Raw genomic sequence first — 288358 nt, forward strand, 5'->3', positions numbered from 1 at the left:
TAACTCACACTTATGAGCAGACATTCGTACTTTGTGCTTCTCTAGCCGTTTGAGGACTTCATTCAATATCTTATTATGAATTTGCCTATTTGCTGCTGAAATTAGTATGTCATCCAAATAACATACTACCCCTTCAATGCCTTGAAAAATTTGGTTCATCACCCCTTGGAATATGGCAGGAGCGGAAGACACTCCAAACGGCAGCCTATTAAATTGATATAGGCCTAGATGAGTATTTATAGTCAAACATGACTTGGACTCCTCATCTAGTTCAAGCTGTAAGTAGGCATTCATAAGATCGAGTTTTGAGAAGATCTGACCACCTGTCAGTGTTGTGAACAAATCTTCTATATTCGGCAATGTATTGGGGACATTACCCTCTAGAACCTGGTTTACGGTTACCTTATAATCACTACACAATCTTACCTTACCATCAGACTTAGGTACAACAACAATGGGTGTAGCCCAATTACATCGATCTATCTTACAAATAATGTTCTCAGTCTCTAGTCTTTTTAGTTCTTGCTCAACTTTCTCTTTGAGTGCATATGGTACGGAACGTGGCTTGTAGTAAACCAATCTAGCGTCCTTCTGTACCCTGACACTCACCTTGAAGCCTTGGATCGGACTGCCCGTGTCGCAGAACACCTTCGGATACTTCTTGACAACCTCATCCATTGATGAAAATCTTGCTTCCACACAGAAAATCTTACTCCAATCCAGCTTCAGTGTGCTCAACCAATTTCTTCCGAGTAAGGCAGACTTGTCTCCTTTCACTATTATTAGGAGGCAAGTTCTGAAATTTATCTTTATATTTCACTGGTACGGTGATACGACCTACCACAGGAATTTTATCTCCCGAGTAGCCTCACAGCTCTATCTTGGATTTCTCCAGTTGAAAATCACGCAATTTGTCGCGGTATAGTGACTCCAGTACTACACTCACAGATGCACCTGTATCAATTTCTATTGGTATCTTGAATCCCGCAACATCTATGTGGATTTTGATGCTTTCTGAATCGCTGTCCGTTAACCTCGTGCTCCTGATGACGTGTAACTCTAACATCTCCTTGTCTTGTTGTTGTTCTTCCATGCTATGTAGTCTCTTGGGATTTCTGCACATAGCTTTGAACACTGGATTCATAGCTTTGGAAGTTGGTTTACCCTTCAGTCGGCATGCCTTCGCAAGATGCCCAGTCTTCCTGCAGAAGAAACTGCCTTCATGTATGGACAACTTTGAGCAATGTGTTGTCCCAGTCACCTGTAGCACGACTTCGACGCTCTGTTAGAATTTCCAGTTTCTGAGACTTTGGGCCCCCACCATCTTTTACCTTGAACCTGCAGGTGATTTACCTCAGTTGACTGATAAACGTAATTATTATTTAATTCTTGGGAATATTGTTCGGCCATGCCCATCAACTTTGCTGTCTGACAAGCAATCTCAAAAGTCAAGTCAACTGTCGTCAATAACTTCCTTCTGATCGCATTATTTTTCACCCCACAAACAAAACGATGCTGTAATGCGCGGTTTTGAAAGTTTCCAAAATTACAGTGCATCGAAAGCTTTTTTAATGCATTAACCTTTTGATTCTGAATCCCGAAACGATAGCTTTCAGCAATTTCTAACCGTTTGGGGTTATAGTGCTGTTCCAGCTCCGTTAAAATCTCTTTAAGCGTTGTGTCCTTTGGCTCGTCAGGCACAAGCAGATTTACAAGGGTTTTGTATAATGCCGGACCTGCCTCCAATAAGAAGATCGCTTTCTTACGTTCCAACACAGCCCGGTTCTGGACTGCATTGTCCGGAACTTCAATTATGTTATTTGCAGTGAAATACATTTCTAGCCGATCCACATACGCTTTAAAATGTTCCCGGTCGTGTCTATATTCCATCAAATGTCTGATTACACCTGCCATTTTAATCTCTAGCTGTTGACACCATGTGCTGTATTTTACCTCGGATTTTGTAGCTTTTTTCCAAAGACAGAAACTTCCAAAGTCTCTCTGTCGGCTGGCTGAATCCTTCACCAACAAAATTTAAGCTTTAAATCATCCAAAAAATCCCATCCCTTCGCCAAATGTGATATATTCACAGAGCACAAGCACACACAGTTTCCAACATGGCAGGCAGCTCTCTTGGAAGCCTCCGGAAATTTGCCTGGTTCTGTTTATTATTAACTATGCAGTTGCAGTACACAATACGTTCACATCCACAGTGTGTAGCCACAAACATTACAAGCTTACAGACATTACAAAATATATTTCTGACAATTCTATGCCACCAAAACTATTAACTGGACTGGGACGTTGCATAGAATCCATAAACAGTGCCAATACTAAAGGTGGCCATCTTTTTATTCAGGATCACCATGGCGATCTAATTATATTACATAGGGGGCAAAATTGACCGTTTATGAGAAGCCTGTTAGCGCCTCTGGGGGAAATCACTTTTAGCCCGGCAGGGGAGGCACTACCGGCTCACGGAAAATTACCCGGGTGTTTGCGGAGGAGCTGCCATGGCAGTGCTGTGCCCTACAGAAAGCCCCCTGGGCCACCGGGCAACCGGCGATGATGTTATTGCGGTGCGCGGCCACCCATCAATGCCACATGCCAGCACCGTAACGCCGCACGGGGGAAATTGCCCCACGATCCGCAAGACTGCAATGAGCGGATGTCAACGCCAGCTTCGTGGGTCGCCTGACATCCGCTTGCTAAGTGGAAGTTAAAGGGGAGTTCGCCAGCGCCCAATCAGCACATCCTTCTATTTCTTTCTCCCTCAGGTGCTAATCTAGCTTACCTTTAAATGTATCTATTCTACTTGCCTCACTTAATCCATGTGGTAGTAAATTCCACGTTCTAACCACTCTCTGGGTAAAGAAGTTTCTCCTGAATTTCTTATTGGATTTATTAGTGACTATCTTATATTTATGAACCCTAGTTTTGGACTCCCCCACATCTGGAAATATAGGGCCCAAGTTTCCACATGCGCCTAAAACGGCGCAGTCCCGACCTGGACGCCCGTTTTTCGCGCCACAAAGTGCGCCTAAAAATATCCTCCGTATTCTCCACCTCCCTGCAGGTCCTCTGGCCCTCGGCGCAGCGCAGCACGAGCTGTAGGGGGGCAGAGCCAGGTCCCTGCGCTGAAAACAGTGCCGGGACCTCTGCACATGCGCACTACAGTGGGCACGCAAGTGCAGTAGCTCCAGGCGCCGAACTGTGTGGGAGGGGCCCAAAGCACGCAGCCCCTAGCCCTGGCTGAATGGCCTCACTGGGGCTGCGTGAATAAGGCTCCTCCCATGGCCAGCTCCTGCTTCCCCCCCCCCCCGACCAGACCTGACACCCGCTCCCCACCCCCCTCTGCCTCCGGACCAGACCCGACACCCGCTCCCCCCCCCCGCCTCCGGACCAGACCTGACACCCGCTCCCCGCCCCACCCCCCTGCCTCCAGACCAGACCCGACACCCGCTCACCCCCCCACCCCGACTGACCCGACCCGCGCTCCTGTTCCCGCTCCCCGCCTCCCCGACTGGACCCGACCCGACCCGCGCTCCTGTTCCCGCTCCCCGCCTCCCCGACTGGACCCGACCCGACCCGCGCTCCTGTTCCCGCTCCCCGCCCCCCCGACTGGACCCGACCCGCGCTCCTGTTCCCGCTCCCCGCCCCCGACTGGACCCGACCCGACCCCCGCTCCCGCCCCCCACCCGACCGGACCTCCCCCCACTGGACCCGACCCGACCCGACCCGACTCCCGCTCCCGGACTGGATCCGACCTGACCTCCCCGCCTCCCTCTCTCTCTCTCCCTCCATCCCCGCCCCCCCCAACCCGAACCGAACCTCCCCGACGCGACCCGACCCAACCCAACGCCACCTACCTGTAAATCTGGTGCTGGGGACAGGCCCTGCCCGAAGCCTCGGGCCGGCCCGTTCAGCCTTCGGTCCGAAAGGCCTGCCGGAAGCACTTTCACACAGGTAGGAAGATGGTTTATTTAATCTTTTCTTTGTTTATAAATGTTTATTCAGGTTGGATTTATTTGTATAAGTATAAATAAGGATTTATTATAGAATTTAATGACTTCCCTTCCCCCCCTCCCCCCCCACCTCGTTCTGGATGCCTAATTTGTAACCTGCGCCTGATCTTTTAATGTGTAGAACAGGTTTTTTCAGTTCTACAAAAATCTTCACTTGCTCCATTCTACTTTAGTTTGGAGTACATTTTCACTGTGGAAACTTTCAAATCATGCGTCAGTGGCCGGACACGCCCCCTTTTGAAGAAAAAATTCTGTTCCAAAGTAGAACTGTTCTACCTGACTAGAACTGCAGAAAAAAAAATGTGCAGAATTGCGATTTCTAAGATAGTCCGTTCTCCATCAGTTGCTCCTAAAAATCAGGTGCAAATCATGTGGAAACTTGGGCCCATATTCTCTACATTTCTCCTGTCCTCAAGATTTTGTCAAATTCCATAGTTACATGTTTTGTAAAACATCAAATTACAACTGTACAATCTTAAAAAGGGATAGGAGCACAATTATTTATGTGCTTTTTTTTGACCTTAAGATTGCCTGGAGAAGTTATTGAGATAATTAGAGGAGCCAAGCAGCTAGCAACCGAGAGAAACTTCGAGCAACCAAAATAATTAGCGGGGGTGGTGGGGAGAATGCCCTTCAGAAAAAAGCTTGTTAGTATCTCTGAGAGCCGGTAATGGGGCGGTAAGGCCTTTCTGACCAGGGGCAGGTGGTGGGGCCAACCCATCCGCATTAGGGTCATATGCCGGGGCGGCACGCCCCATGTTTCTGCCTCGTCCAGTGCTCCCTGCTGTCGGCCATGCCCCAACCCTTTACAGCCCGGAGGCGACCCCTTTTACGACCCGCAGGTAAAATTGCCCTGTGAGAGCGTGGCCGCCGCCAATCAGTGCCCCCGACAGCGAGGCGGGAAGCTGCCAGTGGCTGGGTGGTGTGGCCGCCCTTAAAGGAGAGGGAGCATGCCACGGCCATCATTTTGTTTTAATTGTCGGCTGACCCCTGAATCGGCCCAGCAATGCCGGCCGCAGGCCCAGCCAAACCCCTCCCTGGTGGCTCTGTGGGCTCCACTGAGGCCTCACTAGGCCTCGCAGCATCCCTCCCGTTTAAGCGACAGGTCAGCGCGACACGGTACGGTGATGGACACCGCCCCTCCTCCCGACCCGATCCCGCCCGATACCATCTCCAACAGCACCCCAAAGTGCTGGGAGGCAGTGTCAGAGTTAAAGAGCTGAAGTTTCCGGCTCTTCCCTCCAACTCCTGCTGGGCGGTACATAACCGCTTAAATGAAGGCGCCCTCCCCAATTTCTCACTGCGAGCAATTTCGGCCCCTTAGCCTCCAATTCAGCTCAGGACTTATTGAGACCACATCCTCACAGAGAACACCCGAACAGTGTGAGCAACTATATGTTACAACAGCAGAACTCATTAATCTTTCTGTTCCAGGCTTGCATTTGATTGGATAAAATTTGTTATTCATAACATCAATAAATAATAATTGAGCATGTCGAGAATGTACCAATCATACGTAGGAACATAAACATCCAATAAAAAAATGATGAAGCAATTCTTTATAACAGGATTTTATATGTCTAACATTTTCCATTTGGGGCATCGTTTGGAACCCTGGGGTGAGTTTGTCGAGCTGCCCAGGTATATCACTCCTGTCGAAAGAGACTCATCAAGATAGCAGCCTATAATTCCCAGAATGCATGGCAGACTGGCTGGGTGGGGTGCTTGGATTTTCACAAAAGTAAAAGCCCATGGAATCCAGGGAAAAGTGGCAAGTTGGAACCAAAATTGGCTCAGAGGCAGGAAGCAAAGGGTAATGGGTGATGGGGTGTTTTTGTGACTGGAAGGATGTTTCCAGTGGGGTTCCGTGGGGTTCAGTACTAGGTCCTTTGCTTTTTATGATATACATCAATGATCTAGACTTGAATATAGGGGGTATGATTAAGAAATTTGCAGATAATACTAAAATCGGCTGTGTGGTTGATAATGAAGAAGAAAGCTGCAGACTGCAGGAAGATATCAATCAACTGGTCGGGTGGGCAGAACAGTGGCAAATGGAATTTAATCCAAAGAAGTGTGAGGTAATGCAATTTGTGAGGACTAACAAAGAAAGGGAATACACATTAAATGGTAGGATACTGAGAAGTGTAGAGGAACAAAGGGAATGCATGTCCATAGGCCGCTGATATTCCTGCATTCAAGAGAACTTTTTCAGCCAGCATGTAGCAAGCCCAACATGGGAGAGGGCGGTTCTGGATTTAGTTTTCGGGAATGAAGCTGGGCAGGTGGAAGAGGTATCAGTAGAAGAGCATTTAGGTGTTAGAGACCATAATTCAGTTAGATTTAAGGTAGTTCTTGAAAAGGACAAGGTTAGATCAGGAATAAAGTTCTAAATTGGGGAAAAACCAACTTTGCTAAGCTGAAAGGTGATTGAGTGGACTGGAAACAGCTACTTGAGGGTAAATCAGTGTCAGAGCAGTGGGAGGCATTCAAGGAGGAGATCGGCAGGGTTCAGGCCAAATATGTACCCTTAAAGAAAAAGGGTGGGATTAACAAATCTAGAGCCCCTTGGATGTCTAGGGGCATAAGAACATAAGAAATAGGAACAAGAGTAGGCCATACAGCCCCTCGAGCCTGCTCCGCCATTCAATAAGATCATGGTTGATCTGATCATGGACTCAGCTCCACTTCCCCGCCCACTCCCCATAACCCCTTAATCCCTTATTGTTTAAGAAACTGTCTTTTTCTTAAATTTATTCAATGTCCCAGCTTCCACAGCTCTCTGAGGCAGCGAATTCCACAGATTTACAACCCTACAGGGTAGAATTAAAAAAAAAGGGAAGCTTATGGCAGATACCGAGGGCTAAATACTGTAGAATTTCTTGAGTATAGAAAGCACGGGGGTGAAATCAAAAGGGATATTAGGAAAGCAAAGAGAGTGCATGAAAAATTCTTGACAAGTAAAATCAAGGGAATCCCAAAGATATTTTATAAATATATTAAGAGCAAGAGGATAACTAAAGAAAGGGTAGGGCCTATGAGAGACCATGATGGTAATCCGTGTGTGGAGGCAGAAGATGTGGGTATGATTCGTAATGAATAATTTGCGTCTGTTTTCACAAAAGAGAGGGGCAATGCAGACACTGCTATCGGGGAGGAGGAGTGTGAAATATTAGATGAAATACACATAGTGAGAGAGGAGGTATTAACGAGTTTAGCAGCTTTGAAAGTGGATCAGTCCCCAGGCCTGGATGAAATGTATCCCAGGCTGTTAAGTGAAGCTAAAGAGGAAATAGCAGAGGCTTTGACCATCATTTCCCAGTCCTCTCCGGCTTCAGGTGTGGTGCCAGAGGACTGGAGAATTGCTAATGTGGTACCTTTGTTTAAAAGGAAGAAAGGGATAGACCGAGTAATTATAGGCTAATCAACCTAACTTTGGTTGTGGGAAAATTATTGGAAAAAATCCTGAAGAACAGGATAAATCTACAATTAGAAAGACACAGTTTAATCAGGGACAGTCAGCATGGATTTGTTAAGGGAAGTTCGTGTCTAACTAACGTGATTGAATTTTTCGAGGAGGTAACCAGAAGGGTCGATGAGGGCAGAGCATATGATGTAGTGTACATGGTTTTTAGCAAGGCTTTCGATAAGGTCCCACATGGCAGACTGGTCACGAAAGTAAAAGCCCATGGAGTCCAGGGAAAAGTGGCAAGTTGGATCCAAAATTGGCTCAGAGGCAGCAAGCAAAGGGTAATGGTTGATAGGTGTTTTTGTGACTGGAAAGATGTTTCCAGTGGGGTTCCACAGGGCTCAGTACTAGGTCCCTTGCTTTTGATGGTGTACATCAATGATCTAGACTTGAATATGGTGGGTATGATTAAGAAGTTTTCAGATGCTACAAAAATAGGCTTTGTGGTTGATAATGAAGGAGAAAGCTGCGGACTGTAGGAAGATATCAATCAACTGGTCAGCTGGGCAGAACAGTGGCAAATGGAATTTAATCCAAAGAAGTGTGAGGTAATGCATTTGGGGAGGGTGAACAAGGAAAAGGAATACAGATTAAATGGTAGGATATTGAGAAGTGTAGAGGAACAAAGGGACCAGGGAGTGCATGTCCACAGATCCCTGAAGGTGGCAGGTCAGGTGGATAAGGTGGTTAAGAAGGCATAGTGGCTAGACTTTCCACTAGGTGGCCAAGGTCCCCAAAAAATGGGCCTTGTTCAGGCGACATGGGACTTCTCAGCCTTGCTAATCGGTCGTACAAGGCCCATTTATTTTTGCGATTTTCCACTCGGCCTTATCCCGGCGATGTGGAATGGACGCTGTGGTTTTTCGGCGATCGACTAAAACAGAAGAAAAAAAAAGCTTCCCTAACAACGGCCTTGTGCGCATGTGTGATTTTTTTTCGGCAGTTTTTTTTAACCGGGTTTTGGGAGGTCCAGGGTCATCACACATACTCAGAAGACAGAAGCCAGAGGGAGGTGCCAGAGAGAGAGTAGTGGAGGGACAGAAGTGCAGGAGTTTAAAAATAAAGAGTTTACAGTTTTCGAGAGTTTTTTGATATTTTTGTTTGATTTTCTTGTTGATTGTTGGTTGTTTGTTTTTTATTGTTCATTGTTGTCGTTAGTAATAATTCAAGTATAAATTTTATTAATTATAATTAATTAATTTGTCGGAAATGGCAGATGCAGAAAGGAAAAGGTGAAGGCTTTCAGCGATGAGGCCAATGAGGCCCTGCTGAATATAATTCAATCACGCTGGGACGATTGACACGGAGTGTACACGGCAAGCCGCCAACCCATGTGTATCGTAAAATCTGGGTGGAGATCACTGCAGTGGTGTCCTCGGTGTCTAATGAAAGTAGGGGATTGGACCAGTGCCGTAAATGCTGGAATAGTTTGGTGGCTTCAGCGAGAGTAAGTTGCATTTTATGTTTTACTGCTTATATATTTTATTTTATATTTTATATTTTATATTTTAATGATGCTAATTTTTATTAGAGCAATGAATATCCTGCATTTCATGGAATTCTTTAATGTTTTTTAAACCATGTTAACAGTAAAGTTCAAATATTAATGCAAAAAATGTTTCACTTTTGCTTGAAATTTTTTTCTATATCAATGATTAACCTGAATTTAATGCAACTTGGACATTCTATTGTATTAAATACCAACCCTTGACAGAAATTGTTTGTCATTCTACAATGTGTAACGTGTTACGTGAAGCAGCAGCATTTAACTTTTTAAACTATTTAAAGTGTTGATACGTATGAGTCCAGTAGCTTATGCCATGCCATCCTCTTTTGTCTTTTGCAGAAGAAGATGTCTATCAATAAATCCGAGCAAAGATGGACGGGGGGACGGCATTGCTCAGCTGCAGCCCTTGACCTCCATCGAGGAGCGTGTACTCGCGCTGGTTGGCCGTGAAAGCCATGCCGTCACCACCCGTGGTTTGGTTGAACCCAGCCATGCGTCTCGTGAGTAATTTGTAATTTGTCGCACTGTATTACAAACAGTACTAAAAACTTAAGTATGTTACTGATCTAATGTCCTGTAAATAAAATGTAATATGCTATACTAGTAATGTGCTTATAATGTACGAAGGATGTCATGTCAGTTCATGCATACATCAGAAGCAGGGTATATGAAGCACGGATTGCAGCAGTTACAGCTTTCCGGGATAGTCGATATTTAACGTCTTTTGGTAATGTTGAACGTTATGTTCTAATGAGATGTGTAAAAATGTCACCATGTGTGTTTTTAAGGTGATGCTGACACATTGGTACTGGTGTGGTCACCACCAGGAACATCAACAACTACGGAGCATGATGAGCCTGATGAGCCTATTCCCAAAATGTGTGTAGAGGAGCTGGAACAGGAACTGGATCGGGAGGATGAGGAGGAGCTGGAGCTCCAGCACGAGGAGGCCATCGATGTGGGGGGTGGTGACGGGGGGGGTGGTCATACGGTCATCTCAATTGAGAGCGATGAGGCACCGGGACCAAGCGGTGTGCAGCTGGTGACGCCAAGGCGTGACATTTCACTCGGAGGTCGGGTCAGCGAGGTGAGCAATCGCCTACCTCGGACGGGCAAACGGAGTGGTTGGTCTCCCTGTGCAGGGAGACGGTCACGATAGGTCGCGACCTTATCCAGGGGTTCGATGGATTCTCCACGAACTGGAGCCAGTTCTCAACAACCTGGAGCCAGTTCAACATGAACTTCTCCAACTGGTCTTCCGTGCAAACGGAGTTAGCACGTGAGACCTTGGAGGCGATTCGCGAACAGACCACCGCAACCAATGTCCTTCGGCATGCGTTGCTGGCTGGACACGGCGCTGCACCCCAAGGTGTCATGTCAGCTCGGAGTGAGACACCTAGCACTCAAGCGAGTATGGAGGACACAGTTCCTCCTGACTCGGAAGTGGAGCCTCAGGCTTCTGCTTCCACTCCGTCACCTCCACCATGGCAGGAAGTTTTGCCGTCCCACGCTGCACACCACATTCGTGTCGGTCTGCGTAGACCAAAACGGGCGGATGGTGTAAAAACACAGGTTGGGAAAGGACCTGGAAGGCAACATGGCCACAGGTAGGGAGGGGGGTTTGTTTTTCAATTAAATTGTTAATATTTTTACAAGTTTGTTATTTTGTTCATGGTTGTTTGGGGGGGGGGAGTGGGGGAGGGTGTTGATTTAAAAAAATTCAATAATTCATTGTGTTAAATAAAAAATGTATTGAGTTGAACAATTGTTGTGCCTTCTCTGTTCGTTACATTAAGCATAACATATTTACAGGTGTTCTGCATTATTTTTTCAGTCTTTTATTATAGCATCACTTTACTTAAGCCAAGCATTAATGCAGATGCCAGGCCAGTGCAGGCAAGGCAAAAATGAAACCTCACGCAAATGCAACTTTTGCTTAACCGTAATTGTAAATGCAAATGTCAATATCCATAACGTAAGTTCATGCAAAGCATTCATAAATGAGCTGCTGACGCAACGGGAAGTGCGTCGCTGAGTCGGGAGCAGCGTGAGTCCGTTGGTGAGGCCTATAAAAGGCCGCGAGGTCGGGAGGTGCGTCGCTAAGTCGGGAGCAGTGTGAGTCCATTGGTGAGGCCTATAAAAGGCCGCGAGGTCGGGAGGTGCGTCGCTGAGTCGGGAGCACATCGGAGGTGCATGGAGAGGTGAGCTTGTGCAGCTACAGGGAGAAGGCAAAAAAGAAGTAGAAAGGAACAGAAAGGTGACGTCACAGCCAAGGGGGTAAGTGATTGGCCAGTGATTGGTGAGTAGTTTTTCTTTTTTTTCTTCTATATCAGTGAGTAAACTTTAGCATTATTGTTGCCAATATAAGTGTATCTAAGGGTTAAGTCATGGCAGGAGAGCTCGGTCACATGATATGCTCCTCCTGTACCGTGTGGGAACTCAGGGACACTTCCGGTGTCCCTGACGACTACGTGTGTGGGAAGTGTATCCGCCTCCAGCTCCTGACGGTCCGCGTTGCGGAATTGGAGCTGAGGGTGGATTCACTCTGGAGCATCCACGATGCTGAGAATGACGTGAGTAGCACGTGTCGCGAGTTGGTCTTACCGCAGGTGAAGGGTCCACAGCCAGCTAAGGAATGGAAGACCAGCAGGAAGAGCAGTGCAAGGAAGGTAGTGCAGGGGTCCCCTGTGGTCATCCCCCTGCAAAACAGATACACCATTTTGAGTACTGTTGAGGGGGATGACTCATCAGGGGAGGGCAGCAGCAGCCAAGTTCATGGCACCGTGGCTGGCTCTGCTGCACAGGAGGGCAGAAAAAAGAGTGGGAGAGCGATAGTGATAGGGGATTTAATTGTAAGGGGAATAGATAGGCGTTTCTACTTCCGCAACCGAGAATCCAGGATGGTATGTTGCCTCCCTGGTGCAAGGGTCAAGGATGTCTCAGAGCGGGTGCAGGACATTCTGAAAACGGAGGGTGAACAGCCAGTTGTCGTGGTGGCCATTGGTACCAACGATATAGGTAAAGAAAGGGATGAGGTCCTACGAGACGAATTTAAGGAGCTAGGAGCTAAATTAAAATGTAGGACCTCAAAAGTAGTAATCTCGGGATTGCTACCAGTGCCACGTGCTAGTCAAAGTAGGAATCGCAGGATAGCTCAGATGAATATGTGGCTTGAGCAGAGGTGCAGCAGGGAGGGATTCAAATTCCTGTGGCATTGGAATCGGTTCTGGGGGAGGTGGGACCAGTACAAACCGGACGGTCTACACCTAGGCAGGACCGGAACCAATGTACTAGGGGGAGTGTTTGCTCGTGCTGTTGGGGAGGAGTTAAACTAATATGGCAGGGGGATGGGAACCAATGCAGGGAGACAGAGGGAAACAAAAAGGAGACAAAATCAAAGGACAGAAAGGAGATGAGTAAAAGTGGAGGGCAGAGAAACCCAAGGCAAAAAACAAAAAGGGTCACCGTACAGCAAAATTCTAAAGGGTCCAAGTGTAATATAACGACAAGCATGAAAGCTCGGTGCCTCAATGCAAGGAGTATTCGGAACACAGGAGAGGGCTCTGAGCTAGTTAGAATGGGTGAGAGGCCAGATGAACAGGATCACAAGAAATAATGCAAAAGGCAGGAGGCAACAGATCAGAGTAGCACTGGGATAAGTGTAAACCACAAGGTGATAGGAAGGGACAATATGAATGAATATAAAAGGGCTGCAGGAGGGGTCAAAACTAAAAATCATGGTTTAAAAACTAGTATTAAAACACTCTACTTAAACGCACGCAGCATTCGAAATAAAGTAAATGAGTTGACGGCACAAATCATTACAAATGGGTATGATTTGGTGGCCATTACAGAAACGTGGTTGCAGGGGGGCCAAGACTGGGAATTAAACATACAGGGGTATCTGAACAATTCGGAAAGATAGATAATAAGGGAAAGGAGGTGGGGTAGCTCTGTTAATAAAGGATGATATCAGGGCAGTTGTGAGAGATGATATTGGCTCCAATGACCAAATGTTGAATCATTGTGGGTGGAGATTAGAGATAGTAAGGGGAAAAAGTCACTGGTGGGCGTAGTTTATAGGCCCCCAAATAATAACTTCACGGTGGGGCGGGCAATAATCAAGGGAATAATGGAGGCATGTGAAAAAGGAACGGCAGTAATCATGGGGGATTTTAACCTACATATTGATTGGTCAAATCAAATCGCACGGGGAAGCCTGGAGGAGGAATTCATAGAATGCATACGGGATTGTTCTTCGAACAGTATGTTACAGAACCTACAAGGGAGCAAGCGATCTTAGATCTGGTCTTGTGTAATGAGACAGGAATAATAAACGATCTCCGAGTAAAAGATCCTCTCGGAATGAGTGATCACAGTATGGTTGAATTTGTAATACAGATCGAGGATGAGGAAATAGTGTCTCAAACGAGCATACTATGCTTTAACAAAGGCGACTATAGTGTGATGAGGGCAGAGTTGGCTAAAGTAGACTGGAAACACAGACTAAACGGTGGCTCAATTGAGGAACAGTGGAGGACTTTTAAGGAGCTCTTTCATAGTGCTCAACAAAAATATATTCCAGTGAAAAAGAAGGGCGGTAAGAGAAGGGATAACCAGCTGTGGATAACCAAGGAAATAAAGGAGAGTATCAAATTAAAAACCAATGCGTATAAGGTGGCCAAGGTTAGTGGGAAACTAGAAGATTGGGAGAATTTTAAACGACAGCAAAGAATGACTGAGCAATAAAGAAAGGAAAGATAGATTACAAAAGTAAACTTGCGCAAAACATAAAAACAGATCGTAAAAGCTTTTACAGATATATAAAACGGAAAAGAGTGACTAAAGTAAATGTTGGTCCCTTAGAAGATGAGAAGGGGGAATTTAATAATGGGAAATGTGGAAATAGCTGAGACCTTAAACAATTATTTTGCTTCGGTCTTCACAGTGGAAGACACAAAAACCATGCCAAAAATTGCTGGTCACAGGAATGTGGGAAGGGAGGACCTTGAGACAATTACTATCACTAGGGGGGTAGTGCTGGACAGGCTAATGGGACTCGAGGTAGACAAGTCCCCTGGTCCTGATGAAATGCATCCTAGGGTATTAAAAGAGATGGCGGAATTTATAACAGATGCATTCGTTATAATCTACCAAAATTCTCTGGACTCTAGAGAGGTACTGTAACGCCTCTGTTTAAAAAAGGGGGCAGACAAAAGGCAGGTAACTATAGGCCGGTTAGTTTAACATCTGTAGTGGGGAAAATGCTTGAAACTATCATTAAGGAAGAAATAGCGGGACATCTAGATAGGAATAGTGCAATCAAGCAGACGCAACATGGATTCACGAAGGGGAAATCATGTTTAACTAATTTACTGGAATTCTTTGAGGATATAATGAGCATGGTGGATAGAGGTGTACCGATGGATGTGGTGTATTTAGATTTCCAGAAGGCAGAATGTAGTGCAACAAAATTTGCAGATGACACAAAGATTAGTGGGAAAGCGGGTTGTGTAGAGGACACAGAGAATCTGCAAAGAGATTTAGATAGGTTAAGCAAATGGGCTAAGGTTTGGCAGATGGAATACAATGTCGGAAAGTGTGAGGTTATCCACCTTGGAAAAAAACAGTAAAAGGGAATATTATTTGAATGGGGAGAAATTACAATATGCTGCGGTGCAGAGGGACCTGGAGGTCCTTGTGCATGAATCCCAAAAAGTTAGTTTGCAGGTGCAGCAGGTAATCAGGAAGGCCTTCATTGCGAGAGGGATGGAGTACAAAAGCAGGGAGGTCCTGCTGCAACTGTATAGGATATTGATGAGGCCGCACCTGGAGTAATGCGTGCAGTTTTGGTCACCTTACTTAAGGATGGATATACTAGCTTTGGAGGAGGTACAGAGACGATTCACTCGGCTGATTCCGTAGATGAGGGGGCTCCCTTATGATGATAGATTGAGTAGACTGGGTCTTTACTCATTGGAGTTCAGAAGGATGAGGGGGGATCTTATAGAAACATTTAAAATAATGAAAGGGATAGACAAGCTAAAGGCAGAGAAGTTGTTTCCACTGGTCGGGGAGAATAGAACTAGTGGTCACAGCCTCAAAATACAGGGGAGACAATTTAAAACCAAGTTGAGAAGGAATTTCTTCTCCCAGAGGGTTGTGAATCTGTGGAATTCTCTGCCCAAGGAAGCAGTTGAGGCTAGCTCATTGAATGTATTCAAGTCACAGATAGATAGATTTTTAATCAATAAGGGAATTAAGGATTATGGGGAGCGGGCGGGTAAGTGGAGCTGAGTCCATGGCCAGATCAGCCATGATCTTGTTGAATAGCGGAGCAGGCTCGAGGGGCTAGATGGCCTACTCCTGTTCCTAATTCTTATGTTCTTATGTTCTTATGTAACAGCTTAGCAGCCATGTAACTGGCACTGGGTACTGTTCTTCGGGAGGCGGGTGGTGGAACCGGGGCGAGATCGCCAGGCTGATTGCCCTCCCCTCGGTCCTCACCTGCCTCTTCTTCCGCATCTTCCTCCTCTTGCTCCTCACCATCTTTCTCTTCCATCTCCACTCCTTCTGGAGGTGGACCTGCAGCCAGATCTGGCATTACTTGTCCTCTCCTTATAGCTAGGTTATGCAGCATGCAACAACACACCACACTAAACTCAGCGACCTGGTCAGGGTGGTACTGTCGGCTGCCATCAGAATGGTCCAGGCATCTGAAGTGCTGCTTTCGGACTCCAATTGTCTTTTCAACGATGTTGCATGTCGCTATGTGGCTTTCATTATACCGCTTCTCTGCTTCAGTGATGGGATTACGCAAAGGGGTCATCAGCCAACTGGCAAGTCCATATCCCTTATTCCCCAGTATCCAATCGTGACCTTCTGACTGATTGACAAACAGATCAGGGATAGCGCTCTCACGTAGGATGTGCGCATCATGGATGCTGCCAGGAAATGTGGCATTTACTGTCATGATTATTTGGTTGTGGTCGACAAAAGCTGCACATTTAGGGACTGGAACCCCTTTCTGTTACGAAACACCTTCGCTTTCTTTAAGGGGGCTTTCAGGCAATGTGCGTGCAGTCTATTGCTCCCTGCACCTTGGGGAAGTGTGATATTCTGTAGAAATGCAAAGCCCTCCCGGTCTGTGCTTCCCTGGTCATAGGGAAGCTTATAAAGTCCATCCTGCGAGCGTAAAGGGCTTCAGTCACCTGCCGAATGCAGCAGTGTGCAGCGTGCTGAGAGATATGGCAGATGTCGCCAGCTGAAGCCTGAAAAGACCCCAATGCGTAGAAGGCTAGGGCTGCAGTAACCTTCACCTCAATGGACAGTGCGGTTCTGATGGTGCTGGAAGGCTGCAGATAACCCCTGATGAGCTGGCAAATCTCATTAATGACCTCCTTCCGGAAGCGCAGCCGCCTAAGACACGCGTTTTCAGACAAGTTGAGGTAAGATTGCTTTTCCAAGTACCTTCATTGGCTCTACGCTCGTATCCTCTGTCTCCTCTGTCTCTGTCTATGCATTACTCTGCCACCTCTTCGATTGATTCTTTCAGAAACCAGCCTGTAAGCAGTTACAAGTAATGGCAGAGAAAGCATAGGCCCCATCACTCTCAATAATTACTTTAACTAAATTAAACTACTCTCTCTACTCTCTCTACACCAACCCCAATCTAACACGGTATACCAGTCAGTCTAATAGGCCACAACAATATCAATAATTATTTTCACTCACTATAAAAGCACTTTTCACAAAAAAATGCCTATACACTAGTTACTATCAATAAATAATATTCTGAGTTGATCTATCTATAAATAACTCTAAATAACTCACAACGATCTAACTCACTTTTTTCAGGTGCCTCCACCCTTCCTCTGATCTTCAAAATGGCGTCCGTAGTGCCCATTTCCTTCTGTAAAGCTTGGGAAAAGCAAATATTTCTCAGCGATGTTTTCAGCCTTCCGTCAGCCTGGAGAAGTGCCGGTGATGTGCCAAAAGTTGGGATGGGCCTTCTGTGGGCGATCAGTTCGGCGATCAGTTCGGCGAAGTGAGCCGAAACTTGGGGGCTAATTTTTCCAGCGATGTTTTGGGCCTAGTTTCCATTTTTTGGTGAAAATGGGCGACAGAGGTCTGTTTTGGGAGATATATGAGCCTTAGATTGCCGATGAGAAGTGGAAAGTCTAGCCCCCAGAATGCTTGCCTTTATTAGCCGAGGCATAGAATACAAGAGCAGGGGTGTTATGCTTGAAATGTTAGGCCTCAGCTGGAGTACTGCATGCAGTTCTGGTCACTGCATTACAAGAAGGGTGTGATTACACTAGAGAGGGTACAGAGGAGATTTAAGAGGATGTTGCCGGGAGTGGAGAATCTAAGCTATGAGGACAGATTAGATAGGCTGGATTTGTTTTCATTGGAACAGGGGAGGTTGAGGGGAGACCCCATTGAGGTATATAAAATTATGAGGGGCCTAGATATAGTGGATAGAAAGGCCCTATTTCCCTTAGCAGAGGGGTCAACAAACATAGGGCATACATTTAAAGTAATTGGTAGAAGGATTAGAGGGGATTTGAGAGGAAATTTCTTTACGCAGAGGGTTGTGGGAATCTGGAACTCACTGCCTGAAAGGGTGGTAGAGGCAGAAACCCTCACCACATCCCTGGAAGTGCCGTAACTTGCAGGGTTACGGACCGAGAGCTGGAAAGTGGGATTAGGCTGGATAGCCTCTTGTTGGTCAGCATGGACACGATGGGCTGAAATGGCCTCCTTCCATTCTTCTATGATTCTATGATTCTATGATATGTGCCTAAAACCCCAGAATTATTTTTTATGTTTGACAGCAAGACTGGACATTCACCTAGCATGCAGGATGTGTTGTGTGTAAGCCCTGTCCTGCCCTGTCCTCCCCAGATATCCATCAACGGAACAGATGCGAAGGGGTGAGGATTACAATCCCCATGGAGGCTATTATTAGAAGCAATAAAGACATCAAAATAACATAAAGCATGAAGTTTGGAAAATAGCTGAGGGAGGTTCAACAGGAAATTGATACCATCTTTTCAAGGGGTTGTTTATTTAGCAAATTTCATGTTACATGTGCAACAAGTAAAATTTTCACTTTGAAATGTGATCTTTGGGCCGTAAATTGCAGCCTCGCCAGGTGCGTACGATGTGCACACGGACCTGGCGAGGCTACACAAATGCTGTTTTTTGGGGCGCATTATTTTGATGGATCCTACGCATCCTTGCAGGAAGGACATCCGCGGGGCAGAGATTGGGCTATTTGTCCAACTCTTGCCCAGCGAATGTCCTTCAAACTTTTATGCCTGGTAAAAGCAGGCGCATAGCTTACTTTTACCAGCGTAAGAGTTCTAAAACATAGAAAAATTAAATTTTATCATTCATTTTTATATTAAAAACCCTGTCCATTAAGATAAGTTTTTATTTAACCTTATTAAAACACATACATTTTTTATTACAAAAAATATATTATTTTCTAAAACATTTAATTATATTGTATTTCAATTAATTTTAAATATGTGAGTTTAAAAAAATTTATTGTGTTGTGTTTCTTGTTAGAGGTTGTATTCTCATTGATAGTAATAGGAGTTCGTAAAATCAGAGCTCCCATTATTATCAATGAAAATACTAGATAGTGATTGTTGGTCCAGGCCCACGTGATCCCAGGATATGTTAGCCAGGTTCCCGTATGCTGCGCAGCGAATGAAGGTCTCTGACCGTAATCCTACGTTACTTTGGGACCACCAGGTATTTTCGGAGATTTTTTTCGGGTCGGGAGGATTGTCTGAAGGAAGCCTCCGACTGCAATTGTTCCCCCGATGTTTCAATTTCTATACATATTTCATGATAGATTTTAAATGGTTATAATAATGCAATTTATTTTAATTATGTGGATCGAAGAGACAATACATGGCTCGATTGGCGGCTAACATAAAGGGAATCCAAAGGTCTTCTATAGGCATATTAACAGTGAAAGGGTTGTCAGAGGAGCGGGGGTTGGGGAGAGTGATTAGGGACCAAAATGGAGATCTACTGGTGGCGTTAGAAGTCATGGCTTTGAATACTTTGCATTGGTGTTTACCAAGGAAGAGGACTTTGCCAAAGCTATGGTAAAAGAGGAGGTTATAGGGATAGTTAATGAGGTAAAAATAGATAAAGAGGAGGGACAAGAAAGGCTGGCAGTACTTAATGTGTATAAGTTACCCGGTCCGGATGGGAGGTAAGGGAAGAAATTATGGAGATGCCGGCCAGAATCTTTCAATCCTGCTTAGACACAGGAGTAGTACCAGAGGACTGGAGGATTGCAAATGTTACACATTTGTTCATAAAAAGGGAGAAGGATAAACCTAGCAATTAAAGACCAGTCGGTTTAATGTCGATGGTGGGAAGCTTTTAGGAACAATAATCTGGGAGAAAATTAACACCCACTTGGACAATTATGGAGTAATAAAGGAGAGCCTGTATGGATTTATTAAGGACAAATCATGTTTAACTAATTGATTGAGTTTTTTGATGAGGTAACTGATACACTCATAATAAAGGATGAAACTGAGCACTGTGAACAATGAGCAAATGTGACCTTAGCTCCTTTAATAAGACTCCAGAGTGCAGGTACCTTGTGGGTGGCCTGCTTATATACAGTGCTCCCAAGGGATGCTGAGATCCCTTGGGACTCCAATGGGTAGGCCCTCTGGTGGTAGTGTGATACAGGTTGCAAGGAGTTAAATACATAACATCACTCCCTCGTAAAGTTAATCGTACACTTATTTACAAGGTGAGACGATCTGGGGTTTTTCTCTCCCTTGTCAATCGTCTCGGTACAAATGCGGGTGAGTTGGTTAGTTCTTCACTGGGCTGCTTGGAAGCCGGCCTTGCCATGCTACTGGGGATGATGAGTTCGGCTTCGTGGTCAACCATGATGTCGATTGCCACTTGTATGTGTGTTGGAGGGTCAAGTTGGTGGTGTCTTCTTCGTGTTGTTCATAGCTGTTGGTGAACCGCAATTTGATTTGGTCCAAATGTTTTCTGTACGTTAGTCCATTGGTCAATTTGACCTGAAACACCCAACTCCCCTTTTTGGCTATGACTGTGCTAGTGAGTCATTAGGAACCATTTCCATAATTGAGTACAAACACAGGATCATTAACTTCAATACTGCGTGACAAATTTGTGCGGTCATGATACACACTTTGTTGAGGCTGCCTGCCCTCCAAGTGATCATGGAGATCAGGGTGGACAAGAGAGAGCCTTGTTTTGAGCGCCCTTTTCATGAGCAGCTTGGCTGGGGGAACCCCGGTGAATGAGTGGGGTCTGGTGTGGTAGTTGAGCAGCACTCGGAACAGTCGTGTCTGCAGGGAGCCTTCCGACCTGCGTTTCCAGCTTTGCTTGATGCTCTGAACTGCCCATTCTGCTGGCCGTTGGATGCGGGCTTGAACGGGGCAGATAAGATCCCATTGCGGGTCATGAATTCCTTGAATTCAGCACTGGTGAAACACAGCCCATTGTCGCTGACTAGGACATCAGGCAGGCCGTGCATGACAAACAGGCGGCATCAACAAAGTGTGCTCCATGACTGCGCAAATTTATCATGCAGTATTGAGGTCAATGACCCTGTGTTTGTACTCAGTTATGGACATGGTCCCAAATGGCTCGGAGGCGTTCAATGGTGGCTGTGGAAATGCTTGCAGACATTGCATATTCAATCCATTTTGAGTAAGCATCCACGACAACCAAGAACATTTTTACCAGAAATGGGCCCGCATAGTCCACGTGGATCTTCAACCACGGTTTGGAGGGCCACAACCACAAACTTAGCGGTGCCTTTCTGGGTGCATTGCTCAGCTGAGAGCAAGTGTTGCACTGGCGCACGCATGATTCTAAATCTGAGTCAATGCCGGGCAACCACGCATGGGATCTGGCTATGGCTTTCATCATTACAATGCCTGGTTGGGTGCTGTGCAGTTTACAAATGAACGTATCTCTGCCTTTCTTGGGCAAGACCACGCGATTACCCCACAATAGACAGTCCACCTGCAGGGACATTTTGGCTTTGCGCCTGTGGAATGGCTTAATCACCTCCTGCATCTCCGCTGGGACGCTGGACCAGCTCCCATGGAGGACACAGTTTTTTTACCAAGGACAGTAAAGAATCCTGGCTGGTCCATGTCCTGGTCTGGTGGGCCATAACGGGTGACTTTTCGTTTTCGAATGCATCCATTACCATGAGCAAGTCCGCCATTTCCACCCTGGTGGTGGGTAATGGTAGCTGACTGAGAGCATCAGCGCAGTTCTCTGTGCCCGGTCTGTGGCGGATTAGACAGTTGTATGCCGACAGCGTGAGCGCCCATCTTTGGATGCAGGCAGATGCATTGGTGTTAATCCCTTTGCTCTCAGAGAACAGCGCCATGAGCAGCTTGTGATCAGTTTCAAGCTCAAACTTGAGGCCAAACAAGTACTGATGCTTTTTTTTTACCCCGTAAATGCATGTCAGAGCCTCTTTTTTAATCATGCTGTAGGCCCTTTTGGCCTTGGACAAACTCCTGAATGCATACGCGACCGGTTGCAAAATCCCTGATTCGTTAGCCTGTTGTAACACACACCCGACCCCGTGTGACAATGCATCGCAAGCTAGCACTAATCGTTTACACGGGTTATACAGGACAAGCAGTTTGTTTGAACACAACAGATTTTTGGCTTTCTCAAAGACTGCCTCTTGTGAATTCCTCCATACCCAGTCGTCTCCCTTGCGCAGAAGCACATGTAGGGGTTCTAGCAGGGTGCTTAAGCCGGGTAGGAAATTACCGAAATAGTTGAGGAGTCCCAGGAACGATCGCAGCTCTGTCATGTTCTGTGGTCTCGGCGCGTTCTTGATGGCCTCTGTCTTGGTGTCAGTGGGTGTTGCATTAGCTACCCTCCAGTCCATAGGAACTGATCCAGAGTCAATAGAATGTTGGAAAATGATCACCAATGCATCCACTATTTCTAGGGCCACTTCTTTAAGTACCCTGGGATGCAGCCTATCAGGCCCTGGGGATTTATCGGCCTTCAATCTCATCAATTTCCCTAACACAATTTCCTTACTAATAAGGATTTCCTTCGGTTCCTCCTTTTCGCTAGACCCTTGAACCCCTAGTATTTCTGGAAGGTTATTTGTGTCTTCCTGAGTGAAGACAGATCCAAAGTATTTGTTCAATTGGTCTGCCATTTCTTTGTCCCCCATTATAAATGCACCTGATAATGACTGCAAGGGACCTATGTTGGTCTTCACTAATCTTTTTCTCTTTACATATCTATAGAAGTTTTTGCATTCAGTTTTTATATTCTCTGCAAGCTTCCTCTCGTACTCTATTTTCCGCCTCCTAATTAAACCCTTAGTCCTCCTCTGCTGGATTCTAAATTTCTCCCAGTCCTCAGGTTTGCTGCTTTTTCTGGCCAATTTATATGCCTCTTCCTTGGATTTAACACTATCCCTAATTTCCTTTGTTAGCCACGGTTGAGCTACCTTCTCCTTTTTATTTTTACTCTAGACAGGGATGTACAATTGTTGAAGTTCATCCATGTGATCTATAAATGTCTGCCATTGCCTATCCACTGTCAACCCTTTAAGTATCATTTGCCAGTCTATTCTAGTCAATGCACGTCTCATACCATCGAAGTTACCTTTCCTTAAGTTCAGGACCCTAGTCTCTGAATTAACACTGTCACATGAGGAAAAACTTTTTTATGCAATATGTGGTGAGGATTTGGAATGCATTGCCTGATAGGATGGTAGATACAGGTTCAATAGTAGCTTTTGAAAGGGAATTGAATAAATAGTTGAAGGCGAAAAAACTGCAGGGATATGGGGAAAGAGGTAGGGAGTGGAACTAACTGATTGCTCTTCAAAAGAGCCGGCACAGACTCGTTGGGACAAATGGTCTCCTTCTGTGATTATATGCTAAAAATCATAGATGTTTATGGCACAGAAGGAAGCTATTTGGCCCATTGTGTCCCTGTTGACCATAAAAGAGCTATCCAGCCCAATCCCATTTTCCAGCTCTTGGTCCATAGACTTTTAGGTTACGGCACTTCAAGTGCACATCCAAGTACTTTTTAAATATGGTGAGGGTTTCTGCCTCTACCACCCTTTCAGGCAGCGAGTTCCAGACCCCCACCACCCTCCGGGTGAAAAAGGTTCTTTTCAACTCCCCTCTAATTCTTCTACCAATTATTTTAATTCTATTCCCCCATGGTTATGGTTATGGCTCTGCTAAGGGAAATAGGTCCTTCCTAGGCCCCTCATAATTTTATACACCTCAATTAAATCTCCTCTTGGCTTCCTCTGTTCCAAAGAAAACAACCCTCCAGTCGGTCCAATCCTTCCTCATAGCTAAAATTCTCCAGTGCAGGCAACATTCTCGTAAATCTCTGCTGTACCCTCTCCAGTGCAATCACATATTTCCTGTAATGTGGTGACCAGAGCAGTATGTAATACTCTAGCTGTAGCATAACCAGTGTTTTATACTGTTCTAACATAACTTCCCTGCTCTTATATTCTATGCCTCGGATAATAAAGCATCCCGTATGCCTTCTTAACCACCTGCCCTGCTACCTCAGGGATCTGTGGACCTGCACTCCAAGGTCTATTTGTTCCTCTACACTTCTCAGTATCCTACCATTTATTGTGTATTCGCTTACCTTGGGGGTTAGCCCTCCCCAAATGAATTACCTCACACTTCTCTGGATTGAATTCCATTTGTCATGTTTCTGTCCACCTAACCAATCCATTGATGTCTTCCAGCAGTTTACAGCTTTCTTCCTCACTATCAACCATTTGAATCATCTGCAAACTTCTTAATCGTGCCACCTACATTGAAATCTAGATCATTGATATATATTACAAAAGCAAGGGACTTGTGGTACTGAGCCCAGTCGAACTCCATCGGAAACAGCCTTTCAGTCACAAAAACACCTGTCGACCATTACCCTTTGTTTCCTGCCACTGAGCTCATTTTGGATCCAAGTTGCCACTTTCCCTTCGATCCAATGGGCTTTTACTTTTCTGACCAGTCTGCCGTGTGGGACCTTGTCAAAATCCTTGTTAAAATTTGTGTAGACTACATCAAATCTGCTACCTTCATCAACCCTCCTTGCTACTTCTTAGTCAGACACAACCTTCTCTTAACAAATCCATGCTGACAGTCCTTGATTAATCCGTGCCTTTCTAAATGACAATGTATACCCTCAGAATTTTGTCCAATAATTTTCCCACCACCGAGGTTAGGCTGATTGGCCTGTAATTACTCGGTCTATCCCTTTTTCCATTTTTGAACAAAGCTACAATGTTAGCAGTCCTCCAGTCCTCCAGTCCTCCGGTACCACACCTATAGCCAGAGAGGTTGGTTACAGGCGTGGTGCCAGAGGACACAACTCAAAATGACTCGTGTAAAAAACTGTTAATAGGGGGATGATATATTCTAGAAGGGCACTGTTTCATTATTCAAGTTTTGAAGACTCTAAAATGAAAGTATTGAATATAAACATGAACAATTTGAATATTTAATCTGAACATTTTAGTGATACAAACCACATATGCTAAAGAAGAAAATATTCAGTTTATATTCCACACCTAAACAGATGGAACAGCCTATCTATTTATATCACATCTAAGGAGCTATTTGTGAAAGTAATTTTAATGTGTATTATCTTATGCCTCTACCTGTGAAGAATACATTGAAAGAATCAAAACCATAGGGCTGGGTTTTAGGCTTTTCTATTTTCGGGGCGATAATAGCGGCGGGGCGGAAAAGTTAGCGGCCAGGAATCGTTTGCGTCCTAATTGTAAAGTTTGGGCGCCTGGGCCCTGCATCAGGGGGTGCAGCGCTAAGGCAGGTGTTGTACACCTCTCTTGGCCCTAGGATGGGAAACTCCCAAGGTCATGTTCTAAGTATTTTGTCAGGAGGTGGGTGCCACTGGAGTTGGTTTTCCCTACCCGCGCTCTAACGACCACGCCTCCCCAAAGGTCTGTGCCCTTACCGACTCTGGCATTGAAGTTGTCGAGGAGGATCAGTTTGTCGTCTACAGGGACTCAGGACAGGAATTGTTTGAGGCTGGAGTAGAATTCCTCTTTGGTCTCATCTGTTGCGTCGAGTGTTGGGGCGTACGTGCTGATGACTGTAGCGCAGTGGTTCTAGGGGTCAGAGAGTCATGAGACGTTTGTTTATCCCGCAGGGCAAGTCTCTGAGGCGGCCCACCAGCTCATTCTTAATGGTGAAGCCAACTCCATGAAGGCGCCATTCTTCTTCTGGTTTGCCTTTCCAGAAGAAGGTGTAACCACTGTAATGTCCTCACTCAATGGCACAAAACCCACACGCGGCACATTCTATGGACAAGGTCACTCTATGACCTGAACCTTTATTTACAGGACCAAGAAGTGATGACCCTGCGTGGGACCTCCCTTTATATACCTGGATGACCAGGTAAGGAGTGTCTCCCACAAGTTCACCCCCTGTGGTCAAGGTGTGCATTGTTTAAGTATATACAGTATTGTAGTGGTGTTACATAGAGGTTACATACATGACATCACCTCCCCCGCAAATTCTTATTGGGATCATAGGTTAAGTCTTTCAGGTGGTCTATGCTCCCTCGTGGAGCGCCGCAGTTGGGGCTCTGGTTGTTGAGCCTTGGCATGAGTGTCTGTCACCTGTGGTGATTCCGGCCTGTCCGGGCTGACCGCCGGGACTATGCATGCTGCTGAATGTTCTTGTTGTTCATTCACTGGCGGTGGTGTGAATACCATCTCATGATCTTCCTTGGGTTCCTCAGTGTCCATGCTGAACCTTTTTTTTACTTGGTCCAGATGCTTACGGCATATCTGCCCATTGTTAAGTTTAACCACGATGACCCTGTTCCCCTCTTTGTCCATTACAGTACCCTCAAGCCATTTTGGCCCCACGGTGTGATTGAGGACAAATACGGGGTCATTTATTTCTCTACATCTCCCCCTTGAATTTCGGTCATGGTACTCATTTTGCGACTGGCGCTTGTCCTCAACTATGTCGGTCAGGACTGGGTGAATGAGGGACAACCGAGTTTTGAGTGTTCGTTTCATAAGTAGCTCAGCGGGCAGGACCCCAGTGAGCGACTGTGGTCGGGATCTATAGGCCAGCAGGAGGCGCGATAGGTGGCATTGAAGGGAGGGTCCTTGAATCCTGAACGTTTAATGATTTGGACCACATGTTCCGCCTGGCTTGAATGGTGCTGTTCTGACATGGTTGATGCCATTGCCCGACATGAACTCCCGGAATTCGTAGCTCATGAAACATGGGCCATTATCAGTAACAAGGATGTCCGGCAAGCCGTAGGTTGCAAAGACCGCACGTAGACTCTCCACAGTGGTGGATGTCGTGCACAAATTCAAAATGATGCACTCGATCCATTTCGAGTACGCATCTACCACAATGAGAAACATTTTTCCCATGAACGGGCCCGCGTAGTCTACATGAATACATGACCATGGCCTGGTGGGCCAGGGACACGGGCTGAGCGGGGCCTCCCTGGGGGCATTACCCAGCTGGACACACGTCGTGCACCTGCGAACACAGTGTTCCAGGTCTGAATCAATTCCCGGCCACCAAACATGTGACCGGGCAACGGCCTTCATCAGCACGATGCCTGGATGCTCGCTGTGGAGTTCCCTGATGAATGCCTCCCTGCCCCTCTGGGGCATGACTACCCAGCTGCCCCATAGAAGGCAGTCAGCTTGGATGGAGAGCTCATCCATCCGCCTGTGAAACGGTCTGACCTCTTCAGGGCATGCTCCGTGTGCGGGCGCCCAATCCCCAGTCAGGACACATTTCTTAATCAGAGATAGGAGGGAATCTCTGTTTGTCTAGATTTTGATCTGGCGCGCTGTGATGGGGGAGCCTGCGCTGTCAAAGGCATCAACGGCCATGACTATCTCATGCTTTGTTCCGCTGCCCCCTCGGTGGTGGCCAGAGGAAGCCTGCTGAGCATGTCAGCGCAATTTTCGGTGCCAGGCCGGTGCCGGATGGAGTAATCATAAGCAGCCAGCATGAGAGCCCATCGCTGTATGCGAGCTGACGCGTTGGCATTGACAGCCTTGCTGTCTGACAGCAGGAATGTTAACGGCTTGTGGTCCATTTCTAATTCAAACCTTCTGTCAAAAAGGTACTGATGCATTTTTTTTCCACCATAGACACATGCGAGTGCCTTCTTCTCAACCACCCCATACCCCTATTCTGCTTGAGAGAGCGACCTGGAAGCATAAGCCACAGGTTGTAGTTGGCCCTCAGCATTACTCTGCTGCAACACGCACCCTACCCCATAAGACGATGCATCACATGTCAGAACCAATTTCTTACAGGGGTCGTACAGGGTCAATAACTTATTTGAACAAAGTATTTTCCGCGCCCGATTGAAAGCCCATTCTTGACAGTCCCCCCAAAACCAATCACAACACTTACGCAGGAGCACGTGAAGCGGCTCCAACAACGTGCTTAAGTTTGATAGAAAGTTCCCGAAATAGTTCAACAGTTCCAGGAATGAATGCAACTCTGATGTGTTGCCGGGCCTGGGCGCTCGTCGAATCGCCTGTTTTGAATTCGGTGGGCCGAATCCCATCTGCAGCAACCCTCCTGCCCAGCCAAAAACACACATTTAGACTTCTTGAGTCGCTGGCCTACCCGGTCCAGTCGGCGTAGCACCTCCTGCAGGTTGTGGAGGTGTTCCTCGGTGTCACGACCCATGATAAGGATGTCGTCCTGAAATACGATTGTTCCAGGAATGGATTTGAGCAGGCTTTCCATGTTTCTTTGAAAAATCGCAGTCGCTGATCGAATGCCAAACAGGCACCTGTTGTAAATGAACAGTCCCTTGTGCTTAATGATGGTGGTCAGTAGTTTAGATTCGTCAGCTAGTTCTTGGGTCACGTATGCTGAGGTGAGATCCAACTTGGTAAACAGCTTGCTGCCTGCCAGCGTGGCAAAAAGATCCTCCACTCTCGGGAGCGGGTATTGGTCTTGTAGGGACAACCGATTGATAGTGGCCTTGTAGTCGTCACAGATTCTGACAGAACCATCTGCTTTTAGGACGGGAACGATGGGGCTCGCCCAGTCGCTGAATTCAATGGGCAGGATGATGCCCTCTCTCAGCAAACGGTCCAATTCGCTCTCAATTTTCTCCCGCATCACATACGACACCGCTCTGGCTTTGTGGTGCACTGGTCTGGCGTCCGGGGTGATGCATATCACTACTTTGGTAACTTTGAACATCCTGATGCCAGGTTTGAATAGTGACTCAAATTGTTGTAGGACTTGTGAGCACGAACTTCGCTCCACAGATGACATTGCGTGCACATCCCCCCATTTCCAATTCATCTCAGCTAACCAGCTCCTCCCCAACAGTGCGGGGCCATTGCCCAGGGCAATCCAGAGCGGCAGCCGGTTCACTGATCCATTGTGTGTGACTGCCAACATTGCACTGCCTAGTACTGGAATGATTTATTTGGTATACGTCCATAGTTTGTCTCAATGCGTTCTAGTTTGAGTGGCCATAGCTTTTCGAATTGTTGAACGCTCATGAGTGACTGGCTGGCCCCCGTGTCCAGCTCCATGCGTACAGGGATGCTGTTTAATAAAAATGTCATCATCATTGGTGGCGTTTTGGTATATGAGCTGTGAATGTTTGCCACATGAACCCGCTGAACTTTAGCGTCCATTGATTTGCCCCAAGAGTCATCCTGCCACACAGACCCCTCTTCTGGTCCATCCGCCTCGTAAATTAGCCTGGTTACAGGCTTCCTGCACATTCGAGCTAAATGGTCACTGATGTTGCAATTTCTGCAGCCAAATTGTTGAAATCTGCAAGTCCTGGCAGAGTATTTGCCCCCACACCTCCAGCATGAGCTGAGATTCCCATTGTTGTGAACAAAGGAGCTATGTCTCGGCATTCCTCGCTGATTGTCCCTTTGACTGCCCTTGAGTACCCTGTTAGTGGGTGTCAATGGCCCCATCCCGGACCGCATTGTCCATTGTGATGGCGTAAATGTCCGTTCAGCCTGCCATTGTCTCTGTTGAAAACCTACTCTGGGGTCTATTGCTGCCTGGGATGTGTCGAACTGCCCTTGCCTGCCTACGGGGCTCTGAGTCGCATTTATGATATTGACTCCCTGATCCCCTGCCACGTTGGAGGCAAAATTGCGCGCGTATATTATTTTGGTTTCCTCCTCCCACGCCATGAAAATCTGAGCCATCAACGCCGCCGCTTCCAAAGTCAAGTCCTTGGTCTCAATTAACTTTCAGAAAATCCCTGCATGAGCGATGCCCTCAATAAAGAAGTCCCTTAACATCTCCCCCTGCAGGCATCTGTGAACTTACAGAGGCTGGCCAAACGCCAGAGGTCCGCAACGAAGTCCGGTATGCTCTGTCCTTCATGACGTCGGTGGGTATAGAATCTGTGTCTGGCCATGTGTATGCTGCTCGCCGGTTTGAGGTGCTCACCGATTAGTTTGCTGGGCTCTTCAAAGGTTTTGTCCGCCGGCTTTTTGGGTGCTAGTAGGTACTTCATGAGCACGTAAATCTTAGGTCCGCAGCTGGTCAGCAGATGGGCCCTTCGCTTGTCGGCCGCTGCATCTCCCAACCATTCTTTCATGACAAAGCTTTGCTGGAGCCTCTCAATGAAATCGTCCCAGTCCTCACCAACACAGTACTACCAGTGGCCATTCTTGTGGGTCGTTGATTCCCGTTTCTCGTCGCCAATGTAATGTCCTTACCCAATGGCACAAAACCCACACGAGGCACATTCTATGGACAAGGTCACTCTATGACCTGAACCTTTATTCACAGGAGCAAGAAGTGATGACCCTGCATGGGACCTCCCTTTATATACCTGGATGACCGGGTAAGGAATGTCTCCCACAAGTTCACCCCCTGTGGTCAAGGTGTGCATTGCTTAAGTATATACAGTATTGCAGTGGTGTTACATAGAGGTTATATACATGACAACCACCACCTTGTTCTTTGAGCTGGCCTTCCCCTGCCCATTGGGTCTCACTTAGGGTGGTGATGTCAATGCTGAAGCGTTTGAGCTCCCGGGCAACGATAGCAGAGGGGCGTTCCGGTCTGTTGCTGTTGGGGTTGTCCATGAGGGTCCTGACGTTCCAGGTCCCGAACTTTATTTTGAAGGGTGGAAGATGCCTGTGAATCTGGCACCAAGCTTATGGTCTACAGGGCAGGAGTGATACCTGCCCTCCTGTATGGCTCAGAGATGTGGATCATACAGCAGACATCTCAAAGCACTGGAGAAGTACCACCAATGCTGCCTCCGCCAGATCCTGCAAATCCCCTGGGAGGACAGACGCACCTATGTCAGTGTTCTCGCTCAGGCCAACATCTCCAACATCGAAGCAATGACCACACTCGACCAGCTCTGCTGGGCAGGCCACATTGTCCACATGCCAGCTTCGAGACTCTCTAAGCAAGCGCTCTACTCGGAACTCCTACACGGCACGCGAGCCCCAGGTGGGCAGAGGAAACACTTCAAGCACACCCTCAAAGCCTCCTTGATAAAGTGCAACATCCCCACCACCTGGGAATCCCTGGCCTAAGACCGCCGTAAATGGAGAAAAAGCATCCAGGGAGGCGCTGAGCACAAAGTCTCGTCGGCGAGAGCATGCAGAAATCAAGCGCAGAGAGGGGAAGGAGCATGCGGCAAACCCACCCTTTCCTTCAACCATTGTCTGCCCCACGTGTGACTGAGACTGTAATTCCCGTATTGGACTGTACAGCCACCTGAGAGCTCACTTTTAGTCTTCCTCGAATCCGAGAGACTGCCTATGATTATGATGGGAAACTCGCCAGCTAAACAGCCAGCCAGGGAGGGCTCCGAGAGTGGCCTGGGTAGCGGGGGGGCGGGGGGGGGCGGGTAAAACCTAAAAAACATTCCCAAAACATTGCCCACACCACCACAACACAAATCGCACCAAAAATTAAAAGAAAGAACAATCGCACTTACTTTTGGAGTCCTTTACCTTCCTCTCCACCAACGGGATCGTGGGACCGCTCTGATTTCCTAGGCGGTCATTGCGGGTGCACGTCCAGGCGGATGGGTCGGGCAAAACTCAAAACTCGCGCTGGTGTCACAACCAGGGGCATTGCACAACCGGTGCAGCTCTTCCGGGCAGTGCTGCTCAGCGCTGCCGCCAAACCCAACCGGAGGATCGTGGCAGGGCGCCACCTTTCACACCGCTCTGGGCCAAAACACAGAGCACAAAGGACTGGCAAAAAACAGCCGTAATGTGTCTAGAAAAGCTATTGGCTAAATCAGGTAGCCCTAATCTGGTTCATATGCTTTAGTTTCTGTAATACATAAATATAGATGTTTTTATTGTGAAGACCTGTGATATTTATTCCTGGGAAAATGTATATTTTTCAAATAGTCTGTCCACTTGATATTTTAGTTGGCAGAATAAAATGAGTTGTTTTAACGACACCCGCTGACTCCTGCACCTAATTATGTTAGAAAGTGACAGAGAGATGTGCATATCTACTTAATAAAAGTCATTAAATAGCTACAAAGACACAACTCAGATTGGCCTGGTTTCATGGTGAAAAATGGAAGTGCCCCCTCTCTCTGTGATGCATGCACAAGTTTATTTTTTATGCAACTGTGTTCTATGAGATTTATTTACCACCAGCAAATTGCGGGTGGTGATGCTATGGTCAGTTGCCGAATATAAGCTTTTTTTATATATGCAAGGTGGCAACAGAGCTGGGAAAGACTTTAGGAATACCCTCCACAGTGTCACAAATTGGCAAGAACCAACAATTATTTACACAAAGGGGGGTAGAAATTGATATGAGTTGTGCCCATATGAAAGTTGTAAAATGGGTGTAAAGCATACCAATTTAGCAAGTGTTGGGCTTAGTGCTAAAATCATGGGGGCCATTTTTTAGTTGTCCTGGTTAGTAGCCTAAAAATGGTGCTGGGTCCCTTGAACATATTAATTAGGGGCCGAACGCCTGTTGGCAGATTCCTGTTACCGATGAGCACCCCCCCGCCCCACACTCATTCCAATCCCTCCTCCTGAAGCTTACCCGAGGGTTGCTGCCAGTGAGACAAACGGCTTGAACTTGACTTTTCCTGTGGAGTGCGACAGGTGCTGGCAGCTTGGCCAAATTATGCAGATGAGGCCCAAGGACCAATTATTGGCAAACCTCGGGCCTCTTGGTTCGGGCACACGCAACTTTGCAGCACTGAGTCTAGGCCCGAAAACAAGCCCAGACGAAGATCTACCCCAGGATTTCCATTCTAAATGTTTACATAAACAGTTTCAATGTTAAGTGTTGACATAAAAGTGTGCTCTAAAATTCTGTGAACAGGAAGTTAAACAGGACGTGTATCTATATACAGAGTTTGTTTTTAACAATATATCTGCCATGGGGAAGGAAAGCATCATTTATTCATTTTCCAAGAAGCAATAAAGAGACTGAGTTCATTGTTTCTGGGAAGATGTTTTATAAACTTATTTCCAAATCATTTTAGGAGAGATCTGAACATCTTTTCCACTTCCATAAAGCAGGACCTCCCACCCTAGCAATAGCATAACCCCCACCTCAGCTTTACTGCACTATTTTGAAGTGCTATTAGGTGACAAGATGTTCTCTGTTCTGATGGTGTAAGCAATGGCTCAGTGTTAGTCTCTAGCCTTTAAGTTAGAAAGTCATGGGTTCAAGCTCAACTCTAAAGACTTGAGCACAAAATCTAGGCTGATACTTCAGTGCAGCATCCACAGCATTTGGGTGAAGAGAATTCCAGATTTTTACTACCCTTTATGTGTAAAAGTGCTACCTAATTTTCTCACAGATGGCCTAGGACTAATTTTAAGATTGGGCCCCCTTGTTCTGGGTTCCTCCACCAGAAGTAGCTTCTCTGTATCTGCTCTATCGAATATTTTTAATATTTCAAGTACCCCAGTTAAATCACCTATCAACCGTCTAAACTCAAGGGAATATGAGCCAAGTTTATGTAATCTGTCCACCCTCTCCAAGGTCAATAAAATTTTCCTGCAGTACTGTGCCCAAAACTGAACATAGTACTCCAGATGGGTTCAAGGCATTGTATAAATGAAACACAACTTCCTTCCTTTTGTATTACAGTCCCCTTGAGATTGAGGCTGTTGTGTATGCAATAACTGTTAGACTGAGTACTGTTTAACTCCAAGAGGTATGACCTTGGCTCTGCTTTATTAAGGCCCAAAGTGCCTAGTATACAAAATGGCTGGCCTTTTATACTTGGGCTACACACACGTGATGTCAACAGTGACACCATCTAGTGGCTAGTGATCCCAAAAGTACATACATGACAATACCCCACTCTGAGATATTAATACAGTCTTTTAGAAATTGAGATGGTCCAGTGTTTTATGCTCCCGGGTTGACCATCTCAGTTCAACTCCAGCCTTAGGTGAGTGTTCAGAGTCTGTTGTGACTGGTGGTTGGGTGGCTGACCAGGTGGGAGTGGCAATGGCCATGTCAGGGATTGAAAGTCCATTTTCATTGAACATGTCAGTGATTGAAAGTCCCGATTCACTGATGGCCACTGAGTCCTCTGATGACTGGCGGGTAGGATGGTTGGTTGTCCATTGTCTCTTCCTCCAACTGTTTCGTCTATGTGCCGCAGCTTTGTCTGATCCATGTTTCCTGCATATTTGCTCATTTTTGAGCTTGACAATAAATACTCTGTTGCCTTCCTTGGCCATGACACTACCAGCGATCCACTTGGGACCCTGACCATAATTCAGGACATTTCAGGAACATTTACAGAAATATTGCGTGACACAGCTGCGCGATTGTGATATCCTTGCTGACTTTGTCTTCTATACTCAACGTGATTGTGCAAGTCAGGGTGTACAAGTGATAGCTTGGTCTTAAGACCTCTCTTCATCATTAGTTCAACAGGCAAGACCCCGGTAAGCGTGTGTGGTCTTGTCTAACTAAACAGTATGCATGACAGACGGGTCTGCAGTGACCCTTGGGTTACTTGCTTCATACTCTGCTTTATGATTTGGACAGCACGTTCTGCTTGCCCATTGGATACAGGTTTGAATGGTGCTAACTTTACATGTTTGAAACTCTGAGACATCTGCGGACGTGCAGCTGCAGGTATGTGTGACCTGCCCTGTATGTTGCAATTTGAAAACAACATCACTTTGTTCACGGTACTTGTAGCAGCACTTGTGTGCTGAGAGATTTGCTTAGTATTGTCTCTGGTGGCAATGAACACCTGGGCTATCACTATGGCCTTACTCAAGGTTGGGGTCTCTACATTCAAAAGTTTGCGAAGTATGGTTTCGTGGCCAATGCCAAGTACGAAAAAGTCTCTGAGCATGTGCTCCAAATGTCTTTCAAATTCGCAATGTCCTGCAAGGCGTCTTAGCTCGGTGACATAACTCACCACTTCCTGGCTTTCAGACCTTTTATAGGTATAGAACCAGTACCTCGCCATCAGAACGCTTTCCTTCGGGTTCAAATGCTCTCGGACCAGTGTGCACAAAATCATCATATGATTTCTTCGTAGGTTTCGCTGGAGTAAGCAGATTCTTCATGAGGCCATATGTTGGTGTCCCACAGACAGTGAGGCAGATCGCCCTTCGTTTGGCAGCATTCTCTTCTCCATATAGCTGATTGGCTACAAAGTATTGGTCAAGTCGCTCCACAAAAGTTTCCCAATCATCTCTCTCAGAGAATTTCTCCAGGATGCCCACTGTTCTCTGCATCTTTGGGTTCGCTATCTGTATCTCATCGCCAGTTGTTATTTATGGAGGGAGTGTCAGACTGAAAGCTCAAAGTAAAGTGTGAACTTAGTCTTTTATTGCAGGTCTCCAGAGTGCCTCTCCAACCTGTGAGGCCTCCTTAAATACCTGTGCTCCCAAGGGATTATGGGATCCTTTGGGACTCCAGGGATGAGCCCTCTGGTGGCTGTACAGAGTAAATACAAGTTTACATATATAACAGTCACCACATTCTTCAGAACATTGAGATAAAACTTTTCAACACTGTAGAGATCTGGAGACCCCACGTGTATCATTACAGGAAATTGACTAGTAATATATTTAAAGCATTAAACGGAACACTTACTTCCTGTAACACTTTCCCATTTCTATTTGTTGACAATATTCTAATTGTCATAAAGCAGCGAATCCTCTGACCTAGCGTGACAGAATACCTTCTATAAAGCCATGGGCTGGATTGTTGCATCTTCCGCGCTCTGTTTTTTGCCCCGGAGTGGCAGCAATGGCGGCGGTGAGGTCTTCTGGGCAGGCGATCCAGTGTCCTGCAACGATCCTCGGGTCCGGTTTTGCGGTGGCGCGGAGCAGCACCTCCTGGAAGAGCTGCAACGCCTCTGGTTGTGACACCGGCGTGAGTTTAAACTGCTGCCTGACCCATCTGCCCTGAAGCGCGGCTTGCTCTGACTGCCTGGTAAATTAGGATGGTCCAACCATCCCGCTGACAAAGAGGTGATTAATGAACTCATAAGGTAAGTGATATTGTTTCTTCTTTTAATTTTTTTAACGATTTGTGTTGTGGTGGTGTGAGCAATGTTTTGGGAATGTGTTTCTGGGTTTTTTAGGTTTTATTCCCCACCCTCCCAGGCGGAGCGCTCTCGGGCCGACTCTTTAGCTCGGGAGTTTCCCATCCTTGTGCCAAGAGAGGTGTACAACGCCTCCCTTAGCGCTGCACCCCCTGACGCATAGGGCCCAGCTGCCCAAAATTACCTACTGAGGTGCAAACTATTCCCGGACGCTAATTTTCCCGCCCTGCCGCCATTATCGCCCCAAAAACATAAAAGCCTAAAATCCAGCCCAAAGAATTTGCATTTATAGAGCACCTTTCACATCTTAAAGGTCTCCCAAAGTTCTTCATAGCCAATGATTTAATTTCAAAGTATAGTCACTGTTGCTATGTAGAAAAGCAAGGTAGGCAACATGTGCATAGCAAGGTTCCACATACATTAATCGGTTCTTTGTTGGTGATATTGTTTGAGGCCTGGACACTGGAAGTAGTGCTTGGTATATTTTTATGTTTACTTGAATGAGCAGACATGACCTTATTTCATGTCTCATCCAAAAGGCAGCACCTCTGATGCTATAACACTCTCTCAGTGCAACAGTGAAGATTATCTGCTCAAGGCCTTAGTTTTACAGCAGGAAGGTTTTGATGTGACTTGGGTTGTCATGTTGCATTCTCGGTATTATAGTTCCACAGCAGGAGGGAGAAAGCTGCAATTCTTATGATACACCTCTCTCAGACAGACATAGAACTTGTCGGACTTGAAACTGTAACCCTCTGACTCAGTGGCAAGAATGCTACCAGTGAGCCAAGCGCATTCCAACCCTTCCTCGACTTCTCTGTCTCCATTTCTGGGGATAGACTAATGACAATCATTCACTATGTGCCCACTGACTCCCACAGCTACCTGGACTAAACTTTCTCCCACCCAGCATCCTGTAATGACTCCATTCCATTCTCCCAGTTTCTCCATCTCCGTCGCTCTGATGACGCCACCTTCCACACGATTGCCTCTGATAAGTTTTCATTTTTCCTCAACCAAGGATTCCCCTTCACCGTGATTAACTTGGCCCTCGACTGTGTCCGTTCTATTTCCCACATCTCTGCTCTCACCCCTTTCCCTCCCTAATGGAGGCTCTGACCACCATTGTCCAATTCTCTCTGGCTACAGGTATGGTAATGTAGTACCTTTGTTTAAAAAGGGAGAAAAGGATAGACCGAGTAAGTACAGGCCAGTCAGCCTAACCTCGGTGGTGGGAAAATTATTGGAACAAATTCTTCGGGACAGGATAAACATTCATTTAGAAAGATATGGATTAATCATAGACAGTCAGCATGGATTTGTAATTTTGTATGACGAAAGCGATTTAATTTTTTGAGGAGGTAACTGGGAGGGTCAATGAGGATAGTGTGTATGATGTAGTGTTAATGGATTTTAGCAAGGCTTTTGATAAGGTCCCACATGGCAGACTGGTCACAAAAGTAAAAGCCCATGGTATCCAGGGCAAAGTGGCAAGTTGGATCCAAAATTGGCTCGGAGGCAGGAAGCAAAGGGTAATGGTTGATGGGTGTTTTTGTGACTGGAAGGCTGTTTCAAGTGTGGTTTCGCAGGTCTCAGTACAAGGTCCCTTGCTTTTTGTAGTATACATCCATGACTTAGGGCTAGACTTTCCATCGGGTTAGCCCCATTACTGCCCAGTTACCACCCATTTAACCGCTAAGATTTAGTCTAATGTTTATATTTCATTAAAAATGGAAACTAACGCTCAATTATCGGCCATTTATCGCCGGTGTAAGTTTCAACATAAAGTTAATGCCGAGAATTAGCTGAACCGCCCGCCCATATTTTTTTTAAATTATGACGTCAGCAATCATGCACTGTCCAGACGACTGTTTATAATGGAAACTAACACCCAAATTCCGCCCAGATTATCGCCGAGCGCTACTTTCGGCAACTCGCCCATAGACCGCCCAAATGATCGCTCACCCAAAAAACACTAAAAAAACGCTGCACACACTTGATCTTAATCCAGCGGTATGGACTCCATTTTGTAATTCGGAGGACTTTTCATAAAAGGCTGCTTCAAGTTCATGGGAGCTTTGAAGTAATTTATGAGTGCTTTTAAGGTGGTTTTAAAATCTCTTGACAACCATCTAATCATATTGTGGAGAATTTGCATTTTTATTGAGTTTTTAGAGGACAATTTAATCATTCTGAATACATATCAATAGGGAATTTAGTTATATTAATGGGGCATGTAATTTCTCAGCCAGTATTAATGACTACTCACATGCTGCAGACTAGAGATGGGAGAAGGTATATTGAAGAACATTATATGTCCAATCAAAGAGGTGGCAGACTGCTGAGGAGGAGGAGACCTTACACCCGACGCACTTACAGGGATAAGGAATCATACCTGAACTTATCCGAAAACACGTGCCTTAGGAGGTTGTGCTTCCGAAAGGAGGTCATCAGTGAGATATGCCAGCTCATTAAGAGAGATCTGCAGCCTAACAGCACCATCAGGACCGCACTGCCTGTTGAGGTCAAGGTTACTGCGGCACTTTCCTTCAATACAATGGGCTCCTTTCAGGCCTCAGTTGGTGACATTTGAGGTATCTTTCAGCACGCTGCATTCGACACATGACTGAAGCCCTTTACATTCGCAGGATGAACTTTATAAGCTTCCCTATGACCAGGGAGGCACAAACTGAGAGGGCTTTTGGTTTCTCGAGAATAGCAAACTTCCGCAAGGTGAAAGAAGCAATAGACGGTATGCACATTGCCATGTGAGCACCTTTTCAGGATGCAGAGGTGTTTCGGAACTGAAAAGGATTCCACTCCCTGAATGTGCAACTCGTTGTCGACCACAAGCAAATAATCATGGCAGTAAATGCTAATTTTCCGGGGAGTAGCCATGATATGCACATCTTGCGTGAAAGCACTGTCTTTGACCTATTTAAGAGTCAGCCACATGGTCACGGTTGGATGCTGGGGGATAAAGCCTTGCCAGCTGACTGATGACCCCCCTGCGTAAGACCCAGATGGAAGCCGAGAAGCGCTACAACAAAAGCCACATAGCCACACGCAATATCGTCAAAAGAAGAATTGGAGTGCTTAAGCAGCGCTTCAGATGCCTGGACCACTCAGGAGGTGAATTACAATACCACCCTGAGCAGGTCGCTCAGTTCATTGTGGTGTGCTGCATGTTGCGTAACATTACATCAATCATATATTATACTGAAATGGCATTAAATTATTTTAAATCACCAATGGTTTATACATTACTCACGTGGCACAAGAATGGGTTCAGCATCACATGGGTGGCTGACCTGTTGTGGACCCCCACCAAGGCCAATGGCCACTCTTCGAGGTCGGTCAGTGGGGTGACAGCTCTTGGTCCTCCACCAGTGTGCTTCTGCTCCGCACAATTCTTCGAAAGCTTCTTCTGCAAAGGTAACAAGAGCATGGCATGGCATAAGATCATTGCCTAGGTACTATTACAGATATGACAGATATCAGATTACTGACAGATATCATATTATTATTATTATGATTACTATTACACAACACAACACACACAGCACAACACACACAACACACAGACAATCTCCAATTAGTCATTCCATGCCATTCATCATTAACGTTATATGCTAATACGCTTCGTATGCAATTGGTTTTATCTACCTCTGAGAATAACTTGAATAAGATTGAGGTTAGGATTAAATGCATGACACTAATATTACCAGCCTAACTACACTCCAGCAGATCTACATTTAAATTAATCATTGCATCATTACAATTTATTAAATAAATTTAATACCGTATATACTCGCGTATCCTACGATCTCACGTATCATGCGACTCCTAAATTTTCGTCCCCAAAACATGATTTTATCATATATCTCATGTATCATGCGAGTCACTTTTTTGAGATACCAGATGCCACTAGGCTAGGCTTTCAAACAAGTTTAACAAGTACCCAACACGTAACAAGTACCCTAACACATAACAACGATCGAATACAGACCTTAACAACCGAATCATGAAACATCGAGTGGATTCTGTTGTGAAAGCTGTTCGCGAATCGAACACCGATATAGCAATAATTCCAGCTGGCTTGACTAGCGTCGTTCAGCCACTTGACGTATCCATTAATAAGCCATTTAAAGACAATATAAGAAAGAAATGGAATGACTGGATGATGGAAGGAGAGAAATCATTTACGAAGGGTGGGAATATGAAGGCTCCGGATTTGCCTCTACTGTGTTTGCGGGTAAAAGAAGCATGGGCTGAGATAGATGGAGATTTGATTGTTAAAGCCTCTAATAATGCAGCAAACTTCAGAGGGAGTTGTGGGTGGCGATCTCTAGACCACAGCAAAGATACAGTACAAGTGACAATAGAGGCTGCAATCCAGCCCAGGAGATACCTGTCGAGATTCAGCGTGGATACGGTCTGCTTAACAGCCTAACAGCCTAATCTTGGCCAGCACTTCACACCCGCAAATTTTGTATCTCGCGTATCATGCTACCCCCCAAATTTAGGTTACAATTTAGGTCTTCAAAAGTCGCATGATACGCGAGTATATACGGTACTTACTCTGCCGGAACCAACGAGGTCGTTCCAGCGCTTGTGGCACTAGTTTGGTTCTCTGATTTTGGGCATGGTTGACGACACCACTTCCGCGATGTTGGACCAGATCCTCTGGTACACCCTGGGGGGTGGTTTCCCATCGGGTCAATTGGGCGCATCGGTTCTCTACCTCAGAGATAGGGTAGCATTGGCCTCCTCGCTGAAGTGTTTGGCATGCCTCCGTCCACCCATCTCCTCTCCCACCTCACCCACTTTGGCCACATCCTCCTCCTCCACATCACTCATATTAACTTCTTAAACCAAATTAATATTCTCCATTTTCTTCACTGCTACTTATAATACTAATACTAATACGACCAGACAAGCTTCTTCAGTCACCTCCTCTCTCTCTTTCTCTCTCTCTCTCTCTCCTCTCTCACTCTCTTCTGCACATGTGCAGATGACCCCTGACCTCCAGTGATGTGGGAAAAGACCATTGCTATGGAAACCGGCCTTGCACGATGGACTAACCGGCCTTGCACTAATGCCCATTTCACATCGCTGCGGCTAACAGCCAAATTAAAAAGTGGAAACTAGCAGGTTTTAAAATGGGCGATATTCCAGCGATCACGCAAAGAAATATTATCACTAACGCCAGAAATATCGCCTATTTTTTGGGCGATTTGGGCACCAATGCAAAGTCTAGCCCTTAGACTTGAATGTAGGTGTTATGATTAAGAAGTTTGTAGAAGATACAAAAATTGGCTGTGTGGTTTACAACAAAGAATAAAGCTGTAGACTGCAGGAAGATATCAATGAACTGGTCAGATGGGCAGAACAGAGGCAAATGGAATTAAATCCAGAGAAGTATGAGATAATGCATTTGGGGAGGGCTAACAAGGCAAGGGAATATACAATAAATAATAGGACACTGAGAAGTGTAGAGGAACACAGGGACCTTGGAGTGACTTGTCCACAGATCAGTGAAGGTAGCAGGGCAGGTAGATAAGGTGGTTAAGATGGCATATGGAATACTTGCCTTTATTAGCCAAGACATAGAATACAAGAGCAGGGAATTTAGGAAAAGGGGAGGTGCAACGAGATCTGGGTGTCATGGTACATCAGTCATTGAAGGTTGGCATGCAGGTACAGCAGGCGGTTAAGAAAGCAAATGGCATGTTGGCCTTCATAGCGAGGGGATTTGAGTACAGGGGCAGGGAGGTGTTACTACAGTTGTACAGGACCTTGGTGAGGCCACACCTGGAGTATTGTGTACAGTTTTGGTCTCCTAACTTGAGGAAGGACATTCTTGCTATTGAGGGAGTGCAGCGAAGGTTCACCAGACTGATTCCCGGGATGGCGGGACTGACATATCAAGAAAGACTGGATCAACTGGGCTTGTATTCACTGGAGTTCAGAAGAATGAGGGGGGATCTCATAGAAACATTTAAAATTCTGATGGGTTTAGACAGGTTAGATGCAGGAAGAATGTTCCCAATGTTGGGGAAGTCCAGAACCAGGGGTCACAGTCTAAGGATAAGGAGTAAGCTATTTAGGACCGAGATGAGGAGAAACTCCTTCACCCAGAGAGTGGTGAACCTGTGGAATTCTCTACCACAGAAAGTTGTTGAGGCCAATTCACTAAATATATTCAAAAAGGAGTTAGATGTAGTTCTTACTACTAGGTGGATCAAGGGGTATGGAGAGAAAGCAGGAATGGGGTACTGAAGTTGCATGTTCAGCCATGAATTCATTGAATAGAGGTGCAGGCTCGAAGGGCCTGCACCTATTTTCTATGTTTCTATGTTTCTATGCTTGAGCTGTATAAAACACTAGTTAAGCCACAGCTAGAGTACTGTGTGCAGTTCTGGTCACCGCATTACAGGAAAGATGTGATTGCTCTAGAGAGGTTTCAGAGGAGATTTACAAGGATGTTGCCTGGACTGGAGTATTTTAGTTATGTGGAAAGATTGGATAGGCTGGGTTTGTTTTGTTTGGAACAGAGGAGGCTGAGGGGAGACCTTATTGAGGTGTATAAAATTATGAGGGGCCTAGATAGAGTGCATAGGACTTTCCCTTAGCAGAGTGGTGAACAAACTAGAGGGCATAGATTTAAAGTAATTTTTAAGAAGTTTAGAGGGGATTTGAGGGAAAAGTTTTTTACCCAGAGGTTGGTGAGGTCTGGAACTCACCGGCTGAAAGAATGGTAGAGGCAGGGACCCTCACCATATTTAACAATTAGTTGGATGTGCACTTGATATGCCCTAAACTATAAGGCTAAGGGCCAAGAGCTGGAAAATGGGATTAGGCTGGATAACTCTTGGTTGGCCGGTGCGGACACAATGGGCCGAATGGCCTCTTTCCATGCTGTTAGTTTCTATGATTCTATGATGATCAAACAGCCCAGCAAACCAAAATCAGTCCCTTAACATTACAATTGGAAATGTTACATTCCTCACCTTGATGATAAAGTCTAACAAAATATATATTTAACAAAAGGATATGTCTGGAACATGGAATATAAGAACATAAGAACATAAGAACATAAGAAATAGGAGCAGGAGTAGGCCATACAGCCCCTCGAGCCTGCTCTGCCATTCAATAAGATCATGGCTGATCCGATCATGGACTCAGGTCTACTTCCCTGCCAGCTCCCCATAACCCCTTATCCCCTTATCGTTTAAGAAACTGTCCATTTCTGTTTTAAATTTATTCAATGTCCCAGCTTCCACAACGAATTCCACAGATCCACAACCCTCTGAGAGAAGAACTTTCTCCTCATCTTATTTTTAAATGGGCGGCTCCTTATTCTGAGGTCATGCCCTCTAGTTCTAGTCTCCCCTATTAGTGGAAATATCCTCTCTGTATCCACCTTGTCAAGCCCCCTCATAATCTTACACGTTTTGATAAGATCACCTCTCATTCTTCTGAACTCCAATAAGTAGAGGCCCAACCTACTCAACCTTTCCTCATAAGTCAACCCCCTCATCTCTGAAATCAACTTAGTGAACCTTCTCTGAACTACCTCCAAAGCAAGTATATCCTTTCGTAAATAGAAACCAAAACTGCACACAGTATTCCAGGTGTGGCCTCACCAATACCCTGCATAGCTGTAGAAAGACTTCCCCGCTTTTATACACCAAGAATCCATTGGCCTTCCTGATCACTTGCTGTACCTGGATACTAACATTTTGTGTTTCATGCAGCAGTACCCCAGGTCCCGCTGTACTGCAGCACTTTGCAATCTTTCTCCATTTAAATAATAACTTGCTCTGATTTTTCCTGCCAAAGTGCATGACCTCACACTGAGGTCTGAAACTGAATTCTGAATCATATCACCGAAATGTTAAAATACCGGTGATGCAATGTGAATCGTTGGAATCTGTTCATTCACTTTAACTTGGTGCTCATTGCATGGTCTAAAACTTTACTTTTTGCGTACAGCCTCCCAAATCTACCAGTTGCCTGCGCATCCCTACCAGCATAGAGGTTTAATATTTCAACCTCTTTAATGCCCAAGCATTGTACAAAATGTACAATTTATAATATATATATGCAATTTCAACAATTGCTTAATAGTATGATGGTACAGAATCGGTGCTCTGTAAAGAATAACTTGACCTCGGAGTGAAATTCGAAGAAACTTGCCAAATCCTTGCCACGTGACAGCCATCAAACCTTCTTGTGGAGCAACAGATTGACATGCTTGCTTCCCAGCTCATGACAAGGGTCGAGCTGTCATAAAGTTTACTATCTTCACAGCATTGTGCAGCACCTCCTTCAAGTTGGTAGGCATGTATTTAGCAATAAGTGCTTCCCTATGTATACTGCAATGCACTCACATTGCATTGGAAGCGACTGCTCTGATACGCATCACTGCTCCACTATGCCGACCAGTCATTGACTAGTAAATGCCAGTACATTGTGACCAGACGATGTCACGTTGATTTAGGAAGCTGTCAAGCATCTGGAAAATCTCCTCAGCTATTGTTCTGGTAGGCAGCGACTGGCAAAACAAAATGTCCTCCTGTATTGCACCTTGGTAAATATACCGCTGTACACCAGCAGGTGAGCTTAGCCTGCTGTGGATTCATCCAACTGCAGAGCAAAGTACCGGCTGCTAATGACATGGTTCACTCGTAGGGCTCAAGTTTCGGACCCCTGCTAGAATGGCGCATATCGGAGAGGCCCGTCTAATTTGTAGAACTGAAAAAGCGACAAAATACTTACCTTGCATTTCTCCGATATCTGTAGGGCCGTTTCCAGCGTGGTGTGGCACAGCAGGAGCTGATGGGGCGGAGCTACAGCCCTGCGCTAAAAGCTGTGCCGGCAGCTGCGCATGTGCGCAGTAGCTCCTGGCCCTTCCAGCGCGTCCTGTCTCCGGGCGACGACCTTATCCCTGGCCAAAGAGACGTCGCCCCTATCCCGGGCCGAGTGGCCTGACAGTACTTATCTCTTCTGTGGGCATCTCTCTGGGGGCGGGCCCCACCTGAAGTCCTGGTCGACGGTCCGTCGTCTGCTGGGGGCGGGCCCCGCCCGAAGTGACGGTGGCGGCGGGGCCCACCCGCCCGGCATCTCCTGGGGGGGGCCCCATCCCAGCACGCTGTTGGAGGGCTCCCGGTGCTGCAGTAGATGAGTAGAGTTTAGGCGGTGGGAGGGGGGAAGTTGAGGGCCAAGGAGCTGCTTAGCAGGGGTGCTCCCTAGGGAGCTGCGACCCCGACGTCCAGTATCAATCCTGACAGTACCAAATAGGAAGGAACACTTCGAAGATCTCCTCAACCAAGACTCTGTCTTTGACTCGAGTGTTCTCACTCCATTCCGCAGCATGCTACCTGCCACCACCTCAGTGAGACCCCAACACTGCATGAAGTAGAAAAGGCCATAAGACAGCTCAAAAACAACAAGGCTAAGGGAGCAGATGGAATCCCTGCTGAAGCCCTGAAGTATGGCAGAGAGGCACTACTGGCGAGAATACACAACCTCATCTCTCTCATTTGCAGGGAGGAGAGCATGCCGGGAGATCTTAGAGATGCAGTGATTGTGACCATCTTTAAAAAAGGGGACAAGTCCGACTGCGGCAACTACAGAGGAATCTGCTTGCGACCAACCACTGGGAAAGTCGTTGCTAGAGTCCTCCTCAATCGTCTTCTCTCCGTAGCCGAGGAGCTCCTCCCGGAGTCGCAGTGCGAATTTCCTCCCCTCCGGGGCACAACGGACATGATTTTTGCAGCGCGACAGCTGCAGGAAAAATGCAGGGAACAGCGCCAGCCCTTATACATGGCCTTCTTCGACCTTACAAAGGCCTTTGACACTGTCAACCATGAGGGTCTATGGAGCGTCCTCCTCCGTTTCGAATGCCCCCAAAAGTACATCACCATACTCCGCCTGCTCCACGACGACATGCAGGCCGTGATCCTTACCAATGGACCTATCACAGACCCAATTCATGTCCGGGTCAAGCAGGGCTGCGTTATTGCTCCAACCCTCTTCTCAATCTTCCTCGCTGCCATGCTCCACCTCACAGTTGATAAGCTCCCTGCTGAGTAGAGCTAAACTACAGAACCAGTGGGAAGCCATTCAACCTTCGCCGTCTCCAGGCCAGGTCAAGACCACTCCAACCTCTGTCGTCGAGCTACAGTATGCAGATGACGCCTGCGTCTGTGCACACACAGAGGCTGAACTTTAGGACATAGGTGACATATTTATCAAAACGTATGAAAGCATGGGCTTTACACTAAACATTTGTAAGACAAAGTTTCTACACTAGCCTGTCCTCGCCGCACAGCACTCCCCCCTCAAACATCAAGATCCAGGGCATGGCCCTGAACAACATGGACCACTTCCCCTATCTCGGGAGCCTCCTATCAACAAGAGCAGGCATTGATGATGAGATCCAACACTGCCTCCAGTGCAGCCTTCGGCCGCCTGAGGAAAAGAGTGTTTGAAGACCAGTCCCTCAAAACTGTCACCAAGCTCATGGTCTACAGGGCCGTAGTCATACCCGCCCTCCTGTATGGCTCAGAGACGTGGACCATGTACAGCAAACACCTCAAGTCGCTGGAGAAATACCATCAGCGATGCCTCCGCAAGATCCTGCAAATCTCCTGGGAGGGCAGACGCACAAACATTCGCGTCCTCGTCCAGGCCAACATCCCCAGCATTGAAGCACTGACCACACTTGATCAGCTCTGCTGGGCAGGCCACATAGTTCGCATGCCAGACACGAGACTCCGAAAGCAAGCGCTCTACTCGGAACTCGTCCACGGTAAACGAGCCAAAGGTGGGCAGAGGAAACACTACAAGGACACCATCAAAGCCTCCCTGATAAATTGCGACAACCCCATTGACACCTGGGAGTCCCTGGCCATAGACCACCCTAAGTGGAGGAAGTGCATTTGGGAGGGCGCCAAGCACCTCGAGTATCGTCACCGAGAGTATGCAGAAATCAAGCGCAGCAGCGGAAGGAGCGTGTGGCAAACCAGGCTCCCTGCCCACCCTTTCCCTCAACCACTGTCTGTCCCACCTGTGACAGAGACTGTGGTTCTCATATTGGACTGTTCAGTCACCTGAAAACTCATGCTAAGAGTGGAAGCAAGTCTTCCTCAATCCCGAGGGACTGCCTATGATGAGATGAGTAGAAACTTTTAATTTTTTATTTATTGATTGATTTTTTTTAATTTTTATTTTTTTAATCTTTTTTGGATTGATTTATTGGTTGATTTATTGATTTATTGATTTATTTATCTTTTATTATTGGACCCCAGTTGTTTACAATATACATCAAGGAATTGAGAGTAATATCTCCAAGTTTGCAGATGACACTAAGCTGGGTGGTGGTGTGAGCTGTGAGGAGGATGCTAAGTGGCTGCAGGGTGACTTGGACAGGTTAGGTGAGTGGACAAATGCATGGCAGATGCAGTATAATGTGGATAAATGTGAGGTTATCCATTTTGGGGGCAAAAACACGAAGGCAGAATATTATCTGAATGGCAGCAGATTAGGAAAAGTGGAGGTGCAACGAGACCCGGGTGTCATGGTACATCAGTCATTAAAGTTTGGCATGCAGGTGCAGCAGGCATGAAGAAGGCAAATGGCATGTTGGCCTTCATAGCTAGGGGATTTGAGTATAGGAGCAGGGTGGTCTTGCTGCAGCTATACAGTGCCTTGGTGAGGCCTCACCTGGAATATTGTGTTCAGTTTTGGTCTCCTAATCTGAGGAAGGACATTCTTGCTATTGAGGGAGTGCAGTGAAGGTTCAGCAGACTGATTTCCGGGATGGCAGGACTGACATATGAGGAGAAACTGGATCAACTGGGCCTGTATTCACTGGAGTTTAGAAGAATGAAAGGGGATCTCATAGAAACATATCAAATTCTGACGGGACTGGACAGGTTAGATGTGGGAAGAATGTTCCCGATGTTGGGGGAGTCCAGAACAAGGGGTCACAGTCGAAGGATAAGGGGAAAGCCATTTAGGACTGAGATGAGGAGAAACTTCTTCACTCAGAGAGTGGTTAACCTGTGGAATTCTCTTCGCAGAGAGTTGTTGATGTCAGTTCGTTAGATATATTCAAGACGGATTTGGATATGGCCCTTACGGCTAAAGGGATCAAGGGATATGGAGAGAAAGCAGGAAAGGGGTACTGAGGTGAATGATCAGCCATGATCTTATTGAATGGTGGTGCAGGCTCAAAGGACCGAATGGCCTACTCCTGCACCTATTTTCTATGTTTCTAATATGTTTCTATACTGGCTCTTTATTTGTAAAAGTGAAGTGTTTAATGCTTGTAAACTCCCATAACTTCACTCTCACTTCCCTTCCCCCCTTTCCATCTCTCGATCCCTACGCCTAATTTATAAAGTGTAGGCACGGTTTTTCTGAACGTACAAAAATCTACACTTACTCCATTCTAAGTTAATTTGGAGTAAATTTTCTCTGCCTAAACTTGCAAAACAGGAATAAGTGGCTGGTAACGCCCCCTTTTGAAAAAAAAACTTCTAAAACGAAACTATTCTAACTCACTAGAACTGGAGCAAACTAAATGCCGATAATTGCAATTTCTAAGATACTCCATTCTAAACTAGTTGCTCCAAAAAAAAGGAGCAACTCGAGCCGAAACTTGAGCCCATTGAGTTAGGACATCATTGGTCATGTTGTTAATTCAACGTGATACTGCGTTGTTTGATAATGGCACCAACTGAACTATTTTGGGGCTTTCTCTCCAAGCATACTGCTTACGATGTCTGGTGACGCAGGTAGTATTAGCTCCTCTGCTATGGTGTGAGGTTTTACTGACTTCGCAACTCTTTAACTCACTAAGTATGAGGCTTCAAAGGCCTTAATATTCTCATCAGCAGCAGCAGAGTGCAAAACTGTCTTGCTTGCCTTTAGCTGCGCCTGCGTCCGCTTGAAACATTTTGGCAGTTTATTCTTGTGTTGTTCATGTTTTGTTTCCAAAAGTCTGTGAGGAAGAGAGGGTTTCAGGCTATTATTTGACAGGACGTCACCACATAACACATGCTGCGGCTGAGGTTATTCACCAGCTCCAGTCCAAGTAAATCCCATTTCGATATACTTTTCATCATATTTATGTCTCTCTGATATAGATTCTGTTTTGTGCCTGGTGTCAATATTTCACTTAACAGACTGAGATTCACAAGTTGAGTCAGTAGTCATTGTCTCACCAGATATTTCAGCAAGTGCACTGGTACTGGCAAGACAAATTTCATAACTTTGCTTCTCATCGCTGATACTTTGTGTATTCTCTTAACACTACCTGTCTTTAGCCATCTCTCCATTTTACACTGTTATGTCTCGATAGATACAGTTATAGTGCGACGCATACAACCAAAATAAAACCCGACTTAGTTCTGAGCTCAGTTACACTGGACAGTTGCTGGGCAACAGAAACCTCTCTGTAGTGTAGTGATTGGTGGCAAGGGTTCTGTACATAATCATCTCTGTGTATCTGTGTTCTCATTGGTACATCTTGCAGTAAATTAACTATTTTATATAACACCAATGCCATGAAGCTTTAAATAAAGAAAATAGTGTGCTGGGATATAGTTATAAGACAATTCACTATAAAACAAAACATATTGTCCTTTTACAAGACCTTTTGCAAAACCTCTGTCCAGTTTTGGTCTCCTCACATAATGGGTGATATTGAGGCTTTAGAAACAATGTAGAGGAGCGCCACAAGATTAATTCTTAATTTAAAGCATCTTAGTTACACAGATAGGCTCAAAGAGCTGGGTCTCTACAATTCAGAGAAGCATATAGCCCTGAAATTCCAGTTGAAAGCTTCTTTTGGACGAACGCCTCCGACTGGAGAATTTTTACGAATTTACCTGGTGGTCTCAGAGGAGCCTCGGATTGTGGGGAGGCCTTCGCTTCCTGCGCTGCGAAACACGCTCCTGTGTCCAAGTTCGGACGCAGAAGCTGCAGTCATGTTGGACTGTCCAACCAATCAGGTACAGTATTCCACAGCTTTCTCATTAATAGCAATGAGAACTCCATATCTGCGATTCTCATTGTTTTTAATGAGAAAAAAAACAAGCACATTAAACACCATAATAAAAAATAAAAAAACACACCTCACATAATTAAAATTAATTGAAATTAAAGTTAATAAATGTCTTAGAAAAAAGATTCCGATTTTTTAAAAAGTTTTTTTAATTATGGTTTAAAATAAACTTACTGTGTTGTGCATAGTTTTTAACCTTAAAATGTGTTTTTTTAATTTAATTTTATTATGTTTTTAAACTCTTATGCCTGTAAAAGTAGGCTACGCACCTGCTTTTATCAGGCGCAAGAGTTTTCAGGACATCTGCTGGGCAAGATATGGGCAAATACCGCAATCTTACCCATGCGAATGTCCTGGCTGCTGAGATGTGGAGGATCTGTCAAGCTGGAGCTTGACAGATCGGAAAAGCCACTTTTCAGTGCATGCACATTGTGCGCTAAAAACCGGCTTTTGCAATGCATCGCAGCTATATGCGGCAGGCTGGATGGACCAGTAGGTCTTTACCTGTCAATAATTTTTTGGATGCATATATGACCGGGGCCCGACACAGAACGGGACAACAGGTTATTTAACAGAGACCCTGGAAGGCATCGTAAAAGCCAGTTTTCAGTGCACAATCCATGTGTATGGACAAGGGGAGGCCATGATTTCTGGGCCTGTATGTTGAGTGATTTGATCAAGATTTAGAAGATAATGAAGGGAATAGATTGTGTTTATGTGGATGGTTTGTTTCAGCTAAATAGCTTAGGGAGGACCTGGGGTCACTCGTACAAATAATGTAAGGGCAGCACTAAGTTAGATGTTCAAATCTTCCTCACGCTGAGAATAGTGGACCTCTGGAGCAAGCTGCCTTCTGGCGCAAGTTGGACCTGTTTCTGGCTGGGGCAGAGATCATCTCGTACAAGAGCTAGTTATATTGTAACATTAATCAGGGCCAGGGTAGTTTCCGGGACTAGTTTCAATCGCCTAAGGGGGCTGCAGAGGAATTTTCCGTATTTTTCCTCCTTAACTGGTCTGAATTTTTATCTGTTTTATCACCTTTTCCAGAGGGATTACATGTCTTCCGGGTGGAATGGGGAGTGTATTTATTGTGATGCCTTGGGACAGGCTGGATGGACCAGTAGGTCTTTTCCTGTCCATCATGTTTTGGATGTATATATGACCGGGGTCCGACACAGAACGGGATAACAGGTTATTTAACAGGGACACAATGGCTCTGACCTATTAACGTGGGAATGGGTCTCAGTACGTACAGGTAGAATATCCAGGTCAGGTTTAATATGATTGACTCATTTATACTGAAACATAAATATATAAATCGGTGTTAAGAAGGGATCCATATACATGGGTTGTCTTGACTCTGATCCATATCTCATTACTGGTTGCTGTCCAAGCTTAGCACACAAATTCAGTAAATGTTCATTTAAAAATAATATAATTCAGGGGGAAATCAGAACATGCCTGGCTGTTAGAATCGTTTTTTTTTACTGAATTGAGGTTCAAGATTTCAATGAAGTTCCTAGAACAAGTCAGTAAAGATGTTATCCTCAAGCAATCTGCTGAGTGATTGAATACGTCACTGATTCTAAGCCCTTCAATGCCATTCTGCGATGGTCTAAACGTTTGTGGTAATTACAGTGGCGTTAAGTTAGCAAACTCGATCTCGCCATTGATGTTGATGGGGGCGGAGCTATGGTAATTAGCTGTTCAACTTTTTCAGCAACAATCTGGGTGGAGCAGCGTCAAAGTCCCAACAATTTACGGCTGGAGTCACTCACACCATAATGTTCTGGTATTTCTGCACCATAATAATGTTGTGCACTGTAGCTCCGCTAATTACTAGAGTGCAAGTCTTTAGCAGATTCCGCCTCATTAAAATATCTTCGAACATGACCATAGGGAAATGCGACAATTTAGGTCAGGCAATTAAACACTCAAATCTTTGTCGTCTCCTTTTTCTCTGGTGACTATTTTAACTCAACTAATTTTTTATATGTTTGTATGTGAATGTTGTTTTGTTTTCAGAATTTCTCAGTGGATTTTTTATCTCCTATTTGTGGTTTTCTGTACAATTGCAGTCTTTGATACATCTCTTTGGATTGACTTTAGGAGCGAGGGGCAGCTATGCAGGGACCAGAGTGGGATGGCGTATTACTGGGGGCCCGCTGGTTAATTCACTGCTCACCAGACACCAATGGGTGGGTGTGCGTGACGCTGAGCCCAGCCACTGATCCATGTAAAGCACATCGGAGTTCCACAATGGGTGTGGAACCGCAATTTAAGCATTTAAAGGTGGCCCCAGTATGTTTAGGGTGGGAGAGCAGACAGCCCATTTCAAGTCCTGCTGAAAGGACTAGTCAGGCAGGTCTGCATCCTAGGATCTTATCAGTGGTATCGTTAAACACAGACGGGCAGCCGGATAGAAGTGACGTTAGCGGGCGGGGTCGTGGCTGCTCTCCGATAACCATCGGAGCAGGCCAGGGAGCGGAAGGAGCAGCATGGCAGCATACCACGCCAGGAAGCAGAACGTGCTGGAGCAGGAGAGCAATGGCAGTGAAGAGGGTCGTCACCAAGGTCTAGGTCGGTGATTGGAACGTGGGCAGATACAGCAGGAGCGGTGAGGTCGGGGTGAAGGAGCAGCCCGTTGAACAGCTAAGTACCATAGCTCCGTCCCCATGAAAATAAATGGCGAGATCGCGTTTGCTAACTTAATGCCACGAGATTGTAGAGGGATGTGATCGGGGCCCAGGAGAGGCACGAGTTCGGGACCCAGAAGAGGCGAGGGCCCAGGGCAGCACGGGCCAACCCACACTGTGATATGTGTGCGGACTAGGTCCATGCTGGTCTCCAGTCGTCTTGGTTAATCCTTGCCACTGGACCAAGATCTAGCTCTTTCAAGCCCGTGTAGTGGCTGGTGTGCACCAGCCACCACATGTTAAAAAACTCCACGCATAGGCATCTTCCATCCTTCAAGATTTAGTTCGGGACCTGGAATATTAGGTCCTTCATTGAAACACCTGTGAACTTTTTGATGTGGAAGCAAGTCATCCTCAATTTGAGTGACTGCCTATGATGATGACGTTAAACATAAAAAAAAGATAAACAGGATATACTAGAAATACGGGAAGTACTTAAAGAGGATAAGCCACCCGGTCAATATGGGTTCCATCGAGGTTGCTGAGGGAAGTAAGGGTAGAAATTGTGGAAGCTCTAGCCACAATCGTCCAACCCTCCTTAGGACTGGAGAATTGCAAATGTTACATCCTTGTTCAAAAACAGGGAGAAACGCAAAACAGCTTCGAAGATTCTAGATTTGGATAAGGCCGACTTCAATGGGATGAGACAGAGATTGTCCACAGTAAACTGGGAAAATCTGTAATAAAAACAGAAACTGCTGGAAATACTCAGCAGGTCAGGCAGCATCTGTGGGGAGACAAACAGAGTTAAAGTTTCAGGTCGATGACCGATCGTCAGTTCTGACGAAATGTGAGGTCATCCACTTTGGACCGAAAAAAGGATATAACAGGGTACTTTCTAAATGGTGAAAGGCTAAACACAATGGAGGTCAAAAGAAACCTGGGGGTCCAGGTACATAGATCATTAAAATGTTGTGAACAGGTACAGAAAATAATCAAAAAGGCTCATGGAATGCTGGCCTTTATATCTAGAGAACCAGAATATTAGCATACAAGCTATGCTGCAGCTGTACAAAACCTTGGTTAGACCACACCTGGAGTATTGTGAGCAGTTCTGGGCATCACACCTTAAGAAGGATAAATTGGCTTTGGAGGGGATACAGCGTAGGTTTACCAGAATGCAGACTTCTTGGGTAAAATTATGAGGAGCAATTACACAAACTAGGGTTGTATTCTCTATAATTTAGAAGATTCAGGGATGATTTGATCGAAGTTTTCAAGATATCGAGGGGAACAGATAGGGTAGATAGAGAGGAACTATTTCTGCTGGTTGGGGAGTCTAGGACTAGGGGACACAGTCTAAATTCAGGGGTGAAATTAGGCAACACCTCTATACATAAAGGGTGGTAGAAATGTGGAACTCTCTTCTGCAAACAGCAATTGTTGCTAGATCAATTATCCATTTTAAATCTGAAATTGATAGATTTTTGTTAACCAAAATTATTAAGGGATATGGGCCAAAGGCAGTTATATGGTAGCAGATCAGCCATGTTCTCATTGAACGGCAGAACAGGCTCAATGGTCGACCTCTGTTCCTCTGTTCCTATATTCCTGGAAGGATAAACCTGGCAATTACAGACCAGTCAGCTTAACATCGGTGTTGGGGAAGCTTTTAGAAACAATAATCTAGGAGAAAATTAACAGTCACTTGGATAAGCACAGATTTATTACGGGCAAATCATGTTTCACTAATGCAAAAGAAAGATACTGCGGATGCTGGAAGTCTGAAATAAAAACAAAATATGCTGGAAATACTCAACAGGTCAGGCAGCATCTGTGGAGAGAGAAATTGCCTCTCTCCTTAAAGCCTCTTAACACTGGAAAGCAGCTGCCACGTTGTGGAGTGCAATGACCGCCGACCTTTCGTGTAATGCTGCCATTATCAAAATTCCGTTCCTGTGTTATCCCAGCAGTGACCCACCCTTCACCCCCCGCTACCGCTCCACTGCTGCCGATCCATGTTACGTGTGTCATCACAGTGCACACCGCCGATCTAACTCCCCCCTCCCCCGATGGCAACATTCCGCCATGAAAGGGGATAAGGGGTTATGGGGAGCGGACGGGGAAGTGGAGCTGAGCCCATGATCAGATCAGCCACGATCTTATTGAATGGCGGAGCAGGCTTGAGGGACCGTATGGCCTACTCCTGTTCCATTTCTTATGTTTTTATGTACTTAATCTTCGGCCCGCCCGGTGGTGCCAAAACCTGTTTTTTTTCGGTGGTCCAGTGAGGCTGTGGCCTTCTGCAACAGCGGTGCGGCTGCCCTTAAAGGGGAGAATGCACTGCCACTGCCGCCATGTTTTTTTTTGTCGGCCGACCACCAGCTTGGCCTGACAATTATGCCCCCGGGTTTGGCTGGGCCACCAACAGGCAGCCTGGCACCCCTCTCGGGTGCCAAGCTGCTGGCCTGGCCGAAACCCCGCCTGGTGGCCCAGTGGCCCAAAGTTTTGAAATCGCGAAGGCTCTTCCCTTTAAGTGAAGGGGAAAGCTATGGTGACGCGGCGCCGTGATTACATCATCGCGGCGGCAACTCGCAACTCCCCCCCCCACAACTTCCGCCCCCCCAGGTGTTGCCATCGCCGCGTATCCATGCCCATTAAGAATCAGTGCTAGATCTGAATGAAAAAAAAAAACAAAATGTGTAATGTCGCTCAAGAGGCGACTCAACCACCGCGGTGGTAAAAACACAAAAAATGGGGATGCGAGCGCCGCATTTCGGGCTGGGGATAATTTTGACTGCAAACAGAGTTAACATTTCAGGTCGGTGACCTTTCATCAGAATTGGAAAAGGTAAGAGATGTAACAGCTTTTAATCAAGGAGCATCACTAAAAGGTTGAAGTGAGTTGACCATGCATTATTGGGCTAAGTCGGCTCACAAGGTTGCAGATCGATACAATGCCTCAGGTGCTGTGTTCCCTGTGGATCTGGGTCAGAACTGCATTTTCCATCCTTACCTTTGCTAAAAACTGAACAGAAATCACTCTTAGTTAGGAAAAGTTTTATCAAAGCGGCCAAATCAAGCAATCTTAATCAATTATTTAACAGCTCAGTCTTGACTTTGGTAACTTAAGTGCTTGAGGTTGCAAAGTCTCCACTGAGGAGATAGCTGCTCTGCCGGCTTATCAATTGCGGCTGTTTCTGTCAAATGCATTGTTCCATCTGAGTGGAAAAAGAAGCATTGTTCCTTTTCTATGAGCAAAGATCAAAGCCATCCCTTCATAACTGCAGGCCAGTATCCTTGCTGCTAATTGAATAAAACCTTCTGGAAGCTAAAGTGAATGACGAGCTGTCATGACATCTCAGTGACAACAACCTGTTATCTCTTCACCAATTGGGATTTAGCGCAAAGCTGACTTCTGATTGTTCATGGTCTCATTATGCAAAAACAAAAAGCTGAATTCTAGTTGGGCTCGAGTCAGATGTTAAAATTTAATCTGAACTCCGACCCCAACTCGTCCACTTCCAGGTTTTGCGGAGTTAGGACAAGGGGTGGGCAGCCAACCCACTCTCAGATGGTACATTGGCAATTTGAATATTTTACTAAGGCCGGCAACCTCTGATTTAACCTGCTATGCAGGTTTTACAGTGGGCGGCTGGGTTTCCAAGTCCTTGGGAAATCCTACAGCTGAAGGGAGGTGTAGATAGATTCAGAGAGAAGATAAGTGACTTCGAAACATTGCTTGTGGACCAGGAGGAGCAGGAGTGCTTCCCTCCCGCGCCCCCCCTCCACCCTATCAGAACCCCCCATACAAAGACTTCCGGGGCTGGGAATCGGACCCCTCGGGGTTGGAGATCGGACCCCTCATTGGGGTCATTAATCAGACCTACCTGGTTCTGCAGCCTCCTTCTGAGTCCTTCCCGCCTGACTGGAAGTCAAGCCGCAACCGAGACTCCAGGATGGTATGTTGCCTCCCTGGTGCAAGGGTCAAGGATGTCTCGGAGCGGGTGCAGGACATTCTGAAAAGGGAGGGTGAACAGCCAGTTGTTGTGGTGCACATTGGTACCAACGATATAGATAAAAAAAGGTATGAGTTCCTACGAGACGAATTTAAGGAGCTAGGAGCTAAATTAAAACGTAGGACCTCAAAAGTAGTAATCTCAGGATTGCTACCAGTGCCACGTGCTAGTCAGAGTAGGAATCGCAGGATAGCTCAGATGAATATGTGGCTTGAGCAGTGGTGCATCAGGGAAGAATTCAAATTTCTGGGGCATTGGAACAGGTTCTGGGGGAGGTGAGACCAGTACAAACTGGACGGTCTGCACCTACGCAGGACCGGAACCAATGTCTTAGGGGGAGTGTTTGCTAGTGCTGTTGCGGAGGAGTTAAACTAATATGGCAGGGGGATGGGAACCAATGCAGGGAGACAGAGGGAAACAAAAAGGAGACAAAAGCAAAAGACAGAAAGGAGATGAGTAAAAGTGGAGGGCAGAGAAACCCAAGGCAAAAAACAAAAAGGGTCACTGAATGTAAAGGGGCTGCAGGAGGGGACAAAACTACAAATCATGGCTTAAAAACCAGTATTAAAACACTCTACCTAAACACACGCAGCATTCGAAATAAAGTAAATGAGTTGACGGCACAAATCATTACAAATGGGTATGATTTGGTGGCCATTACAGAAACGTGGTTGCAGGGTGGCCAAGACTAGGAATTAAACATGCAGGGGTATCTGACGATTCGGAAAGATAGACAAGAAGGGAAAGGAGGTGGGGTAGCTCTGTTAACAAAGGATGATATCAGGGCGGTTGTGAGAGACGATATTGGCTCTAATGAACAAAATGTTGAATCATTGTGGGTGGAGATTAGAGATAGTAAGGGAAAAAAGTCACTGGTGGGCGTAGTTTATAGGCCCCCAAATAATAACTTCACGGTGGGGTGGGCAATATCAAGGGAATAATGGAGGCATGTGAAAAAGGAACGGCAGTAATCATGTGGGATTTTAACCTACATATCGATTGGTCAAATCAAATCGCACGGGGTAGCCTGGAGGAGGAATTCATAGAATGCATACGGGATCGTTTCTTAGAACAGTATGTTACAGAACCTACAAGGGAGCAAGCTATCTTAGATCTGGTCCTGTGTAATGAGACAGGAATAATAAACGATCTCCTAGTAAAAGATCCTCTCGGAATGAGTGATCACAGTATGGTTGAATTTGTAATACAGAGTGAGGGTGAGGAAGAAGTGTCTCAAACAAGCGTACTATGCTTAAACAAAGGAGACTACAGTGGGATGAGGGCAGAGTTGGCTAAAGTAGACTGGAAACACAGACTAAACGGTGGCACAATTGAGGAACAGTGGAGGACTTTTAAGGAGCTCTTTCATAGTGCTCAACAAAAATATATTCCAGTGAAAAAGAAGGGCGGTAAGAGAAGGGATAACCAGCCGTGAATAACCAAGGAAATAAAGGAGAGTATCAAATTAAAAACCAATGCGTATAAGGTGGCCAAGGTTAGTGGGAAAATAGAAGATTGGGAAAATTTTAAACGACAGCAAAGAATGACTAAGAAAGCAATAAAGAAAGGAAAGATAGATTACGAAGGTAAACTTGCGCAAAACATAAAAACGGATAGTAAAAGCTTTTACAGATATATAAAATGGAAAATAATTACTAAACTAAATGTTGGTCCCTTAGAAGATGAGAAGGGGGATTTAATAATGGGAAATGTGGAAATGGCTGAGACCTTAAACAATTATTTTGCTTCGGTCTTCACAGTGGAAGACACAAAAACCATGCCAGAAATTGCTGGTCACAGGAATGTGGGAAGGGAGGACCTTAAGACAATCACTATCACTGGGGGGGTAGTGCTGGACAGGCTAATAGGACTCAGGGTAGACAAGTCCCCTGGTCCTGATGAAATGCCACCCAGGGTATTAAAAGAGATGGCGGAAGTTATAGCAGATGCATTCATTATAATCTACCAAAATTCTCTGGACTCTGGGGAGGTACCAGTGGATTGGAAAGCAGCTAATGTCACGCCTCTGTTTAAAAAAGGGGGCAGACAAAAGGCAGGTAACTATAGGCCGGTTAGTTTAACATCTGTAGTGGGGAAAATGCTTGAAACTATCAATAAGGAAGAAATAGCGGGACATCTAGATAGGAATAGTGCAATCAAGCAGACGCTGCATGGATTCATGAAGGGGAAATCATGTTTAACTAATTTACTGGAATTCTTTGAGGATATAATGAGCATGGTGGATGGAGGTGTACCGATGGATGTGGTGTATTTAGATTTTCAAAAGGCATTCGATAAGGTGCCACACAAAAGATTACTGCAGAAGATAAAGGTATGCGGAGTCAGTGGAAATGTATTAGCATGGATCGAGAATTGGCTGGCTAACAGAAAGCAGAGAGTCGGGATAAATGGGTCCTTTTCTGGTTGGAAATTGGTGGTTAGTGGTGTGCCACAGGGATCGGTGCTGGGACCACAACTGTTTACAATATACATCGATGACCTGGAAGAGGGGACAGAGTGTAGTGTAACAACATTTGCAGATGACACAAAGATTAGTGGGAAAGCGGGTTGTGTAGAGGACACAGAGAGGCTGCAAAGAGATTTAGATAGGTTAAGCGAATGGGCTAAGGTTTGGCAGATGGAATACAATGTCGGAAAATGTGAAGTCATCCACCTTGGGAAAAAAAATAGTAAAAGGGAATATTATTTGAATGGGGAGAAATTACAACATGCTGCAGTGCAGAGGGACCTGAGGGTCCTTGTGCATGAAACTCTTTTAGAGTTTATCTGTAAAACAAAACATGAAACCGTGCCACCCGAACTGGGTGACACACCAGACATTTACAAGGCCCTTTTTTTCCTTTTTTTTTTTTTTTTTTATGTTTTTCTTTTTTTTTGGGCACTAAAATCACAATTTTTCCCCAGTGCCCCCTATAAAAGGGAAGGGGGCCACTAAAAACACCGGCAATTAAAACAAATTAAACTTTAAAACGTAAAATCAAATTAAAATTTGGTTGCCGGGCGTGATGATGCACTCCAGTCCCTCCGGTGCCCACCTCTCGCGGAAGGCCGCGAGCGTACCGGTGGACACCGCGTGCTCCATCTCCAAGGACACCCTGGACCGGATGTAAGAGCGGAAGAGAGGCAGGCAGTCAGGTTGAACGACCCCCTCGACGGCCTGCTGTCTGGACCGGCTGATGGCACCCTTGGCCGTGCCCAGGAGCAGTCCTACGAGGAGGCCTTCGGACCTACCCGCTCCCCTCCGCACAGGGTGCCCAAAGATCAGGAGTGTGGGACTGAAGTGCAGCCAGAATTTCAGGAGCAGCCCCTTCAAATAATGGAACAGGGGCTGCAACCTTGTGCACTCGATAAAAACATGGAACACGGACTCCTCCAGACTGCAGAAATTGCAGGCGGCCTGGGAGTCCGTGAACCGGCTTAAAAATTTATTGCACGGCACTGCTCCATGCACCACCCTCCAGGCCAAGTCCCCGATGAATAGTGGGAGGACCCCTGCGTAGAGTGCCCTCCATCGGGGACCCCCGCCTCCTCCGGACGGCAGGATGGTACGCCATGGCTTCTCCGGACGGCAAGCGAGGATGGCAAAGTTGAGAGTGTGCAGGAGCAGCCCGGACAGGAAACCCCTCCACGCGGAACTGAAAGGCACGGAGGGGATTTCCCCGAGGCGGCTCAAGTTGTGAGGCGCCGGCCCCCGAGGGAGGTTCCGGGGTTTGGCGCCGATGAGGAATTCCGTCCGGACGGGGGTCAGTTCGGACGGGATCTCCCCAAATGCTTGAGCCTCCTCGATGCACCTAATGGAGTCAGGGCCCAAAGCTGTTTTTAGCGACTCGATGGCATCGGACGCGTGGCGGACGTTGGCAGAATTTTGGCGCCGCGCCAGCGTGTCTGGCGCCATCCAGCCCGCTCCTCCGCCATCGAGCAGGTCCCTGACCCTGGTCACCTCACCAGCCACAGCCCTCTCTTCCGACCGCCACATAAAACCTCGGTCGTGGAGGTACGGATTCCCGAGCAGCGGCTCCTGCAGGATGGCCGCCACTCCAGCCGGCGGAGAGCTGCGCTTGGTGGAGACTTTGTTCCAGACCCTGATCAGTTCCTTGTAAAAGACAGGCAGCTCCCGGAGGGCGGTCCTGACACCCCCCAAGTTCACAAACAGGAGCTGCGTGTCGTAATTGAGGTCGTGCTGCTGGCAGAAGAAATACGTCGCCAGAGCACACCACCTAGGAGGAGGCTCGACGTAAAGGTATCTCTGCAGGGTCTGAAGACGGAAAGCCGCGAGCTGGGCGCTGACGCACACCAACGACTGACCGCCCTCCTCAAGCGGGAGACTCAAGACCGCAGCAGAGACCCAGTGCTTCCTGTTGTTCCAGAAGAAGTCCACCAGCTTCTTCTGTATTTTGGCGACAAACGCAGGGGGAGGGGTCAAAGTGACCAGCCGGTGCCACAACATTGCGGCCACCAGCTGGTTTATGACTAGCGCTCGACCCCTGTAGGACAGCACTCGGAGCAGTCCTGTCCAGCACCCGAGGCGAGCGGCGACCTTGGTCTCCAGCTCCTGCCAGTTCGCCGGCCAGGCTCCCTCGTCGGGGCTAAGGTAGACTCCCAGATAGAGGAGATGGGTCGTGCTCCAGGCAAAAGGCCTGAGCTCCTCCGGCAGGGAGTCCACCCGCCACTGACCCACCAGGAGTCCGGAACATTTCTCCCAGTTGATCCTGGCGGAGGACGCGGCCGAGTAAATCTCCTGGCACTCACGCATCCTCCGCAGGTCAGCGGGATCCTCTACCGCGAGGAGCACGTCATCGGCGTAAGCCGAGAGGACGACCTCCACGCCCGGCCCTTGCAGAGCCAGTCCCGTCAACCTCGTCCGCAAGAGGCGCAGGAAAGGCTCCACGCAAACGGCGTATAACTGGCCGGACATGGGGCATCCCTGGCGCACCCCTCTCCTAAAGCGAAGGGGCGCCGTCAAGGACCCTTTAACCTTAATCAGACACTCCGCGGCGGCGTACAAAAGTCGGATCCGGGCGACGAAATGCGTCCCGAACCCGAAAGCGCGCAGAGTTCCGAGCAGATAGTCGTGATCCACCCTGTCGAACGCCTTCTCTTGGTCGAGGGATAGGAAGGCGACCGACAGACCAGCCTCCTGGGAACAATGGATGATGTCCCGGACCAGATGGATGTTATCGTGGATTGTCCGGCCCGGGACCGTGTAGGACTGGTCGGGGTGGATCATGTGGTCCAGCACGGCACCAAGGCGAGCAGACATCGCCCTGGCGAAGATTTTGTAGTCCGTGCTGAGGAGGGAGACCGGGCGCCAGTTCTTAAGGAGGCGGAGATCGCCCTTCTTAGGCAGCAGGACGATGACTGCCCTGCGCCAAGAGAGGGGCATCTCCCCGGTCGCCAGACTTTCCCCCAGGACCCGCGCGTAGTCGCTCCCCAGGACGTCCCAGAACGTCCTGTGGAACTCCACGGTCAGCCCGTCCAGCCCCGGGGATTTTCCCCTCGAGAGCCGGTCGAGGGCACCGGTCAGCTCCGCCAGGCTTAGCGGAGCTTCCAGATTTTCGGCGCCCTCCAGGCTGACCTTCGGCAGGTCCTCCCACAAAACTCTACGCGCTTCCTCGCTGGACGGATCCAAAGAGAACAGAGCCCCGTAATATTCACGGGCCCTGTTGTTGACGCCCTCCGGATCCGAGACGAGAGAGCCGTCGTCGGCCAGCAGCGTCAAGAGCTGCTTACGGACACTCAGCCTTTTTTCCAGCGAGTAGAAGAAGGGGGAGCCGCGGTCCAGATCCCGCAGGAACCGGATCCGCGACCTCACGAACGCGCCTCGGGACCCGACGAGCTGCAGGTCCTTCAGCGCGGCCTTCTTCGCTTCGTACACCGTCCGCAGGGCCGGGTCCTGGACGACTTGACCGAGACGGGCTTCCAGGTCGAGCACCTCTTTTTCTAGGCGCCCGACTCTAGCCGCCCGCCTCTTGGTCGACCCCCTCGCGTACTCTTGACAGAAGACGCGGACGTGAGCCTTGCCCACGTCCCACCATAGCCTCAAGGAGGGGAAGCCCCCCTGCTTCCTTCTCCAGTCGGACCAGAATCGATGGAACGAGTCCTGGAACCGCACATCCTCCAGCAGCCGGTTGTTAAAGTGCCAGTACGCGGACCCCGTCCTCGCGCGGAGCGAAGCGAGCTCCGCCCACACCAGGCGGTGGTCCGAACACGGCACCGGCCGCAGGAAACGTACGCCCGAGACACGTAAAGGCGGTCGACTCTGGACCATCCTACTCCAGGCCTCACCCAAGTAAAGGCGCTGGAGTCGGGGTGGAGATTTCGCCAGACGTCCACCAAGTCGAAGGACCCGACCAGGTCCCTCAACTTCTCCATCGCCGTCATGCACTGCGGGGCACCGGAGCGGTACCTCGCCTCGAGGGTGCAGTTAAAATCCCCCCGAGGACAATGCAGTCGCCGATGTCGACGGAGCCAAGCAGAGCGGACACCTCTTCAAAGAAGCGCGTTTGCTGCGGGCCGGGCTGAGGGGCGTACACGTTCACGAGATGGAGCGGCACGTCCCCCAGGCGAACCGTTACGTGCAGCAAGCGGCCTGGCACGGGCTCCTCGACCCCCAAGATCTCCGGCTGAAAATGCGGGCCCAGCATGATGGCCACCCCACTAGAAATGGCGGTGAGGTGGCTCATGCGGACCTCTCCTTGCCATTCCAGGAGCCACGTGGCTTCGTCTCCCGGAACGGTGTGGGTTTCTTGCAGGAAGCACAACGCATATTTCCCCTCCCGCAGAAGCGAAAAATTGTCAAATCTACGGCGTGCCCCTCTGCCGCCGTTGATGTTGAGGCTGGCTGTGGTTATCTTCATGGCAAAAGCATAGTGCAACCTCTACCTTAACCTATTGTGGGGGAGGGAGCGGAGTCTTTTGTTGAATCCACTCCCTCCGCAGCCCAGCGAGGAGTCCCTCGAGCTCGTGCAGCTCAAGGTGTTGCACCTTTGTCAAGGGCCCGCCCGCGGCCAAGGTTTTAGCGGCGGCGCGGACGGACACCTTGATCAGCTCTGGCTCGGACCATTTTTCCAGGGCCAGTCGGGCTTGGTTGCAGCGACCCCGGCTCTGGGCCAAAATGTCCCGGAGTTCCTTTGCAGGAATGAGGATGGTCTCGGCGGCGGCCGCGAGCAGATCCACCGCCTCGCTGGCGGTGGTCTCTAGATTTTCTCCCGCGTCCCCCACCGAGTCCCCGTCCTCCTCCGGGAGGTGGCCGCCAGCAGCCGGCCCATCGACCGCACAAGGTACGGCAAATGAACCGGCCGCTCCAACCGGCCCTGGCTCTGCCCCGATCCTACCCACAGGATCGTCGGCAGAGGAGTCCCCACTGGGCTCTTTTGAAAATGGTGCTGGGTCGGGAAATGACAGCGGAAGGGGTTCCCCCTCCGCCCCAGGAAGCGGGGAACAAGGAGAGACCCGGCCATAGGAAATCCCCAGGCTCCCCAAGTGCTCCAGCTCCAAAGTAAGGGGCGAGGGTGGGTGTTCCTCCCCCTCCCCGCTGCCACCCCCCGGCCCAGCATGTACAGTTTCATAAAATTTGTTCATTTGTGTTTCTGCCGGGTCGAGCAAACCCCGGGGGAAGTTGGATATTGGCTGAGCGGGCTCAGGTTCGGCCTTTTTTGCCCCGCCCGCCTCAGTCCCCGGGACGCCCGGCCCGGCGGCAATGCTTTCCTCCGCGATCCCCACGCCCCCCACGACAGGCAGATCCTCCACGCCCTCCCCGGGAGGCAGAGGCTGGGCAGCCTCGACTGTCTCACCCTCCCCGGGGACAGACTCCTCCCACCTATGGCGCTGCTTGGGGGCGCTGGTGGATGACGCTGGACACGCGGCGGGCACCGCCTCCTCCGCGGAGGGATGTTGTTCCCCCTCCGCCTCAACGGAGCGGCGCATCCTTTTGTTGCTGGAGGTGCGCTGAGGCAGGGAGACCTCCATGTCTGCCGAGGCCTCCCGCTCCGCCCCCCCCTTTTCCTTATCTTGCCCTCGCCCGAGCCCCTCTGCGGTATTGGTCAAGGGCTCGGGCACGGGCTCAGGGCACGCCGCGCTCGCCGGTGACTGGGTTGGGCTGAGCGCGGTGGTCAAACTTTCCGGCGCACTGAGGGGACCCGCCTCTAGATGTCTCGTCTTCTTCCATGCCTTCTTTTCGATCGGACGCTCTCCCTCCCCCCCGCCGGAGGCCGTGAAAACAAAGGCCCCCGACGATGCCCGCGCACTTACGGCTCCCGGCACGCGGACGCAACTAGGGGGAGGGGTGGCGGCGGCGCCAGCCTTGGCCGCCTTCGGTGGTTTGGCGGCCTTGGAGGCGGGGCAGTTCTTACGCACATGCCCCACCTCCCTGCAGGCATGGCACCGCACGCCGTCCGACGTCCAGAAGACGCGGTAGGCAGTCCCCTCGTGCACCACATTAAAACTACCCTCTGTCGTGTCCTCCCGCGCCAGCCGGACAAAGAGCTGGCGGCGGAAGGAGAACACGTGGCGCAGGCTGTTCTCCCTGAGGCCGAGCGGTATGGGGTTGATCCCCGACCTTACCTCCCCAGTTGGTGTAGGTGAGGGAGGAGGAGCTCAGCGGGAAGAAAGGGCGGGACGTTTGACACGATGACCCTCTGCGCGGTGGCCTCGAGAGGGTCCACCGGCAGGAACGTCCCGCCCACCGTGAGCCCCTTTTCAAGGGCCAGGGACACCGCCCGCTCCTTACCCAGGAAGAACCCGGCCTTCTCAGACATCTTGGAGGCTGCGACAATGGCCGAGGGGCCGACTACCCCAGCCATCGCCCGCACGCACTCCTCGATGATCATTGTGGGGTGAGTGTAGCTCTTGACCCCGTGTTTCTTTGTAATAAGTCTGAATGGTGGCAGGGCAGCGGGTGGCGCAGGAGGTGCCGTGGAAGCGGTTGCCACCTGCGCATATGTCTTCGCTGGCCCTGCCACCGGCGTGGATGGGGTCGCCATCACGGGGTCCCTTTAAGGGCTGCACCCACCCCAAAGTCACAGGCATTAATGGTCTTAATTAGGCCTCGTTTGATTAGACTGAGCAGAGGAGCTCTTAACGAGGCACACCTCTTTCCTAGTTGGCAATTGGGGAGCGGCCTTGCTCCCTCTGCTCAGTTGTCTCAATTGTTTTTTCTCAATTAATTTGGGAGAAAAAGGGCTCTCAGAGAGAGAGGGGAGAAACAGAGAGTAACAGAGAAAGAGAGAGGGAGGGGGGGACTGCGAGGGCAGGTCTCCCCTCGCAGCTGTGGGTGGGTGCAATCCCCAGATGGCAAAACACACAATAGTCTTTGGGGTGGTCTTCGGGTGAGGGGAGAAGATGTCTTCACATGGGGCAGCTCGAGCCACCAGGCACACACTCCTAACGATGTTTAAAGAGGTGGTAAATAAAATCTTCAGCCTGGTAGCTCCAGCTATCCCAGGCTAGGCAATTTGGGGGGGGTCAATTGTGTGTGGGGCCTCATTGTAAGCAAGGCCCCCACACACACTTCCACACACACACACCCCCCGCGATTTTCCGGCCCTCAGTGGTCTTCTTTCCTCCCCCCACCGATACAGCAAAGTCTTTACGGGGAAATGCAACAACACCCACCTGTAGAATGTTGTAGACTCTCCCTCCTTCCACACAGGTTGTTGTTTTTTCCCCCTCTCTCCAACTCTCTGTAGTTGTAATAAATGTTAAAATTGTTTCTGTGCTCCTCCTCTCCCTCCGGATATTGAATGGGTAGCAAGCTAGCCCTTTCCTCCTCTTCCTGGGCTGGTCTCAGGGCTCACTCCAGGCCTTCCAGGCAGGAGCTAAGGTTGGTAGCTGCTCCTCTCACTGCTCACAGCTCCAACTGAGCAGGACACGCCTCCACTGCTCCACAATTGGTCCTTGTGCATGAAACTCTTTTAGAGTCTACCTACAAAACATAAAACATTAAACCGTGCCACCCGACCTGGGTGACACACCAGACATTTACAAGGCCTTTTTTTTCCTTTTTTTTTTTGTGTTTTTCTTTTTATTTTGTTGTTTTTTTTTTTGGGCACTAAAATCACAATTTTCCAGTGCCCCCTATAAAAGGGAAGGGGACACTAAAAGCACCGGTAATTAAAACAAATTAAACTTTAAAACGTGAAATCAAATTAAAATTTGGTTGCCGGGCGTGATGATGCACTCCAGTCCCTCCGGTGCCCACCTCTCGCGGAAGGCCGCGAGCGTAACGGTGGACACCGCGTGCTCCATCTCCAAGGACACCCTGGACCGGATGTAAGAGCGGAAGAGAGGCAGGCAGTCAGGTTGAACGACCCCCTCGACCGCCCGCTGCCTGGACCGGCTGATGGCACCCTTGGCCGTGCCCAGGAGCAGTCCTACGAGGAGGCCTTCGGACCTACCCGCTCCCCTCCGCACAGGGTGCCCAAAGATCAGGAGAGTGGGACTGAAGTGCAGCCAGAATTTCAGGAGCAGCCCCTTCAAATAATGGAACACACACCTCCCTTAGGGTGTTAGGCCGACTGAGCAAGTGAAAATCCCGAGCTAAACAGCCGGCCTCGGAGCACTGTAAGAGAGGCCTGGGGGGAAAAACAAACCTGAAAAAAAACACCAAAAACATTACCAATAAATAACTCATGCCACACAACATAAATCGCAAAAAAAACCAATCACACTTAACTGAGGTCGACATTACTTACGTCAGTGCAGCTGTTACAGCTCGGACCACCCGCTTTCACAGGCGGTCCCAGCAGGGAGCTCTACGGAGCACTATGGATTGGGCGGCAGTCAAAAATCGAGTCGATGTCGCAACTGGTGGCATTGTCCACTGGCTCACCTCTGCTGGGCGGTAATGCTCCACGCCCTGTCGAAACCGGCACCGAATGTCCCAGCGGGGCGCTGGAAGCTGGACGGCCATCATTGCTTACCGCTGCCATTGCCGCCCTCTAGGGTGCTAACAGGGGCGGCAGAGTCTGAAAATCCAGCCCCAAATTCCTTTGAATTTGATTGCGTTGTTCATTATTTGTTCTGCAACTTATTGTTCATTATTTGTTCTGCAGATTTTCTTAACTCCATTCCCATGCAACTCGTGAATTATCGATTCAAAATATCAAACCCCCAAAACCATTCCCTGGGATACTCTTTGGTGACCTTTTCTCAGTTCGAAATGTTTCCACTTATGACCATTCTTTGTATCTTCTTGTTAGTTTCCTATCCAGTACCATACTTTACCTCTTATTCCGTGATTCTTTAGTCATTAATCGCTGCTGTGGAACCTTGTCAAAAGCTTTCTGAAAATTCTAGTAAATAATATCAACTGAATTGTCACATCCATCATGTCCGTAATGTCTTTAGAAAAACTCCAGCGGGTCAGTTAAACATGACCTCTCTTTATGAACTGTGCTGACTGTCCTTTGATGGGATTTGTTATTCCACTAGATCGCTCAAAATAATTTCAATGACTTTCTCTGCAACTGATATTTTCAGATACGTACAACGGAGTTCTGTTGGCCACTTTCAAATCCTCAATAATCTCTGAATTTAGCAAACTTGCAAAACGATCTGTTAATGTTTCAATAATTTCAGTCTTCATTTCCCTTGACACTAGCAGGTGCATGTTGTCTGGATCAGGGACATAGGGCTAGATTTTCCATTATTTTTGCATGCAGAACGGCTACTTAACATTCATTTTACCACTGAAATGAGGTGTGACACCCAGATATTGGCCATTTAGCCACAAAATGGAAACTGACATCCATTTTTCGGACACTTATCGCTGAGCGTTATTTTCCCAATGTACATAAAGCCAGGAAAAAATAATACCGCCCGTCCATCTTTTTGGGGCGGAATCATCAGAATGAGTGAAAGCAACGCCAATAATATCGCCCAGCGATATTTCAGCATCTAATTAACGCCGAGATTCAATAATACCGACCGTCCACTTTTTTTTGTCAAAAAGATCATATTTGCCGAAACTAATGCTCAGGAGATCGCCCAGCATCACTTTCACCACCTTACACACATCTCGCCCACAATATCACTCGCCCAAAACACTGCTCTGAAAAAGTGGAACTGTTCTGAACGAATCACAGCAGTGTGGGCGCCATTTTTCAAATCGCAGGTTGCCTCATTGAAAAAGCTGCTTCAACTTTGGGGGAGTTTGGATTGACTCTGGAGTTCTTCTTGTCATGTATTCAACCAGCATTGTAACCCATGTATAAACTGACCTAAGTTGTACACCGTGAGAACACTGACCACTAGGTGGGAGACACTCCTAACCTGGACCTTCAGGTATAAAAGGGGAAACTCCACCCACCTTCATCACTTGAGTGCTAAGGAATAAAGGACAGGTCACAGACTGACCTCTCAAGCATGGGCCTCGTGTGCATTTATACTGTGTAGTAAGGACGTATCACTTCTCAAGTGAAGTGACCATCTCAACAGACATTTTTTCAGACTCTGGATGATTGGAGTTTACTGTAGGTGTCTTTTAGTGAGGAAATTGTTGCTTCTGATCAATCGCTATTATACTTTCATTGGAATGGGGCCAACCATTTCTCAGCCTGCATCGCTTAATACACAGATGCTGCAGAGTGCAAATGGCACAACGTCTCATGCACATCATTATGTTCCCAATCTAAGATGTGCCAGACCATACACACCCCGCACTTATAGGAAGAAGAGCTCTTACCTCAATGTGTCCGAGATCACCTGCCTTTGGAGACTGCGCTTCCACAAAGTGATGATCACTGAAATATGCGAGCTCATCAGGGCAGATATGCAGCCTGCCATCTGGACATCACTGTCCGTCGAAGTCAAGGTCACCGCGGCACTGTCGTTCTATACCTCAGGTTCCTTTCAATCCTCCGCGGTTGACATTTCCCCTTTGTCTCACCATGCCACACATCGCTGCATTAGATAAGACACGGAGGCCCTGTACGTGAGAAGGATGGACTTTATCAGCTTCCCCATGACCACGGAGGCTCAGACTGATAGGGCTGGAGCATTCTACCGCATTGCTAAGTTCCCCAAGGTGCAGGGAGCAATACAGTGTACTCACATTGCCATGCGGACACCTTCTCAGGACCCAGAGCCCAGAGATTTTTCGCAACAGAAAAGGATTTTACTCCCTGAAGGTCCAACTAGTTGTCGACCACAACCAGATAATTACGTCTGTGAATACCAAATGTCTGAGCAGCTTTGATGAGGCTTACATCCTGCGTGAGAGCACTGTCTCTGACATATTTAAAAGTCAGCCACAAGAATAATGCTGGATGCTTGGTGACAACCGATATGGCCTAGCCACCTGGCTGATGACCCTGCATGACACCCACACCGAGGCTGAGAAGCGATACAACCAGAGCAACAGAGACACACGTAATGTGGTCCAGAAAACAATAACTGTCCTTAAGCAGTGCTTTAGATGCCAGGAGCACTCACGAGAGGAGCTAAAATACAACCCTGAGCAAGTAGCTAAATTCGTGGTCGTGTGCTCCATGCTGCACAACCTGGCTATCAGGAGGGGACAAGAATTGCCAGAAAGGACTGATGCTCCGCCTGAGGAGAGAGAGGAAGAGGAGGACGAGAGACTGGATACTGAGCTAGGGCCAGACAATCAGGCTGACTATGCAACCATGCCCATGCCCCCCTCCAGACCGTAGGAAAGGGCCCATGGTGGCTACGTAGCTGAAAGACTCTTTCGTCAGGATCTCATAAATGAGTGATTTGCCTGAAAGAATGTTGCTGTAGATGACAAGTCGACACACTGCAGAGTGTGTGAGCAGCTCAGACATCAATGGTGGGCATCACCTTGGTGTCAGTTAAAGTTTGTTGATTCAAGTTAAGTTTTATTTTAGCCTTTCATGTTAAGGAATCAGCAGTGTGTAACTGTCCAGCTATCTGAGACAATGCGCAACAACGTTATGTTGAATAAAAAACATTTAACACGACCATTGGTCTGAAATCATAAGTATCACGGGCAAACCCCGCCTCCCACCTCCACTTTTTTGACCATTGACATCAATCAAATGGTCAAAATGTCCAGCAACACAGAACACAAATGTAAAGCAGGAGGGTGGCCCCCTCCCCCCCCGATACATTACAACAAATTGCATACACTGAAATGGAGATATAACACAGCCATCACCTGTAGACATGCACCTCACTTTCCTTCCCCCCACCCTTCTTCTCCCCACCTCTACCCCTTTCCCTCCTCGCTCCTCGCTCCTCGCTCCTCGCTCCACGCCGCCTGGCCGAAGAGCTCCTCAGGCAGTGCCTCATTGGGGGGGATGAAGGCAGAGGCGGTGGTTGCACAGGTACGGGAGCGGGGGGTGCTGAGGTGGGAATATTCTCGGATCCAGAAGTAGCATCTTGGTCCTGCCTCTCATGTGTCATTGGCACTGGTGATGCGGAACCTAGGGGTGGAGTGCCGTGCTCCTGGACCTGTGACAGCAGTGTTCCTGGCTATCGCCTCTAGGGTCTCTGCCATCCACGGAACATACTTAGTCATGGTTTCGGAGATGGTGGCCAGCTGTTCGGATATGCCCCCCAATGCATTGAGGATCTGGTCACCAATGTCTACAGTTCTCCTGGACAACTTAACCATCTCTCCGCTCTCATTTGGCACTCGTGGACCAGACCTGCCGCGTGCACGAAACTTCAGTGGGGTCAGCGCCATCCTGGGGACAAATGGGGTGCCCTGTGGCGAGGTGCTTGGGCCCGGTACCTCCAGAGTGGAGGCGGGAATGGCCAGAGGAGCACTAGATGGCCTTGGGGTGCAATTGCTTCTGGAGCATGGCGATGCAGGTTTCTCGAAGTCGGCGCTCTCATCCGTAGAGAACAGACCCAATGGATTGATGGGCGTAAATCGGAGCTCCTCAGCACCAGATGTAGGATCGCCCTCCGAATCCGGCCCCGCGCCCCCACCTTCTGGCCTCTGTGGTTTTGCCTTTGGACATGCTGCTGGCTGAGCTGCAAAACACAAATTAGGTTATTAGAGGAGAAGGGGGTGCTAGGGTCACAAGGTGAGTCCAGCGCTACACACAGCATATGTACGACTAAACCATCACCGCTATCAAAATCATCACAGACATCACGTTTCATGACCATTAACACATTGTGCATTGCAATGATTTTCATTAGGCCAGCATTATTTATAGGACAATTTTAGAACCCATCTATCTTATATCGTTCGGATATTAGTGTGTGTGGCATCAATTGACCTTACATCACGCAATGGTGTATACTTTACTCATGTGGCATCACTTCAGGGTCTGCAGCTCCTTGCGTGGCCATCCGGGTGTGCTTCCCGACGAGTGTGAGCACCCGCTCCTCGATGTTAGTGATGTCGCTGATGACTGGTGGCCACCTACCCGTTCACCTCGCGGACCTAATCATTAATAGCTTCTTTTGTAAAAGGTGACAGGACGACACGGCATGAGATCATTGCGTGATATCATTGTTAGTACTGTCACAGAGACTGATACAACACATAACCGACAGATGTAATCATGATTATTATGATAATTATCATTCTTTACCTAAAGACGAACACCATGAACACAGGCTTTGAGTACAACATGTTAGTCAGAGTAGCCATGTGCTAGTCAGAGTAGGAATCGCAGGATAGCTCAGATGAATACGTGGCTTGAGGAGTGGTGCAGAAGGGATGGATTCAAATTCCTGGGACATTGGAACCGGTTCTGGGGGAGCTGGGACCAGTACAAATCGGACGGTCTGCAATTGGGCAGGACCGGAACCAATGTCCTAGGGGGAGTGTTTGCTAGTGCTGTTGGGGAAGTGATAAACTAATATGGCAGGGGCACGGGAATCCTTTGCAGAGAGACAGAGGGAAGTAAAATGGGGGCAAAAGCAAAAGTTAGAAAGAAGAAAAGTAAAAGTGGAGGGCAGAGAAACCCAAGGCAAAAATCAAAAAGGGCCACATTACAGCAAAATTCTAAAAGGACAAAGTGTGTTAAAAAAACAAGCCTGAAGACTATGTGACTCAATGCGAATAGCATTCGTAATAATGTGGACGAATTAACTGCACAGGTAGCAATTAATGAATGTAATATAATTGGCATCACGGAGACATGGGAACTGAAAATCCAGGGGTATTCAACATTCAGGAAGGATAGACAGAAAGGAAAAGGAGATGGGGTAGCGTTGCTGAATAAAGAGGAAATTAATGCAATAGTAAGGAAGGACATTAGCTTGGATGATGTGGAATCTGTATGGGTGGAGCTGCGGAATACCAAAGGGCAGAAAACGCTAGTGGGAGTTGTGTACAGACCACCAAACAGTAGTAGTGAGGTTGGGAACAGCACCAAACAAGAAATTAGGGATGCGTGCAATAAAGGTACAGCAGTTATCATGGGTGACTTTAATCGACATACTGATTGGGCTAACCAAACTGGTAGCGATGCGGTGGAGGAGGGTTTCCTGGAGTGTATAAGGGATGGTTTTCTGGACTAATATGTCGAGGAACCAACTAGAGGGCTGGCCATCCTAGACTGGGTGATGCGAAATGAGAAAGGACTAATTAGCAATCTTGTTGTACGAGGTCCCTTGGGGAAGAATGACCATAATATGGTAGAATTCTTTATTAAAATGGAGAGTAACACAGTTAATTCAGAGACTAGTGTCCTGAACTTAAGGAAAGGTAACTTCGATGGTATGACATGTGAATTGGCTAGAATAGACTGGCAAATGATACTTAAAGGGTTGACGGTGGATAGGCAATGGCAAACATTTAAAGATCACATGGATGAACTTCAGCAATTGTACATCCCTGTCTGGAGTAAAAATAAAACGGGGAAGGTGGCTCAACCGTGGCTAACAAGGGAAATTAAGGATAGTGTTAAATCCAAGGAAGAGGCATCTAAATTGGCCAGAAAAAGCAGCAAACCTGAGGACTGGGAGAAATTTAGAATTCAGCAGAGGAAGACAAAGGGTTTAATTAGGAGGGGGAAAATAGAGAATGAGAGGAAGCTTGCCGGGAACATAAAAATTGACTGCAAAAGCTTCTATAGATATGTGAAGAGAAAAAGATTAGTGAAGACAAACGTAGGTCCCTTGCAGTCAGATTCAGGTGAATTTATAATGGGGAACAAAGAAATGGCAGACATGTTGAACAAATACTTTGGTTCTGTCTTCACGAAGAAAGACACAAATAACCTTCCGTAAATACTTGGGGACCGAGGGTCTAGTGAGAAAGAGGAACTGAAGGATATCCTTATTCCGAGGGAAATTGTGTTAGGGAAATTGATGGAATTGAAGGCCGATAAATCCCCGGGGCCTGATGGTCTGCATCCCAGAGTACTTAAGGAAGTAGCCGTTGAAATAGTAGATGCATTGGTGATCATTTTACAACAATCTATCGACTCTGGATCAGTTCCTATGGACTGGAGGGTAGCTAATGTAACACCACTTTTTAAGAAAGGAGGGAGAGAGAAAATGGCGAATTATCGACCGGTTAGCCTGACATCAGTAGTGGGGAAAATATTGGAATCAATTATTAAAAATGAAATAGCAGCACATTTGGAAAGCAGTGATGGGTTCGGTCCAAGTCAGCATGGATTTATGAGAGGGGAATCTTGCTTCTCAAATCTTCTAGAATTTTTTGAGGATGTAACTGGTAGAGTGGACAAGGGAGAACCAGTGGATGTGGTGTATTTGGACTTTCAAAAAGCTTTTGACAAGGTCCCACACAAGAGATTGGTATGCAATATTAAAGCACATGGTATTGGGGGTAGTGTACTGATGTGGATAGAGAACTGGTTGGCAGACAGGAAGCAGAGAGTCAGGATAAACGGGTCATTTTCAGAATGGCAAGCAGTGACTAGTGGGGTGCCGCAGGGCTCAGTGCTGGAACCCCAGCTATTTACAATATACATTAATGATTTGGATGAGGGAATTGAGTGTAATATCTCCAAGTTTGCAGATGACACTAAGCTGGGTAGCGGTGTGAGCTGTGAGGAGGATGCTAAAAGGCTGCAGGGTGACTTGGACAGGTTAGATGAGTGGGCAAACGTGTGGCAGATGCAGTATAATGGGGATAAATGTGAGGTTATCTACTTTGGGGGCAAAAACACCGAGGCAGAATATTATCTGAATGGCAGCTGATTCGGAAAAGCAGAGGTGCAACGAGACCTGGGTGTCATGGTACATCGTAATTGAAAGTTGGCATGCAGTACAGCAGGCGGTGAAGAAGGCAAATGGTATGTTGGCCTTCATAGCTAGGGGAGTTGCGTATAGGAGCAGGGAGGTCTTACTGCAGTTGTACAGAGCCTTAGTGAGGCCTCACCTGGAATATTGTGTTCAGTTTTGGTCTCCTAATATGTGGGAGTGCAGCGAAGGTTCACCAGACTGATTCCTGGGATGGCAGGACTGACATATGAGGAGAGACTGGATCGACTGGGCCTGTATTCACTGGAGTTTAGAAGGATGAGAGGGGATCGCATAGAAACATATAAAATTCTGACGGGACTGGACAGGTTAGATGCAGGAAGAATGTTCCCGATGTTGGGGAAGTCCAGAACCAGGGGACATAATCTAAGGATAAGGGGTGAGCCATTTAGCACTGAGATGAGGAGAAACGTCTTCACTCAGGGAGTTGTTAACCTCAGGAATTCCCTACCCCAGAGAGTTGTTGATGCTAGTTGATTGGATATATTCAAGAGGGAGTTAGATATGGCCCTTATGGCTAAAGGGATCAAGGGGTATGGAGAGAAAGTGGGAAAGGGGTACTGAGGTGAATGATCAGCCATGATCATATTGAATGGTGGTGCAGGCTCGAAGGGCCGAATGGCCTACTCCTGCACCTATTTTCTATGTTTCTGTTTCTAATCCCATTATCGCCAAACCTGCTCTTTTAAAGTCAAATATTTTGCTGCCACTGTATTTATTTGTGTACCTGGAAGGACATTTCATTTTTAATGATATTGTGATATTGAATCCTAGTTGTTTTCCTATTTCTAATTTTTGTACTAAACCAGGATCATTATTAAATATTACAGGTACAACATCTGAAATACGGTAACTAAGGACCGAGACTGTGCCGGTTTTTGGATTTTTCCGGATTTCGGACCTCGCTGCTACTGCTCCTTGCTGCCCGCCGATCCTCGCCACCCGCTGATTCCCACCGATCTTCCACTCCTCGCCACACGCCGATCCTCCGTTCCTCACCGCCGCTGATTCCCACCGATCTTCCACTCCTCGCCACACGCCGATCCTCTGTTCCTCACCGCCGCTGATTCCCACCGATCTTCCACTCCTCGCCACACGCCGATCCTCCGTTCCTCACCGCCGCTGATTCCCACCGATCTTCCACTCCTCGCCACACGCCGATCCTCTGTTCCTCACCGCCGCTGATTCCCACAATGCTCTGTTCCTCGCTGCCCGCTGATTCCCGCCACTCCTCTGATCCTCGCCGCCCGCTGATTCCCACAATGCTCTGTTCCTCGCTGCCCGCTGATTCCCGCCACTCCTCTGATCCTCGCCGCCCGCTGATTATCACTAAGCGCAGTACCCGGTGCTGCGTTTTTTACCGTTTTTTACCTGTTTCCTTGTTCCTTGCCGCCCGATGTCGCCATCTTGGTCGCCTCAAAAATGTTCGGTTTTAGGACAATTCCAATTTTCAGACAGCAGGATTTGTGACGTTGTACCTGTATATTCAAGGGGCCATTGACACCACAGACTGACTGGAAAACTCAATAAGGAAGCAATCCTGCTCCACTGGTATGAGGGGCGATTCCATGATCCAGCAGTGAGCAACACTGGCAGGGAGAGCATCTTGATAAATCATAAGCAAGCAACCATGACGTCCATCTACTAAAGTTAAGTAGGATCACACTCACAGTGTCGCGATGACAAAATGATCGATGTGCAAGCACAACAAATGGCATCCTAATGTGTAAAACTTATGTAGGACAAAAAAAATACTTACATTTATATAGCGCCTTCCATACCCTCATTGTCTCAAAGTGCTTTACATCCATTCTACTTTTTTTCTGAAGTGTAGGTGATGCAGCAGCCAATTTGTGCACAGCAAAGTCCCACAAACAAAAATGAGGTAATGACTAGATAACTTATTTTTGTGATGTTGGTTGAAGGATGAATATTGGCCAGGACACTGAGGAAAACGCTCATGCTTTTCTTTGAATAGGACCATGGTATCTTTTGCATCAACCTGAGAGAACAGACAGATCCTGCGTTTACCCTCCAATAGTACAGCACTCCCTCAGAAATGCATTGGAGTGTCAACCTCGATTTTGTACTCAAGTCTCTGGCGTGGGATTCGAACCCACAAGCTGGTGATTTAATAAGCAAGAGTGTTACTCACTGAGGCATGGCTGACACCTGTAGAAGGCATAGCGATAATGAATGACATTGGGGTGTGCCCAGATTGAACTGTTGCCAGTGGAGTGTTTTTATTCAGCACACTTAGGCCAGCGATTGATGTTAAGACCCAGGGAAAACTGATCTTCCTTGCTGCCAATCTCACAAAAACCTGCAATTTTAGCTTCATCCGGTCACCGGCTGCGAGGGCCCTGGGCTACAGGAATCATTGGCCGGAAAACAATGTCACAAAACGGCTATTTAGTCACCCCAGAATCTTTACAGATAACAAGTTGAGGTCAACTAAGAACAATTAGCACCAATTAGTAACATCCATCACCATTCATACACTAAACTGTGCAGATTAAAAATGTTGCAGATTCACAATTACGCAGCTTCACAAAGTTGCAGATTAATATTATGCAGATTAATTGTGTTGCAGATTAACAATTATGCTGGAGAGTTTACAACTAGGGACAAAGGGCTAGACTTTCCACTTTTTTGCTTCGAGACCGCCCACTTAACTTCCATTTTAACGCTGAGATGAGGTATAATGCCCAGATATCGCCCATTTAGCAACAAAATGGAATCTAACGCCCGTGTATCGCTCACTAGCCCAGCGTTACTTTCGGCATGTAGTTAACGCTGAGAAATAATAATACCGCTCACGCACTTTTTTTTGGCGTAAAGATCAGAATGGGTGAAACCAATGCCCATAATATCGTCAAGCGTTACTTTCGGCACCTTGTCCACATATCGCCGAAAATATCGCTTGCCACAAAACTCGCTGAGAAAAAGTTGCTCTCACCTGAACTAAACCCAGCGGTATGGACGCCATTTTGTAAATCGGAGGTTGGTACATATACAAGGCTGCTTCAACTTCTGGGGAGTTTTGATGTACTGTGGAGTTATTTTAAGGTGACTTGAACATCTGAACAAACATCTTATCATACTGTGGCCGATTTTAATTTATTTTAGATGTTTCAGTAGATAAATTTATTGTTGTGAACAATAGGTATAATACCGATTGTTATTGTAATGGGGCCTGTAATTTCTCAGCCTGTCTTGATGACTGTGCACATGCTGCAGACTAGAGGTGGCAGAAGGTATATTCAAGAGCATTAGGCGGGACTACAAAGGGCGGCGGCTGAGAGTGAGCAGCGGCAGAGAGGGAGCAGCATCGCGAGAGGGGGTCGGCGGGTGAGTGGGACTACAAAGGGCGGGGGCCGAGAGCGAGCAGCGGCAGAGAGGGAGCAGCATCGCGAGAGGAGGTCGGCGGCAGAGCGGGACTACAAAGGGCAGCGGCTGAGAGCGAGCAATGGCAGAGAGGGACCCCCGAGCTGCAGCTGCAGCTGAGGTGGGTAGTAAACAAAGAAGCAAAAAGTAATTGAAGTGTGATGTCACAGCCAAGAGGGTAAGTGATTGGCTGGCTGATTGGTGAATAGTTTTTCTCCTTTCTTTATCTTTTTTCTTTTTCTCATCAGTAGGAAACCGTTGTCATTGTTGCTAAATTAAGTAATTTAAGGGTTCAGTCATGCCAGTTGAGCACAGCCACGTGCCATGCTCCTCCTGTTCTATGTGGGAAATCAGGGACACTACTGACAACTACATGTGCAGGAAGTGTGTCCTGCTGCAGCTCCTGACAGACCGCATTGGGACACTGGAGCTGCGCATGGATTCACTCTGGAGCATCCGCGATGCTGAGAATGTCGTGAATACCACGTTTCGTGAGTTGGTCACACCGCAGGCAAAGGTTACAAAGGCAGAGAGGGAATGGGTGACCAGCAGGAAAAGCAGTGAAATGAAGGTAGTGCAGGGGTCCCCTATGGTCACCCCCCTGCAAAACAGATACATCGTTTTGGGTATTGTTGGGGGGGATGACTCATCAGGGGAGGGCAATAGTAGCCAAGTTCATGGCACCATGGGTGGCTCTGCTGCACAGGAGGGCAGGAAAAAGAGTGGGAGAGCTATAGTGGTAGGGGATTCTATTGTAAGGGGGATAGATAGCCATTTCTGCGGTCGCAACCGAGACTCCAGGATGGTATGTTGCCTGCCTGGTGCAAGGGTCAATGATGTCTCGGAGCAGCTGCAGGACATTTTTGAGGGGGAGGGTGAACAGCCAGTTGTCGTGGTGAATATAGGCGCCAACGACATAGGTAAAAAACAGGATGAGGTCCTACAAGCTGAATTTAGGGAGCTCGGAGTTAAATTAAAAAGCAGGACCTCAAAGGTAATAATCTCAGGATTGTTACCAGTGCCACGTGCTAGTTAGAGTAGAAATAGCAGGATAGCTAAGATGAATACATGGCTTGAGGAGTGGTGCAGATGGGAGGGATTCAAATTCCTGGGACATTGGAATTGGTTCTGGGGGAGGTGGGACCAGTACAAACTGGACAGTCTGCACCTGGGCAGGACCGGAACCAATGTCCTAGGGGGAGTGTTTGCCAGTGCTGTTGGGGAGGGGTTAAACTAATATGGCAGGGGGATGGAAACCTCTGCAGGGAGACAGAGGGAAATAAAATGGGGGCAGAAGCAAAAGATAGAAAGAAGAAAAGTAAAAGTGGAGGGCAGAGAAACCCAAGGCAAAAATCAAAAAGGGCCACATTACAGCAAAATTCCAAAGGGACAAAGTGTGTTAAAAAGACAAGCCTGAAGGCTCTGTGCCTCAATGCGAGGAGTATTCATAATAAGGTGGATAAATTAACTGCGCAGGCAGCTAATAATGAATATGATATAATTAGGATTACAGAGACATGGCTCCAGGGTGACCAAGGCTGGGAACTCAACATCCAAGGGTATTCAACATTCAGGAAGGATAGACAGAAAGGAAAAGGAGGTGGGCTAGCGTTGACGGTTAAAGAGGACATTAACGCAATAGTAAGGAAGGACATTAGCTTGGATGATGTGGAATCTGTATGGGTAGAGCTATGGAATACCAAAGGGCAGAAAACGCTAGTGGGAGTTGTGTACAGACCACCAAACAGTAGTAGTGAGGTTGGGGACAGCACCAAACAAGAAATTAGGGATGCGTGCAATAAAGGTACAGCAGTTATCATGGGCAACTTTAATCCACATATAGATTGGGCGAACCAAACTGGTAGCAATACGGTGGAGGAGGATTTCCTGGGGTGTATTAGGGATGGTTTCCGAGACCAATATGTCGAGGAACCAACCAAAGGGCTGGCCATCCTAGATTGGGTGATGTGTAATGAGAAAGCACTAATTAGTAATCTTGTTGTGCGAGGCCCCTTGGGGAAGAGTGACCATAATATGGTAGAATTCTTTATTAAGATGGAGAGTGACACAGTTAATTCAGAGACCAGGGTCCTGAACTTAAGGAAAGGTATCTTCGATGGTATGAGACGTGAATTGGCTAGAATAGAGTGGCGAATGATACTTAAAGGGTTGACGGTGGATAGGCAATGGCAGACATTTAAAGATCACATGGCTGAACTGCAACAATTGTACATCCCTGTCTAGAATAAAAATAAAATGGGGAACGTGGCTCAACGGTGGCTAACTAGGGAAATTAGGGATAGAGTTAAATCCAAGGAAGAGGCATATAAATTGGCCAGAAAAAGCAGCAAACCTGAGGACTGGGAGAAATTTAGAATCCAGCAGAGGAGGACAAAGTGTTTAAGTAGGAGGGGGAAAATAGAGTATGAGAGGAAGCTTGCTGGAAACATAAAAACTGACTGCAAAAGCTTCTATAGATATGTGAAGAGAAAGAGATTAGTGAAGACAAACGTAGGTCCCTTGCAATCTGAATCAGGTGAATTTATAATGGGGAACAGAGAAATGGCAGGACAATTGAACAAATAGTTTGGTTCTGTCTTCAAGAAGGAAGACACAAATAACCTTCCGGAAATACTCGGGGACAAAGGATCTAGCGAGAAGGAGGAACTGAAGGAAATCCTTATTAGTCAGGAAATTGTGTAGGGAAATTGATGGGATTGAAGGCCGATAAATCCCCAAGGTCTGATAATCTGCTTCCCAGAGTATTTAAGGAAGTGGCCCTAGAAATAGTGGATGCATAGGTGATCATTTTCCAACAGTCTATCGAGTCTGGATCAGTTCCTATGGACTGGAGGGTAGCTAATGTAACACCACTTCCTAAAAAAGGAGGGAGAGAGAAAATGGGGAATTATCGACCAGTTAGCCTGACATCAGTAGTGGGGAAAATTTTGGATTCAATTATTAAAGATGAAATAGCAACGCATTTGGAAAGCAGTAACAGGATCAGTCCAAGTCAGCATGGATTTATGAAAGGGAAATCATGCTTGACAAATCTTCTTGAATTTTTTGAGGATGTAATTAGTAGAGTGGACAAGGGAGAACCAGTGGATGTGGTGTATTTGGACTTTCAAAAGCTTTTGACAAGGTCCCACACAAGAGATTGTTGTGCAAAATTAAAGCACATGGTATTGGGGGTAATGTATTGACGTGGATAGAGAACTATTTGGCAGACAGGAAGCAGAGAGTTGGGATAAACGGGTCCTTTTCAGAATGGCAGGCAGTGACTAGTGGGGTGCCGCAGGGCTCAGTGCTGGGATCCCAGCTATTTACAATATACATCAATGATTTAGATGAAGGAATTGAGTGCAACATCTCCAAGTTTGCAGATGACACTAAGCTGGGTGGTGGTGTGAGCTATGAGGAGGATGCTAAGAGGCTGCAGGGTGACTTGGACAGGTTAGGTGAGTGGGCAAATGCATGGCAGATGCAGTATAATGTGGATAAATGTGAGGTTATCCACTTTGGGGGCAAAAACGTGAAGGCAGACTATTATCTGAATGGCGGCAGATTAGGAAAAGGGGAGCTGCAACGAGACCTGGTTGTCATGGTACATCAGTCATTGAAATTTGGCATGCAGGTACAGCAGGTGGTGATGAAGGCAAATGGCATGTTGGCCTTCATAGCGAGGGGATTTGAGTTTCGGATCAGGGAGGTCTTAGTGCAGTTGTACAGGGCCTTGGTGAGGCCTCACCTGGAATATTGTGTTCAGTTTTGGTCTCCTAATCTGAGGAAGGACGTTCTTGCTATTGAGGGAGTACAGCGAAGATTCACCAGACAGATCCCCAGGATCGCAGGACTGACAGATGAGGAGAGCCTGGATCGACTGGGCCTCTATTCACTGGAGTTTAGAAGGATGAGAGGGGATCTCATAGAAACATATAACATTCTGACACGACTGGACAGGTTAAATGCCAGAAGAATATTCCCGATGTTGGGGAAGTCCAGAACCAAGAATCACAGTCTAAGGATAAGGGGTAAGCCATTTAGGACAGAGATGAGGAGAAACTTCTTCACTCAGAGAGTTGTGAACCTGTGGAATTCTCTACTGCAGAGAGTTGTTGATGCCAGTTTTTTAGATATATTCAAGAGGGAGTTAGATACGGCCCTTACAGCTAAAGGGATCAAGGGGTATGGCGAGAAAGCAGGAAAGGGGTACTGAGGTGAATGATCAGCCATGATCTTATTGAATGGTGGTGCAGGCTCAGAGGGCCCAATGGCCTACTCCTGCATCTATATTCTATGTTTCTATGTTTCTATCACAGACATCACATTTCATGACCATCACCAAATTCTGCATTGCAATGATTCTCATGAGACCATCATTATTTAGAGAACACTTTGATCAATCATCTATCATATATTATTGGTCGGATATGAGTGGGTATGGCATCTATTTACTGTACATCACGCAACGTTGTTTACTCATGTGGCATCACATCAGGTTCTGCAGCTGCTTGTGTGGCTGACCGGGGGTAGCTCCCCACTAGTGCCAGCACCCACTCCTCGGTGAGCTCGATGGTGACTGATGGCCCGCCCCCCGTTCGCCTCTGCTCGGCCCTATTCTTCTAAAGCTTCTTCTGTAAAAGGTAACAACAGCACGACATGGCATGAGATCATTGTGTGAGGTCATTGCTAGGTACCGTCACAGAGACTGATACAACACATAAACGACAGATGTAATCATGATTATTATGATAATTATCATTCTTTACCTAACGATGTACACCGTAAATGTAGGCTTTGAGTAAAACATTCCTGGTATAACTGTAAAACATCACATCTGATTTTATCAATTATTACGCTGACAATTCAAATTATATAACTATATACGTACATGTAAATAAATGTAATACTTACTCTGGTGGATCCGACAAGGTCGTTCCAGCGCTTGCGGCACTATTTGCCCTCGCCGACGAGACCACCTCGGCTATGTCAGCCCATATCTTATGGTAGACCTTTGGGGTGGGCTTCCCACACACACCCCGGGTCAATTGACCCCAGCGTGACTCCACCTCCTGCAGGAGGGAGGCATTTGCCTCATCGGACAATCTCCTCGTTCGTTTGCATCCTCCCAGTTGTTTCGGGGCTCCGCAGCACCAGATGCCAGCGTCCTCAGTCTCCACAGCGTGTTGTGTCACCTCCTTCATCCCTTCCATTTTAAATAAATGTTTTTTACCAAAAACTCAGTGGGAACAATGTTCTTTATGCTCACAAGTCTTTTTGCTGCTGGTAAATCTTCCTCCTACCTCCCACAACAGCCAGACAAGCACACAACACACCCACACATGCTTTCAGTTCCTCTCTGCTCCCTTTCTCTCTCCTCTTCTGCACATGTATCAATTGATCTGGGGTGTGCATGGGAAGCCCACCCCAAAGGTCTACCAGAAGATATGGGCTGACATAGCCAAGGTGGTCTCGTCAGCGAGGGCAAACAAAGAAATGGCAGACCAATTGAACAAGTACTTTGGTTCGGTATTCACTAAGGAGGACACAAACAACCTTCCAGATATAAAAGGGGTCAGAGGGTCTGGTAAGAAGGAGGAACTGAGGGAAATCCTTATTAGTCGGGAAATTGTGTTGGGGAAATTGATGGGATTGAAGGCTGATAAATTCCCAGGGCCTGATGGATTGCATCCCAGAGTACTTAAGGAGGTGGCCTTGGAAATAGCGGATGCATTGACAGTCATTTTCCAATATTCCATCGACTCTGGATTAGTTCCTAGGGAGTGGAGGGTAGCCTATGTAACCCCACTTTTTAAAAAAGGAGGGAGAGAGAAAACAAGGAATTATAGAGCGGTCAGCCTGACATCGGCAGTGGATAAAATGATGGAATCAATTATTAAGGATGTCATAGCAGCGCATTTGGAAAGAGGTGACATGATAGGTTGAAGTCAGCATGGATTTGTGAAAGGGAAATCATGCTTGAAAAATCTTCTGGAATTTTTTGAGGATGTTTCCAGTAGAGTGGACAAGGGAGAACCAGTTGCTGTGGTGTATTTGGACTTTCAGAAGGCTTTCGACAAGGTCCCACACAAGAGATTAATGTGCAAAGTTAAAGCACATGGGATTGGGGGTAGTGTGCTGACGTGGATTGAGAACTGGTTGGCAGACAGGAAGCAAAGAGTAGGAGTAAATGGGTACTTTTCAGAATGGCAGGCAGTGACTAGTGGGGTACAGCAAGGTTCTGTGTTGGGGCCCCAGCTGTTTACATTGTACATTAATGATTTAGACGAGGGGATTAAATGTAGTATCTCCAAATTTGCGGATGACACTAAGTTGAGTGGCAGTGTGAGCTGCGAGAAGGATGCTATAAGGCTGCAGAGTGACTTGGATAGGTTGGATGAGTGGGCAAATGCATGGCAGATGAAGTATAATGTGGATAAATGTGAGGTTATCCACTTTGGTGGTAAAAACAGAGAGACAGACTATTATCTGAATGGTGACAGATTAGGAAAAGGGGAGGTGCAATGAGACCTAAGTTTCATGGTCCATCAGTCATTGAAGGTTGGCATGCAGGTATAGCAGGTGGTTAAGAAAGCATGATGGCCTTCATAGCGAGGGGATTTGAGTACAGGGGCAGGGAGGTATTATTATAGTTGTACAGGGCCTTGGTGAGGCCACACCTGGAGTATTGTGTACAGTTTTAGTCTCCTAACTTCAGGAAGGACATTCTTGCTATTGAGGGAGTGCAGCGAAGGTTCACCAGACTGATTCCCGGGATGGCGGGACTGACATATCAAGAAAGACTGGATCAACTAGGCTTGTATTCACTGGAGTTCAGAAGAATGAGAGGGGATCTCATAGAAACGTTTAAAATTGTGATGGGTTTAGACAGGTTCGATGCAGGAAGAATGTTCCCAATGTTGGGGAAGTCCAGAATCAGGGGTCACAGTCTAAGGATAAGGGATAAGCCATTTAGGACCGAGATGAGGAGAAACTTCTTCACCCAGAGAGTGGTGAACCTGTGGAATTCTTTACCACAGAAAGTTGTTGAGACCAATTCACTAAATATATTCAAAAAGGAGTTAGATGTAGTCCTTACTACGGGGGATCAAGGGGTATGGCAAAAAAGCAGGAATGGGGTACTGAAGTTGCATGTTCAGCCATGAACTCATTGAATGGTGGTGCAGGCTCAAAGGGCTGAATGGCCTACTCTTGCACCTATTTTCTATGTTTCTATGTTTCTATCTCTTGAAATGCGGGAAATGACCATTGCCATAGCATTGCTATGGACGATGACACTTTATGGCAGAAGGTCAAAAAATTTAACGCTAACACCCATTTCAGATCGCTCGCGGTATCGCCCATTTTATAAAATTGAAAGTTGGGGTTTTGAAAATGTACGATAATCTGGCGATCTCAAAACCCATACTTACTGCCAACGCTGGAAATAATGTCCATTTTTGGGCGATCTGCATAAAAGTGGAAATTCTAGCCCACAGTCTCAGGCTAAGGGGTTGGCCATTTAGGACTGAGATGAGGAGACATTTCTTCAACACAACAACAACAACTTGTATTTATATAGTGCATGTAACATGGTGAAATGTCTCAAGGTGCTTCACAGGAGTATTATGAAATAAAAAATTCACTTCGCAGGTTGTGAATCTTTGGATTTCTCTACCCCATGCTGTGGATGCTCAGTCACTGAGTAAATTCAAGAAGAGGTTGATCGATTTTTGGGCATTAAGGGAATCAAGGGATGTGAGGCTCTTATTGAATAGCGGAGCATAGTCGAGCGGCCGTGTTGCCTACTCCTGCTTTTATTTCATTTGTTCTTATGTTTCCACTTGTGGGGGAGCCCAAAACTAGGGGTCATAAATGTAAAATAGTCACAAATAAATCCAATAAATAATTCAGGAGATACTTTATTTATCCAGAATGGAGGGAACTTGCTATCACATGGAGTAGTTGAGGCAAATGGCATCGATGCATTTAAGGGGAATCTAGAAAAGTACGTGAGGGAGACAGGAATAGAAGGATATCCTGATCGAGTCAGATGATGTAGAGTGGGAGGAGGCTCATGTGAAGCTTAAACACCGGCATAGAGCAGTTAGGCCGAATGGCCTGTTTGTGTGCTGTACATTGTGTGTGCTTTATTTTCACCACCATTCGGTGCCATTTTTTCGGCGTCCACTGATTTTTTTTCATTAGTCTTGATTTTGTAACTGTCCTCAAAGTTTGTACGCGGTAGCGACTGTCAGCGCTGGATTTTTTGTATGCCAGATTTTTTTGCGCAGGTCTCGTTGAAAACTGATTTCCACGCCGTTTTTGGCCCTTTTTGGTCCTTTAACTGATTTTCGCCAACATCGATTTTTTTCAGGATGATGCAGAGTGGCCTTAACTCCCAATCAGAAAAACCCTACGTTAACTTAAGGAAATCGCGCTGAGTATATTTCTGAGTTTTTGGAGCGAGGGAAAAAGACAATTTAAAATACAAATTCATGATGACTTTTGCAGGGTGAACTCAGAAAATAACTCAGAAATTTAATTTTTCCCACAGAGTTTTAGAAATGTAATTTTCCCCATGCTTTGTGAGAAGGAAAATTGCGATTCCACCCCACCACAAAATCTCTGCTCACGGGGCACCAAGCAGGGGTCGGAGAAGTGCCGGCCGGCCGGCGGCAGGATTACTCCCTCGGCTGGACACACGCACAGGAGCTCGGCGCTTGGATTCCACCCGCCCCGGGCTCAACTTGTAAAGAAGCCCGGAGGGTGGCGGGGGTGGGGGGGCGGGGGGGGGGGAGGTGGCAGGGAGAGTGGGTACGGGTGGAATACAAGCACCGAGCTCATGTGTTTCTGTCTGGCCGAGGGAGCGATCCTGCCAGCATGCACTCCGAACTGTGCATCGGAGATGGCACAACACAACAGCAAACATACGCATTTCGGCAAAAGCTCTGCATCATATCTTCATAGAGACATAGCTTAATGTAGCGCATGCACAGACCAGGGTGTGGTCCATTCCACTAGGGCATCACCTAGCAAAGGTGTGAGTGCTTCAGTAAGTACTGTCTCACAATAACAAGAATAACAGAATTAAGAATAATAATTATGGGTGCAAATATTACTATGCCTCATGAATTAAGGTTGGTTTACATGAATGCCATGCAGAGGCAATGGATAATACGATGCCACCATCACAGAAACCAGGTTGCTCGGGCATTAATGGGGAGGAGGCCATACCCTGATCGAATCTACAAGGACAGGCGCTCATACCTACACCTGAGTGAGGCAGACTGCATTCGCAAGCTGCGATTTAGAAAGAAGGTCATCACCGAGATCTGCCAGCTAGTCAGGGCAGACATACAGCCAAGAAGTGGCAGGAGCACTGCCTTACCTGTGGAAGTGAAGGTCACTGCAGCACTTGCCTTCGATGCTTCTGGCTCATTTCAAGCAGCAACTGGGGACATAGGCTGCACCTCACAGCATGCAACACATTGCTGCATTTGACAGGTGACTGCTGCACTGTATGCCAAAAGGGACCAGTTCATCAATTTCCCTATGACCATGCAGGCAATGCAAGACAGGGCTGTGGGGTGCTGCAGAATTGCTGGCTTCCCAAATGTACAGGGTGCGATCAACGATACCCACATCGCCTTGAGAGCACCTTTGGACAACTCCGAGGTTTATCGTAACAGGAACAGGTTCCATTCCCTAAATGTGCAGCTCATCTGTGACGATCTGCATCGGATCACGTCAGTGAATGCCAAATATCCAGGGAGCATCCATGATACTTTCTTCCTACACGAGAGCGTTATATCTACCATGTTTCAGGAGCTGCCAGAGGGCAGAGCTAGTTGCTCGGGGACAAAGGGTACGGGCTCGTCACCTGGCTTATGATCCCCTTACGCAATCCCCGGACTGAGCCAGAGCGTCGGTACATGTCGCACATAACGACACGGAGCATCATAGACCAGACAATTGGCATACTGAAGCAGCGTTTCCGATGCCTGGACCACTCTGCAATATGGCCCTTACCACGTCAGTCAGTTCACTGTCATGTGCTGCATGCTGCAGAACTTAGCCATTATGAGGGGCCAGGCACTGGACATTGAAGATCCTCCTGAGGGGAGAAGGGGGACGAAGAGGAGGATGAGGAGACTGACAATGAGAATGAGGAGGAGGAGGAGGACAAGGAGGACCAGCAGCAGGAGGAGGATGACAAAGAACTCATGCCACCACTTCAACCTGCAGGATGAGGATGATAACGGAGGAGGCGGCTTCGTGCACCTATAGACATAGCTAGAGACTTGCGTCAGTGGCTAATCCATAATCGCTTTGCTGCCTGAAGGCTAAACGGCCCGACAGTGTTGACTCTTTGCACCTGTTAGAGTGAAAAACTAATGTACATGATAAAGTACATAATGTTGTGTTGGTTTATGTTGCTTTAATTCAAAAAATAATGTGCAGGACTTTGTTTAAATTAAAAAAATATTTAGGTTTACTAAACATTTGTATAGTTTTACTTAACTTTAATTAAAAAAAAAGGTAGCAAACTGTTATGTATGTAATAACTCGATAGACTGAATACTGTAAACTCACTCAGATGCAAACCTGGCTCAACTTTATTCGGGCCCAAAGTGCCCACGTTACATGGTGGCTTGCTTTATATACCTGGCCTGCGCACTCGTGCGTACAGCCCAATGACCTCCGACAGTGGCGCCCCCTGGTGGCTAGTAACCCCAAGCATATATACATAACAACATCCCCCTTCAAGATCTTAGTATCAGTCTTTTTACAAATTAAGACGATCCGGGGCTTTCCGCTCACAAATTGATCGTCTCAGTTCAACTCCAGTTCTGGGCGAGCGTTCTGAGTCAGTTATGACTGGAGGCTGGGTAGCTGACCTGATGGGAGTGGCAATGACCATGTCAGAGATTGAAAGTCCGATGACGGCGGAGTCCTCTGATGAATGAATATAGGTTGGTTGGTCACTGATCGTATCTTCCTCAACTTGTTCCAGTTCATCCGTGTGCCGCAGCTTTATCTGATCAACATGTTTCCTGCATGTTTGCCCATTCTTGAACATGACAATAAACACTCTGTTACCCGCCTTGGGTGTAACAATATCGGCGACCCAATTGGGACCTTGACCATAATTTAGCACATACATAGGATCGTTAACAGAGATGTCGCGTGGCACAGCAGCACAGTCATGATACCACTGCTGATTTTGACGTCTGTTTTCAACACTATCATTCAAGTCAGGATGGACGAGAGAGAGCTTGGTCTTGAGACCTCTCTTCATCAATAGTTCAGCAGGGAGACCCCGGTAAGCGTGTGGGTTCTTGTCCAGTAACTAAGCAATATGCATGACAAGCGAGTCTGCAGTTAACCCTGAGTTACACGTTTCATACTCTGCTTGATTGTTTGGACAGCACGCTCTGCTTGACCATTAGAAGCAGGTTTGAATGGTGCTGACCTCACATGTTTAATACCATTGAGTTTCATGAACTCTTGAAACTCCAGACTTGTGAAGCAAGATCCGTTGTCACTCACAACGATGTCAGGCAGACCATGAGTAGCAAACATGACACGAAGGCTCTCAATGGTAGCTGCGGATGTACTGGATGAGATGATTAAATACTCTAATCACTTGGAATATGCATCCACCACAACAAAAAACATCTTACCCAGGAAAGGACCCGCAAAGTCGATGTGGATCCTTGACCATGGTTTGGATGGCCACGACCACAGACTCAGCGGAAATTCTGCTGGTACTTTGCTTAGCTGCATGTAAGTGTTGCACTGATGCACACATGTTTCTGGATCAGAGTCAATTCCCGCCCACCATACATGAGACCTGGTGATGGCTTTCATCATGACAATACCGGGATGAGTGTTGTGTAGATCATGTACAAATTTCTCTCTGCCTTTCTTAGGCATAACAACACGATTACCCCACAGTAAACAATCTGACTAATTGGGTAGTTCGTCTTTGCGATGGTTATAAGGTTTGGTCTCATCACACATTTCCATGGATATAGCAGACCAATCACCACTAAGGACGCAACGTTTTACAACCGATAAGATCGGGTCCTGTCTGGTCCAGGTCCTAACTTGAGCAGTGACAGAGGTTCCTTCACTCTCAAAAGCATTCATAACTAACAGTAGATCTGCAGGTTGTGGCATCTCCACCTCCAGTGTGGGAAAAGGCCGACAGCTCAGTGCATCAGCACAATTCTCGGTGCCAGGTCGATGGTGAATGACATAATCATAGGCAGATCATGTCAGCGCCCACCTCTGGATACGAGACGATGCATTGATATTGATACCTTTGTTTTCGGAAAACAATTAAATGAGTGGCTTGTGATCTGTTTCAAGTTCAAAACAAAGACCAAACAGGTACTGATGCATCTTTTTAACCCCATTCACGCAGGCTAATGCTTCTTTTTCTTCCATGCTGTAGGTTCTTTCTGCCTTTGACAAACTTTTCAAAGCATACGCAACAGGTTATAGTTTACCCGACTCGTTAGTTTGTTGGAGCATGCAGCCAACCCCATATGATGAAGCATCACAGGCCAGTACTAGACGCTTACATGGATCATAATGTGCCAGCAACTTGTTAGAGCAAAGCAGATTTGTAGCTTTCTCGAAAGCTCTATTTTGAGACACACCCCAAACCCAGTTGTCGCCTTTCCTGAGCAGCATGTGCAGTGGCTCTAATAAAGTGCTCAATCTAGGTAAGAAATTACCAAGGAACAAACGCAACTCCTTCACATTCTGAGGCCTGGGTGCATTTTTGATGGCCTTGGTTTTTGAGTCCATAGGCCTAATGCCATGAGCAGCAATCTTCCTCCCCAGAAATTCAACTTCCGGTGCCATGAAGAAGCACTTCGAAGATGCAGCCTGTGTCCCACTTTGTCCAGATGATGTAAAACCTCTTCAATGTTGTTCAGGCATTCGGCAGTGTCACGACCTGTGACCAGAATATCATCTTGAAACATGCCGGTTCTAGGAATGGACTTCAGTAGACTCTCCATGTTCCTCTGAAATATGGCTGCAGCCGAGCGAATTCCAAAAGGACACCTGTTGTAGATAAACAGTCGTTTATGAGTGTTGATGCACGTAAGTTTCTTCGATGTGTCGATGAGCTCCTGTGTCATATAGGCCGACATCAGATCCAGTTTACTAAACGACTTCCCACAGGCTAGCGTTGCAAACAGGTCATCAGGCTTTGGTAACGGGTACTGATCCTGTTTCAAAAATCGATTGATCGTAACCTTGTAGTCTTCACAAATCCTGACAGTGCCATCACTCTTCAACACAGGAACAATGGGACTGGCCCATTCATTAAATTCGACCAGTGATATGACCCCTTCACGCTGGAGTCTGTTCAGCTCAATTTTGACCTTCTCCCTCATCATGTACAGAACAGCCCGAGCTTTGTGATGGACGGGTCTTGCACCTGAGTCCAGCTGAATCTATACCTTGGCTCCCATGAAATTGCCAATGCCTGGTTCAAACAGCGAGGGAAACTTGCTCAGCACTTGAGCACACGAAGTGTCATCCACCGATGACAACGCTTTGATATCGTTCCAATTCCATTTGATTTTTTCGAGCTAATTCCTGCCGAACAGTGTTGGACCATTTCCTGAAATGATCCATAATGGTAGATCATGAACCACACCACCATACGACACCTTGTCTACTGCACTGCCAATCACCTGTATGAGTTCTTTGGTGTAAGTACGCAACTTGGCATTGACTGGACTCAGCTTAGGCTTCACAGCCTTAGTGTCCCACAGCTTGTCGAATGTCCTTTGGCTCATTATCAACTGACTCGCACCCGTGTCCAATTCCATCGATACCGGCACGCCATTTAGTTTCACATTAACCATTATCGGTTGGTTCTTTGTTAGGAACGAATACAGTCCATACACTTCCTCCTCAGGTATCTCGGGTTGCATATCCAGATCCCCGCTGGACTAGTCATCATCATCCACGTGGTGAGTCGCTTGCTCAGTTGTGGACACATTCGCTGAAGATGCCCCACTTTTGAACAGTCTTTACAGATGTACTCTTTAAAATGACACTGATGATACCGATGATTGCCCCCATAACGCCAACAGGGTGAAATCGGATTCATACCAGTTGGCAGACTTTGAGCAGCTACAGGTTTCGCATACGCAGTCGAGTAGGCCCTGCCATAAGCAGCTCTGCCATATGACAACACACAGTACTTGCCGTGGGGCTCTGACTCTTCGATGATATCTGCCTTAAATTATCATCCGTCATCATGCATGCCTGGGCAATCGCGATGGCCTTGCTCAAATCCAGTGTCTCTGCAACCAATCACCTCGTGGTTGATTCCTATTACGAAGAAATCTCGCAGGGATGTCTCCCAACGCATCTTCGAACTTACATGGCCCAGCAAGATGTCTTAGGTCGGCGACGAATTCCGACACATCTTGGCCCTCAGAACGAATGTATGTAGAATCAATAGAGTGAGATTATGATGCCTTCTTTTGGTTTGAGATGTTGTGTACCAGAGCACACAATTCCTCACAGTCCTTGTCCGTTGGACGTGCAGGTGAGAGGAGATTCTTTATGAAGCCATAGATTTTCGGTAAGCAAAGAGTGAGAAAAACCACCCTGCGCCTAACTGCGTCAGTAGCTTCCTCCATTTTGTTGGCCATGAAGCACTGGTCCAGACGATCGATAAAATCCGACCAGTCCTCTCCCTCCACGAATCTCTCCAGAATTCCAATGGTGCTCATTTTGCATGCAAAGGTTCTTGAGTTACCTCGTCGCCAAATGTTATGTATCTAATAACTCGAAAGACTGAATACTGTAAACTCACTCAGGTGCAAATCTGGCTCAACTTTATTCGGGCCCAAAGTGCCCACATTACATGGTGGCTTGCTTTATATACCTGGCCCGCACATGCGTGCGTACAGCCCAATGACCTTCGACAGTGGCGCCCTCTGGTGGCTAGTAACCTCAACCATACTTACATAACACAAACTGCAAATATTTCAATAATGAAAACAATAAGTAGCAGCAACAAACAACCAAACTCTACCTGTAGCCATCTCTCTTCCCCCTTATTCCAAGACCTTAACGCTGTGCGTTCCTCTTGCCCCTGCTGTTGTCTCTACCCCTATCCATGCCCGTTGTCTCAGACTTCTACTTCCTCACCCTGACCCTAAGGTTTTTTTCTGCTTTCTGCGCAAAGGCACGTTTGTTGTTGGTGGGGTTGGACAGGGACAGACCTAGCACGCAGCATTGTGGAAAACCCAGGCTCCTCTTCTGAGGTTGGAATGGGGATTGGAAACTGAGTGTCCGCAGTTGATACTGCCAATTGCTGTTGGGCAATGACAGCCTGGGTGTGTTCACTTATTGCAGCAGCTGTCTCCGACATTCCCTCCCTAATATCCGACATTCCCTCCCTACTCGGTCCTCACACTGCATAAGCTGCCTCTGACATTCCCTCCCTAATCTCCGACATTCCCTCCCTCATCTGCCCCGACACTGCTCCCATTCCTCCAGACAGTGTTGCTACTTCTACTGACAGTCCCGCTAATTCTACCCTCACCCCACCCATGGTGTCCAGGAGCGATCTCGTTAGCTCAATGCTCTCCCCACTCATTCCCATGAGCTGTCCTATGTCTCCTGCATCCTGCATTCCAGGTTGAGCTCTCCTTCCCACCCTCCTCGCCCATTTCCCAGGTGTGGCTTACTGCAACCCACTGGGACCCACAGCCTCAGACTCTACCCCATGAAATGTCATGTCAGTTGTATCGCTTAGCAAAGGGAATTCACTGGCTCCAATTTCAATGTAACCATCTCATCATTGGGGTCTTCCTGTTGCCCTTCACTGTCCAGCTCATTCTTGTCCTGAAGTTGATGAAGAATATCTGGACTGACGGCTTCCTGATCTTCTGTTTCAGCTTCTGTCTCTTCCTGATGTGCAACATCTGCAAACATAACAAAGCAAATGTTTGGTTAGCAGCAGGGGAGGGGTCAGAGGGGGCAGGGTGACCTGAGTACACGGGTCACACAGTGCAGGCTCATTTCAAAGACCACGATGCCAACCCAGACTGTGCAATTTGCAGGGCTTACCCTCTGTCAGTAACCTGGGCCCAGCGTCCACATTGGTGGTTGATCTTCTCGTGCGAGACTTAATCAGATCAGCGATCCTCTGTTCCACGACTGTTAGTTGCAGCCTACTAGGTGCACCTCCTCCAATTTTTGACTTTCTCAGTTGATCTGTGACACCTTCTTCTGCAAAGATGAAAATAGAACTTTTTTAGAGAGAGTCTTTCTGCTATGGTGGCCACATGCACACACACACACACACACACACACATATTATTCACATTTACAAATATAATTGCAATGCATAAATAAAAATATTACTTACAGTAACTGCTTCACCAAGGTCCTGCCACTTCTTTTTGACCTGCGTACCGCTTCTCGGGATCATGGCCACTGCATTAAACTCTTCTGCAACATGGTCCGAAAGTTTTGCTAGTCGAGAGTATTTCAGTTTTGTTGTCCTATTCTTCCTTTGTTCTCAAGCACATCCCATCTCCTCTCAATTATGTCTACCAGAGGCTCAATTTCTTCTGCTAGAAATCTCTTGGCGCTTCCCGCTTTCCCTTCCCCTTTTCCTTCTCTTTCTACTTCCCCTTCCCTTGGATCCATCTTTTGCAGCTAAAATTTAAATGTCCAGATCCAGCTCCAATCCCAATGTGTTCTCACTTGCTGCTGATCCAGACCAGTAAGTTCACTGGATGCACAGACACACCCGTCATGCGGAAAAAGTTTTTCTTTCCGGCACATGCTCACTGACTTTTCGGCGCGCACTTGAAGCTCCACCTCCAGATGTAACTTCGGATACCGCAGCGCCAAAATTACATTTTACTTTGGCCAAAGTTGTATTTTTTTTTCCGGCGCAATCGGGCACAAAAAAATCAGCCGTACATCCTCCTGGGCACCAAAAATTGACAAAGAGGATAATAGAGCCCTGTGTAATTCTATCTATATAGAATAACAATGTTACAGATTCACAATTTTGCAACAGAGCCATTTGTCTTGCACTGACCGAGTACAATATCATACATGTATTATCAGTTAGGTTATACAAAAACAACAAAAACTTGCATTTATGTAGCATCTTTAACATAGTAGAACGTCCCAAGGTACAAGGGTGAGTAGTTTAATTTTCTATGCAAAATGGTATGATATAATTTATACATTTATTTTGGAATTTGTATTCTGTGTTGGCTTTTATTTTGCCTTGTGGCCAAGAGGACAATGTGAAGATCAATGTCAGAGGGAAAATAATGAAAGTGGGACTGCTGGTGAATGGGGAATTGGGGTTGAGGTTATTGGTATCGCACTTGAATTATTTCCTTATGTACAGCCCAGCCATAAAGGGTCTGTTTAGGTTGCAGCCTTCCTTCCTCTTCCTCCTCCTCCATCGTCTCCTCTTCTTCCTCCTCCTCATGCTCCTGTTTCTCAGCTTCTCACTTGATAGGTGACAGCAAACGCTGTTCCATCATAATGGCAAGTGTGTGCAGCATGCAGCAGACCATGACAAGTCTTGAGATGCGCTTAGCCGAGTACTGCAGGGCTCCTCCAGAGCGATCCAAGCAGCGGAGTCGTTATTTCAGCACACCAATGGTCTACCCTATCATATGTCATGTGGCAGCTTAGCTCCCATTGTATGCATGCTGCGCACTTGTACATGGGTTGCAAATCGGAGTCATGAGCATGTCATCAGCAGATAGCCCTTGTCGCCCAGTAGCCACCCTTTGGTTTGCCATAGTGGCTGAAATACAGCTGGCACAGCGGACTGCCACAGAATGAATGCATCGTGACTGGAAATTGGCCATTAACCTGTAAGGTGTATTGCCAATGGTCACACAGCAGCTGCACATTGAGCGAGTGGAATCCCTTTCGGTTCAGGCACATACAAAGTTTTCATGAGGTGCATACAAAGTAATGTGTGCACATTCATTGGCACCCTGCACCATGGGGAAGCCTGCAATCCTTGCAAACGCTTGTGTTTGCTCCGCCTGCATCTCTCTGGCAAGAGACAATGAAATGAAGTTATCTCTCTTTGAATAGAGAGCCTCATGCAAAAGTGCACCCCAAACAGTGAGATTTTGCTAATATCTCCAGTACCTGGAACGACGCTTGAAGTTGATAGCCACGGTCACCTTCACAGTGTAGGATCCGTTCCTCTACCGCAACGGCAAAAATTGGAATATTGAATATAAAACTCAGAACTGCATTACAGCCTGCAAAAAAACCAGGACAGGAAAGGGTTAATTTTTACATTACAGCCAAACCATCAGACATCATGAAGGACAGGATATCTACCATCGACCTAAATCACCAGACAATGGCAGCCGAAGAGAGACATTCATAACTTCAATGGTTTCCTGCCTGAAAGGATACAGGAACATTTATATATTCATTTACCTTAAGGGGTTACATTGTTTAAAGAATGTACCCTGGACTGTGGCCCCAGAAAGTCTGGTATCAGGTTAGGCCTAGACAATGGACCGGACCCTGAGCCATGCGGATATGAATTCTAATAGAAATACAACCTTATAAAGGACCTCATAACAATCATGAACAATGACCTATGATGGGGAACAATTAGCCATCAAGAGTTCACATTTGATGCGGACATCATGTTCAATCTGTTCCAAGATTGCAAGCTGTTTCTTGGTATAAAGAAGACCCACTTTCGAAGGCACGCAGCAGCAGAACACAGCAGAACACAGCAGTGCAGAAACCAGCCAGTCTTCGAGACACAAGCTGCAATCAAGAAAAGGGCCTACAGTCAACCTCAGAAGACAGCCGAGGAATTGATGATTGTATGTTTTGTTCCAGCCAAATCATAGAAGGGTTTTGTGATTGGGATCGGGTAACGTTATATGTAACAGTCAAATCGCGTACGAGTTTAACTGTGTCAAGTTGTGCCGATGCAAACGACCTTTTGGAAGGGGTTTGTATTCTGGGTTTGTTAGTCCCACATAGAGCGTAGTGATTTATACTGGGGAGGGAGTTGTGTGTATATTCAATAAACAAACAAATCTTGGTTGAGATAAAACCCTGTGCCATGTGTAATTTTGTTCTTATAAATCCTGACATCAAGAACCATGTAATGGGGGACGAGGCATTTAGTAACCCTTACAGATTGGCAACCACGAAGGAACAATAATTATGGACAGGGTTAAGGGCAAAACACCTGTGATGGAGGACAGGATATCCTCATATGTATTTGAAAAAGTAAACATTTCTGAGCACTGAGTATGAGAAATGTTACACTCTGACAGTCCGTATGAGAAAGCGGTAGAGTGGACTGGGAGTAGTATACACAAGAAATCGAAGGAAAAGGCGATGTGGTTAATATGTATGAAGAAACTAATTCAGATACTCACGGAGCAAGTTGAGCATTTAGAAAAAGAGAAACAGGAATCAGAAGGTAGGGCAGGAGAGAGAGAGGCTGTAGTGAACCAGCTGGCAGCAGATTTACGCATTAAAATGCAGGAGAGGAAAGCGCAGGAAAAAATGGCTAGAAACCTAATAGAGTACCTACAATGTCAGGCCACGAAAGTAGAAGGTTCAGCATGGGAAAGGATATAGGAACTCAGAGAGAGCTGACAAGACTGAGGGTCAATTAAAAGATATAAAGGTGGCATACAGGGTAGCCAAAAATCGGGTACATGAAGAGGCTGATCACAGGCCCTGTAATGAAAAAATCCGTAAGTTGACCCAAGCATTATCTGGGGCCAGGGGTATGACTTGTCGCACGGTACCAGGGGAACTTGGGGTAAACTGGGAAGAGGAGGAGGAAAAGGAGCCCGAGGAGGGGACCCAGTATAGTGAGGGTCGGCCGGCTCCCAAAGCACCAGGACTACCGGGACCGAAGTGTCCCCTGCGACAGCAAAGGTTCGGTCCACCCCCACAAGGCAGTGATCACGGACCATTGCAGAGTGATTATGTGCTCCCATATACATCCCTCCAGTTGCAGGAAATGCTGGCCAGTGTGCCGAAACTGAAGCATGGAGGGGATGCCTCTGCTCATTTTGCCAATGTAGAGCCGATAAGGTAGATCAATAATTGTGACGACGATGAATTGAGAAAGATGATACTGTTCTCCTTAGATTGGAAGCTGTACCAGAGTTTGCTGGCAGCCACTAAATTAGGAGGTGGTACTCTGGATGGGGTAAAGGACGACATTTTAATGGCACTGGGACATAGCCAAGGCAGCCCATTCTTGCAAGTCGAGCAGACCAGGCAGCTGGCTGGTGAGGCTCCGGATGCATTTTCAGACAGGTTATGGCCCGTGTATCTGAAGGCGACGGGGGGAAATCTAGCCCGAGCACAGTTGTTAGGGGATCCCAGGAATCATTGGTTGAGGACTCCAACAGCTTGCCATGGATCAGGGCTAGGGCGGAATCATGGTTTGACCCCAAGGATGTTAATAATACAGAGCCAGGCGTGTGAGGGAAACTGACTCTGGCTTTTAAATCCGACCAGGGGGAAGAGAATAGACAAAAAGGAAAAGTGCACGAGATGAGGGGAAGGTGAATGGTAGAAAAGAATGGAAGCAGGAGCGGGGGTAATGTTGACAGATCCCAGGCTTGCTTTAGCTGTGGGAGAATGGGACACTGGAGCAAGGAGTGCAAGTTCCCAAGAAAGGAAAAACCAGGACACAGAGGTCCCTCTAGGTCAAAACTATGGGTAGTAGAGGCGGAGTGAGAGAGGGTAGAAGACCCGTTGGAACTTCTAGTGGCCGCGTTTCGGCAGGTTATGGGCAAGGATCAGGGAAAGCTGAACGCTGCCGTATGCAGTGAAAAGCCCAGCGTGCCCCCACTTCCCCCATGAATAGGAAGTGCCCAGCCCGAATACCTATGCCCGTACAATGAGTGGGGCAGACCTTGTGTAAAAATCAAGGTAGAGACCACTTGGGGAAAGTATCTAGTGAACACCAGAGCTTTCAGTACAGTGGTTCACTCACCAAACCTGACCACTCCTCCATAGTCGAGCAGGGTCCCTTTAAGTTAATGGGTTTCACAGGGAACGAGCAGGCTGGGGCAGTATCAAAGCCTTTGTCTATAAGGTTAGGATCTCTTGTCACTAAGTGGGAATGTATATTGATGCAATGGGATCAGCCAGGGGTCCTCGGAGCTGATTTGATGCCAGCCCACTATGTGATAATGGATATGAGGAACCACTGTTTATGGGGGGCAGTTGGTTCGGATAAACCTAAGGAAGTTTTAGTTATCCCCAAGGCAGAAAAAGTGAAAGATAGTGCCTGTATGATGAAACCGAAGGAAAGCTATGACTTGAAACAATTGGTCCGTAGCACCCCAGAAAAGTATCGGGTGTATGTGAAAAATAATCTCACAGTGTTCGCCACTCACTGACATGATTGTTGTAGGGTAACGCGGGTAAAGGTGAAGGCACACGGGGATTCAATGTCGCGACCTCAGAAACAATATTATTTTCCCTGGGAGGCAGAGAAGGACTTGAAAACTGCATTGAGCTCCCTGGCGGAACAAGGGGTACCGAGACCGATAGCAACCCACGTGAATTCACCCCAATGGCCAGTTAAGAGGCCCGATCAGTCATGGAGAGCCACGGTAGACTATCGGGGTTCTTAATAAAGGTATTCCAGCGTGCGCGCCCACGGTAGCAGCAGTAACTGATCTAATAGGGAATATCCCTCCGGAGGCAATGACAATCACTGTACTGGACATAGCTAACAGGTTCAGGTCTATCCCAGTAAGATGGGAGGATCAGTATATCTTTGCCTTTACATTCAAGGGACAACAGTATACGTGGATGTGTCTCCCGCAAGGGTTTCATAACAGTCCCTCGATTTTCCATCAGTGTATGGCTGATGCTTTAAAAAATTTTAGTCAGCCTAGCTTGTTGATCCAGTATGTGGACGACCTACTATTATTCTCAAAAATTGCAGAGGAACACGGGCCACTACTGAACAAGCTACTAAAGCTGTTGGGGGAGGCAGTGTTCAAGGCAAACCCCAAGAAAGCCCAAATTGGACAGGAGGAGGTGAAATTCTTAGGACTGACGATTAGGGCAGGGGAAAGGGCAACAGACGAGGCAAAGAGGAGGGGTCATCCAGAGTTGGGGGATGTGGACTTGAAGCAAACCCTCCTCAGTAGCTGCAAAAGCTGTTGTAAAAATTTGAAAGCTGACAGTAAGGTGGTGCAGGAAAAGGTGAAGCAAGGTGAGCAGAACCACCCTGTGGGATCCAGAAGGGAGTACAAAGCATGGCAGGGAAGCATTGTGTTTATGGCAGTAAACTGTTTGTTTAAGAGATGAAAAAAATAGAAAAGCAGGTACAACTGACACTTTTTTTCGTGATCGCCAGAATATTGCCCATTGTAAAACCCGCCAGTTTCCACTTTTTAATTTGGGCGTTAGCCGTAGTGATGTGAAATGGGCATTAGCGATTTATTCCATCGTGCAAGGCCGGCTTCCATAGAAATGGTCTTTTCCCGCATTTCAGGAGGTCAGGGGTCATCTGCACATGCGCAGAAGAGAGTGAGAGGAGAGAGAGAAAGGAGATGACTGAGGAAGCTTGTGTATGTGGTTGGTATATTATTGGTATTATTAGTTGATTTGAAGAAAATGGAGAAATTCAATGAGTTGAAGAAGTTAATATGTGAAGAGGAGGATTGGCCGAAGTGGGTGAGGCGGGAGAGGAGATGGGCGGACAAAGGCGTGCCAAGCACTTCAGCGAGGAGGCCAAAGCTGCCCTGGTCTCTGAGGTGGAGAACTGATGGGCCCAATTGACCCGGGGTGGTCATGGGAAACCACCCCTAGGGTGTACCAGAGGATCTGCTCTGACATCGCGGAGGTCATGTCATCGACAACGCATGAAGTTAAAGAGCCGAACCAGTGCCGCAAGTGCTGGAACGACCTCGTTGGTTCCAGCAGAGTAATTATTACATTTATTTATTTGATAAATAGCAATGATGCAATGATTAATTTAAATGAAGATCTGCTGGATTGTAGTTAGGCTGGTAATCTTGGTGTCTTGCGTTTAATCCTGATCTTGATCTTATTCAAGTTAATCTCAGACGGTAAATTTAACCATGCATTTTATTGCATATGAAGCATATTAGCATATAACATTAACGTTAATGATGATTAGCATGGGATGAGTAATTGAGGATTGTCTATATGTTCTATGTGTTGTGCTGTGTGTGTTGTGTGTGTTGTGTTGTGTAATAGTAATAATAATATTATGATATCTGTTAGTAATCTGATATCTGTCATAACTATAATAATATCTAGGCAATGATCTTATGCCAAGCCATGCTCTTCTCACCTTTGCAGAAGAAGCTTTCAAAGAATCGTGCAGAGCAGAGATGCACTGGTGGAGGACCAGGAGATGTCACCCCATTGACTGACCTCGAAGAGCGGGTGTTGGCCTTGGTCAGCCACCCGTGTGGTGCTGAACTCGTTCTTGTGCCACGTGAGTAATGTATAAACCATTGGTGATTTCAAATAATTAAATGTAATGCCATTTCAGTATAATATATGATTGATGTAATGTTATGTAATGTTATATAATGTTATATAATTAATGATGGGATCATGAAATATCATAGTACAGAATCTGCATTGCACTATAATCATTAATTATATGTGATATCTGTCAGTATATTTATAGTAGTAGTCTTGATCCTCTTGCATATGTATGTGGAGCGTAAGCATTCTCATGTGACCCTGGCATTCCCTTTTCTTCTACTAACCTCATTTATGTTTTCTAGGTCACCAGGCCTCACAGGCTTTCCAGGTTCTCCAGGTGCCCCAGCTTCCCTAGGCTCGTCAGCCTTCTTAGGATCCCCAGTTTCCCATGGTCGCACCTGTTGTCTCCAGAGGCGAGGAGGCAAGATCTTCTCCTGTACTGCTATAGGTCCTCCTATCCACCGAGGATAGTGAGGAGGTGGAGGAGGAGCCTGCAGCCCTCTCATCGTGTGTTCCTGTGGCCACGTCCTCTTCAACCGAGGAGGTAGCAGGGCCGAGCGGCTTACAGCAGGGCACCCCGAGTGGTTCCATGCCAATGCCGACCCAGCGGAGGTTGGTACAGGGAGGTCGATCTGCTCCAAGACCGACAGATTTAAATGTGGACATAGTGAATCCGTCCAGGACGAGCGTCAACATAGGTCGAGAGCTCCTCCAGGCTATGGGCGGGTTAACTGGCCATATTACCACTCTAACTGCAATCGTCTCGCAGGAGATGTCGCGGATGGTAGCGGTGATGAAGAGAATAACCGAGTCCATGGATGCCAGAGGGCAGCCAGTGGTCCCAGAATACGGCACTGCACCCCAAAGTGCCGTACCGCCATTGCCACCGACACAGAGAGTCAGGAGGAAGCAGATGCTTCTGACTCGGAGGACGTTTCCTTGGAAATGTCCTTTCCATCTCCAGCCCAATCTATTAATCTGTCATCAACCCCCACACTGCAGCAGCACTCGAGGTGCCCTGCTACAAGGCAGCTTGGAGTTGGTAGGGGAAGGGAAAGAGGTGGGGTTCAGATGAGGGTGGGGGGGGTAAAGGAAAGAGAAGCGTGGTGGCAGGTAGGGAGGGTGGGGATTCTTCTAAATGTTATTGTTGTTAAAAAATGTGTTGAATGTTGGGTGGGTGGGTGTTTGTTATATTTATATTTGTTTTTTAGGTAGAAAAGGCCATCGTCAGCTCAAGAACAACAAGGCATTGGGAGCGGATGGAATCCTCACTGAGGCACTAAAGTATGGCGGAGAGGCACTGCTGGTGTAAATCCATGACCTCATCTCTCTTATCTGGAGGGAGGAGAGCATGCCGGGAGATCTCAGAGATGCAGTAATTGTGACCATCTTTAAAAAAGGGGACAAGTCCAGAGGAATCTCCCTGTTATCAGCCACTGGGAAGATCATCGCTAGAGTCCTCCTCAATCGTCTTCTCCCTGTGGCTGAGGAGCTCCTCCCAGAGTCATAGTGTGGATTCCGTCCACTGCAGGGCACAATGGACATGATCTTTATGGCATGACAACTGCAAGAAAAATGCAGGGAACAACACCAACCCTTGTACATGGCCTTGTTTGACTGTTTACCGCAAGGAACTAAGGAGCGTCTTCCTCCGTTTCGGCTGTCCCCAAAAGTTTGTCGCTATCCTCCGCCTGCTCCACGACGACATGCAAGCCGTGGTCCTGACCAACGGATCCACCACAGACCCAATCCACATCCAGACCGGGGTCAAACAGGGCTGCTTCATCGTGCCAACCCTCTTCTCAATCTTCCTCGCTACAATGCTCCACCTAACACTCAACAAGCTCCCTGCTGCAGTGGAACTAAACTTATAAGCTTCTAACTTTCGTGCCAAGAGAAATAAAACATAGAATTTACCACTACAGATGTTTGAGAAGTCATGAAATGTGTTGTAACTCAAAGATGATGAATGCAAGGCCATTAACACCTTGTTGGTGCTGCGGGGGGACGTTAACGTTTCCATTCATGCCGATTCAAAGGGTATGTTTGCAAGGGCTGTGGAACAATGGGACACCTCCAATGTATGTGCAGGTGAGCTGCAAATCCTGTTAAACCTGCAAACCACCATGTTGCAGAGGAGGACAGATCTACGGAGGATCACGATGAATCAGAGCCTCAGAGTGAGGAGGCAGAGGTACATTGGGTGCACACATTCATCAGGAATTGTCCCCCCATAATGCTGAATGTTGAACTAAATGAACTCCCGGTGTCAATGTAGCTGGTCACGGGCGGAAGCCAGTCCATCATGGGTAAAAAGACTTTCGAGAAACTATGGTGCAGCAAGGCCTCCAGGCCAGTATTAACTCCAATTCGCACGAAACTAAGAACCTATACAAAGGAACTGATTCCCATAATTGGCAGTGCTACCGTAAAGGTCTCCTACAATGGAGCGGTGCACAAGCTACCACTCTGGGTGGTACCGGGCGATGGTCCCACGATGCTCGGCAGGAGCTGGCTGGGAAAGATACGCTGGAACTGGGACGACGTCCAAGCGCTGACGACACTTCGTGTGCCCAGGTCTTAAACAAGTTCCTATCGCTGTTCGAACCAGGCATCGGGAAATTCCAAGGAGCAAAAGTGCAGATTCACCTAATTCCGGGGGCGCGACCTATCCAGCACAAGGCGAGAGCAGTACCGTACATGATGAGACAGAGGGTGGAGATCAAGCTAGACTGGCTGCAATGAGAGAGCCTCATTTCACAGATCGAGTTCAACTAGTGGGCCAGTCCTATTGTCCCAGTCCTTAAGGGAGACGGCACCATCAGAATCTGTGGCGATTACAAAGTAACGATCAATCGTTTCTCCCTGCAGGACCAATACCCACTACCAAAGGCCGATGACCTCTTTGCAATGCTGGCAGGAGGAAATACGTTCACGATGCTGGATTTGACTTCAGCCTACATGACGCAGGAACTGGAGGAATCATTGAAGGGCCTCATCTGCATCAACACGCACAAAGGTCTTTTCTTTATTACAGATGCCCATTTGGAATTCGATCAGCGGCGGCGATATTCCAGAGAAACATGGAAAGCTTACTGAAGTCGGTCCCGTGCACCATGGTCCTCCAGGATGATATCTTGGTTACAGGTTGGGTCACAGTCGAGCATCTGCAGAACCTGGAGGAGGTTCTTAGTCGACTCAACCACGTGGGGCTCAGATTAAAATACTCGAACTGTGTTTTCCTGGTGCCTGAAGTTGAGTTCCTGGGAGGAGGATTGCGGCGGACGGCATCAGGTCCACCAATTCGAAGACAGAGGCAATCGAGAATGCACCGAGGCCACAGAATGTGACGGAGCTGCAGTCATTTCTAGGACTCCTGAACTACTTTGGTAACTTCTTACCGGGTCTCAGCACACTGTTAGAACCATTGCATGTCTTACTGCGTAAAGGGGATGAATGGGTTTGGGGCAAAAGCCAAAAAAATGCCTTTGTAAAAGCTAGAAAATTTTTATGCTCTAAGAAATTGCTTGTGCTGTATGATCCATGTAAACATTTGGTACTAGCTTGTGATGCGCTGTCATATGGCGTTGGGTGTGTATTGCAACAAGCTAAAGATTTTGGGAAATTGTAATCGGTTGTTTATGCATCCAGGAGTCTGTCTAAGGCTGAGAGAGCCTACAGCATGATTGAAAAAGAAGCGTTAGCGTGTGTCTATGGGGTAAAGAAAATGCATCAATATTTGTTTGGGCTCAAATTTGAATTGGAAACTGACCATAAGCCACTCATATCCCCGTTTTCCGAGAGTAAAGGGGTAAATACCAACGCATCGGCCTGCATCCAGAGATGGGCACTCACGTTGTCCGCATACAACTACGCCATTCGCCACAGGCCAGGCACAGAAAACTGCGCCGATGCTCTCAGTAGGCTGCCATTGCCCACCATGGGGGTGGAAATGGTGCATCCCACAGATTTAGCAATGGTTATGGAAGCATTTGAGAGTGAGCAATCACCTGTCACTGCCCGGCAGATCAAAACGAGCCAGGACCCCTTAGTGTCCCTAGTCAAAAACCGTGTGCTTCACGGGAGCTGGTCCAGTGTCCGAGTGGAAATGCAGGAAGAGATAAAGCCGTTCCAAAGGCGCAAAGATGAAATGTCTATACAGGCAGACTGCCTTCTGTGGGTCAATCGAGTAGTGGTTCCCAAGAAGGGCAGAGACACCTTCATCAGTGACCTCCACAGTACACACGCAGGCATCGTAATGATGAAGACGATAGCCAGATCTCATGTGTGGTGGCCTGGTATCGATGCGGACTTAGAGTTGTGCATGCACAGATGTAATACATGCTCGCAGTTAAGCAATGTACCCAGGGAGGTGCCGCTAAGTTTATGGTCTTGGCCCTCCAAACCATGGTCTAGGGTACACATCGACTATGCAGGCCTGTTCTTGGGTAAAATGCTCCTTGTGGTTGTAGATGCATACTCCAAGTGGATTGAATGTGAGATAATGTTGGCTAGCACATCTGCTGCCACTACTGAAAGCCTGCGGGCCATGTTTGCCACACACGGCCTACCTGATGTCCTGGTGAGCGACAACGGGCCATGTTTCACCAGTGCTGAGTTCAAAACATTCATGACCCACAATGGGATCAAACATGTAAACATGTCACATCTGCCCCATTTAAACCAGTGTCCAATGGTCAGGCAGAGAGAGCAATGCAAACCATCAAGCAAGGCTTGAAGAGGGTAACTGAAGGCTCACTGCAGACTCGCCTATCCAGAGTCCTGCCTAACTACCGCACGAGACCCCACTCGCTCACTGGGATCCCACCTGCTGAACTGCTCATGAAAAGAGCACTTAAGACAAGGCTCTCGTTAGTTCACCCTGATCTACATGAACAGGTAGAGAGCAGGCGGCTTCAACAGAGTACGTACATTGATAGCGTAAATGTATCACGCGAGATTGAAATCAATGATCCTGTATTTGTATTGTATTATGGACAAGGTCCCAAGTGGCTCCCGGCACTGTCATGGCCAAAGAGGGGAGCAGGGTGTTTCTGGTCAAACTATCAAATGGACTCATTCACCGGAAACACTTGGACCAAATCAAACTCAGATTCATGGACTATCCTGAGCAACCCACCTTGGACCCTACCTTCTTTGACCCGCCAACATACACACCAGTGGCAACCGGCACTACGGTTGATCACAAAGCAGAACCCATCATCCACAGCAGCCCAGCAGGACCCACCACACCTGGCAGCCCAGCAAGGCCAGCTGCACAGCAGCCCAGCGAGGGCCGAACAGTTGATTCAACAATACCAACTTTCACACCGAGACGATCAACCAGGGCAAGAAGGGCCCCAGATCGACTCACCTTGTAAATAGTTACACTGTTGACTTTGGGGGGGAGTGTTGTTATATATGTGGACTTATATTTACGCTGTACAGCCACCAGAGGGCTCATCCCATAATCCCTTGGGAGCACAGGTATTTAAGGAGGCTTCACAGGTTGGAGAGGCACTCTGGAGACCTGCAATAAAAAACTAAGGTCACACTTTACTTTGAGCTCACAGTGTTCAGTCTGACTCTTTCTCTATACATAATAATGACCATACACCATAAAGCAATGGACAACACAAGATGCAACTACAATAACTTGCAGTTTAGAAACTACCAGAATGAATCAAATAAATTAAATTAGATGAAAAATTTTTTTTTGGATAACATACAGTTGCAACAGGAAAAATGAACCCACAGAAACCAATACGAATCACATGCATCATGACTCAATAACCAAAATATACCAATGAAGCTTATGGCACAAATAAATAAGGAGAAGTAAATTCATAAATTAATGCAACAGTAAGTGGAACCGAATCAATAAATTCCTAGAATAGTGGTTACCACTAAATTAATAAATTATATTATCAGAGGGAAACAACCAGTAACTTTATACAGCAGCCAGCATTAGTGAACTAAATGGAAAAAAGGGTACCAGTGAATTGATATATTTATATCGATCAGGCCAACATCCCCAGCATCGAAGCACTGACCACACTCGACCAGCTCCATTGGGCGGAACACATTGTCCGCATGCCCGACACAAGACTCCCAAAGCAAGCACTCTACTCAACTCCTACATGGCAAGTGATCCCCAGATGGGCAGAGGAAATGTTTCAAGGACACCCTCAAAGCCTCTTTGATAAAGTGCAACATCCCCACCAACACCTGGGAGTCCCTGGCCAAAGACCGGCCAAAATGGAGGAAGGGCATCTGGGAGGGCACTGAGCACCTCGAGTCTCACCGTCGAGAGCATGCAGAAAACAAGTGCAGTAGTGGAAGGAGCATGCGGCAAACCAGACTCCCCACCCACCCTTTCCTTCAACCACTGTCCCTGTGACAGAGACTGTAATTTCTGTATTGGACTGTTCAGTCACCTGAGAACTCACTTTTAGAGTGAAGCAACTCTTCCTCGATCTCGAGGGACTGCCTATGATGATGATATTTATATATATACATTAATAGAGCATTAGACACTAATAAATCAAAATATTAATGGAGCAGTGGGCACTAATGAATCAAGAAATTCATAGAGCATTAGGCATTCCATCAAATCATAAACGAATATAACAAAAGGCATAAATCAATAAATTAATGGAGCAATGGTCCCAGTGAATTAATATCAACTTCCTGCTTCCTGTCCCTTCATTGACTCCGTAGGACTTCACAATACCACTCTTCGCCCTCCCACATGACAACACTGTTTGAGAGAGTGGGACTCATAGACAGGTGTGATATACTGTTAGTATTATAGATCTTTTAGATTGGTACAGAATATTGATGTGCAGGTGCAGCAACTCTTGTGTCCCCAATATGCACAGCTGCGTTCATGATCTTATAAACAACCTTCCTGTCACATCCTTCTCAGGAGCAACTCTGGTATGAAGTATGTCAGACTCATCACGTCAACCAGCTTTACTGAGGCTAACAGCAAGTGCTGGATTTCGATTCAGCCTGTCATATAGTGTTCCAATAATCTATCACTGGCCAAATACAGCCTTTGTACAACATTGAAGTTGCCAACTATGATATGAAGAACCAAGAAGAAATAAAGAGATCATATTTTTCTAGTAACATATTCATAACAAAGACATCATATTTGTCACAGGTTTGTCCCAGAGTAATTCAGATCTGATTACCAGAAAGGTGGGATGATTTTAGTCAAAGGGACCTTGGCACTTTCATTGACAAAAAATGATTATTACATTTCGCAAGAGCGTTTTGACTTGATCCTTTCAATTCTCAAGATATTCCAGATATTTCCAACCCGCTATCTAAACGTTCTTTAACTGTACAGCATTTATGAATTCTTTCTATATTTAGACTTATGGGAGTATTCACATTTTTCAAGGTCTCAAATAGGTAAGTATAGTATTAGGTTAAAAGCAGAGGCTTACCATGTTGCAAAAAGAATAGTCAGCTTGAGGATTGGGAAGGTTTTAATAATCAGCAAAGAATGACCAAGAAATTGATAAAGAGGGAAAAAAATAGAATGATAGTAAACTAGCCAGAAATATAAACAGATTGTAAGAGCTTTTACAAGTATGTAACAAGGGAGAGATTAGCAAAAGTAAACTTGAGTTCCTTACAGGCAGAGACAGGGGAAATTATAATGGGTAATAAGGAAATGGCAGATACATTAAACAAATACTTTGGCCGGGATTTTCCTTACCTCAGCGGGTTTGGTGCGGGTGATGTCGGCCCCACTGTTGGCTCCATCCCACTCTAGAAAATGAATTTACGCTGATAGGGTTTACTAAGCCTGCCCAGCTCATTTCCCCGACCAATTAGAACAAGGGCGTCTGGTCAGTCTGACATCATTCATGACTTGTCATTAGCCGGTTTCCTTAATGCGACCATGGACACGTTACTTTTGAAAGTTGAGCTGTTAGTGTTCTACAGCATTGAGGTGCTGCAAACACTGACGATGGCTGCACAGAGGTGCAGGGCTGCATGCAGGCATGCAGGAAGGTCCTCTTCCCTTCCGAAGGATGGAAGAGACCTCCGCAGGAGACCAACATTGCTTAGTTGCATATTGCACAGGAGGGCACAAGCAGGGATCTCGTCAGGAGGACCTGGCTGCAGTGGCGCAAATCTTACAATGATCTCAGTAGCTCATGAAACATTACTGCAAAGCCACACTCACCTTCATCCCCCTGTGCCTCTCATCACATCCTCATCACTCTGCCTTCCCCACCCTACTCATGCACATCCTTACTCTGCACCTCCACCCATTCCTCTCTATCTACATTATCACATCCCCATCTCACCAGCCACCTCCCCACCCCCCAAACTCACCCTCATCTTAGTCCAATCATACCAACTAACACTTGGGTGTTTTAACCAATGTTGATGTAAAGTTTTTGTTAATATGCTGTCAAATATTGAAACCTTTATTTTCAACAATTTGTGTTCTTGGACAGATTTATGTGCACCTTTGTAAGTAGCTTAGTGAGTTGCAGTGAATGGTGAGACATAATGGTATTCCCCGCAAAGAGGACGTGTGTGAAAGGAATGGCTTGGACATTGTAGGAATGCTTTATGGTGTTGGTGTGGGGTGGTGCCAACCTGACACATCATGTGGCAGTCAGAGTGTACAGCATCAAGTGAAGTAAATCTGACCATGGTGAGACCATCGCTGGCTTCCCAATCAGCAATGTGATCAAGGACTGATGCTTTCTGTCCCATGCAGTATCAGTTGATTGCGGAGAAGGTTGGTGTTGTTATTGGTGCTGCTGGTGCACCTGGTGTTGCTGGTGCCGGGGTTGATCCTGGTCAGATTCTGAGGACCAAGGTGAAACAGTATAAATGGTACACATGCTGAAGGAATAGATGGCAGATGAAGTTGAGGTGACAGAAAGGATTTGTCAATGGTGAGAGAGATTGTTCCAATGAGGTGACAGTGGATAGAGAGTTTACTCAAAACACATCCAACCTGCATAAAGCTCAATCTGTGGTCCCAATGGAGTAAGCAACAGCTTCTGTGCTTGGAAAGTGAACAGCTGTGAGATGGGACTTTTTATAACACATTTCACACTGTCAAGTAATCAGCCGATTCAATGGCCATTCATCTCCTGCCTCAGGTTCACAGACTCCCGAGCAGCATGGACGAGCAGTTAAAGTTAAATGGTTAGGTTAAAAGCATTATTATGGGTCTGTGAACAACCCAATAATTGGTTTAATTGGGTCACCTGCCTCTGCGGGTCAGGTCGGATGAGACGTGCCATTTGGAAAGACTTGTTGCAGTGGGTTCACAGCGGGTTCCCAGACTTTGTATCTGTCTTCACAGTAGAAGCCACAAAAAATATACTGGAAATAGTGGGGAACCAAGGGTCTAATGAGAGTGATGATCTTTAAGTAATTACATAGAATTACATAGGATATACGACACAGAAACAGGCCATTCAGCCCAACCAGTCCATGCCGGCATTTATGCTCCACTTGAACCTCCTCCTGTCTTTCGTCATCTAAAGCTATCAGCATAACCCTCTATTCCCTTCTTCTTCATATGCTTGTTTAGCCTTCCCTTAAATGCTTAAATATACTATTCGCTTCAACCATTCCCTGCGGTAGTGAGTTCCCCATTCTCACCGCTCTTTGGGTAGAGAAGTTTCTTCTGAATTCCCTGTTGGATTTCTTGGTGACTGTCTTATATTGATGGCCTCTAGTTATGCTGCTCCCCACAAGTGGATACATTTGCTCTGAATCCATTCTTTCAAAATCTTTCATAATTTTAAAGACCTCCAGTAGGTCACCCCTCAGCCTTCTTTTCTCAAGAGAAAAGAGACCCGGCCTGTTCATCCTTTCTTGATATATATACCCTCGCATTTCTGGTATCATCCTTGTAAATATTTTCTGCACCCTCTCCAATGCCTCTATACCCTTTTTATAATATGGCAACCAGAACTGTATGCAGTACTCCAAGTGTGGTCTAACCACATTCGGTACAGGTTTAGCATAACTTCCCTACTTTTCAATTCTATACCTCTAAAAATAAACTCTAGTGCTTGGTTTGCTTTTTTTATGGCCTTGCTAACCTGTGTCAGAAATTTTAGAAATTTGTGTATTTGTACTCTGAGATCTCTTTGTTCCTCTACCTCACCCAGACTCACACCCTCCAAGTAATAAGTGACCTCCCAATTCTTCCTACCAAAATGTAATACCTCACACTGATCTGTGTTGAACTTAATTTGCTGATTATATGGCCCATTCTGCAAGTTTATTAATGTCCTCCTGTAATTTGTTGCAGTCCTTCTCAGTATTGACTATTGCCTCCAATTTGGTGTCATCCACAAATTTAGAAATTATGCTTTTGATTTCAAAGTCTAAATCGTTAATATAAATTGTGAACAACGGTGGTCCCAGCACTGATCCTTGTGGAACACCACTACCCACCTTCTGCCACTGTGAATAGCTATCTTTTACCCTACTGTCTGCTTTCTGCCTTGAAGCCAGCTATCGATCCATTCTGCTATTTGTCCCCGACTCCGCATTCTCTGACCTGTTCATCAGTCTATTATGGGGTACATTATCGAAGGCCTTTTGAAAACATAAAAGGGAATTTAAGGAGGTATGTGGAGAGGTTCGGATATGACATCCCACCATTGCCGGAGCATTTGGCAAAGTTAGAGGAATGGATCTCTCCCCCCTTGACCACCACCAACTGTTCCAGCATAAAAAAGGAGGGAGAGAGAAAACAGGGAATTATAGACCGGTCAGCCTGACATCGGTAGTGGGTAAAATGATGGAATCAATTATTAAGGATGTCATAGCAGTGTATTTGGAAAGAGGTGACATGATAGGTCCAAGTCAGCATGGATTTGTGAAAGGGAAATCATGCTTGACAAATCTTCTGGAATTTTTTGAGGATGTTTCCAGTAGAGTGGATAAGGGAGAACCAGTTGATGTGGTATATTTGGACTTTCAGAAGGCGTTCGACAAGGTCCCACACAAGAGATTGATGTGCAAAGTTAGAGCACATGGGATTGGGGGTAGTGTACTGACATGGATTAAGAACTGGTTGTCAGACAGGAAGCAAAGAGTAGGAGTAAATGGGTACTTTTCAGAATGGCAGGCAGTGACTAGTGAGGTACCGCAAGGTTCTGTGCTGGGGCCCCAGCTGTTTACACTGTACATTAATGATTTAGATGAGGGGATTAAATGTAGTATCTCCAAATTTGCGGATGACACTAAGTTGGGTGGCAGTGTGAGCTGCGAGGAGGATGCTGTGAGGCTGCAGAGCGACTTGGATAGGTTAGGTGAGTGGGCAAATGCATGGCAGATGAAGTATAATGTGGATAAATGTGAGGTTATCCACTTTGGTGGTAAAAACAGAGAGACAGACTATTATCTGAATGGTGACAGATTAGGAAAAGGGGAGGTGCAAAGAGACCTGGGTGTCATGGTACATCAGTCATTGAAGGTTGGCATGCAGGTACAGCAGGCAGTTAAGAAAGCAAATGGCACGTTGGCCTTCATAGCGAGGGGATTTGAGTACAGGGGCAGGGAGGTGTTGCTACAGTTGTACAGGGCCTTGGTGAGGCCACACCTGGAGTATTGTGTACAGTTTTGGTCTCCTAACCTGAGGAAGGACATTCTTGCTATTGAGGGAGTGCAGCGAAGGTTCACCAGACTGATTCCCGGGATGGCGGGACTGACATATCAAGAAAGACTGGATCAACTGGGCTTGTATTCACTGGAGTTCAGAAGAATGAGAGGGGACCTCATAGAAACATTTAAAATTCTGACGGGGTTAGACAGGTTAGATGCAGGAAGAATGTTCCCAATGTTGGGGAAGTCCAGAACCAGAGGTCACAGTCTAAGGATAAGGGGTAAGCCATTTAGGACCGAGATGCGGAGGAACTTCTTCACCCAGAGAGTGGTGAACCTGTGGAATTCTCTACCACAGAAAGCTGTTGAGGCCAATTCACTAAATATATTCAAAAAGGAGTTAGATGAGGTCCTTACTACTAGGGGGATCAAGTGGTATGGCGAGAAAGCAGGAATGGGGTACTGAAGTTGAATGTTCAGCCATGAACTCATTGAATGGCGGTGCAGGCTAGAAGGGCCGAATGGCCTACTCCTGCACCTATTTTCTATGTTTCTATGTTTCTATGTTTCTATCTTGGAATGTGTAATGTTATGCATGATTGCAGGACTGATCCCTTTCTTCAATATCCCCTCTAAAGTGTCATTATTCCACTGCATCTACTGAGTCCGAGGGTGTCCCTCCCCAAGCTTTTCACAGACCAAACATACTGGGTCGCCGTCTGAGACTTTATAATTGGTCACTGATACCTGTTCTCGGCATGAATTTTGGCATGCACCCTTGATTCCCTCAAACTTTATTATGTGTTTTGGGTTCTCTATTTCCAGTGGAAGTTCAATCTCTTTTGTCCCGCAATGTGGGAACCTTCCAAAGAAGTAAGTTAGTATCAGTCCCCCACGGGGGTGTGACGACCGCCTTGATTTCTTTCCACCCTCTGGTGGTCCTGGTGATTCCTCCCACCTTCCTGAGGGGAGAGGGCATATACGCAATCTGGTCTAGGGCCGGCTCCACATTTTTTTACCCAATGGGTCATTACTCCCTCCTGCTTTTGTTGAGGCCGAAAGACCTCTCCTTTTGGCTGGCAACATTCTTTGCTTCGGATCTCCAGCCATGTCAGTGCTGTCCCAGCCAGGCACAAGATTCCCCAAATCACCTTCCGTTCCATTGGGCAATCATCTGAAATTAAACAAAAATAAAACTTGCTCTGTGACGGACTTCACCTCCCACAGGCTGACCATACATTACTTATTTAAATTATGATGGACAATATGGCCGTAGAGGTTGCATTTACTCTCGCTTCTTCACGTTCCTGCTAGAAACAGATTATGGGGCATTTCCTTTGGACACGGAGTCCTGCCCCTCTCCACCACCTCCCTGTCAGGTTCCTGATTATCCAGGACCGGGTGATCTAACAGCTGGTCCCCCAGTTCCTCACAGTCCCAAACAATGGGTGCAACTTGGCCAATCATACTCATAGTGGTGGCCTGTTGTCTTTTTGACCTCCCATCTGGTTGGTTCAGCTTCATCTGATTAATGTGGAACAATTTTACCTGTTTCGGGAACTGTACTGCATATACCATTGGGCTAGCCTTGTTCACTATACTATACGGTCCTTTATACAGGGATTCAAACACCCCCACCCTCTTATAGTTTCCCACCATCACCTGATCTCCTACATGCCATTCCTGAGGTTTATTTGGGGCTAAATACAACCAGTTGTGTTGATATGCTTACCCGGTGTTATGTGCAGCTTTAGGTTGAGTTCCCTTAAGAGCTGCCACAACTCCTTCACAAACTTGTCTCTGTTTACCTCATTCAGCTGTTTGTCAGTTACAGTCGGGACCAGTAAATGGGTAGGCATGTGCATGGGACGCCCTGTTACCAACTCGTGTGGGGAATACCCAGTCCCTTTGAACTTGCTACTCCGTATCCCCATTAGGATCAAAGCACTTCATCCCCTCTCTTGGGCAGCTCTTCCACTTCTTTCCGAAGGGCTAGCTTGAGATTCTGGTTCATTCTCTCTCCAATTCCAGATGACTAGGGATTATGGGCCACGCACCATATCCCCTCAATCCCTAACAGCTTCAGAGTAGCTTGCATCACCTGTCCCATAAAATGGCTTCCCTGATCGGACTTTACCACTTTGGGGATCCCCCACCTGGAGAACACTTCCCTAACTAGAATCGCAGCAGTCCCGAAAGTGGTTGTGGAATTGCAAGTGAACGCCTCCACCCACTTCGTGAAATTATCCACCAGGACCAGGCAAAACTTGTTAGCTTTCCCATAGGTGGGCAATGGTCTGATAAAATCTATCTGGATATATTGCCAAGGTCCTTCGGATCGGCGGGTGTGGCCTACAGATGTTTTCTTCCAATGGGGATCCGGATTATTAGCTGCGCAGATCAGGCAGTTTTTATAATAAGCTTCCACACCTTCTCTGAAGTGGGGCCTCCACACTACCTCCCTGATCCTTTCGTAAGGAAGTTCTGGTCCTGGATGACCAGTCCCAGGTCCCCCATTGCATAAACTTCTCCTGATATCTGTCCGGTACTATCCACAAATCTCCCTTGAACAGCATTTCCTCTCTGATCTCAATATCATTAGCCTTGTATGGTCCCTAGATTGGTTTTCCTTCCCTCTTGGCTTGCATGACTGCCCTTAAGCAGAGTGGTTTATTTGGGAATTTGGAAAAGTGGGAATTTCTGGTAAGAATTGGGTAAGTAGAAGCTGTACATAGTGAAATCTAGTTTATAATTTTGGTTCAAACCCAGTACTTTAAACTGTAGTTAACAGAAGTTGCCTGTCAGTGGCAGTTAGCTGTCAGTCAGCTGTAATTGTTTGTCTTGAATAGGTGTTAATCACAGAGAATAGGTGTGCTGAGTCAATACTTGTAAATTGGGTGTAACCAAATTTTAATTTGATGTTTTTTGTCTAAAGTTTAATTTGTTTATTGTGCCGGTTTAATGCCGCCCCCCCCTCCCCCCGCACCTTTTAGCCAGGGGGCACTTGTATAATTTTTGCTTTTAGTGCCCTCAAAAAGCCCCCCCAATAAAACCAAAAACAAGGGGGCACTTGATTGAAAGTGTTTGGAGTGTGCCCCCCCCCCCACTTAATCAGGCGGCACTTAATTTAATGATTTTATTGTTCACAACAAAATAGTTGTAAATTGGGTGTCGCTCCTCAGGGTATAAAAGTCAACAGTTTTTCAGAACACAGAGAGGTCTTAAAGGGAGGGGTTTCAAGCAGAGTGATTTATTTGAGAATTTGGAAAGTGTGGGAATTTGGGGAAGATTAAAATCAATTTACAAATTAAACATAAATAAGTGATATTTCTAATCTAAATGACCTAATTAATTAAATCAGCTGATTACTGAGTGTGTTTTGCTAAGATTTAGAGTATATTTCTGAGCCTAATAATTAGAGGGCATGTGGGAAGTCCTGGATGCTTCGTGCAGCCTGGACGACCACATGTGCAGGAGGTGTCTCCAGCTGCAGTAACTCGAGCTATGCATTTCGGAGCTTGAGCAGCGGCTGAAGTCAATACGGTGCATCTGGCGAGGCAGGTAGTGCAGGAGTCCCCTGAGGCTATCCCACTCTCCAACCGGTACACTCTTCTGACTACTGGTGAGGGAGGTGATGCCTCTGGGGAGTGCAGCCAGGGCCAAGTCCACAGCTGCAAAGGGGGAAGGAAGAAGACGGGAAGGGCTACAGTGATAGGAGATTCAATAGTTAGGGGAACAGATTGGCGCTTCTGCGGCAGCAAAAGTGACATCAGGATGGTGTGTTGCCTCCCTGGTGCAAGGGTCAATGATGTCACTGAGCGACTGCAGGACATTCTGGGGAGTGAAGGGGAACAGCCAGTGGTTGTGATCCACATTGGTACCAACGACATAGGGTAGAAAGAGGGGTGAGGTCCTGAAAGCTGAGTTTAGGGAGCGAGGAGTAAGATTGAAAGCCAGGACCTCAAAGGTGGTAATCTCGGGATTACTGCCAGTGCCACGTACTAGTGAGGGTAGAAATAGGAAGGCTAGTGAGATAAATATGTGGCTGGGGCATTGGTGTAGGAGGGAAGGCTTTAGTTTCCTGAACAATTGGGACCGCTTCTGGGGTAGGTGGGAGATGTACAAGTCGGACAAGTTACACCTCAACAGAAACGGGACCAATGTTCTCGTGGGTGGTTTTGATAGTGTGGTTGGGAGGGCTTTAAACTAGCTTGGCAGGGGGATGGGAACCTAGGAGAGGGCTATGAGCTAGTTAAAGTGGGTGAGAGCTCAGATGAAAAGAACCCCAAGAAAGGATGCAAAAGGCAGGAGGCAACAGAGCAGAGTAGCACTGGGGTAAGTGTAAACCACAAGGTGATAGGAAGGGACAATATGTATGAATATAAAGGGGCTGCAGGAGGGGTCAAAACTAAAAATCATGGTTTAAAAACTAGTACCTAAATGCACGCAGCATTTGAAACAAAGTAAATGAGTTGACGGCACAAATCATTACAAATGGGTATGATTTGGTGGCCATTACAGAAACGTGGTTGCAGGGTGGCCAAGACTGGGAATTAAACATACAGGGGTATCTGACAATTCGGAAAGATAGACAAAAAGGGAAAGGAGGTGGGGTAGCTCTGTTAATAAAGGATGATATCAGGGCAGTTGTGAGAGACGATACCGACTCTAATGAACAAAATGTTGAATCATTGTGGGTGGAGATTAGAGATAGTAAGGGGGAAAAGTCACTGCTGGGCGTAGTTTATTGGCCCCCAAATAATAAAAGTCACTGGTGGGGCGGACAATAATCAGGGGAATATTGGAGGCATGTGAAAAAGGAACGGCAGTAATCAAGGGGGATTATAACCTACATATCGATTGGTCAAATCAAATCGCACCGGGTAGCCTGGAGGAGGAATTCATAGAATGCATACGGGATTGCTTCTGAGAACAGTATGTTATAGAACCTACAAGGGAGCAAGCTATCTTACATCTGGTCCTGTGTAATGAGACAGGAATAATGAACGATCTCCGAGTAAAAGATCCTCTCGGAATGAGTGATCACAGTAAGGTTGAATTTGTAATACAGATTGAGGGTGAGGAAGTAGTGTCTCAAACGAGCGTACTATGCTTAAACAAAGGGGATGACAGTGGGATGAGGGCAGAGTTGGCTAAAGTAGACCGGGAACACAGACTAAACGGTGGCATAATTGAGGAACGGTGGAGGAGTTTCAAGGAGCTCTTTCATAGTGCTCAACAAAAATACATTCCAGTGAAAAAAAAGGACGGTAAGAGAAGGTATAACCAGCCGTGGATAACCAAAGAAATCAAGGAGAGTATCAAATTAAAAACCAATGCGTATAAGGTGGCCAAGGTGAGTGGGAAACTAGAAGATTGGGAAAATTTTAAATGACAGCAAAGAATGACTAAGAAAGCAATAAAGAAAGGAACGATAGATTACGAAAGTAAACTTGCGCAAAACATAAAAATAGATAGTAAAAGCTTTTACCGATATATAAAATGGAAAAGAGTGACTAAAGTAAATGTTGGTCCCTGAGAAGATGAGAAGGGGGATTTAATAATGGGAAATGTGGAAATGGCTGAGACCTTAAACAATTATTTTGCTTCGGTTTTCACAGTGGAAGACACAAAAACCATGCCACAAATTGCTGGTCACGGGAATGTGGGAAGGGAGGACCTTGAGACAATCACTATCACGAGAGGGGTAGTGCTGGACAGGCTAATGGATCTCGAGGTAGACAAGTCCCCTGGACCTGATGAAATGTAACCCAGGGTATTAAAAGAGATGGCGGAAGTTATAACAGATGCATTCGTTATAATCTACCAAAATTTTCTGGACTCTGGGGAGGTACCATCGGATTGGAAAGCAGCTAATGTAATGCCTCTGTTTAAAAAATGGGGCAGACAAAAGGCAGGTAACTATAGGCCAGTTAGTTTAACATCTGTAGTGGGGAAAATGCTTGAAGCTATCATGAAGGAAGAAATAGCGGGACATCTAGATCGGAATAGTGCAATCAAGCAGATGCAACATGGATTCATGAAGGGGAAATCATGTTTAACTAATTTACTGGAATTCTTTGAGGATATAACGAGCATGGTGGATAGAGATGTACCGATGGATGTAGTGTATTTAGATTTTCAAAAGGCATTCGATAAGTTGCCACACAAAAGGTTACTGCAAAAAATAAAGGTACGCGGAGTCAGAGGAAATGTATTAGCATGGATCAAGAATTGGCTGGCTAACAGAAAGCAGAGAGTCGGGATAAATGGGTCCTTTTCGGGTTGCAAATCGGTGGTTAGAAGTGTGCCACAGGGATCGGTGCTGGGACTACAACTGTTTACAATATACATAGATGACCTGGAAGAGGGGACAGAGTGTAGTGTAACAAAATTTGCAGATGACACAAAGATTAGTGGGAAAGCGGGTTGTGTCGAGGACACAGAGAGGCTGCAAAGAGATTTAGATAAGTTAAGCGAATGGGCTAAGGTTTGGCAGATGGAATACAATGTCGGAAAATGTGAGGTCATCCACCTTGGAGAGAAAAAAAAGAGTCAAAGGGAATATTATTTGAATGGGGAGAAATTACAACACGCTGCGGTGCAGAGGGACCTGGGGGTCCTTGTGCATGAAACTCTTTTTGGAGTTCACCTGCAAAAACATAAAACATTAAACCGTGCCTCCCGACCTGGGTGACACACCAGACATTTACAAGGCCCTTTTTTCCTTTTTTTGGTTTTTTTTTTTGTGTTTTTCATTTATTTATTTTTTTTTTTGGGCACTAAAATCACAATTTTCCAGTGCCCCCTAAAAAAGGGAAGGGGACACTAAAAGCACCGGCAATTAAAACAAAATAAACTTTAAAACGTAAAATCAAATTAAAATTTGGTTGCCGGGCGTGATGATGCACTCCAGTCCCTCCGGTGCCCAACTCTCGCGGAAGGCCGCGAGCGTACCGGTGGACACCGCGTGCTCCATCTCCAAGGACACCCTGGACCGGATGTAAGAGCGGAAGAGAGGCAGGCAGTCAGGTTGAACGACCCCCTCGACCGCCCACTGCCTGGACCGGCTGATGGCACCCTTGGCCGTGCCCAGGAGCAGTCCTACGAGGAGGCCTTCGGACCTACCCGCTCCCCTCCGCACAGGGTGCCCAAAGATCAGGAGAGTGGGACTGAAGTGCAGCCAGAATTTCAGGAGCAGCCCCTTCAAATAATAAAACAGGGGCTGCAACCTTGTACATTCCATAAAAACATGGAACACGGACTCTTCCAGACCGCAGAAATTGCAGGCGGCCAGGGAGTCCGTGAACCGGCTTAAAAATTTGTTGCACGGCACTGCTCCGTGCACCACCCTCCAGGCCAAGTCCCCGATGAATAGTGGGAGGACCCCTGCGTAGAGTGCCCTCCATCGGGGACCCCCGCCTCCTCCGGACGGCAAGATGGTACGCCATGGCGTGTCCGGACGGCCGGCGAGGATGGCAAAGTTGAGAGTGTGCAGGAGCAGCCCGTACAGGAAACCCCTCCGCGCGGAACTGAAAGGCACGGAGGGGATTTCCCCGAGGCGGCTCAAGTTGTGAGGCGCCGGCCCCCGAGGGAGGTTCCGGGGTTTGGCGCCGATGAGGAATTCCGTCCGGACGGGGGTCAGTTCGGACGGGATCTCCCCACGTGCTTGAGCCTCCTCGATGCACCTAACGGAGTCAGGGCCCAGAGCTGTTTTTAGCGACTCGATGGCATCGGCCGCGTGGCGGATGTTGGCAGAATTTAGGCGCCGCGCCAGCGTGTCTGGCGCCATCCAGCCCGTTCCTCCGCCATCGAGCAGGTCCCGGACCCTGGTCACCTCACCAGCCACAGCCCTCTCTTCTGACCGCCACATAAAACCTCGGTCGTGGAGGTACGGATTCCCGAGCAGCGGCTCCTGCAGGACGGCCGCCACTCCAGCCGGCGGAGAGCTGCGCTTGGTGGAGACTTTGTTCCAGACCCTGATGAGGTCCCTGTAAAAGACAGGCAGCTCCCGAAGGGCGGTCCTGACACCCCCCAAGTTCACAAACAGGAGCTGCGTGTCATAGTTGAGGTCGCACTGCTGGCGGAAGAAATACCTCGCCAGAGCACACCACCTAGGAGGGGGCTCGACGTAAAGGTATCTCTGCAGGGTCTGAAGACGGAAAGTCGCGAGCTGGGCGCTGACGCACACCAACGACTGACCGCCCTCCTCAAGCGGGAGACTCAAGACCGCAGCAGAGACCCAGTGCTTCCTGCTGTTCCAGAAGAAGTCCACCAGCTTCTTCTGTATCTTGGCGACAAACGCAGGGGGAGGGGTCAAAGTGACCAGCCGGTACCACAACATTGCGGCCACCAGCTGGTTTATGACTAGCGCTCGACTCCTGTAGGACAGCACTCGGAGCAGTCCTGTCCAGCGCCCTAGGCGAGCGGCGACCTTGGCCTCCAGCTCCTGCCAGTTCGCCGGCCAGGCTCCCTCGTCGGGGCTAAGGTAGACTCCCAGAGAGAGGAGATGGGTCGTGCTCCAGGCAAAAGGCCTGAGCTCCTCCGGCAGGGAGTCCACCCGCCACTGACCCACCAGGAGTCCGGAACATTTCTCCCAGTTGATCCTGGCGGAGGACGCGGCAGAGTAAATCTCCTGGCACTCACGCATCCTCCGCAGGTCAGCGGGATCCTCTACCGCGAGGAGCACGTCATCGGCGTAAGCCAAGAGGACGACCTCCACGCCCGGCCCTTGCAGAGCCTGTCCCGTCAACCTCGTCCGCAAGAGGCGTAGGAAAGGCTCCACGCAAATGGCGTATAACTGGCCGGACATGGGCATCCCTGGCGCACCCCTCTCCTAAAGCGAAGGGGCGCCGTCAAGGACCCGTTAACCTTAATCAGACACTCCGCGGCGGCGTACAAAAGTCGGATCCGGGCGACGAAATGCGTCCCGAACCCGAAAGCGCACAGAGTTCCGAGCAGATAGTCGTGATCCACCCTGTCGAACGCCTTCTCTTGGTCGAGGGATAGGAAGGCGACCGACAGACCAGCCTCCTGGGAACAATGGATGAGGTCCCAGACCAGATGGATGTTATCGTGGATTGTCCGGCCCGGGACCGTGTAGGACTGGTCGGGGTGGATCATGTGGTCCAGCACGGCACCAAGGCGAGCAGACATCGCCCTGGCGAAGATTTTGTAGTCCGTGCTGAGGAGGGAGACCGGGCGCCAGTACTTAAGGAGGCGGAGATCGCCCTTCTTAGGCAGCAGGACGATGACTGCCCTGCGCCAAGAGAGGGGCATCTCCCCGGTCGCCAGACTTTCCCCCAGGACCCACGCGTAGTCGCTCCCCAGGACGTCCCAGAACGCCCTGTGGAACTCCACGGTCAGCCCGTCCAGGCCCGGGGATTTTCCCCTCGAGAGCCGGTCGAGGGCACAGGTCAGCTCCGCCAGGCTTAGCGGAGCTTCCAGATTTTCGGCGCCCTCCGGGCTGACCTTCGGCAGGTCCTCCCACAAAACTCTACGCGCTTCCTCGCTGGAAGGATCCGGAGAGAACAGAGCCCCGTAATATTCACGGGCCCTGTTGTTGACGCCCTCCGGATCCGAGACGAGAGAGCCGTCGTCGGCCAGCAGCGTCAAGAGCTGCTTATGGACACTCTGCCTTTTTTCCAGCGAGTAGAAGAAGGGGGAGCCGCGGTCCAGATCCTGCAGGAACCGGATCCGCGACCTCACGAACGCGCCTCGGGACCCGACGAGCTGCAGGTCCTTCAGCGCGGCCTTCTTCGCTTCGTACACCGTCCGCAGGGCCGGGTCCTGGACGACTTGACCGAGACGGGCTTCCAGGTCGAGCACCTCTTTTTCTAGGCGCCCGACTCTGGCCGCCCGCCTCTTGGTCGACCCCCTCGCGTACTCTTGACAGAAGACGCGGACGTGAGCCTTGCCCACGTCCCACCATAGCCTCAAGGAAGGGAAGCCCCCCTGCTTCCTTCTCCAGTCGGACCAGAATCGACGGAACGAGTCCTGGAACCGCACGTCCTCCAGCAGCTGGTTGTTAAAGTGCCAGTACGCGGACCCCGTCCTCGCGCGGAGCGAAGCGAGCTCCGCCCACACCAGGTGGTGGTCCGAACACGGCACCGGCCGCATGGAGGCAGCCGGGACGCAGGAAACGTACGCCCAAGACACGTAAAGGCGGTCGACTCTAGACCATCCAACTCCAGGCCTCACCCAAGTAAAGGCGCTGGAGTCGGGGTGGAGATTTCGCCAGACGTCCACCAAGTCGAAGGACCCGACCAGGTCCCTCAACTTCTCCATCGCCGTCATGCACTGCGGGGCACCGGAGCGGTCCCTCGCCTTGAGGGTGCAGTTAAAATCCCCCCCGAGGACAATGCAGTCGCCGACGTCGACGGAGCCAAGAAGAGCGGACACCTCTTCAAAGAAGCACGTTTGCTGCGGGCCAGGCTGAGGGGCGTACACGTTCACGAGATGGAGCGGCACGTCCCCCAGGCGAACCGTTACGTGCAGCAAGCGGCCTGGCACGGGCTCCTCGACCTCCAAGATCTCCGGCTGAAAATGCGGGCCCAGCAAGATGGCCACCCCACTAGAAATGGCGGTGAGGTGGCTCATGCGGACCTCTCCTTGCCATTCCAGGAGCCACGTGGCTTCGTCTCCCGGAACGGTGTGGGTTTCTTGCAGGAAGCACACCGCATATTTCCCCTCCCGCAGGAGCGAAAAATTGTCAAATCTACGGCGTGCCCCTCTGCCGCCGTTGATGTTGAGGCTGGCTATGGTTATCTTCATGGCAAAAGCATAGTGCAACCTCTACCTTAACCTATTGTGGGGGAGGGAGCGGAGTCTTTTGTTGAACTCCGCTCCCTCCGCAGCCCAGCGAGGAGTCCCTCGAGCTCGCGCAGCTCAAGGTGTTGCGCCTTTGTCAAGGGCCCGCCCGCGGCCAAGGTTTTAATGGCGGCGCGGACGGACCCCTTGATCAGCTCTGGCTCGGACCATTTTTCCAGGGCCAGTCGGGCTTGGTTGCAGTGACCCCGGCTCTGGGCCAAAAAGTCCCGGAGTTCCTTTGCAGGAATGAGGATGGTCTCGGCGGCGGCCGCGAGCAGATCCACCGCCTCGCTGGCGGTGGTCTCTAGGTCTTTACCCGCGTCTCCCACCGAGTCCCCGTCCTCCTCCGGGAGGTGGCCGCCAGCAGCCGGCCCATCGACCGCACAAGGTACGGCAAATGAACCGGCCGCTCCAACCGGCCCTGGCTCTGCCCCGATCCCACCCCCAGGATCGTCGGCAGAGGAGTCCCCACTGGGCTCTTTTAAAAATGGTGCTGGGTCGGGAAATGACAGCGGAAGGGGTTCCCCCTCCGCCCCAGGAACCGGGGAAAAAGGCGAGACCCGGCCATAGGAAATCCCCAGGCTCCCCAAATGCTCCAGCTCCAAAGCAAGGGGCGAGGGTGGGTGTTCCTCCCCCTCCCCGCTGCCACCCCCCGGCCCAGCATCTACAGTTTCATTAAAATCAACCATTTGTGTTTCTGCCGGGTCGAGCGACTCCCGGGGGAAGTTGGGTATTGGCTGGGTGGGCTCAGGTTCGGCCTTTTCGGCCCCGCCCGCCTCAGTCCCCGGGACGCCCGGCCCGGCGGCAATGCATTCCTCCGCGATCCCCACGCCCCCCACGACAGGCAGATCTTCCACGCCATCCCCGGGAGGCAGAGGCTGGGCAGCATCGACTGTCTCACCCTCCCCGGGGACAGACTCCTCTCGCCTACAGTGCAGCTTGGGGGCGCTGGTTGGGGACGCGGGACACGCGGCGGGCTCCGACTCCTCCGCGAAGGGATGTTGTTCCCCCTCCGCCTCATCGGAGCCGTGCCTCCTTTTGTTCCTGGGGGCGCGCGGAGGCAGGGAGACCTCCATGTCTGCCGAGGCCTCCCGCTCCGCCCCCCCCCTTTTCCTTTTCTTGCCCGCGCCCGGGCCCCTCTGTGGTGTTGTTCAAGGGCTCGGGCACGGGCTCGGGGCACCCCGCGCTCGCCGGTGACTGGGTTGGGCCGAGCGCGGTAAACAAATTGTCTGGCGCACCGAGGGGACCCGCCTCTGGATGTTTTGCCTTCTCCCGCGCCTTCCTTCCGATCGGATGCTCTTCCTCCCCCCCGCCGGAGGCCGTAATAGCAAGGGCCCCCGGCGATGCCCGCGCACCCATGGCTCCCGGCACGCGGACTCAACTAGGGGGAGGGGTGGCGGCGGCGCCAGCCTTGGCCGCCTTCGGTGGTTTGGCGGCCTTGGAGGCGGGGCAGTTCTTGCGAATGTGCCCCACCTCTCTGCAGGCATGGCACCGCACGCCATCCGACGTCCAGAAGACGCGGTAGGCAGTCCCCTCGTGCACCACATTAAAAGACCCCTCCGTCGTCTCCTCCCGCGCCAGCCGGACAAAGAGCTGGCGGCGGAAGGAGAACACGTGGCGCAGGCTGTTCTCCCTGAGGCCGAGCGGTATGGGGTTGATCCCTGACGTTACCTCCCCCAGTTGTTGTAGGTGAGGGAGGAGGAGCCCAGCGGGAACAAAGGGCGGGACGTTCGACACGATGACCCTCTGCGCGGTGGCCTCGAGGGGATCCACTGGCAGGAACGTCCCGCCCACCGTGAGCCCCCTTTCGAGGGCCAGGGACACCGCCCGCTCCGACCCCAGGAAGAACACAGCCTTCCCAGACATCTTGGAGGCCGCGACAATGGCCGAGGGGCCGACTACCCCAGCCATCACCCGCACGCACTCCTCGATGCTCATTGTGGGGTGAGTGTAGCTCTTGACCCCGTGTTTCTTTGTTATAAGTCTGAATGGTGGCAGGGCAGCGGGTGGCGCAGGAGGTGCCGTGGAAGCGGTTGCCACCTGCGCATATGTCTTCGCTGGCCCTGCCACCGGCGTGGATGGGGTCGCCATCACGGGGTCCCTTTAAGGGCTACACCCACCCCAAAGTCACAGGCCTTAATGGTCTTAATTGGCCTCTTATCTAAAAGACTGAGCAGAGGAGCTCTTAACGAGGCACCTCTCCCCTAGTTGGCAATTGGGGAGGGGCCTTGCTCCCTCTGCTCAGTTGTCTCAATTGTTTTGTTGGTTTTTTAAATTTAGGAGGAAAGGGGTCTCAGAGAGAGAGGGGAGAAACAGAGAAAGAGAGAGGGGGGGTGGGAAGTGGGGTGGGAAGGGGGGGGGGGAACTGCGAGGTCAGGTCTCCCCTCGCAGCTGTGGGTGGGTGCAATCCCCAGATGGCAAAAACACAAACACAGTCTTTGGGATGGTCCTCAGGTGAGGGGAGAAGATGTCTTCACCTGGGGCAGCTAGAGCCAACCAGGCACACACTCCCAACGATGTTTAATTAGGTGATGAAATTCTTGAGCCTGGTAGCTCCAGCTATCCCAGGCTAGGCAATTGGGGGCGGGGGGGGTTCAATTGTGTGTGGGGCCTAGTGGTAAGCAAGGCCCCAACACACACTTCCACACACACACACCCCCCGCGATGTTCCGGCCCTCAGTGGTCTTCTTTCCTCCCCCCACCGATTCAACAAAGTCTATTGGGGACTGCACCAACACCCACCTGTAGAATGGTAGAGTCTCCCTCCTTCCACACTGGATGTTGTTGTTGTTGGTCTTTTCCCCCTCTCTCCAACTCCTTGAAGAAATGGTAAAAAGTTGTTTAAAAGTTTTCTGCTCTCCTCCTCTCCCTCTGGGTGAAAGTTGGTGGTGAAGCCCCTTCCCTCCTTCTCTTCCTGGGCTGTTCTCAGGGCTCTCCAGGCCTTCAAAGGCAGGAGCAAAAGTTGGTAGCTCCTCTCCTCACTGCAGCTCAGCTCAAACTGAGCAGGACACGCCTCCACTGCTCCACAATTGGTCCTTGTGCATGAAACTCTTTTTGGAGTTCACCTGCAAAAACATAAAACATTAAACGGTGCCACCCGACCTGGGTGACACTCCAGACATTTACAAGGCCCTTTTTTTTTTTTCCCCCTTTTATTTTTTGTGTTTTTCTTTTTTTGGTTTTTTTTTGGGCACTAAAATCACAATTTTCCCCAGTGCCCCCTATAAAAGGGAAGGGGGACACTAAAAGCACCGGCAATTAAAACAAATTAAACTTAAAAACGTAAAATCAAATTAAAATTTGGTTGCCGGGCGTGATGATGCACTCCAGTCCCTCCGGTGCCCAACTCTCGCGGAAGGCCGCGAGCGTTCCGGTGGACACCGCGTGCTCCATCTCCAAGGACACCCTGGACCGGATGTAAGAGCGGAAGAGAGGCAGGCAGTCAGGTTGAACGACCCCCTCGACCGCCCGCTGCCTGGACCGGCTGATGGCACCCTTGGCCGTGCCCAGGAGCAGTCCTACGAGGAGGCCTTCGGACCTACCCGCTCCCCTCCGCACAGGGTGCCCAAAGATCAGGAGAGTGGGACTGAAGTGCAGCCAGAATTTCAGGAGCAGCCCCTTCAAATAATAAAACAGGGGCTGCAACCTTGTGCATTCCATAAAAACATGGAACACGGACTCTTCCAGACCGCAGAAATTGCAGGCGGCCTGGGAGTCCGTGAACCGGCTTAAAAATTTGTTGCACGGCACTGCTCCGTGCACCACCCTCCAGGCCAAGTCCCCGATGAATAGTGGGAGGACCCCTGCGTAGAGTGCCCTCCATCGGGGACCCCCGCCTCCTCCGGACGGCAAGATGGTACGACATGGTGTGTCCGGACGGCCGGCGCGGATGGCAAGGTTGAAGGTGTGCAGGAGCAGCCCATACAGGAAACCCCTCCGCGCGGAACTGTTAGGCACGGAGGGGATTTCCCCGAGGCGGCTCAAGTTGTGAGGCGCCGGCCCCCGAGGGAGGTCCCGGGGTTTGGCGCCGATGAGGAATTCCGTCCGGACGGGGGTCAGTTCGGACGGGATCTCCCCACGTGCTTGAGCCTCCTCGATGCATCTAACGGAGTCAGGGCCCAGAGCTGTTTTTAGCGACTCGATGGCATCGGCCGCGTGCCGGACGTTGGCAGAGTTTAGGCGCCGCGCTAGCGTGTCTGGCTCCATCCAGCCCGCTCCTCCGCCATCGAGCAGGTCCCTGACCCTGGTCACCTCACCAGCCACAGCCCTCTCTTCCGACCGCCACATAAAACCTCGGCCGTGGAGGTACGGATTCCCGAGCAGCGGTTCCTGCAGGACGGCCGCCACTCCAGCCGGCGGAGAGCTGCGCTTGGTGGAGACTTTATTCCAGACCCTGATGAGTTCCCTGTAAAAGACAGGCAGCTCCCGGAGGGCGGTCCTGGCACCCCCCAAGTTCACAAACAGGAGCTGCGTGTCATAATTGAGGTCGCGCTGCTGGCGGAAGAAATACCTCGCCAGAGCACACCACCTAGGAGGGGGCTCGACGTAAAGGTATCTCTACAGGGTCTGAAGACGGAAAGTCGCGAGCTGGGCGCTGACGCACACCAACGACTGACCGCCCTCCTCAAGCGGGAGACTCAAGACCGCAGCAGAGACCCAGTGCTTCCTGTTGTTCCAGAAGAAGTCCACCAGCTTCTTCTGTATCTTGGCGACAAACGCAGGGGGAGGGGTCAAAGTGACCAGCCGGTACCACAGCATTGCGGCCACCAGCTGGTTTATGACTAGCGCTCGACCCCTGTAGGACAGCACTCGGAGCAGTCCTGTCCAGCGCCCTAGGCGAGCGGTGACCTTGGCCTCCAGCTCCTGCCAGTTCGCCGGCCAGGCTCCCTCGTCGGTGCTAAGGTAGACTCCCAGATAGAGGAGATGGGTCGTGCTCCAGGTAAAAGGCCTGAGCTCCTCCGGCAGGGAGTCCACCCGCCACTGACCCACCAGGAGTCCGGAACATTTCTCCCAGTTGATCCTGGCGGAGGACGCGGCCGAGTAAATCTCCTGGCACTCACGCATCCTCCGCAGGTCAGCGGGATCCTCTACCGCGAGGAGCACGTCATCGGCGTAAGCCGAGAGGACGACCTCCACGCCCGGCCCTTGCAGAGCCAGTCCCGTCAACCTCGTCCGCAAGAGGCGCAGGAAAGGCTCCACGCAAACGGCGTATAACTGGCCGGACATGGGGCATCCCTGGCGCACCCCTCTCCAAAAGCGAAGGGGCGCCATCAAGGACCCGTTAACCTTAATCAGACACTCCGCGGCGGCGTACAAAAGTCGGATCCGGGCGACGAAATGCGTCCCAAACCCGAAAGCGCGCAGAGTTCCGAGCAGATAGTCGTGATCCACCCTGTCGAACGCCTTCTCTTGGTCGAGGGATAGGAAGGCGACCGACAGACCAGCCTCCTGGGAACAATGGATGAGGTCCCGGACCAGATGGATGTTATCGTGGATTGTCCGGCCCGGGACCGTGTGGGACTGGTCGGGGTGGATCATGTGGTCCAGCACGGCACCAAGGCGAGCAGACATCGCCCAGGCGAAGATTTTGTAGTCCGTGCTGAGGAGGGAGACCGGGCGCCAGTTCTTAAGGAGGCGGAGATCGCCCTTCTTAGGCAGCAGGACGATGACTGCCCTGCGCCAAGAGAGGGGCATCTCCCCGGTCGCCAGACTTTCCCCCAGGACCCGCGCGTAGTCGCTCCCCAGGACGTCCCAGAACGCCCTTCTTAAACTCCACGGTCAGCCCGTCCAGCCCCGGGGATTTTCCCCTCGAGAGCCGGGCGAGGGCACCGGTCAGCTCCGGCAGGCTTAGCGGAGCTTCCAGATTTTCGGCGCCCTCCGGGCTGACCTTCGGCAGGTCCTCCCACAAAACTCTACGCGCTTCCTCGCTGGACGGATCCGGAGAGAACAGAGCCCCGTAATATTCACGGGCCCTGTTGTTGACGCCCTCCGGATCCGAGACGAGAGAGCCGTCGTCGGCCAGCAGCGTCAAGAGCTGCTTACGGACACTCTGCATTTTTTCCAGCGAGTAGAAGAAGGGGGAGCCGCGGTCCAGATCCCGCAGGAACCGGATCCGCGACCTCACGAACGTGCCTCGGGACTTGACGAGCTGCAGGTCCTTCAGCGCGGCCTTCTTCGCTTCGTACACCGACTCTGGCCGCCCGCCTCTTGGTCGACCCCCTCGTGTACTCTTGACAGAAGACACGGACGTGAGCCTTGCCCACGTCCCACCATAGCCTCAAGGAGGGGAAGCCCCCCTGCTTCCTTCTCCAGTCGGACCAGAATCGACGGAACGAGTCCTGGAACCGCACGTCCTCCAGCAGCCGGTTGTTAAAGTGCCAGTACGCGGACCCCGTCCTCGCGCGGAGCGAAGCGAGCTCCGCCCACACCAGGTGGTGGTCCGAACACGGCACCGGCCGCATGGAGGCCGCCGGGACGCAGGAAACGTACGCCCGAGACACGTAAAGGCGGTCGACTCTAGACCATCCAACTCCAGGCCTCACCCAAGTAAAGGCGCTGGAGTCGGGGTGGAGATTTCGCCAGACGTCCACCAAGTCGAAGGACCCGACCAGGTCCCTCAACTTCTCCATCGCCGTCATGCACTGCGGGGCACCGGAGCGGTCCCTCGCCTCGAGGGTGCAGTTAAAATCCCCCCCGAGGACAATGCAGTCGCCGACGTCGACGGAGCCAAGAAGAGCGGACACCTCTTCAAAGAAACGCGTTTGCTGCGGGCCGGGCTGAGGGGCGTACACGTTCACGAGATGGAGCGGCACGTCCCCCAGGCGAACCGTTACGTGCAGCAAGCGGCCTGGCACGGGCTCCTCGACCCCCAAGATCTCCGGCTGAAAATGCGGGCCCAGCAAGATGGCCACCCCACTAGAAATGGCGGTGATGTGGCTCATGCGGACCTCTCCTTGCCATTCCAGGAGCCACGTGGCTTCGTCTCCGGGAACGGTGTGGGTTTCTTGCAGGAAGCACACCGCATATTTCCCCTCCCGCAGGAGCGAAAAGTTGTCAAATCTACGGCGTGCCCCTCTGCCGCCGTTGATGTTGAGGCTGGCTATGGTTATCTTCATGGCAAAAGCATAGTGCAACCTCTACCTTAACCTATTGTGGGGGAGGGAGCGGAGTCTTTTGTTGAACTCCGCTCCCTCCGCAGCCCAGCGAGGAGTCCCTCGAGCTCGCGCAGCTCAAGGTGTTGCGCCTTTGTCAAGGGCCCGCCCGCGGCCAAGGTTTTAACGGCGGCGCGGACGGACCCCTTGATCATCTCTGGCTCGGACCATTTTTCCAGGGCCAGTCGGGCTTGGTTGCAACGACCCCGGCTCTGGGCCAAAAAGTCCCGGAGTTCCTTTGCAGGAATGAGGATGGTCTCAGCGGCGGCCGCGAGCAGATCCACCGCCTCGCTGGCGGTGGTCTCTAGGTCTTCACCCGCGTCCCCCACCGAGTCCCCGTCCTCCTCCGGGAGGTGGCCGCCAGCAGCCGGCCCATCGACCGCACAAGGTACAGCAAATGACCCGGCCGCTCCAACCGGCCCTGGCTCTGCCCCGATCCCACCCCCAGGATCGTCGGCAGAGGAGTCCCCACTGGGCTCTTTTAAAAATGGTGCTGGGTCGGGAAATAACAGCGGAAGGGGTTTCCCCACCGCCCCAGGAACCGGGGAACAAGGAGAGATCCGGCCATAGGAAATCCCCAGGCTCTCCAAGTGCTCCAGCCCCACAGCATGAGGCGAGGGTGGGTGTTCCTCCCCTTCCCCGCTGCCACCCCCCGGCCCAGCATCTACAGTATCATAATAAACATTTGTTTCGGTTTCTGCCGGGTCGAGCGACTCCCGGGGGAAGTTGGGTATTGGCTGGGCGGGCTCAGGTTCGGCCTTTTCGGCCCCGCCCGCCTCAGTCCCCGGGACGCCCGGCCCGGCGGCAATGCATTCCTCTGCGGTCCCCACGCCCCCCACGACAGGCAGATCTTCCACGCCATCCCCGGGAGGCAGAGGCTGGGCAGCCTCGACTGTCTCACCCTCCCCGGGGACAGACTCCTCCCGCCTACGGCGCTGCTTGGGGGCGCTGGTGGGGGACGCGGGACACGCGGCGGGCACCGACTCCTCCGCGGAGGGATGTTGTTCCCCCTCCGCCTCAACGGAGCGGCGCCTCCTTTTGTTGCTGGAGGTGCGCTGAGGCAGGGAGACCTCCATGTCTGCCGAGGCCTCCCGCTCCGCCCCCCCCTTTTTCTTTTCTTGCCCGCGCCTGGGCCCCTCTGCGGTGTTGTTCAAGGGCTCGGGCACGGGCTCAGGGCACCCCGCGCTCGCCGGTGGCTGGGTTGGGCCGAGCGCGGTGGTCAATCTTTCTGGCGCACTGAGGGGACCCGCCTCTGGATGTTTCTCCTTGTTCCGCGCCTTCTTTCCGCTCGGACGCTCTCCCTCCCCCCCGCCGGAGGCCCCGAAAACAAAGGCCTCCGACGATGCCCGCGCACCTACGGCTCCCGGCACGCGGACGCAACTAGGGGGAGGGGTGGCGGCGGCGCCAGCCTTGGCCGCCTTCGGTGGTTTGGCGGCCTTGGAGGCGGGGCAGTTCTTGCGAACGTGCCCCACCTCCCTGCAGGCATGGCACCGCACGCCGTCCGACGTCCAAAAGACGCGGTAGGCAGTCCCCTCGTGCACCACATTAAAGTTCCCCTCCGTCGTCTCCTCCCGCGCCAGCCGGACAAAGAGCTGGCGGCGGAAGGAGAACACGTGGCGCAGGCTGTTCTCCCTGAGGCCGAGCGGTATGGGGTTGATCCCCGACCTTACCTCCCTCAGTTGGTGTAGGTGAGGGAGGAGGAGCTCAGCGGGAACAAAGGGCGGGACGTTTGAAACGATGACCCTCTGCGCGGTGGCCTCGAGAGGGTCCACCGGCAGGAACGTCCCGCCCACCGTGAGCCCCTTTTCGAGGGCCAGGGACACCGCCCGCTCCGACCCCAGGAAGAAAACAGCCTTCCCAGACATCTTGGAGGCCGCGACAATGGCCGAGGGGCCGACTACCCCAGCCATCGCCCGCACGCACTCCTCAATGCTCATTGTGGGGTGAGTGTAGCTCTTGACCCCGTGTTTTCTGGTAATTAATCTGCAAGGTGGCAGGGCAGCGGGTGGCGCAGGAGGTGCCGTGGAAGTGGTTGCCACCTGCGCATACGTCTTCGCTGGCCCTGCCACCGGCGTGGATGGGGTTGCCATCACGGGGTCCCTTTAAGGGCTACACCCACCCCAAAGTCACAGGCCTAAATGGTCTTTATTGGCCTCGTATATTAACTGAGCAGAGGAGACCTTAATGAGGCACCTCTCCCCTAGTTGGCAATTGGGGAGGGGCCTTGCTCCCTCTGCTCAGTTGTCTCAATTGTTTTTTTTTAAATTAGGAGAAAGGGGCCTCAGAGAGAGAGGGGAGAAACAGAGTAACAGAGAAAGAGAGAGGTGGGTGGGAAGGGGGGGGGGGAACTGCGAGGGCAGGTCTCCCCTCGCAGCTGTGGGTGGGTGCACTCCCCAGATGGCAAAACACACAAGCACAGTCTTTGGGTTGGTCTTCAGGTGGGGGGAGAAGATGTCTTCACCTGGGGCAGCGAGAGCCACCAGGCACACCCTCCCAACGATGTTTAATTAGGTGATTAAGAAAAATCTTCAGCCTGGTAGCTCCAGCTATCCCAGGCGAGGCAATTGTGGGGGTGGGGGGGGGTTCAGTTGTGTGTGGGGCCTAGTTGTAGCAACGCACCCACACACACTTCCACACACACACACCCCCCGCGATGTTCCGGCCCTCAGTGGTCTTCTTTCCTCCCCCCACCGATTCAACAAAGTCTTTTTGGGAAATGCACCCACACCCACCTGTCGAATGGTAGAGTCTCCCTCCTTCCACACTGGATGTTTGTTGTTGGTTTTTTCCCCTTCTCTCCAACTCTTTGCAGAATGGTAAAAAAGTTGTTAAATAGTTTTCTTTTCTCCTCCTCTCCCTCTGGATGAAAGTTGGTGGTGAAGCCCCTTCCCTCCTTCTCTTCCTGGGCTGTTCTCAGGCCTCTCCAGGCCTTCAAAGGCAGGAGCAAAAGTTGATAGCTCCTCTCCTCACTGCAGCTCAGCTCCAACTGAGCAGGACACGCCTCCACTGCTCCACAATTGGTCTTTGTGCATGAAACTCTTTTTGGAGTTCACCTGCAAAAACATAAAACATTAAACGGTGCCACCCGACCTGGGTGACACTCCAGACATTTACAAGGCCGTTTTTTATTTTTTCACCCTTTTTTTTGTGTTTTTCTTTTTTTTGTTTTTTTTTTGGGCACTAAAATCACAATTTTCCCCAGTGCCCCCTATAAAAGGGAAGGGGACACTAAAAGCACCGGCAATTAAAACAAATTAAACTTAAAAAACGTAAAATCAAATTAAAATTTGGTTGCCGGGCGTGATGATGCACTCCAGTCCCTCCGGTGCCCACCTCTCGCGGAAGGCCGCGAGCGTACCGGTGGACACCGCGTGCTCCATCTCCAAGGACACCCTGGACCGGATGTAAGAGCGGAAGAGAGGCAGGCAGTCAGGTTGAACGACCCCCTCGACCGCCCGCTGCCTGGACCGGCTGATGGCACCCTTGGCCGTGCCCAGGAGCAGTCCTACGAGGAGGCCTTTGGACCTACCCGCTCCCCTCCTCACAGAGTGCCCAAAGATCAGGAGAGTGGGACTGAAGTGCAGCCAGAATTCAGGAGCAGCCCCTTCAAATAATAAAACAGGGGCTGCAACCTTGTGCATTCCATAAAAACATGGAACACGGACTCTTCCAGACCGCAGAAATTGCAGGCGGCCAGGGAGTCCGTGAACCGGCTTAAAAATTTGTTGCACGGCACTGCTCCGTGCACCACCCTCCAGGCCAAGTCCCCGATGAATAGTGGGAGGACCCCTGCGTAGAGTGCCCTCCATCGGGGATCCCCGCCTCCTCCGGACGGCAAGATGGTACGCCATGGCGTGTCCGGACGGCCGGCGAGGATGGCAAAGTTGAGGGTGTGCAGGAGCAGCCCGTACAGGAAACCCCTCCGCGCGGAAGTGAAAGGCACGGAGGGGATTTCCCCGAGGCGGCTCAAGTTGTGAGGCGCCGGCCCCCGAGGGAGGTCCCGGGGTTTGGCGCCGATGAGGAATTCCGTCCGGACGGGGGTCAGTTCGGACGGGATCTCCCCACGTGCTTGAGCCTCCTCGATGCACCTAACGGAGTCAGGGCCCAGAGCTGTTTTTAGCGACTCGATGGCATCGGCCGCGTGGCGGACGTTGGCAGAGTTTAGGCGCCGCGCCAGCGTGTCTGGCGCCATCCAGCCCGCTCCTCCGCCATCGAGCAGGTCCCTGACCCTGGTCACCTCACCAGCCACAGCCCTCTCTTCCGACCGCCACATAAAACCTCGGCCGTGGAGGTACGGATTCCCGAGCAGCGGTTCCTGCAGGACGGCCGCCACTCCAGCCGGCGGAGAGCTGCGCTTGGTGGAGACTTTGTTCCAGACCCTGATGAGTTCCCTGTAAAAGACAGGCAGCTCCCGGAGGGCGGTCCTGGCACCCCCCAAGTTCACAAACAGGAGCTGCGTGTCATAATTGAGGTCGCGCTGCTGGCGGAAGAAATACCTCTCCAGAGCACACCACCTAGGAGGGGGCTCGACGTAAAGGTATCTCTGCAGGGTCTGAAGACGGAAAGTCGCGAGCTGGGCGCTGACGCACACCAACGACTGACCGCCCTCCTCAAGCGGGAGACTGAAGACCGCGGCAGAGACCCAGTGCTTCCTGTTGTTCCAGAAGAAGTCCACCAGCTTCTTCTGTATCTTGGCGACAAACGCAGGGGGAGGGGTCAAAGTGACCAGCCGGTACCACAGCATTGCGGCCACCAGCTGGTTTATGACTAGCGCTCGACCCCTGTAGGACAGCACTCGGAGCAGTCCTGTCCAGCGCCCTAGGCGAGCGGTGACCTTGGCCTCCAGCTCCTGCCAGTTCGCCGGCCAGGCTCCCTCGTCGGGGCTAAGGTAGACTCCCAGATAGAGGAGATGGGTCGTGCTCCAGGAAAAAGGCCTGAGCTCCTCCGGCAGGGAGTCCACCCGCCACTGACCCACCAGGAGTCCGGAACATTTCTCCCAGTTGATCCTGGCGGAGGACGCGGCCGAGTAAATCTCCTGGCACTCACGCATCCTCCGCAGGTCAGCGGGATCCTCTACCGCGAGGAGCACGTCATCGGCGTAAGCCGAGAGGACGACCTCCACGCCCGGCCCTTGCAGAGCCAGTCCCGTCAACCTCGTCCGCAAGAGGCGCAGGAAAGGCTCCATGCAAACGGCGTATAACTGGCCGGACATGGGGCATCCCTGGCGCACCCCTCTCCTAAAGCGAAGGGGCGCCGTCAAGGAACCGTTAACCTTAATCAGACACTCCGCGGCGGCGTACAAAAGTCGGATCCGGGCGACGAAATGCGTCCCAAACCCGAAAGCGCGCAGAGTTCCGAGCAGATAGTCGTGATCCACCCTGTCGAACGCCTTCTCTTGGTCGAGGGATAGGAAGGCGACCGACAGACCAGCCTCCTGGGAACAATGGATGAGGTCCCGGACCAGATGGATGTTATCGTGGATTGTCCGGCCCGGGACCGTGTAGGACTGGTCGGGGTGGATCATGTGGTCCAGCACGGCACCAAGGCGAGCAGACATCGCCCTGGCGAAGATTTTGTAGTCCGTGCTGAGGAGGGAGACCGGGCGCCAGTTCTTAAGGAGGCGGTGATCGCCCTTCTTAGGCAGCAGGACGATGACTGCCCTGCGCCAAGAGAGGGGCATCTCCCCGGTCGCCAGACTTTCCCCCAGGACCCGCGCGTAGTCGCTCCCCAGGACGTCCCAGAACGTCCTGTGGAACTCCACGGTCAGCCCGTCCAGCCCCGGGGATTTTCCCCTCGAGAGCCGGGCGAGGGCACCGGTCAGCTCCGCCAGGCTTAGCGGAGCTTCCAGATTTTCGGCGCCCTCCGGGCTGACCTTCGGCAGGTCCTCCCACAAAACTCTACGCGCTTCCTCGCTGGACGGATCCGGAGAGAACAGAGCCCCGTAATATTCACGGGCCCTGTTGTTGACGCCCTCCGGATCCGAGACGAGAGAGCCGTCGTCGGCCAGCAGCGTCAAGAGCTGCTTACGGACACTCTGCCTTTTTTCCAGCGAGTAGAAAAAGGGGGAGCCGCGGTCCAGATCCCGCAGGAACCGGATCCGCGACCTCACGAACGCGCCTCGGGACCCGACGAGCTGCAGGTCCTTCAGCGCGGCCTTCATCGCTTCGTACACCGTCCGCAGGGCCGGGTCCTGGACGACTTGACCGAGACGGGCTTCCAGGTCGAGCACCTCTTTTTCTAGGCGCCCGACTCTGGCCGCCCGCCTCTTGGTCGACCCCCTCGCGTACTCTTGACAGAAGACGCGGACGTGAGCCTTGCCCATGTCCCACCATAGCCTCAAGGAGGGGAAGCCCCCCTGCTTCCTTCTCCAGTCGGACCAGAATCGTCGGAACGAGTCCTGGACCCGCACGTCCTCCAGCAGCCGGTTGTTAAAGTGCCAGTACGCGGACCCCGTCCTCGCGCGGAGCGAAGCGAGCTCCGCCCACACCAGGTGGTGGTCCGAACACGGCACCGGCCGCATGGAGGCCGCCGGGACGCAGGAAACGTACGCCCGAGACACGTAAAGGCGGTCGACTCTAGACCATCCTACTCCAGGCCTCACCCAAGTAAAGGCGCTGGAGTCGGGGTGGAGATTTCGCCAGACGTCCACCAAGTCGAAGGACCCGACCAGGTCCCTCAACTTCTCCATCGCCGTCATGCACTGCGGGGCACCGGAGCGGTCCCTCGCCTCGAGGGTGCAGTTAAAATCCCCCCCGAGGACAATGCAGTCGCCGACGTCGACGGAGCCAAGAAGAGCGGACACCTCTTCAAAGAAGCGCGTTTGCTGCGGGCCGGGCTGAGGGGCGTACACGTTCACGAGATGGAGCGGCACGTCCCCCAGGCGAACCGTTACGTGCAGCAAGCGGCCTGGCACGGGCTCCTCGACCCCCAAGATCTCCGGCTGAAAATGTGGGCCCAGCAAGATGGCCACCCCACTAGAAATGGCGGTGAGGTGGCTCATGCGGACCTCTCCTTGCCATTCCAGGAGCCACGTGGCTTCGTCTCCCGGAACGGTGTGGGTTTCTTGCAGGAAGCACACCGCATATTTCCCCTCCCGCAGGAGCGAAAAATTGTCAAATCTACGGCGTGCCCCTCTGCCGCCGTTGATGTTGAGGCTGGCTATGGTTATCTTCATGGCAAAAGCATAGTGCAACCTCTACCTTAACCTATTGTGGGGGAGGGAGCGGAGTCTTTTGTTGAACTCTGCTCCCTCCGCAGCCCAGCGAGGAGTCCCTCGAGCTCGCGCAGCTCAAGGTGTTGCGCCTTTGTCAAGGGCCCGCCCGCGGCCAAGGTTTTGACGGCGGCGCGGACGGACCCCTTGATCAGCTCTGGCTCGGACCATTTTTCCAGGGCCAGTCGGGCTTGGTTGCAGCGACCCCGGCTCTGGGCCAAAAAGTCCCGGAGTTCCTTTGCAGGAATGAGGATGGTCTCGGCGGCGGCCGCGAGCAGATCCACCGCCTCGCTGGCGGTGGTCTCTAGGTCTTCACCCGCGTCCCCCACCGAGTCCCCGTCCTCCTCCGGGAGGTGGCCGCCAGCAGCCGGCCCATCGACCGCACAAGGTACGGCAAATGAACCGGCCGCTCCAACCGGCCCTGGCTCTGCCCCGATCCCACCCCCAGGATCGTCGGCAGAGGAGTCCCCACTGGGCTCTTTTAAAAATGGTGCTGGGTCGGGAAATGACAGCGGAAGGGGTTCCCCCTCCGCCCCAGGAACCGGGGAACAAGGAGAGACCCGGCCATAGGAAATCCCCAGGCTCTCCAAGTGCTCCAGCCCCACAGCAAGAGGCGAGGGTGGGTGTTCCTCCCCCTCCCCGCTGCCACCCCCCGGCCCAGCATCTACAGTTTCATTAAAATCACTCATTTGTGTTTCTGCCGGGTCGAGCGACTCCCGGGGGAAGTTGGGTATTGGCTGGGCGGGCTCAGGTTCGGCCTTTTCGGCCCCGCCCGCCTCAGTCCCCGGGACGCCCGGCCCGGCGGCAATGCATTCTTCCGCTGGCCCCACGCCCCCCACGACAGGCAGATCTTCCACTCCATCCCCAGGAGGCAGCGGCTGGGCAGCCTCGACTGCCTCACCCTCCCCGGGGACAGACTCCTCCCGCCTACGGCGCTGCTTGGGGGCGCTGGTGGGGGACGCGGGACACGCGGCGGGCACCGACTCCTCCGCGGAGGGATGTTGTTCCCCCTCCGCCTCAACAGAGCGGCGCCTCCTTTTGTTGCTGGAGGTGCGCTGAGGCAGGGAGACCTCCATGTCTGCCGAGGCCTCCCGCTCCGCCCCCCCCTTTTTCTTTTCTTGCCCGTGCCCGGGCCCCTCTGCGGTGTTGTTCAAGGGCTCGGGCACGGGCTCAGGGCACCCCGCGCTCGCCGGTGACTGGGTTGGGCCGAGCGCGGTAAACAAATTGTCTGGCGCACCGAGGGGACCCGCCTCTGGATGTTTTGCCTTGTCCCGCGCCTTCTTTCCGGTCGGACGCTCTCCCTCCCCCCCGCCGGAGGCCCCGAAAACAAAGGCCTCCGACGATGCCCGCGCACCTATGGCTCCCGGCACGCGGACGCAACTAGGGGGAGGGGTGGCGGCGGCGCCAGCCTTGGCCGCCTTCGGTGGTTTGGCGGCCTTGGAGGCGGGGCAGTTCTTGCGAATGTGCCCCACCTCTCTGCAGGCATGGCACCGCACGCCGTCCGACGTCCAGAAGACGCGGTAGGCAGTCCCCTCGTGCACCACATTAAAAGACCCCTCCGTCGTCTCCTCCCGCGCCAGCCGGACAAAGAGCTGGCGGCAGAAGGAGAACACGTGGCGCAGGCTGCTCTCCCTGAGGCCGAGCGGTATGGGGTTGATCCCCGACCTTACCTCCCCCAGTTGGTGTAGGTGAGGGAGGAGGAGCTCAGCGGGAACAAAGTGCGGGACGTTCGATATGATGACCCTCTGCGCGGTGGCCTCGAGAGGGTCCACCGGCAGGAACGTCCCGCCCACCGTGAGCCCCTTTTCGAGGGCCAGGGACACCGCCCGCTCCGACCCCAGGAAGAACACGGCCTTCCCAGACATCTTGGAGGCTGCGACAATGGCCGAGGGGCCGACCACCCCAGCCATCGCCCGCACGCACTCCTCAATGCTCATTGTGGGGTGAGTGTAGCTCTTGACCCCGTGTTTTCTGGTCATTAATCTGAATGGTGGCAGGGCAGCGGGTGGCGCAGGAGGTGCCGTGGAAGCGGTTGCCACCTGCGCATACGTCTTCGCTGGCCCTGCCACCGGCGTGGATGGGGTCGCCATCACGGGGTCCCTTTACGGGCTACACCCACCCCAAAGTCACAGGCCTTAATGGTCTTGATTGGCCTCGTTTGATTTGACTGAGCAGAGGAGCTCTTAACGAGGCACCTCTCCCCTAGTTGGCAATTGGGGAGGGGCCTTGCTCCCTCTGCTCAGTTGTCTTAATTGGTTTTTTAAAAAAAATTAATTTGGGTGAAAGGGGAGAACAGAGTAACAGAGAAAGAGAGAGGGGGGTGGGAAGGGGGGGGAAACTGTGAGGGCAGGTCTCCCTTCGCAGCTGTGGGTGGGTGCAATCCCCAGATGGCAAAACACAAAGTCTTTGGGGTGGTCTTCAGGTGAGGGGAGAAGATGTCTTCACCTGGGGCAGCTCGAGCCACCAGGCACACACTCCTAATGATGTTTAATAGGGTATTTAAGGAAAAGAAATCTTCAGCCTGGTAGCTCCAGCTATCCCAGGCTAGGCAATTGGGGGGGGGGTTCAATTGTGGGGGGGGGCCTAGTTGTAAGCAAGGCCCCCACACACACTTTCCACACACACACACCCCCCGCGATGTTCCGGCCCTCAGTGGTCTTCTTTCCTCCCCCCACCGATTCAACAAAATCTTTTTGGGACTGCACCAACACCCACCTGTAGAATGGCAGAGTCTCCCTCCTTCCACACTGGATGTTGTTGTTGTTGGTCTTTTCCCCCTCTCTCCAACTCCTTGCAGAAATGGTAAAGAGTTGTTAAAAGTTTTCTTTTCTCCTCCTCTCCCTCTGGGTGAAAGTTGGTGGTGAAGCCCCTTGCTTCCTTCTCTTCCTGGGCTGTTCTCAGGGCTCTCCAGGCAGGAGCAAAAGTTGATAGCTGCTCTCCTCACTGCTCACAACTCCAACTGAGCAGGACCCGCCTCCACTGCTCCACGATTGGTTCCTTGTGCATGAAACTCTTTTTGGAGTTCACCTGCAAAACATAAAACATTAAACGGTGCCACCCGACCTGGGTGACACTCCAGACATTTACAAGGCCCTTTTTTTCCCCCCCTTTTTTTTTTGTGTTTTTCTTTCTTTTTTTTTTGTGCACTAAAATAACAATTTTTCCCCAGTGCCCCCTATAAAAGGGAAGGGGACACTAAAATCACCGGCAATTAAAACAAATTAACTTTAAAACGTAAAATCAAATTAAAATTTGGTTGCCGGGAGTGATGATGCATTCCAGTCCCTCCGGTGCCCACCTCTCGCGGAAGGCCGCGAGCGTACCGGTGGACACCGCGTGCTCCATCTCCAAGGACACCCTGGACCGGATGTAAGAGCGGAAGAGAGGTAAGCAGTCAGGTTGAACGACCCCCTCGACCGCCCGCTGCCTGGACCGGCTGATGGCACCCTTGGCCGTGCCCAGGAGCAGTCCTACGAGGAGGCCTTCGGACCTACCCGCTCCCCTCCGCACAGGGTGCCCAAAGATCAGGAGAGTGGGACTGAAGTGCAGCCAGAATTTCAGGAGCAGCCCCTTCAAATAGTGGAACAGGGGCTGCAACCTTGTGCATTCAATAAAAACATGGAACACGGACTCCTCCAGACCGCAGAAATTGCAGGCGGCCTGGGAGTCCGTGAACCGGCTTAAAAATTTGTTGCACGGCACTGCTCCGTGCACCACCCTCCAGGCCAAGTCCCCGATGAATAGTGGGAGGACCCCTGCGTAGAGTGCCCTCCATCGGGGACCCCGCCTCCTCCGGACGGCAAGATGGTACGCCATGGCGTGTCCGTACGGCCGGCGAGGATGGCAAAGTTGAGGGTGTGCAGGAGCAGCCCGTACAGGAAACCCCTCCGCGCGGAACTGAAAGGCACGGAGGGGATTTCCCCGAGGCGGCTCAAGTTGTGAGGCGCCGGCCCCCGAGGGAGGTTCCGGGGTTTGGCACCGATGAGGAATTCCGTCCGGACGGGGGTCAGTTCGGACGGGATCTCCCCACGTCCTTGAGCCTCCTCGATGCACCTAACGGAGTCAGGGCCCAGAGCTGTTTTTAGCGACTCGATGGCATCGGCCGCGTGGCGGACGTTGGCAGAATTTCGGCGCCGCGCCAGCGTGTCTGGCGCCATCCAGCCCGCTCCTCCGCCATCGAGCAGGTCCCTGACCCTGGTCACCTCACCAGCCACAGCCCTCTCTTCCGACCGCCACATAAAACCTCGGCCGTGGAGGTACGGATTCCCGAGCAGCGGTTCCTGCAGGACGGCCGCCACTCCAGCCGGCGGAGAGCTGCGCTTGGTGGAGACTTTGTTCCAGACCCTGATGAGTTCCCTGTAAAAGACAGGCAGCTCCCGGAGGGCGGTCCTGGCACCCACCAAGTTCACAAACAGGAGCTGCGTGTCATAATTGAGGTCGAGCTGCTGGCGGAAGAAATACCTCGCCAGAGCACACCACCTAGGAGGGGGCTCGACGTAAAGGTATCTCTGCAGGGTCTGAAGACGGAAAGTCGCGAGCTGGGCGCTGACGCACACCAACGACTGACCGCCCTCCTCAAGCGGGAGACTCAGGACCGCGGCAGAGACCCAGTGCTTCCTGTTGTTCCAGAAGAAGTCCACCAGCTTCTTCTGTATCTTGGCGACAAACGCAGGGGGAGGGGTCAAAGTGACCAGCCGGTACCACAACATTGCGGCCACCAGCTGGTTTATGACTGGCGCTCGACCCCTGTAGGACAGCACTCGGAGCAGTCCTGTCCAGCGCCCTAGGCGAGCGGCGACCTTGGCCTCCAGCTCCTGCCAGTTCGCCGGTCAGGCTCCCTCGTCGGGGCTAAGGTAGACTCCCAGATAGAGGAGATGGGTCGTGCTCCAGGCAAAAGGCCTGAGCTCCTCCGGCAGGGAGTCCACCCGCCACTGACCCACCAGGAGTCCGGAACATTTCTCCCAGTTGATCCTGGCGGAGGACGCGGCCGAGTAAATCTCCAGGCACTCACGCATCCTCCGCAGGTCAGCGGGATCCTCTACCGCGAGGAGCACGTCATCGGCGTAAGCCGAGAGGACGACCTCCACGCCCGGCCCTTGCAGAGCCAGTCCCGTCAACCTCGTCCGCAAGAGGCGCAGGAAAGACTCCACGCAAACAGCATATAACTGGCTGGACATGGGGCATCCCTGGCGCACCCCTCTCCTAAAGCGAAGGGGCGCCGTCAAGGACCCGTTAACCTTAATCAGACACTCCGCGGCGGCGTACAAAAGTCGGATCCGGGCGACGAAATGCGTCCCGAACCCGAAAGCGTGCAGAGTTCCGAGCAGATAGTCGTGATCCACCCTGTCGAACGCCTTCTCTTGGTCGAGGGATAGGAAGGCGACCGACAGACCAGCCTCCTGGGAACAATGGATGAGGTCCCGGACCAGATGGATGTTATCGTGGATTGTCCGGCCCGGGACCGTGTAGGACTGGTCGGGGTGGATCATGTGGTCCAGCACGGCACCAAGGCGAGCAGACATCGCCCTGGCGAAGATTTTGTAGTCCGTGCTGAGGAGGGAGACCGAGCGCCAGTTCTTAAGGAGGCGGAGATCGCCCTTCTTAGGCAGCAGGACGATGACTGCCCTGCGCCAAGAGAGGGGCATCTCCCCGGTCGCCAGACTTTCCCCCAGGACCCGCGCGTAGTCGCTCCCCAGGACGTCCCAGAACGCCCTGTGGAACTCCACGGTCAGCCCGTCCAGCCCCGGGGATTTTCCCCTCGAGAGCCGGGCGAGGGCACCGGTCAGCTCCGCCAGGCTTAGCGGAGCTTCCAGATTTTCGGCGCCCTCCGGGCTGACCTTCGGTAGGTCCTCCCACAAAACTCTACGCGCTTCCTCGCTCGACGGATCCGGAGAGAACAGAGCCCCGTAATATTCACGGGCCCTGTTGTTGACGCCCTCCGGATCCGAGACGAGAGAGCCGTCGTCGGCCAGCAGCGTCAAGAGCTGCTTACGGACACTCTGCCTTTTTTCCAGCGAGTAGAAGAAGGGGGAGCCGCGGTCCAGATCCCGCAGGAACCGGATCCGCGACCTCACGAACGCGCCTCGGGACCCGACGAGCTGCAGGTCCTTCAGCGCGGCCTTCTTCGCTTCGTACACCGTCCGCAGGGCCGGGTCCTGGACGACTTGACCGAGACGGGCTTCCAGGTCGAGCACCTCTTTTTCTAGGCGCCCGACTCTGGCCGCCCGCCTCTTGGTCGACCCCCTCGCGTACTCTTGACAGAAGACGCGGACGTGAGCCTTGCCCACGTCCCACCATAGCCTCAAGGAGGGGAAGCCCCCCTGCTTCCTTCTCCAGTCGGACCAGAATCGACGGAACGAGTCCTGGACCCGCACGTCCTCCAGCAGCCGGTTGTTAAAGTGCCAGTACGCGGACCCCGTCCTCGCGCGGAGCGAAGCGAGCTCCGCCCACACCAGGTGGTGGTCCGAACACGGCACCGGCCGCATGGAGGCCGCTGGGACGCAGGAAACGTACGCCCGAGACACGTAAAGGCGGTCGACTCTAGACCATCCTACTCCAGGCCTCACCCAAGTAAAGGCGCTGGAGTCGGGGTGGAGATTTCGCCAGACGTCCACCAAGTCGAAGGACCCGACCAGGTCCCTCAACTTCTCCATCGCCGTCATGCACTGCGGGGCACCGGAGCGGTCCCTCGCCTCGAGGGTGCAGTTAAAATCCCCCCCGAGGACAATGCAGTCGCCGACGTCGACGGAGCCAAGAAGAGCGGACACCTCTTCAAAGAAGCGCGTTTGCTGCGGGCCGGGCTGAGGGGCGTACACGTTCACGAGATGGAGCGGCACGTCCCCCAGGCGAACCGTTACGTGCAGCAAGCGGCCTGGCACGGGCTCCTCGACCCCCAAGATCTCCGGCTGAAAATGTGGGCCCAGCAAGATGGCCACCCCACTAGAAATGGCGGTGAGGTGGCTCATGCGGACCTCTCCTTGCCATTCCAGGAGCCACGTGGCTTCGTCTCCCGGAACGGTGTGGGTTTCTTGCAGGAAGCACACCGCATATTTCCCCTCCCGCAGGAGCGAAAAATTGTCAAATCTACGGCGTGCCCCTCTGCCGCCGTTGATGTTGAGGCTGGCTATGGTTATCTTCATGGCAAAAGCATAGTGCAACCTCTACCTTAACCTATTGTGGGGGAGGGAGCGGAGTCTTTTGTTGAACTCCGCTCCCTCTGCAGCCCAGCGAGGAGTCCCTCGAGCTCGCGCAGCTCAAGGTGTTGCGCCTTTGTCAAGGGCCCGCCCGCGGCCAAGCTTTTGACGGCGGCGCGGACGGACCCCTTGATCAGCTCTGGCTCGGACCATTTTTCCAGGGCCAGTCGGGCTTGGTTGCAGCGACCCCGGCTCTGGGCCAAAAAGTCCCGGAGTTCCTTTGCAGGAATGAGGATGGTCTCGGCGGCGGCCGCGAGCAGATCCACCGCCTCGCTGGCGGTGGTCTCTAGGTCTTCACCCGCGTCCCCCACCGAGTCCCCGTCCTCCTCCGGGAGGTGGCCGCCAGCAGCCGGCCCATCGACCGCACAAGGTACGGCAAATGAACCGGCCGCTCCAACCGGCCCTGGCTCTGCCCCGATCCCACCCCCAGGATCGTCGGCAGAGGAGTCCCCACTGGGCTCTTTTAAAAATGGTGCTGGGTCGGGAAATGACAGCGGAAGGGGTTCCCCCTCCGCCCCAGGAACCGGGGAACAAGGAGAGACCCGGCCATAGGAAATCCCCAGGCTCCCCAAGTGCACCAGCTCCAAAGTAAGGGGCGAGGGTGGGTGTTCCTCCCCCTCCCCGCTGCCACCCCCCGGCCCAGCATCTACAGTGTCATAATAAACATTTGTTTCGGTTTCTGCCGGGTCGAGCGACTCCCGGGGGAAGTTGGGTATTGGCTGGGCGGGCTCAGGTTCGGCCTTTTCGGCCCCGCCCGCCTCAGTCCCCGGGACGCCCGGCCCGGCGGCAATGCATTCCTCCGCGGTACCCACGCCCCCCACGACAGGCAGATCTTCCACGCCATCCCCAGGAGGCAGCGGCTGGGCAGCCTCGACTGCCTCACCCTCCCCGGGGACAGACTCCTCCCGCCTACAGCGCTGCTTGGGGGCGCTGGTCGGGGACGCGGGACACGCGGCGGGCACCGACTCCTCCGTGGAGGGATGTTGTTCCCCCTCCGCCTCAACGGGGCGGCGCCTCCTTTTGTTGCTGGAGGTGCGCTGAGGCAGGGAGACCTCCATGTCTGCCGAGGCCTCCCGCTCCGCCCCCCCCCTTTTTCTTTTCTTGCCCGTGCCCGGGCCCCTCTGCGGTGTTGTTCAAGGGCTCGGGCACGGGCTCGGGGCACCCCGCGCTCGCCGATGACTGGGTTGGGCCGAGCGCGGTAAACAAATTGTCTGGCGCACCGAGGGGACCCGCCTCTGGATGTTTTGCCTTGTCCCGCGCCTTCCTTCCGTTCGGACGCTCTCCCTCCCCCCCGCCGGAGGCCCCGAAAACAAAGGCCTCCGACGATGCCCGCGCACCTATGGCTCCCGGCACGCGGACGCAACTAGGGGGAGGGGTGGCGGCGGCGCCAGCCTTGGCCACCTTCGGTGGTTTGGCGGCCTTGGAGGCGGGGCAGTTCTTGCGAATGTGCCCCACCTCTCTGCAGGCATGGCACCGCACGCCGTCCGACGTCCAGAAGACGCGGTAGGCAGTCCCCTCGTGCACCACATTAAAAGACCCCTCCGTCGTCTCCTCCCGCGCCAGCCGGACAAAGAGCTGGCGGCGGAAGGAGAACACGTGGCGCAGGCTGCTCTCCCTGAGGCCGAGCGGTATGGGGTTGATCCCCGACCTTACCTCCCCCAGTTGGTGTAGGTGAGGGAGGAGGAGCTCAGCGGGAACAAAGTGCGGGACGTTCGATATGATGACCCTCTGCGCGGTGGCCTCGAGAGGGTCCACCGGCAGGAACGTCCCGCCCACCGTGAGCCCCTTTTCGAGGGCCAGGGACACCGCCCGCTCCGACCCCAGGAAGAACACGGCCTTCCCAGACATCTTGGAGGCTGCGACAATGGCCGAGGGGCCAACCACCCCAGCCATCGCCCGCACGCACTCCTCAATGCTCATTGTGGGGTGAGTGTAGCTCTTGACCCCGTGTTTTCTGGTCATTAATCTGAATGGTGGCAGGGCAGCGGGTGGCGCAGGAGGTGCCGTGGAAGCGGTTGCCACCTGCGCATACGTCTTCGCTGGCCCTGCCACCGGCGTGGATGGGGTCGCCATCACGGGGTCCCTTTACGGGCTACACCCACCCCAAAGTCACAGGCCTTAATGGTCTTGATTGGCCTCGTTTGATTTGACTGAGCAGAGGAGCTCTTAACGAGGCACCTCTCCCCTAGTTGGCAATTGGGGAGGGGCCTTGCTCCCTCTGCTCAGTTGTCTTAATTGGTTTTTAAAAAAAAATTAATTTGGGTGAAAGGGGAGAACAGAGTAACAGAGAAAGAGAGAGGGGGGTGGGAAGGGGGGGGGGAAACTGTGAGGGCAGGTCTCCCCTCGCAGCTGTGGGTGGGTGCAATCCCCAGATGGCAAAACACAAAGTCTTTGGGGTGGTCTTCAGGTGAGGGGAGAAGATGTCTTCACCTGGGGCAGCTCGAGCCACCAGGCACACACTCCTAATGATGTTTAATAGGGTATTTAAGGAAAAGAAATCTTCAGCCTGGTAGCTCCAGCTATCCCAGGCTAGGCAATTGGGGGGGGGGGGTTCAATTGTGGGGGGGGGCCTAGTTGTAAGCAAGGCCCCCACACACACTTTCCACACACACACACCCCCCGCGATGTTCCGGCCCTCAGTGGTCTTCTTTCCTCTCCCCACCGATTCAACAAAATCTTTTTGGGACTGCACCAACACCCACCTGTAGAATGGTAGAGTCTCCCTCCTTCCACACTGGATGTTGTTGTTGTTGGTCTTTTCCCCCTCTCTCCAACTCCTTGCAGAAATGGTAAAGAGTTGTTAAAAGTTTTCTTTTCTCCTCCTCTCCCTCTGGGTGAAAGTTGGTGGTGAAGCCCCTTGCTTCCTTCTCTTCCTGGGCTGTTCTCAGGGCTCTCCAGGCAGGAGCAAAAGTTGATAGCTGCTCTCCTCACTGCTCACAGCTCCAACTGAGCAGGACACGCCTCCACTGCTCCACGATTGGTTCCTTGTGCATGAATGACAGAAGGATAGTTTGCAGGTGAAGCAGGTAATCAGAAAGGCAAATGGAATGTTGGCCTTCATTGCGAGAGGGATGGAGTGCAAAAGCAGTGAGGTCCTGCTGCAACTGTACAGGGTATTGGTGAGGCCGCACCTGGAGTACTGCATGCAGTTTTGGTCACCTGACTTAAGGGAGAATATACTAGCTTTGGAGGGGGTACAGAGACGATTCACTAGGCTGATTCCGGAGATGAGGGGGTTACCTCATGATGATAGATTGAGTAGACTAGGTCTTTACTTGTTGGCGTTCAGAAGGATGAGGGGTGATCTTATAGAAACATTAAAATAATGAAAGGGATAGACAAGATAGAGGCAGAGAGGTTGTTTCCACTGGTCGGGGAGACTAGAACTAGGGGGCACAGCCTCAAAATATGGGGGAGCCAATTTAAAACTGCGTTGAGAAGGAATTTCTTCTCCCAGAGGGTTGTGATTCTGTGGAATTCTCTGCCCAGGGAAGCAGTTGAGGCTAGCTCATTGAATGTATTCAAATCACAGATAGATAGATTTTTAACCAATAAGGGAATTAAGGGTTATGGGGAGCGGGCGGGTCAGTGGAGCTGAGTCCATGGCCAGATCAGCCATGATCTTGTTGAGTGGCGGAGCAGGCTCGAGGGGCTAGATGGCCTACTCTTGTTCCTAATTCTTATGTTCTTAACACTGAAAATTTCATGGATAGCACGTTTCAGGAGGTGGTCACCCCGCCGCTTAAGAATGTGCAAGCAGAGAGGAAGTAGGAGACCACCAGACAGAGGAGGAGTACTAGGCAGGCAGTGCAGGAGTCCCTTGAGTTTATCTCGCTCTCCAACCCATATTCTGCTGGTGAGAGCGATGGTGCCTCTGGGGAGTGCAGCCAGAGCCAAGTCCATGGCACCATGGGTGGCTCAGCTGCACAGGAGGGGTGAAGAAGAATGGAAGAGCTGTAGTGGTCGGAGATTCGATAGTCAGGAGAGCAACAGGTGTTTCTGTGACCGCAGATGTGATTCCAGGAAGGTATGTTGCCTCTCTGGTGCCAGGGTCAAGGATGTCACCTAGCTGTTACAAGATATTCTGGGAGGAGAGGGTGAACAGCCAGAGGTCATGGTCCATATCGGTATCAATGATATAGGTAGAAAAATGGATGAGGTCATGCAGGCAGAGTTTAGGGAGCTCGGAGAGAGATTAAAAAGCAGGACCTCAGACGTAGTAATCTCTGGATTACTTACGGTGCCACGAGCTAGTGAGTACAGAAATAGGAGGATAGAGAAGATGAATATATAGCTGGCGAGATGGTGCAGGCGGGAGGGCTTTAAATTCTTGAAGCATTTGGACTGTTTCTGGGGAGGTGGGACCTGTACAAGCCCAACAGGTTGCACTTCAACAGAGCCGGGACCTGTGTCCTTGTGGGAGGTTTTGCTCGTGCTATTGGGGAGGGTTTAAACTAGCTTGGAAGGGGGATGGGAACCAGAGAATAGATTCAGTGGGGAGAGAAGCAAAGAATTGGGCAGCAGAGGAGAAGAAGTAGAAAGTGAATTTGGAAGACAGAGGAAACAAGGGCTGGAAAATAGACAACAGGAGAGTTTGGCACCACTAAGTGGTATATACTTTAATGCAAGGAGTATAGGAAGTAAGGCAGATGAGCCGAGAGCACAGATTGACACTTGGAAGTACGATATAGCTATTACTGAGAAATGGCTGAAAGAAGGGCAGGTATGGCAGCTCAACATTCCTGGTTACAGGGTTTTCAGATGGGATGTGGCGGGGAGGGGGGGGGGGTGGTGGTGTTAAAAAGGAGGAGGGGTCTCAGTATTGATCAAAGAAACAATTACAATTGAGAAGGGCTGATTTGTTAGAGGGGTCATCAAATGAGGCCATATGGGTTGAATTAAAGAACAGAAAAGGGGCGACTACACTACCGGGAGTGCACTATAGACCCCTAAGCAGTCAGAGGGAGCTAGATAAACAAATATTTGGGCAAATTACTGCAAAGTGCAAAAACTATAGAGCTGTAATAGTGGGGTATTTCAACTACCCTATTATTAACTGGCGGGGAAAAAAGCGAGTGTGAATGGTAGAGGATGCGGAATTCCTAAAATGCATTCAGAAGAACTTCTTTAGCCAGTATGTAACAAGTTCAACAAGGGAGCGGGTGGTTCTGGACTTGGTTGTGGGAAATGAAGCTGGGCGGGTGGAAGGGGTATCAGTGGGAGAGCATTTTGGTGCTAGTGATCATAATTCAGTAAGATTTAGGGTAGTTATGGAAAAGGACAAAGGGGGACCAGGAATAAAAGTTCTCAATTGAGGTAAAGCCAATTTTGCTGAGCTGAGATGGAATTTGGCCAAAGTGGACTGGAAAAAGCTACTTGATGGTAAATCAGTGTCAGAGCAGTGGGAGCCATTCAAGGAGGAGATCCTGAGGGTACAGAGCAAGTATGTTCCCTTTATATTTGCAAAAAAAGGATGGTGCTAACAAATCTAGAGCCCCCTGGATATCAAAGGACATACAGTGTAATAAAGAAAATAAGGGAAGCATATGATAGATACAGAGAACTCAACACTGCAGAAACTCTAGAGGAGTATAGGAAATGCAGGGGTGCAATTAAAAAAGATATCTCAAAAGCAAAGAGAGAGCATGAAAGAATGTTGGCAAATAAAATCAGGGAAAACCCAAAGATGTTGTATAAATACATTAAGAGCAAGAGGATAACTAGAGAAAGAATGGGGGCTATTAGAGGTCATAAAGGAAATGTGTGTGTGGAGGCGGAAGATGTGGGTAGAATTCTTAATAAATACTTTGCATCCGTTTTCACAAGAGGGGGGCGATACAGACTTTGCAATGAGGAAGGAGGAGTGTGAAATATTAGATGAGATAAATATAGTGAGAGGAAGTATTAAGGGGCTTGGCAGCTTTGAAAGTGGATAAATCCCCAGGTCTGGATGAAATATATGCCAGGCTATTAAGAGAAGCAAAAGAGGAAATAGCAGAGGCTCTGACCATCATTTTCCAATCCTCTCTGGCTACAGGTGTGGTGCCAGAGGACTGCAGGACTGCTAATGTTGTACCTTTGTTTAAAAAGGGAGAGGGATCGACCAAGTAATTACATGCCAGTCAGCCTAACCTCGGTGGTGGGAAAATTATTGGATAAACTCCTGAGGGACGGGATAAATCTTAATTTGGAAAGACATGGGTTAATCAAGGACAGTCAGCGTGGATTTGTCAAGGGAAGGTCGTGTCTGATTAACTTGATCGAATTTTTCAAGGGGTTACCAGGAACGTCGATGAGGGCAGTGCCTATGATGTAGTGTATATGGATTTTAGTAAGGCTTTTGATAAGGTCCCACATGGCAGACTGGTGACAAAGGTAAAAGCCCATGGTATCCAGGGCAAAGTGGCAAGTTGGATCCAAAATTGGCTCGGAGGCAGGAAGCAAAGGGTAATGGTTGATGGGTGTTTTTGTGACTGGAAGGCTGTATCCAGTGGGGTTCTGCAGGGATCAGTGCTGGGTCCCTTGCTTTTTGTGGTATATATGTCAATAACTTGGACTTAAATGTTGAGATATGATTAAGTTTGCAGATGACACTAAAATAGGCTGCGTGGTTGATAATGAAGAAAGCTGTGGACTGCAAGAAGATATCAATGTACTGGTCAGTTGGGCAGAACTGTGGCAAATCGAATTCATTCCGGATGAGTGTGAGGTAATGCATTTAGAGAGGTCTAACAAGGCAAGGAAAATGGTACATCACTGAAAAGTGTAGAGGAACAAAGGGACATTGAAGTAAAACTGAAACATAACTAAAACCACCTTTTTCCACTCTAACATTGCCCACCTCCGCCCTGCCTCAGCTCTTCTGCTGCTGAAACCCTCATTCATGCCTTTGTTACTTCTAGACTTGACTACTCCAACTCACTCTTGGCAGGCCTTCCACATTCCACACTATGTAAACTTGAAGTCATCCGAAATTTAGCAGCCCGTGTACTAACTTGCACCAAGTCAAGATCACCCATTACCCCTGTGCTTTCTGACCTACATTGGTTCCCAGTTAAACAACGCCTCGATTTCAAAATTCTCATCCTTGTTTACAAATCACTCCATGGACTTGCGTCTCCCTGTTTCTGTAATCTTTTTCAGCCTCACAATCCCACAAGATGTCTGCACTCCTCAAATTCTGACCTCTTGAACATCCCTCATTGTAACTGCTCAACCATCAGTGGACGTGCCTTCAGCTACCTGAGCTCTGAGCTCTGGAACTCCCTCCCTCTACGCCTCTCTTTCCCCCTTTAAGACATTCGTTAAGACCCATCTCTTTCAACAAGCTACGGACCAAGAGCTGGAAAGTGGGATTAGGCTGGATAGCTCTTGGTCGGCCGGCGTGGACATGATGGGCTGAAATGGCCTCCTTCTGTGCTGTAAATTTCTATGATTCTATGAACACCACATCCTCCTGAACTGTTTTCAAATCTGGTGGGAGAGGGACCCTTTTGCTTTCAGGGGCTATTGAAGCGTCTAACCCTGACTGGTATGGATCCCACAGAATCCCCTTCTCTGCCCATGTACTAGCCAGTTCGTCGGCTCTCTTATTCCCTCCCACCTGGATTAAACTTTGGAATGAGCTTTGACCTTGTGAATGTAAAATTGTTGCTTTCCCGATCCCACGATTCTCATTGTAGTAGCTAACATGGGAGTGGGCATCAGCGGTTTGCCATCGGCCGGTGTGAACCCTTGCCTGGCCCAGATTGCCAGATATTCTGTACAGCAATTACAGGTGAACATAGAGGGGGGGGCACTCCATTGGATGTGTGACTACGTAAGTCACTGCTGCCAGTTCCGCCTGCTGGGGGCTGAGGGCGTCTAGCAATTTAATCGCCACTTCTACCATCATTTGTGGGTCATATATCCCGCATCCCGTTTCTCGCTCCCCCTTCTCCATAAGAGACTAGACCCGTCTACATAAATGTCTCTTCCCTCGGGGTGGATACCTGACTTCAACCCACCCTTGGTCTCCCATTGCCCTTCCACTGTACAAGTGTGTGGTTCTCCCGGGGAATGGAGATTTGTGGCCAGTTTGGGTTCTGACATAGATCGTACCCTTAGCTCCATCCCTCCCAGTAGCAGCACCCAAGTCACTCGTCATCATCATAGACAGTTCCTCGGAATCAAGGAAAACTTGCTTCCACTCTTAAAATGAGTTCTTAGGTGGCTGAACAGTCCAACATGAGAGCCACAGTCTCTGTCACAGGTGGGACAGATAGTCGTTGAGGGAAGGAGTAGGTGGGACTGGTTTGCCGCACGCTCTTTCCGCTGCATGTGCTTGATTTCTGCCTGCTCTCGGTGATGAGACTCGAGGTGCTCAGCGCCCTCCCGGATGCACTTCCTTCACTTAGGGCAGCATTTGGCCAAGGACTCCCAGGTGTCAGTGGGGATGTTGCACTTTATCAGGGAGGCTTTGAGGGTGTCCTTGTAACATTTCCGCTGTCCATCTTTGGCTCGTTTGCTGTGAAGGAGTTTCGAGACCCCCACTTACTTTGGGGGTCTCATGTCTGGTATGCGAACTATGTGGGCTGTCCAGCGGAGCTGATCAAGTGTGGTCAGTGCTGGGGATGTTGGCCTGGTCAAGCATACTAATGTTGGTGCGTCTGTCCTCCCAGGGAATTTGTAGGATCTTGCGGAGACATCGCTGGTGGTATTTCTCCAGCGACTTGAGGTGTCTACTGTACATGGTCCATGTCTTTGAGCCATACAGGAGGGCGGGTATTACTACGGCCCTGCAGACCATGAGCTTGGTAGCAGTTTTGAGGGCCTGGTCTTCAAACACTCTTTTCCTCAGGTGGCCGAAGGCTGCACTGGCACACTGGAGGCGGTGTTGAATCTCGTCGGCAATGCCTGCTCTTGTTGATAAGAGGCTCCCGAGGTATGGGAAGTGGTCCATGGTGTCCAGGGCCGCACCATGAATCTTGATGACTGGGGGACAGTGCTGTGTGGCGAGGACAGGCTGGTGGAGGACCTTAGTCTTATGAATATTTCGCGTAAGGCCCATGCTTTCATACGCTTCAGTAAATATGTCAACTATAGCATCTAAGTCACTATCCTAGTACTGAATACCATGCCTTCCTTGATTCTACCCTCTAGTAACAACCGAGTGGGGGTGTGATAAGTGAGCAGCGATATGGGCTGGGTTCCTGTAAACAATGCAAGATGTTTTACTGCCCAGAAGGTAGCAAGTAGGTGCTGTTCGCAAATCGAATAACCCTTTTCTACCTCTGATAGAACCCTCGAAGAGTATGCTACCGGCCGAAGTTTCCTATTAGTCTCCCGCAACAGTACCACACTTAGACTAGCTTCAGTTGCACTGCCTCTAGTGAGAATTCTTTCACTGGGTCTATGGCCCCTAATGCTGGTGCCAGCTGCAGGTCTCGTTTTAACGGGACAAAGGCTTCCTTACACCATTCCAATTCCATCCCTTTCCTTAACAACCTTGACAAGGTGTGGCCCTTCAATAAACTTTCTACAGAACCCGGTCAACCGCAGGAACGATTGAATAGTTGTGACCGATCTGGGACATGGCAACTCTTGGACAGTTTTGCGTTTTGCCTCGTCTATCCCCCGTTCTCTGGGTCTAATCTTTAGTCCTAGAAAATTGACTTCCTCACACCCTATCTGTGCCGCCTTTGGGTTTACTTTAAAACCTGCTTTAGCCAATATTTTCCAAGAGCTCTGTGACTCTGTGAACAGTAATAAGGTTGTCCACATACTGCACTAATCTAGGGGGTGTACTGCAGATAGACAAGCAATCCGCCATACATTGATGGAATATTGAGGGGCTGTTATGGAACCCGTGTGGCAAACAGGTCCACCTATACTGCTGTCCTTTAAATATAAAGGCAAACTTATACTGGTCCTCCGGATGCATTGGTACAGACCAGAACCCATTGGAAATATCCAGAACTTTAAGTACTTTGGCCGATGAGGGAATATTACTAATAAGGTCGGCCACTGCCGCTACCACAGGTACACAGGCTGGAATGTTCTTGTTTAAAACCCGGTAGTCAACGGTCATTCACCATGAGGTGTCGGGCTTCTTTACTGGCCATACAGGAGTATTAACGTGGGTGGCCACTGTCCTCAACACCCACTGCTTCACTAGGGAGCGGACTGCGTGTTCTAAATCACTCTCTGCCTCTTTAGTGTCATGTATCCAAACATGTGTACTGCTTGTACTATTACATATGATGTGCCACCAGAGGGCACTACTATGGGAAACTTGTACATCAGCTGTATGGTCACTAAGGTGTGCCACCAGAGGGCACTGCAGTGGGAGACTTGTAGGTTACCTGTACAGGTGTGCCAGACCTAGTATAAAAGGCAGGCCACCATGTGTGATCCTCACTCTGGAATTACATCAAACGGACTAAGGTCACTACAGTTCAAGTACAATACTCCTCGTGGAGTCATTATCAGAGCTTCTAAAGACATAACACTTAGGAAAAGAGTTCTGTTTCTGTGGACGGGACATGGGTTCAACCCCGAACCTTACTTCTACTGACCTAACTCTCCCAGAATCATGTTTGTACGTGGCAAAAGCTTCCTGGGCCCCAGTAATAACTTCCAGATACTGTGCTGGAGTTCAGGCCACCAAGGTCTCTAAATCGTAACTCTCAGCGGACGGGATCACCCATGCCTCTCCACAGCATGGGGTATGACGACTACCTTTTCGCCACCCTCTACCCTTCCCCACAGGCAATGGTTGGTCCTGTCTACCGCTAACCTGTAGGTCAACATCAAATCTGCCCCAGAACGCCTACACCATCCGAATCCCATTTCATTAACACACAGTTCCATTTTGTCTGTAGAGGTCCTATTTCAATGTTTAGAGGTTTGGACACAGCCCCAGCCAATGAGTTGCCTGCAAATTCTCCCAAGATGTAAGGAGTCCCGGTGGACCATGGGGATGTGATGGGAGAGGGAGAGTGCACTACCGTACTCTATTTTCCCCCCCACCCCCTGCCCCTCCACCGTAATGTCCACACACGGTCTCTCCCAATCAGCTTACCCGAGAGGACATAGGTACCCGGGCTGGGCGCGGCCCCTTCATTTCTGATAGTCCTCCCCCAGGCCCGCTCCTTTCGTGGCATGGACTTTTCCGTTAGAGGACTGTAATTGTTGGGTCCGCTGGGACAAGATCTCGGTCATCTCTTGATAATCGGGGACACTGCCTTCCCCTTGAGCCTGCTGTCTCCCTTAAAGAGGGATCCTACGTTTTTCTTTTTAAATGTCCTGGCTTTCCGCAGTTGTAACAAGTTCCTAGGATCTGTTCTTTTAAACCTTCTTGTTACCACCTCTTTTGAGCCTGTCCCTTAACCTCACAGACCTTCCCCTTTGTCTTGGTCAGGTTTCCTACACTGGCTTTGTCTGCCTGTCGGGCTTCGAACCGCAGAGTTAACTTCCTTATCATCCCAGCTTTGGTGTTGTTGTTATTCTCGGGGTCAAGAGGGCTGCTTGCAAATATGACAGTTAATGAGATATTAGGGTCATAGCCAATGGTTCAGTGGCTCTTCCCACAAACGAGGCCGATCCAGGGCCCCTCCCATGGCCGCATTGTAAGTTGGCCATAACCTATCCACAAAAGCAGTCGGGCTTTCATTAGGGTGTTGCTGACTTGCTGCCAAATCTTTAAAAGGATCTCTTCTTCCTTTCCCCATCATCCATCATAAGCAATCCCTCGAAGCGAGGATGACTTGCTTCCACGCCAAAAAAGGAGAAGTTCACAGGTGTTCCAATGAAGGACCTAAAATTCCAGGTCCTGAACTAGATCCTGAAGGGTGGAAGATGCCTGTGCGTGGATTTTTTTAACATGCGGTGGCCGTTGCACACCAGCCACCACACGGGCTTGACAGAGCTCGGTCTTGTTCCAGTGGTGAGGATTATCCAAGAGTACTGGAGACCTGCTCTGCTGCACGGAGCTAGTGCGCGCACACATCGCAGTGTGGGCTGGCCTGTGCTGCCCCTGGCCTCGAACTCATACCTCTCCTGGTCCCCGATCACGTCCCTCCACAGTCTCTTGCTGCTCCTTCACCTCGACCTCGCCACTCCTGCAGTACCTGCCCCTGCTCCAATCACCGACCTGGACCTTGATGAAGTCACTCTTCACTGCCATCGCAGCCCGTGCTACTCCCTGAGGTGGTATGCCTCCACGCTGCTCCCGGGCCACTCCTCGCCACTCCTTTTGTGGCTCCATTCCCCATGGCCTGCAAAACTCTGTGCTTCAGTTTATCCCAGGTTCCCCTTCCCATCTTGCTTTCTGCCAGGAGACTCGCATATATAGAGGCTCCGAGGGTGTGCAATAACAATCTCTTCTTTTCCTCATCATACAGGTTGTTCAACCCAGCCATTTGTCCGATCTCCAGGAAATGGCAGACGGGGTCTTTATCCCCTTCCAGCTTTGGCAAGCCAGATGCCATTTTCCTCAGATCCTCGGTATTGTAGGGAATGGTGAATTCCCGTTCCAATTGCCCGAGCCCATCCACCCCTACAGCCGTTGCATGATACCGTCTCTGTCATTGGATTCATTGGCGGAGGTCGCCAATCCCTGGGATCTCCAACATCAGCGCCTCCCCTTTGATCAGCTTCTATCACAGCCCACACAAGGCACTGATTTTGGTTCACGCATTGGCTTTCTAAAAACGGCGTTCTACTGCACTATGTTTCCTTTTCTCATTCACAGTCCTCATCTAACCAGTTCTTTGCTTGTCTTTCCACCTCCAGCTCCTTGATAAACCAACTGACGACTGCTTCATGATCGCTAGCCTTCTTTCTTAACTCCTCTAATTCCCTTTGTATTTCAGCATTCGCAAACTCATTTCTTCTGTTCTGTTCCTGTAAGCCCATAAGCGAAACAGCCTTTTCTATTCTCGACTTGTACGTGGAACCCCTCATCCACTCGTCCGCTTCTTTAACTGGGTCATCCCCTTCAAGGATGCGCCTAGCTCACCCCTCTTGAAGTGGAACCTTGCCTGCCACGTATTTGGTCACCATTTCCACTACGGTTTTGCCTTTCATTATTTTGCCAGTGTCCATGTTCGGGTGCCAAAATCTGTAGGATGATGGTTTCGTCCCGGATTAATTTGTAGCGGGCAAGAACAATTTGTTAACACTACTAGCTGCTGCTCAGAGTTCGACACTAGAAAATAATGACAAGACATCAATAAGTATAGTTCCCACTGTGATTGGCAGCCTTTACTGAGTACTGATCACTAGACCTATCAGTCTGTCCCTTGACCTGCTAAACTACATTACAGTTACCAGTTCCTCAGTTCCAAGCATGCTCACGATCATCCCAGTGGTCTGCTGATGTATCGTGATGCGCGTCCTCTGATGACTGACCGGGGCACCCTTCCTTGATGGTGGCTGTGTTGCCACTTGTCTTTGCTGAGTCTCTGCCTCAATTTCCCTGCGCACTCACGATCGACCCAGTGGTCTGTCGGGTTTGTGGAGCAAACTTCTGATGGCTAACCACGTCACCCTTCTCTGACTGCAGGCTGCTGTCCACTCATCTGTGTATTTGTCCCTCCCTTTTCTCAGGTGTTGTTTCCATGGCTACCGAATCCTTCCTTTGATCCATCGATGATCTATCTTCTTTGTGAACATGCATTTAGCACCATATAAACTGACCGACTGTCTAGTCTAACACTATCATGGACCTCACTGTGTTCAGTATCTGTGTTTACATTTCTACAAAGGTTTGGTCGGTATCGGTGTTTACATTTCTACAAAGGTTTGGTCGGTATCGGTGTTTATATGTCTACAAAAGGTTTCTCAACAACTAGTATCGTTTCCATTGTGTTGGGGTTTCTCTTCTGATTACAGTTTGTGTGATTTTACATTTCTACAAAAGGTTTCTTACAGTCCTATTGTGTTGGAGTTTCTCTACAGGTTAACTTTAAGCATTTTAAGAGTTCTTACATCTTCAAGGAAGTCAATATTCGCAAGTTTCATGTTTTACGCATTTTATACTGAATGTTTAAAAAGGTTAATCACAGAGTTCAATTTCCTGGGACTTACACTGGGTTCAAGCTATATACTAGCTTTTTTTTTAATGTGTGGATGCTATCCATCTGGACCAGAGGTCCTCTTTGGGTTTGATTAGTTTATTTACTGTATCCCTTTTTATATTTTAAATGTACTTATCTCATTACTAATCTCATCATCCAATGTCATGCCCACCTGTTTTATCTCCTGGGTAAATACTGAAGCAAAATAATTATTTAATATTTCTGCCATTTCACTATCGTTACCTGTGGTATTATCCTGCCTATCCCTTAATGTCCCCTTTCCCATCCCAACCATCCTTTTTTTATTGATGTCCCTGTAAAATATTTAACTATTTTATTTTATTTTCCTTTGCCTTCCTAATTATTTTTTGAATTCTCTTCTGAGCTTTTTATATTCTCCCTTATCATGTACTCCTCTGCTGTCTATGTACTTAATGTATGCCTCTTTCCTTACCCTCAATTGGTCCCTTATGGCTTTATTTATTCATGGAGTCTCATTATTGTTTAGTATTAGTAAGGAAGTAGTACTGGAGAAATTAATGAGACTAAAAGCCGACAAATCTCTTGCACCTGATGGCCTATATCCTAAGGTCTTAAAAGAGATGGCTACAGAGATATTGGCTTTGATGTTCCAGAATCTCTAGATTCTAGAGTGGTCCCCATGGATTGGAAGGTAGCAAATGTAACCCCAGTGTTCAAGAAAGGAAGGAGATAGAAAACAAGGAACTATAGGCCAGGTAGCCTGATATCAGTAGTAGATTCTAGCATTTTCCCTATCATTAGGGATGTGGTAATAGGACAATTAGAAAATCATAACATAATTAGGAAGTGTCACCATGGTTTTATGAAGGGGAAATCGTGTTTGAAAAATCTATTGGAGATTTTTTTAGTCTGTAACTAGCAGAGTAGATAGATGGAACCAGTCGATGTAGTACATTTGGATTTCCAAAAGGCATTCGACAAGGTGCCACCCAAAGAGGTTGTTACACAAAATTAGGACTCATGGGATTGAGGTTAATATACCAGCTTGTACTGGGAATTGGTTAGTGGACAGAAAACAGAGTAGGAATAAACAGGTCATTCTCGAGTTGGCAAACCAGTGGGGTGCCGCAAGGATCAATGCTTGGGCCTCAGCTATTTACAATCTATATCAATGATTTTGATGAGGGGACTGAGTGTAATGTATCCAAGTTTGATGGTGTTACAAAGCTCGGTGGGAAAATAAGCTGTGAGGAGGATGTAAAGAAACTGCAGAGGGATACGGTTAACAAATAAAAAAAATCTATAGACAGGTGAAGTGAATGGGCAAGAAGGTGGCAGATGAGTATACTGTGGGGAAATGTGACATTTTCGACTTTGGTCGGAAGAATAGAAAAGCAGAATAATTTTTAAAAGGTGAGACTAGCAAATGTTGGTATGCAGAGAGATTTGAGTGTCCTTGTACACGAATCACAAAAAGTTAACGTGTACATATAGCAAGCAATTAGGAAGACAAATGGTATGTTAACTTTTATTGCAAGGGAGTTGAAGTATAAGAGTGAGGAAGACAGGCTGCAATTATATAGAAGGATCCATTTTGATGAAGGGTCATCGACCTGAAACGTTAACTCTCTTTCCCTCCACAAATGCTGCCTGACCCGTTGAGATTTCCGGCCTTTTCTGTTTTAATTTCAGATTCCAGCATCTGCAGTATTTTGCTATTGCAATTATATAGATATTTGATGAGACCACACCTGGAGTACTGTGTACAGTTTTAGTCTCCTTACCTAAGGAAGGATATTCTTGCCTTCGAGGGACTGCAATAAAGGTTCACTAGATTGATTCCTGAGATGAGACTGTTGCCCTAGAAGGAGAACTGAGTACAATGAGCCGACATCGTCTGGCGTTTAGAAGAATGAGATGTGATCTTATTGAAACATTCTTAGAGGGCTTGCCAGGGTAGATGCTGTGAAGCTGTTTCCCCTGGCTGGCGAGTCTAGACCTAGGGGTCATAGTCTCAGGAGAAAGGATTGCCCATTTGGGACTGAGATGAGGAGATATATCTTCACTCAGAGGGTTGTGAATCTTTGGAATTTTCTATCCCAAAGAGCTGTAGATGCTCAGTTGTTGACTATATTCAAGATAGAGGTTGATAGATTTTTGAACATTAAGGGAATGAAGGGATATGGGGAAAGTGGAGTTGTAGTAAATGATCAGCCGAGCAGGCTCGAGGGGTCATCTGGCCTACTAATGCATCTATTTCTTATGACCTTATGTTATTATAGTTTTTGCAGAATCTAGAGTATGCTCTTGGTTTAAATAAAAACCCAAATTGCTGGAAAAACACACAAATCTATAAACAAGGCAATTCAAGGTTGATCTTTAATTTTGGGAATGGAGACTCTAACTGGAGAAATCTCCTCAAAGGAGAACATTCAGATGAATATTTCAGTGTAACCCATTTATCACAGCTGTTCTTGGTTTGCTTCAAAACATATTTGGAGCTCATCCAAAATGTCAATCATATCCGTGGTAACTGAAAACATATAACTGGAATTTTGCACAAACGAACAAAAATTCTGTCCAACTTGTCTCCCAGGAGAAATAATCCAGTTTCAAAAGGTTATACCATCCCTTATGATACACGACAATGACTGAAGTCTACAGCAGAGAGGTTGGAGACGCTCAATGCCATTTCAGCATAGCCGCTGTGCAACTTTAAATTGTCATGTCGGTGGATTATAGCCTGCCATTTTGGTTTCCAGCTGTTTGATCATGGTGAGGTGACATACTTGGGGTAATTTTGACTTTGGATGATGGTGTCAAATGAGTGATATTGGCTTGGCTGCCCACTAAGCACTTCTGATTTTTGTTTCCATTGCAATCTAGTCAATATTGTGTGTTTTACATTATCATTTAAAGTCAAAATTACCCTCATTGTGTCTTGCTCATGTTTTTCCAGTTTAGGTGCTGGGGGTTCCTTGTGTTTTTCCACTTAGAAATCAGAATCTTTTCCTGAATTATTTGTTATTATCTTAGCATGGGTGGTGGGGGTACAGAGGGGAGTGGGATGGGGGGGTTGGGTGGTGCGGGGGGGGGGGGGGGGCGCAGTTGAACAATTTTTTCATTCATAAGCACCTGTTAAAGATTCCTTGATATAAGGCGAGCAAGTAACACAGAATCAGTTAAGTAAAAAGCCCACTTACAATGTTAAATCAATATACATCAAAACATCCCAAGGTGCTTCACAGGACCATCATCAAACAAAATGTGATGCCGAGCGACCAAAGGAGATATTAGGGCAGATGACCAAAAGCTTGGTCAAAGAGGTAGGGGGAGAATTTGCCCTGTTTATAGCCCCATTTGTGCCTACAGGGGTTGCTAATGGGACGCAATGAGGTTATCGCCCGGGGGAAGGCTCAATAGCACCTCCAGGGAAATGACCCCATAGGTTTGAGGGGGGGGGCGGGGGCATTGTGTCATTGATGCCCCGGGCTGATGCACAGACAGTGATGACATCATTGGCGTGTGTGCCAACACCTCACCACCCCACGCCGGCCCCTTTGTGTCCCGCAGGGTAAATTGCCCCGCAGGCGGCGAGGATGGCGCCGGGGCGCCCCTTAAAGTGGAGGACGTCTGTGACGTGGGTCGCCATATATTTCTGTCGGTTGACTCTTCTGTCAGCCCGACTGTGTCAGCACTCGCCATCCTGCAGCCCAGCACTCCGTTATGGTGTCGAGTCGAGGGCGTCCCTGGTGGTCCAGTAACTGGCACCAAAGGGACTGTTGAGCATGCTGCGGCCCTCCCCTTTAAATGAAGGGGTGGGCCATTCTACCGCATCAGTGCTACGGGGAGCATCCGCGTAGCGCTGACGTTGCTGGCGAGGCGCTGGGCTCCGGAGCGTGGTGCTGGACTCAGTGCAATGCTATCGCCCGGGAGCGCCCCTCCATGGATACAGGGCACCTCCGATAGTGCTCTGCCTCCGTTGAGGGGCGGAATTGCCCAGCCCCAGAAGTTTACCGCTTCCAAACGAGGCATGGTCCAATTTCATTCCCGTAGGTTTTAAGGAATGTCTAAAAGGAGGAAAGAGAGGTAGGGAGAGGCTTAGGGAGGGAATTCCAGAGCTTAGGGCCTTGGCAGCTGAAGGCATGGCCACCAATGGTGGAGCGATTGAAATTGGGGATGCTCAAGAGGCCAGAATTAGAGGAGCGCAGATATCTCGCAGGGTTATGGGGCTGGAGGAGGTTACGGAGTTAGGGAGGGGCGAGGCCATGGATTTGAAAATAAGGATGAGAATTTTAAAATGGAGACATTGCTAAATGAGGAGCCAATGTAGGTCAGTGAGCACACGGGTGATGGGTGATACGTGGGAGTTAGGACATGGGCAGCAGAGTTTTGGATGACCTCAAGTTTATGTAGGATAGAATGTGGGAGACCAGCCAAAAGGGCGTTGGAATAGTCAAGTCTAGAGGTAACAAATGTATGGATGAGGGTTTCAGCAGCAGATGAGTTGAGGCAGAGGCGATGTCCCGGAGATGGAAATAGGCGGACTTCGTGATGGCGTGGATATGCGGTGGGAAGTTTGAAATAACCAAATTTATGTAGTGCTTGAATTTATGTATAAATATGTTGAGCTATAGTATATCACCAGTGTGCTTGGTGAAACGGGACAAGAGGTAGCAAATCGATTCATGTTTAAGAGGACTTGAGGACTTGCTCGGGCAAGGCACCAATCTGCACAATTAAACGGTAAAGGATGCACTGTGTGGATAGCAACATGGCTTACAGCTGAAGTCTGATTAAAATAAACCACGATATGCTTGCCTTATAGAATTAACATGAGCATGTTACCTTAAGAAAACATGCTATCAGGCAAGGCCTTTTGGCAAAAACAAAGGGTGATTATTACAGCAACGAAGTTGCAAGAATAGATAAGAGGAAGGCCCGAATAACAGAAGGAACTGAAAATAACCTTGCAAGATTAACTGCGAATATAGGGAATAGCGTAAGATGTCATGTGGGATAGGCTACGGAAGTGATGGACTGTTAAATGTATAAATATGAAATTCGCTAACATCTCGGTGGAGTTGGATCCGAGAGTGGTCTCAGAAGGTTCTCCTCAGGCCTGTGAATAAAGACTATTTTGAACCTCCAATCGAAGTCTGTCATCTCTACTAGTTGGGGCGTTGACTTTGTATTTCACTTAGTTCGTCCAGAGGGGTATCAAGGCTAAGCGTCGACCTTGTATTTCACTAGGTCCATTCAGCTTACATCATTTGGCGTAGTCGGCAGGATTGTAAGCTTTTGCCGGTTCACTGGAACATTGAGCTAGAGCGGGTGAGTACATTTTAAATTACCACCCATAAATTAGAAAGCTCAGAATGTACTGTGAGAACCGGTAAGGTTGCGACTAAAAGAACCAGGGGAGACAGACCGAGAAAGAGGTGCGGTCTGGTAAGCCAAGAAGGCGGCAAAATCCTCTAAGTCGGATAGGCGGCAAAATCCTATAAATACGCGTGAGGTAAAATAAGAATTCTTGGAAACACGGGTAAAATCTAGGATGTCTAAGAAGGACTTGAAAATAAAGGAGAAGGGACCATCCCCTTGGGGAGATCCCGACTCCATCACCCGCTATTTAGTGGACAAAAATCAGAAACTCATTGAAATCATGAAAAAGAAAGGGTGGGAAGGCAGTGCAGAGAACCAAAAGGCTTGGTGGAGGGGACAAACCAAAGATAAGGAGGGAGAATGGGGAACAGTAATCTTAGAGTGCTGCCAGAAACAGTGTAAGGAGTTGAAACAAAGGAAAGAGGAGGAATGGACAAGGAAGGGAGCAACACCTCCCAAAGGGGGAGAGAAGGAAAACTCAATAGCAACCGCCACCCCTAGTAGTACGCCTTTGTATCCGAAAATACCTGGGGACGATACCGTGGATTGGGATAGGTTGGGAAAGGAAGCATTCGAGTATAATAGGGAAAAAAAATTGGCCGGAACACCATCCTGGCCAGAAGAAAATAATCTCCCACCATCCTACAATCCAGCACCCCGCGAGGTAAAAGCAGCCTCGATAAAGACCCAGATAATCCCCGGAACACCCGCAATCCCGGACGACCAAAAAGCAAACCCCCCCCTCCCCCTGGTCCCACCAGTTCCACAAGGGCCCCCGATAATCCAAACCACATACCAACCTTTTAAACCACGAGAGAGACAAATGTTGGTGGATAAATTACCCCAACTACAGCCGCGAGAAAATAACTACCCATTTTGGCAAAAAATGAGGGAATTAAGGATTAGCCATAATTTGCACAATAAGGACTGCGACCAGTTAGTGCGAGCAAAAAACCCGGACGACCACTGGGACAAAGTAGGCCCGAATTTTAGAGATGGAACCTGGTGTCAGACGTTAAATATCCCACAACAACAGGCGAACAATGACTAACGCCTTTAAACTTGCAGTAGAGGGGGTGATGGGACCAGCTCCAGTAAACTGGGTAGCTATAACCAATATAATTCAAGACAAAGGAGAATCTGCTGTAGATTATAGCAAACGGAAATGGGGAAGATTCGTGGGCTGTTCTGGTGTTCTAAACCCCACTAGGGATAATCAATGTTTTCTACAATCATTTAAGGCCGGGTTAGGTCCCGCACATCAGGCAGCCATACGATTAGGAATTGTTACAATGAACAACTATGATGATTTAATTAGGTGGATAACATGCAAAAGGCTAAGATAGCAGCCGCTGAAGAGTTGAGGGGACAGGAAGAAGCCGTAGGTATAGCAAGCTGTTATGCTTGCGGTGGGGGGGGAAGGACATTTTGCCAAGGAATGCAAACAGAAACGAGGGCGGGGAATGTCCGGCTAGCATGAGATTCAAGACCCATTTGCCATAATTGTAACAAGCCAGGACACAAGAAGGTAGATTGTTGGAACAAAGGAGGAGGAAGAGAGGGACTAGGGCCGAAACAGAGAGGAGGCCCTGTAAAGGGGGGGGGGGGCGGTGGGTGGGTGTTGTGTGGTCTCTATGCTCTATGAGGGGGGTCAGGTTCCCTTCTGACCAACTTGAGCAGTTTCGAATCGCTCCCACTCCCTTAGGTTCTGTACTCTGGATTTATTTGGAGGGTATGACAAAAGTGCAAAGGACACTGGTTCGATGCAAAAAACTTTGTTTTTATTACAGTCAAGGTAATACAGGCTTATTACTCTAGTAAGAAAATACACGGCCAAACTTACAATCGCTCTAATAAAGGACAGGACAAGGAAAGGTACAAGGTCAAACTTATAACCATCTAATCAAGGACAAACAAGGAAAAGTACAAGGTCAAACTTATAATCACTCTAATAAAGTAGCATACACTACACATTCAAAGGGGGTTGCAGTAAAATTATACCTCCCACCTCCCAATACCTACTTCTAGCTCGGTTAGACTCCAGGGCAGGCAGGGACTTATGCTTCCCATTCCTTTTGATAGTTAATGGTAGATGGTGATGTTCTTCCTTCCTTGCTTCAGGTCTTCAGGACCTTGAATCTGGAGAAGCTAGTTTACAACTGTCGCGTTGGTTTCTCTCCTTGTCTTACATAGAAAACATAGAAAATAGGTGCAGGAGCAGGCCATTCAGCCCTTCTAGCTTGCACCGCCATTCAATGAGTTCATGGCTCTTGATGAGGTAGTGGCAGCCTTGTAGCTACCTAGCAACCACCTAACCTCTGTTGAAAACAGGGGTCAGTTATATGATTTCAGTGTTCTAATCTGAGCGCCAAATCTCTTCAAATCCTTTGTATAATTTTGGCAGGCTTGGTTCTTCTTTGTAATATTTTGTCGGGCTCGTTAAAAGTTGATATGTCTTGGGTGGGTTGATGTTCGAAAACTGTTTCCTGATGGAAATATTAGTTTGGTAATTGCAATGTCATTTTGTGCTTAGTCTTTCACATAAAGGCTGGATTGGGCCTCTTTGTGAAGTATATGCTGAAATGGGTGTCCAGACTCATGTTGATGGGAAGCTACCTCTGGGTGATTTTGTGATGTTAATGTCTCTTGTGGAGAAGGATTTTCAAATACTCATTCTTCCAGACAGATTAACTCAGTTCTCACACCCGGGTAGCTTTACTTAATTAGACTGTTTCTTGCTAGCTCCGTATATCCGCCCATAGCTTTGAGTTTGTCTTTTAAAATCCAAAATTCTATTAAAGTTCGTAGTTTCTTCCATAAGCACTTTAGAGTTCCAAACTTTTCGGTAGATAGTCCCAAATTAAATTTCCTTTCGAATGAGCCCAAACACGAGGGGTTTCTTGTGAATTTTGCACTATTTCACCCCCGCAGGGGACAACCCGGAGAAGGTGTGCCATCAAAGGAAGATTTCAAAAGGTGGATGAGGGAAGAGAGAGAAGAGCAGGAGAATAGGGAGAGACAGCGGCGACGGGACAGGGAAGACAGGGGAGAATATAGGTACAGGAGAAATGCCCGAGATGAGAGGCGATACGGGTGTAACTCAGATGACGGAGAAGGAGACGATATATGCACCATGAGACAAATGAGAGACATGATGAAGTTCAATACTAAATGACAGGTAGCAGCCCTCGGGGTAAATGATGAGGAAGACCCAAGGATGTTTGTTGACGCATTGATAGGGAGGCGGCAGTGCAAAATGTTAATAGACACGGGAGCCTCAATTTCACTGACAGATTTGCCTTTGCCCCGAACCAAACTTTCGATCAATGTGGTGGGAATAGGTGGAAAAAGACTTAAGGCTTATAAGAGCTAAACAATTCTATTAGAAATTGGATGTATAATGATACCTACCCATTTGTGGGTATGCGAGAATATTGAAGGAACAATCCTCGGGATAGACTTACTGTGGGAAGTATGAGCTTTAATCGACCCCAAAGCAAATAAAGTGATCTGGCCACCAGATCATAAGTTAAACAAACAAGTAGCCCTGGGAAACAGAACAAATCAGGTAGGAACAATTAAGATTATCGACCCAGAATGGGATAAGAAGGGACCATGGGCGATCCCATGGAGAGAGTATATTGGGGTGTAGGCAACGCATAAGCAAGATTATGGATTAGTCCAAACCCCCCCGGTAAAAATTCCAGGACCAATGCATCACCCACATAAACAATATCCTTTAAAGGAGGAAGCCAAAGCAGCAGTATGGGACATAGTGTTAGAATTAACCAAACAGGGAATCTTACGGGAAACTATATCCGAAACGAATTCCCCGGTATGGCCAGTAAAGAAACCAGATGCATCATATCGACTGACAATTGATTATACGGCACTAAATAAGGTGACCCCAAAGGAATACCCGATAGTAGCAAGCCCAGCTACAATTTTCAAAGGGCTAACACCAGAACTCAAAATTTTTACAGTGCTAGACATTGCAAATGGATTCTGGTCCATACCATTGGACAAAGAATCGCAAGAGAAATTTGCCTTCACACTAAATGGGAAACAATATATTTGGACCAGGTTCCCCCAAGGGTTCCATAATAGTCCAGCTATATTGCATCGACACATAGCCAGGGCCCTGGAGGAAGTAGAACGAGAGGAGGATGGCAGTACCGTGCTACAGTATGTCGACAATTTACTGATAGCTTCCAAAAACACTCAGGGGTATGTTAAGGCATTGTCCAAGATTCTTAATTCCCTTAATTCCCTTATTGGTTAAAAATCTATCTATCTGTGACTTGAATACATTCAATGAGCTAGCCTCAAATGCTTCCTTGGGCAGAGAATTCCACAGATTCACAATCCTCTGGGAGAAGAAATTCCTTCTCAACTCGGTTTTAAATTGGCTCCCCTGTATTTTGAGGCTGTGCCCCCTGGTTCTAGTCTCCCCGACCAGTGGAAACAACCTCTTACCCTCTATCTTGTCTATCCCTTTCATTATTTTAAATGTTTCGATAAGATCACCCCTCATCCTTCTGAACTCCAACGAGTAAAGACCCAGTCTACTCAATCTATCATCATAAGGTAACCCCCTCACCTCCAGAATCAGCCTCGTGAATCGTCTCTGTACCCCCTCCAAAGCTAGTATATCCTTCCTTAAGTAAGGTGACCAAAACTGCACGCAGTACTCCAGGTGCGGCCTCACCAATACCCTATACAGTTGCAGAAGGACCTCCCTGCTTTTGTATTCCATCCCTCTCGCAATGAAGGCTAACATTCCATTCGCCTTCCTGATTACCTGCTGCACCTGCAAACTAACTTTTTGGGATTCATGCACAAGGACCAATTGTGGAGCAGTGGAGGCGTGTCCTGCTCAGTAGGAGCTGAGCTGCTGAGAGAGGAGCAGCTATCAACCTTAGCTCCTGCCTGGAGAGCCCTGAGAACAGTCCAGGAAGAGAAGGAAGGAAGGGGCTTCACCACCAACTTTCACCCAGAGGGAGAGGAGGAAAAAGCAGAAAACTTTTTTACATCTTTACCATTTCTGCAAAGAGTTGGAGAGAGGGGGAAAAGACCAACAACATCCAGTGTGGAAGAAGGGAGATTACATTTCTACAGGTGGGTGTGGGTGCATTTCCCAAGAGACTTTGTTGTATCGGTGGGGGGAGGAAAGAAGACCACTGAGGGCCGGAACATCGCGGGGGGTGTGTGTGTGTGTGGTAGTGTGTGTGGGGGCCTTGCTTACAACTAGGCCCCCCCAACAATTGAATCCCCCCCCCCCCCAATTGCCTAGCCTGGGATAGCTGGAGCTACCAGGCTGAAGATTTTTCTCATTTACCCTATTAACATCGTTAGGAGTGTGTGCCTGGTGGCTCTAGCTGCCCCAGGTGAAGACGTCTTCTCCCCCCACCTGAAGACCCACCCCAAGGACTGTGTTTTTTGTGTTTTGCCATCTGGGGAGTGCACCCACCCACAGCTGCGAGGGGAGACCTGCCCTCGCAGTTCCCCCCCCCCTTCCCACCCACCTCTCTCTTTCTCTGTTACTCTGTTTCTCCCCTCTCTCTCTGAGGCACCTTTCTCCTAATTTAAAAAAAAAACAATTAAGACACTGAGCAGAGGGAACAAGGCCCCTCCCCAATCATTAACAAGGGGAGAGGTGTGCCCCTTTCAGAGCTCCCTCTGCTCAAACACCAACGAGGCTAATAAAGACCATTAAGGCCTGTGACTTTGGGGTGGGTGTAGCCCTTAAAGGGACCCCGTGATGGCGACCCCATCCACGCCGGTGGCAGGGCCAGCGAAGACATATGCGCAGGTGGCAACCGCTTCCACGGCACCTCCTGCGCCACCCGCTGCCCTGCCACCATTCAGACTCATTACGAAGAAACACGGGGTCAAGAGCTACACTCACCCCACAATGAGCATCGAGGAGTGCGTGCGGGCGATGGCTGGGGTAGTCGGCCCCTCGGCCATTGTCGCGGCCTCCAAGATGTCTGGGAAGGCTGTTTTCTTCCTGGGGTCGGAGCGGGCGGTGTCCCTGGCCCTCGAAAGGGGGCTCACGGTGGGCGGGACGTTCCTGCCGGTGGATCCTCTCGAGGCCACCGCGCAGAGGGTCATCGTGTCGAACGTCCCGCCCTTTGTTCCCGCTGAGCTCCTCCTCCCTCACCAACAACAACTGGGGGAGGTAAGGTCAGGGATCAACCCCATACCGCTCGGCCTCAGGGAGAACAGCCTGCGCCACGTGTTCTCCTTCCGCGGCCAGCTCTTTGTCCGGCTGGCGCGGGAGGACACGACGGAGGGAAATTTTAATGTGGTGCACGAGGGGACTGCCTACCGCGTCTTCTGGACGTCGGACGGCGTGCGGTGCCATGCCTGCAAGGAGGTGGGGCACGTTCGCAAGAACTGCCCCGCCTCCAAGGCCGCCAAACCACCGAAGGCGGCCAAGGCTGGCGCCGCCGCCACCCCTCCCCCTAGTTGCGTCCGCGTGCCGGGAGCCATGGGTGCGCGGGCATCGTCGGAGGCCTTTGTTTTCGGGGCCTCCGGCGGGGGGGAGGGAGAGCGTCCGAACGGAAGGAAGGCGCGGGACAAGGCAAAACATCCAGAGGCGGGTCCCCTCGGTGCGCCAGACAATTTGTTTACCGCGCTCGGCCCAACCCAGTCACCGGCGAGCGCGGGGTGCCCCGAGCCCGTGCCCGAGCCCTTGAATAACACCACAGAGGGGCCCGGGCGCGAGCAAGAAAAGGAAAAGGGGGGGGCGGAGCGGGAGGCCTCGGCAGACATGGAGGTCTCCCTGCCTCCGCGCGCCCCCAGGAACAACAAGAGGCACCGCCCCAATGAGGCGGAGGGGGAACAACATCGCTCCGCGGAGGAGACGGTGCCCACCGCGTGTCCCGCGTCCCCCACCAGCGCCCCCAAGCTGCGCCGTAGGCGAGAGGAGTCTGTCCCCGGGGAGGGTGAGACAGTTGAGGCTGCCCAGCCTCAGCCTCCCGGGGATGGCGTGGAGGATCTGCCCGTCGTGGGGGGCATGGGGACCGCGGAGGAAAGCATTGCCGCCGGGCCGGGCGTCCCGGGGACTGAGGCGGGCAGGGCCGAAAAGGCCGAACCTGAGCCCGCCCAGCCAATACCCAACTTCCCCCGGGATTTGCTCGACCCGGCAGACAATGAAACAACTGATTTTAATGATACTGTACATGCTGGGCCGGGGGGTGGCAGCGGGGAGGGGGAGGAACACCCACCCTCGCCCCTTACTTTGGAGATGGAGCACTTGGGGAGCCTGGGGATTTCCTATGGCCGGGTCTCTCCTTGTTCCCCGGTTCCTGGGGCGGAGGGAGAACCCCTTCCGCTGTCGCTTCCCGACCCAGCACCATTTTTAAAAGAGCCCAGTGGGGACTCCTCTGCCGACGATCCTGGGGGTGGGATCGGGGCAGAGCCAGGGCCGGTTGGAGCGGCCGGTTCATTTGCCGTGCCTTGTGCGGTCGATGGGCCGGCTGCTGGCGGCCACCTCCCGGAGGAGGACGGGGACTCGGTGGGGGACGCGGGAGAAGAACTAGAGACCACCGCCAGCGAGGCGGTGGATCTGCTCGCGGCCGCCGCCGAGACCATCCTCATTCCTGCAAAGGAACTCCGGGACTTTTTGGCCCAGAGCCGGGGTCGCTGCAACCAAGCCCGACTGGCCCTGGAAAAATGGTCCGAGCCAGAGCTGATCAAGGCGTCCGTCCGCGCCGCCGTTAAAATCTTGGCCGCGGGCGGGCCCTTGACAAAGGAGCAACACCTTGAGCTGCGCGAGCTCGAGGGACTCCTCGCTGGGCTGCGGAGGGAGCGGAGCTCAACAAAAGACTCCGCTCCCTCCCCCACAATAGGTTAAGGTAGAGGTTGCACTATGCTTTTGCCATGAAGATAACCATAGCCAGCCTCAACATCAACGGCGGCAGAGGGGCACGCCGTAGATTTGACAATTTTTCGCTCCTGCGGGAGGGGAAATATGCGGTGTGCTTCCTGCAAGAAACCCACACCGTTCCGGGAGACGAAGCCACGTGGCTCCTGGAATGGCAAGGAGAGGTCCGCATGAGCCACCTCACCGCCATTTCTAGTGGGGTGGCCATCTTGCTGGGCCCGCATTTTCAGCCGGAGATCTTGGGGGTCGAGGAGCCAGTGCCAGGCCGCTTGCTGCACGTAACGGTTCGCCTGGGGGACGTGCCGCTCCATCTCGTGAACGTGTACGCCCCTCAGCCCGGCCCGCAGCAAACGCGCTTCTTTGAAGAGGTGTCCGCTCTTCTTGGCTCCGTCGACGTCGGCGACTGCATTGTCCTCGGGGGGGATTTTAACTGCACCCTCGAGGCGAGGGACCGCTCCGGTGCCCCGCAGTGCATGACGGCGATGGAGAAGTTGAGGGACCTGGTCGGGTCCTTCGACTTGGTGGACGTCTGGCGAAATCTCCACCCTGACTCCAGCGCCTTTACTTGGGTGAGGCCTGGAGTAGGATGGTCTAGAGTCGATCGCCTTTACGTGTCTCGGGCGTACGTTTCCTGCGTCCCGGTGGCCTCCATGCGGCCGGTGCCGTGTTCGGACCACCACCTGGTGTGGGCGGAGCTCGCTTCGCTCCGCGCGAGGACGGGGTCCGCGTACTGGCACTTTAACAACCGGCTGCTGGAGGACATGCGGTTCCAGGACTCGTTCCGTCGATTCTGGTCCGACTGGAGAAGGAAGCAGGCCGGCTTCCCCTCCTTGAGGTTATGGTGGGACGTGGGCAAGGCTCACGTCCGCGTCTTCTGTCAAGAGTACGCGAGGGGGTCGACCAAGAGGCGGGCGGCCAGAGTCGGGCGCCTAGAAAAAGAGGTGCCCGACCTGGAAGCCCGTCTCGGTCAAGTCGTCCAGGACCCGGCCCTGCGGACGGTGTACGAAGCGAAGAAGGCCGCGCTGAAGGACCTGCAGCTCGTCGGGTCCCGAGGCGCGTTCGTGAGGTCGCGGATCCGGTTCCTGCGGGATCTGGACCGCGGCTCCCCCTTCTTCTACTCGCTGGAATAAAGGCAGAGTGTCCGTAAGCAGCTCTTGACGCTGCTGGCCGATGACGGCTCTCTCGTCTCGGATCCGGAGGGCGTCAACAACAGGGCCCGTGAATATTATGGGGCTCTGTTCTCTCCGGATCCGTCCAGCGAGGAAGCGCGTAGAGTTTTGTGGGAGGACCTGCCGAAGGTCAATCCGGAGGGCGCCGAAAATCTGGAAGCTCCGCTAAGCCTGGCGGAGCTGACCGGTGCCCTCGCCCGGTTCTCGAGAGGAAAATCCCCGGGGCTGGACGGGCTGACCGTGGAGTTCCACAGGGCGTTCTGGGACATCCTGGGGAGCGACTACGCGCGGGTCCTGGGGGAAAGTCTGGCGACCGGGGAGATGCCCCTCTCTTGGCGCAGGGCAGTCATCGTCCTGCTGCCTAAGAAGGGCGATCTCCGCCTCCTTAAGAACTGGCGCCCGGTCTCCCTCCTCAGCACGGACTACAAAATCTTCGCCAGGGCGATGTCTGCTCGCCTTGGTGCCGTGCTGGATCACATGATCCACCCCGACCAGTCCTACACGGTCCCAGGCCGGACAATCCACGATAACATCCATCTGGTCCGGGACCTCATCCATTGTTCCCAGGAGGCTGGTCTGTCGGTCGCCTTCCTATCCCTCGACCAAGAGAAGGCGTTCGACAGGGTGGATCACGACTATCTGCTCGGAACTCTGCGCGCTTTCGGGTTCGGGGCGCATTTCGTCGCCCGGATCCGACTTTTGTACGCCGCCGAGGAGTGTCTGATTAAGGTTAACGGGTCCTTGACGGCGCCCCTTCGCTTTAGGAGAGGGGTGCGCCAGGGATGCCCCATGTCCGGCCAGTTATACACCGTTTGCGTGGAGCCTTTCCTGCGCCTCTTGCGGACGAGGTTGACGGGACTGGCTCTGCAAGGGCCGGGCGTGGAGGTCGTCCTCTCGGCTTACGCCGATGACGTGCTCCTCGCGGTAGAGGATCCCGCTGACCTGCGGAGGATGCGTGAGTGCCAGGAGATTTACTCGGCCGCGTCCTCCGCCAGGATCAACTGGGAGAAATGTTCCGGACTCCTGGTGGGTCAGTGGTGGGTGGACTCCCTGCCGGAGGAGCTCAGGCCTTTTGCCTGGAGCACGACCCATCTCTTCTATCTGGGAGTCTACCTTAGCCCCGACGAGGGAGCCTGGCCGGCGAACTGGCAGGAGCTGGAGGCCAAGGTCGCCGCTCGCCTAGGGCGCTGGACAGGACTGCTCCGAGTGCTGTCCTACAGGGGTCGAGCGCTAGTCATAAACCAGCTGGTGGCCGCAATGTTGTGGTACTGGCTGGTCACTTTGACCCCTCCCCCTGCGTTTGTCGCCAAGATACAGAAGAAGCTGGTGGACTTCTTCTGGAACAACAGAAAGCACTGGGTCTCTGCCGCGGTCTTGAGTCTCCCGCTTGAGGAGGGCGGTCAGTCGTTGGTGTGCGTCAGCGCCCAGCTCGCGACTTTCCGTTTTCAGACCCTGCAGAGATACCTTTACGTCGAGCCCCCTCCTAGGTGGTGCGCTCTGGCGAGGTATTTCTTCCGCCAGCAGCGCGACCTCAATTATGACACGCCGCTCCTGTTTGTGAACTTGGGGGGTGCCAGGACCGCCCTCCGGGAGCTGCCTGTCTTTTACAGGGAACTCATCAGGGTCTGGAACAAAGTCTCCACCAAGCGCAGCTCTCCGCCGGCTGGAGTGGCGGCCGTCCTGCAGGAACCGCTGCTCGGGAATCCGTACCTCCACGGCCGAGGTTTTATGTGGCGGTCGGAAGAGAGGGCTGTGGCTGGTGAGGTGACCAGGGTCAGGGACCTGCTCGATGGCGGAGGAGTGGGCTGGATGGCGCCAGACACGCTGGCGCGGCGCCTAAATTCTGCCAACGTCCGCCACGCGGCCGATGCCATCGAGTCGCTAAAAACAGCTCTGGGCCCTGACTCCGTTAGGTGCATCGAGGAGGCTCAAGCACGTGGGGAGATCCCGTCCGAACTGACCCCCGTCCGGACGGAATTCCTCATCGGCGCCAAACCCCGGAACCTCCCTCGGGGGCCGGCGCCTCACAACTTGAGCCGCCTCGGGGAAATCCCCTCCATGCCTTTCAGTTCCGCGCGGAGGGGTTTCCTGTACGGGCTGCTCCTGCACACCCTCAACTTTGCCATCCTCGCCGGCCGTCCGGACACGCCATGGCGTACCATCTTGCCGTCCGGAGGAGGCGGGGGTCCCCGATGGAGGGCACTCTACGCAGGAGTCCTCCCACTATTCATCGGGGACTTGGCCTGGAGGGTGGTGCACGGAGCAGTGCCGTGCAACAGATTTTTAAGCCGGTTCACGGACTCCCAGGCCGCCTGCAATTTCTGCGGTCTGGAGGAGTCCGTGTTCCATGTTTTTATTGAGTGCACGAGGTTGCAGCCCCTGTTCCATTATTTGAAGGGGCTGCTCCTGAAATTCTGGCTGCACTTCAGTCCCACTCTCCTGATCTTTGGGCACCCTGTGCGGAGGGGAGCGGGTAGGTCCGAGGGCCTCCTCGTAGGACTGCTCCTGGGCACGGCCAAGGGTGCCATCAGCCGGTCCAGGCAGCGGGCGGTCGAGGGGGTCGTTCAACCTGACTGCCTGCCTCTCTTCCGCTCTTACATCCGGTCCAGGGTGTCCTTGGAGATGGAGCACGCGGTGTCCACCGGTACGCTCGCGGCCTTCCGCAAGAGGTGGGCACCGAAGGGACTGGAGTGCATCATCACGCTCGGCAACCAAATTTTAATTTGATTTTACGTTTTAAAGTTTAATTTGTTTTAATTGCTGGTGCTTTTAGTGTCCCCTTCCCTTTTATAGAGGGCACTGGGGAAAAAAGGTAATTTTAGTGCCCAAAAAAAAAAACCAAAAAAAAGAAAAACACAAAAAAAAAACTAAAAAAAAGGAAAAAAAAAGGGCCTTGTAAATGTCTGCTGTGTCATCCAGGTCGGGTGGCACGGTTTAATGTTTTATGTTTTATAGGTAGACTCTAAAAGAGTTTCATGCACATGGACTCCCAGGTCCCTCTGCACCACAGCATGTTGTAATTTCTCCCCATTCAAATAATATTCCCTTTTACTGTTTTTTTTCGCCAAGGTGGATGACCTCACACTTTCCGACATTGTATTCCATCTGCCAAACCTTAGCCCATTTGCTTAACCTATCTCAATCTCTTTGCAGCCTTTCTGTGTTCTCTACACAACCCGCGTTCCCACTAATCTTTGTGTCATCTGCAAATTTTGTTACACTACACTCTGTCCCCTCTTCCAGGTCATCTATGTATCTTGTAAACAGTTGTAGTCCCAGCACTGATCCCTGTGGCACACCACTAACCACCGATTTCCAACCCGAACAGGACCCATTTATCCCGACTCTCTGCTTTCTGTTAGCCAGCCAATTCTCTATCCATGCGAATACATTTCCTCTGACTCCGCTTACCTTTATCTTCTGCAGTAATCTTTTGTGTGGCAACTTATCGAATGCCTTTTGAAAATCTAAATACACCACATCCATCGGTGCACCTCTATTCACCATGTTCATTATATCCTCAAAGAATTCCAGTAAATTAGTTAAACATGATTTCCCCTTCATCAATCCATGCTGCGTCTGTTTGATTGCACTATTCCTACCTAGATGTCCTGTTATTTCTTCCTTAATGATAGTTTCAAGCATTTTCCCCACTACAGATGTTAAACTAACCGGCCTATAGTTACCTGCCTTTTGTCTTCCCCTTTTTTAAACAGGCGTTACATTAGCTGCTTTCCAATCCGATGGTACCTCCCCAGAGTCCAGAGATTATAACGAATGCATCTGCTATAACTTCCGCCATCTCTTTTAATACCCCGGGATGCATTTCATCAGGACCAGGGGACTTGTCTACCTTGAGTCCCATTAGCCTGTCCAGCACTACCCCCCTTGTGATAGTGATTGTCTCAAGGTCCTCTCTTCCCACATTCCCGTGACCAGCAATTTTTGGCATGGTTTTTGTGTCTTCCACTGTGAAGACCGAAGCAAAATAATTGTTTAAGGTCTCAGCTATTTCCATATTTCCCATTATTAAATCCCCCTTCTCATCTTCTCAGGGATCAACATTTACTTTGGTCACTCTTTTCCATTTTATATATCTGTAAAAGCTTTTACTATCCGTGAATTGGCTAGAATAGACTGGCAAATAATACTTAAAGCGTTGATGGTGGATAGGCAATGGCAAACCTTTAAAGATCACATGTATGAACTTCAACAGTTGTACATCCCTGTCTGGAATAAAAATAAAACAGGGAAGGTGGCTCAACTGTGGCTAACAAGAGAAATTAAGGACAATGTTAGATCCAAGGAAGAGGCATATAAATTGGCCAGAAAAAGCAGCAAACCTGAAGACTGGGAGAAATTTAGAATTCAGCAGAGGAGGACAAAGGCTTTAATTAGGAGGGGGAAAATAGAGTACGAGAGGAAGCTTGCCGGGAACTGACTGCAAAAGCTTCTGTAGATATGTGAAGAGAAAAAGATTAGTGAAGACAAACGTACGTCCCTTGCAGTCAGACTTTATAATGGGGAACAAAGAAATGGCAGATCAATTGAAAAAAATACTTTGGTTCTGTCTTCACGAAGGAAGACACAAATAACCTTCCGGATGTACTAGGGGACCGAGGATCTACTGAGAAGGAGGACCTGAAGGATATCCTTATTAGGTGGTAAATTGTGTTGGGGAAATTGATGGGATTCAAGGCCGATAAATCCCTGAGGCCTGATTGTCTGCATCACAGAGTATTTAAGGAAGTGGCCCTAGAAATAGTGGATGCATTGGCGATCATTTTCCAACAGTCTATCGACTCTCGATCAGTTCCTATGGACTGGAGGGTAGCTAATGTAACACCACTTTTTAAAAAAGGAGGGAGAGAGAAAACGGGTAATTATAGACCGGTTAGCCTGACATCAGTAGTGGGGAAAATGTTGGAATCAATTATTAAGGATGAAATAGCAGCGCATTTGGAAAGCAGTGACAGGATCGGTCTAAGTCAGCATGGATTTATAAAAGGGAAATCATGCTTGACAAATCTTCTGGAATTTTTTGAGGGTGTAACTAGCAGAGTGGACAATGGAGAACCAGTGGATGTGGTGTATTTGGACTTTCAAAAGGCCTTTGCCAAGGTCCCACATAAGAGATTGATGTGCAAAATCAAAGCATATGGTATTCGGAGTAATGTACTGGCAAGGTTAGAGAATTGGTTGGCAGACAGGAAGCAGAGAGTCGAGATAAATGGGTCCTTTTTGGAATGGGAGGCAGTGACTGGTGGAGTGCCGCAGGGCTCAGTGCTGGGACACCAGTTCTTTACAATATACATAAATGATTTGGATGAAGGAATTGAGTGTAATATCTCCAAGTTTGTAGATGATACTAAACTGGGTGGCGGTGTGAGCTGTCAGGAGGATGCTAAGAGGCTGCAGGGTGATTTGGACAGGTTAGGTGAGTGGGCAAAGGCATGGCAGGTGCAGTATAATGTTGATAAATGTGAGGTTATCCACCTTAGTGGCAAAAACAGGAAGGCAGAATATTATCTGAATGGTGGCAGATTAGGAAAAGGGGAGGTGCAACGAGACCTAGGTGTCATGGTACATCAGTCGTTGAAAGTTGGCATGCAGGTACAGCAGGCGGTGAAGAAGGCAAATGGCATGTTGGCCTTCATAGCTAGGGGATTTGAGTATAGGAGTAGGGAGGTCTTACTGCAATTGTACAGGTCCTCGGTGAGGCCTCACCTGGAATATTGTGTTCAGTTTTGGTCTTCTAATCTGAGGAAGGACGTTCTTGCTATTGAGGGAGTGCAGCATAGGTTCACCAGGCTGATTCCCGGGATGGCAGGACTGATATATGAGGAGAGACTGGATCAACTGGGCCTTTATACACTGGAGTTTAGAAGGATGAGAGGGGATCTCATAGAAACGTATAAGATTCTGATGGGACGAGATGCGAGAAGAATGTTCCCGATGTTGGGAAAGTCCAGAACCAGGGGACATAGTTTGATGATAAGAGGTAGGCCATTTAGGACTGAGATGAGGAGAAACTTCTTCACTCAGGGAGTTGTTAACCTGTGGAATTCCCTGCCGCAGAGAGTCGTTGATGCAAGTTCATTGGATATATTCAAGACGGAGTTAGATATGGCCCTTACGGCTAAAGGGATCAAAGGTATGGAGAGTAAGCGGGAAAGGGGTACTGAGGTGAATGATCAGCCATGATCTTATTGAATGGTGGTGCAGGCTCGAAGGACCAAATGGTCTACTCCTGCACCTATTTTCTATGTTGCTGTGTTTCTAATCTTAAACTGTAGGATACTGGCCGTATTGGGTCAAGGTGACCAATGGGCCATAAGTGGGGGGGTGGGGGCTGAAATAACCAAATTTATGTAGCGCTTGAATTTATGTATAAATATGTTGAGCTATAGTATATCACCATGTGCTTGGTGAAACGGGACAAGAGGTAGCGAATCGATCCATGATTAAGTGGACTTGAGTACTTGCTTGGGCAAGGCACCAATCTGCATAATTAAATGGTAAACGATGCACTGTGTGGATAGCAACATGGCTTCCAGCTGAAGTCTGATAAAATTAACCACGATATGCTTGCCTTACAGAATTAACATGAGCGTGTTACCTTCAGAAAACATGCTATCAGACAAGGCCATCTGGCAAAAACAAAGGGTGATTGTTCCAGCAACGAAGTTGCAAGAATAGATAAGAGGAAGGCCCCAATGACAGAAGGAGCTGAAAATAAGCTTACAAGAAGAAACAAGATTAACTGCGAATATCGGGAATAGCGTAAGATGTCATGTGGGATAGGCTACGGAAGTGATGGACTGTTAAATGTATAAATATGAAATTCGCTAACATCTCGGTGGAGTTGGATCTGAGAGTGGTCTCAGAAGGTTCTCCCCAGGCCTGTGAATAAAGACGGTTTTGAACCTCCAATTGAAGTCTGTCATCTCTACTCGTCGGGGCGTCGACTTTGTATTTCACTTAGTCCGTCCAGAGGGGTATCAAGGCTAAGCGTCGACCTTGTATTTCACTAGGTCCACTCAGCTTACATCAAAGTTCCTTTCAGGATCAAACATAACACTAAAGTTGCGAACGGTCTGGTTCAGTCTCAGACAGTTGCCAGGGAGAGAGATGGAGTCGGTGGTTAGGGAACTGAGTTTGTGGCTGGGACCGAAGACAATGGCTTCGGTCTTCCCAATGTCATTGGATGAAATTTCTGCTTGTCGGACAAGCAGTCTGACAATTTAGACAGTGCAAGGGTCGAGAGAGGTGGTGGTGAGGTCGAGCTGGGTGTCGTCCGCTTTCAGGTGGAAACTGACACACTGTTTTTGGATGATGTCACCGAAGGCAGCATATAGATGAAAATAGGAGGGGGCCAAGGATAGATCATTGAGGGACACCACAGATAATAATGCAGGAGTGGCTAAAGAAACCATTGCAGGTGATTCTCTGGCTACGACTGGATAGATAAGAATAGAACTATGTGAGTGCAGTCCAACCTAGCTGAATGATGGTGGAGAGGCGTTGGAGGATAATGGTGTGGTCAACTGTGTCAAAGGCTGCAGACAGGTTGAGGAGGTTTCGGATGGAAAGTTTACCTTTATCACAGTCACATAGTATGTCTTTTATGACTTGAATAAGAGTCGTTTCGGTACTGTGGCAGGGGCGGAAACCTCATTGGAGGGATTCAAGCATGGAGTTCCAGCAAAAATGGCCACAGATGTCAGAGACGACAACACGTTCCAGGATTTTGGAGCGAAAATGGGGGGGTACTTTGCAAGGACGGAAGGGTGAAGAGTTGTTTTTTTGAGAAGAGAGGAGATGGAGAGGGAACCATTAACAATATCAGCTAAGATGGGAGCCAAGGCGGGAAAGTTGGGTGGTCAGCAATTTAGCAACATAATAATTAGACCTGCATATGAAGGAAATGCCATGTATTCATTGCAAATAAAGCACGATGACAATTCTCTGACACCATCTACTACAAATGTTTGCACTCTGACCCTACCTCGGAAGCACTTTAAAGACTCTTCAAACAAGTGGAAGGCTCGATTGGATTTTATTCCTCAAGAGCCATAAATCAGATGCATTCTACATGCACTCTAAATCTATAAACCAAGTGTTATGTATTTAACCCTGTGTAACCTGCATGGCACCTGACCACCAGAGGGCCTACCTGTTGGAGTCGCAAGGGATCCCAGCATCCCTTGGGAGCACAGTATATAAGCATGCCACACATGAGATACCTGCACTCTGGAATCTTATTAAAGGAGCTAAGGTCACACTTGCTCATTGTACACAGTACTCAGTTTCATCCTTTATTATGAGTGTACCAATTGGTGATCAGGTAACGAACAACCACGCGAAAATGCAAAGAACAGTCAGCATCCTGGAGAAGTTCTCAGAAGGGGACGATTGGGAGGCCTTCATGGAGAGACTCGACTAATACTTCGTGGCCAACGAGCTGGAAGGGGTCAAGAACGCTATCAAACGAAGGGTGACCCTCCTTACCGTCTGGGGGGCAACAACCTATGGCCTCATGAAGAATCTCCTCACCCCAGCAAAACCAACAGATAAATCCTACGAAGAATTGTGTACACTGGTCCGGGAGCACCTAAATCCTAAGGAAAGCGTTTAGATGGCGAGATATCGGTTCTACACGTGTCAACGATCGGAGGGCCAGGAAGTGGCGAGCCGAACTAAGGCGCCTCACAGGACATTGTGAGTTTGAGGGGTTCCTCGAACAAATGCTCAGAGACATTTTTGTACTGAGCATTGGACATGAGACAGCCCTTCACAAACTGTTGACTGTTGAAACTCCGAATCTAAGTAAAGCCATAATGATAGCCCAGGCATTTATGTCCACCAGCGACAACACGAAGCAGATTTCACAGAATAAAGAAGTTTTGGCCAGTACTGTGCATAAAGTAACGTCAGTCTCGAGCAGAAATGTACATGGCAGAACGTACACGCCGGCTGCTGCTGCACAACCTCAGTTAACCCAGAGTCCACCATCAATTGTTAATGCGAAGCAGTTAACACCCTGTTGGCGCTGAGGAGGTGATCATTGGCCCCATCACTGCCGCTTTAAGCACTATGCGTGCAATGGTTGCAGAACGATGGGACACCTCCAACGGATGTGCAGGTGAGCTGCAAACCCTGTAAACCCTGCAAACCACCACGTTGCAGAGGCAGATCGATCTACTGTGGATCAGGTTGAATTAGAGACTCGTACTGAGGAGGCAGAAGTGTACGGGGTACATACATTCACTATGAAATGCCCACCAATAATATTGAAAGTTGAACTGATCGGTATTCCAGTATCTATGGAGCTGGACATGGGGGCAAGGCAGTCCATAATGAGTAAAAAGGCCTTCGACAGGCTGTGGGGCAAAAAGGCACACAGGCCCAAGCTCAAGCCCATTCACACCAAACTAAGGACTTACACCAAGGAACTAATCCCTGTAATTGGCAGTGCAGAAGTCAAAGTCTCCGATGATGGAGCAGTGCACGAACTCCCGCTGTGGATTGTACCAGGGGATGGTCCCACATTGTTAGGCAGAAGCTGGCTGGGAAAAATCCGTTGGAACTGGGATGACATCCAAGCGCTTTCGTCCATCGATGATGCCTTATGTACCCAGGTGCTGAGCAAGTTCCCATCATTGTTCGAGCCAGGCATTGGAAGCATCTCAGGGGCGAAAGTGCAGATCCATTTGGTTCCCGGTACGCGACCCATCCACCACAAGGCTTGGGTGGTACCGTACATGATGCATGAAAAAGAAGAAATTGAGCTGGACAGGCTGGAATGTGAAGGCATCATCGCGCCGGTGGAATTCAATGGCTGGGCCAGTCCGATTGTCCCGGTACTCAAGGAGAATGGCACGGTTAGAATTTGTGGGGACTATAAAGTAACGATTAACCGTTTTTCGCTGCAGGATCAGTGCCCGCTACCCAAGGTAGACGACCTATTTGCGACCCTGGCTGGAGGAAAGAAGTTCACCAAGCTGGACCTGACCTCGGCTTACATGATGCAGAAGCTGGAGGAGTCTTCGAAAGGCCTCACCTGCATCAACATGCACAAAGGTATGATTATCTCAAACCGATGCTCGTTCGGGATTCGGTCAGCCACGGCGATCTTCCAGAGGAATATGGACAGCCTGCTAAAGTCGGTTCCTTGCACAGTGGTCTTCCAGGACGACATATTGGTTACAGGTCGGGACATCATGGAGCACTTGAAGAATCTGGAGGAGGTTCTTAGTTGGTTGGATCGCGTGGGGCTCAGGTTGAAACGCTCGAAGTGTGTTTTCCTGGCATAGGACGTCGAGTTCTTGGGAAGGAGAATCACAGCAGACGGCATCAGACCCATTGACGCCAAGACAGAGGCCATCAAGTACGCGCCGAGACCACAGAACGTGATGGAGCTGCGGTCGTTCCTGGGACTCCTCAACTATTTTGGTAATTTCCTACCTGGGTTAAGCACCCTGCTAGAACCCCTACATGCGCTACTGCGCAAGGGAGATGACTGGGTATGGGGGAATTCACAAGAGGCTGCCTTTAAGAAAGTTGTGTTCTAATAAACTGCTTGTCCTGTACAACCTTTGTAAATGATTAGTGCTAGCTTGCGATGCATTGTCATACGGGGTCGGGTGTGTGTTACAAAAAGCAAACGAATCGGGAACATTGCAACCGGTCACTTATGCATCCAGGAGTTTGTCCAAGGCCAAAAGGGCCTACAGCATGATTGCAAAAGAGGCTCTGGCATGCGTCTATGGAGTAAGAAAAATGCACCAGTACTTAGATGGCCTCAAGTTTGAGCTTGAAACTGACCGCAAGCCACTCATGTCGCTGTTCTCTGAGAGCAAAGTGATTAATACCAATGCCTCTGCCCGCATCCAAAGATGGGTGCTCACGCTGTCGGCATATAACTATGTAATCCGCCACAGACCGGGCACAGAGAACTGCGCAGGTGCTCTCAGTCGGCTGCCATTGCCCATCACCGGGATGGAAATGGCACAGCCAGCGGACTTGCTCATGGTCATGGAGGAATTCGAGAATGAGAAGTCCCCCGTTACGGCCCACCAGATCAGGACCTGGACCAGCCAGGATCCTTTAGGGTCCTTGGTAAAAAACTGTATCCTCCATGGGAGCTGGTCCAGTGTCCCAGTTGAGATGCAGGAGGCAATTAAGCCATTCCACAGTCGCAAAGTCGAGATGTCCATGCAAGCGGACTGTCTATTGTGGGGCAATTGCGTGGTCTTGCCCCAGAAAGGCAGAGACACATTCATATGTGAATTGCACAGCATCCACCCAGGCACTGTAATGATGAAAGCCATAGCCAGACCCAACTCAGATTTAGAGTCATGCGTGCGCCAGTGCAACACTTGCTCCCAGCTGAACAATGCACCCAGAGGGGCACCGCTAAGTTTGTGGTCGTAGCCCTCAAAACCATGGTTGAGAATCCATGTAGACTCTGCGGGCCCATTTCTAGGCAAAATGTTTTTAGTTGTCGTGGACGCTTACTCAAAATGGATTGAATGTGCAATAATGTCTGTAAGCACGTCCACGGCCCCCATTGAAAGCCTACGAGCAATGTTTGCTACGCACGGCTTGCCTGATGTCCTAGTCAGCGACAATGGGCCGTGCTTCACCAATGCTGATTTCAAGGTATTCATGACTTGCAACGGGATCAAACACATCACATCTGCCCCATTCAAGCCCACATCCAATGATCAGGCAGAACAGGCAGTTCAGACCATCAAGGAAAGCTGTGTCGGAAGGTTCCCTGCAGACCCGGTTGTCCCGAGTGCTGCTCAGCTACCGCACCAGACTCCACTCACTCACCGGGGTTCCCCCAGCCGAGCTGCTCATGAAAAGGGCGCTTAAAACAAGGCTCTCTCTTGTCCACCCTGAACTCCATGATCATGTGGAGGGCAAGCGGCATCAACAAAGTGTATACCATGACCGCGCAAATTTCACGCGATATTGAGGTCAATGATCCTGTGTTTGTGCTCAGTTATGGACATGGTCCCAAGTGGCTCACTCGCATGGTCACAGCCAAAGAGGGGTGTAGGGTGTTTCAGGTCAAATTGGCTAATGGACAAACACACAGAAAATATTTGGACCAAATCAAATTGCAGTTCACCAACTGCTACGAACAACCCAAAGAGGACACCACCAACTTTGACCCTCCAACACACATACAAATGGCAACTGACATCTTGGTTGACTACGAAACCGAACTCATCATCCCCAGCAGCCCGGTAAGGCCGGCTGCCCAACAGCCCAGTGAAGAACTGACCAACCCACCCACACCTGCATTTGTACCGAGACGATCGACAAGGGAGCGTAAAGCCCCAGATCATCTCACCTTGTAAATAAGTGTACTGTTGACTTCACGGGGGAGTGATGTTATGTATTTAACCCTTTGTAACCTGCATGATACCTGACCACCAGAGGGCCCACCTGTTGGAATCCCAAGGGATCCCAGCATCCCTTGGGAGCACAGTATACAAGCAGGCCACCCACGAGGTGCCTGGAATCTTATTAAAAGAGCTAAGGTCACACTTGCTCATTGTACACAGTACCAGTTTCCACCTTTATTATGAGTGTACCGCTAAGCAATTCAAGGTGATCTCTAATTTTGGGAACTAGACCCAAACTGAAGAAGTCGCTTGGCACATTGAAAATAATCTTAAACCCTGGACAACAATCAACTGGCTTGGTTCTGGATGCCAAGGATGTCTTCAATAAGGTAAGCAGCTACTAGCTTGTAAACGAGTGTGAGTGCTGCTAATGTACCAATGCTTAACATGCTCGTATCAAATTGCTCTCTCTATTTTTAATCAAGGTCTTCTGCTCATTTAAAATAAATGGATGCACATCTCTATTAACATAGGAGAGAAAAAAGAATTTGATACAAGCACATCCAGCATTTGTACGATAATAGCACTGACAGTAATTTCCAGGTTATGGTCTCATTACTTCACAGAACAATACTTGTCACCATGGAAGTGGAACCACTTTACCCCGAGATCCCTCAAAGTGACAGACTAAAAGCCAACAGGTATTCTTTAAACATCACTGTCATGCAGATACTATTATTCAACTCACATTTCATTTTTAGAGCATATCTTGTTATTTAACCAAATGTACTTAGAGAATCTAAGCACGGCTTTTGAGACCAGAATGGCCCCACAGAACACCAAGCTCTCTATTGTGAAAAATAAACATCCAAAAGAAAATCCTCTTGGCAGATGCAGATTGAAGCCTCTCAAATAACAAAGATACAGAGGTGATATATTAATCATATGGACTGTAAGAGAAAATGAACTGCTCATCTTCTATGAAAAATTTATCACTATCCACGGCACAGTCAATCTAAAGATAGAAAAATCCACAGTAGCAATCAACTTCTTGGACACAACTATTACTGTCAAGCAAAAATTGCTTCATCTATGTACTATAAGCCAACAGATTGTTCCAAACACCTACATCACACCAGTTTTCACTCTCTACACATCAAGCAATCTACCATGCTTAATCAAATGCTGAGGTATAATTGCATATTCCCCAATATCACAGAATAATAACGACATTGAACAACCCAAGAACAAGTGTTTTGGGCTAAGGTTATGTACCTAGGCTTGAAGACGAAAAACAATTCACCACACTTTAATGCTTTCTTTAAATAAGAATGTAATCCTTGTATAAGACAATAAGAATGCAATGGATTATATGTCTGTTGCACAGCACTTCTTCCAATAGCTCTTCCATGTTCCCAGCAGCCCAGGCACCATTTTATTCCACGTAGTATTTGCATGTATCTAACTCTCCTTGTCCTTATAATTCTCAATCCAATTTCTGACCAGATAATCATCTAGTTCTTTTTCAAAGGTGTTAATCAATACAGTATTATCTGCTTTACTTGTGATCTATCCCACATACTCAATGTAATTCCTGCTAATCTCAAGGGCTTGAGATTTATTAATTGTATACAAATGTTTTTTTTAGTTCTGTACTGGAAATAGAAATTAACCCACTCCTCTTAAAATGTCCTCTTTCAATCTTCAGACTTCTCTTGCACCTCCCTCTCCTCCTTTAAGACCTTCTTTTAAAACGTACCTTTTTGACAAAACTTTTGGTCAGCCTGTAAGAAATAATGAATTGTACAGACAGCTGAGTTACAAGGGCATAAAGCAAAAACAGGCCTTGATAAGGGGTCTAGAAAGGAAGCTTGCGATTTAAAAAAAACTGTCCAAGAGAAGGTGTGATCTCATGGGAAAGGGAGGGTTTTTCATTGAAGAGTTGAGACAAAGAACTCAACATATAATAGGTTAAATAGTCATGTCCATTATTTTATGCCAAGCCACCCCTTAAAAGAGAATAAAAGGGATATCTAAAGAGATTTTCATGGCAGACAGTGCAGAGAAGAGCTGTTTGGGCCACCAGCAGTCTGTCTGATCGGGACTAATACCAGCTACTTGTCATGGTCGTATGGCTACTATGTCTATCCTGATTGCGTGTTATGTTTGACTATATTTGAACTACCACTCCTTAATAAAATGCCTTTTGACTCCTAACACCCTTTGGGTAACCTGTGTGTTACCTGTGATCCAAATCTTACGGCCCTTCCAATGTTTCCTCCTTTGGCTCAATGTCCATTTTTTCTGATTACCCTTCTGTGAAATCCTGCTATATTTTTCTACGTTAAAGGCATTATATAAATGCAAGTTTTCTCTTTCTCACTCTCGCTCATCATTCACTTCTATTTCCCTCTCTGTGCCTTTATCCCTATTTCTTTGTCTCCTCACTCACTTATTTTTCTCTCTCTCTGCTTCTCTCTCTCACCTCTTTTCACTTTCCCCTTTTCTCCTTCCCTTTCTTATTCTATTTGTCCCTGGAACAATTTTCCACATTTCTCCTGCTATCTTTGCATAGCACAATGGGGAGACTCCAGGGTGGGAGAAGGGCCTCAAAAAGTCCAGAGCAGGATTTTGGAAAAGGCAGACTAAGCAGTCAGTAATTTAAGGTGTTATCGTCACAAGGAGTCTTCAGGTTCCGAACAAATGTTATTTAATGTACAGATCTTTAGCCCTAGCACTAATTACATTTTGATGATTACTTCTACACAATCAAAACAGTTCCAAAACAAATACTTTTCACTGACTGAGAGCAATCATCAGCTGCTTTGAAGGGACCGTGAGCAAGTTGTTTTTGACCAGATATTGGTGTGAAGCCGCTTGCAAAAAAAAAGCACAATAGAGCAAAATGTCCACAAAAACTTAAAAGTAGAAATAGTTCATTACCTACCCACATGTTATTATTTGTCTTTTGTGTCAGAATGTTGAGGATTAAAGCCACACTCGTGAACTTGAGCACATAATCAGTACTGTACTGAGGAAATGCTGCAGTTCAGGCGAGGTGTTAAACCATGCCTGCCTGTTCAAGTGGGCATAAAAGATCCCAGTGGCACTAGTTGAAGAGTGCCAGAGGAGCTCTCCTGGTATTCCAGCCGACAGTTGTTCTGCAACCAGCACCACCAAAAAAAACCAGATTAACTAGTCACTCATCTCGTTTGTTGTGTGTGGGACCTTGCTGTACACCAATTAGCTGCCAAGTTGCCTACATAATTAAACTGAGTACATTTCAAAAGTACTTTATTGGCTGTGAAGGGTTTTGGGGAGTCCTGAGGAAGTGAAAGGTGTTTCATAAATACAATTCTTTCTTTTCATCAAAACAGAACATGTATTAAATAATTCCTCCCACTTGGAATAAACTGCGTTGTATGTGTAATATAAGGAACTCATTTGTGATTCTTCTGAGGGAAAGAGTTTTACATAATTGACACAAGAGAAACCACTTCAATGTCATCACTCTCTGTAACTTAAAATAAATTAAAATCATGGGATTCATTTAAAAGAATAGGGGAGATGAACAGAGAACAATTAGATGTTTTGAAATTCTATGATAATAAGCCGATTGGGATATAAAAATAAATGATACTAAGTTGTATCCAATTTAAGGTATTATCGTCACAGAGAGACTTCAGGTTCTGAACAAATTGTATTTAACGTACGGAACATTTTTTATTAGGACTAACACTAATTACATTTTGATTGATTTTTTTCTACCCAATCAAAAAGTTTCAGTGCAATAACTTTTCACTGAATGAGAGCAATCGCCAGCTGCTTTGAAGGGATCATTAGCAGATCGTGACTAGATGTTGCTGTGAAGCCGCCTGTAAAATAATTCAAACACAACAAACAAAATGTCAACATAGGGGGCTTTTAAACTTAGGAATTAAAAAATAGGTTATCCATGATGATAAACAGAAGCGACATTTTCTACATGTTAATCACTATCCTGCACTCTGGCAAAAAATAGGAAGGATTTGAAACACACAGAGGTTTTCCATTTCCATTTCATTTCAGACAACAGCATGCTGTGTGACATCATGACCTGATGACAGATGCCTGCTGACAACTTCTGCATAGCAATCATTGGCTCCTCTCAGTCAGTGGAAAGCACTGATTCTAAAACTTGTTTTCCTGTGTAGATTCAATGAGAAAAGTTAATTAGTGTTGGCAACTAACAATAGGGACAGCATCCTTGTTTGGAGCCCTGAATTTCTTTTTAATAATTGATCAAGCAAAGACTCCATTAATCTCCTCTATATAGCTAATGTATTAATATACACCAGCATGCATTTTCTGTCTTGTGGCTGTCACACTTCAGTAGTGACCGTGTTTGTGTGACAATGATTTGTTTGTGAAGTCCTTGGAAGATGTGAGTGTGTCTTGGCTTTCAACTGTAAGTTGCAGCTTGAATGCATGCCTTGCTGAGATAGATGTAAGGAAGGAATTGCAAGGTTGTGTGAGAGCTGACTGTGGATATGCAGTAACTGTGGGACAGGTTGACAGGAAACACCTTGTGGCGTGTGGTCTTCACCCATCTACCTGGTATATGGTACTATTGTACAATCTTACCTTCCTAAATTCCGTAGAGTGTGCTATCTTCCCTTAAATCTGTTTCCAAGTCCTGCAGGTGGTGTACATGGCATTGAGCCTGGCTCCTGTCTCTTGCTTGACATGGAGCACTGGGGAGAATGGTGTAGATCACCAAATAGGGTAACCCTCCTCTCACCCGCCTCATGCAGCACCGCGTTCACTTCACCAGCCATCAAACAGAAGCTCAAGTGATGTGCCATTCTGTCACTTGTCCCTCAGCTTCATTAGATGCCTTCCCATCGGTTCGCCTCACTTTTTCACGACCTCTCACTTCTTCCTTTCCTCCTGTCTCTTCCCAACCAACAACCTTAGAAAACGGTTTCAGATTATAAATCCTTCACATGCAGCCACTTGCATTTCAATTTGTGCTGCAGCAATTTAAGTGTTGCAGACTCATTAGTTCTCTGACCTACCAGTTAGGCAAGCCCCCTGCACATGGTGCATTCCTTGCTCACAATAATTGAATCAGCTGACTCCAGGAACTATCTGGAAGCCAGCTCAAAGCTATTTGATGCTCCAGCAGACCATTGTATCTCATGAAGAGATGTCCTCCAAGGAGGTGAGATGATGTGCAGAGTTTGATGGTACGTGTCCTGTATGAACGCCAAGCACAAGTGTCAGTGGAACACACCTCTAATCGTGTGGATTGCCAGGTAACAATATCTCAGAGAACTTGTGGAATTTTATATTGGTGCATCGGAGTTGCTAGAAGCAATAAACCTTCTGCTTCTTTAGATGTAGGTGAGATGTTCAGAATCCACCAGCTCCTGGTACACCCTGATGAGAACTTAGTACATTGGGGGTCCCTACATGCACAGGAGCAGGACAGCATGTACAGATGCACAGTAACATTGATCTCACCACCAACTACCTTGGTGGTGACCATTTCCATTACATTAAACACAATTTTTTTTGTGCATAAATACCCTTTTTCAAGCTCCACAGATCTGCACAGATACTCCGTTAGCTGTACACACAGAAATCTGTACAGTAATGAACATCCATGTAAAATAAATATGCCACTAATTAAAACATCATATCACCAGACTGGGCCTGTTCTGTGAATATCAAGGGATGTCAGCACATGCTTCTGTTCATGAGCTTCTGTTAAGATGTGGGGCAGCAGTGGGCGAGCAGATAAGATGGACATCTGCTTAAGCCAAATTTGTTGCCACTGTTCCAATGGTCCCTCCTCACTGGGACAAATGCTGCAGTTCTTCTTAATCACTGGTGCCTGCTGATGATTAGAGAACCATTAGTTGATGGTTATTCCAGATGCAGAACAACTTCTCAGGGTATACCCTGTACCTGTATTTGTTTTTAAATAGAGTACCTTTAAAATTCAGTAAACTTTGAAGATAACTAATACGTTTCCATTTGACACTCAGGCCAGAATAAACCATCGATCTTCTATTTAGTTATGCAGAGGGTCCTGCGTAATCATCGATGAAGTGACAGATTTCTGACCTCATCACAACCCTCATTCTCGCTGGTTGCAAATGACCTTGTTTTTCACAGATAACAGTCCTACAAAGAAGGACAGCTTTTTTTCTACTAGCTCTTTCTATCTTTCCTGAAATAAATCAGTGAGTAACCAGGAAAAATTTCTAACTGAGAAAATGACTAAAGTTTCGATAGAAAAATGTTGCCGTTTTATTAAACTGGACTCGAGGAGCCAAGCAGAGGGATCGGCTATTCCTGTTGCATGGGGGCTGTCTAAAACATAGAAACATAGAAACATAGAAAATAGATGCAGGAGCAGGCTATTCAGCCCTTCAAGCCTGCACCGCCATTCAATGAGTTCATGGCTGAACATGAAACTTCAGTACCCGCTTCCTGCTTTCTCACCATACCCCTTGATCCCCCGAGTAGTAAGGACTTCATCTAACTCCCTTTTGAATATATTTAGTGAATTGGCCCCAACCACTTTCTGTGGCAGAGAATTCCACAGGTTCACCACTCTCTGGGTGAAGAAGTCTCTCCTCATCTCGGTCCTAAATGGCTTACCCCTTATCCTTAGACTGTGACCACTGGTTCTGGACTTCCACAACATTGGGAACATTCTTCCTGCATCTAACCTGTCTAAACCCGTCAGAATTTTAAACGTTTCTATGAGGTCTCCTCTCATTCTTCTGAACTCCAGTGAATACAAGCCCAGTTGATCCAGTCTTTCTTGATAGGTCAGTCCCACCATCCCGGGAATCAGTCTGGTGAATCTTCGCTGCACTCCCTCAATAGCAAGAATGTCCTTGCTCAAGTTAGGAGACCAAAACTGTACACAATACTCCAGGTGTGGCCTCACCAAGGCCCTGTACTACTGTAGTAACACCTCCCTGCCCCTGTACTCAAATCCCCTCGCTATGAAGGCCAACATGCCATTTGCTTTCTTAACCGCCTGCTGTACCTGCATGCCAACCTTCAATGACTGATGTACCATGACACCCAGGTCTCATTGCACCTTCCCTTTTCCTAATCTGTCACCATTCAGATAATAGTCTGTCTCTCTGTTTTTACCACCAAAGTGGATAACCTCACATTTATCCACATTATACTTCATCTGCCATGCATTTGCCCACTCACCTAACCTATCTAAGTCACTCTGCAGCCTCATAGCATCCTCCTCGCAGCTCACACTGCCACCCAACTTAGTGTCATCCGCAAATTTGGAGATACTACATTTAATCCCCTCGTCTAAATCATTAATGTACAATGTAAACAGCTGGGGCCCCAGCACAGAACCTTGCGGTACTCCAGTAGTCACTGCCTGCCATTCTGAAAAGTACCCATTTACTCCTACTCTTTGCTTCCTGTCTGACAACCAGTTCTTAATCCACGTCAGCACACTACCCTCAATCCCATGTGCTTTAACTTTGCACATTAATCTCTTGTATGGGACCTTGTCGAAAGCCTTCTGAAAGTCCAAATATACCACATCAACTGGTTCTCCTTTGTCCACTTTACTGGAAACATCCTCAAAAAATTCCAGAAGATTTGTCAAGCATGATTTCCCCTTCACAAATCCATGCTGACTTGGACCTATCATGTCACCATTTTCCAAATGCGCTGCTATGACATCCTTAATAATTGATTCCATCATTTTACCCACTACTGAGGTCAGGCTGACCGGTCTATAATTCCCTGTTTTCTCTCTCCCTCCTTTTTTAAAACCTACTCTGACACCGAATTGCTCTCCACACGGACTTTCTGCATAGTCGAAAAAGCATCTGCCATTATCTTGTTAGTTTGGCCTAAGATAAACTTTCACTGGTGAGTTGTAAACAACAACTTGCTATTATATTTAAACAGGAATTCATAATTTAACTAACAATAATCTGATGTGTTTAACTGTATACAACAACAACTTCTATTAAATAACCTTTAACATAGTAAAACTTCACAAGGTGTTTCACAGGAGCATTATCAAAATGTTTTTTATACCAAGCCATGTAAGGAGATATTAGGACAGGTGACCAAAACGTTTGATCAAAGAGATAGGTTTTAAAGAGCGGCTTAAAAGAGGAGAGGGAAAGATGCGGCGAGGTATAGGGAGCGAATTCCGGAGCTTAGGGCCAGACAGCTGAAGGCACGGCCACCAATGGTGGGCCAAAGGATGCATAAAAGCTCAAAATTGGAGGAATGCAGATTTATACCTACTGTAAAATGCAAATAACGTGGTGCAATAGGCAGATGTTATACAGAAAAGCATAGGGTCAACTTATCTTGCTATCCCTCGCTAAAGCAAGTCATGTTTTTGTTACACGATCAGGTTAGGAGACCAAAACTGAACACAATATTCCAGGTGAGGCTTCACTAAGGCCCTGCACAACTGCAGTAAGACCTCCCTGCTCTTATACTCAAATCCCCTAGCTATGAAGACCAACATACCATTTGCACCGCCTGCTGTACCTGCATGACAACTTTCAATGACTGATGTACCATGACACCCAGGTCTCGTTGCAACTCCCCTTTTCCTAATCTGTCGCCATTCAGATAATATTCTACCTTCGTGTTTTTGCCCCCAAAGTGGATAACCTCACATTTATCCACATTATACTGCATCTGTCATGCATTTTCCCACTCACCTAACCTGTCCAAGTTACCCTGCAGCCTCTTAGCGTCCACCTCACAGCTCACACTGCCACCCAGCTTAGTGTCATCTGCAAACTTGGAGATATTACACTCAATTCCCTCATCCAAATCATTAATGTATATTGTAAATAATTGGGGTCCCAGCACTGAGCCCTGCGGCACCCCACTAGTCACTGCCTGCCATTTTGAAAAGGACCTGTTTATCCCGACTCTCTGATTCCTGTCTGCCAACTATTTCTCTATCCATGTCAGTACATTACCCCCAATTCTATATGCTTTAATTTTGTACACCAATCTTTTGTGTGGGACCTTGTCAAAAGCCTTTTGAATGTCCAAATACACCACATCCACTGGGTCTCCCTCGTCCACTCTATTAGTTACATCCTCAAAAAATTCCAGAAGATTTATCAAGCATGATCTCCCTTTCATACATCCATGTTGACTTGGACCAATCCTGTCACTGCTTTCCAAATGCACTGTTATTTCATCTTTAATAATTAATAGGCTGGCGTTTTTTTCTTATGGAACAGAGGAGGCTGAGGGGAGACTTAATTGGGGTGTCTACAATTATGAGGGGCTGAGATAGAGTGGTTAGGAAGGACCTATTTCCCTTAGCAGAGAGGCTAATAACCAGGGGGCACAGATTTAAAGTAATTGGTCGAAGGATTAGAGGGGAGTTGAGGAGAACTTTTCTCACCAAGAGGGTGGTGGGGGTCTGGAACTCACTGATGGAAATGGTGATAGAGGCAGAAACCCTCACCACATTTAAAGGGTGCTTGGATATGCACTTTAAGTGATGTGGCCTACATGGCTATGGAGCAAGAGCTTGAAAGTGGGATTAGGCTGGAAAGCTCTTTTTTGGACAGCACAGACACGATGGATTGAATGGCCTTCTTCTGTGCCGTAAATTTCTATGATTCTGTGATTCTATGATTCCACCATCCACGTCAGTACATTACTCCCAATACCATGTGCTTTAATTTAGTACACCAATGTCTTGTATAGGACCTTGTCAAAATCCTTTTGAAATTCCAAATACACCACATCCACTGATTCTCCCTTGTCCATTCTACTAGTTACAGCCTCAAAAAATTCCAGAAGATTTGTCAAGCATCATTTCCCTTTCATAAATCCATGTTGACTTGGACTGATCCTGTCACTGCTTTCCAAATGTGCTGCTATTTCATCTTTAATAATTGATTCCAACATTTTCCCCACTACTGATGTCAGGCTAACCGGTCAATAATTACCCATTTTCTCTCTCCCTCCTTTTTTAAAAAGTGGTGTTACATTAGCTACCTTCTAGTCCATAGGAACTGATCCAGGGTCGATAGACAGATGGAAAATGATCACCAATGCATCCATTATTTCTCGGGCCACTTCCTTAAGTTTAAAATAATGAAAGGGATAGACAAGATAGAGGCAGAGAGGTTGTTTCCACTGGTCGGGGAGACTAGAACTAGGGGGCACAGTCTCAAAATACGGGGGAGCCAATTTAAAACCGAGTTGAGAAGGAATTTCTTCTCCCAGAGGGTTGTGAATCTGTGGAATTCTCTGCCCAAAGAAGCAGTTGAGGCTAGCTTTTTGAATGTATTCAAGTCACAGATAGATAGATTTTTAACCAATAAGGGAATTAAGGGTTATGGGGAGCGGGTGGGTAAGTGGAGCTGAATCCACGGCCAGATCAGCCATGATCTTGTTGAATGGTGGAGCAGGCTCGAGGGGCTAGATGGCCTACTCCTGTTCCTAATTCTTATGTTCTTATGTAAGTACTCTGGGATGCAGACTATTAGGCCCTGGGGATTTATCAGCCTTCAATCCCATCAATTTCCCTAACACAATTTCCTGTCTAATAAGGATTTCCTTATGTTCCTCCTTGTAATTGGACCCTCGGTCCCCTTGTATTTCCGGAAGGTTATTTGTGTCTTCCTTCGTGAAGACAGAACCAAAGTATTTGTTCAACTGGTCTGCCATTTCTTTGTTCCCCATTATAAATTCACCCGAATCTGACTGCAAGGAACTTACATTTGTCTTCACAATTTTTTTTCTCTTCACATATCTATAGAAGCTTTTGCAGTGAGTTTTTATGTTCCCGGCAAGCTTCCTCTTATACTCTATTTTCCCCCTCCTAATTAAACCCTTTATCCTCCTCTGCTGAATTCTAAATTTCTCCCAGTCCTCAGGTTTGCTGCTTTTTCTGGCCAATTTATATGCCTCTTTCTTGGATTTAACACTATCCTTAATTTCCCTTGTTATCCACGGTTGAGCCACCTTCCCCGTTTTATTTTTACTACAGAAAGGGATGTACAATTGTTAAAGTTGATCCATGTGATCTTTAATGTTTGCCATTGCCTATCCACCGTCAACCCTTTAAGTATCATTTGCCAGTCTATTCTAGCCAATTCACGTCTCATACTATCGATGTTACATTTCCTTAAGTTCAGGACCCTAGTCTCTGAATTAACTGTGTCACTCTCCACCTTAATAAAGAATTCTACCATATTATGGTCACTCTTCCCCAAGGTGCCTCGCACATCAAGATTGATAATTAGTCCTTTCTCATTACACATCATGATGGCCAGTCCTCCAGTTGGTTCCTTGACGTATTGCTCCAGAAAGCCATCCCTAATACACTCCAGGAAATCCTCCTCCACCGTATTGCTACCAGTTTGGTTAGCCCAATCTATATGTAGATTAAAGTCGCCCATGATAACTGCACGCATCCCTAATTTCTTGTTTGATGCTGTCCCCAACCTCACTACTACTGTTTGGCGGCCTGTACATAACTCCCACTAGTGTTTTCTGCCCTTTGGTATTCCGCAGCTCCACCCATACAGATTCCACATCATCCAAGCTAATGTCTTTCCTTACTATTGTGTTAATTTCTTCTTTAACCAGCAACGTTACCCCACCTCCTGTTCCTTTCTGTCTATCCTTCCTGAATGTCGAATACCCCTGGATGTTGAGTTCGCAGCCTTGGTCATCCTGGAGGCATGTCTCCGTGATGTCAATTATATCATATTCATTAATTGACGCCTGTGCAGTTAATTCTTCCACCTTATTATGAACACTCGTAGCATTGAGGCACAGAGCCTTCAGGCTTAACTTTTTAACACACTTTGGCATTTTAGAATTTTGCTGTAATGTGGCTCTTTTGGATTTTTGCCTTGGGTTTCTCTGCCCTCCACTTTTACTTTTCTTCTTTCTATCTTTTGCTTCTGCCCCCATTCTACTTCTCTCTGTCTCCCTGCTTAGGTTCCCATCCTGCTGCCATATTAGTTTAACCCCTCCCCAACAGTACTAGCAAACACTCCCCCAAGGACATTGGTTCCGGTCCTGCCCAGATGCAGACCGTCTGGTTTGTACTGGTCCCACTTCTCCCAGCACATGTTCCAATGTCCCAGGAATTTGAATCCCTCCCTTCTGCACCATTCCTCAAGCCACATATTCATCTGAGCTCTTCTGCGATTCCTACTCTGACTAGCACGTGGCGCTGGTAGCAATCCTGAGTTTACTACCTTTGAAGTCCTACTTTTTAATTTAACTCCTAGCTCCCTAAATTCACCTTGTAGGACCTCATCCCATTTTTTACCTATATCGTTGGTACCTATATGCACGATGACAATTGGCTGTTCACTCTCCCCCTCCAAAATGTCCTGCAACCGCTCCGAGACATCCTTGACCCTTGCACCAGGGAGGCAACATACCATCCTGGAGTCTCGATTGTGGCCACAGAAACATCTAGCGATTCCCCTTACAATAGAATCCTCTACCACTATAGCTCTTCCACTCTTTTTCCTGCCCTCCAGTGTAACAGAGCCACCCACGGTACCGTGGACTTGGCTGCTGCTGCTTTCCCCTGATGAGTCATCCCCCCGAGCAGTACCCAAAATGGTGTATCTGTTTTGCAGGGGATGACCGCAGGGCACCCCTGCACTACCTTCCTTCCACTGCTCTTCCTGTTGGTCTCCCATTCCCTATCTGTCTGTGTAACCTTTACCTGCGGTAAGACCAACTCCCTAAACGTGCTAGGCATGGCATCCTCAGCATTGCGGATGCTCCAGAGTGAATCAACCCGCAGCTCCAGTGCCACAATGCGCTCTGTCAGGAGCTGCAGCAGGATACACTTCCCGCACATATGTAATCGTCAGGGACACTGGAAGCATCCCTGAGTTCCCACATAGCACAGGAGGAGCATGACACGTGTCCAGGCTCTCCTGCCATGGCTTAACCTGGGGGGGAAGGGGGTGGAGCCTAATACGAAAAAACGATGCCCTCCCTTTCTGCGGATGCACAAAAAAAAATAAGTTTTTTAAGTGACTGCAATGGGCGTGCATGCCAGTACAGCTCCCGGTCTGCATTTGGCCATTTTTACAGAGCCAGTTGTGTGTGAGAACTTTAGTTCTCAGTGGAAAAATCGGAACTGCAATACAATATGCAACGCGGTTGAAGGAGCAAGAATTTCTTACAAGATGAAGTGGAGGCATTGGTTACTATGATTGAGGCCAGATGGCAGGAGCTGGACACCAGCAGAGGTCACAAAAAAGTTTCACCAAAAGAAATGAAGAAACGCTGGAACCAACTTGTAGAAGATTACTGTGCAATGGTGACCACCCCGAGGTCTGGAGGCCAGTGTAAAAAGAAGTACCAGGACCTTGGTCAAGTAGTTAGTGTGAGTAATATATTCATTTTTTCAATGGAATTGCAATTGTAAATGTGACCATCTGTATGTCCCACCCAGCAGAAAGACACCCTCTCTAAAAAGTTACATTTTCATCTTTGCAAAGGAAGATGGCACACAACAAAAGGGAAAGAACTCGAACAGGAGGAGGCCCCACAAATCTTCAGCCACTGATATCCTTGGAAGAGAGGGTCGCTGCTTTGAGGGTCCTGCCTGGAGAAAAGCAACCACCACTGCACCAACCACCAGGTGGATGAATTAACTGCCCAGATAGCAGTTAACGGATACGATGTGATTGGCATCACGGACACATGGCTCCAGGGTGACCCAGGCTGGGAACTCAACATCCAACGATATTCAGCATTTAGGAAGGATAGACAGAAAGGAAAAGGAGGCGGGGTGGCATTGCTGGTTAAAGAGGAAATCAATGCAATTGTAAGGAAGTACATTAGCCTGGATGGATGGAATCGGTATGGGTGGAGCTGCGGAATTCCAAAGGGCAGAGAACACTAGTGGGAGTTGTGTATAGACCACCAAATAGTAGTAGTGAGGTTGGGGACAGCATCAAACAAGAAATAAGGGATGTGTGCAATAAAGGTACAGCAGTAATCATGGGCGACTTTAATCGACATATAGATTGGGCTAACCTAACTGGTAGCAATGCAGTGGAGGAGGATTTCCTGGAGTGTATTGGGGATGGTTTTCGAGACCAATATGTCAAGGAACCAACCAGGGAGCTGGCCATCCTAGACTGGGTGATGTATAATGAGAAGGGACTAATTAGCAATCTTGTTGTGCGAGGCCCTTTGGGAAAAGTGACCATAATATGGTAGAATTCTTTATTAAGATGGAGAGTGACACAGTTAATTCGGAAACTAGGGTCCTGAACTTAAGGAAAGGTAACTTCGACGGTATGAGGTGTGAATTGGCTAGAATAGACTGGCAGAGGATACTTAAAGGGTTGACGGTGGATAAGCAATGGCAAACATTTAAAGATCACATGGATGAACTTCAGCAATTGTACATCCCTGTCTGGAGTAAAAATAAAACTGGGAAGGTGATTCAACCATGGCTAACAAGGGAAATTAAGGATAGTGTTAAAACCAAGGAAGAGGCCTATAAATTGGTTAGAAAAAACAACAAACCTGGGGACTGGGAGAAATTTAGAATTCAACAGAGGAGGACTAAGGATTTAATTAAGAAGGGGAAAATAGAGTACGAGAGGAAGCTTGCAGGGAACAAAAAAACTGACTGCAAAAGCTTCTATAAATATGTGAAGAGAAAAAGATTAGTAAAGACAAACGTAAGTCCCTTGCAGTCGGATTCAGGTGAATTTATAATGGGGAACAAAGAAATGGCAGGCCAATTGAACCAATACTTCGGTTCTGTCTTCACAAAGGAAGATACAAATAACCTTCTGAATGTACTAGGGGACAGTGGTTCTAGTGAGAATGAGGAACTGAAAGATATCCTTATTAGGCGGGAAATTGTGTTAGGGAAATTGATGGGATTAAAGGCCGATAAATCCCCGGGTCCTGATAGTCTGTATCCCAGAGTATTTAAGGAAGTGGCCCTAGAAACAGTGGATGCATTGGTGATCATTTTCCAACAATCTATCAACTCTGGATCAGTTCCTATGGACTGGAGGGTAGCTAATGTAACGCCACTTTTTAAAAAAGGAGGGAGAGAGAAAGCGCGTAATTATAGACCGGTTACCGTGACATCAGTCGTGGGGAAAATGTTGGAATCAATCATTAAGGATGAAATAGCAGCCCATTTGGAAAGCAGTGACAGGATCGGACTGAGTCAGCATGGATTTATAAAAGGGAAATCATGCTTGACGAATATTCAGGAATTTTTTGAGGATGTAACTAGTAGAATGGACAAGGGAGAACCAGTGGATGTGGTGTATTTGGACTTTCAAAAGCCTTTTGACAAGGTCCCGCACAAGAGATTGGTGTACAAAATCAAATTGCATGATATTGGGGCTAATATACTGACATGGAGAGAGAACTGGTTGGCAGACTGGAAGCAGAGAGTCGAGATAAACTGGTCCTTTTCAGAATGGCAGGCAGTTACTAGTGGGATGCCGCAGGGCTCAGTGCTGGAACTCCAGCTCTTTACAATATACATTCACGATTTGGATGAAGGAATAGAGTGTAATATCTCCAAGTTTGCAGATGAAACTAAACTGGGTGGTGGTGTGAGCTGTGAGGAGGACGCTAAGAGGCTGCAGGGTGACTTGGACAGATTAGGTGAGTGGGCAGATGCAGTATAATGTGGATAAGTGTGAGGTTATCCATTTTGGGGGCAAAAACACAAACGCAGAATATTATCTGAATGGTGGCAGACTAGAAAAAGGGGAGGTGCAACGAGACCTGGGTGTCATCGTTCATCTTTCACTAAAAGTGGGCACCCAGGTACAGCAGGCGGTAAAGAAGACAAATGATATGTTGGCTTTCACAGCTAGAGGAATTTGAATATAGGAGCAGGGAGGTCTTACTGCAGTTGTACAGGGCCTTCGTGAGGCCTCACCTGGAATATTGTGTTCAGTTTTGGTCTCCTAGTCTGAGGAAGGACTTTCTTGCTATTGAGGGAGTGCAGCGAAGGTTCACCAGACTGATTCCAGGGATGGCTGGGCTGTCATATGAGGAGAGACTGGATCAACTTGGCCTTTATTCATTGGTGTTTAGAAGGATGAGAGGGGATCGCATAGAAACATATAAGATTCTGACGGGACTGGACAGGTTAGATGCGGGAAGAATGTTCTCGATGTTGGGGAAGTCCAGAACCAGGGGACATAGTCTTAGGATAAAGGGTAGGTCATTTAGGACTGAGATGAGGAGAAACTTCTTCACTCAGAGTGTTGTTGACTTGTGGAATTTTCTACCGCAGAGAGTTGTTGATGCCAGTTCATTGGATATATTCAAGAGGGAGTTAGATATGTCCCTTACGGTTAAGGGGATCAAGGGGTATGGAAAGAAAGCAGGAAAGGAGTACTGAAGGAATGATCAGCCATGATCTTATTGAATGGCAGTGCAGTCTCGAAGGGCAGAATGCCCTACTTCTGCACCTATTTTCTATGTTTCTATGTTTCTATGGACAAGCTGGGCCCACACTCGAGGGAGAGGGTAAGTCCTGCAAATTCCACTGTCTGGCTTTGCTAAATGTTAAGTACTGCGCAGGCTAGCCATGCTTCGGTTCATGGGGATGTCTCCATTAGCTATGCTTCAGTTGATGAAATTTGCTCTCATTCAAATCAGCCTGCTGCCTGCGCTGTGTGTGTCTACTCATATCACCCTGTCCGTTCCTCTGCTGCTAACCATTTGTTTGTTCAGTTATATTTTGCAGAACTTGAGGCCAAGCCTAACGAGACTGACGCTAAGGCAGAAGAAGATTCAGATGCAGATGAGCCTGAAGAGGAGAACATCTTCCAATCCGACTTTCCAGACCAAGTGCATGAGGGTGACAGGGAGGGGGGGGTGGAGGGGCATGGGGAGGGGTTGATGATTTCCCCATTCTTATACTCACTCTAGAGCAGGTGGAGGTGCCATCCATTGAGGTGCCAGGCCCTTTCCTGAGTGGTACGAGTGTTGGGACATTTCATGGTTTCTCACTGACCGAGGCTGGGGATTCCAGTGGGGTGCAGCGAGGCACACCCAGCACCCCACCATCCGAGGTTGCGGGTCCCAGTGGGATGCAGCTCGACAGTGCTCTCCTGATGTGTAGGATGTAACAGATGTGGTTCAGATGATGGCAATGTGTGCGGAGAGCATTGATCTTACGCAATCACTCCTGGACACAATCAGTGGGGTGGATGATAAGGTATCGGGACTATTGTGAGAAATAACAACATTCTCATGAGAAATGGGAACACTGCCCGGGAACATGAGAGAGGGAAATGTCGCAGGCAGCTGATACACTGTTGGTGAACAAGAGAGAGGGAATGTTGTAGGTAATTGAGACACTGTCAGGGCACATGATGGAGGAAATGTCGGAGTTAGCTGCTGCAATAAGGGAACACACCCAGACTCCGCGGCCATTGAAAGATTCAACTGCCACTCCCAATCCAATCCCCACACCAGCCTCTGAAGCGGCCCAAGCCGGGTCTTTCACATTATCCTCTGCCTTTCCCCCATCAAGAAGTGCGCATTACCCAAGATGTTCGCAAGAATAAGCTTGGTACCAACCCGAGAAATGCTGCACCACTGCCTGCGGGCAGGAGTGGAGTCACCAAGACCACGCGCAGCGAGTGGTCTTAGAATAAGGTGGAGGAGAGATGGGTGCAGCCTTTTCATTGCTGCTGTTGCTGTTGTTATTATTATTGTTGTTATTGTTGTAACTGTTAGCATTAAAAGTTTTTTGTAACTTGTGTAAATTTACATGTTTAAAAGTTTGTAAGTGCTCTTAAAGTTTGTAAGTGATCTTAACTGAAAACTTTGAAATTTGATACAAGAATATTTTTATTGAAATTAAGTTAAGTATAAATAAGTATTAAACTTATGAATAAAATATATTTTAAATTATAACTGAATCATTTGCATTATTTGTTCCATTATTAACACAACTTTTTGAACTAAAGAATAATCTTTTCCATTATTTGATCCTTTAACACAACACAACATTACAGAACAGGTCCAAACAGTAAATATGGTCCTTTTGGTATCGTTGCCGCTGAGCCTTCAGGCAGCAAAGCGTTCAGATGAGTTACCGGTGCAAGGCTCAAGCAATCAGTAAAGGGGCATGATGGTCCGCCTTACTCTGCCGTTATGCTCCGGGTTCAGGTAGTTGCATGGCTTCCTCCTCCTCCTCGTCATCTGCATCTTCCTCCTCATCATCAGCCACTCTCACCTTAGGTGGGTCTTTTACTACCAGCTGCTGCTGCCTCATGATGGCTAATTTATGCAGCATGCAGCACACAATAGTGAACTGACCAACAATCTCAGGGGCGTATAGCAAGTAGCCTCTGGAATGGTCCAAGCATTGTAAACGCTGTTTCAAGATACCAATGGTCCTCTCTATTATGCTGTACATCGCAATGTACTTCATGTTATATTCCCGGTCATTTTCCGTCCCAGTTACACGTAGGGGCGTCATGAGCCAGGTGGCAAGGCCATAACCTTTGCCTCCCAGCAGTCAGCTCTGCCCTTCTGGCTGCTGCTGACACATAGGTGCAGGTAATTCATTTGGCCCTTCGAGCCTGCACCACCATTCAATAAGATCATGGCTGATCATGCAACTTCAGTACCCCATTCCTGCTTTCTCTCCATACCCCTTGATCCCTTTAGCTGTAAGGGCCACATCTAACTCCCTTTTGAATATACTCAAAACTGGCCTCAACAACTTTCTGTGGTAGAGAATTCCACAGGTTAAAAATTCTCTGAGTGAAAAAGTTTCTCCTCATCTCGGTCCTAAATGGTTTACCCCTTAGCCTTAGACTGTGACCCCTGGTTCTGGACTTCCCCAATATCGGGAACATTCTTCCTGCATCTAACCTGTCCAATCCTGTCAGAATTTTATGTTTCTACGAGATTCCCTCTCATTCTTCTAAATTCCAGTGAATATAAGCCTAGTCGATCCAGTCTTTCTTCATATGTCAGTCCTGCCATCCTGGGAATCAGTCTGTTGAACCTTCGCTGCACTCCCTGAATAGCAAGAATATCCTTCCTCAGAGTAGGAGACCAAAACTGAACACAATATTCAAGGTGTGGCCTCAACAAGGCCCTGTACAACAGCAGTAAGACCTCCCTGCTTCGATAGTAAAATCCTCTCGCTATGAAGGCCAACATGCCATTTGCCTTCTTCACCGCCTGCTGTACCTGCATGCCAACTTTCAATGACTGATGTACCATGACACCCAGGTCTCGTTGCACCTCCCTTTTTCCTAATCTGTCACCATTCAGATAATATTCTGCCTTCCTGTTTTTGCCCCCAAAGTGGATAACCTCACATTTATCCACATTATACTGCATCCGCCATGCATTTGCCCACTCACCTAACCTGTCCAAGTCACCCTGCAGTATCTTAGCATTCTCCTCACAGCTCACACTGCCATCCAGCTTAGTGTCATGGGTGCTCCCAGGGTATCTCGCATCAACTGACATGATGCGATGCATGACGTCACACACAAGCTGCAAATTCATGGAGTGGAAGCCTTTTCTGTTCCTGTACATCTCGGAATCCTCCAAAGGTGCTTGCAAGGCGATATGGGTACAATCAATGCAGCCCTGTACTTTTGGGAAGCCAGCAATCATGGAGAAGCCCACAGCCCTGTCATGCATTGCCTAGGCGCTCATGGGGAACTTTATGCAGTCATTCCTCCGGGCATATAGTGCAGCAGTCACCTGCCGAATGCAGATATGTGTTGTATATTGAGAAATGGCGCACACATCCCCAGTTGTGGCCTGGAATGATCCAGATGCATAGAATGAAAGTGCAGCTGTAACCTTCACTTCAACTGACAAAGCAGTCCTCCTGACGCTTCTAGGTTGCAGGTCTGCTTTTACTAACTGACAGATCTCGGTTACAACTTCTTTGTGGAAACGCAGCCTTCTGACAGTCTGCATCACTCAAATGCAGGTATGAATGCCTGTCTTGATATACCCGACTTGGGTAAGGCCTCCTGCCCATCATCCTACGTGCTCTGAGATTGCTCATGCAATGACATTGAATCAATTGTCTCCTCCGCAGCAGAAGGTTTGCACGAGGTATGGCATTGTCAATATTGCCCCCATTATTTAATTGTACCTTTACAAGAAGCACAAAACAGCAGGGCAAGGAGATAATGCAAAGTGCTGCAGTACAGCGGGACCTGGGGGTACTTGTGCATGAAACACAAAAGGTTAGTATGCAGGTACAGCAGATGATCAGGTACATCCAATGGAATCTTGGCCTTTATTGCAAAGGGGATGGAGTATAAAAGCAGGGAGGTCTTGCTACAGTTGTACAGGGTATTGGTGAGGCCACACCTGGAATACTGCGTACAGTTTTGGTTTCCATATTTATGAAAGGATATATTTGCTTTGGAGGCAGTTCAGAGAAGGTTCACAAGGTTGATTCCAGAGATGAGAGGGTTGACTTAGAAACATAGAAACATAGAAATTTACAGTGCAGAAGGAGGCCATTTCAGCCCATCGTGTCCGCGTCGGCTGACAAAGAGCCGCACGGCCCTTGGTCAGCAGACCTTAAGGTTACATATAAACCTATGAACAATGACGGAAAGGCAAAGAGCACCCAGCCCAACCAGTCCACCTCATATAACTGCGACACCCCTTATACTGAAACATTCTACACTCCACCCCAACCATAGCCATGTGATCTCCTGGGAGAGGCAAAAACCAGATAAAAACCCAAGCCAATTTAGGGAGAAAAAACTGGGAAATTTCCTCTCCGACCCATTCAGGCGATCGAAACTAGTCCAGGAGATCACCCTGGCCATATTCTATTCCCTGCAGTACTTACCGTTATATCTGTGCCATCCAACAAAAGGTCTTATGAGGAAAGGTTGAGTAAGTTGGGCCTCTACTCATTGGAATTCAGAAGAATGAGAGGTGATCTTATCGAAGCGTATAAGATCACGAGGGGGCTTGACAAGGTGGATGCAGAGAGGATGTTTCCACTGATGGGGGAGACTAAAACTAGAGGGCATAATCTTATAATAAGGGGCCGCCTATTTAAAACTCAGATGAGGAGAAATTTCTTCTCTCAGAGGGTTGTAAATCTGTGGAATTTGCTGCCTCAGAGACCTGTGGAAGCTGGGTCATTGAATAAATTTAAGACAGAGATTGACAGTTTCTTAACCGACAAGGGGATAAGGGGTAATGGAGAACGAGCAGGGAAGTGGAGCTGAGTCCATGATCGGATCAGCCATGATCGTTTTAAATGGTGGAACAGGCTTGAGAGGCTGTATGACCTACTCCTGCTCCTATTTCTTATGTTCTTATGTTCTTATGTACAGCTTCTCTCCTCTCTCTCCCCAAGGTCAACGCCCTTGTATGGACCACACCCTGGTCTGCGCATGACAATAGGCTTGCTTAGAACAGGAAGGTAGGCATTCAATGAGGACATTTGGGGCAACGGTCTAATGCAATTCTTAAATTTTAGATTTTTTTCAAAGTACCACCGTACCACCGACCGAATGTCTCCTCACCGGGCTCGAGGGTCGGCCGGCAGAATCACTCCCTCGCACGGACACAGGGGCTCGGCATCCACCACCCTATCCTCACCCCCCATCCCTCCCACCCACCCCCATGCTTCCCCCCCTGGGCTTCTTTTGATGCTGCTGTATAGTGTAAGGCTTCGCATCCCTTCAGTTTAGCTTCCACCTCCCCCACCACCCCATGCCCCTGTGTCTGGCTGAGGGAGCGATTCTGCCAGCCGTCGATCAGACCCTTGAGCCCAGTGAGGAGATGTTCAGTGTTGGCGTGGCACTTTGAAAAAAACTTTGCATAAAAACAACGGCATCTTTCTGCGCTGGTTTTTTAATGTGCGCTGCTTTTTTTTTAATGTGCCCAGAAGGCTTTTTGGGAGGGGTCACATACGGCGTCCTAGAAAAAATGTAAGTTGGCAAAACTTGCTTAAATCTGAAAAACTGGCAGACATCAGGTATGACGCAAGAAAATACTGACCTAAAAAATCGTAACTAACTGAGTTATGCTGGTGCAGAAACTTTGGAGAAACTTGGATATTTTAATTTACGCCAAAAAAAGTGGTGTGCGCCAAAAAAACGGCGCCCATAACTGGGGAAAATTGAGCCCAAAGAGTTGCTTTTATGTCGCTTTAGTGGTGACCGGTGCCGCTGAGCTTCCAATGCACTGGATCTTCTACATAGTAACCTTGATGGGATTCGCTGATGTTGGGGGCCACGATGATCGGGTTTTGTTTTAGAGCAGATTCTTCCAGGCCACCAGCCTTATGGAGTTTACTCTTGGGATTCCGGCGCCTGCATGAAAGCCACAGGTTGGAAGCCAAAGGCACTGATACGCCACGAGAGCAGTTCGAGTCATCCCTGTCTGTTCTTGTCTATTTCCCTGTCTATTTCAACCATTTCATCAGTGGAATTGACGGAAGCCAGGGAACATCTGCCCTCTAATTTATAGTAGGCGAGCCAAAATGGAGAAAATGGAGGGAAGAAACAACACACTTTCAAAAAAAACTAGAATAAATGACTGTTTACATGCATCTGTCATCATGCAGTACATATTCCACATATAGTGGCATGTTATGACTGATAATAATGCATCATCGATGATAATTACTGCAAACCCATGATCTTCATTTATAATTTAATTCAGTTGTAATAGAGTAACCAACAGTATTAAAATAAACATTTAAGTCAATTGTTTGGAAAGGATTTGTTTAAAATAAGCCAGACATTTTAAAACCTTGTAGCCTGCATCTGATACAAGTCCGAACTGAAGTGCAGTTAATTGCTGTCACCAGACGCTCCGTTCTCTTACCACGTGTCAGATCAGTCGGATCTCGTGTGAGGGGACAATTAGCTTTGGTAGCTGATGCATTCAGAGCTGCCAATGTCATGGAAATGTTAGCGAGTGAGATTTGTGATTGAAAAAGGTTTGACAGATTGTACATTTAAATATATAGGTTTCAATTTTGCCCAAGCCCGTTTTCTGGCATATTGCCAGAGTTACGGCCGTTTTTCTAGGCCAGAAATGCGTCAGAAATATTTTGCCAAAGTTTCCCCGATGTATAATTCAAATTTGGTGCCTCGCAGCGTGTCCAGTTGCCTCGGGAGGTGGAGCCTGCTGGCTGCGCCGAAAAAATGATGCGGCATCTTCTGCGTATGCGTGACAAAAAAAGTGACGTTTTTTATGTTATTTCAATGGACGCACATGCACAGTATAGCTCTGGGTTGGCAACCCGCCATTTTTAATGAGCCAGTTGTGGGAGAAGGAGTGCTGTGTGAGACCATTGGAAAAATCAGACCTGCAGCATTACAAGATGCAACGCAGTGCAAGGACCAAGAATTTCTTACAGGATGAAGTGGAGGCACTAGTTACTGTGATTGAGGCTAGATGGCCAGAGCTGGACACCAGCAGAGTTCACATAAAAGTTCCACCCAAAGAAATGAAGAAACACTGGAACTAACTTGCCGAAGATTACTGTGCAATGGTGACCACCATGAGATCTGGAGGCCTGTGTAAAAAGAAGTGACAGGACCTTGGTCAAGTAGTTAATGTAAGTAATATTTTCATTTATTCAATTGAATTGCAATTGTAAATGTGACCATCTGTATATGTCCACCCAGCAGAAAAACACCCTCTTTAAAAAGTTGCATTTTCATCTTTGCAGAGGAAGGTGGCACTTAATAAAAGGAAAAGAACTCGAACAGGAGGAGGTCCGGCAAATCTGCACCCATTGACACACTTGGAAGAGAGGGTCGCTGCTTTGATGGGTCTTGCCTGGAGAAAAGCAACCACCACTGCACAAGCTGGGCCCACACTCGAGGGAGAGGGTAAGTCCTCAAATTCCACAGTCTGGCTTTGCTAAATGTTAAGTACTGCGCGGGCTAGCCATGCTTCGGTTCATGGGGATATCTCCATCAGCTACGCTTCGGTTGCTGCAATGTGCTATCATTTATCAAGGTTCTTCAAATCAGCCTGCTGCCTGCGCTGTGTGAGCCTACTCATGCCACCCACCCTGCCCCTCCTCTGCTGCTAACCATTTCTCTGTATTCTGTTATATTTTGTAGAACTTGAGGCCGACCCTGACGATGCAGAAGATTCAGATACAGACGAGCCTGAAGAGAACATCTTCCAATCCCACCTTGCAGACAAAGAGCATGGTGGGGGGAGGGGGAGGATATGGAGATGGATGAAGCCCCCACTTTATTACTGACTCTGGTGAAGGTGCAGGTGCTGCCCATTGAGGTGCCAGCCCTTTCCGTGACTGGTGGGGGGACATTCCATGGTTTCCTACAGTCCGAGGCTGCCGGTCCCAGTGGTGTGGTGCAGCGAGACACACCCAGGGTCCCACCTTCCGAGGCTGCCGGTCCCAGTGATGGGGTGCAGCGAGACACACTCAGGGTCCCACCTTCCGAGGCTGCCGGTCCCAGTGATGGGGTGCAGTGAGGCACACCCAGGGTCCCACCTTCCGAGGCTGCGGGTCTCAGTGATGGGGTGCAGCGAGGCACACCCAGGGTCCCACCTTCCGAGGCTGCGGGTCTCAGTGATGGGGTGCAGCGAGGCACACCCAGGGTCCCACCTTCCGAGGCTGCGGGTCTCAGTGATGGGGTGCAGCGAGGCACACCCAGGGTCCCACCTTCCGAGGCTGCGGGTCTCAGTGATGGGGTGCAGCGAGGCACACCCAGGGTCCCACCTTCCGAGGCTGCAGGTCCCGGTGGTGGGGTGCAGCGAGGCACAGCCAGGATGAGGAAGGGAAGCTCTACCGTGCTCTCCTGAGGTGCAGAATTGAACAGATGTGGTTCAGATGATGGCAATGAGTGCGGAGAGCATTGACCTTACGCGATCACTCCTGGACACCATCAGTGGGGTTGGGTGATGAGGTAGAGGGACTGCCGGGAGAAGTAACAGCAATCTCACGAGAAATGGGAACGATATCCGGGATCATGAGTGAGGGAATATCTCAGTCAGCAGAAACCATGTCAGTGACCATGAGAGAGGGAACGTCACAGGTAGCTGATGTGCTGTCAGTGAACATCAGGGAGGGAATGTCAGAGATGGTGCAAACAGTATCAGTGAACATGAGGGAGGGAATGTTGCAAGTAGTTGAGACAGTTTTGCTCAACATTTGGGAGGGAATGCTGCAGGTTATTGAGACACTGTCAGGGCACATGAGGGACGGCATGTTGGCGTTTGCTGCTGCAATAAGGGAACACGCCCAGACCCCGCGCCCATTGACGGAATCAAATGCCACTCGCACTCCAATCCGCACACCAGCCTCTGAAGAGCCCCAAGCCGGGCCCTACACATTGCCGCCTGGGACCTCTACATTGCTGCCTGCCGCAACCCCCGCCCCACCCCAACAGGTGCACTCTATCCGAGATCTTAGAAAGAATAAGCTTAGTGCCAACCCCAGAAACACTGCGCCACCGCCTGCGGGCAGGGGTGGTGGAGTCACCAAGACCAAGCGCAGCGGGCGGTTTTAGAATAAGGTGCAGGAGAGATGGGTGCAGCCTTTCTTTGCTGTTGTTGCTGTTGTTATTGTCATTATTATTGTTGTTACTGTTGTAACTGTCCCCAAATTAAAAGATTTTTGTAAGTTATGTAAATTTACTAGTTTAAAAGTTAGTAAGTCATCTTAAAGTTTTTAAGTGATCTTAGAGTCTGTAAGTGATCTTAAAGTTTGTAAGTGATCATAACTGAAAACTTTAAAGTTTGATACAAGAATAATTTTATTAAATTAAGTACAAAGAACTGTTTGTTAAACTTTTGAATACGATACATTTTACATTAAATCTGAATTATTTTCATTATTTGTTCCATTATTAACACAACTTTTAGAACTCAAGAAGAATCATTTCCATCATTTGTTCCATTAACACAACACAGCATTACGGACAGGTCCAATCAGTAAACATGGTCCATGTGGAATAGTTGTCACTGAGCCTTCAGGCAGCAAAGCGTTCACGGTTGAGCTGCTGGTGCAAGGCTCGAGCAATCGTTAAAGGGGCACGATGTCCCGCCCTCCTCTGCCGTCTTGCTTCGGGTTCAAGTACTTGCATGGCTTCCTCGTCCTCATCCTCCTGCTTGTCATCTGCATCTTCCTCATCATTATCATCAGTCACTCTCACCGCAGGTGGGTCTTCTCCCACCAGGTGCTGCTGCCTCATGATGGCTAAGTTATGCTGCATGCAGCACACAACAGTGAGCTGACCGACAATCTCAGGGGAGTATATCAAGTAGCCTCCGGAATGGTCCAGGCATCGGAAATGCATCGGAATCAAGATGCCAATGGTCCTCTCTATTATGCTGCGTGTCGCAATGTGCGACATGTTATATTCCTGCTCAGCATCCGTCAGGGTTACGCGTAGGGGTGCCATGAGCCAGGTGACAAGGCCAGACCCTTTGTCTTCCAGTAGGCAACTCTACCCTTCTGGCTGCTGTAGAAACATGGCAGATATAACAGTCTCTCGTAGGATGAATGCATCATGGGTGCTCCCAGGATATCTTGCATTGATTGACATGATGCGATGCATGTTGTCACACACGAGCTGTACATTAATGGAGTGGAAGCCTTTTCTGTTCCCGTACATCTTGGAATCCTCCAAAGATGCACACAAGGCAATGTGGGTACAATCAATGCAGCCCTGTACCTTTGGGAAGCCAGCAATACTGGAGAAGCCCACAGCCCTGTCATGGATTGCTTGGGCGGTCATAGGGAACTTGATGAAGTCATTTCTCCGCGCATATAGTGCAACAGTCACCTGCCGAATACAGACATGTGTTGTATGTTGAGAGATGGTGCACACATCCCCAATTATAGCTTGAAACGATCTGGAGGCATAGAATGAAAGTGCAGTTGTAACCTTCACTTCAACTGACAAAGCAGTCCTCCTAATGCTGCTAGGTTGCAGGTCTCCTTGTACCAACTCATAGATCTCGGTTACAACTTCTTTGCGGAAACGCAGCCTTCCGACACAGTCTGCATCACTCAAGTGCAGGTACGAAAGCCTGTCTCAATATACCCGACGTGGGTAAGGCCTCTTGCCCATCACCCTATGGGCTCTGAAGTTCCTCATGCGATGTCGTCGAATCAATTGTCTACTCCCCAGCACCAACATGCACCAACATGGACAAGGTATTGACCCCATAGTTAAATTTTACCTTTGCTAGAAACTCAACGCAGCAGGAAGGCAGGCAGAAGGTTCTTTGTTCTCTCTCCCCAAGGTCTGTATGGATGGACCACACCCAGATTGTAAAGTCCTGTCCCCTCAGTACAGATTCACACGAGGCATGTAGTGAAGTCAAGGTCACTCTGGACCTGCACCTTTATTTCACAGCTCTGGAATGCTGCACTTGCCTGAGACCTGTCCTTATATACCTGTCTCTTGCAAGTGCACCCCTGGTGGTAAGATATGCTGGTGGTTACAGGTCATATCTTATTACAGTCATGTATAGCCTGTTAGGATACAGTTATATATAATAATGTAAGATACATGACATCAGCCTCCCCCAAGGTCTTATTGTCTTTATAGGTTCAGTCTCTCAGATGGTCTACGTTCTTGCGTGGAGCGTCTGAGTTGTGGTTCAGTTGTTTGCTTTGGTGTCTGTTTTTCTTTGGGTGTGGTTGCTGGTATCTCACCTGGGCTGTCTGTTTCGATTGGTGTGATTGTTGTTGATTCGCCTGGGCTGTCTGTTGGGATTGCCCTTTCTTCAGGTTGTTCCCTCTGTCTATCCACCAGGTGTGGTGCGAGTTCCACATTGTAGTCTGCCTCTGGTTCCGTAATGTTGTTGGTAAATCTGCTTTTGACTTGGTCTACATGCCTCCGGCAGGTTTTGCCATTGTCCATTTGTACGACCAGTAGCCTGTTTCTTTCCTTGCCCGTTACTGTCCCTGCAAGCCATTTGGGACCTCTGCCATAGTTTAGTACAAACACTTTTTCCCCTATCTCATTCCATCTCCCCCTCGAATTTCTGTCATGGTACTCAGTCAGCTTACAGCACTTTGCCTCAACGATTTCATGCATGTCTGGGAGGATTAATGATAGCCTTGTTTTTAAAGTCCTTTTCATCAACAGTTGCGCAGGGGGATCCCAGTCAATGAGTGCGGACGAGATCTGTATACCAGCAGCAGTCGCGACAGGCGACCCTGCAGCGTGGGACCTTGGATTTTAAGCATGCCTTGTTTAATGATTTGCACTGCTCTCTCCGCCTGGCCATTGGAGGCCGGCTTGAACGGTGCCGTCTTGACGTGATTTATGCTGTGGTCAATTATAAAATCTTGGAATTCTGCGTTGGTGAAGCACGGACCATTGTCACTGACCAATATGTCCGTGAGTTGCTAACATGGTTGCGAGGCTCTCCACAATGGTGGAGGTTGTGCTCGAGTTTAAAATGGTGCATTCGATCCACTTTGAAAATGCATCTACAACTACGAGGAACATTTTGCCCACGAATGGGCCCGCATAGTCTACGAGCAACCGCGACCACGGTTTGGTAGGCCAGAGCCAGGGGTTCAGGGGAGCCTCCCTGGGGGCATTGCTGAGTTGGGCAAAATGGTGCACCTTGAGACGCAGAGCTCCAAGTCCGCGTCAATACCAGGCCACCAGACGTGGGATCTGGCTATGGCCTTCACGAGAACGATCCCCGGGTGCTCGCGGTGGAGCTCCCGGACAAATGCCTCTCTGCCTCGCAGAGGCATGACTACTCAGCTGCCCCACATCAGGCAGTCTGCTTGTAGTGATAGCTCATGCATGCGCCTGTGAAAGGCTTTTAAATCCTCGGGGCAGGCAACGCGATCCTCTGCCCAGTCACGGGTTAGGAAACATCTTTTTACGAAGGATAACGTGGGGTCGCTGGCCGTCCAGGCTCTGATTTGGCGAGCCGTCATGGGTGAACCTATGGACTCAAAGGCATTCATTGCCATGACTATCTCACAGTCCTGTTCGTCAGACCCTTCCATGGTCGCCAGGGGTAGCCTGCTGAGCGAATCGACACAGTTGTCTGTGCCTGGTCTGTGCCTTATGGTATAGTTGTAGGACGCCAGCATGAGTGCCCACCGTTGAATTTGCGGCGAGGCGTTCGCGTTTATTGCCTTGCACGGATAGGAGGGACGTGAGGGACTTGTGGTCGGTTTCTAACGTGAACTTGGCCCCGAAAAGGTATTGGTGCATCTTTTTGACACCGTACACGCACGCGAGCGCCTCCTTCTCTACCATTCCGTACCCGCACTCCGCCCGCGAAAGTGACCTGGAGGCATAAGCTATGGGTTGTAATTTGCCCGCACTATTGACATGTTGCAAAACACACCCGATCCCATACGCTGACGCATTGCATGTGAGAACTAGCTTTTTACATGGATCAAAAAAAGTCAAAACACTGTTGGAACACAGAAGGTTGCGTGCCTTATTGAAGGCGCATTCCTGGGCGTCCCCCCAAAACCAATCGCACCCCTTCCTGAGTAGCACGTGGAGAGGCTCCAGCAGCGTGCTTAAGTTCTGCATAAAGTTCCCAAAGTAATTGAGTAGCCCGAGAAAGGCGCGCAGTTTTGAAATATTCCGGGGCCTGGGTGCCAGCCGAATTGCTTCTGTTTTGGACTCTGTTGGGTGGATTCCATCAGCGGCAATCCTTCTGCCCAAAAATTCAACCTCGGGTGCGAGAAACAGGCACTTGGATTTCTTGACTCGTAGGCCTACCCGATCCAACCGCTTTGGTACTTCCTCCAAATTACGGAGATGGGAGTCGGTGTCCCTGCCCGTGATAAGTTTGTCGTCTTGAAATACAACCGTCTCCGGGATGGACTTGAGCAGACTCTCCATGTTGCGCTGGAATATGGCAGCTGCCGACCTGATGCCGAATGGGCATCGATTGTACATGAAAAGGCCTCGATGTGTGTTGATGGTGGTGAGTAGCTTGGATTCCTCGGTCAATTCTTGCGTCATATACGCAGATGTGAGGTCTAATTTGAGAAAAGTTTACCTCCAGCCAATGTGGCAAATAAGTCCTCCGCTCTGGGCAGCGGGTACTGGTCCTGTAGGGAGACTCTGTTTATGGTAGATTTGTAGTCCCCACGGATTCGTATGGATCCATCAGGCTTCATGACTGGGACGATGGGACATGCCCAGTTGCTAAATTCCACAGCTGATATAATGCCTTCCCGCAGAAGCCTGTCTAGTTCGTGTTCAATCTTTTCCCTCATCACATAGGGTACAGCTCTGGCCTTGTGATGGACCGGTCTAGCATCCTGTGTGATGTAGATTTTGACTTTGGCCCCTTTGAAAGTGCCCACACCTGGCTGAAAGAGATGTTCAAATCGCTTTATAACTGTTGAGCAGGAGGTCCGTTCCTCTAATGACATGGCATGGACATCATCCCATTTCCAGTTTAGTTTTGCCCCAGCAGTGCTGGGGGGTCTCCGGGGACAATCCACAGGGGAAGTCGGTTCACTGTCCCTTTGTGTGTGACAGAGAGCATGGCGCTGCCGAGGACTGGTACAATTTCTTTGGTATAGGTCCATAGTGTGGTTTCGACCCAGTGTGAGTTTTGGTCTGTCTCTTTTATGCAGCCACAGTTGTTCAAATTGTTGCGCGCCCATGAGAGATTGACTTGTTCCCGTATCCAGCTCCATGTTGACAGGTATCCCGTTGAGTAGGACCTTCATCATTATCGGAGGCGTCCTGTTGTAGGAGCAGCAGCCATTGATTGTTTTGACCCGCTGTACATCGGTGTCCCGGGTACTGTCCCCACCATCTTCTGGTCCACTTTCCGACTCAGCCGATTCGTATACCAGCCGAGCTGCTGTTTTTTTGCACATGCGGGCCAAATGCCCTGTATATTCACAGTTCCTGCAAACAGCCTGCTGAAATCGACATCCCCTCGATGAGTGCCCACCCCCACACCTCCAGCATAGACCTGTTCTATTGTTTAAAGTGTTCCCAAAGAATGAGCTGTGTCTGGCTGATCTCTCTTGAGCTTCTCTCAGTTTGTAGTTGATTGCTCGCATTGTGGGTTGATGAGGTGTGAACGGCCGTTCCTGTGGCCCTTGATGGCTTCTGGTGCCACTGCCTGCTGTCGAGAGCCTGTTCTCCCGGTTTTGTCTGTGTGTGGGGGTAACAGCTTGTTTAATGCTGTGAACTTCTTGTTCCGATATTTCGTTAGTTGTCGTACCTGCATTGTAAATCAACCTCGTTTCTTCTTCCCCAACCAAGAATGTCTGTGCAACCAGTGCTGCTGCCTCTAAGGTCAGGTTCTTGGTCTCTATGAGCTTTCAGAATATGCCTGCGTGGCCTATTCTTTCAATGAAAAAGTCTCTCAGCATTTCTCTCCTCAGTTCATCGGAGAACTCACATAAACTAGCCAACCTCCGAAGTTCCGCCACAAAGTCGGGTATGCTCTGGCCCACACAGCGTCTGTAGTTGTAGAACCTGTGTCTGGCCATGTGTAGGCTGCTCGCTGGCTTCAGGTGGTCTCTTACCAGTGTGCTCAGTTCTTCAAACGATTTGCTTGCTGGTTTCTCGGATGCCAGCAGATCCTTCATTAAAGCGTATGTTTTCGAGCCACAGCTGGTCAAGAGATGGGCTCTTCTCTTGTCTGCTTTGTCGTCCCCTGACCAGTCTTTGGTTACAAAGCTTTGCTGGAGCCTTTCTTTAAAGTCCTCCCAATTGTCTCCAGCATTGTACTTTTCATCTGATCCGTTGTTCGCCATTCTGTGGATTCTGTAATCCCGTAACTCGGCGCCACTGTAAAGTCCTGTCCCCTCAGTACAGATTCACACGAGACATGTAATGAAGTCAAGATCACTCTGGACCTGCACCTTTATTTCACAGCTCTGGAATGCTGCACTTACCTGAGACCTGTCCTTATATACCTGTCTCTTGCAAGTGCACCCCTGGTGGTAAGGTATGCTGGTGGTTACAGGTCATATCTTATTACAGTCATGTATAGCCTGTTAGGATACAGTTATATATAATAATGTAAGATACATGACACAGGTCTTGTGACTTCTCCTCCCCCACCTTTCCCAAATTCACTGCTTTCTTGTGCCTAGTGCAGCAGCCTTCCGATTGCCACCTCCCTCCCCGAGCTTAGGGCAGCAGCCTTCCGATCGCCACCTCCCCTCTGCCCTGCCGCGGGCTTGTTTTCCAGCCAAGCCCTGAGCCCCTGTGTCCAGGCGCGAGGCTGATTCTGATGGCCGACGTTACGACCCCCCTCCAGCCCTGCTTGAAGCCGGACGTGTGAGTAAAAAAAAAGAAAACTTCAGAAATCCAAGAAACTTCCATGTACTCCATTGAAAGGTAAAAAAAGTTGAACTTTATTTATGGATACTTCAAGTGTTAGAGACTCCCTCCAAAATCTTTGATGAAAAACAATGGTGGCTTTCAGCACCAATTTTTCAATGTGCAGTGCTTTCTGTTAACTCATCAGAAAGTTTTTCGGGAGTGGCCAGATACACCGACCGAGGGTAAAACATTTTTGGCCAAACTGCAAAAAATTATGAAAACTGGCGCAGACACGAGGGAACGTCAAAAAAAACCTAACTTAGCAAAATTGTAACTAAAACAGTTACACCGGCACAGATTCCAGGGGAAACTGTGAATTAAGTAATTATGCCAGAAAAAACAGCATGCGCCAAAAAACTGCGCAAATGACCCTGGAAAATTGAGCCCATGGAGCTGTTTATGTTCGGAGTGAGATACATGTAGGTCACATTTTTAAAGCAAATTGAATGACTCTCATCCTAATGACTGAGAGTTGACAGGCTTAATTTTTAAGCACCAGAGACAGGCCAGAGCAAAGAGAGAGGGAATGTGAAACCATGTTTGCATTGTCTCTGGAGTGTATGGAGAAAGAGTCAGACTGAACACTGTGAGCTCAAAGTAACGTGTGACCTTAATCATTTATTGCAGGTCTCCTGAGTGCCTCTCCAACCTGTGAAGCACTCTTAAATACCTGTGCTCCAAAGGCATTATGAGATCCCTTTGGGACTCGGGGAATGAGCCCACTGATGGCTGTACAAGGTATATACAAGTCCAGATACATAGCAACATTCCCCCCTAAAGTCAATAGTGTAAGTATTTACAATGTGAGTCAATCTGGGGCCCTTCTTGCCCTGGTTGATCGTCTCGGTGTGAAGGCTGGTGTTGTTGAGTCATTTGTTGGAACCTCGCTGGGTTGCTGTGCAGCTGGCTTTGCTGGGCTGCATGGTGTGTTGGGTCCTGCAGGGCTGCTGTGGATAATGGGGTCTGCTTCGTGGTCAACCGTGGTGTCGGTTGCCACTGGTGTGTGTGTTGGGGGATCAAAAAAGGTAGGGTCCAAGGTGGGTTGCTCAGGATAGTCCGTGAATCTGAGTTTGATTTGGTCCCTGTGTTTCCGGTGAATGAGTCCATTTGAAAGTTTGACCCGAAACACCTGCTCCCCTTATGGCCACGACAGTGCCAGGAAGCCACTTGGGACCTTGCCCATAATTTAATACAAATACAGAATTATTGAATTCAATTTCACGTGACACATTTGCGCTATCATGGTATGCACTTTGTTGAAGCCGCCTGCTCTCTATCTGTAGATCAGGGTGAACTAACAAGAGCCTTATCTTAAGTGCTCTTTTCATGAGCAGTTCAGCAGGTGGGATCCCAGTGAGTGAGTGTGGTCTCATGTGGTAGCTAAGCAGGACTCGGGATAGGCGAGTCTGCAGTGAGCCTTCAGTTACCCTCTTCAAGCCTTGCTTGATGGTTTGCACTGCTCTCTCTGCCTGACCATTTGACGCTGGTTTAAACGGGGCAGATGACATGTTTGATCCCGTTACGGATCATAAATTCTTTGAACTCGGCACTAGTAAAACATGGCTCGTTGTCGCTCACCAGGATATTGGGTAAGCCATGTGTAGCAAACATGGCCCACAGGCTTTCAGTGGTGGCAGCGGAAGTGCTGGCCGACATTATCTCACATTCAATCCACTTGGAATACGCGTATACAACCACAAGGAACAGTTTACCCACGAACGGGCCTACATAGTCGACGTGTACCCTAGACCACGGTTTGGAGGGCCAAGACCATAAACTTAGCGGTGTCTCCCTGGATACATTGCTTAACTGTTAGCATGTATTACATCTGTGAACGCAGGACTCTAAGTCCGCATCGATGCCGGGCCACCACACATGGGATCTGGCTATCGCTTTCATCATTACGATGCCTGGTGGGTACTGTGGAGGTCATTGATGAAGGTGTCTCTGCCCTTTTTGTGGACCACTACTAGATTGCCCCACAGAAGGCAGTCTGCCTGTACAGACATTTCATCTTTGCGCCTTTGGAACGGTTTTATCTCTTCCTGCATTTCCATTGGGACACTGGACCAATTCCTGTGAAGCACACAGCTTTTGACTAGAGATAATAAGGGGTCCTGGCTTGTCCAGACTTTGATCTGCTGGGCAGTGACGGGTGATTGCTCACTCTCAAATGCTTCCATAACCATGGCTAGATCTGCGGGTTGCGCCATTTCCACCCCCGTGGTGGGCATTGGCAGCCTACTGAGAGCATCGGCACAGTTTTTTGTGCCTGGCCTGTGGCGGATGGCATAGTTGTATGCGGACAACGTGAGCACCCATCTCTGGATGCGGGCCGATGCGTTGGTATTTATCCCTTTGCTCTTGGAAAAGAGGGATAGAAGTGGCTTATGGTCAGTTTCCAATTCGAATTTTAGCCCAAACAGGTATTGATACATTTTCTTTACCCCATAGACACATGCTAACGCTTCTTTTTCAATCATGCTGTTGGCTTTCTCGGCCTTAGTCAGACTCCTGGATGCATAAGCAACCGGTTGCAGTTTCCCAAAATCATTGGCTTGTTGCAATACACACCCAACGCCATATGACGATGCATCACATGCTAGTACCAAACGCTAACATGGATCATACAACACAAGCAATTTGTTCCAGCATAACAATTTTCTCGCTTTTACAAAGGCATTTTCTTGGCTTTTGCCCCAAACACATTTGCCCCCTTTTTGTAGTAAGACAAGTAGTGGTTCTAGCAATGTGCTGAGACCGGTAAGAAGTTACCAAAGTAGTTCAAGAATCCCAGGAACGACCGCAGCTCCGTCACATTCTATGGCCTCGGTGCGTTCTCGATTGCCTCCGTCTTCGCATTGGTGGGCCTGATGCCATCCGCCGCAATCCTCCTTTCAAGAACTCCACTTCAGGCACCAGGAAAATGCACTTCGAGCATTTTAACCTGAGCTCCACGCAGTTGAACCGACTTAGAACCTCCTCCAGGTTCGGCAGATGCTCGACTGTGTTCCAACCTGTGACCAAGATGTCGTCCTAGAAGACCACGGTGTGCGGGACCGACTTCAGTAAACTTTCCCTGTTTCTCTGGAATATCGCCGCCGCTGATCGGATTCCAAACGGGCATCTGGTACAAACAAAAAGACCTTTGTGCGAGTTGATGCAGGTGAGGGCCTTCGATGATTCCTCCAGTTCCTGTGTCATGTAGGCTGAAGTCAGATCCAGCTTCGTGAATGCCTTTCCTCCCGCCAGCGTTGCAAAGAAGTCGTCGGCTTTTGGAAGTGAATATTGGTCCTGCAGGGAGAAACGCTTGATAGTTACTTTGTAATCGCCACAGATTCTGACGGTGCCATCTCCCTTGAGGATTGGGACAATAGGGCTCGCTGAACTTGATCGGTGAGAGAATGCCCTCTCTTTGTAGCCGGTCGAGCTCGATTTCTACTCTTTCTCACATCATGTACAGTACTGCTCTTGCCTTGTTATGGATGGGTTGCGCCCCCAGAATTAGGTGGATCTGCACTTTTGCTCCTTGGAATTTCCTGATGCCTGGTTTGAACAACGAAGGCAATTTGTTTAAGACCTGTGCACACGAAGTGTAGTCAGCGGGCGATAGCGCTCAGATGTCGTCCCGGTTCCAGCGTATCTTTCCCAGCGGCTCCTGCCGAGCAGCGTGGGACCATCGCCCGGTACCACCCAGAGTGGTAGCTTGTTAACCGCTCCATCGTAGGAGACCTTTACGGTAGCACTGCCGATTACAGGAATCAGTTCTTTCGTGTAAGTTCTTAGTTTCGTGTGAATTGGAGTTAAGACTGGCCTTGAGGCCTTGTTGCACCACAACCTTTCGAAAATCTTTTTGCCCATGATGGACTGGCTTGCGCCCGTGTCCAGCTTCATTGACACCGGGAATCCATTTAGTTCAACCTTCAGCCTTATCGGGGGAAAATTCTTGGTGAATGTGTGCATCCCATGTACCTCTGCCTCCTCTATCAGAGGTTCTGTTTCATCGTGACCCTCCGTGGATCTGTTCTCCTCTGCAACGTGGTGGTTTGCAGGTTTAGCAGGCTTAGCAACTTGTCTGCACACTCGTTGGAGGTGTCTCATTGTTCCACAGCCCTTGCAAATGTATCCTTTGAATCGGCATGAATGGAACCGATGATCACCCAAACAGCATCAACAAAGTATTAATGGCCTTGCATTCATCACCCTTGATGGTGGACTCTGAGTCATCTGTGAACGTGTAGCTGCAGGTATGTGTGAACTGCCCTGTCCGTTACGATTCGAAAACAACATCACTTTGTTCACAGTACTTGTAGCAGCACTTGTGTGCTGAGAGATTTGCTTCGTATTGTCACTAGTGGCAATGAACGCCCGGGCTATCGCTATGGCCTTACTCAAGGTTGGGGTCTCTACAGTCAAAAGTTTGCGAAGTATGGCTTCGTGGCCAATGCCAAGTACGGAAAAGTCTCTGAGTATGTGCTCCAAATGTCCTTCAAATTCGCAATGTCCTGCAAGGCATCTTAGCTCGGCAACATAACTCGCCACTTCCTGGTCTTCAGATCTTTTGTAGGTGTAGAACCAGTACCTCGCCATCAGAATGCTTTCCTTCGGATTCAAATGCTCTCGGACCAGTGTGCACAAATTGTCATACGATTTCTCCGTGGGTTTCGCTGAAGTGAGCAGATTCTTCATGAGGCCATACATTAGTGCCCCACAGACGGCACTCTACGTTTGGCAGCGCTCTCTTCCCCTTCTAGCTCGTTGGCCACGATGTATTGGTCGAGTCGCTCCACAAAAGTTTCCCAATCATCTCCCTCCGAGAATTTCTCCAGGATGCCCACTGTTCTCTGCATCTTTGGGTTTGTTATCTGTGTCTCATCGGCAGTTGTAGTGTATGGAGAAAGAGTCAGACTGAACAGTGTGAGATCAAAGTAAGGTGTGACCTTAGTCTTTTATTGCAGGTCTCCAGAGTGCCACTCTTAAATACCTGTGCTCCCAAGAGATTATGAGATCCCTTGGGACTCCGGGGAATGAGCCCTCTGATGGCTGTACAGGGTATATACAAATCCAGATACATAACAGTCTCTATCTCAGAAACATGTTCTACCTCACAACTGTCATATGTTGAATCCTGACCTGAATCGCCATGAGCTACAGCAACTTCATTATCTATAATTACCGAAAACCATGGATTTTTATGCCACAGGCTTCTCAAGGTGAGTATTTTTTCTGAAAGACTGCAATGTGAGTGCATCTGTGATCTCCTGGATCCAGTAAAAATATTGCTGACTATGATAGTTCAGGCATATAGGGTTGGATTTTCGGCCCCTGTTAGCACCCTGGAGGGGTAGCAATGGCGGCTGTAAGCTTACGGCCAGCTTCCAGCACCCCGCCGAGACTTTTGGTGCCGGTTTCGACGGGGCGTGGAGCATTACCACCCAGAAAAGGCAAGCCGGTGTGCAACGTCCCTGGTTGTGACACCAGCTCGATTTTTGGCTACCGCCCGACCCGTAGAACACTGTGCTGGGACCGCCTGTGAAAGCGGGCGGTCCAAGCTGTGGTGGCTGCAGTGAGGAAGTAATGTCGACCTCAGGTAAGTGTGATTGTTTTTTTTTGCGATTTATATTGTGGTGGTGTGAGTTATTTATTGGGAATGTTTTTGGTGGCTTTTTTCAGGATTTTCTTCTCCCCAGGCCTCCCTTTTAGCACACCGAGGCCATCTGTTTTGCTCGGGATTTTCGCTTGCTCAGCTGGCCTCGCGCCCTAAGAGAGGTAACACCTCCCTTAGCGCTCCGCCCCACACTCAGGGCCCAGCTGATGAATTCTGATGATTGAGGCACAAACTGTTCCCTGGCGCAAACTTTACTGCCTCGCCGCCATTACCGCCCCGAAATGAGCAGAACCGAAAAACCAGCGCACCGAATCATAGAAATCATAGACATTTACAGCTCAGAAGGAGCCAGTCAGATCATCGTTGTTTGCCGGCTGAATAAGAACTATCCAGCCTAATCCCACCATCCAGCCTAATCCCACTATCCAGCCTAATCCCACTATCCAGCCTAATCCCACCATCCAGCCTAATCCTACCATCCAGCCTAACCCACCATCCAGCCTAATCCCACTATCCAGCCTAATCCCACCATCCAGCCTAATCCCACCATCCAGCCTCATCCCACTATCCAGCTCATGGTCCGTAGCCCTGAAGGTTACGGCATGTCAAGTGCACATCCAAGTACTTTTTAAACGTGATGAGGATTTCTGCCTCTACCACCCTTTCAGGCAGTGCGTTTCAGACCCTACCACCCTCTGGTGGAAAAAAATTGTACGCAATACTCTAGCTGTGGCCTAACTAGTGTTTTATAGAGTTCAAGCATTATCTCCCTACTCTTATAGTCTATGCCTCGATTAATAAAGTAAAGTATCCTGTATGCCTTCTTAACCACCTTATCTACCTGTCCTGCTACCTTCAGGGATCTGTGGACATGCACCTTGAGACTTCAACTTCATAGTCTCCAACTGCTGCCAAAACATTCTATTAAAACCAGCGCCCACACAGTCTCTTCATTTGCCAGCAATTCTTTCTGGGTGCCGTGTGAGCTTGATTGTGATGTTCACCTTGACTGTCTGTTTGACATTGTCAAACTGGATTTCTAACATTCAGCCAGGTTCTCTTATTGTGCAAACCTCTGCTTGTCCTTTCAGCAATCTTATCCTGTGCTTTTCTCTGGGTCTCAGGGATTCATGTTGTTCTTAGATTTATGGTTAACATCATTGGGCCCTCTTCCACAATGAGTTCAACCCCTTGTTTTGTAAGCCTGGCCTTCCTCAATCTCTTTCTGCCAATGTATTACTGAGTGGTAGACATCAAGAACCTCATTTTCTGCTTGCTAAATTAGTTAAGCCATGTCTCTTTAGATTTTATAGCTTATGTTATTGTCAATGGAAAATTACCGTGACAATGAGAAAACTCCTTGTCTTATGGCACTTCAGTGAATGTGAACAATTTGCATAGATTTGCTGCCAAAAGTAAGTCACAAAAAGGATAATTTCCCTCCATGCATCCCATCCCCAGTTTGCCTAAAGATAAAACTACATTTGGTGAATCTCATTTCCATCATTTTGTTATTGTCTAGCAGCAAGAGAATAGTTTTAAATAGGTTTTTAAATTAGTTTCCAATAAAAACCAGGCCATATCACAATATATCTCTGAAGATGCAGACGCCATACCTCATTTGATGTAATATAATCACTACCCTTTTATCTCTGGAACAAATTTATCACAGGACATCAGCTGACGTCCTCAATAAACATTATGAGCTGTCTAAACCTTAAGCTCTACCCCTCCCCAATTTACTTTCAGTTTTTACCACATATCTAAATCCAAATTTGTATCAAAGTGCGAAATTTCCAGTGAGACTTAGATGGTGATCTTTAGCTTCTCAGAGCAACTGATAGTTTAGCTAGTTTAGGTAGTTTAGATAGTTTAGGCTGATACTATGCACATATAGGCCTCAATTTTGTCCGAGCACGTTTTTCGGTGCACTTACCGGAGTTGCGCTGCTTATTTACATTCCAAGGTGCGCCGAAAAATTTTGTTGTCACTTTGGCCCCAGTCCGGCCTCTTCACTGCAGTCACACAACATGGCCAGTCGAGTCGGGGGTGGAGCCAGCATTCTGTGCCAAAAACTGTGCCGGGACATCTGCACATGCGCAGTGGAGTCCGTTGGTGATGTCCGCGAATGCACAGTAGTGTTACGAGTCTGCAACAACAGTAGGTCTCCTTCAGATAAAGTTTTCTGCATTTATTCTGCATCCTTTGTTGGGCTAGGGGCGGGCAGAGAAGAGCTATAAGGTTGATCTTTAGTGTCAGGGGTCAGAATTGATGAGGAAACACTTGAGGAACGGGCTTTTCAATTTGGTGGTGATCTTAGTGAGATATACAAAATTATAAATAATAGAAAACGTAAATCCAGAACATTATTTTAAAATAAATTGGAAACATAAGACGAGGGGACACGGGTTCAAACTGGTAAAAGATAACTTTTTGGCTGCTATTAAAGTTCTTCGCACAGTGCGTGATCAACACTTGCAATTGGACTCCCAGGCATAGTGGTGGAGGTGAAAAGTCTGACTGGCAGGCAGGCCGGAACACAGTCAGTTCTCATGCCCGCCCCTAGCCCTGGCCGAGTGGCCTCCCAGTGCGATCGATCTCTTAGAAATCACCGGCAGGCAGGAGCACTAAGAGATTGATCGCACCGGGAGGCCACTCGGCCAGGGCTAGGGGCAGGCAGGAGAACCGATAGAAATTACCGGCAGGCAGAGCACTATCAGTTCTCTTGCCCGGCTCTAGCTCAGGCCGAGTGGCCTCCCACATCGGCCGGTCCACTGCCTTCCTGGGCCGAGTTTGAAGATGAAGGTAGAACTTACTTCAATTTTTTATTTCTTATTGACTTTTTAGTACTTTTTGTTTGCAAGGTTTGGTGGTTTGTAAGGCTTAGTGGTTTAGGTGCAGGCAGGTCCTCTCCGCTTCCCGCCCCTATCCCATGCCGAATGGCCTCCGTTGTACCGACCTGCGCCAATTTTTTTAACTCTCCGCAAGGGTTTTCTGAAGTGGCCACATACGCTGTCTAAGTATAAATGGAATAACTATTAGCTGCCAAAGTTGCCCAAATGGGCAGAAATGATGTATGTGGCTGGTAACACCCACTTTTGAGAAAAAATAAACGAACCTAAAAAAAATCGTAACTAACTCAGTTACGCTGGTGCTAATTGATTGGGGAAAATGGGGATTTTTAAGTTATGACAGAAAAACCAAGTTACTCCCAAAAAAACAGAGTAACTCCTGGCCAAAATTGAGCCCTTAATGAGGTGATTTAGTATCAGCCACCAATCCTTGTAAAACAAATCTTGGCATCCAGCTCTAATGGAATGTTGCAGGCTTGGTATATAAGGATTGGGGCTATCAGATGTTTGAGTCCATTGGCCTACTATGTGCTAGGTACAGAAAGGCTGGTATTTCCTGATCAGGCTGCATTAATGTAACAGGAGAACTGTGCTACTGGCAATCAGGGACTCATTAAGGGTTTAAACATGATTTAAATATATTACAGTAGCTGGTCGTGTGATTTGTTGACAGTTGCTTTGGAATTGTCCAGAAATCATTTTAAGCCTTTATTAAATGGGCGAATACCCAGAAGTAACTTCATGGCATTTGATAATTCTTTAAAGATGCGTAGTGCTCTTTTGTGAGGTGCTTTTTTAAAATTGGCTTGTTTTGTTTTTGCATTTTTGTTTTTGTTTTCTAGTTTTTCCATCTCATAGAATGCCAGGGAGCTCAAAACTAATTTTAAATGTTAGCATGGCCAGGCCTTTGGGAATACCTCTTGTTTCGGAGAGCTTGAGTACAAAGAACATTTTCAGTGGAGTGATCGGAGGCATCAGAGCCATTTGCATTTGAGGCGCTCCATAATCCCACCCCAGAGACTTGAGCACATAATCTAGGCTGATACTACATTGCAGTACTGAGGCAGTGCTGCACTCTCAGAAGCACCATCTTTTGGATGAGATGTTAAACTGAGAGTCTGTCTGCTCTCTCAGGTGGATGTAAATAATTCCATGGCATTATTCAAAGAATTGCAGGACAGTTCTCCCCGGCATCTCCCGACGCATGTGCAGAAGCGAGAATTAGGACAAATATTGTTATATATGCAGACTATAGATATACTCTCTGTGTCGTCACTGTATAGTTGCATAAGATGGAGACTTGTTTACCTGATATACTGTCAATAAGGTTTGCACTGTGTATATACAAGCTGGCACCACTAGAGGGTGGAGACTGGGGTTTCCTGCCCTGGTGGCAGGGGCTGTATAAAAGGGAAGCCACCATGCTTGTGCCTCACTCTGGAGTTACGAATAAAGGACCACGGTCAGTACAGTTTGAGTACAACACGTTGCCTCGTGGAGTCATTCATAGGTACATTACAGACATAATAACTGGCAACGAGAATACGGACTATCACGTGATTATGGCTACCTTTGGCACACTAAAAGACTTCACAGAGGGTGATGATTGGGATGCCTTCATGGAAAAGCTCGAACTATATTTTGTGGCAAACGACCTGGCAGAGGAGACGGACGCATCAGCGGAGAAGCGCAAGGCTATAGTGCTGACCAGTTGTGGGCCCGAGGTCTACCGCCTCATCAGGGACTTGCTGACACCCACAAAGGCCAAGGATAAGACATACGATGAGCTGACTGAACTAATTTGCGAGCAACTAAAACCAAAAGAGAGCATCTTCACGGACAGGCACAGATTCTACACTCACCGCAGACCTGAGGGCCAGGAGATTGCAAAATATGCTGCCGACCTCAGGAGACTTGCGACACCGTGTGATTTTGGCACGCACCTCAATGAAGCATTGTGAGACATCTTCATTATCGGAATTGGCCGCGAGGTTGTCCTTCACAAGTTATTATCTGCCGACACCACAGTCAGAAGGCCATCAGCATCAGTCAGGTGTTCATGACCTCAACCTGCAGCACCAAGCAAATTATTCATCCTGTGGACTCAAACCCAGCAAGTACTGTACACAGAATGGTGCCTTTCACAGACAAGACTAGAACGTGGCTCTGCCCAGGGCAGAGAGCACAGACCTCAGGGTTCCAGAACTCAGAGTCCGCCGAGGGGTGCTAATCAAGTAGCACCATGCTGGCATTGCGGAGAAAATCATAGGGCTCACCAGTGTCGGTTTGCTGAGTACGTATGCAAAGCCTGTAACACGAAGGGCCACCTCCTGCATTTATGTAAAAGAAATCTGACTCACTGTCTAGCAGAGGAGTCGGTAGATGACTTTGAATCCAGCGGGGAGTATGATGATTTGGCCAGAGAGGCAGCTCAACCTCAAGAAGAAGTGTATGGAGTATATACCTGCACCACCGATTGTCCTCCAGTGAAGGTGGAAGTCAAGATAAACGGTGTTCCAGTCTTCATGGAAGTGGACACAGGAGCGAGCCAGTCAGCGATGAGCCAGGATGCCTTTGAGAGGCTATGGAACAAAAAACGGCCCGAGCTGGTTCCAGTACAGGAAAAGTTGCACACGTACACCAAGGAGCTGATCCCAGTCCTTGGTAGTGCGGATGTAAGTGTAATCCATAATGTGTGGTGCACAAGTTACCTCTGTGGTTTGTTGCAGGTGATGGTCCAACACTACTCGGAAGAAGGTGGATGGGGAAGATCCAGTAGAAATGGGAAGACCTCTTCACTCCAGCAATCGATGTCCCCCGTGCTCAGAGACAGAGCAAAACCTCACCTTTGATTGGGCCAGGCACCAGAGAACAGACCAGCACAGCATCTGAGGCACAGGCTGTCCATCATGACTGCCTGTGGCAGGACTCTTGGGGAGGAAGATCGAATTCACAAGTACTCTTCCAGCTTTTGTGGCAGAATCGTGGGAGAGAAGGATGAAGGAAGTCGATCGTGAGGCAAGATGGCGTCCCTGCTGCAGCGAGGTGCAGCATGCATGGCAGGGTTCTCTTCTGCAACCAACTGAACTTAAAGAGATATTGTATGCATGGCAATCAATGTAACGAACCGATTAAGAATGTAAAGAACACAATGTTGTTGCGAGATATGGGGAATAGAGTGTCCCCAAAAATAGCAAGCGAGCGAATTCAGGAGGGTAAAGGCACTGATCCTGATATCCTGCCCCAGGTGTATCCCATGCTGCAGACACCCAATGGCACTATTCGCCACGGATCTGGAAACGAAAATGGCGCCAATACGCACAGTCAGCCACCGTTGCCCATCACCTGGGTGGAGACGGCACAGTCCCCAGACCCAGTCGTTACCTCGGCCATGTCCAGGAGTGAAAGGTCAGAATCAACAAGTTCCCCAACCAGGACCTGGAACAGCGAGGTTCCCAACACCGTTAGAGAGCAGGCAGAAGATTCTGCAGCCCTCAAAGGAGGACAGGGAGGCCACACACATCTGTGGCTTTGCCCACCAATAGGCAACGGCAAAGGCTCTGAGTCCTGGCAAGGCGAGCGAACCAAGCCCATCCCGCTAGCAGGGGGTGCAGCGCCACCATCAGACGACTAGGACCCCGTCCGGTTGCTCTGGAACTAGCGTCCTCGCATACCTGTACTGCTACCTCAGTACTGACCATGACTGAACCACGAATGCAATCTATCCAATCCTGGCACACGACTGTAAAACGTAATGAATGTAAGTCACTGAACCAAGGTGTCACGATACAAACTGTAACAAAAAAAAAAAATTCTTTGTACTTGCACTGTGTCTGATCCTGTAAGTTAATGCAATGGGCCAGCTGCATGATCTCGCTGTGGTGGGGGGAATGAATGTATGCAGCCATGGACACACACATGGATCACACCCAGAACCCACTCGAACCTCCACTGCATCAACGAACCATCCAAACTGGTAACCATTACCCAACGTTATGGCAAAAGAACTTGGGGGTTAACAGGGAGAGAGCCAAGCCAAAGCATAGCCAAGGTGCAAGGGCTATTGGCACTTCAGTCTGGGGAGAGCTAAGCCAGAGCACATAGTGCAAAGGTAAATGACACAAAGGACTTGGGGGAGAGTGATGTTTTATATGCAGAATATAGATATACTCTCTGTGTAGTCACTGTATAGTTGAATAAGATAGAGACTTGTTTACCTGATGTATTATTAATAAGGTTTGCACTGTGTATATACATGCTGGCACCACTAGAGGGTGCAACTGGTGGAGACCAAGGTTTCCTGCCCTAGTGGCAGGGGCCGTATAAAAGGGGAGCCACCATGCAGTTGCCTCACTCTGGAGTCACGAATAAAGGACCAAGGTCACTACAGTTTGAGTGCAACACATTGCCGTGTGGAGTCATTCATAGGTACATTACAGACATAATAATTATCACCGACTCTGCCCGTCCCCCCCAGCGCAATTCCTACTAACCCTTTTCTGCGCATGCGTCCAACACTACATTGTGTCCACTGAGCAACTGAACGCATTCACCAAGCTCCGAGCTTCCCCGAGCCCCAAGTCTCCTGCAGCGGCGAGGAGATCGAGAGGCAGTCGGGAAGCGGGTAGTGCGATAATTGGGGAGAGACAGCTTGGCGGGGGGAGGGGAGAGAGTGAGAGAGAGTTTGGGGGGCAGGGGGAGAGAGAGCTTGGGGGTAGCAGAGAGAGAGTGCTTGTGGGAGAGAGAGAGAGCTTGGGTGGGGGGGGCAGAGAGAGAGAGAGCTTGCAGGGGGGGAGCATGGAGAGAGAGAGCTTGGGGGGAAGAGAGAGCGTGGGGGGGAGAGAGAGAGAGAGCTTGGGGGGGAGAGAGCATGGCGGGGGCAGAGATAGAGAGAGCTTTGGGGGGAGAGTGAGAACTTGGAGGGGGAGCAGAGAGAGAGAGAGAGAACTTGGGAAGGGAGCAGGGGGAGAGATTGCTTGGGGGGGAGCAGAGGGAGAGGGAGCTTGGTGGGGGGCAGAGAGAGAGAGAGCTTCGGGTGGGAGAGAGAGAGCCTGGTGGGAGGGGGATGGGGGAGAGAGAGCTTGGTGAGGGAACAGGAGGAGAGAGAGCTTCGGGGGGGAGAGAGAGAGCCCAGTGGGAAGGTTTGGAGGGGGTGAGAGAGCCTGGGACAGCGGAAGGGGTGGGGGGAGGGGGAAGAGAGAGACACAGGTGGTGCGTGCAAGTTTGGTGCATGTATTACAAGGGATATCGTTGGGGTGGATGAAATCCAGAAGTCAAGACATTGTCACTATTCACTTCATACCCAATAAACATGTTAACAATCCGCACACAATGCCCCATCTATGGGGGGGGCCGGTAGGGGTAAGGTCTTGCACTTGGGTAAGGGTCTTCTGCTGGGGGAGGGATGCATTATGCTGGGGTAATGGACTTCGGCTGGAACTTGGTGACTTTTGGGGAGATCTATCCTCTGTGGCTTCTGAAGTAAAAATGGATTGAATTAAAAATTGAAAATTCGCTCAGAACTTGGGCTGGGCGGTTCCAGTTACACATTCCAGAGGAACTTCAGGGTGTGGCTTATCCTCCAAGGGGACCAAACAGCAATAGGTTTGGAGAGCCTATCAGAGAAATGGCTGCATTTCAGTTAGTAAAATAGACACATCCATATTTATTCCTCAATCAAAAACACGAAAGAACAGATTATCTGGTCAGTATCTCATTGCTGTCTGTGACATACATAGGATGTTAACTTGGATGAGATACAATTTCGCTCAACTCAATGTTAAGTGTTTATTTTTCCAAACCTAATTTCAATCTTGAAAGCATGAAGTAAACTTTTCAATTGTTCTTCATTTTCTTTGCTTGTCTAGAACTTAATCATTCAATAATAGAGGCTGTAGCTGATAAATAAGTTTCATTAAGTCAGGCACACACATTAACACTTCTACACCAGAAGCTGTATAGGAAGAGCCCAACGAGGTTAAATTGGATAATCCCATAAAACAGGCACGGCAATCGTGAGGCGGGATTAAGTTGAGCCTGTTGATTAAATGCAGGAAGGATGCTAACCGTGCGGCCTGCCCATTACCATGATTTCTGTGTACAGCCAGCACTCCGGCGCAGTTCATTGGCTGCACACATCAGCAGGGTGCCCAATATCATTAGTACCTAGCTCTAATTAAAGCTAGCCTGCACTTCTTAAAGGGAAGGTCTATTGTGGCTGCTGGAGGTGCTGAGATAATTGGGCAACAGTCATCAATGGTTGATCATGGGAGAGAGCGTAGGCACCAAGGTTTTCAGACACTGCACCGGAGATTTTGTTGGAAGAGGTGGAACGGAAGAGAGATATCCAGTGCTCTCAGGAGGGCCGGAGGCCCTACAGACACACACTCAGAAGGCAGCAGCAACAGAGAGCGAAGGAGGTCAATGCCAGGAGTATAGCTCCAAGAACATGGATGCAGTGCAGGAAGAAGTTTAATGATATCACCACGAATGGTCAACGTCCGTGAATGTATCTTCAACTGCCACATCCTACGTACTGTGCCGCTAACCTCAGCCACTGCTCAATTCACCACACCCCCATCACTCACCTACTAACAGTCATTCAGGACTCATATCTAACAGTCATGTGCTTCACCTCCCCCTTAGCACTGCTACAAGCCTCACACCCACATCTCATAGCTTGCACACACTGGCAGCTATTCATCTATGACAGTCACATTATCCACACAGATTGCATGCCACTCACTGACACACTTCCCTCTCTCTTGCAGGAGAAGGTGGCAACAGGAATTAACCGGAGGGGGAGAGGCACACCTGCATGCCTTAACCCTCATGGAGGAGACGGTGCTGGCTATTATAGGAAGGGCCATTCCTGAGGCCGTGGCGACCGGTGGGGCTGAAGACAATAGTTCTGCTGCACATGAGTCAGATGAAGACTTCGATGGCCTAGGTTACAGAAGAAGGCAGATGGGTGTACACACCCAAATGCTTGGTGCACTGGAAAGCTTGCCAGAAAGCCTGCACTCAATATTAAGGAGCATGGGGGAGCATGGCACCAACTTGGCACAGGGCTTTGCGCAGTGCTTGGAGCCCATCCTTTCCAACATGGAATGGATGGCCAGTTCGAGCAGCACACCTGTGGACCCAACCATAATGGAGCATTTGATAGCCGATTCCTCAGCTTCCAATGCAGTACAAGCAGCTTCCACCAAAGTCTGAGTGTTGCAGTGGAAGCTCGGACAGGTAATCTCAGCCTGCTGCCGTGCAAACAAAGACTGTTGTTATACAAGCTCAGACTGCTCCATCACGGCTCAAAGACACTTCCCGGGCGTCACAGCATTCCATCAATCTGCGCTTCAACAGAGTACTAGGATTGCTGAGGCGCCGCCCTGGGGGAGTGGCAGTGGCTCTATGGAGGACGAATCTGCTGTCCTCTCTCTGGAGGACAGCAGTCATGTTCCCACTCCTGCCACTCTGCCAGTGCCTTTGCTGTTGCCTGTCAGCCAGCCGGCCCAGACTGCTGCAACCCAGGCCGAGATGGTGAGGTCTGCAGCCGGGTCTTCTAGGCCCAGACCTGCTTTGAGGTCACCCTCCAAGGCCATCTGCAGTGCTCTCCATTGAAAGTCAGCTGCCTTCCACCACCCATGCTTCAGCCACTGGGGAAGCACCTCGTAGGAGCACTAGGGCAGGCAAAGGAACATAAGAACATAAGCAATAGAAGCAGGAGTAAGCCATTCGGCCCCTCGAGCCTGTTCCACCATTCAATGAGATCATGGCTGATCTTCTACCTCAACTCCATTGCCTGCACTATCTCCATATCCCTTGATTCCATTAATATCCAAAAATCTATCGATCTCTGTCTTGAATATACTCAATGACTGAGCTTCCATAGCCTTCTGGGGCAGAGAATTCCAAATATTCACAACCCTCTGAGTGAAGAAAATTCTCCTCATCTCAGTCCTAAATGGCCAACCCCTTATTCTGAGACTGTGACCCCTGGTTCTAGACTCCCCAGCAGGGGAAATATCCTCCCTGCATCTATCCTGTCAAGCCCTGTAAGAATTTTGTATGTTTCAATGAGATCACCTCTCATTCTTCAAAACTCTAGGGAATATAGGCCTAGTCTACTCAATCTCTCCTCAAAGGACAATCCCCCCATCCCAGGAATCAGTCTGGTGAGCCTTCGTTGCACTCACTTCTATGACAAATATTATCCTTCGTTAGGTAAGGAGACCAAAACTGTACACAATACTCCAGGTGCGGCCTCACCAGGGCCCTATATAATTGCAGAAAGATGCCTTTACTCTTATACTCAAATCCTCTTTTAATAAAGGCCAACATACTATTTGCTTTCTTAATTGCTTGCTGTGCCTGTATGTTAACTTTCAGTGATTTGTGTACAAGGACACCCAGGTCCCTCTGAATATCAACATTTCCCAATCCCTCACCATTTAAAAAATAATCTGCTTTTCTATTTTTCCTACCAAGGAGGATAAATTCACATTTCTCTACATTATATTCCATTTGCCATGTTCTTGCCCACTCACTTAGCCTGTTTTATCCTGTCAGCCAGCCAACCTAGTCTGCTGCAAACTAGGCCGAGATGGTGCAGTCTGTAGCCGGGCCTTCGAGGCCCAGAGCTGCTCGAGGTCACCCTCCAAGGCCATCTCCACTGAAAGTCAGCAGCCTTATACCACCCATGCTTCAGCCACTGGGGAAGACAGGTACTAAGGGAATGCACAAGGGTGATTAGTTTATTTTTGTAAGCACTATGGTGTGATTTCATTTAGAAATTTGGACTGGACTGTATATGTTGTCATAGAATTCCAGAAGTTTACAGCAGGGGAGACCATTCAACTTTTATTTTTGCATTGTGGGAAAGAGAACGATGTGATGGTCAATGACAGAGGAAAGGTAAAGAGTGTGGGACTGCTGGTGAATGGGGAATTGGGGTTGAGGTTATTAGTATTACTCATTAATGATTTGTTCACATGGAGCCCAGGTAGAAAGGGGCTGTCTAAGTTTCAGCCTCTCATCTTCTGCCTCCTCCTGTCCTCTTCCTCACACTCCTGCTCCTCAGCTTTTCACCTCATAGGCTGTGACAAGGGCTCGTCCCTCATGATGGCCAGGTTGTGCAGCATGCCAAATACTGCAGGGCTCCTCCGGAGCGGTCCGGGCAGTATAATTGTTGCTTCAGGATGCCAATGATCTGCTCTATCAGATGTCTTGTGGCAGCATGGTTCGCATTGTATGTCTCCTGTGCACATGTGCTTTGGTTGCAGACAGGGGTCATGAGCCATGTCGTCAGTGGATAATCCTTTTTGCCCTTTGGTTTGCCGTTGTTGTGTCCTTACACACAACTATAAATTCACATGAGGCACATTCTGCAGACAAAGTCACTCTGTGACCTAATCTTTATTCACAGGACCAAGAAGTGATGAAGGTGGGTGGAGCTTCCCCTTTTATACCTGAAACACCAGGCTAGGAGTGTCTCCCACTAGATACAGTTTAAAAAGAGGCAGCTTGTGCCGAGCACAGAGTGCAGCAGCATAGAGTGGCATTTGTGAGTTTGGTAAGTGGGTGAGTTTTAAGCATTATTCTCTTTAAACCATTTGGAGGCTGGAGTAAATTGTTAGTGGCAATTGCTAGTAGCTTCTAAGTAAGTAGCAGTTTAATTTAAAGGGGAAAAGTTAAATAGTTGCGATTCTTTCAGGTTTAGGCAGAGAAAAACAAGGTAACTCTCCAGTAGGAGGCAATTAGCAGCTAGTTAAAACCAGTTCTGTAAACGACTGACCAGTAGTGAGTCGTCTGACCTAGATATAGTTTAAAAAGAGGCAGCTTGTGTAGAGCATGGAGTGCAGCAGCATAGAGTGGCATTTGTGAGTTTGGTAAGTGGGTGAGTTCGGGCAAGCGGGGGTGGCAGGTGCTGTTTTGTCTTGTTTTTCCTACCAGTGCTGACACGAGAGCAGCTGATAAGGAGTGCGAGAGTAGGAGATGGAGGCCCAGAGACCAGCCCAACCAGTTGCAGACAAAGATAGAGGGATGAGATATCAAGAGGTGACGTCAGAGTGCGGGGAGGAGCAGCGTCAGCGGCAGTCCAGGGTCAGCGGCCTACAAAGGCCCAGCGGCAGTCGGTGAGCAAGCAGTGCGGGGAGGAGGGACAAGAAATCAAAAAGTGATGTCACAGCCAAGCTGGTAAGTGGTTGGCTGATTGGCTGGTGAGTATAACCTTTTGATTTTGTGTTCTAATAGATAAGAGGATAAATTACTAAATAGCTGTTTAGTGTGTGTAGTGGGAGTCAGTGTTTTTGCTGGGTAATTTAAGGGTAACTAGTGGGATGGCAGGGCAGCTTGTTGAAACGGAATGCAACACCTGTGCCATGTGGGAATTCCTGGATGCTTCCCGCAACGGGGATGACCACATGTGCAGAAAGTGTCTCCAGCTCCTCCAACTTGAGCGCCGAGTCTCAGAGCTTGAGCGAGGACTGGAGGTACTGAGGAGCATCCGAGAGAACAAGAGGTACATGGATAGCTCGTTTCAGGCGTTGGTCACCCCACAGATTAAAAGGGTACAGGAGGATAGGGAATGGGTGACTGTCGCACACAAGAGTATGGTGAGGCAGGAAGTGCAAGAGTCCCCTGAGGCTATCCCGCTCTCCAACCGGTACTCTATTCTGACTACTGGCGAGGGTGGTGATGCCTCTGGGGAGTGCAGCCAGGGCCAAGTCCGCAGCGCCATTGGTGGCTCAGCTGCACAGGGGGGGAGGAAGAAAATGGGAAGGGCTATAGTGATGGGAGATTCAATAGTTAGGGCAGCAGATAGGCGCTTCGGCGGCAGCAAAAGTGACATCAGGATGGTGTGTTGCCTCCCTGGTGCAAGGGTCAATGATGTCACTGAGCGACTGCAGGGCATTCTGGGGAGGGAAGGGGAACAGCCAGTGGTTGTGGTCCACATTGGTACCAACGACATAGGTAGAAAGAGGGGTGAGGTCCTGAAAGCTGAGTTTAGGGAGCTAGGAGTAAGATTGAAAGCCAGGACCTCAAAGATGGTAATCTCGGGATTATTGCCAGTGCCACATACTAGTGAGGGTAGAAATAGGAAGGCTAGTCAGATAAATACGTGGCTGGGGCATTGGTGCAGGAGGGAGGGCTTTAGTTTCCTGAACAATTGGGACCACTTCTGGGGTAGGTGGGAGCTGTACAAGTCGGACAGGTTACACCTCAACAGAGACGGGTCCAATGTTCTCGCGGGTGGTTTTGATAGTGCGGTTGGGAGGGCTTTAAACTAGCTTGGCAGGGGGATGGGAACCCAGGAGAGGGCTCTGAGCTAGTTAGAGTGGATGAGAGCTCAGATGAACAGAACCCCAAGAAAGGATGCAAAAGACAGGAGGCAACAGAGCAGAGTAGCACTGGGGTAAGTGTAAACCACAAGGTGATAGGAAGGGGCAATATGTATGAATATAAAGGGGCTGCAGGAGGGGTCAAAACTAAAAATCATGGTTTAAAAACTAGTATTAAAACACTTTACCTAAACGCACGCAGCATTCGAAACAAAGTAAATGAGTTGACGGCACAAATCATTACAAATGGGTATGATTTGGTGGCCATTACAGAAACGCGGTTGCAGGATGGCCAAGACTGGGAATTAAACATACATGGGTATCTGACAATTCGGAAAGATAGACAAGAAGGGACAGGAGGTGTGGTAGCTCTGTTAATAAAGAATGATATCAGGGCAGTTGTGAGAGACGATATTGGCTCTAATGAACAAAATGTTCAATCATTGTGGGTGGAGATTAGAGATAGTAAGGGGAAAAAGTCACTGGTGGGCGTGGTTTATAAAGCCCCAAATGATAACTTCATGGTGGGGCGGACAATAATCAAGGGAATAATGGAGGCATGTGAAAAAGGAACGGCAGTAATCATGGGGGATTTTAACCTACATATCGATTGGTCAAATCAAATCACACGGGGTAGCCTTTAGGAGGAATTCGTAGAATGCATACGGGATTGTTTCTTAGAACAGTATGTTACAGAACCTACAAGGGAGCAAGCTATCTTAGATCTGGTCCTGTGTAATGAGACAGGAATAATAAATGATCTCCTTGTAAAAGATCCTCTCGGAATGAGTGATCACAGTATGGTTGAATTTGTAATACCGATTGAGGATGAGGAAGTAGTGTCTCAAATGCGCATACTATGCTTAAACAAAGGGGACTACAGTGGGATGAGGGCAGAGTTGGCTAAAGTAGGCTGGGAACACAGACTAAACGGTGACAATTGAGGAACAGTGGAGGACTTTTAAGGAGCTCTTTCATAGTGTTCAACAAAAATATATTCTAGTGGAAAAGAAGGGTGGTAAGAGAAGGGATAACCAGCCGTGGATAACCAAGGAAATAAAGGAGAGTATCAAATTAAAAACCAATGCGTATAAGGTGGCCAAGGTTAGTGGGAAACTAGAAGTTTGGGAAAATTTTAAACGACAGCAAAGAATGACTAAGAAAGCAATAAAGAAAGGAAAGATAGATTACAAAAGTAAACTTGCGCAAAACATAAAAACAGATAATAAAAGCTTTTACCGATATATAAAACGGAAAAGAGTGACGAAAGTAAATGTTGGTCCCTTAGAAGATGAGAAGAGGGATTTAATAATGGGAAATGTGGAAATGGCTGAGACCTTAAACAATTATTTTGCTTCGGTCTTCACAGTGGAAGACACAAAAACCATGCCAAAAATTGCTGGTCACAGGAATGTGGGAAAGGAGGACCTTGAGAGAATCACTATCACTAGGGGGGTAATGCTGGACAGGCTAATGGCTCTCAAGGTAGACAAGTCCCCTGGTCCTGATGAAATGCATCCCAGGGTATTAAAAGAGATGGCGGAAGTTATAGCAAAGGCATTCGTTATAATCTACCAAAATTCTCTGGGGAGGTACCATCGGATTGGAAAGCAGCTAATGTAACGCCTCTATTTAAAAAAGGGGGCAGACAAAAGGCAGGTAACTATAGGCCGGTTAGTTTAACATCTGTAGTGGGGAAAATGCTTGAAGCTATCATTAAGGAAGAAATAGCGGGACATCTAGATAGGAATAGTGCAATGAAGCAGATGCAACATGGATTCATGAAGGGGAAATCTTGTTTAACTAATTTACTGGAATTCTTTGAGGATCTAATGAGCATGGTGGATAGAGGTGTACCGATGGATCTGGTATATTTAGATTTCCAAAATGCATTCGATAAGGTGCCACACAAAAGGTTACTGCAGAAGATAAAGGTACGCGGAGTCAGAGGAAATGTATTAGCTTGGATAGAGAATTGGTTGGCTAATAGAAAGCAGAGAGTCGGGATAAATGGGTCCTTTTCTGGTTGGAAATCGGTGGTTAGTGGTGTGCCACAGGGATCGGTGCTGGGACCACAACTGTTTACAATATATATAGATGACCTGGAAGAGGGGACAGGGTGTAGTGTAACAAAACTTGTAGATGTCACAAAGATTAGTGGGAAAGCGGGTTGTGTTGAGGACACAGAGAGGCTGCAAAGAGATTTAAATAGGTTAACGAATGGGCTAAGGTTTGGCAGATGGAATACAATGTCGGAAGATGTGAGGTCATCCACCTTTGAAAAAAACATTAAAAGGGAATATTATTTGAATGGGGAGAAATTACAACATGCTGCGGTGCAGAGGGACCTGGGGGTCCTTGTGCATGAAACTCTTTTGGAGTTTACCTGAAATACATAAACATTAATCCGTGCCCCCCGACCTGGATGACACACCAGACATTTACAAGGCCCTTTTTTTCCTTTTTTTTGTTTTTTTTTGTGTTTTTTTTTTGGGGCACTAATATCACACATTTTTTTTCCCCAGTGCCCCCTATAAAAGGGGAGGGGGAATCCTTGTGCATGAATCCCAAAAAGTTAGTTTGCAGGTGCAACAGGTAATCAGGAAGGCGAATGGAATGTTGCCTTCATTGCGAGAGGGATGGAGTACAAAAGCAGGGAGGTCCTGCTGCAACTGTACAGGGTATTGGTGAGGCCGCACCTGGAGTACTGCATGCAGTTTTGGTCACCTTACTTAAGGAAGGATCGACTAGCTTTGGAGTGGGTACAGATACGATTCACAAGGCTGATTCCGGAGATGAGGAGGTTACCTTATGATGATAGATTGAGTAGACTGGGTCTTTACTCGTTGGAGTTCAGAAGGATGAGGGATGATCTTATAGAAACATTTAAAATAATGAAAGGGATGGACAAGATAGAGGCAGAGAGGTTGTTTCCACTGGTCGGGGAGACTAGAACTAGGGGGCACAGCCTCAAAATACAGGGGAGCCAATTTAAAACCGAGTTGAGAAGGAATTTCTTCTCCCAGAGGGATGGGAATCTGTGGAATTCTCTGCCCAAGGAAGCAGTTGAGGCTAGCTCATTGAATGTATTCAAATCACAGATAGATAGATTTTTAACCATTGGGTGGGTTAGTGGAGCTGAGTCCACGGCCAGATCAGCCATGATATTGTTGAATGGCGGAGCAGGCTAGAGGGGCTAGATGGCCTACTCCTGTTCCTAATTCTTAAGGTCTTATGTTCTAAGTTCACCCCCTGTGGTCAAGGTGTGCATTTCTTAGGTGTATATAGTATGTAGTGTTGTTACATGAAAGTTACAGTTACAGGAAGGTTACATACATGACAGCCGTGGTGGTTGAAATACAGATGGCACAGACGACTGTTGCAGAATGAACACATCTTGATTGCTGCCAGGATACCGGGCATTGACCTGTGATGCACTGCCCATGGTCACACACCAGCTGCTCATTCACGGAGTGGAATCTCTTTTGGTTCAGGTGCATGGCAGACTTGACATGAGGCACACGCAAGGCAATGTGCGGCATTCAATAGCACGCTGCTCCATGAGGAAGCCTGCAATCCTGGTAATCCCTGAAAATCTTGCTCGCTCTGCCTGCTTCTCTCTGGCAAGAAGGAATGAAATGAAATTATCTCTCTTTGCATACAGAGTCTCAGTGACCTCCCTTATGCAGCAGTGCACTGCAAACTAAGAGATATTGCTAATATCCCCAGCAGCTGTTTGGAAGGAGCCAGACACATGAAAGTTCAGAGCCATTATCATCTTAACAGCCACAGGCAATGCAGTCTTTGCCATGCTCTGAGGTTGAAGTTGTGGCTACAGCAGGTGGCAGATGTCAGTAATGACCTATTTTGTGAAGCACAGACGTCTCAAGCATTGGTCATGGCTGAAGTTCAGGAATGGGAATTGCTCCCAAAACGTCCTCTGCCAATATGGCCTTCTGTTGAGAGCCCGTCTGCCCCTCCTCCTCCTCCCTCCTCTCGCAGCTTGTCCTACTCTGCGTGCCCTCTCTTCATTCTCCCAGTCCTGCTCAATGTCAAGAGGAAGGCCTACTTGTGCATTCATGTCTGGGAGGAACTGGCCTGAGCCTTTAAGTCAGCAAAAAGGCAATTCAGCACCTGCTACATCACTCCATGTAGACTTTTGAAACTTTAACAAGCTATAGAAATATAGATACATAGAAACATAGAAAATAGGTGCAGAATAGGCCATTCGGCCCTTCGAGCCTGCACCGCCATTCAATAAGATCATGGCTGATCATTCCTTCAGTACCCCTTTCCTGCTTTCTCTCCATACCCCTTGATCCCCTTAACCATAAGGACCATATCTAAATCCCTCTTGAATATATCCAGTGAACTGGCATCAACAACTTTCTGCGGCAGGGAATTCCACAGGTTAACAACTCTCTGAGTGAAAAAGTTTCTCCTCATCTCAGTCCAAAATGGCCTACCCCTTATCCTAAGACTCTGTCCCCTGGTTCTGGACATCCCCAACATTGGGAACATTCTTCCCGCATCTATCCTGTCCAGTCCCGTCAGAATCTTATATGTTTCTATGAGATTCCCTCTCATCCTTCTAAACTCCAGTGAATAAAGGCCCAGTTCATCCAGTCTCTCCTCATATGACAGCCCAGCCATTCCTGGAATCAGTCTGGTGAACCTTCACTGCACTCCCTCAATAGCAAGAACGTCCTTCCTCAGACTAGGCGACCAAAACTGAACACAATATTTCAGGTGACGTCTCACTAAGGCCCTGTACAGCTGCATTCAGACCTCCCTGCTTCTATATTCAAATCCACTAGCTATGAAGGCAACATACCATCTACCTTCTTTACCGCCTGCTATACCTGCGTGCCCACTTTCAGTGACTGATGAACCATGACACCCAGGTCTCGTTGCACCTCCCCTTTTCCTAGTCTGCCGCCATTCAGATAATATTCTGCCTTCGTGTTTTTGCCTCCAAAATGGATAACCTCACATTTATCCACATTATACTGCATCTGCTATGTACTTGCCCACTCACCTAACCTGTCCAATCACCCTGCATCCTCTTAGTGTCCTCCTCACAGCTCACACCGCCACCCAGTTTAGTGTCATCCGCAAACTTGCAAATATTACACTCTATTCCTTCATCTAAATCATTAATGTGCATTGTAAAGAGCTGGGGTCCCAGCACTGAGCCCTGCGGCACTCCACTAGTCACTGCCTGCCATTCTGAAAAGGACCTGTTTATCCCGACTCTCTGCTGCCTGTCTACCAACCAGTTCTCTATCCACGTCAGCATATTACCCCCAATACCATGCGCTTTGATTTTGCACACCAATCTCTTGTGCGGGACCTTGTCAAAATCCTTTTGACAGTCCAAATAAACCATATCCACTGGTTCTCCCTTGTCCATTCTGCTAGTTACATCCTCAAAAAATTCCAGAAGATTCGTCAAGCATGATTTCCCTTTCATAAATCCATGCTGACTTGGTCTGATCCTGTCACTGTTTTCCAAACGGGCTGCTATTTCATTCTTAATGATTGATTCCAACATTTTCCCCACTACTGATATCAGGCTAACCGATCTCTAATTACCCGTTTTCTCTCTCAGAACATCTAGAACTCATAGAATCGTAGCAACAGCTAGAAGAAATAATCCAGTGACTAACCTGTCAGTAGTTGATGATCCCTTCAAATAGCGCTGGTGGGTGGTTCTTCATGTGTTCAGCTGTGCAAGGTTAAGAGAGTGCATAGGTGGGAGCATGGAGCTCCAAAATGGCAGCACGGCTTCAAATCAGCGTTGCACACTGATTGACAACATGATTTGCATGCTGCCGGCAGACGTTAGGTGCTGCGTGCTAACCCCTTTCGCAAATATGGCGTTCGGTGCACTTCCCGTCGGAAGAGTGCGCACATATCTCGGCTGCCATTTTGGATGCTTAAGGAGCCTAAATTTGCCCCTTGCCACCCCAAAATTTGAAGGATCTTTCAGGCCAGTGTTGACTTATCTGCTGTCCCTCCATTGTGTTGGCTTTTTAGTGCTGACTCTACAGGCGACTAACTGAAGGACCATCTTTCGTGCTAGGTCGAGGTCCAAAAGATAACTTTCACCATGGTTAAAACGCCACAAAATCCTCCCTCGCTCTCAAAAATGTTACATGTGATTCAATGCACTAGCAGTTTTATATCAAGGGATGTGAAACTTAATGTACTGAATTACTAATAAACTGTCAATAATACTTAAACTAGCAGTGAGAAACTGCTGAGGGCATTGAACAGACCTTGCTCAAATTGCCTTTTTCTTCGTTCCTCCTATTAAAAAATGTGTTCAGGATTAATGTCCATTGTGTTTATGGCTCCCTTGGGTGAACTTGGCTAAAAGCCCAGCAATCTGCAATTTAAAATATAAATTTATGTAAGGCAGGGATCAAAAAACAGCATATTATTAAAGAAGTTATTGACATTGGAAGGGTAGCTAAAGTATTAATATGGAGTTAAGGCGAGAAAATCATATTGTAGACAATCAATCTAATTATTTAGCCTCCTCATTCAGGCACCAAAGGCAGATAATTTGACATATGCCCTAAATCCACTGCAAGTTGCCTTGGTCAGAGGATGCAGTCCGATGAGTTCTCATTTAAGTAAGCATTAGAGGAATTCACATTCACATGCCAGTCTTAACCACAGAGAATGGGTGCATTGAAACAAAATGTTTAAACTTTCCAGCAGCTAGAATGAAGAATTCAAGATATATTAGCAGTCTCAAAAGAAATATATCACAACAGTTTTGCAAGGTTTTCCTTATAGTTGACGACATCAACAGAACTGCGAAATTGTAATTCACTGCAAGGTGCTTGTTATTCTGCATGTCATAAATTAAAGTGCGTTTAGAAAGAAAAGCAAATCTGAACAGACCAATACAGAAATAATTATATGGCAGGTGATCCAGTCGCACAGGTTGTGGGTTGAATCTCAGCATTGCCTTTACTCAGATTTTGTCTTTCTTTGTTGGATGGGAGTTTTAGTAACATGGCCCAGTCACACCTCTGGTGCAAACAAGCCTCCTGGTAGGGCCATGTGTAACAAGAAGGAGACCACCAAAGTCAGGGGGCTAGACTTTCCACTTCACATCGCCCATCTAAGGCCCATCTATCGCCCAAAATGGACCTCTATCGGCCATTTTGAGTAAAAAATGGAAACAAGGCCCAAAACATCGCCGGAAAAATAAGCCCCCAAGTTTCAGCTCACTTAGCCGAACTGATTGGCGAGCTGATCGCCGACACAAGGCCCATCCCAACTTTCGGCACATTGCCGGAACTTTGCTGGGCTGATGGAAGGCTGAAAACATCGCTGACAAATAGTTGCTTTTCCCGGGCTTTACAGGGCACCATTTTTAAGATCGGAGGAAGGTTGGAGGCAACTGAAAAAAATGAGCTAGATAGTTGTGAGTTATTTATAGAGTTATTTACAGATAGAGCAACTCAGAATATTAAATTATATATAAATTTATTGATAGTGGTTTAGTGGATTGGCATTTTTTTGTGAAAAGTGCATTTATTGTGAGTGCAAACAATTATTGATATTGTTGTGGCCTATTAGACTGACTGGTATACAGTGTTAGACTGGGGTTGGTATAGAGAGAGTCGAGAGTAGAGAGAGTAGTAGTAGAGAGAATAGAGAGAGAGTAATAGATAGAGAGAATAGTTTAATTATTGATAGTGATGGGGCCTATGCTTTCTGTGCCATTACTCGTAACTGCTCATACGCAGGTTTCTGAAAGGATTAATCAAAGATGTGGCAGAGTAAAACATAGACAGGGTCAGAGGAGACAGAGATTGCGAGTGTATAGCCAACGAAGATACTTGGAAAAGCAATCTTACCTCAACTTGTCTGAAAACACTTGTCTTAGGAGGCTGCGCTTCTGGAAGGAGATCATCAATGAGATTTGCCAGCTCATCAAGGGTGATCTGCAGCCTTCCAGCACCATCAGAACCGCACTGTCTGCTGAGATGAAGGTTACTGCAGCCCTAGCCTTCTACGCATCAGGATCTTTTCAGGCTTCAGCTGGCGACATATGTCAGATCTCTCAGCATGCCACACACTGCTGAATTTGGCAGGTGACTGAAACCCTTTACGCTCGCAGGATGGAATTTATAAGCTTCCCTATCGTTATATATGTAAACTTGTATTTACTCTGTACAGCCAACAGAAGGTTCATCCCCTGGAGTCCCAAGGGATCCTATAATGGGAGCACAGGTATTTAAGGAGGCCTCACAGGTTGGAGAGGCATTCAGGAGACCTGCAATAAAAGACTGTCACACTTTACTTTGAGCTCACAGTGTTCAGTCTGACTCTTTCTCCATACATAACAACTGGCGACGAGATACAGATAACGAACCCAAAAATGCAGAGAACAGTGGGCATCCTGCAGAGATTCTCGGAGGGAGATGATTGGGAAACTTTTGTTGAGCGACTCAACCAATCCTTCATGGCCAAAGAGCTAGATGGAGAAGAGAATACTGCCAGGCGATCCTCCTCACCGTCTGTGGGGCAGCAACGCATAGCCTCATGAAGAATCTGCTCACTCCAGCGAAACCCACAGAGAAATTGTACGACAATTTGTGCACACTGGTCCGAGAGCATTTGAACCCAAAGGAAAGCGTTCTGATGGTGAGGTATCGGTTCTACACCTACAAAAGATCTGAAGGCCAGGAAGTGGCGAGTTATGTCGCTGAGCTAAGACGCCTTGCAGGACATTGCGAATTTGAAGAACATTTGGAGCATATGCTCAGAGACCTATTCGTGCTTGGCATTGGCCACGAAACCATACTTCGCAAACTTTTGACTGTAGACACCCCAATCTTGAGTAAGGCCATAGTGATAGCCCAGGCGTTCATTGCCACCAGTGACAATACGAAGCAAATCTCTCAGCACACAAGTGCTGCAACAAGTACTGTGAACAAAGTGATGTTGTTTTCGAATCGTAACATACAGGGCAGGTCGCACATACCTGCAGCTGTACGTCCGCAGATGTCTCAGAGTCCACCATCAAGGGTGATGAATGCAAGTCCATTAACACCTTATTGGTGCTGCGGGGGTGATCATCATTTACATTCATGCCGATTCAAAGGGTATGTTTGCAAAGGCTGTGAAACAATGGGACACCTCCAACAAGTGTTCAGGCGAGCTGCAAATCCTGTTAAACCTGCAAACCACCATGTTGTAGAGGAGGACAGATCCACGGAGGATCATGATGAATCAGAGCCTCAGACCAGAACCAGAGGAGGCAGAGATTCACCACGAATTGTCCCCCGATAATGCTGAATGTTGAACTAAATGGACTCCCGGTGTCAATGGAGCTGGACACGGGCGCGAGCCAGTCCATCATGGGCAAAAAGACTTTTGAAAGATTGTGGAGCAACAAGGCTTCAAGGCCAGTCTTAACTCCAGTTCGCACGAAACTAAGAACTTACACAAAAGAACTGATTCCTGTAATCGGCAGTGCTACCGTAAAGGTCTCCTACGATGGAGCGGTGCACAAGCTACCACTCTGGGTGGTACCAGGCGATGGTCGGCAGGAGCTGACTGGGAAAGATACGCTGGAACTGGGACAACGCCCGCTGGCGATACTTCGTGTGCCCAGGTCTTAAACAAATTTCCTTCGCTGCCCGGGCATCGGGAAATTCCAAGGAGCAAAAGTGCAGATCCACCTAATTCCGGGGGCGCGACCCTTCCATCATAAGGCGAGAGCAGTACCATACATGATGAGAGAAAGGGTCGAGATTGAGCTAGACCGGCTGCAAGGAGAGGGCATCATTTCACCGATCGAGTTCAACGAGTGGGCCACTCCTACTGTCCCAGTCCTCAAGGGAGACGGCACCATCAGAATCTGTGGTGATTACAAAGTAACTATCAATTATTTCTCCCTGCAGGAACAATACTCACTATCAAAGGCCGATGATCTCTTTGCAACGCTGGTGGGAGGAAAGACTTTCACGAAGCTGGATCTGACTTCAGCCTACATGACGCAGGAACTGGAGGAATCATCGAAGGCCCCCACCTGCACCAACACGCACAAAGGTCTTGTTGTTTATAACAGATGCCCGTTTGGAATCCGATCAGCGGCGGCAATATTCCAGAGTGTAAGGGGTGGTCTCGGGGTCAGTTCACCTCTAACCTTCTTGAGCGGTTCAAATCACTCCCACTCCCTTGGGTTCTAGAATCTGGATTTATTTGGGGGGGGTGTGATAAAATGCAAGAGACAACATTAATGATTTAGACAAAGGAACTGAGTGTAATATCTCCAAGTTTGCAGATTACACTAAGCTGGGTGGCGGTGTGAGCTGTGAGGAGGACACTAAGAGGCTGCCGGGTGACTTGGACAGGTTAGGTGAGTAGGCAAATGCATGGCAGATGCAATATAATGTGGATAAATGTGAGGGTATCCACTGTGGGGGCAAAAACACAAAGGCAGAATATTATCTGAATGGCGGCAGATTAGGAAAAGGGGAGGTGCAACGAGACCTGGGTGTCATGGTACATCAGTCATTGAAAATTGGCATGCAGGGACAGCAGGCGGTGAAGAAGGCAAATGGTATGTTGGCCTTCATAGCTAGTGGATTTGAATACAGGAGCAGGGAGGTCTTACTGCAGTTGTACAGGGCCTTAGTGAGGCCTCACCTGAAATATTGTATTCAGTTTTGGTCTCCTAATCTGAGGAAGGACGTTGTTGCTAATGAGGGATTGTAGCGAAGGTTTATCAGACTGATTCCCGGGATGGCTGTACTGACAGATGGTTGTGCTGGTTGGAGGTCAATCTTCTCAGTTCCAGGACATCACTTTAGGAGTTCCTCAGGGCAGTGTCCTAGGCCCAACCATCTTCAGCTGCTTCATCAATTACCTTGCCTTCATCATAAGGTCAGAAGTGGGGATGTTCGCTGATGATTGCACAGTGTTCAGTTCCATTCGAAACTCCACAGATAATGAAGCAGTCTGTGCCCAAGATCTGGATAACATTCAGGCATGATCTGATAAGTGGAAGTAACATTCACGCCACGCAAGTGCTAGGCAATGACTATATCCAACAAGCGAGAGTCTAACCTCCGCCCCTTGACATTCAATAGCTGTTGACATTATAATTGTTGAAACCCTCACCATCAAGACCCTGGGGAGGGGGTCACCATTGCCCAGAAATGTAACTGGACCAACTGCATGAATAATGTGAAACAAGAGCAGGTCAGAGGCTGGGTATTCTGCAGCGAGTGTCTCACCTCCTGACTCTCCAAAGCCTTTCCATCATCTACAAGGCACAAGACAGGAGTATGATGTAATACTCTCCACTTGCCTGAATAAGTGCAGCTCCAACAACACTCAAAAAGTTAGACACCATCCAGGATACTTGATTGGCTCCCTATCCACCACCTTAAACATTTACTCGCTCCATCACAGCCATACCGTGGCTGCAATGTGTACCATCGATAAGATGCACTGCAGCAACTCGCCAAAGTTTCTTCAGCAGCACCTCTGAAACCCACAACCTCTACCACCTAGAAGGACAAGGACAGCAGGCACATGGGAACACCACAACCTCCAAGTTTCCCTCCAAGTCACACACTGACTTGGAGATATATCACCGTTCCTGTAGGGTCGCTGGGTCAAAATCCTGAAACTCCCTAACGTCACTGTGGGAGTACCTTCACCCCACGGACTGCAGCGGTTCAAGAAGGCAGCCCAACAGCACCTACTCAAGGACTATTAGGGATGGGCAATAAATGCTGAATAAAAAAAGCAGCAGCTGAATGGATGCTGTGTTAATAAGACATTCCTGTTTGAAAGTTTGGATTTAGCACACGATTTTAGTCCTGATTGCTAATTACCATAATTTAATAAACCAGACAGCTGCAGGTTTAGCACTCAAGCGCTGATTAGACGCAATTTTCATGGAGCAGTATCTGTGGGCTCCTCTCACCCATTTCCACTGAATGTGTGGAGTGGGCTGGCTGGTACACAGCAGCAGGTTGCAGGATGGCTCAGGGACCGAGGGAGAGGGCACAGGTTCTCGGATGTCGCACTGGAAATCCTGATGGAGGAGGTCCAGAGATGGAGGGACGTCTTATACCCACGGAGCGGGGGAGGGGTGAGGGGACGGATGGAAGGCTGACACCTTGCCCTCCTGTCAGTCTCTCCTGCAGCAGCTAGTGCTGCTCTGCCTGAGCTCAGGTCCTCCTCCCATTCCGCGTCCAGACTAGTGGGAGCTGATGATCCTAAAAGTTGTCCAATTAGGTGGAGTAGCACAGCATTTACTGGGGCCAAAATTGGCCTCCTGTGCACCTGTGTTTAGCGCCTCTGGGAGGCCCTAACGTGGCGCAAATGTTTTTTTGCCAGGGCGCGGCGATACAGCACCCCCCCCCTGGAATTAGGCAGGGGTTTTGCAGTGGCACTAAGAGGTAGAGCCTCCCTCCTGCTGGCAGCGCCCCACTCCGCTGCACCCGTCAATGATGATGTCATCGCTGTGCACAGCAGCTGTTACCGCCCAGGATGAGAAATTCGTCTGCACCCCCTCACTTACCACCTGGCGCTGACAACGAAAGCTTCAGCTGGCAAGTTGCAGCTGGGAGTCGGCTGCAGGAATGCTATTTAAAGCTGTCAGCTTTACTTACAATTTTTTGGGCCATTACTCTGTACAGCTTGTGAATACATAGGCAGAGTGGCTGGTGGACAGATTGCAGCCATTTTCAATTCAAGGACTGTTCTGCACCTAACTATTCCCTTGTTTCATTTAGGGCAGATTTGAAAGCACAACAATTACATTGTTTCATGTGGGCTCTGTTAGCATTCGACCCCCTGCTCTGATATCACTGTCAGAGGTTACTTAGGAGGAGACAAAGGCGGAGACAAATGCAGAGAGAAAGACAGAAAGACAGGGAGAACGAGAGGGAGGACAGGGAGCAAGACAGGGAGCAGTACAGGGAGAGGGACAGGGGGAAGGACAGGGAGGTGGACAGGAAGCAAGGCAGCTCTCTCAGTGGCAGTCAAGGTCACTCTCACGCTCAATTTTTACGTCAATGGACCCTTTCAGTGTGCAACAGGAGACATCTCCAACATCTCCCAGTATGCTATCCATTGTTCTATCTACGAGGTCACAGATGCTCAGAAGGAAAATGGACTACATTTCCTGCCCCGTGAGCAGAGAGAAACAGCACTAGCGTGCATGTGGATTCATCAGGATAGCGGGCTTCCCCATGGTGCAGGGTGTCACTGATTGCAGCCACTTCGCTTTGCAGGCACCACATCACAATCCTGAGATAGTTCGTAACCGCAAAGGCTTCCACTCACTGAATGTGCAGTTGGTGTGCGTCCACACACTCAGAATACTCACTGTCAATGCCCGCTATCCTGGCAGCAGCCACGATGCCTTCATCTGCGCCAGGCCGGTGTGCCAGATTTCTTCCAGCCACCAAGCTCGCGGCTGGTTGGTCGGAGACAAGGGCTATCCGCTCTCCACCTGACTCATGATTCCCCTCCACAACCCCTACTCTCCTGCCTAGCACTCAAACAATGAGAGCCATGCCGCCACCAGGAACATCATTGAGCAGACCACCGGAGTGCTGAAGTAACAGCTCCACTGCCTTAACCGCTCGGGAGGAGACCTCCAGTATTCGCCAGAGCGTGTGTCTTTATTCATCGTCGTTTGCTGGATGCTGCACAACCTGGACATCATGAGGGCACAGCCATTGCCATTAGGCATAACTGCACCACCTGAGGAGGAAGAGTGGATGAAGAGCAGGAGCAACAACAACCACAATGGAGGAGGCAGTGACGCCATCGTGATCCTGCAAGGGAGGTTCACGACCATCTCATCAGAGTTCAGTTACAGTGAATTGCATCCAACGTCGGTCCTCTGGCCATCCCCATCACCACATCAATTTGCCCTTCCATACCAAAGCCGCAAAACTGAAATGGGGGACTATAGCACAGATGAAATATTCCAATCAAAATTTATATAACAACAATAAACGGTTTCATAATGTATAATTACCATTGTGCATTTCCTTATATACCCTCTTTGCTGTAACTATTTCAGTGCTCCTCCGTAGTGTGTTCCCTGTGGCTGCAGCATGGCTGGTGGAAGGCTGCTGTGTGTCAGGGCCAGAGACTTCAGATGACCTCCAGAACGTCCTTGACCAGCTCTGGGTCTGGAAGGCCCGGCTGTAGACTGCACCATCTCAGGTTGGGCGGCGCCAGTCTGGGCTGGCTGGGTGACTGCCAGTGACAAGTGCAATGGGGGAGTGGCAGTGTTGGAATCAGGAATGCTGTCATCCTGAGAGAGGACAGCAGGTTCCTGCTCCACTGACCCAGTGCCATCTCAGCAACCCCACCAATCTGCTGGAGCACAGTTTGGTGGCCTGCTGCGACACCGCGAGACGGCGATGGACTCAGCGGCGATGGCAGCAGTCATAGCAGATGTGGCACCTTGCTGAGACTGCCTGAGAGCAATCTGAGCTTCCATACCACCAACCATTGACTGCATTACAGCACTAAGACTTTGAGTTGCTTCCACCTGTGCTGCAATCGAAGCTGCCACATCGGCCATGACACGTGTCATGAGGTCTGGATCCTCAAGGTCTCTCTGGGAGTCGACCATCATCTGCAGACTGGCAATGATGCATGATGTGCGCAGAGCTCTGTGCAATGCTGAAGGCAGACTCCTCCACACTCCATACCACTGCCGGCAGGCTCTCTGGCAGCCTTGCCATTGCATCTATGATGTTAGAGTGCATGGCCATCATTCTTTGTGAGAATGCCTCCCCATCGAGGTCCTCAACTGAGTCCTGTGGAGCAGAACTCGCGCGCAAACACGCCCTCCAAGGAGATGACTCCTGAGGTTCCCTTCCCCCTGCTTAGGCCCTGGTGCATCACCCCTCTACTAACATAACCTGTAAGGAACGTGTAGTGCCAGTCTCTGAGTTGGTGCCTGCGGGTGAGAGAAGCAATGACACAGTGCTCAGCTCCTCCTCCTCCTTCTTCTGCTCTTCCTCTCCCTCCAGGCTCTCCTGGGGGTGGGAGGTTGGGGGGTGGGGCGGCTCCAGTGCAGGCTCCACAGCTGCTGGCTGGTTATCTGAAAGCATAAAAGGCACAAGACTCACATTAAGGTGAGGGCAGTGGGGCAGGAATGGAGAAAGGAATGCAGACAGTATCAGGAGCTGGAAAGTGATAAAGCCTTCTGATGTGAGGGGTGGGGGGGTGAGAAAACGAGAGGGAGTAAAGTTGTTGCCCCCAGCGAGGTTGACGTCTCCACCGGTCATGGCGCCTGCCACCTGCAGGCCAATGAGCCCCAGCACTCGCTCCTCACGGTCACTCAATGGCCACGGTTCAGGTTCCCCTCCTCTAGTCTGCAGCTGTTCCCTCCTGTTATGTGCCATCTTGGCCTGCAAACAAAAGGAAGTCGTGTGAGTAAGAGTCCAGTTATGCATGTGGAAAATATGCCTGCTGTGGTTAAATAGCTGTGAATGTGGGCAAGGCGTGAGATGAGGATGTGAGTGTGAGTATCTGCAGATTCTTGGTGGTTGAGTGGTGGGGAAGTGGTGGTTTGCACAGTGTGCACAGACAGAGGCTGGTATGGAGGAGGTGTGGAAGCTTGTATTCACCTTCACCACCCGACAAAGGTCATTGAATTTTTGCCTGCACTGGGTGAGGGTTCTGTCCACAACTGTGCTGGCCGACATCTCCTGGGCCACCTCTCACCACTGAAAACCTGTGGAGATGGCTTCTTCCCTGATGAAGGGAACAGCAGCTCCCTCCTTCTCTCCACTGCCCCTACCAATGTTTCCAGCACCATATCATTAAACTGTGTGGCCTTCTCCCTTGACGTGGAATTCGCAGCAGCCATTTCAGATAAGGTTTCTGAGTTTCTGAGATGCACAGATCACTGACTCAAGTGCAGCCATGCTGAAAATGAGCAGCAGCAGATATAAATGGCCTCCTCTTTAAGAACCAGATTGAGCTGGAGTCAAGGATTGAAGGCCCATTGCTGAATGCAACTCAGCTGAAATTGGGTGATAGCTTCGCTGCAATACCCAGCTGAGGCCATTAGCACTTCATTTACCGCCCCCTTCACTGCGGGGGCGAAAAAGCCAAATTTCACACAATTTGGCAAGGCATCTCGCTGGGCACTACATTTTCTAAAAGTGAAACGTTACTGCTCCAAACGGGGTGCTACCAAATTTTTCCCCCACTCTCTTTAGATGAAGGCTTCAGAGAATTTGCGGAATAAATTTTGCTAGATTGTTGGTGAAGTCTTGATCAAATATCCCAGAAAGTCTCCTGATGTGTTTCTGAGGTCCTCTTCCCAGCTCCAGCAGCAAGTGAGCATTAAAGGATTGGCTAACGAATAGAAACAGAGAGTCGGGATAAATGGTTCATTCTCGGGTTGGCAATCGGTAACTCGTGGGGTGCCGCAGGGATCAGTGCTGGGACCTCAGCTATTTACAATCTATATTAACGACTTGGAAAAAGGGACCGAGTGTAACATAGCCAAGCTTGCTGACGATACAAAGATGGGAGGAAAAGCAATGTGTGAGGAGGATACAAAACATCTGCAAAAGGACATAGACAGGCTAAGTGAATGGGCAAAAATTTGGCAGATGGAGTATAATGTTGGAAAATGTGAGGTCATGCACTTTGGCAGAAAAAAATCAAAGAGCATTTATTATTTAAATGGAGAAAGATTGCAAAATGCTGCAGTACAGCGGGACCTGGGGGTACTTTTACATGAAACACAAAAGGTTAGTATGCATTGTAGAAAAAAAAATGTAATCAAAAGGGACCTAATTAAGTAAAGTTAAAAACCAAAAGCAAGGCTGTGAGAAAAAAGGAAAATATGTGCTACGAACACAGGGAAAATGATAAAATTAGAACTCACAGGAAGATAAATCATCTTATTACAGTGTAAACCAGACAGTTGGGAAAAATACACTCCAAGACTAGGTCACATGGGATGGTCAGAGATTACGGGAAACAAAAGATGATTGAAAAACATCTCAACTGGTTGAAAGCGGTTAGGCCAAGAAGAGAAGAGTTCGCAGACCTGAGAATGATGTGGCACGTAACTTATCAGATAAAAGACGCACAGGGGAGGTAACAAAGCTTGCTGTCAATATAATTGTATTAACCAATTAATCATAGTAGGTGGCGAAAATTTTGTGACGCAGCAGGGAAACAACAAATGGAAAGCCTCCGCGCGGAATTTCATGATTTTGTATGTATCTTGACTGTACATAAACATAAGCCAAGATTGTTCGGGGAGAACAGCTGGTTTGGGTCACCGAGTTACTGAACTCGTGTAGAAGCTGTCTCTCCCTCGATCGAGTACTTTATAATAAACGATTCTTTTCTCTAAAACAGACTTGTGTCAAGTATCTTTGTAATACTCCACATCATGCAGATACAGCAATTGATCAGGAAGGCCAATGGAATCTTGGCCTTTATTGCAAAGGGGATGGAGTATAAAAGCAGGGAAGTCTTGCTACAGTCATGCAGGGTATTGGTGAGGCCACACCTGGAATACTGCATGCAGTTTTGGTCTCTATATTTACGAAAGAATATACTTGCTTTGGAGGCAGTTCAGGGAAGGTTCACTAGGTTGATTCCGGAGATGTGGGGGTTGATTTATGAGGAAAGGTTGAGTAGGTTGGGGCTCTACTCATTGGAATTCAAAAGATTGAGAGGTGATCTTATCGAAACGTATAAGACTATGAGGGGGCTTGACAAGGTGGATGCAGAGAGGAGGTTTCCACTGATGGGGGAGACTAGAACTCGAGGGCATGATCTTAGAATAAGGGTCCGCCCATTTAAAACTGAAATGAAGAGAAATTTATTTTCTCAGAGGGTTGTAAATCTGTGGAATTCGCTGCCTCAGAGAGCTGTGGAACCTGGAACATTGAATAAATTTAAGACAAAGATAGACAGTTTCTTAAACGATAAGGGGATAAGGGGTTATGGAGAGCGGGCAGAGAAGTGGACCTGAGTCTACGATCGGATCAGCCAAGATTGTATTAAATGGTGGAGCAGGCTCGAGGGGCCGTATGGCCTACTCCTGCTCCTATTTCTTATGTTTTCATGTTCTTATGTAAATGGTGAGTATCACTTTTAGTAGCACTTGAATTCCACATCAATGCCTTAATTACTCCCAAACAGCTGATCGCTGTTGGGAGAGTGCGTTAGCACAAGCGTGAGCCACAAAATGCCGTGCAGCCTCCTTAATGAGCGCTAACCATCATTGTAAGTGGCAATTGGCTCCTTAACCAACCTCCAAGCAGGCATTCCCAGTGCAGGCTTGAACTCTTTCATCAAGTTGGTGTGTTGTGCTAAACGCGGAATAAAACGGTGTTTCAGTTCAAGACCCCATCTTGGTCACCTCGGACGATTGTTCGCGCCGGAAAGCGCTGCCGAAAATCGCCCCTACTGGTTTGCCAGTATAGAATTCAAAACGTGGGTGCATCATTTTTGAGTGGATCTGAATTAATGTAGAAACAAGAAGCTAAAGGAAGGCACACTGGAAATAAAATGCATCTGTTTTAGTTTCATGTTAATGTCTACAACAGCGAGTCAGCTTTCCAAATATTTAGTGACCTGCTTCTCAGCGATTAGATTAGCACTTGTATCTGGACTGTGCTGACAACAGGTAAATGCTGATAATATTATTAATCCAGAATTACCCCGATGTTTGCCAAGCACCCATAATGCAACAGCTCAACAGCTACAAGCCTTCATCCACTCCTAAGTCCAAACTCAACTCATCCTTGAACAGGGGACATGAGGAGAATTTTTTTAAGCAGCAACTTGTTATGATCTGGAATGCACTGCTTGAAAGGGTGCTGGAAAAAGATTCAATGGTAACTTTCCAAAGGGAATTGCATTATATATTTGAAAAGGAATCATTCACAGGGCAATGGGGAAAGAGCACGGGTGTGAGACTAATTGGATCGCACGTTCAAAGAGCCGGCACATGCACAATGGGCCTAATGGCCTCCTTCTTGTGCTGTAAAATTCTATGATTTTTATCTTTTAAGCAAAAGTGTGCACCAGAAGCATTCAGACTACAGCAAAAATTTCACTAAATACGTTAACCTTTAAAGGAATAGAAAACTTGCCGTGGAAGATTTACACTTTATTAGATGAACGTGTTTATGTGTTACTTCTACTGATGCTGCACGGAGAGCTTTTTTCCCCAGTTTACAAGGTCTATCTGTTTCATGGCTCATTTGCAGGCCTGATATAAGCTATAAATGCACCACTTTTGATGACATCAGCTGGGGATATACAGCTTCCGAATGACATTGCATGAATATCAATCAAGCAGTAAAAATAGCTTTTAACTTTCATTAGCATTTAAGTACTCTAATCCTATTGTAAATGTAAATTTAGATGATAAATTCTAAGGAATTTTATGAGATTTACATGACAGTATGGGTGTTTTAGTCATACAAACATTTTTTAAAAGTGGGCCAGTGTAAGATAGAGTATGGATTTCAATACAATCAACTAACCTATTTTAAATTCCTGACAAAAACCTCTCATGAGAAAACACATTACAATATACCACTGAAATTACAAGAAACAACAGATAAAAACACACATTTCTGAAAATTGGAAATAGCATACAACTTATTAGTGATTATATTAAGTAGGAGAAACGGAACTGAGGCAGCAATATGACATTTCAGTAATGCTGGAATCAGACCACACAATCAAAGCCTCCAGTGACTCAGTGAATTAATACACAGGGCTAGATTTTTGGTCTGTTGTTGACTGTTTGCACCCTGGAGGGGCGGCAATGTCGGTCAGCTCTTCCGGGCGTGCGACCAGCTTCCAGGGGATTTTGGAGCCGGTTTCGGCGAGGCACGGAGCATTGCCACCCAGAAGAGACGAGCTGGTGTGCAACACCGTGTCCGGACCGGGGTCAAACAGGGCTGTGTCATCGCCCCAACACTTTTCTCAACCTTCCTCGCTGCCATGCTCCATCTCACAGTCAACAAGCTCCCTGCTGGAGTGGAACTAAACTACAGAACCTTCGCTGCCTCCAGGCCAGGTACAAGATCACCCCAACCTCTGTCGTTGAGCTGCAGTACGTGGACAATGCCTGCGTCTGTGCACACACAGAGGCTGAACTCCAGGACATTGTCAACGTATTTACCGAAGCGTATGAAAGCACGGGCTTTACGATAAACATCCGTGAGGCAAAGGTCCTCTACCAGCCTGTCCTTGCCGCACAGCACTGCCCCTCAGGCATCAAGATCCACGGTGCGGCCCTGGACAACGTGGACTACTTCCCTTTTCTCGGGAGCCTCCTATCAACAAGAGCAGGCATTGTCGACGAGATCTAACACTGCCTCCGGTGCGCCAGTGCAGCCTTCGGCCACCTGAGGAAAAGAGTGTTTGAAGACCAGGCCCTCAAAACTGTCACCAGACTCTGGTCTACAGGGCCGTAGTACTACCCGCCCTCCTGTATGGCTCAGAGACATGGACCATGTACAGTAGACACCTCAAGTCGCTGGAGAAATACCACCAGCAATGTCTCCGCAAGATCCTACAAATCTCCTGGGAGAACAGATGCACCAACATTAGCGTCCTCATCCAAGCCAACATCCCCAGCATTGAAGCACTGACCACACTTGATCAGATCCGCTGGGCAGGCCACATAGTTCACATGCAAGACACGAGACTCCCAAAGCAAGCACTCTACTCGGAACTCATCCACGGCAAACGAGCCAAAGGCGTGCAGAGGAAACGTTACAAGGACACCCTCAAAGCCTCCCTGATAAAGTGCGACATCCCCACTGACACCTGGGAGTCCTTGGCCATAGACTGCCCTAAGTGGAGGAAGTGTATCCGGGAGGGCGCTGAGCTCCTCGAGTATCGTCGCCGAGAGCATGCAGAAATCAAGCGCAGGCAACAGAAGGAGCTTGCAGCAAACCAGGCTCCCCGCCCACCCTTCCCCTCAACCACTGTCTGTCCTACCTGTGACAGAGACTGTGGTTCTCCTATTGGACTGTACAGCCACCTAAGAACTCATGCTAAGAGTGGAAACAAGTCTTCCTCCATTCCAAGGGACTACCTATGATGATGATGAACTGTTCAAAGTCCGCCATTGGGGCTGAATCAAATCTCGCCTTGTTGGCGTTGCACGGGCTATCATCGGGCCCATCAATGCCAATTCAAGTAATACGTGTGCAAAGGCTGTGCAACAATTGGGAACGTGTCCGCAACCGAGCAAGTGTGCTGCGACACACCACGTGGCTGAGGAGGATTGATCCAGCGTGAATCAAGCGGCACAGGCAATTCAATCCGAGGTGTCGGATGAAGAAGTGTATGGGGTACATTTTTTTTTACCAAAAGTCCTCCGATAATGCTTGAAGTTAAATTAAATTGGGTTCCAGTATCCATGGAATTGGACATGGGTGCGAGTCAGTCAATAATGAGCCAGAGGGATTTCAAGAAGTTGCGGGACACTAAGGCAAAAAGACCCACACTGAGCCCAATCAATGCGAAGCTGCATACCTACACTAAAGAGCTCATACGAGTCATTGGCAGCACGGCAGTAAAGGTATCGTATGATGGAGCTGTGCATGATTTATCGTTGTGGATCATTCCAGGCAATGGCCCAACGCTGTTCAGCAGGAGTTGGCTTGAGAAAATTAAATGGAACTGAAACGATATTAAAGCCTTATCATCAGTGGATGACGCTTTGTATGCTCAAGTGTTGAGCAAGTTTCCCTCGTTGTTCAAACCAGGCATTGGCAACTTCACGGGAGCCAGGGTGCAGATCTACCTCGGCCCGGATGCAAGACCCGTCCATCACAAGGCTCGGGCGGTTCCGTACATGATGGGAGAGAAGGTCGAGATCGAACTGGACAGACTTCAATGGGAAGGAATCATATCACCAGTCGAGTTCAGCGAATGGGTCAATCCAATTGTCCCAGTGATGACACGGTCAAGATCTGCGGCGACTACAAGGTAACGATCAACCGAGTCTCGATACAGGACCAGTACCCATTACCCAAGGCTGACGACCTGTTTGCAACACTAGCTGAGGGGGAAGTGGTTCACCAAATTGGACCTGACCTCCGCTTATATGACACAGGAGCTGGTCAAATCTTCGAAAAAACTGACGTGCATCAACACGCAGAAAGGACTGTTGATATACCACAGATGCCCTTTCGAAATTCACTTGGCGGCAGTCATATTTCAGAGAAACATGGAGAGTTTGCTGAAGTCTGTCCCGAGAACCATCGTGTTCCAAGATGACATCCTGATCACCGGTCGTGATGCCACGGAACATCTGAACAACCTGGAAGAAGTTCTACGTCGTCTGGGCAGAGTGGGACTCAGGTCAAACCGTTCCAAGTGCGTTTTCATGACACCAGAAGTCAAATTCCTGGGGAGAAAGATTGCAGCAGACAGCATCATGTCTACAGACTCGAAGACAGAGGCCATCAAAAATGCACCCCGACCCCAGAGTGTGACGGTGCTGCATTCGTTCCTAGGTCTTCCCAACTATTTTGGTAACTTTCTACCTAGTTTGAGCACATTGCTAGAGCCTTTGCACATATTGCTGAGAAAGGGTAATGACTGGGTTTGGGGCAAATCTCAAGACAGAGCCTTTGAGAAGGCCAGGAACCTGCTACATTCCAATAAATTACTGGTGCACTATGACCCATGTAAGCGGTTAATGCTGGCCTGTGACACCTCATCATATGGGGTCGGTTGTGTGCTCCAGCAAGCCAATGTATCAGGCAAGCTCCAACCAGTTGCATATGCATCCAGAAATCTATCTAAGACTGAAAGAGCCTATAGTATGGTGATGAAATAGTCTTTAGCATGCATATATGGGGTTAGGAAAATGCACCAATACCTGTTTGGGCTTCGGTTTGAGCTTGAAACAGACCACAAGCCACTCATTTCATTGTTTTCTGAGAGCAAAGGTATAAACACCAATGCCTTGACCTGCATCCAAAGATGGGCACTGACATTATCCGCTTAGGATTATGTCATCCACCACAGACCAGGCACTGAAAACTGTGCTGATGCGCTTAGCCGGCTACCATTGCCCACAACTGGGGTGGAAATGCCACAGCCCGCAGGCTTGCTGCTGGTTATGGATGCCTTCGATAGCGAGGGGTCACCCGTCACGGCTCACCAAATTAGGAGCTAGACCAGCCAGGATCCTGTACTGTCAAGCGTAAAAAGGTGTGTCCTAAATGGAAATTGGTCTGCTATTCCCAGGGAAATGCAGGATGAAATTAAGCCTTACAGCTGCCGCAAAGATGAATTGTCTATTCAGTCTGATTGTCTATTATGGGGTAATCGTGTTGTTATGCCAAAAAAAGGCAGGGAAACTTTTGTGCGAGATTTACACGGTACCCACCCAGGCATTGTCATAATGAAGGCCATTGCCGGGTCCCACGTTTGGTGGCCCAACATTGACTCAGACTTGGAATCATGCGTGCATCAGTGCAACACTTGCATGCAACTGAGTAACACACCTGTGGAGGCTCCGCTGAGTCTGTGGTCATGGCCACCCAAACCGTGGTCAAGGATCCACATAGACATTGCCGGCCTCTTTCTCGGCAAAATGTTTTTAGTGGTAGTGGATGCTTACTCCAAATGGATTGAATGCGTAATCATGTCATCCAGCACGTCCACAGCCACTATTGAAAGCCTCCGGGCCATGTTTGCCACCCATGGCCTGCCCGATGTCCTTTTCAGCGACAACGGACCGTGTTTTACCAGTTTGGAGTTCCACAAGTTTATGACCCGTAATGGCATCAATCTTGTCAGGTCTGCCCCTTTCAAACTCGCGTCTAACGGTCAAGCGGCGCAGGCTGTCCAAACCAATAAGCAGAGCCTAAAACCGTGACTCACGACTCCCTACAGACCCACTTGTCCTGTATTCTGCTCAGTTACCAGATGAAACCCCACTTTCTTTCCTTGCTTTGGGTCCGAATTTGATGAAGGCCTCCGCCAAGTGCTGCCCAAAGGACCGCCGATGGCCGCCAAGGTCCCTGACGGTTTCTTTGGGCTGGGTTTTCATCACCCAGGTCCCTCAAAGGTCGGAGGGCAACAAATCTGTGATGTACACCACCAATCTAGGTGGCAGCCAGCAGGAGCTCTCATTCTCGACAGCAAAGGCACTTGCCGCTCAAGTGCCACCAAGGATGGAGTCGGGCGCACAGAGGGTCGAAGACTTAAAAATTAAAATCATTAGAAAAAAAAAATCCATCGGAAGACCTTCAGGGGACACCATTGAGGTAAGTCACTGTGAAAAAAAAACTTTAAAAAGTTCACTAACCTCCAGCCAGCGGTCCACCCCCGTCCCGGCGGCTCTCCCCTCCCGCCCACTCCAGCCCACCTCGAAAGTGGCACTGGGCGGATCTTCACGAGGAATGTCGGTGGCAGTGGGTGGCAGTCGGCGGCAGCAGGCGGTAAGGTGATCACATTCGGGCACATAATGTTTCTGATTCGGTTTTGTACGGATGGCTTAATGATGCATACTGTCTGCTGGAGTCTGGAGCTGGTAACATGGATCTAGATTTAGAGAGTTGGAGGTTTGTTTATAGTTCTTCCATTTTTAATCAGCAAGTTTTATCAGAGTGACAGGTTATATGTTCCACTGATATTATGTTGCTATGTTATTTTCACTGGATGTGATTATAAATTAGTTCCCCAAAGTGGAGGCGCAAACGTCTGCTGTCTGTTTGGCTGTTCCTCACACTACAGCTGTTCACACTGTCCTGATATTTATATTTGTGTGGGATGAGCATTGTTGTCATGAAGCATTTAGATGATATATTCTCTTGAGTGATTTATAAAACCTTTAATGATTTCTGGATTGTTTCTCATGTCACTTAGTGATGATCCTATCTTGTTTGTTCCCGAGGGTCAGGCTTTATAGCTGATTTTTCCTTTGCAGGTAATTTGCCTGGACAGATTGCGATTTGTTTGCACTTGTTGTTAGCGGCCCATTGTCTCCATATTGTTGGTAATATGTTGCCTGGATCATTTTTTCTGCATGCCTATAATTTATTTTCTTTGGGATCGCACTGTGCCCTTTTATTGCCTCCTGTTAAAGTGCTCCTAGTATACTGTCCCCATCTCATTCCCTTCCCTGATGAACCTTCTCAGCGAATTATCAATGCCCCATTTTCACCCTCATTCAAAGTCGAGCAGAGCGAGTCCCAATTTGTTGAGGATTGTTTGTCAAAAAAAAGGCCCATGCTGGTTTATGTTACAAAGCAGCTCAATTTCCACCTCCGAGAAATCATTGGCAGCTTTCTATTCCATTCCTGCCCCCATTTTGTTTCATTTTATCTGCCTTTCATATAGTTTGTAGCGTTGCCAAATTCACTGAAGTGCCACGTTACAAGGGCAGTTTTTTGTTATAAATGTCTGTCAATACTTGTGAATATTCCTCAGAGTTTCCAGAGTTCATATTCAAAGTCATTCTTCTTTCTGGTTTGAAAGGAAAAGCTGACAAGTATTGTGTTTAATTCAATGTCTTTTCGTTCTTGTTTCGCTGTGGTACAATACCTGGTACTGTCAGCTGTAATAATTTATGTCGCCATGTCACACTTTGTTTTTATAATGTTTTCTGATAGAAAATTTATCGTTTTGTACCTGGAGCTTTAGGGCTGTCTGTTGTCTGCATATATCTGTATTGGATGGTCCAACTTGTTCTTCATTTCAAATATCTCTGTCAGTAATTTATTGATGTCCTTTCATTGTTGACTTGTCGCATTCTTGAGTTGTAATTGTAACACAAAAATAAAGCCTACACTGGCCCAGAAACTAAGGTCGGAGGATTCCCGCGGGCAGAAACGTCCGACCTGAAAAATTTCTACAAAAGTACCTGGTGGTCCGGGAGGAGTGTGGGATTCCATTGGGGAGGCCTTCTCTTCCCGCGCTGTGAAGCATGCTCCTGTCCTCCAGGTTCCCACGCAGAAGGTGCAGTCACGTGTGACTGCTCAGCCAATCAGGTACAGTATTCCACAGCTTTCTCATTAATAGCAATGGAAACTGTGTATCTATGAGTTCTCATTGCTATTAATGAGAAGAAAAAAATCAAACACACTAAACACCATAATAAAAAATGTAAAAAATACCTCACGTAATTAAAATTATTTGAAATTAAAGTCTTAGAAAAAATATATATTTTTCCGATTTTTTTGAAGTTTGTAATTAGGGTTAAATATAAACTTACCTTAGTGGGCAGGGTTTTTAACAATAATATTGTTACGATGACTTATGTACGCTGGTCGGAACCACTTTAAACCGAAGAAAAGCACCATCATGGCGAGGTATAATTTCTATACACACAATCGCTCCGAGGGCCAGGACATGCCGGAATTTGTCGCCGACCTGAGACGTGTCGTTGGGCCGTGCAACTTCGGAGCTGTGTTGGAGGAAATGCTGCAGGACTTTTTCGTGCTTCGCATTGGCCACGAGGTCATCCTTCGAAAGCTGTTGGCTGCTGAATCTCTAGACCTGAGCAGGGCCATCACGATCGCCCAGGCATGCATGTCCACGGATGAAAACTCGAAACAGATATCTTCCCAGCATCGCAACTCAGCGGCAAGTATTGTGCATAAAATAATCTCTTTGGCAGGCAGAGCTACACATGGCAGGGCCTAATCGACTGCGTTCGTACAACCTGTAACTCTCAAACTCCGCCATCGGGGGTGAATCAAATCTCACCTTGTTGGCGTTGCGGGGGCTATCTTGGGCGCATCAATGTTGATTCAAGCAATACGTGTGCAAAGGCTGTGCAACAATGGGGCACCTTCAGCGAATGTGTCCGCAACCGACAAGCATGCTGCGACACACCACATGGCTGAGGATGATTGATCCAGTGTGGATCAAGCGGCACAGGCAACTCAACCTGAGGTACAGGACGAAGAAGTGTATGGGGTACATTCTTTTACCAAAAGTCCTCCGATAATGCTGGAAGTTAAATTAAATGGGGTTCCAGTATCCATGGAATTGGACACGGGTGCGAGTCAGTCAATAATGAGCCAGAGGGCTTTCGAAAAGCTGTGGCACACAAAGGCAAAAAGACCCAAACTGAGCCCAATCAATGTGGAGCTGCATACCTACACCAAAGAGCTCATACCAGTCATTGGCAGCGTGGTAGTAAATGTATCGTATGATGGAGCTGTGCATGATTTATCGTTGTGGATCGTTCCAGGCAATGACCCAACTCTGTTTGGCAGGAGTTGGCTTGAGAAAATTAAATGGAACTGAAACGATATTAAAGCCTTATCACAAGTGGATGATGCTTCATGTGCTCAAGTGCTGAGCAAATTTCCCTTGTTGTTCAAACCAGGCATCAGCAACTTCACGGGAGCCAAGGTGCAGATCCACCTAGGCCCGGATGCAGGACCCGTCTATCACAAGATGTTCTGTACATGATGAAGGAGAAGGTCGAAATCGAACTGGACAAACTTCAACGGGAAGGAATCACATCAGCGAATTGAGCGAATAGGCCAGTCCAATTGTCCCGGTGTTGAAAAGTGGCTCTCCGGCGACTACAAGGTAATGATCAACCGAGTCTCGATACAGGATCAATACCCTCATCCAAGGCTGACGACCTGTTTGCAATGGTAGTGGGGGGAAGTCATTCACCAAATTGGACCTGACCTCCGTTTACATGACACAGGAGCTGGTCGAAGCATCGAAAAAACTAACATGCATCAACACGCACAAAGGACTGTTGATATACCACAGAAGCCCTTTTGAAATTCGCTCAGCGGCAGCCATATTTCAGAGAAACATGAAAAGTTTGCTGAAGTCCGTCCCGAGAACCGTCTTGTTCCAAGTTGACATCGTGATCACCAGTCGCGATACCATTGAAAACCTGCACAACCTGGAAGAGGTTTTACATCGTCTGGACAGAGTGGGACTAATGAGAAGGAGGAGCTGTGGAAAATCCTTATTAGGCGGGGAATTGTGTTAGGGAAATTGATGGGATTCATGACCGATAAATCCCCGGGGCCTGATAGTCTGCATCCCAAAGTACTTAAGGAAGTGGCCCGAGCAATAGGGGATGCATTGGTGATCATTTTCCAACAGTCTATTGACTCTGGATCAGTTCCTATGGACTGGAGGGTAGCTAATGTAACACCACTTTTTAAGAAAGGAGGGAGAGAGAAAATGGGGAATTATCGACCAGTTAGCCTGACATCAGTAGTGGGGAAAACGTTAGAATAAATTATTAAAGATGAAATAGCAGCGCATTTGGAAAGCAGTGACAGGATCAATCCAAGTCAGCATGGATTTATGAAAGGGAAATCATGCTTGACAAATCTTCCAGAGTTTTTTGAGAATGTAACTGGTAGAGTGGACAAGGGAGAACCAGTGGATGTGGTGTATTTGGACTTTCAAAAGGCTTTTGACATGGTCCCACACAAGAGATTAGTGTGCAAAATGAAACTACATGGTATTAGGAGTAATATACTGACGTGGATAGAGAACTGGTTGGCAGACAGGAAGCAGAGAGTCGGGATAAACGGGTCCTTTTCAGAATGGCAGGCAGTGACTCGTGGGGTGCCGCAGGGCTCAGTGCTGGGATCCCAGCTATTTACAATATACAATGAAGGAATTGAGTGTAATATCTCCAAGTTTGCAGATTACACTAAGCTGGGTGGTGGTGTGAGCTGTGAGGAGGGCGCTACGAGGCTGCAGGATAATTTGGACAGGTTAGGTGAGTGGGCAAATGCATGGCAGATGCAGTATAATGTGAACAAATGTGAGGTTATCCACTTTGGGGGCAAAAACACGAAGGCAAAATATTATCTGAATGGCAGCAGATTAGGAAAAGGGGAGGTGCAACGAGACCTGGGTGCCATGGTACATCAGTCATTGAAAGTTGACATGCAGGTACAGCAGGCGGTGAAGAATGCAAATGGTATGTTGGCCTTCATAGCTAGGGCATTTGAGTATCGGAGCAGGGAGGTCTTACTGCAGTTGTACAGGGCCTTGGTGAGGCCTCACCTGGAATATTCTGTTCAGTTTTGGTCTCCTAATCTGAGGAAGGATGTTCTTGCTATTGAGGGAGTGCAGCGAAGGTTCACCAGACAGATTCCCAGGATGGCAGGACTGACATATGAGGAGAGACTGGATCGACTGGGCCTGTATTGGCTGGAATTTAGAAGGATGAGAGGGGGGTCTCATAGAAACATATAAAATTCTGACGGGACTGGACATGTTAGATGCAGGAAGAATGTTCCCGATGTTGGGAATGTCCAGAACCAGGGGACATAGTCTAAGGATAAGGGGTAGGCCATTTAGGACTGAGATGAGGAGAAACTTCTTCACTCAAAGAGTTGCTAACCTGTGGAATTCCCTACCACAGAGAGTTGTTGATGCCAGTTCATTGGATATATTCAAGAGAGAGTTAGATATGGTCCTTACAGCTAAAGGGATCAAGGGGTATGGAGAAAAAGCAGGAAAGGGGTACTGAGGTGAACGATCAGCCATGATCTTATTGAATGGTGGTGCAGGCTCAAAGGGCCGAATGGCCTACTCCTGCACCTATTTTCTATGTTTCTATGACTCAGGCTAAAACGCTCCAAGTGCGGTTTCATGGCACCAGAAGTCGAATTCCTGGGGAGAAAGATTGCTGCAGACAACATCAGACTCGAAGACAGAGGCCAGCAAGAATGCACCCAGACCCCAGAGTGTGATGGAGCTGTGTTTGTTCCTGGGTCTTCTCAACTATTTTGATAACTTTTTACCTAGTTTGAGCACATTGCTAGAGCCTTGCACATGTTGCTGAGAAAGGGTAATGACTGGGTTTGGGGCAAATCTAAAGACAGAGCCTTTGAGAAGGCTGGGAACCTGCTATGTTCCAATAAATGACTGGTACACTATGATCCATGTAAGCGGTTAGTGCTGGCCTGCGACGACTCATCATATGGGGTCGGTTGTGTGCTCCAGCAAGCCAATGTATCAGGCAAATTGCAACCAGTGGCATATACGTTCTGAAGTCTGTCTAAGGCTTAAAGAGCCTGTAGTATAGTAGAGAAAGAGGCTTTTGCATGCGTATATGGGGTTAGGAAAATGTTTCAATACCTGTTTGGGCTTCGGTTTGAGCTTGAAACAGACCACAAGTCGCTCATTTCATTGTTTTCTGAGAGTAAAGGTATAAACACCAATGCCTCGTCCCGCATCCAAAGAAGGGCACTGACATCCGCTTCTGATTATGTCATCCACCACAGACCAGGCATTGAAAACTGTGCGCTTAGCTGGCTACCTTTGCCCACAACCAGTGTGGAAATGCCGCAGCCCGCAGTCTTGCTGTTGGTCATGGATGCCTTTGAAAGCGAGGGGTCATCCGTCACGGCTCGCCAAATTAGGACCTGGACCAGCCAGGATCCTGTACTGTCAAGCGTAAAAAGGTGTGTCCTAAATGGAAATTGGTCTGCCGTTCCCAGGGAAATGCAGGATGAAATTAAGCCTTATAGCCACCGCAAAGATGAATTGTCTATTCAGTCTGATTGTCTGTTATGGGGTAATCGTGTTGTTATGCCAAAAAAAGGCAGGGAAACTTTTGTGTGAGATTTACACAGTACTCACCCAGGCATTGTCATGATGAAGGCCATTGCCAGGTTTCATGTTTGGTGGCCCGGCATTGATTTGGACTTGGAGTCATGCGTGCATCAGTGCATCACTTGCATGCAACTGAGTAATGCACCTGTGGAGGCTCCGCTGAGCCTGTGGTCATGGCTATCCAAACCGTGGTCAAGGATCCACATAGATTTTTCCGGCCCCTTTCTCGGCAAAATGTTTTTAGTGGTAGTGAATGCTTACTCCAAATGGATTGAATACGTAATCATGTCATCCAGCATGTCCACAGCCACTATTGAAAGCCTCCGGGCCATGTTCGCCACTTATGGCCCGCCCGACGTTTTTGTCAGCGACATGGACCGTGTTTCACCAGTTCGGAGTTCCACAAGTTTATGACCCGTAATGGCATCAAGCATGTCAGGTCTGCCCCTTTCAAATCCGTGTCTAATGGTCAAGCGGAGCGGGCTGTCCAAACCATTAAGCAGAGCCTAAAACGCATGACTCACGGCTCCTGACAGACCCGCTTGTCCCGCATTCTGCTCAGTTACCGGACGAGACCACACTCACTCACCGGGGTCCCTCCTACGAAGCTGTTAATGAAGAGAGGCCTCAAAACCAGGCTCTCCCTTGTACATCTGGATCTCAATGATCACGTCGAAACCAGAAGGCAACGGCAGCAATGGTACCATGATCGCGCGGCCGTATTGTGATGTTGCTGTTCATGACCCTCTGTTTGTCCTGAATTATGGTCATGTCCAAAGTGGGTTGCTAGTACGGTTTTGGCCAAGGAGGGGAACAGGGTGTTTGTAGTCAAACTGTTAAATGGCTAAACGTGCAAGAGGCACATCGACCAAACCAAACTGCAATTCACAGACAACCCAGAACAAATTGAAGATGACATCATCATCGACCAACCAACACAAATCCAACCATCAGTTGACCCTGGTGTCATTCACAAAGACAAACCTACCATCCCCGACAGTCCTGTTAGACCGACTGCTCCGCAATGCAGCAATGGTCCTACTAACTCACCCAAGCTTGGGTTCAAACTGAAACTGAGAAGATCAACCAGGGAGAGAAAGACCCCAGACCGTCTCAACTTGTAAATACAACCTGTACTAAGGACTTTGGGGGGACTGATGTTCTGTATGTTAACTGGGCTTTACCTGCCACCAGAGGGTGCCACTGTCGGAGTCCTAATGGTCACTGGCAGACATGTGCAAACTGTGTATATAATATTGGCAGCCATGTTGAATCCTCACTTTGAGAATAAATAAACTGGAGTAAGGTCATGCCTGAACTAACTTACTATACTTAGCTTTGTGGAGTTATTCGATAGTTAACACTAACCACGGTGAGTATAAAATAACAACAACTTGCATTGTTATCAGAATAAATTTACCGCCAAGCCACATAAGGAGATATTAGAACAAGTGACCAAAAGCTTGGTCAAGGAGGTAGGTTTTAAGGAGCATTTTTAAAGAGGAGAAAGAAGAAGCGAGATAGAAAGGTTTAGAGCCTAGTGCCTACACAGCTGAAGGTATAGCCACCAATGGAGGGGTGAAGGAAATTGGGGATGCACAAAAGGCCAGAATTGGAGGAGTGCAGAGATCTCAGGGGGTTGTTGGGCTGGAAGAGGTTACACAGATATGGAAGTGTGTTGGCCTTGAAAAGATTTGAACCTAAGGATGAGAATTTTAAATTTGAGGCTGGAACAGTGGCCAATATCGATCAGCGAGCACAGCGGTGATGGGTGAATGGAATTTGGTGCAAATCAGGATACGGGCAGCAGAGCTGTGGGTGAGCTGAAGGTTATGGAGGGTGGAAGATGTGTGGCCAGCCAGGAGAGCATTGGAAGTGTTGTCTATAGGTAACAAAGGCATGGATGAGGGTTTCAGCAGTAGTTGGGCTAAAGCAGGGGAGGAGAAAGGCATTATTATGGCGATGGAAGTAGGTGGTGTTAGTGATGGAAAGGATATGGGGTCGGAAGCTCAGTTCAGGGTCAAATAGGATGCCGAGGTAGCAAACAATCTGGTACAGCCTCAGACCATGGCCGTGGAAAAGAAAGACTTTGATCTATACAGTGCCTTTCATGACCACTGGATGTGTCAAAGCCACTGACATATTTATGGAGTATAGCCACTGTTGTAATGTATGAAATGTGGCAGCCAATTTGTGCACAAGCAAGCTTCCACAAACAGCAATGTGATAATGACCAGATAATCTGTTTTTTTTGTTATGTTGATTCAGGGATAAACATTGGAGGGGAATTAATTTTACCTGACAGCACTGCAGGAGTAACTTCACCACATGGACTGCAGCTTTTTTATTTTTTTTATTTGTTTATGGGATGTGGGCATCACTGGCAAGGCCAGCATTTATTGCCAATCCCTAATTTCCCTTGAGGAGATGGTGGTGAGCCACCTTCTTGAACTGCTGCAGTCTGTGAGGTGAAGGTACTCCCACGGTACTGTTAGGGAGGGTGTTCCAGGAATTTGACCCAGCGATGATGAAGGAACGGCGATATACTTCCAAGTTCGGATGGTGTGTGACTTGGAGGTGAACGTGGAGGTGATGGTGTTCCCATGCGTCTGCTGCCCTTGTCCTTCTAGGTGGTAGAGGTTGCGGATTTGGGAGGATTTGCCGAAGAAGCCTTGGCGAGTTGCTGCAGTTCATCTTGTAGATGGTATACACTGCAGCCACGATCGTCGGTGATGGAGGGAGTGAATGTTTAAGGTGGTGGATGGGCTGCTAATCAAGCGGGCTGCTTTGTCCTGGATAGTGTCGAGCTTCTTGAGTGTTGTTGGAGCTGCAAGTGTAGCGTATTCAAAACTGTCCAACCTTTGGCCCTCTTTTAACAATGACATTTCTTCAGCCACCAATTTGCTCAATCACACCCTCACAACCACTTTTGATGCCCTATTCCCTATTAAAATGATTACTCTCTCCCACCCTTACCGTTTCCCCTGGTACAACTCATATCTTCACTCCCTCAAGTCAAAAGGGCGTAGACTTGAACGGATGTGGCAGACAAGTGGTTTAGCCATTCACTGCCAGATCTGGCTCGAACACATCGGTTCTTACTCTTGTCGACAAAAACTGCTCCCTATTCTAGGATCATTCTGGATTGCAAAAATAACCCCAGGCTACTATTCTCTACTGCTAACCATCTACTTAAACCCCTCTCCCCTATTTCCACCACAGTCACCTCTAACAACAAGTGTGAGGAGCTCAAGGACTTCTTTGTATCAAAGAGTAAGACCATCCAATCAGCTATCTCTGCGAGTTCCCTTCCTTCCCCTAGATCAAAGGGCCAAACTTCATCTGACACTCCCACCTGCCCTAGCCCTAAACTCATAGATTTTTCTAGTTTCTCTTTGATCTCCCCTCTTAATCTCTCCAAACTCATCTTATCCATGAGACCCACTTCCTGCTCTCTTGACTCTATTCCCACTAAACTGCTGACCATCCAACTTCCTTTTCTGGCTCCTATGTTAGCCAACATTGTTAATGGTTCTCTGTCCTCAGGTACTGTTCCCCTCTCCTTCAAATCTGCTGTCATCACCCCTCTCCTCAAAAAAACCAACCCATGACCCCACTTTGCTTGCTAGCTATCGCCCCATCTCCAACATCCCTTTCATGTCCAAAGTACTTGAACGTGTTGTTGCCTCCCAAATCCATGATCATCTTTCCATGAATTCAATGTTTGAATCCCTTCAATCTGGCTTTCGCCCCTGCCACAGTACCGAAACTGCTCTTATCAAAGTCACATGACATCCTTTGTGACTATGACAAAGGTAAACTATCCCTCCTCGTCCTTCTGGACCTGTCTGCAGGCTTTGACACAGTTAACCACTCCATCCTCCTCCAACGCCTCTCCATCATCGTCCAGCTGGGTGGGACTGCACTCGCCTGGTTCCATTCTTATCTATCTAATCGTAGCCAGAAAATCTCCAGCAATGGCTTCTCTTCCCACTCCCGCAATGTTACCTCTGGTGTCCCGCAAGGATCTGTCCTTGGTCCCCTCTTATTTCTCATCTATATGCTGTTCTTTGGTGATATCATCCTAAAAAACTGAGCCAGTTTCCACATGTACGCAAACGACACCCAGCTCTACCTCACTACCACTTCTGTCGACCCCTGCTTTGTATCTAAATTGTCAGATTGCTTGTCAGACATCCAGTACTGGATGAGCAGAAATTTTCTCCAATTAGATATTGGTAAGCCATTATCTTTGGTCTCCGCCTCAAACTATGTTCCCTCACCACTGACTCCATCCCTCTCCTTAGCATCAATCTGAGGGTGAACAAGACTGTTTGCAATCTAGGTGTCATATTTGACCCTGAAATTAGTTTTCAGCCACATATCCGCGGCATAACTAAAACTGTCTTTTTCCACCTCCGTAACATTGCCCGCCTCCGCCCCTGCCTCAGCTCTTCTGCTGCTGAAACCCTCATTCAGGCCTTTGTTACCTCTAGACTTGACTATTCCAACTCACTCCTGGCCGACCTTACACATTCCACACTATGTAAACTTGAGGTCATCCAAAACTCAGCATCCCGTGTACTAACCCTCACCAAGTCAAGATCATCCATTACCCATGTGCTTTCCGACCTACATTGGCTCCCAGTTAAACAAAACCTTGATTTCAAAATTCTCATCCTTGTTTACAAATCACTCCATGGACTTGCCCCTCCTTATCTCTGTAATCTTTTTCAGCCTCACAATCCCAAAAGATGTCTGCGCTCGTCAAATTCTGGCCGCTTGTACATCCCTCATTATAACTGCTCAACAATCGGTGGCCGTGCCTTCGGCTGCCTGGGCCCTAAGCTCTGGAACTCCCTCCCTAAACCTCTACGCCTCTCTACCTCTCTTTCCTCCTTTAAGAAGCTCGTTAAAACCTAACTCTTTCAACAAGCTTTTGATCATCTGCCTTAATTTCTTCTGTGGCTCGGTGTCAAATTTATCTGTTTGTCTGTGGTGAAGTGCCTTGGGACATTTTACTACGTTAAAGGCGCTGTATAAATAAATATTATTATTATTATTCCATCACATTCCTGACTTGTGCCTTGTAGATGATGGAAAGGCTTTGGGGAGGCTGGAGGTGAGACACTCGCTGCAGAATACCCAGCCTCTGATCTGCTCTTGTTGTCACATTATTTATGTGGCTGGTCCAGTTAAGTTTCTGGTCAATGGTGACCCCCCCCCAGGATGTTGATGGTGGAGGATTAGGCGATGGTAATGCCATAGAATGTCAAGGGCAGAGGTTAGACTCTCACTTGTTGGAGATAGTCATTGCCCGGCACTTGTATGGCGCGAATGTTATTTGCCACTTATCAGCCCAAGCCTGAAAGTTGTCCCGGTCTTGCTGCATGAGGGCATGGACTGCTTCATTATCTGAGGGTGAGAATGGCACTGAACACTGTGCAGTCATCAGCGAACATTTCCACTTCTGGCTATATGATGCAGGGAAGGTCATTCATGAAGCAGCTGAAGATGGTTGATCCAAGGACACTGCCCTGAGAAACTCCTGCAGTGATGCCCTGGGCTGTGATGATTAACCTCCAACTATCACAACCATCTTCCTATGTGCTGGGTATGACTCTAGCCAGTGGAGAGTTTTCCCCCCGATTCCCATTGACTTCAGTTTTACTAGGGCTCCTTGATGCCACACTCGGTCAAATGCTGCCTTGATGTCAAGGGCAGTTACTCTCACCTCATCTCTGGAATTCAGCTCTTTTGCCCTTGTTTGGACCAAGGCTGTAATGAGGTCTGGAGCAGAGTTGGCCTGGCAGAACCCAAACTGGGCATCGGTGAGCAGGTTATTGGTGACGAAGTGCCATTTGATAGCACTGTGAGCAACACCTTCCATCACTTTGCTGATGATTGAGAGTAGACTGATGGAGCGGTAATTGGCCGGATTGGATTTGTCCTGCTTTTTGTGAACAGGTCATACCTGTAATGTCTATAGGCTTGTAATGTTGCAGCGCCACACTGTGGATGTGGACGTATTGTGTACTGCAAGTGCAGGGTTAATAATAAACAGAACCAGGCAGATTTTCCAGAGACTTCCGAGAGAGAGCTGCCTGCCATGTTAGGAAGCTGTGTGTGCTGTGCTCTGTGAATATATCACATTTGATGAGGAGATGGGAATTCTGGATGATTTAAAGCTTAATTTTTGCTGGTGAAGGATTCACCAGAGACAGAAAGACTTTGGAAGTTTCTGTCTTTGGAAAAAAGTTACAAAATCCGAGGTAAAATACAGCACACGGTGTGAACAGCTAGAGATTAAAATGGCAGGTGTATTGGGACATTTGGGTGAATATAGATACGACGGGAATGTTTTAAAGCGTATGTGGATTGGCTAGAAATGTATTTTACTGCAAATAACATAATCAAAGTTCCAGACAAGGCAGTCCAGAACCGGGCTGTGTTGGAACGTAAGAAAGCGATCTTCTTATCGGAGGCAGGTCTGGCATTATATGACACTCTTGTAAATCTGCTTGTGCCTGACGAGCCAAAGGACACAACGCTTAAAGAGATTTTAACGAAGCTGGAGCAGCACTATAACCCCAAACCGTTAGAAATTGCTGAAAGCTATCGTTTCAGGATTCTGAATCAAAAGGCTGATGAAGTATCAGTGATTACATCGTAGCATTAAAGAAGCTATCGATGCACTATCATTTTGGAAACTTTCAAAACCGAGCATTACGGGATAATTTTGTTTGTGGAGTGAAAAATGATGCGATCAGAAGGAAGTTATTGACGACGGATGACTTGAGAGATTGCTTGTTAGACAGTGAGGTCGATGGGCATGCCGAACAATATTCCCGAGAATTAAATAATAATTACGGTCATCAGTCAACCGAGGTAAATCAAAGTAAAGCAGGTTCAAAGTAAAAGACGGGCAAGTCCGAAAGTCTCAGAAACTGTAAATTCTACCAGAGCGTCAAAGTCGTGCTATAGGTGCATGGGACAACACATTGCTCAAAATGTCCATAATTGAAGGCAAAGTGTTTCTTCTGCAGGAAGACTGGGCATCTTGCGAAGGCATGCCGACTGATGGGTAAACCAGCTTTTAAAACTATGAGTCCAGCGTTCAAAGCTATGATTAGAAATCCCAAGAGACTACATAGCATGGAAGAATAACAACAGGACGAGGAGATGTTAGAGTTACACGTCATCAGGAGCACGAGGTTAATGGACAGCGATTCAGAAAGCGTCAAAATCCACATAGATGTTGCGGGATTCAAGATACCAATGGAAATTGACATGGGTGCATCCGTGAGTGTAGTACCGGAGTCATTGTACCGCGACAAATTGCGTGATTTTCAACAGGAGAAATGCAAGATAGAGTTGCGAGGCTACACGGGAGCAAAAATTTCTGTGGTAGGTCATAGCACCGTACCGGTGAAATATGAAGATCAATTTCAGAACTTGCCTCTAATAGTAGTGAAAGGAAACAAGCCGGCCTTACTTGGAAGAAATTGGTTGAGCTCACTGAAGCTGTATTGGAATAAAATTTTGTGTTGGAAGCGAGATTTTCATCAACGGATGAGGTTATCAAGAAGTATCTGAAGGTGTTCTGTGAAACGGGCAGTCCGATCCAAGGTTTCAAGGCGAGTGTCAGGGTACAGAACGACGCTAGATGGGTTTACTACAAGCCACGTTCCGTACCATATGCACTCAAGGAGAAAGTTGAGCAAGAACTCAAAAGACTAGAGACTGAGAACATTATTTGCAAGATAGATTGATGTAATTGGGCTACACCCATTGTTGTTGTACCTAACTCCGATGGTAAGGTAAGATTGTGTGGTGATTATAAAGTAACCGTAAACCAGCTTCTAGAGGGTAATGTCCCCAATACATTGCCGAATATAGAAGATTTGTTCACAACACTGACAGGTGGTCAGATTTTCTCAAAACTGGATCTTACGAATGCCTCCTTACAGCTTGAACTAGATGAGGAGTCCAAGTCATGTTTGACTATAAATACTCATCTAGGCCTATATCAAGTTAATAGGCTACCGTTTGGAGTGTCTTCTGCCCCTTCCATATTCCAAGGGGGGGATGAACCAGATTTTGCAAGGTATTGAAGGGGTAGTATGTTATTTGGATGACATACTAATTTCAGCACCAAATAGGCAAATTCATAATAACATATTGACTGAAGTCCTCAAACGGCTAGAGAAGCACAGAGCACGAGTGTCTGCTCATAAGTGTGAGTTATTTAAAAACTCAATGGAGTACTTAGGGTACAGAGTAGACAAAGATGGTTTACATCCAACCTTGGAAAAATTGAATGCAATTAGAAATGCACCCACTCTCAGGAATGTCACTGAACTTCGTTCATTCTTGAGTCTTTTGAACATTTATTGGAAGTTCCTATCAAATTTGGCTACAGTATTACATCCACTGAATGAACTTTTGAAAAAATGGGTCCGTTGGAAGTGGTCCAAAGAATGTGATACAGCATTCAAGGAGTGTAAAAGCAAATTGGTAGAGAGCACCATGTTAGTTCACTATGACATATCGAAGGAGATTAAGCTAGCATGTGATGCTTCTCCGTATGGAGTTGGGGCAGTAATCTCTCATGTATTAAGTAGTGGGGAGGAGAGACCAATTGCTTTTGCTTCACACACTCTCAGTGCCAGTGAGAGTAATTATGCGCAAATTGAAAGGGAAGCTTTGGCATTAATTTTGGGGTCAAGAAGTTTCACAAATACTTTTATGATGGTAAGTTTACCATCGTTACGGACCATAAGCCCCTAACAGCGTTCCTCCATCCAAAGTCCCCAGTTCCAACATTAGCTGCAGCCCGAATGCAGAGATGGGCTTTGATTTTGTTAGCATATACATATGATATTGAATAAAGACGATCAGCTGATCACAGTAATGCTGATGCAATGTCTAGAATGCCTTCCCCATCACAAGTTACACCCGATAGGGAAGAAGTGTTTTGTTTTTCATACATTGATGAACTGCCAGCCACAGCTGAAGAGATTGATAGAGCAACCAAACGTGACCCAGTGATGTTAAAGGTGTATGAGTATATTGCAAATGGATGGCCAAACCAGGTAACAGACAAAGATACACATCCATTCTTCATTCGTAGGAATGAATTATCAGTCGATAAAGATTGTATCATGTGGGGTGCAAGAGTGGTTATACCAAATAAATTCAGGTCCAAATTATTAGGAGACCTCCACGACCAGCACCTGGGAATGTGTTTGACCAAGAGTTTTGCACGCAGTTATTTATGGTGGCCAGGTCTTGATAAAGATATAGAGTACATCATGAGTCAGTGTACGACATGTCAATCGGTAAGCAAGCAACCACCACCAGTACCATTACAGCTATGGAAATGGCCTCCCAGGGTGTGGCAAAGGCTACATATTGATTTTGCTGAGTTAGAAGGACAACAATTGTTCATTGTGATTGATAGTCATTCAAAGTGGGTTGAGGTGTTTCCAATGTGGAAAATAACAACAAGTAAAACATTGGACATTTTACGAAAATTATTTTTTTCATTTGACCTCCCTGAAGAGATTGTTTCGGATAATGGACGACAATTTCATTCAGAAGAATTTGCACAATTCACGAGCAAAAATGATGTGAAACATACCAAGGTTCCACCATACTATCCTTCTTCGAATGGTGCAGCAGAGCACACTGTGCAAATTGTAAAATGTGCCCTCGTAAAACAAATGTTCGATCCAAATCCAAGGAAATGACAGTTGTCATTGGATCACAAATTGGCTAATTTTTTGATTACATTTCGAAATACTCCTTATACAATTACTGGTAGAATGCCAGCAGAGTTGTTTCTCAAATGACAGCCACGAACCAGATTCTCGTTGTTAAAGCCAAATTTGGCACAGTCCGTAGAAGAGACACAATTAAGACAGAAAGAGAATCATGATATAGGTAGAGTAAAAGAGAGAAGTGTGAAATTAAACCAGAAGGTGAGAGTGAAGAACCATCACCATAAATGGGTAAAGTGGTTACCAGGAAGAGTGGTGAAGATATGTGGTCCTCGCACATATTTGGTAAAAATGTTTAATAATGGACAGGTTAGGTTTATTCATTATTTTACCTACAGACATGGAAGGAGTTGAAGGTGGGAATGATTCAATTATTTCTGACTCATCAGATAGTTTTGATACACCAGTAGCAAATCCTAAATCCAATGTACTGGAAACAAATCCAGCAGAGAATCAGAGTGAAAGTCTGAGTCCGAGTCAGGAAAACAAAGAGCCTGAAGTTAGAGTGAGTTCAAATGAAAATCAAGGAAATTCCGTGGAGGAAAATGTTCCTGAGGATGAGCCTTGAATGAGTTTAGATTCGAGACCATGTTTCCTCTTTGAAACAGAAAACAAGTGGTAAAGTTAAAGCTGTGTGTGCTGTGCTCTGCGAATATATCACAAACCTGGGCAGTTTTCCACATTGTCGGGTCGATGCCAATGTTGTAGCTGTACTGGAACAGTTTGGCTAGAGTTGCGGTTAAGTCTTCAGCTCGACAGCCAGCATGCTGTCGGGGCCCGTAGCCTATGCTGTATCCAGTGCCCTCAGCCGTTTCTTGATATAACGTGGAGTGAATTGAATTGGCTGAAGACTGACTTCTGTGATAGTGAGGACCTCAGGAGGAGGCCACTCAGCAGTTCTGGCTGAAAAAATGATTGTAAACGCTTCAGCCTTGTTTTTTGCACTCACGTGCTGGGTTCCGCCATCATTGAGGAAGGGAATATTCATGGAGCCTCCTCCTTCCATTAGTTGTTTAATTCACGACTGGATGTGCTGGATTACAGACCTTTAATCTGATCCATTAATTGTGGGATCGCTTAGCTCTGAGTACGGCATGCTGCTTCTGCTTTTTAGCATGCATGTAGTCCTGCCTTGCAGTTTCTCCAAGTTGGCACCTCATTTTTAGGTATGCTTAGTTCTGCTCCTGGCATGCTCTTCTACACTCTTCATTGAACCAGGGGCGGTCAAGGAGATGGCTCACCACCACCTCTTCAAGGGCAACTAGGATTTGGCAATAAATGTTGGCCTTGCTAGTGAAGCCTATATCCCAAGAATGAAGACATTTTTTAAATCATGTTGATTAATCATCAGTCTTCCAGTAGGTCATTTGATGATCTGGTGATTATTAAGATGCTTCCAAAAGTTCAGCATAGACCTGGGAATCACATTGTCATGATACTGCAGGGTGGATCTGGGAATGAACACAGAGTTGGTTCGATGCATCTGCTTTCTTGCAGGCATTTAATCTGACAACAGTATGCAAGATCCACAAAATCTAAGTCCTGGGGTACTACATTATCTCCAAGAATAAATCCTTTGTAAACACTGTCAGCAGTAGAAACATAAGTCTGCTGGAGATGCTATCCTCTCGCAGTAAAGAGAAAGGAAAAGGGGAGGGAAATAAAATCAATTACAACAAGAGCAACAGGGAGAGAATAAAAAAACATGGGTCTGTGTCACTTGTTTGTTTTCTCAGTTAATGACATTCTTGTATTAATGATCTAAATGAGAGGAGATAAGCAGTCATCTCTTTGTAATGTGTTTGCAATTAGTGTTCAGTAGTGAAATGCTTATTTGATGTGTATTTATTAATTCTTATTGTTTCTCCCAGCAGGAAATGAATGTGGAGCTCTCCTTTCAGTTGCCTTAGCTCCAGGGTGGCTGGCTACGGCAGAACTGATCTCGAATGCTATTCAGATAGTGGACAGCGACACAAAGAAAATGAGGTCACTGCCCTTAGTAATACCGGACTTATCCACAATTCAGAGAGAGCAAGGGATCTGGCCTCAGGCAAAGCCAACTAGGGAAATAAGTAGTTCTAAAAAGCTTTAACAGAAGCTTACATTCTTGGTAGTGTAATTTGTGAGGAGGATGTAGCAGCAACAGGGGTTATTGAAGCCTAGCACAAGGTGAAGTGGGTGGCCTACCAACCAGCAGACCAATTACTGAGAGTGTGCATCTCTAACTGCTTGGCTGTGTGCGATAGTGTATGCAGGGAGAATTGCCCTCCATGTTCCTGAGAGAACTGCCTGTGGAGCCTGGGCTTTGTGTGAATAAACTATTTGATTCCAACTACCACCTATCACTGTGATTTAAGCAAGTACATCAAAGACAGGAAATGAAATACTGGTTGATTTCAGATATCATGCAGTGTCGCATTTTTCTTTCTCAATTGAACTAATTTTCGTTCTGAATTAAAACAAGAAACTCAAAATAATGCGGTATCACACACATTAATGATTGTGTCTTTCATAAAAAGAAGAAAGCAAATAATTGTTCTGTTTCCCTTCCTTTCACTTCTTCTGCAGGTTCGAACTCAGGCTCAATTCCTTAGGCATTTTCAACCTTCTGGCACCTTATCCACACGAGACTCCCAAAGCAAGCACTCTTCTCGGAACTCCTTCACAGCAAACGAGCCAAAGCTGGGCAGAGGAAACGTTACAGGGACACCCTCAAAGCCTCCCTGATAATGTGCAACATCCTCACTGACACCTGGGAGTCCCTGGCCAAAGACAGCCCTAAGTAGGGGAAGTGCATCCGGGAGACCGCTGAGCACCTCAAGTCTCATCGCGAGAGCATGCAGAAATCAAGCGCAGGCAGCGGAAAGAGATTGCTGCAAACCTGTCCCACTTTACCTTCCCTCAACGACCATCTGGCCCACCTGTGACAGGGACTGTGGTTCTTGTATTGGACTGTTCAGCCACCTAAGGACTCATTTTGGAAGCAAGACTTCCTCAATTCCGAGGGACTGCCTATGATGATGGTGATGTGAGCTGAGCCAATGGGGGTAAAATGCAACTTCGGCGGGGGCACAAAGTAGGTGGTGAGGATTGGCCACCCTGCCCAGTATCCCGGTTTTACTTTTTGTTGACAATAGAAAGAAAAATCGGGGGGGTGGGGTGTATTAAGGGCAGCCAACGCACTGCTGCACATTTTGACCACGTGCCAAAGTTACATTTTACCCCCAGTGAGTCCTTGCAGACTATTCTTCCATAGAGGATATCACAGCAAAGCTAGATCCTCTCTTCATTCGAAGTCCCCATCTCAATCTTCAGTGGAATTCCCAGGATAGCGATCAGGACTGATTGTTTTCTTTCTCCACTCCAGTCCAAGGATGGTGAGGCGAACTATGACACCGGCAATGCCACACAGACTAAGACCAGTTCACTCGGCACTGACAGGTGCTTGAACATGGGACTTCGCTCATCTGCATAGCTCAGGATCTCAACTGGTAGTCTAATTTGTGAGCTACTGAAAGTAATTGAAATGTTAAAAAGAATATTTAGAATAAAATGTGCTATATCTAACAACATCATAAGCACATTTATAAAGAACTCATTTATGATTTCATGAAGGTGGAAGATGGAGAATAATGTGGGGAAATGTGAGGTAATTCACTTTGGTAGGAAGAATAGAAAAACAGAGGGGGCGAAATTGCCCCTTTTATTGATGGGAGTTAGTGCCAGCGGGTGGCATGAACCGGAGGCAAAAATCTCCCACCGCAGAATTGGACGGAGGGTTTGAAGAGGCGCTACGAGGTACCGCCTTGCTCCTGCTGGGAGCGGCCCTCTGGGCTGCGCACGACGATAATAATGTCATCGCAGTGCACATCTCCCCTTACCACCACAGAAGTTAAATTGCCCCACGCAACCTACCTTAGTGACTGGCAATGACAACGACAGCTTCAGCTATCGAGTTGCAGTTGGGAACCGGCTGCAGCAGCGCTATTTAAAGGTGCCATCTTGGAAACTATCTTCTGTCAGCCATTACTTTTATCTCTCTTCCAACAAATAGGCAGAGTGGCTGCTGGACCGAGGCAGCGATTTTTACCTCAAAGAATCTTCTGCCTCCTAACTTTTTCCCTGCATAACTCACAGCTGTTTTGAAGTTCAACCATTGCTGCTGCTTCATGGGGTCTGTGGTGGCATTTGACCTCCTGCTCTGACTTCACCGTCAGAGACAGAGGCGCCGTCAATTACATGGGGAAAGAGAAAGGCAAATACAAATAGAGGGAGCACCACAGAGAGAGGCTCATAGAGAAGCCCATAGAGAGGCCCATGGAGAGGCCCATGCAGAGAGGCACAGACCAATACAGGCAGAAGCACAGGGAGAACTACAGCAACATGTTACCAGCCGAAGAAGACACCACAGGGCTGTTAACGGGAGGCCTTACGCTCCCAGCCTATTCCGCCAACAGTTCTCCTACATTAATTTCACTGAGGGGCAGAGTGTGTGAAGGCTGCGTTTCAGGAAAGACATGGTCACAGAGCTCTGCCACCTCCTGCAACCACACCTCGAGCATCAGACCAGAGTGAGGACGGCTCTCTCAGTGGCAGTCAAGGTCGCTCAATTTCTACACCATTGGATCTTTCCAGGGAGCAACAGGAGATATCTCCAACATCTCCCCATTTGCCATCCATTGCTCCATCCACGAGGTCACAGATGCACTGTACAGATGGAGAAGGGACTGCATCTCCTTCCCCATGAGTAGAGAAAAGCAGCACACGTGTGCATGTGGCTTTGCCAGGATTGCGGGCTTCCCCATGGTGCAGGGGGCCATTGAGTGCACCCATGTCGCTTTGAGGGCACCGCGTCACAATCCTAAGATTTTCTGTAACCGCAAAAGCTACCATACACTGAATGTCCATTTGATGTGCGACCACACGCGCAGAATACTCACCATAAAACCCACTATCCTGGCAGCAGCCACGATGCCTTTATCCTGTGCCAGACCGGTGTGCCAGCTCTGTTCCAGCTCCCAAATGAAGCTCGCGGCTGGCTGCTCAGAGACAAGGGCCATCTGCTATACCTGGCTCATGACACCCCTCTGTAACACCACCACTCCTGTCCAGCACCCGTATAATGAGAGCCATGCCACCACCAGGAACATCATTGAACAGACCAACGGAGTGCTGAAGCAACGGGTCCGCTGCCTTGACCGCTCGGGAGGAGTCATCCAGTACTCGCCTGAGTGGGTATCCATATTTGTCATCATCTGCAGCATTCTGCACAACATGGACATCATGAGGGCACAAACATTGCCACTAGGCATAACCGCACCATCTCAGGAGCATGAGGAGGACCAGGAGGAGGAGCAGGAAGAATAGGAAGATGAACAACAGCAGGAGGACGAGGAGGAGCAGGAGCAGCAACAGCCACAATGGAGGAGGCAGCAACTCCATCGCAATCCTGCAAGGGAGGTCCACGACCGTCTCTTCAGAGCTTGTTTACATTGATTTCCATCCCACCTCCCAGTTCCTCTGGACGTCCCCATCACCACATCAATTTGCCCTTCCATACCAAAGTCCCAAAACTGAAATGAGAAACAACAGCAAACATAAAACATTGCAAACAACATTTATCAAACAGCAATAAAATGCATAAATGTATATTTATTCATCACTCTTGTGCACTTCCTTATAGCCCTTCTTTTGTTTACCTATTCTAATACTCCTCCGCAGTGTGTCCCCTGTGGCTGCAGCAGGGCTGCTGGAAGGCTGCTGTGTGTCAGGGCCAGAGACTACAGATGACCTTGAAGGACAACCTCGACCAGCTCTGGGCCTGGAAGGCTCGACTGTAGACTGCACCACCTCAGGCGATGCAACAGCAGTCTGGTCTAAAAACAGAAAATGCTGGTAATCTCATCAGGTCAGGCAGCTTCTGTGGAGAGAGACAGAATTAATGTTTCAGGCCGATGATCCTTCGTCAGAACTTTTTGACACCCAGGCAGTCTGGGCTGGCTGGGTGACAGGCAGTGACATGTGCAATGGCGAGTGGCAATGGTGGGATCAGGAATGCTGTGATTCTGAGAGAGGACAGCAGGTTCCACCTCCACTGACCCACTGTCACTCCACCGGGGCAGCACCTCAGCCTCCCCACCTATCTGCTGGAGGACAGATTGCTGGGCTGCTGTGACACTGTGTGATCCCCGGTCGATTGTGGTGGACACAGCGGCAATGGCAGCAGTCAGGGCTTGCGGGGCATGCAGCTGAGACTGCATGACAGGACCAAGACATTGCGTTGCATCAAGCTGATTCTGCATGAGCAGAGTCTGAGCTTCCATGCGAGCAACCATTGACTCCATTACAGCACCAAGACGTTGCGTTGCTTCCGCCTGTGCCAGAATGGAAGCTGCCACTTCGCCCATGATACGCGTCATGAGGTCTGGATCCGTACAGTCTCTCTGGAAGTCCACCATTGTCTGCACATGAGCAATGATAGGCTCCATGGTGTGCACAGGGCTGTGTACAATGCAGGAGGCAGACTCCCCCATGCTCCTTACTACTTCCAACAAGCTCTCGGGCACCATTGCCATTGCACCTATCATGTCGGAGTGCATGGCCATCACCCTTTGTGTGAATGCCTCTTTATCCGCATCTGATTCCTGTGCAGCAGAACTTGCATGCGAACTTGCCCTCTGGGGAGATGGCTCCCAAGGTTCCCTTTCCCCTTGACCATGCTGCAGCCCGCTAGGCCCCGGTGCATCACCCAGTGCAGACCCCTGTAGTAAGCTAACCTGTAAGGACCGCATAGTGAAGCAAGGAAGGCAGACAATACGAGGAGCTGGAAAGTGATAAGGCCTTCTGGTTTAATGGGGAAGTGGGATGAGAAGAGGGGGTAAAAATACCATGGTTACCCCCAGCGGGCACGACATCTCTGCCAGCCATGGCGCCCACCACCTGCGGATCAATGAGCTGAAGCACTCGCTCCTCCAGGTCAGTCAGCTTGCAAAGTTCAACTTCCCGCCCCTCCAATAAACTGCTACTCCCTTCTGTTAGGTGTCATCTTGGCCTACAAAAGAAAGGAACCTGTGTGAGTAAGTTTCCAGTTAAATATGTGGAAGATATGCCTGCCATGGTTAAATAGCTGTGAATGTAGGCAAGGCATGGAACGAGGAAGTGACTGTGAGTAGGCGAAGATGGTTGGTGGTTGCTTGCTGGGTTAAGTGCTGGTTTGCAGAGTGTGCACAAGCAGGGGCTCAGAGTTGTATATGTAAGAGTATGTAAGAGTTGTGCAAACATGTACTCACCTTGATCCAACCGACTGAGGTCGTTGAATTTCTTGCGGCACTGTGTTGGGCTTCTGTTGAGCACAGTGCCAGCCGACACCTCCGTGGCCACCTCTGCCCACACGGCTCTAAAAACCTGCGGCGTTGGCCTTCTCCCAGATGGAAGGGACAGTGCATCCCTCATTCTCCACTTCCCCCACCAATATCTTCAATGCCAGGTCATTGAAAGGAGTGGCCCTTCTGGGAGGCATTGGAGCAGCCATCGCAGACCTTCATTGCAGCTCTCAGTCAACTCCAGCAATGATGCAAATGATCAGGTGCTACCTGAAACGACATCCCCTTTAAGAACTGGAATGAGCAGTAGGCTGATTATCACTAAAAGAAAGTCAGCTGAAATTGGGTGTAGCTCTGGTAATAACTCCCCTGCAGTGCCTCACTGAGGCCATTAGCACCTCAGATACCATCTCCCTTCATTTCTGAAGTATGGAAAGTGGTCCACGTTGTCCAGGGCCGCGCTGTGGATCTTGATGATTGGAGGGCAGTGCTGTGTGGCTGGGTCAGGTTGGTGGAAGGCATTTGTCTTACGGATGTTTAGTGTAAAAGGCCCATGCTTTCGTACATCTCAGTGAAGATGTTGACTATGAGTTAGAGTTCAGTCTCTGAATGTGCACAGATGCAAGCATCGTCCGCGTACTGTAGTTTGATGACAAAGGTGGGGATGGTCTTGGATCTGGCCTGGAGACAACGAAGGTTGAACAGGTTCCCACTGGTTCTGTAGTTTAGTTCCACTCCAGCCGGGAGCTTGTTGAGTGTGAGGTGAAGCATTGCAGTGAGGAAGATCGAGAAGAGGGTTGGAGCGATGACGCAGCTCTGCTTGACCCTGGTCCAGATGTTGATTGGGTCTGTGATGGATCCGTTGGTCAGGATCATGGCTTGCATGTCGTCGTGGAGCAAGCGGAGGATGATGACAAACTTTTGGGGGCAGCCAAAATGGAGGAGGATGCTCCACAGTCCCTCGCGGTGACAATGTCAAATGCCTTTGTAAGGTCAAAGAAGGCCACATACAAGGGTTGGTGTTATTCCCAGCATTTTTCTTGCAGCTGTTGCGCCGTAAAAATCATGTCCGTTGTACCCCGTGGTGGACGAAATCCGCACTGTGACTCCGGGAGGAGCTCCTCAGCCACAGGGAGAAGACGGTGGACAACGTGGACCACTTTCCATACCTCGGGAGCCTATTATCAGCAAGGGCAGACATCAACAACGAGGTTCAACACCGCCTCCAGTGCACCAGCACAGCCTTCGGCCACCTGAGGAAGAAAGTGTTCGAAGATCACGCCCTCAAATCTGGCACCAAGCTCATGGTCTACAGGGCTGTAGAGATACCTGCCCTCCTGTATGGCTCAGAGACATGGACCATATACAGTAGACACCTCAAATCGCTGGAGAAATACCACCAACGATACCTCCGCAAGATCCTGCAAATCCCTGGGAGGACAGATGTACCAATGTTAGCATCCTCGATCAGGCCAACATCCCCAGCATTGAAGCGCTGACCACACTCGACCAGCTCCGTTGGGCGGGCCACATTGTTCGCATGCCCGACACAAGACTCCCAAAGCAAGCGCTCTACTCAGAACTCCTACATGGCAAGCGAGCCCAAGGTGGGCAGAGGAAATATTTCAAGGACACCCTTAAAGCCTTCTTGATAAAATGCAACATCCCCACTGACACCTGGGAGTCCCTGGCCAGAGACTACCCTAAGTGGAGGAAGTGCATCCGGGTGGGCCTGAGACCTCGAGTCTCGTCGCCGAGAGCATGCAGAAACCAAGCGTGGGCAGCGGAAGGAGCATGCGGCAAACCAGTCCCACCCACCCCTTCCCTCAACGACTGTCTGTCCCACCTGTGACAGGAACTGTGGTTCTCGTATTGGACTTTTCAGTTATCTAAGAACTCACTTTTAAAGTGGAAGCAAGTCTTCTTCGATTTTGAGGGACGGTCTATGATGATCATCATCATTTCTGAGGCAAAAGTGCCCAATTTACCACAAGTTTGCAGTCCATCTCGCTTTCAAACAAATAAAACTTAGCACCCCAAACACGGCGTTACCCAAATTCGCTCCCGGAATGTTTTTTAAATAGTGAGAAACTATTAAATGTTAGTGTTCAGAAAGATTTATGTGCCCTCATTCAGGAAACACAGAGAATTAGCATGCAGGTACAGCAAGCAATCAGGACGGCAAATGATATATTGGCCTTTATTACTAGGGGATTAGAGTACGAGAGTAAGGAAGTCTT

Source organism: Pristiophorus japonicus, chromosome 6 (assembly GCF_044704955.1).
Source record: "Pristiophorus japonicus isolate sPriJap1 chromosome 6, sPriJap1.hap1, whole genome shotgun sequence".
Lineage (NCBI taxonomy): Eukaryota > Metazoa > Chordata > Chondrichthyes > Pristiophoridae > Pristiophorus > Pristiophorus japonicus.